Source organism: Pan troglodytes, chromosome 8, assembly GCF_028858775.2.
Source record: "Pan troglodytes isolate AG18354 chromosome 8, NHGRI_mPanTro3-v2.0_pri, whole genome shotgun sequence".
Taxonomy (NCBI): Eukaryota; Metazoa; Chordata; class Mammalia; order Primates; family Hominidae; genus Pan; species Pan troglodytes.
Genome location: NC_072406.2, coordinates 106,865,495 through 107,136,137, shown reverse-complemented (window position 1 = coordinate 107,136,137; position 270,643 = coordinate 106,865,495). Strand labels below are relative to the sequence as shown.

The 270,643-nt window shown below is 38.2% G+C and overlaps 2 protein-coding genes across 5 annotated transcripts; both read right to left on the bottom strand.

Annotated features, from left to right (window-relative positions):
• Window positions 1–43,216: 43,216 nt before the first annotated feature.
• Window positions 43,217–130,142, bottom strand: CYP2C9 (cytochrome P450 family 2 subfamily C member 9). Its single transcript, XM_024346505.3, has 11 exons — window positions 129,974–130,142; window positions 126,723–127,035; window positions 93,954–94,367; window positions 90,784–90,946; window positions 90,463–90,612; window positions 84,872–85,032; window positions 83,527–83,703; window positions 60,393–60,534; window positions 51,270–51,457; window positions 46,435–46,576; window positions 43,217–43,761 (listed from the first exon to the last, which is right to left on the bottom strand). The coding sequence occupies exons 3-11, from the start codon at window positions 94,119–94,121 to the stop codon at window positions 43,580–43,582; spliced, it is 1,473 nt and encodes a 490-aa protein (XP_024202273.1). The 5' UTR covers window positions 94,122–94,367; window positions 126,723–127,035; window positions 129,974–130,142; the 3' UTR covers window positions 43,217–43,579.
• A 97-nt stretch (window positions 130,143–130,239) lies between these two features.
• Window positions 130,240–265,707, bottom strand: CYP2C19 (cytochrome P450 family 2 subfamily C member 19). 4 transcript variants are annotated; one of them, XR_002938238.3, is made up of 10 exons: window positions 265,291–265,707; window positions 253,256–253,418; window positions 252,937–253,086; window positions 247,812–247,972; window positions 246,478–246,654; window positions 211,985–212,126; window positions 189,576–189,784; window positions 182,544–182,685; window positions 157,995–158,109; window positions 130,240–130,306 (listed from the first exon to the last, which is right to left on the bottom strand). XR_002938238.3 is itself a non-coding variant. In XM_024346504.3 (9 exons), the coding sequence occupies exons 1-9, from the start codon at window positions 265,456–265,458 to the stop codon at window positions 179,714–179,716; spliced, it is 1,473 nt and encodes a 490-aa protein (XP_024202272.3). In that variant the 5' UTR covers window positions 265,459–265,707; the 3' UTR covers window positions 177,079–179,713. The 4 variants fall into 4 exon arrangements, 2 of the variants coding, with proteins under 2 accessions (XP_024202272.3, XP_024202271.3); XR_010146989.1 differs by lacking the exons at window positions 130,240–130,306; window positions 157,995–158,109 and adding exons at window positions 179,437–179,895; window positions 183,327–183,515; XM_024346504.3 differs by lacking the exons at window positions 130,240–130,306; window positions 157,995–158,109 and adding an exon at window positions 177,079–179,895 and having other exon boundaries at window positions 189,576–189,763.
• Window positions 265,708–270,643: the final 4,936 nt, after the last annotated feature.

The following is a 270,643-nucleotide window of genomic DNA, read 5'->3' as shown; positions in this document are numbered from 1 at the left end:
AGGCCACCCCACCCATGCAGAGGACTTGGGGCAGCCAGGATTTCCTGACAATATGAGTTAGCACACCTCCAGATACCTGACTATGGCCCACTAGACCTGCTTTCAAAGCTGATACTTGTTCCTGACACTAGGAGACCTGTAGGCAGGCCTGTCTCATCTAGCTCCACCTGTCTTGGTCCTCCATTTGAGGGCTAAGCTGGGAGCTCACACAAGTGTGCTTGCCAGTGATCAGCCCATTGCTTGAGGTAACAGAGAGCTTCTACAAGTAAACAAGGATCAAGTATATACACATATGCATTAACTTTAGCCAGCTGTTACCTATAAGTACCACCAGCTGTTCCAGAGTTAGAAATGCATAACACAATAGAAAATCTGCTGACACAACCTCACAGCACTGGGAACAAGATATGCTTTCTGAGACCTCCACACTATAGCCCCAGAGGAGGAAATGAACCTGCGCACATACCCTGTACAGCACTATTTCAACCAGCATTTGGGAAAGTCATTATATAAAGGCTATTTATAACCAAGGAACTTTTACAAACACTTTGCCACTGAAAGCACCCAGAAACAAAGCCAAAGGACCCTAAATAGCATACATAATACACACCTTCTTAAATCTTTTCCCATTAGACAAAAAAAGTGCAGCTCACCGCCAGCATTTATTTAATTTTATGTAAACACTCTCTGTGAGGCTGAAGCAAAGGTGACTGATTTTGAATGTGAAAATAAAATATAAAAACTTTCCTTGGAGTTGTTTCCAAACAGAACTTATCTCTAATCCTAATGTAACAAAAATGTATGTAAAGATCAGTATTTAATAGTTTTTTTGTGTGGTAAATTTCAAAACATAGAACAACATAAAGTGGAACATCACATTCCACAAAAATATACTGCATTTCTTTCTGAATCTTCTTGTCATCCTTGTCATTGTGTGAGCAGCAAATGATGCAGCAACCAGCCAATTCTGTTTCCCTGATGTTGGTGGTATGCTTTTGAGGAAATGTCATCTAGACAGGAAAAGTGGTATGACATCATCACAGCATGGAGGGCCTTGAAGAGGTTGCTGCCCTTGCTTGTGATGCTTTTCCAGCATTCTTTCTATCAATGTGACTCTGAAGTTTGCATGACAAAACATGTGCTCGAGATTGTCCTTCTTGAATAGGATGTAAGAGTTCAGCACAGTAATGTTTAAAAGATGGCAAAAGAATTTCTTATACCAAACCTGGTATGTTATCTCAGGGTAAATGCTGCAGCTGCAAGGACCAACAGAGAGCGTTCTCAGTGCAAATGGGGAATGGGTTAAGGGGCAGAATTTTTTATTCAAACAAAAGCTAATTCAAAAAACAAGAAGGAGAAATAACTCATTCAAATGAGAGGGAAGCAGAGAAACAACCCGAAAAGTATGAAAAGATGAAGTGTTATAACACCTCCAAAGGATCATACTAACAAAAATAAAATCTTTGTATACCAAATAAATAATGCAAGGTATTGATTTTAAAAAGCTCAGTGAGGTCCAAGAGAAAGTTAAAGACCAACACAAATAAATCAGAAAAACAATTCATGATATGAAAAAAGAGATAGATATCATTTTAAAAACCAAACAGAACTTCTAGAAATTAAAAAAAAAAATCACTGAAGGATTCAAAAAATACAGTTGAAAGTTTAACAAAAGACTAGACCAAGTGGAAGAATTTCAGACCTGGAAGACAGGTCTTTTGAATTAATCCAGTCAAACAAAAATAAAGAGGAAAGGGTTTTAAAAGTGAACAACGCCTTTGAAAAATATGGAAGTCTGTAAAGCATCCAAAACTACAAGTTACTGGCATTCCAGAGGGAGAAGGAAAAAAACTAAAAAGTATGGAAAACCTAGTTTAGGAAAAAATTCAGGAAAAGTTCCCTGGTCTTAGGAGAAATTTGAGACATTCAGATTCGCGAGGCTCAGAGAGATTCTGGAAGATTTATTGCAAGAAGAACCTCACTATGGCATATAGTCATCAGACTATCTAAAGTCAACACGAAGGAAAAAAATCCTACGAGCATCAAGAAAGACACGTTTAATCACCCATAAAGAAAATCTCGCTGGAGTAATACTGGACTTCTCAGAAGAAACCCTGCATGCTAGAAGAGATCAGGGACTATTTTTAGCATTCTTAAAGAAAGAACTGCCAACCAAGAATTTCACATCATGCCTAACTAAACTTCAGAAATGACAGAGAAATAGTCATTTGCAGACAAACAAACATTAAAGGAATTCCTCACCATTAGCCTGGTGCTACAAGAACTGATCAAAAAAGTCCTAAACTTGGAAACAAAATGGGAATACTCACCATAAGAGGACATATGAGTACAAAGCTCACAGATCTGATAAAGCAATTTTACAATTGAAACTCAAATGCAACTAGCTAACAACACTATGGCAGGAATAAAACATCACATAACAATTTTTTTTTGAGATGGAGTTTTGCTCTTGTTGCCCAGGCTGGAGTTCAATGGTGCAATCTTGGCTTACCACAACCTCTGCCTCCCAGGTTCAAGTGATTCTCCTGCCTCAGCCTCCCGAGTAGCTGGGATTACAGGCATGTGCCATTAGACCCAGCTAATTTTGTATTTTTAGTAGAGATGGGATTTCTCCATGTTGCTTAGGCTGGTCTCAATCTCCCGACCTCAGGTGATCTGCCTGCCTTGACCTCCCAAAGTCCTGGGATTAAAGGCGTGAGCCACCATGCCTGGCCACATATCAATATTAACCTTGAATGTAAGTGACCTAAATATTCTACTTAAAAGATACAGAGTGGCAAATTTAATTGAAAAAAAAAAAAGGACCTAATCATTTGCTGCCTCCAAGAAACCTACCTACCAGCTAAAATAGCTATAGACTCAAAGTAAAGGGGGGAAAAAGGTATATCATGCAAATGGAAAACTAAAGGGAGCCAGAGTAGCCATGCCCATATCAGATAAAACAGATGTTAAACCTACAATCATAAAAAAAGGACTATAATGATAAAGCGTTCAATACAACAAGAAAAAATAAATATCCTAAATAGATATGCATCCAAAACCAGAGCACCCAGGTTCATAAAACAAATAATACCAGACATAACAAAACAGACTGATAGCAATAGAATGATAATGGGGGACTTCAACAGCACACTGACATGACTAGAAGATCACTGAGGCAGAAAATCAACAAAGAATTTCTGGACTTAAATTGGGCTATAGCCCATATAGACCTAATAGACATGTATAGAACATTCTATCAAACAACTGCAGAGTATACATTCTTCTCAACTGCACATAGAACATTTCCAAAGTCCACTATATGCTTAGCCATAAAGGAAGTCTCATACATTCAAAAAATATCAAAATCATATTAAGTGTCTTCTCAGACAACAGTAGAATAAAATTAGATATCAATATGAAGAGGAACTCTCAAAACTAAACAAGTATGTGGAAACCAAACAACTTGCTCCTGAATGACCTTTGAGTAAACAATGAAATTAAGACAGAAATCAAATAATTTTTTGAAATAAATTAAATATAGACACAGTATGCTAAAACCTCTGGGATACAGCAAAAGCAATGCTAAGGGGAAAGTTTATAGTGTTAAATGTCTATATCAAAAAACATAGAAAGATTCCAACTTAACCTAACGTCATACATCATGGAACTAGAAAAATAAGCACAAACCAATCTCAAAGCTAACAGAAGAATGAAAATAAAAATCAGAGCAGAACTAAGTAAGACAGGAAATAACAAAGTTCAGAGCATAAATAAATGAGACTGAGGCCCCCCAAAAATGATACAAAGAATCAATGAAACAAAAATGTGGTTCTTTGAAAGAATAAAAAAAATGATAGACAACTACAGCTAGATTAGCCAGGAAATAAGGAGAAGATTTAAATAAGTACTATCAGAAATAATAAAGGTGACATTATAAGTGATACCTCAGAAATACAAAAGATTATCAGAGACTACTAAGAACACCTATGCACACAAACTCGAAATCTTAAAGAAAATAGATAAATTCCTAGACACATACAAACTCCCATGACTGAACTAGGAATAAATAGAAATCCTGAGTATACCAATAATGAGTAATGAAATCAAATCAGTCATAAAAAACCTTTTAGCAAAAAATGCCCAGGACCAGGCGGATTCATAGCCAAATTTTGTCAGTTGTACAAAGGAAAGCTGATACCAATGTTTCTGAAACTACTCCAAAAAGTGAAAGGGCAGTAATTTCTCCTTAACTCATTCTATGAAACCAGTATCACCCTAATAGCAAAAACAATCAAGGACATCCACACAAAAAAGGACAACTACAGGCCAATATTCTTGACGAACACAGATGCAGAAATCCTCAACAAATATTAGTAAACCAAATCAAACAGCACATCAAAATGCTTATACACTGTTGGTGGTAATGCAAATTAGTCCAGCCACTGTGGAAATCAGTCTGATGGTTTCTCAAAGAATTTAAAGCACAGTCACAATTCAACCCAACAACCCCATTACTGGGTATATACCCAAAAGAGAATAAATAATTCTATCAAAAAGACATGTGCATGCATATCTTCATCACTGCATTATTCACAATAGCAAATGCATGGAATCAAAATATGTGTCCATTAATGGTAGACTGGATAAAGAAAATATGGTACATATGTACTATGAAGTACTATGCAGCCATAAAAAGATTGAAATCATGTCCTTTGCAGCAACATGGATGGAGCTGGAGGCCATAATCCTAAGCAAACTAATATAGGTACAGAAAACCAAATAATGAGCATTTCCACTTATAGGTGGGAGTTAAGCATTGAGCATACATAGACATAGATATGGGAAAAAATAGACACTATGGACAACTAAAAGGTGGGAGAGGGGGTAAAAACTACCTATCAGATACTATGCTTACCACCAGGGTGATGGGATCCATACTCCAAATCTCAGCATCACACAGTGTACCAATGTAACAAATCAGCACATGTAGCCCCTGTATCTAAAACAAAAGCTGACTTTTTAAAAAAACAAACAAATAAGAAAACAGAAATCCTAATCAAGTGGATTTTATTCCAGGGATGCAAGAATGGTTCCACATACACAGAAGAATGAATGTGAGTCACCAAATAAATGCAGCTAAAAACAAAAACCATATGATTACCTCAGTAGATATAGAAAAGGCAATGGATTAAATTCAATATTGTTTTATGATAAAAACCCACAACATATTAGGCTTTAAAGGAGCATACTTCTAATTAATAAGACCCATCTATGACAAACCCACAACCAACACCATATAGAATGTGCAGAAGTAAGACAATCCCCCTGAGAACTGCAACAAGACAAGGATGTCCACTCTCAGCACTCTCACCGGACATAGTACTGGAAGCTATAGACAGAGCAACCAAGAAAGAGAAAGAAAGAAAAGACATTCAAATTGGAAAAGAGGCACTCAAATTATTTCTGCTAGTTGATGATAGAATCATATGCCTAGAAATATCTAAAGACCCCTTTTTAAGTCTTCTAGACTTAATTAACAACTTCAGTAAACTTTCGGGGTACAAAAATCTGTAGAATTTGTATGCACCAATAAGATTCAAGATGAGAACTATATCAGAAAGTAAATCTCATTTAAAATACCCACACATTTGCAAGATAGCCAAACAGAAACAGCTCCAGTCTGCAGCTCCCAACAAGATCAATGCAGAAGGTTGGTAATTTCTACATTTCCAACTGAGGTACCTGGCACATGTCACTGGGACTGGTTAGACAGTGGGTGCAGCTCACGGAGAGTGAGCCAAAGCAGGGTGGGGCATCACCTCACCCAGGAAGCACAAGAGGTTGGGGAACCCCCTCCCTTAGCCAAAGGAAGCCATGAGAGATTGTGCCTCGAGGAATGGTGCACTCTGGCCCAGATACTATGCTTTTCCCATGGTCTTTGCAACCCACAGACCAGAAGATTCCATTGGAAGTCTACACCACCAGGACCCAGGGTTTCAAGCACAAAACTGGGTGGCCATTTGGTCAGACACTGAGCTAGGTGGAGGAGTTATTTTTCATACCCCAGTGGCACCTGGAAAACCAGCAAGATAGAAACATTCACTTCCCTGAAAAGGCGGCTGAAGCCAGGGAGCCAAGTGGCCTAGCTCAGTGGAATCCACCCCCACAAAGCACAAGAAGCTAAGTTCCACTTGCTGGAAATTGTCGCTGCCAGCATTGCAGTCTGAAGTTTTCCTAAGATACTAGTGCTTGATGGGGGGAGGGGAATTCACCATTACTGAGTCTGAAGTGGGCAGTATTCCCCTCACAGTGTAAACAAAGCCACCAGGAAGTTTGAACTGGGCAGAACCCACCACAGCTTGGCAAAGCTGCTGTAGCCAGACAGCCTCTCTAGATTCCTCCTCTCTGAGCAGGGCACCTCTGAAAGAAAGGCAGCAGCCTCAGGCAGAGGCTGTTAGATAAAACTCCCATCTCACTGGGACAGGGGACCTGGGGGAAGGGGTGGCTGAGGACACACTTCAGCAGAGTTAAACTTTTCTGCCTTCCTGCTCTGAAGAGAGCAGCTGATCTCCCAGCACAGTGGGAGAGCACAGCTCAAGCTCACTGAAAGAACAGACTGCCTCCTCCAGTGGGCCCCTGATCCCTGTGCCTCCTAACTGGGAGACACCTCCTAGCAGGGGTCAACAGACATATGACACAGGAGAGCTCCATCTGGCTGGCATCTAGTGGGAGCTCCTCTGGGAGGAAGCTTCCAGAGGAAGGAACAGGCAGCAATCTTTGCTGTTCTGCAAGCTTCACTGGTGATACCCAGGCAAACAGAGTCTGGAGAAGACATCCAGCAAACTCCACCAGACCTGAAGCAGAGGGGCCTGACAATTAGAAGGAAAACTAACAGGCAGAAAGCAATATCATCAACATCAACACAAAAGATGTCCGCAAAGAAACCTCACATGAAGATCACCAACATCAAAGACCAAAGGTAGATAAATCAACAAACATGAGGAAAAACTTGCAAAAAGATTGAAAATTCCAAAAACCAGAACACATCTTCTCCTCCAAAGAATCACAACTACTTGCCAGCAAGGGAACAAAACTGGATGAAGAATGAGTTTGACAAACTGACAGAAGTTGGCTTCAGAAGGTGGGTAATAACAAGCTCCTCCAAGTTAAAGGAGCATGGTCTAACTCAATGCAAGGAAGCTAGGAACCTTGAAAAAAGGTTAGATGAATTGCTAATTAGAATAACCAGTTTAGAGAAGAACATAAATGACCTGATGGAGCTGAAAAACACGGCATGAGAACTTCATAAAGCATACACAATTATCAATAGCCAAATTGATCAAGCAGAAGAAAGAATATCACAGATTGAAGATCAAATTAATGAAATAAAGTGTGAAGACAAGATCAGAAAAAAATGAATCAAAAGAAACAGACAAAGCCTCCAAGAAATATGGCACTGTATGAAAAGACCAAACCTACATTTCATTGGTGTACCTGAAAGTGATGGGGAAAATGGAACCAAGTTGGAAACACACTTCAGGTTATTATCCAGGAGAATTTCCCCAATCTAGCAAGACAGGCCAACATTCAAATTCAGGAAATACAGAGAACACTGCAAAATACTCCTTGAGAAGAGCAACCCCAAGACACATAATTGTCAGATTCGCCAAGGCTGAAATGAAGAAAAAAATGTTAATGGCAGCCAGAGTGAAAGGTTGGGTTACCCACAAAGGGAAGCCCACCAGACTAATAGTGGATCTCTCTGCAGAAACCCTACAAGCCATAAGAGAGTGGGGGCCAATATTCAACATTTTTTTTTTTTTGGACAGAGTCTTGCTCTGTGCCTAGGCTGGAGTGCAATGGCACGATTTCAGTTCACTGCAAGCTCCGCCTCGTGGGTTCATGCCATTCTCTTGCCTCAGCCTCTCCGAGTAGCTGGGACTACAGGTACCCACCACCACGCCTGGCTAATTTTTGTTGTATTTTTAGTAGAGATGGGGTTTCACTGTGGTTTCAATCTCCTGATCAACATTCTTTTTTTTAATTATACTTTAAGTTTTAGGGTACATGTGCACAATGTGCAGGTTAGTTACATATGTATACATGTGCCATGTTGGTGTGCTGCACCCATTAACTCATCATTTAACATTAGGTATATCTCCTAATGCTGTCCCTCCCCCCTCCCCCCTCCCCCCACTCCACAACAGGCCCCAGTGTATGATGTTCCCCTTCCTGTGTCAACATTCTTAAAGAAAAGAATTTTCAACCCAGAATTTCATATCCAGCCAAACTAAGCTTTATAAGTGAAGGAGAAATAAAATCATTTACAGACAAGCAAATGCCGAGAGATTTTGTCACCACCAGGCCTGCCTTACAAGAGCTCCTCAAGGAAGCACTAAATATGGAAGAGAAAACTGGTAGCAGTCACTGCAAAAACATGCCAAATTGTAAAGATCATCGACACTATGAAGAAACTGCATCAACTAATGGGCAAAATAACCAGCTAGCATCATAATGACAGGATCAAATTCACACATAACAATATTAACCTTAAATGTAAATGGGCTAAATGCCCCAATTAAAAGACACAGACTGGCAGGTTGGAAATGAGTCAAGACCCATCAATGTGCTATGTTCAGGAGACCCATCTCACATGCGAAGACACACATAGGCTCAAAATAAAGGGATGGAGGAAGATTTACCAAGCAAATGGAAAGCAAAAATATAGCAGGAGTTGCAATCCTAGTCTCTGATAAAACAGACCTTAAACCAACAAAGATCAAAGGACACAAAAAAGGCCATTACATAAAGGTAAAGGGATCAATGCAACAAGAAGAGCTAACTATCCTAAATACATATGCACCCAATCCAGGAGCACCCAGATTCATAAAACAAGTTCTTAGAGACCTACAAAGAGACTTAGACTCCCACACAATAACTGTGGGAGACTTTAACACCCCACTCTCAATATTAGATAGATCAATGAGACAGAAAATTAACAAGGATATTCAGGACTTGAACTCAGTTCTGGAACAAGTGCACCTAATAGACCTTCAGAACTCTCCACCCCAAATCAACAGAATATACATTCTTCTCAGAACCACATCACACTTATTCTAACATTGAACACATAATTGAAAGTAAAACACTCCTCAGCAAATGCAAAAGAACGGAAATCATTACTAACAGTCTCTCAGACCATAGTGCAATAAAATTAGAACTCAGCTTAACTCACTCAAGAGAGTCACTTCCAAAATGGCCGAATAGGAACAGCTCTGTTCTACAGCTCCCAGTGAGATTGATACAGAAGATGGGTGATTTCTGCATTTCCAACTGAGGTAACTGGTTCATCTCATTGGGACTGGTTGGACTTTGGGTTCAGCCCACAGAGAGTGAGCTGAAGCAGAGTGGAGCATCGCCTCACCCGGGAAGCACCAGGGGTTGGGGGGTTTCTCTTTTCTAGCCAAGGGAAGCTGTGAGTGACCGTACCTGGAGGAATGGTACACTCCTGCCCAAATACTGCACTTTTCCCATGGTCTTCACAACTGGCTGACCTGGAGATTCCCTCCGTGCTTGGTGCAGCAGGTCCAATGCCCACGGAGCCTTGCTTGCTGCTAGCTCAGCAGTCTGAGATTGATCTGGGACACTGGAGCTTGGCGGTGGTGAGGTGTGTCTGCCATTGCTGATGCTTGAGTCAGCAGTTCTATGCTCACAGCATAAACAAAGCGGCAGGGAAGCTTGAACTGGGCAGAGCCCACCACAGCTTAGCAAGACCTACTGCTGCTCTAGATTCAACATCTGGGGGCAGGACATATCTGAACAAAAGGCAGCAGACAGCTTCTGCAGACTTAAATGTCCCTGCCTGACAGCTCTGAAGAGAGCAGTGGTTCTCTGAGCACAGTGTTTGAGATCCGACAACAGAAAGGCTACCTCCTCAAGTGGGTCCCTGACCTCCTTATAGCCTGGCTGGGAGACACCTCCCAGAGAGGGCCAACTGACACCTCATACAGATGAGTGCCACTCTGGGATGAAGCTTCCAGAGGAAGGATCAGACAGCAATATTTGCTGTTCTGCAGCCTCCGCTGGTGATACCGAGGCAAACAGGGTCTGGAGTGGACCTCCAGCAAACTCCAACAGACCTGTCACTGAGGGGCCTGTCTGGTAGAAGGAAAATTAACAAACAGAAAGGAATAGAATCAACATCAACAAAAAGGACATCCACACCAAAACCCCATCCGTAGGTCACCAACATCAAAGACTAAGGGTAGGTAAAACCACAAAGAAGGGGAGAAACCAGAGCAGAGAGGCTGAAAATTCCAAAAAACAGAATGCCTCTTCTCCTCCAAAGGAACACAACCCCTCACCAGCAAGGGAACAAAACTGGAGGGAGAATGAGTTTGACAAGTTGACAGAAGTAGGTTTCAGAAGATCAGTAATAACAAACTTCTCCAAGCTAAAGGAGCATATTCTAACCTATCACAAGGAAGCTAAAAACCCTGAAAAAAGGTTAGACAAATTGCTAACTAGAATAACCAGTGTAGACAAGACCTTAAATGACCTAATAGAAGTGAAAACCACAGTATGAGAACTGCATGAAGCATACACAAGCTTCAATAGCTGATTCAATCAAGTAGAAGAAAGGATATCCTTTCAAAGGATTGAAGATCAAATTAATGAAATAAAGCAAGAAGACAAGATTAGAGAAAAAAGAATGAAAGGAAATTAATGAAGCCTCCGAGAAATATGGGACTATGTGGAAAGACCAAATCTACATTTGATTGCTGTACCTGAAAGTGATGGGGAGAACAGAACCAAGTTAGAAAACACTCTTCAAGATATTATTCAGGAGAATTTCACAAACCTAGCAAGGGAGGCCAACGTTCAAATTCGGGAAATACAGAGAACAGCACAAAGATACTCCTTGAGAAGAGGAACTTGAAGACACATAATTGTCAGATTCACCAAGGTTGAAATGAAGGAAAAAATGTTAAGGGCAGCCAGAGTGAAAGGTTGGGTTACCCACAAAGGGAAGCGCATCAGAATAACAGCAGATCCCACAGCAGATCCCTCATCAGAAACCCTGCAAGCCAGAAGAGAGTAAGGGCCAATATTCAACATTCTTAAAGAAAAGAATTTTCAACCCAGAATTTCATATCCAGCCAAATTAAGATTCATAAGTGAAGGAGAAATAAAATCTTTTACAGACAAACAAATGCAGAGAGATTTTGTCACCACCAGGCCTGCTTTACAAGGACTCCTGAAGGAAACATTAAACATGAAAAGGAACAACCAGTACCAGCCACTGCAAAAATATACCAAATTATAAAAACCATTGATGCTATGAAGAAACTGCATCAATTAACAGATGAAATAACCAGCTAGCATCATAATGACAGGATCAAATTCACACATAACAATATTAACCTTAAATGTAAGTGGGCTAAGTGCCCCAATTAAAAGACACAGACTGGCAAATTGGATAAAGAGTCAAGACCCTTCAGTGTGCTGTATTCAGGAGAACCATCTCATGTGCAAAGACACACATAGGCTCAAAATAAAGGGGTGGAGGAAGATCTACCAAGCAAATGGAAAGCAAAACAAAGCAGGGGTCACAATCCTGGTCTCTGATAAAACAGACTTTAATCCAACAAAGATCAAAAGAGACAAAGAAGGCCATTACATAATGGTAAACAGATCAATGCAACAAGAAGAGTTAACTATCCTAAATATACATGCACCCAATGCAGAAGCACCCAGATTCATAAAGCAAGTCCTTAGAGACCTACAAAGAGACTTAGACTCCCACACAACAATAATGGGAGACTTTAACACCCCACTCTCAATATTAGACAGATCAATGAGACAGAAAATTAACAAGGATATCCAGGTCTTGAACTCAGCTCTGGACAAAGCAGACTTAATAGACATCTACAGAATTCTCCACCCCAAATCAATAGAATATACATTCTTCTCAGCACTATGTTGCACTTATTCTAAAATTGACCACATAATTGGAAGTAAAACACTCCTCAGCATATGTAAAAGAACAGAAATCACAACAAACTGTCTCATAGACCACAGTGCAATCAAGTTAGAACTCAGGATTAAGAAACTCACTCAAAACCGCATAACTACATGGAATCTGAACAACCTGCTCCTGAATGACTACTGAGTAAATAATGAAATTAAGACATAAATAAAAATGTTCTTTGAAACCAATGAGAACAAAGACACAAGGTACCAGAATATCTGGGAGACATTTAAAGCAGTGTGTAGAGAGAAATTAATAGCACTAAATGCCCACAAGAGAAAGCAGGAAAGATCTAAAATCGACAGCCTAATGTCACAATTAAAGGAACTAGAGAAGCAAGAGCAAACAAATTCAAAAGCTAGCAGAAGGCAAGAAATAACTAAGATCAGAGCAGAACTGAAGGAGATCGAGACACAAAAAAACCTTCAAAACATCAATAAATCCAAGAGCTGGTTTTTTGAAAAGATCAACAAAATAGATAGACCACTAGCAAGACTAATAAAGAAGAGAGAAGAATCAAATAGACAATAAAAAATGATATAGGGGATGTTACCACCGAACACACAGAAACACAAACTACCATCAGAGAATACTATAAACACCTCTATGCAAATAAACTAGAAAATCTAGAAGAAATGGATAAATTCCTGCACACATACACCCTCCCAAGGCTAAATCAGGAAGTAGTTGAATCTCTGAATAGATCAATAACAGGTTCTGAAATTCAGGCAATAATTAATCGCCAACCAACGAAAGAAAACCCAGGACCAGATGAATACACAGTCAAATTCTACCAGAGGTACAAAGAGGAGCTGGTACCATTCCTTCTGAAACTATTCCAAACAATAGAGAAAGACAGAATCCTCCCTAACTCATTTTATGAAGCTAGCATCATCCTGATATCAAAGCCTGGCAGAGACACAACAAAAAAAGAAAGTTTTAGGCCAATATCCCTGATGAACATTGATATGAAAATCCTCAATAAAATACTGGCAAACCAAATCTGGCAGCACATCAAAAAGCTTATCCACCACAATCAAGTTGGCTTCACCCCTGGGATGCAAGGCTGGTTCAGCGTACACAAATCAATAAATGTAATCCATCACATAAACAGAACCAAGGACAAAAACCACATGATTATCTCAATAGATGCAGAAAAGGCCTTTGACAAAATTCAACAGCCTTTCATGCTAAAACCTCTCAATAAACTAGGTATTGATGGAACGTATCTCAAAATAATAAGAGCTATTTATGACAAACACACAGCCAATATCATACTGAATGGGCAATAACTGAAAGCATTTCCTTTGAAAACCGGCACAAGACAAGGATGCCCTCTCTCACCACTCCTATTCAACATAGTATTGGAAGCTCTGGCTAGGGCAATCAGGCAAGAGAAAGAAATAAATGGTATTCAGTTAGGAAAAGAGGAAGTCAAATTGTCTCTGTTTGCAAATGACATGATTTTATATTTAGAAAACCCCATCGTCTCAGCCCAAAATCTCCTTAAGCTGATAAGCAACTTCAGCAAAGTCTCAGGACACAAAATCAATATGCAAAAATCACAAGCATTCCTATACACCAATAACAAACAAACAGCCAAATCATGATTGAACTCCCATTCACAATTACCACAAAGAAAATAAACTACCTAGGAATCCAAATTACAAGGGATGTGAAAGAACTCTTCAAGGAGAACTACAAACCACTGCTGAATGAAATAAAAAGGATGCAAACAAATGGAAAAAACATTCCGTGCTCATGGATAGGAAGAATCAATATTGTGAAAATGGCCACACTGTCCAAAGTAATTTATAGATTCAATGCTATCCCCATCGAGCTACCACTGACTTTCTTCACAGAATTGGAAAAAACCTACTTTAAAGTTAAAATGGAACCAAAAAAGAGCCCGCATTGCCAACACAATTCTAAGCAAAAAGAACAAAGCTGGAGGCATCATGCTTCCTGACTTCAAACTATACTACAAGGCTACAGTAACCAAACAGCATGGTACTTGTATCAAAACATATATATATAGACCAGTGAGGCCAAATAGAGGCCTCAGATAAGAGGTGCATCTACAACCATCTTATCTTTACAAACCTGACAAAAACAAACAATGGGGGAAGGGATTCCCTATTTAATAAATGGTGCTGGGAAAACTGGCTAGCCATATGTAGAAAGCCAAAACTGGGTCCCTTCATTACATCTTACAGAAAAATTAACTGAAGATGGACTAAAGACTTAAACGTAAAAACTAAAACCATAAAAACCCTAGAAGAAAACCTAGACAATACCATTCAGGACATAGGCATGGGCAAAAACTTCATGACTAAAACACCAAAAGCAATGGCAACAAAAGCCACAATTGACAAATGAGAGCTAATTAAACTAAAGAGCTTCTGCACAGCAAAAGAAACTATCATCAGGTTCAAAAGGAAACCTACAGAATGGGAGAAAAATTTTGCAATCTATCCATCTGACAAAGGGCTAAAATCCAGAATCTACAAAGAACTTAAATAAATTTACAAGAAATAAACAAACAACCCCATCAAAAAATGGGAAAAGGATATGAACAGACAGTTCTCAAAGAAGACATTTATGCAGCCAACAGACATATGAAAAAATGCTCATTATCACTGGTCATTAGAAAAATGCAAATCAAGGCTGGGTGCGGTGGCTCATGCACACAAAATGCTGTAATCCCAGCATTTTGGGAGGCTGAGGTGGGCGGATCATGAGGTCAGGAGATCGAGACCATCCTGGCTAACACAGTGAAACCCCATCTCTACTAAAAATACAAAAAAATTAGCCAGGCTTAGCGGTGGGCACCTGTAGTCCTAGCTACTGGGGAGGCTGAGGCAGGAGAATGGCATGAACCCAGGAGGTGGAGCTTGCAGTGAGCCGAGATCGCACCACTGCACTCCAGCCTGGCTGACTGAGTGAGACTCCATCTCAAAAAAAAAAAAAAAGAAAGAAAGAAAAATGCAAATCAAAACCTCAATGAGATACCATCTCATGCATTAGAATGGTGATCATTAAATTGTCAGGAAACAACAGATGCTGCAGAGGATGTGGAGAAATAGAAATGCTTCTACACCGTTGATGGGAGTGTAAATTAGTTCAACAATTGTGGAAGACAGTGTGGTGATTCCTCAAGGATCTGGAACTAGAAATACCATTCGACCCAGAAATCCCATTACTGGGTATATATCCAAAGAACCATAAATCATGCTACTATAAAGACACATGCACAAGTATGTTTATTGTGGCAATATTCACAATAACAAAGACTTGGAACCAACCCAAATGTCCATCAATGATAGACTGGATAAAGACAATGTGGCACATATACACCATGGAATACTATGCAGCCATAAATAAGGATGAGTTCACGTCCTTTGCAGGGACATGGATGAAACTGGAAACCATCATTCTCAGCAAAATATCACAATGACAGAAAACCAAACACCACATGTTCTCACTCATAAGTGGGAGCTGAACAATGAGAATACATGTACACAGGGAGGGGAACATCACACACCAGGGACTGTTGGGAGTGTGGGGCTGAAGGAGGGATAGCATTAGGAGAAATACCTAATGTAAATGACGAGTTGATGAGTACAGCAAATCAACATGGCACATGTATACTTATGTAACAAACCTGCATGTTGTACACATGTACCCTAGAACATAAAGTATAATAATAAAATAATAATCATAATAATAATAAAAAACACCTTATGGTTCAGAAATGCCAAAAAAAAAGAAGAAAAGAAAGAAACTCACTCAGAACTGCACAACTACATGGCAACTGAACAACCGGCTCCTGAATGACTACTGGGTAAATAAAGAAATTAAGGCAGAAATAATTAAGTTCTTTAAACCAAAGAGAACAAAGACACAAGGTACCACAATCTCTAGGACACAGCTAAAGCAGTGTTTAGAGGAAAATTTATAGCATTAAATGCCCACAGGAGAAAGTGAGAAATATCTAAAATCGACACTCTAACATCACAATTAAAAGAACTAGAGAAGCAAGAGCAAACAAATTCAAAAGCTAGCAGAAGACAAGAAATAACTAAGATCAGAGCAGAACTGAAGGAGATAGAGACACGAAAAACCCTTCAAAAAGCTGGAGGCATCACGCTACCTGACTTCAAATTATACTGCAAGGCTACAGTAACCAAAACAGCATGGTACTGGTACCAAAACAGATATATAGATCAATGGAACAGAATGGAGCCCTCAGAAATAATGCCGCGTATCTACAACTATCTGATCTTTGACAAACCTGACAAAAACAAGAAATGGAGAAAGGATTCCCTATTTAATAAATGGTGCTGGGAAAACTGGCTAGCCATATGTAGAAAGCTGAAACTGGATCCCTTCCTTACACCTTATACAAAAATTAATTCAAGATGGATTAAAGACTTAAACGTTAGACCTAAAACCATAAAAACCCTAGAAGAAAACCGAGGCATTACCATTCAGGACATAGGCATAGGCAAGGACTTCATGTCTAAAACACCAAAAGCAATGGCAACAAAAACCATAATTGACAAATGGGATCTAATTAAACTAAACAGCTTCTGCACAGCAAAAGAAACTACCATCAGAGTGAACAGGCAACCTACAAAATGGGAGAAAATTTTCACAACCTACTCATCTGACAAAGGGCTAAATCCAGAATCTACAATGAACTCAAACAAATTTACAAGAAAAAAACAAACAACCCCATGAAAAAGTGGGTGAAGGATATGCACAGACACTTCTCAAAAGAAGACATTTATGCAGCCAAAAGACACATGAAAAAATGCTCATCATCACTGGCCATCAGAGAAATGCAAATCAAAACCACAATGAGATACCATCTCACACCAGTTAGAATGGCAATCATTAAAAAGTCAGGAAACAACAGGTGCTGGAGAGGATGTGGAGAAACAGGAACAGTTTTACACTGTTGGTGGGACTGTAAACTAGTTTAACCATTGTGGAAGTCAGTGTGGTGATTCCTCAGGGATCTAGAACTAGAAATATCATTTGACCCAGCCATCCCATTACTGGGTATATACCCAAAGGATTATAAATCATGCTGCTATAAAGACACATGCACACATATGTTTATTGTGGCACTATTCACAATAGCAAAGACTTGGAACCAACCCAAATGTCCAACAATGATAGACTGGATTAAGAAAATGTGGCACATATACAGCATGGAATACTACGCAGCCATAAAAAATGATGAGTTCATGTCCTTTGTAGGGACATGGATGTACTTGGAAATCATCATTCTCAGTAAACTATTGCAAGGACAAAAAACCAAACACCACATGTTCTCACTCATAGGTGGGAATTGAACAATGAGAACACATGGACACAGGAAGGGGAACATCACACTCTGGGGACTGTTGTGAGGTGGGGGGAGGGGGGAGGGATAGCATTAGGAGATATACCTAATGCTAAATGATGAGTTAATGGGTGCAGCACACCAGCATGGCACATGTATACATATGTAACTAACCTGCACATTGTGCACATGTACCCTAAAACTTAAAGTATAATAATAATAAAATAAAAATTAAAAAAAAAGAAAAAGAAAAACCGTTCAAAAAAATCAATGAATCCAGGAGCAGGTTTTTTGAAAAGATTAACAACATAGATAGACCACTAGCTAGATTAATAAAGAAGAAAAGGGAAAAGAATCAAATAGACACAACAAATAATGATAAAGGGGATATAACCACTGATCCCACAGAAATACAAACTACCATCAAAAAATACTATAAACACCTCTACACAAATAAACTAGAAAGCCTAGAAGAAATGGATAAATTCCTGGACACATACACCCTCCCAAGAGTAAACCAGAAAGAAGTTGAATGCCTGAATAGACCAATGACAAGTTCTGAAATTGAGGCAGTAACTAAGAGCCTACCAACCAAAAAAAGCCCAGGACCTGATAGATTAACAGATGAATTGTACCAGAGGTACAAAGAGAAGCTGGTACCAGTCTTTCTGAAACTGCTTCAAGCAAAAGAAAACGAGCGACTCCTCCTCAACTTATTTTATGAGGCCAGCATCATCCTGATACCAAAACCTGGCAGAGACACAAGAAAATAAACTTTTAGGCCAATACCCCTGATGAACATCAATGTGAAAATCCTCAATAAAATACTGTCCAACCGAATCCAGCAGCACATCAAAAAGCATATCCACCACGATCAAGTTGGCTTTATCTATGGGATTAAAGGCTGGTTCAACATACACAAATCAATAAACGTAGGCCGGGTGAGGTGGCTCATGCTTGTAACCCCAGCACTTTGGGAGGCCAAAGCAGGTGGATCATGAGGTCAGGAGCTCACAAGCAGCCTGGTTAACATGGGGAAACCCCGTCTGTACTAAAGATACAAAAAATTAGCCAGATGTGGTGGCATGCACCTGTAATTCCACATACTTAGGAGGCTGAAGCAGCAGAATCGCTTGAACCTGGGAGGTGCAGGTTGCAGTGAACTGAAATCACACCATTGTACTCCAGCCTGGGTAACAGGGGGAGACTCCATCTCAAAATAAATAAATAAATAAATAAATAAATGAATAAATAAATGTAATCCATCACATAAACAGAACCAATGACAAAAACCACATGATTATTTCAACAGATGCAGAAAAGGCCTTCAATAAAGTTCAACACTCTCAGTAAACTCTCAGTAAACTAGGTATTGATGGAATGTATCTCAAAATAATAAGAGCTATTTATGACAAACCCACAGCCAAAATCATACTGAATGGGCAAAAGCTGGAAGTATTTCCTTGGAAAACTGGCACAAGACAAGGATGTCTTCTCTCAACACTCCTATTAAACACAGTATTGGAAGATCTGGTCAGGACAATCAGGCAAGAGAAAGAAATAAAGGATATTCAAATAGAAGGAGAGGAAGTCAAATTGCCTCTGTTTGCATATGAAATGATTTTATATTTCAAAAAACCCATTTTCTCAGCCCAAAATCTCCTTAAGCTGACAAGCAACTTCAGCAAAGTCTCAGGATACAAAATCAATATGTAAAAATCACAAGCATTTCTATACAACAGTAGTAGACAAACAGCCAAATCATGAGTGAACTCCCATTCATAATTGCTACAAAGACAGCAAAATACCTAGGAATACAACTTGCAAGGGATGTGAAGGACCTCTTCAAGAACTACAAACCACTCCTCAAGGAATTAAGACAGGACACGAACAAATGGAAAAACATTCCATGCTCATGGATAGGAAGAATTAATATCATGAAAATGGCCATAGTGCCCAAAGTAATTTATAGATTCAATGCTATCCCCATTCAAGCTACCATTGACTTTCTTCACAGAATTGGAAAAAACCTACTTTAAATTTCATATGGAACATAAAAAGAGCCCGCATTGCCAAGACAATCCTAAGAAAAAGAACAAAGCTGGAGACATCATGCCACCTGACTTCAAACTATACTACAAGGCTACAGTAACCAAACCAGCATGGTACTGGTACCAAAACAGATATATAGACCAGTGGAACTGAACAGAGGCCTCAGAAATAACACCACACATCTACAAACATCTGATATTTGACAAACCTCACAAAAACAAGCAATGGGGAAAGGATTCAATCTCTTCAATCCTGCAGTCTCACTACTGGGTATATACCCAAAGGAAGAAAAAAGTCATTATATAAAAACACACCTTCATTCATTTTCTCACAACACAATTCACAATAGCAAATTCAAGGAACCAACCTAAATGTCCATCAGTGGTTGTTCGGATAAAGAAAATGTGGTGTATTTAGACCATGGAGTACCAGATAGTCATAAAAAAAACAGAATGAAATCATGCTTTTTGCAGCAACCTGGAAGGAGCTGGAGGCCATTTTCTTATGTGAACTAACTCAGAAACAGAAAATTAAATACCACATGGTCTCACTTGTAAGTGGGAGCTAAACAATGGGTACACATGGACATAAAGATGGAAATTGTAGACACTGGGGACTCCAAAATTGTGGAGGATGGACTGGGAGGCAAAGTTTGGTGAATTACCTATTGGGTATAATGTTCATCATTTGGGTAATGGGTACATTAGAAGCCCAGTCCCCACCAGTACACAACATAGCCATGTAAGAAATATGAGCATGTATACCACGACTGTATAATGCAACAAAATTTTTAAAAACTAACCTGTGGAATGATAGTGGATACCTTATGAGAGGATGTGGCAGTAGAAAGAATGAGGATGCCTTAGAAACAAAATTCTTTTTTATAGGTTATATAAATACATTCACTTTATGTTAGTGCATTGAGCTGTACATTTAGAAAATGTGCATCTTTTTCTATGTATATTTTACTTCAATGAAAAAGCTTATTTAAAAACAAAGTGTTCTGCAGAAGCAATATTTGAAGCAGTAATATCTGAGAATTTCCCAAAATTAAGGACAGACAGCAAACCACAGATCCAAGAGCCTCAAAGAACACCAAGTAGGTTAGGTACCCAAAAGTCTACACCTAGGCACATCATATTCAAATGAATAAAATAAAGACTAAGCAAACATCTTGAAAGAAGCTAAGGGAAGAAAACATCCTAGCTATCTAGGAACAAGAATAAGAATTACATCAAACATCTCTTAAAAGTTCATGCAAATAAGAAGAGAGCGAAGCAAAATATTTAAAGTGTTGGAAAACATTCTCACCCACTTTGCTTTCTGTATCCAGAAAATTTATCCTTCTTAATTGAAGGAGAGATAAGGACTCTCACTCATAGAAAGTTGAGAAAATTTGTCTTTAGTTGCTGCCTTGCAAGAAATGTTAAAAATTTCCTCAGAAAGAAGAAAATGATACAAGCCAAACACTGACCCACATAAAGAAAAGAACAATGTTAGAGAAGGAGTAATTGATGGCAACATAAAACTTTTATTTTTCTTATTCTTAATTGTCAGACAGATAGTAGTTTGCTCAAAATAATAATGACAACAATATATTTGGTAATTACAGCTTATGGATAGGTGAAATTAATGGCAGTAATGATATAAGGAATTGGAGGGAGGAGTTAAGAATACTTTGATACAGGTAGATGCACTACCCATGAAGCAGTGTAGTGTTATTTGAAAATGAACTTGGATTAATTACAAATATAAATTGCAAACTCTAGTGAAATTACTAAAGTAAATATTGAAATATTTTGTGTTAAGAAGAAGAAATTAAATTATATAAAATGCTCATTTAAAACCATAGAAGGCAGAACAAGAATTGATGACAAAAACAGAAGAAGAACAAAGGCAATGAGTAGAAAACAACAACAAATGTGTTAGATATAATCCTACTATATCAAAATCACTTTAAATATAACTAAATATACCAACTAAAAGACAGAAACTATCAGAGTGGATAAAAAACAAGGTCCAACTATATGTATGATACCAAAAGCTTGTTCTTTGAAAATAAATTTAACAAACCTCTAGCCAGTTTCACCAAGAGTAAAAAGAGAGAAAACATATTTTAATAACGTCAAAATTAGAAGAGGTATAACTATTGACACCTTAGATATTGAAAGGATAATAAGTATATATTATGGGCAACTCTCTGCCCACAACCACGGTAATTTAAATGAAATCGATTAATTTCTTAAAGACAAAATCTTCCAAAACTCAGACAAAAGAAAATAGATAATCTGCTTAAGCCTTTATTTACCAGCTTAATTGAATCAATAATTAATAACTTCCAAAACAGAAAGCCATAAGCCCTAATTATGTTCATTCTTGAATTCCTCCAAACATTTAAGAAAAAAAAATACCAATTATCTTTAATCTCTTCCAGAAAATAGTGGCTGTCTTCACACCTCACAGTTTCCTGGCCCTGTAAAATTTCCCTGAGTACAGGGCTTCTTAGGCTCAGTTGCTCTGGAGAGTGTGCTTCCCTTTTCCAGTGGGAAAAAATCAGGTACCTGATAAAATGAGTTATGGAGGAAACCTGGGCAGGAAAGCCTCCCTTTTCAGCCTCATTCCTTATCTTCTTTGATCCTTGGTGCCTCCAAATACTGAACCTTATGAGAATTATAGTGACATAGATTAGCATCTCCTCTTGATAACTCTTCCTCTGCTGATATTTAACGTTACAACTCCATCCTCTATGCTGTGTCAATTGTCAGCCCTCTATTGTCTTTCCATGTTCTAGAAATTTGCCAAAGACTTATTGGCTATTTTCTATTCTCCTCTCTTTTTACTTCAACAGCCTAATTTTAATTTGTAATTTAGTTATTGAAATTTCTGTGGGATCCTGACACAGGGAAAAAGGTATGTTATCTGCTGCAAAGCAGGAACTATTTAAATGTAAATTCTAAGGAAATGTAGAGTTTACTCTAAAGATAAATTATAAATTCAAAGAAAAATTGTATGTGAAAGATGCAATTATTAACCCCCCTTCCAAATATTCCCATTTGGTCAAACAGCAGTTTTATGAAACACACTTCTGGCATAATAAAATTCCTTTAGGTATGGCCTCTGCTTAAATGGAAACACCTTTCTTAGGTGTCTAACTTTTAGATTACTTCCCAGACTGGAATTTAATTCAGGATAACTAGTACAATTCTAGAATTTCCACTTACACTTCAATAAAGATTGTTTTCATCTCCCTACCCCAGCATCAGAGCATGGAATTTTCAAAATGAGAAAGGATATCTTTAAGAATGAACCTACTGTTCAAAGTGGACTTTTCATAATAAACCAACACTCAATACCAGGCCAATTTATGCTGGCTCTCCCTACCACAAATTATCTCTGCTGAAATCCAGACACTTCATCAGGGCTTCATTTATTTTGCTACTGCCATACTGTTTTTACTCATCTCAGTCATCCTCCTCCATTGTGCAAAGATGTCCTTTTTAATCATGTCATCAAATTTAGAGAGATTACAGCTGATGACACAGAAATTTAAAGAATGAAGCTTCTCTAAGAGAAACAGGATGGAGAACACTGGCACCATCTTCTCAGCATTGTTCTGAAATTCACTTTGTTCATCATCTGTGGTCCTACCTGTGAGCTCTGGGTGCTTCAGCAGGAGCAGGAGTCCATATCTCAGAGTGGTACTTGTCATCTCTGTTCCAGCAACAAATAGATCAGGTACATTGCCCACCAAGTTTTCAATAGTGAATTTCAATGGTTGGTTGTCCTTTTCCTAGAAATGATTTCATGCAATTATCTGACAAATTATGTGCCAGCATATCTAATTACACTATATTTTTAAAAACATACTATTTTATAAAGTTAGCCAAAAGAGATACTGGACAGTATAGTATTAGAAAAAAAAAACAACTGTACGATATGGCAGAAACTGCAGATCAGTAGACCCAAATTTTATTTCCTAACAGACCTACAAATTCCATTTATGAAATCATATGCTGCTTAGGTTAGTCACACAGAATATTTCTTTCCCCAGAAATAAAAGCAGAAGTATACTGATGCCCTGTCTTAGTTCAATATTTGTTAAATAACAAAATGGTACTGGTACAGAAACAGATAGATAGACCAGTGGAACAGAACAGAGGCCTCAGAAACAACACCACACATCTACAATTATCTGCTCTTCAACAAACCTGACAAAAACAAGCAGTGGCGAATGGATTCCCTATTTAATAAATGATGCTGGCAAAACTGGCTAGCCATATGAGGAAATCAGAAACTGAACCTCTTCCTTACACCTTATACAAAATTAACTCAAGATGGATTAGAGACTTAAATGTAAAACCTAAAACCATAAAAACCCTAGAAGAAAACCTAGGCAATACCATTCAGGACATAGGCATGGGCAAAAACTTCATGACTAAAACACCAAAAGCAATGGCAACAAAAGCCACAAATGACAAATGACAGCTAATTAAACTAAAGAGCTTCTGCTCAGCAAAGGAAACTATCATCATAATGAACAAGCAACTTACATAATGGGAGAAAATTTTTGCAATCTATCCATCTCACAAAGGGCTAATATCCAGAATCTACAAAAGAACTTAAACACATTTACAAGAAATAAACAACCCCATGAAAAAGTGGGCAAAGGATATGAACAGACACTTCAGAAAAGAAGACAGTTATGTGGCTGACAAACATAAGAAAAAAAGCTCCATCACTGGTCATTAGAGAAATGCAAATCAAAACCGCAATGAGATTCCATCTTACCCAGCAATGGGATTGCTCGGTGTATACCCAAATGATTATAAATCATTCTACTATAAAGATACATGCTCAGGTATGTTTACTGCAGCACTATTTACAATAGCAAACACTTGCAACCAACCTAAATGCCAATGAATGATAGACTGGATAAAGAAAATGTGGCACATATGCACCATAGAATCCTATGCAGCCATAAAAAAGGATTACTTCATGTCCTCTGCAGGGACATGGATGAAACTGGAAACCATCATCCTCAGCAGACTCACACAGGAACAGAAAACCAAACACCTCATGTTCTCACTCATAAGTGGGAGTTGAACAATGAGAACACACGGACACAGAGAGGGGAACATCACACACCAGGGTCTGTCAGGGGGTGGGGGGAAGAGGAGGGAGAGCATTAGGACAAATACCTAAGGCATGTGGGGCTTAAACCTAGATGACAGGTTGATAGGTGCAGCAAACAATCATGGCACGTGTATACCTATGTAACAAACGTGCACATTCATCACATGTATCCCAGAACTTAAGAGTAAAATAAAATAAAACAAAATAAAATAAAAATACCATCTGTTATCATTAATAAAATCTTGTCTTTGTAAAATGGGGTAATAATGCTCATCTCATAGAAATATGTGTGTATTAAAAATGATGCTACATATGAATTACAATAAATGTTAGTCACAAAAAAAAGGATTACCTTGGGGGTACTGATGAATTGCTCAAGTGTCAGAGTCTGAATAAGTAGAGATTCAAATGTCAATCTTCTATATATTACCTGTAGGACCCTGAAAATGAATTTGAGATTCTCTGACCACAGTTTTTTTTATTTGCAAAATAAGGCAAATAAAAATGCTGAGTGTATTGATGTGAGGAGAAATTTTAACGTCTACAAGTTGTCCGGGCCATTTCATGGCACATTGTAGGTCATCCATAAGTGGCACTATAGTAATCATCATCAAATATATATATATACATATATATATATATATATATATATAAAAATTTCAGGAATATTTAAGATTGTTTACTATAAAATATTTACAAAATGCAATGGTAATAACAGTCTGAATTAGACACAGTATATGAACCAAGTAGTGACTTACATTATTATTATTTGCAACTCCTTTCCCAGTTCTCAAAAGTCTATGTCCCAGTGTTCACTGTGTATTTTGACATAAAGCTTGTCCTGGAGTTGCATGGATATGAAGTGGTGAAGGAAGCTCTAATTGATCATGGAGAGGAGTTTTCTGGAAAAGGAATTTTCCCAGTATCCAAAAAAAGCTAGTAAGGAGTTGGTACATGTGTGTCAGTGTGTGTGTGCCTTTGTCTGTATTAGTAATGAGGCAGAAGGGGAATGGAAAACAAAAACACTTGAAGAGCTCCTAAAACTTAGCTTGGCCCATTTGGGTGGCTGTTGAAAATCAGCTTCCTCTTTCTTGCCTGGGATCTCCCTCCTCGTTTCTGTTTCCCTTCCTTTTAGGATCATTTTTAGCAATGGAAAGAGATGTAAGGAGATCTGGCTCTTCTTGCTCATGACGCTGTGGAATTGTAGGATGGTGAAGAGGAGCAATGGAGAAGCATGTTCAAGGTGAAGCCCAATGTCTTAGGCAGGAGTTGAGAAGAACCAAGGGTGGGTGACTCTACTCTGCATCACTGACCTTAACAGTCAGCTATCTTCACAGATAATACTGGAAACATTTCAGAGGTGACCTGATCTTTCATTATAGACGGTTGTTTTCAGTCCTGATGTAGAGGAGGGATTATTTGAAGCAGACAGCCAAGAGAGCTGCTGTGCGCCTGTGCTGTGTTTATACAGGCATAATGGTGCATACAGTGTGGGTATACAAGGTAATTTAATCCTTTTGTCTCAACTTTGTTTCTTTGTTTTCAAAGCAGAAATCATGAACACAAGATTTGAGTTCATTTTCAGAAAGAGTTAAAGAACTATGCTTTCTCCATAGCATAAATGCAGTTTATCTCTTCTAGAACACTTCACCAGAGAATACTTAAGAATATACTTCACTTGAGAATATTTCTCAACAAAATAGTAGCTAACATAATCCAACAGCATATCAAACACATAATCCACCATGATTAAGTGGGTATCATACCAGGGATGCAGGGATGGTTTAACATATGCAAGTCAATAAATGTGATACACCACATAAACAGAATTAAAAGCAAAAATCAAATGATTATCTCACTAGATGATGAAAAGGCATTTGACAAAAATCAGCATCCCTTTATGATTAAAAGCCTCAGTGAAATCAGCATACAAGGGACACACCTCAATGTAATAAAATCCATCTATGACAAGCCCACAGCCAACATAATACTAAATGGGAAAAAGTTGAAAGCATTACCCCTGAAAACAGGAACAAGACAAGGATCCCCACTCTCACCATTCCTCTTCAACACAGTACTGGAAGTCCTAGCCAGAGCAATAAGACCAGAGAAAAAAAATCAAAGGCATCCAAATCAGTAGAAAGGAAGTCAAACTGTCACTGTTTGCTGATGATATGATTTTTTACCTTGAAAACCCTAAAGACTCCCCAGAAAGCTCCCAGAACTGATAAAAGATTTCAGCAAAGTTTCCAGATACAAGATAAATGTACACAAATCAGTAGCTCTCCTGTACACCAACAGCAACCAAGCACAGAATCAAATCAAGAACCCAAATCCCTTTTACAATAGCTGCAAAAATAAAATAAAATACTTAAGAATATACCTAACCAAGAAGTCAAAAGACCTCTGCAAGGAAAACTACAAAACACTGCTGAAAGAAATTATAGATGAGACAAACAAATGGAAATACATCCCATGCTCTTGGATGAGTACAATCAATATGGTGAAAATGACCATACTGCCAAAAGCAATCTACAAATTTAATGCAATTCCCATCAAAATACTACCATCATTCTTCACATAATTAGAAAAAAACAGTTCTAAAATTTGTATCAAACCAAACCAAAAAAGAGCCCAGATAGCCAAAGCAGACTAGGCAAAGAGAAGAAATCTGGATGCATCACACTACCCAATTTCAAACTATACTATAAGGCCATAGTCACCAAAACAGCATGATACTGGCATAAAAATAGGCACAGAGACAAATGGAACAGAATAGAGAACCCAGAAATAAACCCAAATACTTACAGCCAATTAATATTTGACAAAGCAAACAAAAAACTAAAATAGGGAAAGGGCACCCTTTTCAACAAATGGTGTTGGGATAATTGGCTAGCCACATGTAGGAGAATGAACCTGGATCCTCATCTCTCACCTTATACAAAAACCAACTCAAGATGGATTAAGGACTTAAATCTAAGGCCTGAAACTGTAAAAATTCTAGAAGACAATCCCAAAAAATACACTTCTAGATGTTGGCTTATGCAAGGATTTCATGACCAAGAACCCAAATGCAAATGCAATAAAAACCAAGATAAACAGTTCGGACTTAATTAAACTAAAGTGCTTTTGCACAGCAAAAGGAACAGTTAGCAGAGTAAATAGACAACTCACAGAGTGGGAGAAAATTTTCACAATCTATACATCTAAGAAATGACTAATATCCAGAATCTAAAACAAACTCAAATAAATCAGTAAGAAAAAACAAACAAACAATCCCATCAAAAAGTGGGCTAAGGACATGAATAGGCAATTCTCAAAAGAAGATATGCAAATGGCCAACAAACTTATGAAAAATGCTCAACATCACTAATGATCAAGGAAATGCAAATCAAAACCGCAATGCAATACCACCTCACTCCTGCAAGAATGGCCATAATCAAAAAAATAATAAAACGGTAGATGTTGGCATGGATGCGGTGATCAGGAAACATTTCTACACTGCTACCCTGCTGGTGGGAATGTAAACTAGTACAGCCACTATGGAAAACAGTGTAGAGCTTCCTTAAAGAACTGAAAGTAGAACTACCATTTGATCCAGCAATCCCACTACTGGGTATCTATCCAGAGGAAAAGAAATCACTATACGAAAAAGATACTTGCACATGCATGTTTATAGCAGCACAATTCACAACTGCAAAATTGTGGAACCAACCCAAATGTCCATCAATCAATGAATGGATAAAGAAACTCTGGTATATATATATATATATGATGGAATACTACTCAGCCATAAAAAGGAGTGAATTAACAGCATTTGCAGCAACCTGATGAGATTGGAGACTATTATTCTAAGTGAAGTAGCTCAGGAATGGAAAACCAAACTTCTTATGTTCTCACTGATATGTGGGACCTAAGTTGTGAGGATGCAAAGGCATAAGAATGATGAAATGGACTGTGGGGACTTGGGAGAAAGAGTGGGAAGGGGGTGAGGGATAAAAGATTACAAATATGGTGCAGTGTATATTGCTCAGGTGATGGATGCACCAAAATCTCACAAATCACCACTAAAGAACTTATTCATGTAACCAAATACCACCTGTACCCCAATAACTGATGGAAAAAAATAAAAATAAAGATAATTTGACATCTTCCATTCTAATTTGGATGCCCTTTATATCTTTCTCTTGTCTGATTGCTCTAGCTATGACCTACAGTACTATCTTGAATAACAATGATGACAGTGGGCATCTTTATTGTGTTCCAGATCTTAGAGAAAAGGCTTTCAGTTTTTCCCCATTCAATATCATACTAGTTGTGTGTCTGTTGTATATGGATTTTATGTTAAAATATGTGCCTTCTATCCCCAGTTTTTTGAGGAGTTTTTTCATGGAGGGATGTTAAATTGTATCAAATGCTTTTTCAGCATCAATTGAAATGATTATATTGTTTTTAATGCTTCATTCTGTGAATAGGATGTATCACATTGATTGACTTGAGTGTGTAGAACCATCCTTACATCCCAGGGATAAATCCTACCTGGTCATGATGAATGATCTTTGTAATGTATTGTTGAATTCACCTTGCTAGTATTTTGTAGAGGATTTTTGCATCAATATCCATCAGAGATATTGACCTATAGTTTTCTTTTTTTGTGTGTCTTTGTCTGATTTTTGTATCGGAGTAATACCAGCCTCATATAATGACTTTGGAAGTCTTCCCATCTCCTCTGTTTCTTGGAATGTTTTGAGTAGGATTGGTATTCATTCTTCTTTAAGTGTTTGGTAGAATTCAGCAGTGAAGTTGTCAGGTCCCAGGACTTTCTTTAGTGGAAAAGTTTTTATTACAGCTTCCACCTTGTTACCTGTTATTGGTCTGTTCATGCTTTTTTATTTCTTCATGGTTCAGTCTTGGTACATTCTATATGTCCAGGAATTTGTTTATTTCTTCTAGATTTCACGATTATTGGCATATAGTTGTTCATATTAGCCACTAATGATCCTTCCAATTTCTTTGGTATCAGTTGTGATGTCTCCTTTTTTATTTCTGATTTCATTCATTTGGATTTTCTTACTTTTTTACCTAGTCTGGCTAATGGTTCATAAATTTGTTTAACTTTTCAAAAGAAACCAACTTTTTGTTTCATTGATCTTTTTTTTCATATATATATATATTTAAAAAATAACTTATCCAAAATCTGTATTTATGCATCAAGGTTTACATTTTATGTCTTGTACCGATGTTATTGTTGACAACTTATATTTCCTCTGTGAGAATCCCAATTGTCTGTTTCTCTTAGTATTTTCCTTTGGGTCCATCAGTTTTCCTTTTGTATTTTTTTATTTCAATTTCATTTCTTTCTACTCTGATCTTTATTATTTCTTTTCTCCTACTAATTTTGGGTTTGGTTTGCTCTTGCTTTTCTAGTTCTTTAAGATGCACCGTTAGATTGTTTATTTGAAGTTTTTCCTCTTTTTGATGTAGGACTTATAACTATAAACTTCCGTCTTAGTACTGGTTTGCTGTAGACCGCAGGTTTTTGTATCCATTATCAGTTGTTTCAAGAAATTTTTCAATTTCCTTTTTAGTCTCTTTATGGACTCACTAGTCATTTAGGAGCATACTGTTTAATTTCCATGTATAAGTATAGTTTCCAAAATTCCCCTTGTTATTGATTACTAGTTTTATTCTATTGCAGCCAAAAAAGATGCTTGATATTATTTCAAATTATGTGAATGTTTTAAGAATTGTTTTGTGACCTAACACATAGTTTATCCTTGAGAATGATCCATGTGCTAAAGAAAAGAATGTGTATTCTGTAGCTCTTGAATAAAATGTTCTGTAAATATCTATTAGATCCATTTGTTTTATAGTGCAGATTCAGTTTGATGTACCTTTATTGATTTTCTGTCTGGAATTCTGTCCAATATTGCAAGTGAGGAGTTGAAATCTCCTCCTATTATTTTATTGGGGCCTAATTCCCTCTTTAGCTCTAATTTTTTCTTTATATATCTGGGTGCCTCAGTGTTGGGTGCATATATATTTAAAATTGTTACGTCCTCTTGCTGAATGATCCCATTAACATTATATAATGACCTTCTTTGTCTCTTATAGTTTTATTGTTAAAATCTGTTTTGTCTGATATAAGTATAGCAATGCTGCTCTTTTTTGGTTTTCATTGGCTTGGAATACATCTTTTTCCATCTTTCTATTTTCAGTCTATGTGTCTTTATAGGTGAAATATGTTTCTTTCAGGCCACAAATCATTGGATTATTTTTAATTGATTTAGCCACTCTATGAAGTTTGATCCAAGAGTTTAGTCCATTTACATTCAATATTATTATTGATAAGTAAGGACTTACTCCTGTCATTTTGTTATTTGCTTTTGTTTTTTGGTCTTTTCTTCCTTCTTTCTTTTTTTTCTTGTCTTCCTTTTAATGAAGGTTATTTTCTCTGGCCATATAAGTTAGTTTCATGCTTTTAACTTTTGTGTTTCCATTTTTTTTTTTTTTTTTTTTGGTTTGAGGCTACCATGGGGCTTGAAAATATTATCTTATAATCCATTATTTTAAGCTGATAACAACTTAACACTGTGTGCATTAAAAAAAAAAAAAGCAAAAAGAGAACTAAGAAAGACCATACACCTTAATTTCATTTGCCCACATTTAAAATCCCTTTTGGTTGCTTTTAAGATTGTCTTTTGGGGAAAATATAGCTATTATATTTTCCATACTTTTTAATCCACATTTATGAGCAATTATTGCACATTTTTACATCTACTTGAAGTTGTACCACAACTTATTTATTATTATTTCAGTCTTTTTTCCCCTTTAATTTAGAATAGTTTCTTCTCTTATGTCTTCGAATTCACTTATTTCTTTTGCAGTTTCTAACCTACAATTCGATCCAGTGTGCTTTTCATTTCAGACCTTGCATTGTTTTTTCTGGGTTTTCTATCTGTGTTTTTTTTTATATATCCCCTTTTGATGAGTAGTATGGCCAGTCTTCCCTCTGCTTTCTTGAACATATGGAATCTAGATAGTCAGTTATAACTATCTTATTTTCCTTGTAATGAATTCAATCGTTTAATTTTTAAACCTACTTCTATATATTACTTTTTTTTCATATCTTCCCTTTTGCTTGCATGTCTGATAATTCTTGTTTGGACAAAAACCATTGCGATTTTATGTTAAGGCTGCAGAAAATTTGTATGATCTTTTAAATACTTTTGTGTGTTCTTCCAAAATGTAGTTAAGTTACTAGAAAACAGTTTTATCCTTTTGAGGTTTGTATTTAACTTTATTAGAGCACACCAGAGCAGCTGTTAGCCTATGGATTATTTTTTTCCCTTTTACTGAGGAAATACGCTTTGAACACTCTACCTGATATCCAATGAATTAGAGGTATTTCTCTCTGGAGGATGGTTACAGAAATTATTACTAGCACTATATAAACCCTTGTGCTGTTCTCTGTGCTCTTTTCTTTTGGGGGGGAGGGTGCATTAGTTTTATTTATTTTTTAACATTACAGATTTATTTATTCTTGTTTATTTTTCCATAAGTTATCGGGGTACAGGTAGTATGCTGCCAAGGGGAATTCAGCTGGGGGTGATTGGAGAAGAGTCCAGCCACTGGCCAGCCCTACTCCAGGGGAAGACCACCTTCCCACCCCATCTACCTCTAAATCTTCATCCATCTCTCTGAGAGCTACCTCCACCACACAATAAAACTTTGCACTCATCCTCCAAACCCACATGTGATCCGCTTTCTCCGGTAACTAGGGCAGGAACCCAGGATACAGAAAGCCCTATGTCCTTGCGATAGGCAGAGGGTCTAACTGAGCTAATTAACACAAGCCATCTGCAGACAGTAAAGCTGAAAAAGCACACTGTAACACAGCTCACTTGGGCTTCAGGAATCACAGACACCCGTAGATGTTGCCATGGGGCCAGAGCCCAAAAAGCACTCCCCACAGCCTCTGTACCTGCCCATCTGCATGCTCCCTTGAGCAGTGAAGCACCAAGGAAATGAGCCACACCCCTGTCACACATCCTGCAAGGGGGATAAGGAAACACGCCCATTTCCTTATTATTGAGGGACTGTGAAGCTAAGGCTTTTCTACCCAGATCTGGAATAGCATTGAAGAGCAATGGAAAGGAGAACATAGATATCAGGATAGCTTTAGGTGGAAGAAGGGAGGCCATGTCTCTCAGAGCCAGAGCCTAGAAGGACTGTAGAGATGAGACTCCCCAGAAATAAACCCAGCACACTGTAGAGTTTGGGAGGAGACTCTGGAGTCAGATCTTCTATTTACTCCAGCTGTGTCACTTATTTGCCTTGTGACATTGGACAGATTAATAAACATCTCTGTTCCTCCATGACCTTATCTGTTAAATGAATATGAATTATAATTGTACCAAATTCATTGTATAAGAAATGAATTAATGTTTTCATATGATTAAAATAGTGTCTGCCATACAATAAATACTTCATCATTATATAATTATGAAAATCATTTGTAACTATGCATACTTTTCCATTTTTAAGATCCACCATAATTTATTTACAACCTCCAGTAAAGTTTTGTTTCAAATCTTTTATGAATAATCATAAAATAAGCATTCATATATATAGTAATTAATATATACATTCAGTGATATCCATTAATACTCAAGAAGTGAAACTGTTTGAAGGATGGAGGTGTTTATATGCATTTCTATGAATATCGTCCCATTGGCTTTAAAAGAGAGTAAACAAATTCACACGCTCCTTTATGCCCACATTCATTCATTCATTAAGTAGTCATTAATTTATCTAGTATCTATTGAGCCAATATCTTCTAAACAGTGTTTCAGGTGTCTGGAATTCATTAGTGAGCCAAATAAATTCTCTGCTCATATAAAACATGTATTTTAGGGATGAAACATAAACAGTAAAAATAAATGCAGAGAATTAGCAAAGTTGTTAGCCACTTCTACTTTCTAGTCAGATTGCCCTTGTTCAACTGTTGGCTCTGACACTTAAAAAGCTGTGTGACCTTGAACAAGATACTTAACAGATCATCAGTGCAATTGTTTGGTTGTTCAAATTGGTATAATAATAATATGGTAGGCTAAATAATGTCTTGACATAAAGAGATTAAGCTGGTGGGTTTCATGTAATCACAAGGGTCTTTACATTAGTGTTAAATATAGTGAACCCCAAGTTTATCTTCAAAGAATCAGTATGTCAGTATGTGCATCTATCTTATTGTTTGATTCTCCATTTTAAAGTTTAACTTCCTGATTCTCTTTGCCCCCTTGCTTCCAGTTTCAGTAAACAACTTTCTTACCAGTCCTAATAAATAGTTCACATCTGTTCCCCTGGTCACCTGCTTTGACCCTAGTCACCCCTGGTCACCTGCTCTATCCTGACTCATCCTGAGCCACCAGTTCTGTAACTGCCCTTCCCACCAAACTACTTACCCCACCACTCTGGCTCATACTCCTGCTGTTTTTTAAAAGAGCCAATCGGAATTAGCTTAGACTGTGCAGTCCAACAGACTGTGCAGTCCGACCCTAGCCAATGGGGGAGTGACACAGCAGTAGAGGCTACCTGCATCAGGAATAAGAACCTCTTCCCCTCCTCTGTCCAGGTGTGCTGTCGCCATTGTTCCATCTGCAAGGAGCACTCTTTCTGCAGAAGGTAAAAATTGTCTTGCTGAGAAAATTAAATTCATGTTCAAGTGCTATTTCTTTGCAGCACCGGGGAACAAGCATTTTGCATTTCTAACAATTTGGTGGCCCGTACAGGGACCTATTCTCCTCTGGGGGTAGTCTCCAGTCCTCTCTCCTAAGGAGGTGCCCTGCTGCCTCATTGCTGTGGCCTCAGGGGTGAGGAATTGAGACCCACCTGCTGTGTTGAATAAACCCGGACTCTCAGCAATGCGGAAAGAAACCGGCTGGTGACCTGGAGTAAAGGATCCTCACATACTACGTGGACCAGACAACCTCGTGCACAAGCCAAGGAAGGAAACACTGGAGGAGCTGGTAAAGTATTTCCTTGGTGGTCAAGACTAAGGAAAGAAAAAACACAGGGGCAATGAAGCATTCCTTGATTGGGACATACCAAGGAAAGAGAAGCTGCAGGGGTGGTAAGGCATTCGTTAGTTGGGACTAAAGAAAGAAAATCCATAGGGGGCAGTGAAGTATTCCTTGGTCAGGAGGTTAAAAAGAGGTGAGACCTTTCTAGTGAGGGAAATTGAGCCTCATCCCAAAAGGCAAGACATTTCCTGTAAGGGAAATTGAGCCTCATCCCAAAAGGCAAGACATTTCCTGTAAGGGAATTGAGCCTAACCCCAAAATGTGAAACATTTCTGGTAAGGGAAATTGAGCCTCACCCCAAAAATGGAAAATACCCCAAGTAAGATAAAGGATAAAGCTAACAACAATAATATTCCCCCTAATAATCCCCTAGGCCTAATGTTAAAATATTAGAAGGATAAAAAAAAATCTTATAAAGAGAGAGAGAGAGACAGAGAGTCAAAGAGAGAGAGAAAGAGTAATAAAGTGAAAGCAACGTACCTATTCCTTTAAAAGCCAGGGTAAATTTAAAACCTGTAATTGATCATTGAAGGCCTTCCCCGTGACCCTATAACACTCCATTACTGCCTGTAAAGAAGGCAGGTGGGTCACACCAGTTAGTGCAAGACCTTAGAGCTATTAATCAGATAGTCCAAATTACCCACCCTGTTGTTATGATAATAGATTTAAAAAATGTCTTCTGGGCTTGTCCATTCACAGAGGACAACCAGGACCTATTTGCCTTTGAGTGAGAAGACCCTCACTCCAATTGAAAATAGCAATACTGATAGACAGACAGTCTTACCCCAAGGGTTTACAGTCTCCAAATTTATTTAGTCAAATATTAGAACAAGTCATTTAATTAGCAAAGGTAAACAGCAAATTGAGCTTGAACAGATTGAAGGCATCATATCCTTGCCTCTGCCAGAGACTAAACAAGCGCTTAGAAAATTTTAAGATTAGTTGGGTACTGTCATCTATGGATAGACTCTTATGCCCTAAAAACAAAACCCTTATACAAAAAGCTTACACAAGATGGGCCCAACCCCCTCATTTGGCAATTACCAGAAATCCAACAGGTGGAAAGGTTAAAACAACTATTAGTAACTGCCCCTGTCCTATTTTTGCCCTCCTTAAGCAGCCAGTCCATCTTGTTTTCAGTGTAAACAAGGGCATAGCCTTAGAAATACTTACCCAAGAGCACGGAGGCCACTGACAACCCATAGCCTTCCTATCAAAAATTCTTAACCCAGTAACCCGCAGATGGCCCAAATGCATTCAGTCTTTAGCTGCAACTGCTTTGCTAACAGAAGAAAGTAGAAAAATAACTTTTAGAGGAAACCTCATTGTGAACACACCTCAGCAATTCAGAACTATCCCAAGTCAAAAAAAGCAAAAAGGTAGCTTACTGACTCAAGAATCTTAAAATATGATGCTATTCTGTTAGAAAAGTATGATTTAGTATTAACCACTGATAATTCACTTAACCCAGCAGGTTTCCTAACAGGGGATCTAAATCTTAATTAATTACCATACAAAGGCCGAACCAGACCTAAGAGGAACTCCCTTCAGGATGGGATGACACTTATTTATTTATAGGTGGTGCCACCTGGGTGATTGAGGGAAAAAGACCCAATGGGTATTCAGTAATTGACAGGGAAACTCTTGTAGAAATGGAGTTAGGAAAGTTGCATAATAATTGGTCTGCTCAAACGTGTGAGCTGTTTGCACTCAGTCAAGCCTTAAAGTACTTACAGAACCAGGGAAGAACCATCTATACCAATTCTAAGTATGCCTTTGAAGTGGCTTATACATTTGGAAAAAAAAAAGTTTAGACTGAACGAAGTCTTATTAATAGCAAAGGATAATTAAAATCCCAAACTTACAAGATTTTCAACAGAAGTAAAGTTAGCTACAAGTTAACAGTGTAACATGTATTATCCTAATTTCCAATCTTGTGGCCTTAGGCAGTCTAGTGCCCGGACATGAAGGAAGTTCACTTTGGAAAAGAACAGTTATCATCTTTGACAAAAAAAAGGGGGGGAGTGGAGAATTTATGTAAAAGAAATGTTATATGGTAAATTCTTGTCCTAAAATAGATTAACTGGTTGTTTAAAGAAAGTGATGTTTACAAGTCAGAAAGTTGAGGCATGTCGAAGACTGTCTGTGAAAGTCATGAAAAATGCTATAAAAGGGAATTTATGCAAGAATTGTTGTATAATTTAAAAGTAATTAGGCCTCCTGAATGTAAAATTATTGAAGAAACAGTTTATGTGCAAGGTGTGTAAGGAAAGTAAAACATACTTTTGGTAAAGGAGTTATAAGGAGGCAGAAGAATGTGAATTTTTACCTACATTAAAAGGTTAAAAAAATTGTTTTGAAGGTTTAAGCAAATTTTGAAATGTTAATTGTAAAGGAAATTCTGTGTGTAAACATATTGGCTAAAGTTAAAGGGGTATCATACAGTTTTTCTGTGAACTGGACATTAAAAGCATGACAGTTTTTTTTAAAGCACTAACCCGCTCTTTAATATAAATTATAAAGGGTTAAAAAGAGTCTGTAAAAATCTTACCTTATGGTCAGACATTAAAATTGGATAAATAATGTCTACAAGGTTTTATAAAAATTGAGTTTAACATAAATAACACAGTAATATAAAGGTAAAATTTAGCTTATCTGGTATAAAATCATACAGGAAGCATTGTCAAATATAAAATGACATTTGGCTTTCTTTGGTCTAAAAACCAATAAAAATAGGTGCTAAAAAAAAATTCAGAAGGAAAAAGGATATTGCTAAACCAGAGAAAATTGTTATCCAAACCTCTTATGAGGGAAATCCTGTTCCAACTGCATTGAGGGACCCATTGGGGACCCCAAGGCATGTGTGATGTAGTTCTCAGAGTTTATAGGGGTATAGAAATTTACACCCTGGCGAAAGTTACAGATAGTTGCTTAGCATGTAGGAAAACTAATAAACAAGCTATAAAAACATTACCCCTCAGGGGAAGGAATCCAGGCTTAAGGCCATTCCAGAATATCCAGATTGATTGCATAGAGATGCCTCCAATTAGTCGTCTAAAGTATATTTATTAGTAATAGTAGATCACCTTACTCATTGGGTAGAAGCTATTTCCTTTTCAAGTACAACTGCTAATAGTGTAGTCAAGGTATTAGCTGAAAATATTATACCCAAGTTTAGATTAATAGAAAAGATTGATTCAGATAATAGGACTCATTTCACTGCACATGTCATTAAGAAATGAGCCCAGGTTGCTCGGCACGGTGGCTCATGCCTGTAATCCCAGCACTTTGGGAGGCCGAAGTGGGTGGATCAAGAGATCAGGAGTTTGAGACCAGCCTGACCAACATAGTGAAACCCCGTCTCTAATGAAAATACAAAAATTAGCCAGGCGTGGTGGCGGGCACCTGTAGTCCCAGCTACTCGGGAGGCTGAGGCAGGAGAATGGTGTGAACCTGGGAGGCAGAGGTTGCAGTGAGCCAAGTCATGCCACTGCACTCCAGCCTAGGTTGAAAAAAAAAAAAAGAAATGAGCCCAGGTACTGGATATGACATGGGAATATCATAATCTCTGACACCTACCTTCATCAAGGAAAGTAGGAAGGCCTATTACCCTGTTGAGAGTCTGAACTGCTCCCTGAAAAGACATAGGCCTAGCCCTGTATGAGATGCTTTATGGATTGCCTTATCTACATTCTACTACTGATTTCTCTACATTTGAAACAGAAGATCAGTTTCTTAGAAATTATATACTTGGTTTATCTTCCACTTTCCCTTCCCTCAGAACTAAAGGTCTTTTAGCACAGGTGCCACCCCTAGCATTTCCAGCACACCAGCATCAGCCTGGGGACCACGTCGTTGTCAAAAATTAGAGAGAAGGAAAACTCGAACTGGCGAAGGAACTTACCTAGTGCTCCTAACTACCGAAATGGCAGTCTGGACAGCAGAAAAAGGATGGACCCATCACACCCAAGTCAAGAAAGTGCTGCCCCCTCCAGAGTCATGGGCCGTAGTCCCAGGAGAAAACCCTATCAAACTAAAGATAAGAAAAATTTAACTCCTTTCATCTATTCTGTTACTCCTTCTTCGTTCCTTGCTCTATTGCTGACTATCTAGTTATTAATGTAACCAAGTCAATTTTGCCTCAAACTATTACATTTGATGCTTGCCTTGTTATACCCTGTGGAGATTTGCCAAGTTAGAGGCAACTCTCCACTTCAGAAAACTATCTTTATCCTTCCTAGCTCTCCTCAGACTAAAAATCTGTTAACTGGGATAAGTTAGTTTGAGAAGAGTTTGATGAAGATTCCAGTATAAACTGGAAATCTTGTCCTCCTAGAGCAGAGCTTCTCTGCCACACTTGGCTCAATGCTCTATAAAATACTAAAGAGCAAGGATGGACCACACTAACTACTACTTGCAGTTTCTTAAAACCATATATTCATTTTACTAAAGGAGCTATCCCTCCCCACTGTCAGCTAAACCAATGTAATCCAGTACAGATTACCATCTCTGCTCCCCAGAGTTCTTCCCCTTCATTAAGCCATTTCTATGGTATAGGAGCAGAAGTCTCAGGATCCTTTGAAATGTGCTTCATTGCCTCCTCACTTCCTGTACCCTTTTCTCCCTCTCCTAAGTTCTCCTCTAACCAACATTCTCTTGTTATATACCCAATGATAAAACCAAAGTAGTTGTTGTAGAGGTTAACTATTTAAAACAAACTATAGCAATTGAAACAGGGTATCAGGATGCAAATGCTTGGCTGGAATGGATAAAATATTCTGTTTGCACGATAAACAAAAGTGACTGTAACGCTTGTGCGATAGGCAGGCCAGAGACCCAGATTGTTCCCTTTCCACTTGGGTGGTCCTCTCAGGGACCTGGCATGAGCTGTATGGTAGCTGTCTTCCAGAACCCCACAGCCTGGGGCGATGAGTCATGCAAGGCTCTTTTACTGCTGTTCTCTGAGGTTAAGAGCCCAGTGGGTCAGCCCTCAAGGGCCTTCTGGCCTCCAGTCCCTGATGTTAACTTCACCTCATTCCTTTCACAGCAGGGGGAAAAGTTAGCATTCCTTGAAGATTTAACAGGGTGCAGTGTAACCAAGCCTTTCCAAGAGCTTACCAATCAGTTTGTCCTTGTTCATCCCTGAGCATAAGTGTGGTGGTATCATGGGGGACTATTGCTGGATACTCTGCCAAGTTATTAGAGCAGCACTTGTGCTCTAGTCTAATTCACCATCCCTTTCACTCTAGCATTTCATCAACATGATTACAAAAAAAGAGAGAAAATCATAAAAGAAGAAGTGCCCTATATGGGTCCTTTGACCCCCATGTTTATGTAAATGCTATTAGAGCTCAATGAGGAGTACCAGATGAATTTAAAGCCCGTGATCAAATAGCTTCAGGATTTCAGTCAATATTCTAGTGGATAAAAATTAATAAAAATGTAGACTGGATGAATTACATCTATTATGATCAACAGTGGTTTATTAACTACACTAGAGATGCTGCTAAAGAAATAGCAGTGCAATTAGGGGCTACTAGCCAGATGGCTTGGGAAAATAGAATAGCCTTAGACATTATATCAGCAGAAGGAGGAGGAGTTTGCATCATGATTAAAACTCAATATTGTACCTTCATCCCAAACAATACTGCCCCTGATGGAAGTATAACAAGGCATTGCAAGGTCTAACTGCTCTGTCCAATGAGTTAACCAAAAACTCAGTGGTAAATGACCCCTTTAAAAGGTGCCTAGAAAAATCATTCAGTAAGTGGGAAAAAAAATCATAGCCTCAGTTCTTACTTCTCTCACAGCCATAGTAGGCGTATTCATTCTTGTTGGGTGTTGTGTCATACCATGCATCCGTGGGCTGGTTCACAGACTCATACAGGCAGCACTTACTAAGACGTCCCTTAATTCTCCTCCACCTTATTCAGAGAAGCTTTTTCCTTTAGAGAATCATGCAGAACAACTAAGCCAAGACATTTTAAGGAAGTTTGAAGAGAAAGAACTGTAAAAATTCAAGATGAAGAACTGTTAAATATAGTGAACCCCAAGTTTCTATTCAAAGAATCAGTATGTCAGTATGTTCAGCTCTCTTATTGATTCTCCATTTTAAAGTTTAACTTCCTGGTTCCCTTTGCCCCCTCCCTTCTAATTTCAGTAAACAACTTTCCCACCAGTCCTAATCAGTAGTTCACATCTCTTCCCCTGGTCACCTGCTTTGATATGACTCACCCCTGGTCACCTGCTCCATCCTGACTCATCCTGAGCCACCAGTTCTGTAACTGCCCTTCCTGCCAAACTACATGCCTCACCACTCTGGCTCATACTCCTGCTCTTTTTTAAAATAGCCAATTGGAATTGCTTAGACTGTGCAGTCCAACCTAGCCAATAGGGGAATGACACAGCAGTAAAGGCTATCTCCATCAGGAGTAATAACCTCTTCTCCTCCTCTGTCCAGGTGTGCTCTCACCATTGTTCCATCTGCAAGGAGCACTCTTTCTGCAGAAAGTAAAAATTGCCTTGCCAAGAAAATTAAATTTATGTTTGAGTGCTATTTCTTTGTGACACCAGGGTAAAAGCATTTTGCATTTCTAATGTAAGGGAGATGTGAGAATAAGAGTCAGTAGTAGGAGTAGGAGATGTGACAACAGAAGCAAGTGTTTGGAGTGAAAGAAGGAAGAGTTCATGAGCCAAGGAATGCAGGCAGCCTTTAGGAGGTGAAATAGGCAGGAAAACAGATTATTCACTACAGTCTCCAGGAGAAAACAGACTTGACATCTCCTTGATTTATCTCACCTAGGGGTGTTTGCCAGCACCTCTACTAACACTACATTAATACATTTGCATTTCCCAGTGAAGAAGGTTGAAAGGTATAATGTATAATTTCCATTTGGATCTTCCCATTAATGTAATACTCATTTCCACTTTCTCTTCTATTATCTCTCTGAATCATTTCCCTATGTTTCTATCACCTTAGAGGTTTTGCTGCCATAATACTTGATAGGAAAATAGCAAGTTTTAATCAAGATGTGTGATATGAGCCCAATATTGTAATAAACATTTAACCCTATATGTATGTGTGCATAAGTTACATATATGTGTGTGTATATATATATATGCATATATATAAAATGGGTAAATACACATAATGTACACATACATATATAGATGTTCATGTACACCTGTATCCACATATTATCTTTAAAACGTATTCCAAAATGTAAGTAACTTCTGGGAGATGAGCTGTGAGAAGCATAACAAATTATGTTACTTCTCATTTCTTACATTTCAAGTAGAAGACAGGAAAAGTGGTGAATATAATTTAACATAAGATACTTAGTTGTCTATTCTTTGGAGATGACATGAGGCTAATTATATTAGGACCATAGCATAAAATTACCATCCCACTTATGTTAAAAGTAAAATAATATAGGAGAAGCTGAGAAAGATTAAATCTTTGTAATTCTTCTTAGAAATTTTGCCCAGCCAAGCATGGTAGCTCATGCCTGTAATCCCAGCACTTTGGGAGTCTAAGATGGGTGGATCACTTGAGGTCAGGAGTTCAAGACTAGTCTGGCCAGCATGGTGAAACGCTGTCTCTACTAAAAATACGAAAATTAGCCTGGTATGGGGGTTGGCACCTGTAATCCCAGCTACTTGGGAGGCTGAAGCAGGAGAATCACTTGAACCCTGGAGGTGGAGATTGCAGTGAGCCAAGATCATGCCATTGTACTCCAGCCTAGGCAACAAAAGTGAGACTCCATCTCAAAAAAACAAACAAACAAACAAAAACCAAAAAGAAATTTTGTTTATGTTTGAAGAGAGAAGCATGACAGAACACATGAGCAGCGATATGAAAGCATGTATTTATACTTCATTACATCATTCTAAGTTGGAAACATGAAGTAATAAAAGTAATCTGATTCTTTATTTAGAGATAAAGTAATGACACTTCAAAGTAACACCAGGCCAGGCACAGTGGCTCACACCTGTAATCCCAGCACTTTGGGAGGCTGAGGCAGGCAGATCACAAGGTCAGGAGATTGAGACCATCCTGGCTAACACGGTGAAAACCTGTCTGTACTAAAAATACAAAAAATTAGCCAGGTGTGGTGGCATGCACCTGTAATCCCAGCTACTCAGGAGGCTGAGGCAGGAGAATCACTTGAACCTGGGAGGCGGAGGTTATAGAGAGCTGAGATCACACCACTGCACTCCAGCCTGGGTGACAGAGCAAGACTTTGTCTCAAAAAAAAAAAAAAAAAAAAAAGGAACACCAATGTGGATATAAGAATTCTAACATTTAATGTCCATTCCACCCTTTGACTGATCCTCTGAATATTTCCCTAGAGGTTAGAGCTGCCCCTGGACACAGTTTCTCACTTTCAAATCCAATCCTCAAGTAACTCTAACACTCACCCAAAACAGCTTCCCTACCCTCTTCCTCTTTGTCCTTTCTGTCCTTATCATTTTGAGAACCAGCATGGTCTCCTGGAACTCTATTTTCTTTAATTTCTGACCTACATTATGCATAAAAGAAGGAAGGTCTAATAAACTGACTCAGCAAATAATAATGCTTTTTATTTAGAACATGCAGAAAAGAAATGCCTTTGAATTATAATACACAAATCATATTTCTCTATTTAATAATAACATATTAATAACTCAACATTAGATAAGTATGAGCATTATGTGACAGTCAATGCAACTGTTACAGAGTATGGAGAATAGCAGATATATTTGCACAGTGAAACATAGGAAACTCTCCGTAATGGAGGTCGAATGTTCACTAGATCTTCAGGGAAGGGAAAATGTGAGATGACAGGTGAGAAAAGGCATTACAGATAGTGAAAGATGGATAACGCCCCAGAGGAAAGACAGCTGCAGGGACTGCACAGCAGCAGCCAGGCCATCTGCTCTTCTTCAGACAGGAATGAAGCACAGCTGGTAGAAGGGCGGCACAGAGGCAAATCCATTGACAACTGGAGTGGTGTCAAGGTTCTTTGGGTCAACCAGAGATTTCAGGTTAAAGTTCTGTAAAATGGAGGTCAGAAATAAAAACAGCTCCATGCGGGCCAGGGCTTCTCCCACACAAATCCGTTTTCCTGAAAATAGCAAACACAGAGAGCAGTTACTCCTCATGTGTAACTGTGACAGTGACAAACACTGTCTCTGTAACTGGCACAAACAGAATATGCAATAACTGTTCAGTGAATCGTAGGAGAGATGAAGAGATAGATGGGTGGATGGGTGCATGCATGAATGAATGGATGGATGAGTGGATGGATAAATGGATGAATGGATGGATGGATAGGCAACTGAAAAATGAATGGACATACTTACTCTTCACCTAATATCAGATCTTAACAGGCACCCTGTATTCAACAAATATTTGTTGAGTACCAGCTACATGCCAAGCACTTTATTAAAATCTTTCAAGAGACTTTAAATGTCTTCATCAATCTTTCTTTAGAAACATACATTTCTTGTCCAGTGGGTTGAACTGAGAAGGGCTTAGAGGAGGAGGCTAACATACTGTATTTCCCTTTATATTTCTGGCTCAATATGCAGCCAAAGATTTTTTTCCTCTAGGTACTTTCAGGAGCACATGTCTAAACATGTCACCTTCTCACTTTAAAACTTTAAATGGCTTCCCTGTATGTCCTATAGGATAAGGTCCCAGTGGATTGATCTGGACCCTCACATTCTGTTTCCAGTCTGATGATCCACATCACTCCTTACACTCTTCAAATCCGATACTGTCAACTCTAGGCATAGCCACTCATCATCAGTCTCCAACACACCATGAGGTTTCAAATTTTATATCATGCTGCTCCTTTTAGCCAAGATGAACTTTTCTATTACCACAGTCAGGACATAGGTCAAATTTTATCTCCTTTTTTACCCTCTTCCTCATCTCCTTGAGCAAGAAAATGTTGCCTTCTCTGGGTTTCCTCCACATTATATTTCCATTGAAAAATGTGCTATGGTCTGAATATGCCTCCCCCAATTTCATATGTTGACACATAATCCCAATGCAACATTACTAAAGAGATGGCTCCTTTTAGGAAGTGAATAAGTCAGGAGGGCTCTGTCCTTGCTAAAATAATAACATCAAGAGATGCAAGGGAGCCATTTCTCCCCTTTTGCCTTTTTTGCCCTTCTGCCATATAAGGATACAGAGGGGGCATTATCTGTAAGGAACAGGCCCACATCAGACACTGAACTTGCTGACACCTCGATCTTGGAACTCCCAGCCTTCAGAACTGTGAGAAATAAATTTCCATTATTTATCAATTGCCTAGTCTTGGATATTTTGTTATGGCAGAAGAAACAGACAGCATGGATCACCTAGAATAATAATTACTGATTTATTTATTTATTTATTAGTGTGCGATATGGTTGGGCTCTGTGTCCTTACTCAAATCTCATGTCAAATTGTAATTCCCAATGTTGGGGGAGATACCTGGTGAGAGGTGATTGAATCATGGGGGATAATTTCCCCCTTTCTGTTCTCATGATAGTGAGTGAGTTCTCATGAGATCTGGTTGTTTAAAGGTATGTAGCCTTTCCTCATTTTTCTCTCTCTTCTGCTCTGCCATGGAAAGATGTGCTTGCTTCTGCTCTGCCTCCCACCATGATTGCAAGTTTCTTGAGGTCTCCCAGCCATGCTTCCTGTACAGCCTGTGGATCTGTGAGTGAATTAAAGCTCTTTTCTTCATAAATTACCCAATCTCAGGTAGTTCTTTAAGGCAATGTAAGAATGGACTAATACATGTGCTAAATGTGAATGCTTGAAGGAAGGTTTCTTTTCTTGTTGTCTTGGTATCTACAGTGGCAGATATAAAGCAGATATTAAAGGTCATAGAATAAAGGAAGGAGATTCTATCACCAGATGCTCAGCACACACATTTCAAGTATGGAGATCCAACATCCAAGATACATGGCCATGACTAGGGGAACAGCATGGTGCTCTGCATCACTGCAGAGTATCCTGCTACATTCCCAATGTCCCCCTCATCCCATCCATGGTCATTTGGCAAAGGTTCTAATATCCTTTATTTAGAGCCAATGTCCTGCTCCTGTGGCTCATTATCTCCTTTAATAGCCCTGTCTTCTCTTCTTTTCATCCTCTCTGCCTCCTTTGAGGTAGCTCAAATGTCTTTACTGCTATTAAAATATTACTTATGCCTCACTTTGGGGTATAAGAGTACAAGAAGCAGACAGCTTTTCCGTCTACCTCCCAACCCCCAACAGCCTGTTCTTTCCATATCACAGCCTCAGTCCTATTGAACTACAATGATCTGTTTACTCTGCTTTCCAAACTCAGAAGTGAGCCTTTTAAGACCCTATTCTGTGTTTGCGGATAATTTTATCCTACAAGCCCAGCCTAGGGGGTGAGGGACACCATGTGGAAGACACTCAGTGAAGTTCTGGAGTGAGATGACTTCCTCATGGCTAGTGAGGAAAATGTAATTAGTTTTATCTTCCAGGAGGAGTTCTTGGGTACCTCAGTGGTGTACCTAGAGGCAGAATTCAACCAACCTATATTTCAGCTTTCTCAATTTGGAAGAATTGGATTAGCTCCCCAAAGTCCACTAATCTGGCCCAATAATTAGGATGTATCATGAGCAGTGTGTACACAGGCATTCAGAACAGTGCTCTTGATCATGTACAAAGAGTAATTGTACCACTGCAGAGGAGGCACATGTAAGTTCCAATGGATCAAAAAAGTTATCTTGTACCCTGAAACACAAATGGAAATAAATTTATATTACCTGCTGAGAAAGGCATGAAGTAGTTACTTTTCTTAAAATTGCCACCTTCATCCAGAAAGTGATGAGGGTCAAACATCTCTGGGTTGGGAAATTCTTTGTTGTCATGTAGCACAGAAGTCAGGGAAATTAATATGGTTGTGCCCTAGAAACAAGAGACATAGATGAACTGAGCTGTAAAGAAGTCATGAAGGTTGAAGAAACAGTGGTAATCATGTAGTTAAATCTTTTGATGTGCAGATGAGGAAATCCCGTTCCAAAGAAGAGCAGTACCATTTCCAGATGGATAGACCAAGTAATAAGAGTCATGAACTTAAGGCCCATGACAATAATCTTGCTAAAGTGCCCTGCAATCACATTTGAAGTCCTGAGTACTTGGATACTTGGGTGCAACCTTCTGAATCTGTCCTCCTTTTCATCAAGCTTGGACACTAGTGGCTGTCCACACTTGCTTCTCTATTCCATCACTTCAGTTTTCACCAACCTTATGTGTAGAGTATAACTAAAAGTTGAAGTCTCTGTTGACATGGGAAATGGCCACAGTATCTGTTCACAGGGCATTTGTGAATAAACATATGATTGAATTTCAAATGACATCTTCTGGGATGGTAACAAGTGTAGTGGCAAGGATAAAACTATTGAGTTCTTGTCATTGCCATGCAGTTTGTTTGTCTTCATTTAAAGATATGGGAGAGATATTCATTACAGATTAATCCTAGCTTAAAAATATGGAAGGAATGATGAAATTAGAAAAATCACCTATTTGTAACCATTCAGGTCAAGATCATCAGGTCAGATGAGGATCATTAATGAAAGATAAAACTATTGGATGTGTGACTTGGGAAACAGGGTGTTCTGTCTTGAAGTACCATGCCATAGATTTTCATCATTCACGCATAAAAAGCAGAACCCCTTCAATGGAAAGATCTGGCAGATTCCAACTTATTAGGTGAGGAACTTAGCATAACCAATAATGGCATATGTGACATTATGTGCCCCTGCCTCACCACTGTGATTCAGTGGAATATTCAAAATACTATGTAGTTTTCTTGCCAAAGTCATAACTGGAATATAATATTTAGAAAACAATTACCCAAAACGAGCCCCAGGAAAATTTAAATGACTAATTGCTCAACTCTTCACAGAGATCAACATACTGAAAGGAAACAGAGGAAATGGACTCTTCTTGATTACAGGAGATGAAAATAACAGGATACTGAAACTATGTGCTTATTTCTTGACTGGAGAGTGAATTGCAAGAAAAAAGTGATTAAAATATTATTTTAAAGTTGGGAAATTTTAAATAAAAGCTGTATAGTAAATAATATTATTGTATTAGTAACTCCACAGTATGAATGCTATTATTATTATGTAGGAGAAAACCATTGTTATTGTGCTATACATACTGAAGTATTGAGGTGTAAATAGATGGATGGACAGATATCGAGTAGATATGTATACACACTGCCATATGTACATATACATATGTGTGTGTAATGTTATTTATTTTAAAAAATTTTATAATAAAAATGTTAGGAAAAATTCTACCCCCTAAATTTTCATATAAATAGTCTATAATTTTGTTTTTTAAAAATATTCCCTTGAATATTTATAAACAAGTACTATATTAAAATGTCATTAAGATACCAAAGCAGATTTATTTCAACAAATGTTACTTGAATAAGTAGAAATTTATAGACATTGAAGCATGACCACTATTACTTCATATTATGAAATAAAAATTAATTTGAAATATGTCATTGATCTAGATATAAGAGCTAAAACAAAAAAATTCTGGGAAAGTTGAAAGCCAGTCTTTGGAATCTTGTGCTGACAAATATTCTTTAAATATGACATAAAAGCACAAATCAATTGCACATCTTTGCAGAAAATTCTACTGGACAGGGATGTCTTATATTAGGCATCAATAAAAAATACTCCCTGCACAAGTCCATCCTGCCACCTGTTTTTGTATAGTATGTGAGCTAAAAGTATTTACATTGAACAAATGCAAACAAGAAACAATATTTTTGAAACAATATTTTTGAAACAAACATTTTATAGGAAATTTACATTTGTTTCTATAAAAATTGGAACATATCAATCCTCATTCATTTGCAGATTGTTTGTGACTGCTATCATGCTACAATAGCAGATGTCAAGAATTGCAACAGAAACCACATTGCCTGAAAAGTCTAAAATATTTACTATCTGGCCCATTACAGAGACAGTTTGCCAACTCCTGTCTCAGACTATCATCTCCAGCTAGATAAGTGGATCCAGCCTGTAGCAGAAGAACACATGTATCTGATTTGTAAAGAGGGTAGAATTGGCCACACAGTGCTGCTTTTTTCTGCACTGGGCTATTCCACGAAGAAGGGATTCAATGGGTAATCCCCTTGGGCTCTGGCTTCTCAGGGCTCAAAAGACATCAGGCACAGCATGAGCTGCCCTGCATAGGGGGGAATGAAGAAGCTCATCAGATGCAGCGTTCCCCTCCAGGAGGTCACCAAAGCTGATGCAGTGAACTGGGGAGACTGGCAACTCCTGCCTGATTCTTCAGTATATTTCTCATTTAATTAGTTATAGGAGAAGAAGTAAGTTTCATTACCATTACCCTCAGACCCTAATTTTGAGAAGCGAAAGTCTCCTGGTTATCTCCTGTGTTTGTGAAAACAGAGTGCATTGAAGTCTTTTCTCTTGACCACTAGGGTAAGCCCCATAATCTCTAAGTAAATTATCAATTCTGTCTTCTTCAAAAGATGACATTAGTAATTGCAACCTTACCAAGTCTCATTGCTTTTTCCCCTTGAAAATACAACTTTCAGTTATATTATTTTTTATTTTACTAATAATATGTATTGGTTTTGATTGGAAAAGAGTAGGTTTGAGATGGCAACTGGAGTGTCTGGATAAATACAGAAACCATGTGATAGAAGGCACTGCAAAGCTGTCAAGACAAAAATTGGTCTCAAGCTTCCAAAGGTAGGAGAACCTCAGAGAGCTAAGCTAACACTGACACTCAATTTTCAACTGGATTCACATTATGTCCAATTCTGAATCATGACAACAGGTATCATGTCATTATGACTGCCGATGGGAGAGGAATGAATCTTTCTTTGAAGAATATAAACCTCCTCTGCAATTCTGCAATTTCTTACATATACCATCTGGTATTTAACCAAAAGTTATCAGGCATTTCAAAGATACAACTAAGTGATCACAAGAAGAAAAGTGGGGAGAGGGAACGGCAATAAAAACAGACTCACATTAGGAAACATTTCTTGCATAGTTTTATAAGGCTGGCATAATCTTAATATCAAAAATCTTGAAAATTCTGAGAAATAAAACTATAAACCAAATCTCTTGTGAATGTAAACACTGAAGTCCTAAACAATATGAAGAAGGCCAGTTCATCTCTATGTGCATACTTATTTCTATTTAGTGAGAAATGTAAGCCCAATATATATAATCTGATGTTGTGTGGATATTTGTCCCCTCCAAATCTCATGTTGAAATGTGATTCTCAATGTTGGAGGTGGGTTCTGGTGTGAGAAGTATTTAGGACATGGGGGTGAATTCTTCATGAGTGGCTTAAACCTCTTCCCATGATAATAAGTGATTTCATATTCTGTTAGTTCACACGCAAGCTGGTTGTTTAAAGTCACTTCTACTCCTTTTTCTCTTACTCCCTCTCTTGCCATGTGACATGCTTGCTTCCCCTTCACCTTCTCCGAAGATTGAAAGCTACCTGACGTCCTTACTAGGAGTAGATGCCTGCCCACATTATGCCTCTTGCACAGCCTGCAGAGCCATGAGCCAAAATGAAACTCTTTTATTTATAAATTACCCAGTCAAAGATATTCCTTTATAGCAATGGAAATGGACTAACACACAATTATATAAATAGATGCAGAGTATTGATTTGATAAGATTTTACACACAATTATGACATATATATATATGACAGCAAACTTCTCTAATCTGATAAAAAATATCTACCAAAATCTACTTCAAACATCATTCTCAATATTGAAATGGAACACTTCCACTGCTTCCTGCAGATTAGAAATGAGAAACAAGGATCCCCACTGTCACCAATTCTATTCAATGCTCTCCTAGAAATTCTAGCTAATGCAATAATGAATGCGATAAAGAGACATTAAGCCCATGAGAAATGGAAAATAAGAAATAAAACAATATTAACTCAGATACAGTATAATGTACACAGAAATTACAATGAATCCAGAAATAAATTATGAATAGTGATTAGTAAATTTAGCAAAGTTGACAGATTAACATCATCAGAATGATAAAAACTATTTATGTTCCACAACAAAAATATTAATTATCTAGGGAAAACCAAAGACTCAAAAGCCATGACAACAAAATCACAACATTCCTGGTTAAATAAAAGAAACCCCAAACAAATTGGAAGCATAATTATATTCAGGAATGGAAAGCCTCAACGTGTCAAGATTCAGTTCTTTCCAAACTAGCCTATAAATTTAGTGTCACCCTGACAGAAATTCCAGCCCAAGGTTTTGGGAAATTGACAAACTAATACCTTTAAAAATTATTTGGAAATATAAGCACCTAAGAGTAGCCAAACCAATCTTGAAGAAAGATAATAAATCTGGAGAACACACACTGCCAGACACTAGGACCTGTTACAAACCTTTATAGCCCCAAACTGGAAACAAGAGAAAGTCCAGTTAAACTGCCATATATATGAGTTATGCACTTCTCTCACCCGGTGATGGTAGAGGTTAAAAATGATACTATGAATTTGGGGACTTCAAAAACATGGAGTTGCAGTGTAGGAGAAACAAACTTACCTTGGGAATGAGATAGTTTCTGAATTTAATGTCACAGGTCACTGCATGGGGCAGGCTGGTGGGGAGAAGGTCAATGTATCTCTGGACCTCGTGCACCACAGCATCTGTGTAGGGCATGTGGCTCCTGTCCTGCATGCAGGGGCTCCGGTTTCTGCCAATCACACGTTCAATCTCTTCCTGGACTTTAGCTGATAAGACACAAGTAAAAACTGATGGAAAAGGAGAAAAATGGCACATTTGTTGTAGCAATTCAGGGGTATATGAATCATGAAGGTATCCAAACATCATTATAAATTTAAATTATAGTGCTGGAAGTATATGCAAACTTAAAGAGAGGATGGTTACAGATGCACAAATGTGTAACTGCCATAAACCAGACATTAAGAAAAATCTGTACACATATAAGTGGAGAAAATTCTCTTCAATAAAGGAAGACAGGAAGAAATGAAAGAAGGTAGAGAAGTCCACAAAACAACCAGAAAACAAATAACAAAGGGGCATGGGTAAGTCCTTACTTATCAATAATAACACTGAATGTAAATGGAATAAAATCTCCAATCAAAAGACATACTGACCTGTTACTGACCTGGATGGAAAAACAAGACCTATTAATCTGTTGCCTAAAAGAAACACACTTCACTTATAAAGACACACATAGGCTGAAAATAAAGGAATTGAATGAGACAGTACCTGCCAATGGAAATGAAAAAAAGAGCATGAGTTACTATATTTAAAACAGACAAAGTAGATTTCAAAACAAAAACCATAAGGAGACACAAAGAAGATCACTATTGGTGATAAAGTGGTCAGCTTGGCAATAAGATGGAACAAGTTTAAATATATATGCAACCAACAATGCAGCACCCAGATATATAAAAGACATATAATTAGAACTAGAGAGAGATAGGCCCCAATATAATAATAGCTGGAGACTTCAACACCCCACTTTCAGCATTGGACAGGTCATCCAGATAGAAAATCAACAAGGAAACATTGAAATTCATCTGCACTATAGATCAAATGGATCTCATAGATATTTGCAGGATATTTTATCCAACTGCTACAGAATACACATTCTTTTCCACAGCACATGGATTGTTATCAAGAATTGACCGTATGTTAGGTCACAAAACAAGTCTTAAAATATTCAAAGAAACTGAAATAATATCAAGCATCTTCTCTGACCACAATGTAATAAAACCAGCAACCAATAACAAGAGGAATTTTGGAAACTACACAAATAAATGGAAATTTAAAAATATGCTCATAAATGAACAGTGGGCCCATGAAGAGATTAAAAAGAAAATTGAAAAATTTCTTGAAACAAATGATAATGGAAACACAACATACCAAAACCTAGGGGTTACAGCAAGACCAGTACTAAGAGGGAAGTTTATAGCTACAAGAGCTTATATCAAAAATGGAGAAAATTGACCAACAAACAATTTAATGATGCATCCTAAAGAATTAGAAAAGCAAAAGCAAATTAAAACCAAAATTAGTAGAAGAAAAGGAATAATAAAGATCAGAGCAGAAATAAATAAAATTTAAGTGAAGAAAACAAAACAAAAGATCAATGAAACAAAAAGTTGCTTTTTTGAGAAGTTAAACAAAATTGACAAACCTTTAGCCAGACTAAGAAAAAAAAAAAGAGTAGATTCAGATAAATAAAAACAAATTAAAAAGGAGGCATTAGAACTGATACTGCAGAAATTCAAAGAATAATTAGTGGTTACTATGAGCAACTATATGCCAATAAATTGGAAAATCTAGAAGAAATGGACAAATCCCTACACAAATATGACCCATCAAGATTGAACCAGGAAGAAATCCAAAATCTGAACATGCAATAACCAGCACAAAGATCAAACGAGAAATAAAATCATCCCAGTAGAGAAAATCCCAAGACTGGCTAGCTTCACTGCTGAATTTTACCAAACATTTAAAGAAGAACTAATACCAACCCTACTCAAACTATTCCAAAAAATAAAGGAGAAGAGAATACTTCCAAACTCATTCTATGAGGCCAGTATTACCCTGATACCAAAATCAGACTAAGACACATAAAAAAAAAAAAAAAAAAACTACAGGCCAATACACCTGATGAACACTAATGCAAAAATCTTCAACAAAATACTAGCAAACCAAATTCAACAATACAATAAAAAGGTCATTCACAATGACCAAGTGGGATTTATCCCTTGGATGCAAGAATGGTTCAACATATGCAAATCAAGCAGTGTGATACATCATATCAACAGAATGAAGGATAAAAACCATATGATCATTTCAGTTGATGCTGAAAAAGTATTTGATAAAATTTAACATCCCTTCTTGACAAAAATTCATTAAAAAAACTTGAGATAGAAGGAACATACCTCAACATAAAAAAGCTATATGACAGACCCACAACTAGTACTATCCTGAATGGAGAAAATGGGAAGTCTTTCCTCTAAGATCAGGAACACAACAAGGATGCCCATTGTCACCATTGTTATTCATCATAGTACTGGATGACCTAGCAAGAGCAATCAGACAAGAGAAAGATATAAAGGCTATCAAAATTGGAAAGGAAGAAGTCAAAATATCCTTGTGTGCAAATGATATAACCTTATAGTAGGAAAAACTAAAGATTCTACAAGATAATTATTAGAACTGATGAACAAATCCAGTAAAGTTGAAGGATACACAATCAACATAAAAATCAGTAGTGTTGTTATATGCCAACAGTGAGAAAAAAGAAAAAGAAATTTAAAAAATAATCCCATTGAAAATAGCCATACATAATTTTAAATACCTAGGATTAATTTAACCAAAGAATTGAAAGATCTCTATAATGAAAACTATAAAACACTGAGGAAAGAAATTTAAGAGGACCCAACAAACAGAAAAATATTTCATGTTCATGGATTGGAAAAATCAATATTGTTAAAGTGCCCATACTATCAAAACAATCTATAGGTTCAATAAAATTCCTATCAAAATATCAATGGCATTCTTCACAGAAATAGAAAAAATAAATCCTAAAATGTATATGGACCCACAAAAGATCCAGAATAGTCAAAACTATCCTAAGCAAAAAGAACAAAACTGGAGGAATCACATTATCTCACTTCAAATTAAACTACAGAGCTATACTAACTAAAACAGCATGGTACTGACATAAAAACAAACACATGGACCAATGGAACAGAATAGAGAATTCAGAAACAAGTTCACGTATCTAGAGTTAACTCATTTTTGACAAAGGGGCTAATATGGTTTGGCTGTGTCCCCACCCCAAATCTCATCTTGAATTGAAATAATCCCCACAAGTCAAGGGGGAGGCCAGGTAGGGATCATTGAATCATGGGGGTGGTTTCCTCCATATTTTTCTCATGGTAGTGACTAAATCTCACAACATCTGATGGTTTTATAAATGTGAGTTCCCCTGCAAAGCTATCTGCCTGCTACCACGTAAGACATGACTTTTCTCCTCATTCATCTTCTGCCATGATTGTGAGGCCTCTCTAGCCATGTGGAACTGTGAGTCCATTAAACTTCTTTCCTTTATAAATTACCCAGTCTTGTGTATGGCTTTATTAGAAGCATGAGAACAGACTAACACAGGTGCCAAGAATGTACACTGGGGGAAAGACAGTCTCTTCAATAAATGTGCTGGGAAAATTTAATATCCTACAGAGAAGAATGAAACTGGACTCATATCCCTTGCCATATACAAAAATCAACTCAAAATGGATTAAAGACTTAAATCTAAGACCTCAAACTGTGAAACTACTATAGGAAAACACTAGGGAAAATCTCCAGGACATTGGTCTAGGCAAAAATTTTTCGAGCAATACCCTACAAGCACAGGCATTCAAAGCAAACATGAACAAATGGGATCACATCAAGTTAAAAAGCTTCTGCACAGCCAAAGATACAATCAACAAAGGGAAGAGACAACCCACAGAATGGAGAGAAATATTTGCAAACTATTCATCTGACAAGAGATTAATAACCAGAATATATAAGAAATTCAAGCAACTCTATAGAAAAAAAATCTAATAATCCAATCCAAAAGTGGGCAAAAGATTTGAATAGATGTTTCTCAAAAGAAGATATATAAATGGGTTACAGGCATACAAAAAGGTGGTCAACACCACTGATCATCAGAGAAATATAAATCAAAACTACAATGAGATGTCATCTCACTCCAGTTAAAATGGCTTATATCCAAAAGACAGGCAATAACAAATGCTAGTGAGGATGTGGAGATAAGTGGACCCTCGTACAGTGTTGGTGGGAATGCAAATTAGTGTGACCTCTATGGAGAGCTGTTTAAATGTTCCTCAAAATCCTAAAAATAAAGCGACCATATGATCCAACAACCCTACTGCTTGGTATATACCCAAAAGAAAGGAAATAGGTATATCGAAGAGGTATCTGCACTCTTGTTTGTTGCAGCACTGTTTACAATAGCTAAGACTTTGAAACAACCTAAATATGCATCAACAGACAAATGTATAAAGAAAATGTAGTACATATACACAATGTAGTTCTATTCAGCCATAAAAAGAATGAGATTCAGTCATTTGAAACAACATGAAGGGAACTGGAGATCATTACGTTAAGTGAAATAAGCCAGGCACAGAAAGACGAACATAGCATGTTCTCACTTATTTGTGGGATCTAAAAATAAAATTGAACTAATGGACATAAAGTGTAGAAAGATGGTTACCAGAGACTCGAAAGGGTAGTGTGGGGGGAGGGGAGGTGGAGATGAATAAGATCTACTATATGATAGCACAAAAGGGTGACTATAGTCAATAATAACTTAATTGTACATTTTAAAATAACTTAAAGAGTGTAATTGAATTGTTTGTAACTCAAAGAATAAATGCTTGAGGGAATAGATACCCCATTCTCCATGACATGCTTATTTCACATTGCATGCCTGTATCAAAACATCTCATGTACCCCCAAACATATTGATATATACCTACTTTGTACCCATAAAAATTAAAAAAGTTAAAAGATAAATATGTATCTACATATACATTAGTATATATGATAATTAATACAAATAAAAATAATAAAATGTTTGAAAACATAAAGTAAGCATATAATTTAGTCATGAAATTACTGTCTTTGAAAAACAGATTAATTTCATATCAAAATAACATATGTTGCTTAAACGTTAAATTATACTATCAGATTTATGCATATATATGACTGTATTGGTGCATCTGTGTGTGGGAGGGGTCACAAATCACAATGGTATTCTCTTCATTCTCACACTTTCCAAATCCACCATTTTGAACATTCTAGCAGCTTCTTCTGAACATACATTCACATTTTTAAATACTCTGTTTCTAATTCTTACTTATCTTTTTGTAGATTATATTTAATAATTTTTTATTATGAGAGATGAGAATTTTAATCTCCATCTTCCCCTCATATTTGAACACACCCTCAGATAGACACACTCACTTTTCCACACTGCTTTTTCCAGAATATATTTAGATGACAATTTTTATGATATCAGTATTCATTGCTTACATCATTCTGACTACACAAATATGGTTCTCTGGTAAGACAACTATGATTAAATTTTATTTTTGTACTTTCCTGGGCTTAACAATGTCTCTTTATTTCAATTTGTAATTTTCCATTTCCCAAGTTAGAATTATTTACAAATGTTCCGGCAGATGTTTGAAACTCCTTTTTAGTTATTGGAAACTCTCATAAAATCTGTCACATCTCTTTTGTTCTTGCTGTCTCATCTCACTTCTGAATTATCCCCCAGGTCTGTTCTGAAGTAGTTGTTTTCTAGGTCTGGTGCTAGGCAGCCTCCCTGACACTCTCATTCTCCTACAGGAGGTTTCCTGATTGCTGGAGCTCAGGACTTTCTCTAACAAGGTTTCAGGCATTTGAATGAAGAACATTCTTCAGTATTTTTCTGAGAAAGGGAAAATGGTAAAAATTTTTGGCAAACATGCACATCTGAAAACACTCTATTTTTATTAATATACAAGATAATATTAACAGTTCTTCTTGAGAATTCTGAATTCTAATTCTTTCAATATAACCTGGTACAGCTCTGAAAGTTTTTATGATTTTCCCTTTAATTCTCATGTCCTGAAATTCCATAACCCTGTATCTAGCAGTATATGTTTTCATTTCATTCACTCTGTTGGACATTGAAGAGAATTGTCTGTTAAGATGGCAAAAGAAAAATGCCATTTCTCTAGATCAGTTCCCTTTCTGTAGGATAGAGCTAGCTGCTGAATTTTAGGAAGGAAGATGAATAAAAGAGCTAAGAGTCTCTGAATTCAAGGAGTGGATGTGTACCAAATCTGTCTTTCTAGCCTACACCTCATGCCTTTTCTGGCACTGCTGTGTGTCTCTGAGTACAGCACTTCTTAAGCTCAGTTTCTCTAGAGAGTGAGCCTCCTTCTTCTTGTGGGAGGAAATCAGTTACCTGATGAAAAGAGTTGTGGAGGAAACGTAGGCAGGGAGAGCCTCCTTTTTCAGCCTCATTCTCCACCATCTTTGACCCTTGGTACTTCCAAATACCAATATTGGGAGGATTTAAGGGACACTGATTAACTTTTCATCCTTGATAAATTTTTCTCTTCTGACCTTTTGGTTATAAGTTTACCCTCTCTGTACAGATTTATCATTCCTCTATATGCTCTCTGTGTTTTAGAAATTTGTTAAAGTCTTCTTGACTATTTCCTGTACTCTTCCTACCTTAAAGGACCTAAATGGCTAATATCCAAAATCTAAATATGTATCAACAGACAAAATCTATAAAAAACTTAAACAAATCAACAAGCAAAAAAAAAACACAAAAAAAATCAATTAAAATTGGGCAAAAGACATGAACAGCCACTTCTCAATAGATGACATACAAGCAGCCAACAAACTTATGAAAAAATGCTCAACATCACTAATCATCAGAGAAATGCAAATCAAAATCACAATGAGGTACCATCTCACACCAGTCAGAATAGCAATTATTAATATTAAAAAGTCCAAAAACAACAGATGCTGGTGAGGTTGCAGAGAAATGGAAATGCTTTTACACTGTTGGTTGGTATGCAAACTAGTTCAGCCACTGTGGAAACCAGTTTGGATATTTCTGAAAGAACTTAAAATAGAACTACCAGTTGACCCAGCAATCCCATTATGGAGTATATGCCCCCAAAATATTCATTCTATCAATAAGACACACACCCCAATATGTTCACCCCAATATGTAGTGCTATTCACAATAGCAAAGAAATGGAATCAACTTATGTGCCCATCAACAGTGGATTGTATAAGGAAAATGTACCAAATATTCACTGATATGGTTAGGCTGTGTCCCCACCAAAATCTCATCTTGAATTGTAGCTCCCATAATTCCCACACGTCACGGGAGGTACTCAATGTGCGGTAATTTAATCATGGAGGCCTGACTTTCCCATGCCATTCTCGTGATAGTGAATAAGTCTCTATCAGAGACTTATTGTGAGGCCTTTCCAGCCGTGTGGAATTGACAGTCCATTAAACCTCTTTCCTTTATGAGATACCCTGTCTCAGGTATGTCTTTATTAGCAGCGTGAGAACAGACTAGTACATACATAATGGAATGTTATGCAGCCATAAGAAAGAACAAAAGTTATGTCTTTTGCAGCATTATAGATGAAGCAGGAGGCCATTATCCTAAGCAATCTAATACAAGAACAGAAAACCAAATACCACATGTTCTTGCTTATAAGTGGGAGGTAAGCACTGAATACACAAGAACATAAAGATGGGAACAATAGACACTGAGGATCACCAGATGGGGGAGGGAGAGAAGAGATGTGGGCTGAAGAACCATCTGTTGGGTAATATGTTTACTGTCAGTGTGATGGAATAGCTGGGACCCCAAGCCTCAGTGTTACACAACTTACCTATGTAACAAACCTGTATTTGTACCCTTTAATCTATAATAAAATTTGACAAAAAATCTTCTAGAACTCTATAGGCTAGTAACTGTTCAAAAAAAAGCCTAATTCTTATTTATAATTAGGTTATTGTCATTTCAATGGGGGATACTGACATAGGAGAAAAAAAGAATATTTCTTACCTGCAGCATAACCAAAAGTCCTTAAAAGTAAATTTCTAAAGTAAAGTTGTTCATAAAAGATAAAATTATTGACTTCCTCAAAAAAATCTTATTTTGCCCAACAACAGTTTCATGGAAACTGTCTCAGGTACATATTCTGCCTAAATGGAACATTCTTTATATACCTCTTCTAGTAAACAGAATCACCTTTCTTATGAATCTAACTTTTTAGAGTACTTATTGGACTAGGAATTTTCTCAGGCAGATCACTACATTTTTAGGATTACCATTTATCCTTCAATAAGGAGAGTTTCCAGTTTCCCTACTCCAGCATTTGAACCTGAAATTTTGAGAATGAGAAAAGTTATCTTGAAGAATATACTTGCTATTTAAAATGGCCTTCTCATAATAAAACCAACATGCAATCCCAGGCCAATTTATCTTGTCTCTTCCTGCCATAAATCCAGACACATTGGACCAGAGTTCTACTGCTTTTGCTACTGCCATGCTGTCTTCATTTCTCTCAGTTATCTTCCTCTACTGTGCAAAGATGCCCCTTTTATCTTTTCTTTTTCTTTTTTTCTTTTTTTTTCTTTCTGAGACAGAGTCTCACTCTGTTGCCCAGACTGGAGTATAGTGGCAAAATCTTGGCTCACTACAACCTCCACCACCTGGGTTCAATTGATTCCAGTGCCTCAGCCCCTCGAGTAGCTGGGATTACAGCCATGTGCCACCATGCCTGGCTAAGTTTTGTATTTTTACTACAGATGGGATTTGGCCATGTTGGCCAGGCTGGTCTTGAACTCCTAGCCTCAAGTGATCCACCCACCTCAGCCTCCCAAAGTGCTGGGATTACAGGTGTGAGCCACCATTCCAGGCCAAGATATCCCATTGTAATCACCATTAGTTTGAAACAGATTACAGCTGGAAGCACAAAAGTTTAAATAATGAAGCTTCTCTAAGAGAAACAGGAAGGAGGACACTAGCAACACCTTCCCAAAATCTTTTCTGAAAATTAATTAACTTATCATCTGTGATCATACCTGTGACCTCTGGGTGCTTCAGCAGGAGAAGGAGAGCATATCTCAGGGTTGTGCTTGTCGTCTCTGTCCCAGCTCCAAACAAGTCAACTGCAGTGTTTTCCAAGCTTTCAATAGTAAATTCAGATGGTTGGTTGTGCTTTTCCTAGGAATGATTTGATGCAATTATCTGACAAATTGTTTACCAGCATATTTGATTACAGTGAATTCAAAATTACTCACATAGTTATATAGTTACCAACATAGAAACTGGAAAGTACAGTACTAGAAAAAAAATACTACTTGTATAGCAGAGGCTGTAGACCAACTTGCCCAAACTTTATTTCCTACTCCCTTATTCCATGCTTGCCTAAAAATTCCATTCATCAGGCTCTTTGCAGCTAGCTGAGTCACACAGCATTTTTTTTTTTGCTAAAATATATAAGCAGAAGGTCTCTAGGTCCATTTCCTCTATTTCCTCTTTCATACTCCAAACACAAATGTGAAGTAGGAGGTGGAGTAGACCCCATCCTGGGATTTAATCATCAAAATGAAGGTCTGTATACTAAATTTAGTGGGAAAAAGGAAGGCACTTGACTCTCTGCTGCTTTGGGGCTGCTGTATTATCCTAGATTGCCCCACCAAGAGAATCCCTGTATTTGAGATAAATAAAGACATTATGTGTTAAAGCCATTATTACCTGTAGACAACCACAATCTAAATTAATAGAAAAAGTAAATTAGGGCCATATCATTAGATACTGTGAGCCTGAATCAAGAGTCTGCAATTATATTTTTCTGTCAGAAAGGTACATGGACTCAATATTGCCCCCAGATTCATTATAAAGTTGAAATTTTGTAAAAACAAATATTAAAAAAGCAATATGACAGCAAAACCTAAGATAAATTATAGAGGAAGAGAATTGGTTTACAATGACAAGATGGGCCCACACTATTATAATCTAGATGGGAGGCAACAGACAACTTGTTCTAGGGTGCAGTAGTGCAGGAATAAACAAAAATATACAAAGTGAAGAGAAAGAACAATGATGAAGATGGAGAATAAAGGGATTAATTGCCACAGGGGATAAAGGAGAGAGTAAGGATACTGCATATGCCAAGGCTTAGAGACTGGAGTTCTCATAATTTGGAAGTTAGGAGAAAGAAAGCAATGGATAAGGAATACTTAGTTGAAAGAGATCATCAATATAAAAAACATATTACTTTTTAACCAGCCCCAAGGCCAGCAGCAATAAATTAATGATGCTTTTAGAGTCTCCAAGTGATGTGTGTCATGTTGAATATTGTGTAATCAACACCACTGAAATAGACTAGATTCTCTCAACATGTGTAGACAAAGACAGTCCTCTCCCTTGGTAACATCAGCTTCACACAGTTTTCTAAGCTTGCCATGTTGAAAATTACTCTTAAGTAAGAAGAACAGTGCAGTCACAAACCAGTATTAACATTTCCATCTCTTCACTTGAGCTTGGTTACTTAGCATTAATAAGGTAGTATATCCTATCTTATTAATGATAGTAGCCATATTCTACTTGCTGGGCTCAAATCTAAAGAGCACCCCTTCTACATCAGAGGCAGGCCACGGCATTTTCCTGCACCTCACCCTCAGAAACAGATTCACAGCCACAACTCAGTCTGTGGGCTTCAGCTGCTAAGGTGTGCTAGAGTCATAGACCTTGGTTCTGTGGGTAATCTACATTCAACACTGCCACAGAGAGTGAACCTGCGCCGCAAGACCCAGGTGTCACAATACATGATTAAAAGACCCTGAGTCTAGAATGATGCTTCTATGACAACTTCAAGGATCTGTACTTGTAACCCAGCACCAATGCCGCTGAGTGTATGCCATGTCAGAGATGACACCAAAAGGAATCCCTTAGGCTAAGTCACCCCAATTTTAGGAAAATGAAAATAGGAGGACACCCAAATACTTTGACACTAAGGACATTAACAACCTACACTGCTCCTGATACTGCTGCAACCTTCTACAGCCTAGGCCACTGAGGCACCCAAAATTATTGCTGATATTGGCCATAGCTAGAGAAACTACACAGATACTATCACAATGCATCTATTCAAAAACTGAGTTACCCAATCTTCGTCATCTGCACACAAACACTCAACTTCAGATAAAAGTCTTTCTCTATGAAATTCACTCTAGAAATTTTGGAATAGCAATTGTTCCGTCACATGCATAGACATCAATGCAGGGACACAACATGAAAAATAAAGAAATATGGCACCACCAAAGGGACATAATAACTCTCAAATAACAGATCTCAATGAAAAAAAATCCACAAATATTCAAAAAAGGAATTCAAAATAATTACCTTAAAGAAATTCAAACAGGAGGGTGGCTGGCAAGTTGACTGAATAGGAAAAGCTCCAGTCAGCAGCTCCCAGCGAGATCAGTGAAGAAGGTAGGTGATTTCTGCATTTCCAACTGAGGTACCTGGCTCATCTCACTGGGAATGTTTAGACAGTAGGTGCAGTGCATGGAGGCTAAACTGAAGCAGGGAGGAATGTTGTCTCACCTGGGAAGCCCAAGGGATTGGTGAACTCCCTCCCGTAGCCAAGGAAAAAGCCTTGAGGGAATGTGCTGTGAAGAACGGTGCACTCTGGCCCAAATACTACAGTTTTTCCATGGTCTTCACAACCCAGAGACCAGAAGATTCCCTTCAGAGCCTACACCACCAGGGCCCTGGGTTTCAAGCACAAAACTGGGTGGTCATTTGGGCAGACACCAAGATAGCTGGAGGGTTTTTTTTTATGCCCCAGTGGTGCTGTAACACCAGCAAGTCAGAACCATTCAGTCCCCTGGAAAGAGGACTGAAGCCAGGGAGCCAAGAGATCTAGCTCAGGGGATCTCACCCCCATGGAGCCCAGCAAGCTAAGATCCACTGGCTTGAACTTCTGTTTGCCAGCACAGCAGTCGGAAGTTGACTGGGGATGTTTGAGCTTGGGGGTGGGGGAGGGGAGTCTGCCATTGTTGAGGCTTGAGTAGGTGGTTTTCCCCTCACAGTGTAAACAAAGCCTCCAGGAAGCTAGGACTAGGTGGAGTCCACTTCAGCTCCGCAAAGCCACTGTAGCCATACTGCCCCTCTAGATTCCTACTCTCTGAGCAGTTGCATCTGTGAAAGACAGGCAACAGTCCCAGTCAGGGGCTTATAGATAAAACTCCCATCTCACTGTACTGAGAACCTGGAAGAAGGGGTGGCAGTGGGTGCAGCTTCAGCAGACTTAAATGTTCCTGCCTGCTGGCTCTAAAGAGAACAGCAGACCTCCCAGCAGGGGTCAACAGACACCTCATACAAAAGAGCTTTGGCTGGCATCTGGCAAGTGTCCCTCTAGGATGAAGCTTCCAGAGGAATAAACACACAGTAATCTTTGCTGTTCTGTGGCCTCCTCTGGTGATACCCAGTCAAACAAGGTTTGGAGTGGACCTCAAGCAAACTCCAGCAGACCTGCAGCAGAAGGGCCTGACTGTTAGAAAAAAAACTAGCAAACAGAAAGGAATAGCATCAACATCAACAAAAAGGATGTCCACGCAAAAAACCCATTCAAAGGTCACCAACATCAAAGACAAGAGGTAGATAAATCCACAAATATGAGGGAAAAAAAACAGCACAAAAAGGCTGAAAATTTCAAAAACCAGAACATCTCTTCTCCTCCAAAGGATCACAACTCCTTGCCAGCAAGGGGACAAAACTGAACAGAGAAAGAATTTGATGAATTGACAGAAGTAGGCTTCAGAAGGTGTGTAATAACAAACTCCACTGAGCTAAAGGAGCATGTTCTAACCCATTGCAAAGAAGCTAAGAACCTTGAAAAAAGGTTAGACGAATTGCTAACTAGAGAAGAACATGAGTGACCTGATGGAGCTGAAGAACACAGAATGAGAACTTTGTGAAGCATAAATAAATATCAATAGCCAAATTGATAAAGCAGAAGAAAGGATATCAGAGATTCAAGATCAACTTAATGAAATAAAATGTGAAGAAAAAATTTTAAAAATAAGAATAAAAAGAAATGAACATAGCCTCCAAGAAATATGGCACTATGTGAAAAGACCAAATCTACGTTTGATTGGTGTACCTGAAAGTGATGGGGAGAATGGAACCAAGTTGTAAAACATTCTTCAGGATATTATCCAGGAGAACTTCCACAATCTAGCAAGACAGACCAACATTCAAATTCAGGAAATACAGAAAACACCCACAATGATACTCCTCAAGAAGGGCAACCCCAAGACACATAATTGTCAGATTCACCAAGGTTAAAATAAAGGAAAAAATGTTAAGGGAAGCCAGAAAGAAAGGTCGGGTTACCACATAGGGAAGCCCATCAGACTAACAGCATATCTCTCTGGAGAAGCTTGACAAGCCAGAGGAGAGTGGGGGCCAATATTCAACATTCTTAAAGAAAAGAATTTTCAACCCAGAATTTCATATCCAGCCAAATTAAGCTTCATAGGCAAAGGAGAAATAACATCCTTTACAGACAAGCAAATGCTGAGGGATTTTGTCATCACCAAGCCTGCCTTACAAGAGCTCCTGAAGGAAACACTAAATATGGAAAGGATCAACTGGGAACAGCCACTGCAAAAACATACCAAATTTTGTAAAGACCGTCAACACTATTAAAAAAACTGCATCAACTAAAAGGCAAAATAATCAGCTAGCATCATAATGGCAGGATTAAATCCACACACAATATTAACCTTAAATGTAAACAGGCTAAATGCCCCAATTAAAAGACACAGACGGGCAAATTGGATAGAGTCAAGACCCATCAATGTGCTGTATTCAGGAGACCCATCTCACGTGAAAAGACGCACATAGGCTCAAAATAAAGGGATGGAGGAATATTTACCAACCAAATGGAAAGCATAACAAAGCAGGGGTTGCAATCCTAGTCTCTGATAAAACACACTTTAAACCAACAAAGATTAAAAAAAGGGGTGGTATCATATAATGTTAAAGGGATCAATGCAACGAGAACAGCTAACTATCCTAAATAGATACACACCTAATACAGGAGCACCCAGATTCATAAAGCAAGTTCTTAAAGACCTACAAATAGGCTTAGGCTCCCACACAATAATAGATGGAGGCTTTAACACCCCACTGTCAATATTAGACAGATCAATGAGACAGAAGGTTAACAAGGATCTCCAGGACTTGAACTAAGCTCTGGACCAAGCGGGCATAATAGACATCTAAAGAACTCTCCACCCTAAATCAACAGAATATACATTCTTCTCAGCACCACTTCACACTTATTCTAAAATTGACCACATAATTGGAAGTAAAACACCCATCAGCAAATACAAAAGAACAGAAATTAAAGCAAACAACTTATTAGACCACAGTGCCATCAAATTAAAACTCAGGATTAAGAAACTCACTCAAAACTGCACAACTACATGGAAACTGAACAACCTGCTCTGAATGACTACTGGGTAAATAACAAAATGAAGGCAAAATAAAGATGTTCTTTGAAACCAATGAGAACAAGGACACAGTGTACCAGAATCTCTAAGACACAGCTAAAGCAGTGTTTAGAGGGAAAATTATAGCACTAAATGTCCAGAGGAGAAAGCAGGAAAGATTTAAAATCAACATCCTAACAACACATTTAAAAGAACTAGAAAACCAAGAGCAAACAAATTCAAAACCTAGCAGAAGACAAAAAATAACTAAGATCAGAGCAGAATTGAAGGAGATAGAGACAGGAAAATCCCTTCAAAATATCAAAGAATACAGGAGCTAATTTTCTGAAAAGATTAACAAAATAGGCTGCTAGCCAGACTAATAAAGAAGAAAAGAAAGAAGAATCAAATAGAGAGAGCAAAAAAATGATAAAGGGGATATCACCACTGATCCTACAGGAATACAAACTACCATCAGAGAATACTATAAACACCTCTATGCAAATAAACTAGAAAATCTAGAAGAAATGGATAAATTCCTAGACACACCCTCCCAAGACCAAACCAGGAAGAAGTCCAATCCGTGAAGAGACCAATAACAAGTTCTGAAATTGAGGCAGCAAGGAATAGCCCACCAAGCAAAAAAAAAGCCCAGGACCTGAAGGATTCACAGCTGAATTCTACCAGAGGTACAAACAGGAGCTGGTACCATTCCTTCCGAAACTACTCCAAACAGTAGAAAAAGACAGACTCTTTCCTAACTCATTTTATAAGGGAAGAATCATCCTGATACCAAAACTTGGCAGACATAAAACAAAAAAAAGAAAATTTCAGGCCAATATCCCTGATGAACATCCATGCGAAAATCCTCAACAAAATACTGGTAAACTGAATCCAGCAGCACATCAAAAAGCTTATCCACCACGATCAAGTTGGCTTCATCCCTGGGATGCAAGCCCGGTTCAACATATGCAAATCAATAAATGTAGGCCGGGCGACGTGGCTCACGCCTATAATTCCAGCACTTTGGGAGGCTGAGGTGGGTGGATCACAGGATCAGGAGTTTGAGACCAACCTGGCCAACATGGTGAAACTCAGTTTCTACTAAAGATACAAAAAAATTAACCAAGCATGGTGGGTTATTCTTTTGGGTTATTTATACCCAAAAGAATTGAAAGCAGCACATCAAAGAGATATTTGTTTACCCATATTCATAATAGCATTACTCAAAAAGTCAAAAGGTGAAAGTAATCCAAGTGCCCATCAACAGATAAATGGGTAAGCAAATTTGGTTTATACATACAACGGAATATTATTCACCTTTAGAAAGGAAGAAAAATCTGACACATGCAAAAACATGAATGAACCCTGAGAACATAACATTAGGCTAAGTGAAATAAACCAGTCACAAAAGGCAAATATGTAATGATTCCACTTTTATGAGGTACCCAGCATACTCGATTTTATAGAGACACAAAGTAGAATGTTGGTTGCCATGGGGTGGTGGAAGGGAGAAATGTAGAGTTATCATTTGAGGTGGGGGTGTGGTTCTACAACATTTCTTGTCGCATCATCCACGTCTCTGGACACTTCTCTTTGGGCAACCCATTCCCTTTGATTTCAGATAAATTTCAGGGCAAGTGATAAGGGAATGGGAATTTTAACTGCAGTTAGTCCACACAGTATCTGGCAGATAAGACTGACAAAGACCTCAAAGAATGTGGTGGGCCACTTTTACAAGGCCCATCTTCTGCTCTTGTGTTACTATGGACACATTTCATGGAATTATTAATATGAATTAGTTTGCACAGTTGAGGAAATTATGTTACTTTCATTTTGTTTGTTGATTGCTTTGTTGGTAGAGACAGGGTTTTGCCATGTTACCCAGGCTAGTCTCGAACTCCTGAGCTCATCCAATCTGCCCACCTCAACCTCCCAAAGTGCTGGGATTACAGACATGATCTACAATGCCCGGCCAAGAGTTATTATTAAATGGGTATAAAGTTTCTGTTTTGCAAGATGAAAAGAATTCTACAGATGTATGGCAGTGACATTTGCACAACAATGTGAATGTAATTAATACCAAAATACTATGCACTTAAAATGATTAATACAGAAACTTTTATGTTATGTGTATTTTGCAACAATTTTTTCACAAAATTAAAAAATTATAATAATAAACATTATAAAAATAAATCTCACAATAAGCAAGTGAGATTTATCCCAGAAATGCAAAAGTGGTTCAACAAGAAAGTCAATCAGTGCACTACACCATATCAGAATAAAAGAGAAAATCATGTTCATCTCATTAGATGCAGAAAAAAAAATTGACAACTTTTAATACCCATCATAACAAAAACACTCAGAAAACTATAAATGAAATAAAACTCCTTTATCATAATAAAGCATATTTATGAAAACTGCAAAGCTAAAGCATACTAAATTGTGAAAGACTAAAACTTGTAACTTAAAATCAGAAAGAAAAGAAAAAAAACAAGGATGTCCATTTTTACTACTATTAAACATAGTATTGGAAGTTCTAGCCAGAGCAATTAGGCAAGAAATGAAATAAAACACATTCAAATAGGAAAGGAAAAATTCAAATCATGTGTATTTGACTAAAACATGATTCTCTCTATATAGAAAAATCTCATGCAATACAGATAGAAAATAAGTAGAGCTAATAAATGATTTCAGCATAATTTCAGGGTACAAGATCAATGCAAAAATCAGTTGTCTCTCAGTGCTGGTGCTAGTGCCTGCCATTAGGGGACCTGTAGACAGGACTGCCCAGTCCAGCGACACCGATCTTTATCCCCCTGGGGCTCAGCAGGGAGCCCAGACTACTCTGAATTCCACAGATGAACAGATTATCTGAGGAAACAGAGAAGTTCCCCCAGAAAACAAGGATCAAGCTGTGCTATATCAAGTTGTCCTAGTCACAGCTGGCTTTTGCTCATAAGTGCCATCTACTGACATGTATGTCAAACTGCACAGGCCAATATAAAACTACCCACAGAAGTGAACACAGCTATAGACTCAAAGTCAAAGGCCCTACCCAACATACTTTATAGTCACATCCCGTAGGAAGGGGAAGAGAAAAAGGAAAGAACAAAAATAGGGAGAGAAAAACAATTCTATCTGCACAAAAATAATTTCAAAAATCAGAAGCGGCAGCCTCTCCAAATAAGAAGAAACCAGCATAAGACTTCTGGCACCATGAAATGTCTGAATGTTGTAAAATCTCCAAAGGATCACATGAACTCCCCAGCAATGAACCCTAACCAAACTGGCAACTCAGAAATGACAGATAAGCTATTCAAAATATGGACTGCAAGTAAGCTCAGTGATCCAAGGCAGGGTTGAAAATTAATGCAAACAAACTACTAAAGCAGTCCAGGAAATGGAGCGAGAAGTAAACATCTTAAAAAGAAATCAATCAAAGCTTCTGGAATTGAAAGAGTCACTTAAGGAATTTCAGAATACAATTGAAGCGTTTATCAATAGACTGGACCAATTTCAGAGCTTGAACACCAGTCTTTTGAACTAACCAAGTCAGACAAAAATAAAGAAAAAATAATTTTAATAAATGAACAGTCTTCAAGAAATATGTGATTATTTAAAAGGAGTAAACCTAGGAATTATTGGCATTCCTGAGAGAGAAGAAAAAGTAAACAATCTAGAAAATACATTTGGATTAATAAGTTGAGAAAATTTTCCCAAACTTGCTAGAAAGGTAGACATCCAAATACAATAAACCCAGGGAATATATGTGAGACACTATACAAAATTAACATCACCAAGGCATTTACTCACCAGGCTGTCCAAAGTCAAGGCTAAAAAATAATTTTAAAGGCAGCTAGAGAAAAAAATCAGATCACATACAAAGAGAACCTTGTCAAGCTAAAAGGATGCTCAGCCTATTTTCAACATTCATTTTAATAAAAATTACAAAAAAGAATTTTATATTTTGCCAAACTAAGCTTCAAAATCAAGGAAGAAATACAATCTTGTCCAAACAAGTAACTACCAGGAAAATCTGTTACCATTAGACCAGCCTTATAAGAGATCATTAAGGGAGTTCTAAGTATGGAAGTGAAAGAACAATACCTGCTACCACAAAACACACTTAAGTATATAGCCCACAGACTCTATAAAGCAATCACACAATAGAAACTACAAAGCAACCAGCTAACAACTTCACAATAGAATCAAAACCTCATATATCGGTGTTAACATTGAAGATAAAGTCTAAATGCTCCACATAAAAGGCAAAGAGTAGGAAGTTGGATTAAAAATAAGACCCATCCTTCTACTGTCTTCAAGATTGCAAGGCCCATCTCCTACTAGTAGAAGTAGAAGACCCATCTCAGACCTAGAAGACTCAATTCAGATCTAGAAAACCCTAAAGAACTTTCCAAAAACTCCTGGAACTGACATACAACTTCAGTGAGATTTCAGTACACAAAATAAATATGCAAAAATCTGTAGCATCTTTAAACACCAAAAATGTTCATCCTGAAAGCCAATCAAGAACTCAATCCCATTTACAATAGCCACAAGAAAAAACCTAGGAATACAACTAATAAAGGGGGCAAAAAGGTCTCTACAAGGAGAGCTACAAAATACTGATGAACAAAATCATAGATGACACAAACAAATGGAAAAACAGTTCATGCTTACGGATTGAAACAATCAATATCATTAAAATGGCTAGATTGCCCAAAGCTATCTACAGATTCAATGCTATTCCTATCAAACTACCAATATTATTTTATTCTAAAATTCATATGGAACCAAAGAAGAGCCCAAATCCAAAGCAATCCTAAACAAAAAGAACAGTGGGAAGCTTCACATTGACTTCAAACTATACTGTAAGCTACAGTAACCAACAGAGCATGTAACTGGTACAAAACACAAATTGAACAGAAGTAGAGAAGCCAGAAATAAAGCCACACACCTATAGCCATCTGATCTTCAACAAAGTTGACAAAAAATAATCAATGAGGAAAGAATTCTCTATTTAGTAAATTGAATGAGGATAACTGACTAGCCATATGCAGAATGAAACTGGAACACTTCCTTGAACCATATACAATAATTAACTCGAAATGGATTAATGATTTAAATTTAAGACCTCAAACTATAAGAATCTGATGGAAAAAAATCTATAAAATAACATTCTGGATACAGGCTTTAGCAAAGAACTTATGAATAATTCCTCAAAAGCAATTGTAACCAAAATGAATATTGACAAGTGGGACCTAATTAAAGAGCTTCTGCACAGCAAGAGAAACTATCAACAGAATAAACAGACAAGCTACAGAATGAGACAAAATATTTGCAAACTGTGAATCCAACAATGTTTCAATAGCGAGAATCTATAAGGAAGTTAGACAATTCAACAAGTTAAAAAACAAGTAACCCCATTAAAAAGTGGGCAAAGGACATATGTCCTTCCAAAGAAGACACACACATGGCCAACAAGCATATGAGAAAATACTCAACATCACTAATCATCAGAGAAATGCAAATCAAAACCACAATGAGATATCATCTCATGCCAATCAAAATGGATATGATTAAAAAGCCAAAAAATAACAGATGTTGGTGAGACTGCAGAGAAAAGAGAACACTTATATACTACTGGTGGGAATGTAAGTTAGTTCAGCCACTATGGAAACCAGTTTGGAGATTTCTCAAAGAACTAAAAGCAGAACTACCATTCAATGCAGCAATTCCACTACTGGGTATGTACCCAGTGGAAAACAAATTGTTCTACCAAAAAGACACGTGCTAGTATGTCCATTCCTGCACTATTCACAATAGTAAAGACATAGAACCAACCAATCATGTGTCGCATAAACAAAATGTGGTGTTTATACACCATGAAATGCTACGCAGCCATTAAAAAAAATCATGTCTTTGCAGCAACATAGATGTAGCTGGAAGCCATTATCTTGAGAGAATTAATGCAGCAACAGAAATCCAAATACCACATGTTCTCATATAAAAGTGGGACACAAAGATGGAAAAAATACACAAGGAATTACTATAGAGGGTAGAGAGATATAAAGGCAAGGGATGAAAAACTACCTATTGGGTACTAGTCTCACTACCTGTGTGATGGCATTATTTGTACCCTAAACTTCAGCATCACACAATATACCTATGTAAGACACATGAACGTGCACTTCAAAATAAAAGTTGAGAATATTTGGAGCCAAGATGGCTGAATAGGAACAGCTCCAGTCTACAGCTCCCAGCATGAGCGATGCAGAATATGAATGATTTTTGCATTTCCAACTGAGGTACTGGGTTCATCTCACTGGGGATTGTGAGACAGTGGGTACAGGACAGTGGGTGCAGTGCATGGAGCCTGAGCTGAAGCAGGGTGAGGCATCACCTCACCTGGGAAGTGCAAGGGGTCAGGGAATTCCCTTTCCTAGCCAAGGACAGAAGGCATCTGGAAAATAAGGTCACTTCCACCCTAATACGTGCTTTTCTGATGGTCTTAGCAAATGGCAAACCAGGAGATTATATCCCGTGCCTGGCTCAGAGGGTCCTATGCCCACTGAGGCTCACTCATTCCTAGCACAGCAGTCTGAGATCAAACAGCAAGGCAGCAGCGAGGCTGGGTGAGGGGTGCCCCCCATTGCCAAAGCTTGAGTAGGTAAACAAAGTGGCTGGGAAGCTCGAACCGGGTGGAGCCCACCGCAGCTCAAGGAGGCCTGCCTGCCTCTGTAGACTCCACCTCTGGGGTCAGGGTATAACCAAACAAAAGGCAGCAGAAAATTCTGCAGACTTAATTGTCCCAGTCTGACAGCTTTGAAGAGAATAGTGGTTCTCCCAGCACAAAGCTTGAGACCTGAGAATGGACAGACTGCCTCCTCAAGTGGGTCCCTGACCCCCTTGTAGCCTAACTGGGAGGCACTCCCCATTAGGGGCAGACTGACACCTCACAAGGCTGGGTACTCTTCTGAGACAAAACTTCCAGAGGAACGATCAGGCAGCAACATTTGCTGTTCACCAATATCCGCTGTTCTGCAGCCTCCGCTGCTGATACCCAGGCAAACAAGGTCTGCAGTGGACCTCTGGCAAACTCCAACAGACTGCAGCTGAGGGTCCTGACTGTTAGAAGGAAAGCTAACAAACAGAAAGGACATCCAGACCAAAATCCCATCTGTATGTCACCATCATCAAAGACCAAAGGTAGATGAAACCACAAATACTGGGAAAAAACAGAGCAGAAAAACTGAAAATTCTAAAAATCAGAGTGCCTCTCCTCCTCCAAAGGAACACAGCTCCTCACCAGCAATGGAACAGAGCTGGATGGAGAATGACTTTGATGAGTTGAGAGAAGTCTTCAGACAATCAAACTAGTCTGAGCTAAAGGAGAAAGTTTGAACCTATGGCAAAGAACTAAAAAACCTTGAAAAAAGATTAGATGAATGGCTAACTAGAATAACCAATGCAGAGAAGTCCTTAAAGGACCTGATGGAGCTGAAAATCATGGCACAAGAACTACGTGACGAATGCATAAGCCTCCATAGCCGATTTGATCAACTGGAAGAAAGGGTATAAGTGATGGAAGATGAAATGAATGAAATGAAGTGAGAAGAGAAGTTTAGAGAAAAAAGAATAAAAAGAAACGAACACAGCCTCCAAGAAATATGGGCCTATGTGAAAAGACCAAATCTACATCTGATTGGTGTACCTGAAAGTGACGAGGAGAATGGAACCAAGTTGGAAAACACTCTGCAGGATATTATCCAGGAGAACTTCCCCAATCTAGCAAGGCAGGCCAACATTCAAATTCAGGAAATACAGAGAACACCACAAAGATACTCCTCGAGAAGAGCAGCTCCAAGACACATAATTGTCAGATTCACCAAAGTTGAAATGAAGGAAAAAATGTTAAGGGCAGCCAGAGAGAAAGGCCGGGTTACCCACAAAGGGAAGCCAATCAGATTAACAGCTGATCTCTCGGCAGAAACTCTACAAGCCAGAAGAGAGTGGGGGCCAATATTCAACATTCTTAAATAAAACAATTTTCAACCCAGAATTTCATATCCAGCCAAACTAAGCTTCATAGGTGAAGGAGAAACAAAATCCTTTACCCACAAGCAAATGCTGAGAGATTTTGTCACCACCAGACCTGCCCTAAAAGAGCTCCTGAAGGAAGCATTAAACATGGAAAGGAACAACTGGTACCACCCATGGCAAAAGCATGCCAAATTGTAAGATCATCAAGGCTAGGAAGAAACTGCATCAACTAATGAGCAAAATAACCAGCTAACATAATAATGACAGGACCAAATTCACACATAACAATATTAATGTTAAAAGTAAATGGGCTAAATGCTCCAATTAAAAGACACAGAGTGGCAAATTGGATAAAGAGTCAAGACCCATCAGTGTGCTGTACTCAGAAAACCCATCTCACATGCAGAGACTCACATAGGCTCACAATAAAGGGATGGAGAAAGATCTACCAAGCAAATGGAAAACAAAAAAAGGCAGAGGTTGCAATCCTACTCTATGATAAAACAGACTTTAAACCAACAAAGAACAAAAGGGACAAAGAAGGCCATTACATAAAGGTAAAGGGATCAATTCAACGAGAAGAGCTAACTATCCTAAATATATATGCACCCAATAACGGAGCACCCAGATTAATAAAGCAAGTGCTTAGAGACCTACAAAGAGACTTAGACTCCCACACAATAATAATGGGAGACATTAACACCCCACTGTCAACATTAGACAGATCAACGAGAGAGAAAGTTAACAAGGATATCCAGGAATTGAACTCAGTTCTGCACCAAGCAGACCTAATAGACATCTGCAGAAGTCTCCACCCCAAATCAACAGAATATACATTCTTTTCAACACCACACCACACCTATTCCAAAATTGACCACATAGTTGGAAGTAAAGCACACCTCAGCAAATGTAAAAGAACAGAAATTATAACAAGCTGTCTCTCAGACCATAGCACAATCAAACTAGAACTCAGGATTAAGAAACTCACTCAAAACATGGAATTTTTGCATTCCATGGAAACAATGGAAACTCAATTACATGGAAACAAAAAAGCCTTCAAAAAATCAATGAATTTAGGAGCAGGTTTTTTAAAAGATCAACAAAATTGGTAGACTGTTAGCAAGACTAATAAAGAATAAAAGAGAGAAGAATCCAACACACGCAATAAAAAATGATGAAGGGGATATCATCACCGATCCCACAGAAATACAAACTACCATCAGAGAATACTATAAACACCTGTACAAAAATAAACTAGAAAATCTGGAAGAAATGGATAAATTCCTCGACAAATACACTCTCCCAAGATTAAACAAGGAAGAAGTTGAATCTCTGAATAGACCAATAACAGGCTCTGAAATTGAGGCAATAATTAATAGCTTACCAACCAAAAAAAGTCCAGAACCAGATGGATTCACAGCCGAATTCTACCAGAGGTACAAGGAGGAGCTGGTACCATTCCTTCTGAAACTATTCCAATCAATAGAAAAAGGGAATCCTCCCTAACTCATTTTATGAGGCCAGCATCATCCTGATACCAAAGCCGGGCAGAGACACAACCAAAAAAGAGAATTTTAGACCAATATCCCTGATGAACATCAATGCAAAAATCCTCAATAAAATACTGGCAAACCGAATCCAGCAGCACATCAAAAAGCTTATCCACCATGATCAAGTGGGCTCCATCCCTGGGATGCAAGGCTGGTTCAACATATGCAAATCAATAAATGTAATCCAGCATATAAACAGAATCAATGACAAGAACCACATGATTATCTCAATAGATACAGAAAAGGCCTTTGAGAAAATTCAACAGCTCTTCATGCTAAAAACTCTCAATAAATTAGGTATTGATGGGACGTATCTCAAAATAATAAGATCTATTTATGACAAACCCACAGCCAATATCATACTGAATGGACAAAAACTGGAAGTAATCCCTTGGAAAACTGGCACAAGTCAGGGATGCCCTCTCTCACCACTCCTATTCAACATAGTGTTGGAAATTCTGGCCAGGGCAATCAAGCAAGAGAAAGAAATAAAGGGTATTCAATAAGGAAAAGAGGAAGTCAAATTGTCCCTGTTTGCAGATGACATGATTGTATATCTAGGAAACCCCATCATCTCAGCCCAAAATCTCCTTAAGCTGATAAGCAACTTCTGCAAAGTCTCAGGATACAAAATCAATGTACAAAAATCACAAGCATTCTTATACACCAATAACAGACAAACAGAGAGCCAAATCATGAGTGAACTCCCATTCATAATTGCTTCAAAGAGAATAAAATACCTAGGAATCCAACTTACAAGGGATGTGAAGGACCTCTTCAAGGAGAACTACAAACCACTGCTCAATGAAATAAAAGAGGATACAAACAAATGGAAGAACATTCCATGCTCATGGGTAGGAAGAATCAATATCGTGAAAATGGCCATACTGCCCAAGGTAATTTATACATTCAATGCCATCCCCATCAAGCTACCAATGAGTTTATTCACAGAATTGGAAAAAACTACTTTAAAGTTCATATGGAACCAAAAAAGAGCCCACATCGCCAAGACAATCCTCAGCCAAAAGAACAAAGCTACCTGACTTCAAACTATACTAGAAGGCTACAGTAACCAAAACAGCACGGTACTGGTACCAAAACAGAGATGTAGACCAATGGAACAGAACAGAGCCCTCAGAAATAAGGCCACATATCTACAACTATCTGATCTTTGACAAACTTGACAAAAACAAGAAATGGGGAAAGGATTCACTATTTAATAAGTGGTGCTGGGAAAACTGGCTAGCCATATATAGAAAGCTGAAACTGGATCCCTTCCTTACACCTTATACAAAAATTAATTCAAGATGGATTCAAGACTTACATGTTAGACTTAAAACCATAAAAACCCTAGAAGAAAACCTAGGCAATACTATTCAGGACATAGGCATGGGAAAGGACTTCATGTCTCATACACCAAAAGCAATGGCAACAAAAGCCAAAATGACAAATGGGATCTAGTTAAACTAAAGAGCTTCTGCACAGCAAAAGAAACTACCATCAGAGTGAACAAGCAACCTAGAGAATGGGAGAAAATTTTTGCAACCCTCTTGTCTGACAAAGGGCTAATATCCAGGATCTACAGAGAACTCAGACAAATTTACAAGATAAAAAACAAACAACCCCATCAAAAAGTGGGCAAAAGATATGAACAGACACTGCTCAAAAGAATACATTTATACAGCCAAAAAACACATGAAAAAATGCTCATCATCACTGGCCATCAGAGAAATGCAAATCAAAACCACAATGAGATACCATCTCACACCAGTTAGAACGGCGATCATTAAAAAGTCAGGAAACAAAAGGTGCTGGAGAGGATATGGAGAAATAGGAACACTTTTACACTGTTGGTGGGACTGTAAACTAGTTCAACCATTGTGGAAGTCGGTGTGGCGATTCCTCAGGGATCTAGAACGAGAAATGCCATTTGACCCAGCCATCCCATTACTGGGTATATATACCCAAAGGATTATAAATCATGCTGCTGCAAAGACATATGCATACGTATGTTTATTGCGGCACTATTCACAATAGCAAAGACTTGGAACCAAGCCAAATGTCCAACAATGATAGACTGGATTAAGAAAATGTGGCACATATACACCATGGAATACTATGCAGCCATAAAAAATGATGAGTTCATGTCCTTTTAGGGACATGGATGAAGCTGGAAACCATCACTCTCAGCAAACTATCTCAAGGACAAAAAACCAAACACCGCATGTTCTCACTCATAGGTGGGAATTGAACAATGAGAACACATGGTCACAGGAAGGGGAACATCACACTGGGGCCTGTTGTGGGGTGGCAGAGTGGGGAGGGATAGCATTAGGAGATATACCTAATGTAAATGACGAGTTCATGGATGCAGCACACCAACATGACACATGTATACATATGTAACAGACCTGCACATAGTGCACATGTACCCTAAAACTTAAAGTATAATAAAAATAAATAAATAAATAAATAAATAAATAAATAAAAGTTGAAATTTTTTTTAAAAGAAGGCATTTCATATGGTATCATTTAAAATCCTCAATGGTCATAACTAAATAAAAAATTTTAAGATAAATTTGCCTTTTAAACTAAACCAGACCCTTGCAACAGAAGAAAAAAGAATATCTAATACCTACATAAATTGAAAACTATCTCATGTTCAAGGATTGGAAGACTTAATATCGTTAAGATGGCAGTACTCCTCAAAGTGATCTAAAAACTCATGCAATCCCTACCACAATACCAATGGTCTTTTTTCCAGAAATGGGAAAGTTGATTGTTCAATTAATATGCAACTACATGGTGATGAAGCAGCTACGTTGTCTGGGATATACACCCTCAGGTTTGTCATCATGCCCCAGAAAAATTTAGGACACGGACACATCTGAGTGGGTTATGTAGCAGAAAGTTTAATAGAAGAAAGGAGAGAAAAAAGCAGCTTCTTGTGAAAGAGAGGGACATCGGAAAAGGGGAAAGGAGGTGGACCACAGCAGATTGCATAGGGAGGCTGGAGGAAGCAGTGTCTGATTTACATATGGCCCAGAGATTGGTTTAATCAGGTGTGACATTTACATTGTGGGTGGGGAAGGAGCCGCCATTTTGAACTTGCCTGGTCACAGGTAGTTCTTTACTACCAGCATTCACTCGTGCAAGCTTCCAGCTTCCTTGTGTATGTCTGCAGCTCGATTTTACAAGCTGCTCTTTGTTAGAAAATGATTTGGGGCTGCTTTCCATTATAAAGAAAAACCTTACTGAGGACTCCCAAATGCTTACTATTTGCCTAAGTAATTTCTACTTAATTTCTGTATCTGTGAGTACTCAGTTTCCAACTTCAAACTTACTACAAACTGTAATAATCAAAACAGTGTGGTACTAGCATAAAGATAGACATCAAGACAAATGGAATAAAACTGAAATCACGAAATAAACCTAAAGATCTATGGCAAATTTACTTTCATCAAGGGTGCCTAGACCATTCAATCCGAGGAAAGAGTCTCTTCAACAAATGGTGATGAGACAACAGGACAGCGAAATGCAGAAGAATGAAGCTGAGATCTCCCTTACTTCACTCCAAATGAAAAATATAACTGAAAATGGATGGAAAAACTTAAATATAAGAGCTAAAACGATAAAACTCTTAGAATAAAATGTAGGGGTAAATCTTCATGACTTCATATTTGGCAATAGATTTATAAATTTGATACCAGAGTGGCAAAAGGAAAAATAGATAAACCAAACTTCATCAAAATTAAACTTTGTGCAGCAAGAATGTAATTAAGAATGTGAAATGACAACCAACACAATGGGAGGAAATATCTTCATATTATGTATATGTAGGAGTTTAATGTTTTGAATACATAAATCATTCTAACAGCTTAAAAAGAAAAATAAAGTCAACTTAATTTAAACAGAAAATGTACTTGAATGGCATTTATCCAAAGAAGATATACAAATGGGTAATAATATACTAAAAGAAGTTCAAAATCATTGGCCATTAAACACAAGTTAAAACCACAATGAGAGCTGGGCGCAGTGGCTCACACCTGTAATCCCAGCACTTAGGGAGGCCAAGATGGGCAGATCACCTGAGGTCAAGAGTTCGAGACCAGCCTGGCCAAAGTGGAGAAAACCCGTCTCTACCAAAAATATAACAATTAACCAGGTGTGGTGGCACATGCCTGTAATCCCAGCTACTCTGGGGGCTGAGGCAGGAGGATTGTGTAAACCCAGGAGGTGGAAGTTGCAGGGAGCTGAGATCATGCCACTGCACTCCAGCCTGGGTGACAGAGTAAGACTCTGTCTCTAAATAAATAAATAAATAAATAAAACCACAATGAGATAACACTTTATATTCACTAGGATGGCTTCAATAAATACAGAAAATTACAAGTATTAGCAACTATGTGGAAAATAGAAATCCTTCTACATTGCTGGAAGGAATATAAAATGCCACATTCACTGTAGAAAAGATTGGCTCTTATATACAAGAAGATAAGCATAAAATTACCATTTGACCCAGCAATTCAACTCCTGAGAATATACCCAAGAATGATGAAAATATGCCCATAAAGAAACATACACAAATGATCAAAGCAAGATTATCTATAAGAGCCAAAGGTTGGAAACAATGCAAATGTCCATAAACAGATTATTAACAAATTGTGATATATGTGCATGGAAAAATAAAATATATTTCAGTGACAAAAAAGAATGAAGTACTGATACATGTTGCAACTTAGATGAGCCTCCAAAACATTATAAGTGAAAGGACTCAGACATAACAGGTTACATATGCTGTGAGTCCTTTATATATCCATAACAGGCAAATCCATAGAAACAGAAAGAAGATTAGAGGTAATTACATGATGGGTTGGAGGAATGGAGTGATTATTTAATGAATATGATATGTTTTTGTGAAGTAATAAAAACATTTTGAAACCAGAGAAAGCTGGTGGTTGTACAACATTGTGAATACACTAAATACCACTCAAGTCTACACTTTAAAATGGTTAATTGTATATTGTGTGAATTTCACTTCAATTTTAAAAATGGCATAATTCCCTGATCTACTGATTTAATGCAATCGTGTCAAAATCCCCATTGGCTCCTTTGAGAAAATTGACAAGTGTATTCTAAATTTCATATGAAGATTCAAGGGACCCAGAATAGTGAAAACGTATTGAAAAAGAACAACAAAGACTCACACTCCTTGATTTGATATAATAACTTGATATTAATACAATACTACAGTAATTAAGATGGTGTACTATAGGGATTACGACAGACATATAGATCAATGGAGTACAATTGAGAGCACACAGAAAAAAACCCTTCACACATTTATAGTCAATTGGATTTTGACAAGGTTGCCAAGGCAATTCAATAGGGGAAAAAATAGCGTTTTCAACAATGGTGCGATGACAACGGCATTGATGTTTACGCGTTATCTGATAGACACTAAATTCCAACTGTTATCTGTACAAATCATTTTTGTTCTCACTCAATAAAGCCTTGCTTTCCCTCTTCCATCCACCTACTCTTTCCCATCACCCACCTCTGCACCTCCATGTAGAGCATTCCAACCCATCTGAAACCCCTCCTCTGACTCTCACTGCAAATATTTTATGGCCTATTTCAATTTGTAGGAATGCAGGAAACCCACCTAGGTTAAGCCATTCTTTCCCATTCTCAAATAAACTGTGTGCAATAATGACACCCATCTTCATCATAGGGCATATTTTATGTTTTCATATTTGTCAGTAATTGATTCCATTTCACCTGGAATGTGCATTCTGTTTCTCCTTGGGTAGATTTATATATTTATACTTTAAGTTCTGGGATACATGTGCAGAACATGCAGGTTTTTTACGTAGGTATACACGCGCCATGGTGGTTTGCTGCACCCATCAACCTGTCATCCACATTAGGTATTTCTTCTAATGCTATCCCTCCCCAAGTCCCCCACCCCCTGACAGGCCCCGGTGTTGATGTTCCCCTCCATGTGTCCATGTGTTCTCATTGTTCAACTCCCATTAATGAGTTAGAACATACAATGTTTGGTTTTCTGTTCCTGTGTTAGTTTGCTGAGGATGATGGTTTCCAGCTTCACCCATATCCCTGCAGAGGACATGAACTCATCCTTTTTTATGGCAGCACAGTATTCCATGGTGTATATGTGCCACATTTTCTTTATCCAGACTGTCATTCATCAGCATTTGGGTTGGTCCCAAGTCTTTGCTATTGTGAATAGTACTGCAATAAACATACGTGCACATGTGTCTTTATAGTAGAATGATTTATAATCCTTTGGGTATATACCCAGTAACAGGATTACTGGGTCAAATGGTATTTCTTGTTCCAGATCCTTGAGGAATCAGCACACTGTCTTCCATAATGGTTGAACTAATTTACACTCCCACTAACAGTGTAAAATCATTCCTATTTCTCCACATCTTCTCCAGCATCTGTTGTTTCCTGACTTTTTAATGATCACCATTCTAACTGGCATGAGATGGTACCTCATTGGGACTTTGATTTGCATTTCTCTAATGACCCAGTGATGATGAACTTTTTGTTCTTTTTGCTTAGATTTTCTTGGCTATGTGGGCTCTTCTTTCATTCCATATGAAATGTAAAGTAGATTTTTCTAGTTCTGTGAAGAAAGGCAATGATAGCTTGATGGGGATAGAATTGAATCCAAAAATTACTTTGGGCAGTGGCCATTTTCATGATATTGATTCTTCCTATCCATGAGCATGGAATGTTTTTCCATTTGTTTGTGTCCTAGGTATTTTATTCTCTTTGTAGCAATTGTGAGTGGGAGTTCACTCATTATTTGGCTGTCTATTATTGGTGTATAGAAATGGTTGTGATTTTTGCACATTGATTTTATAACCTGAGACTGTACTGAAGTTGCTTATCAACTTGAGATTTTGGGCTGAGACAACGGGGTTTTCTAAATATACAATCATGTCATCTGCGAATAGAGACAGTTTGACTTTCTCTCTTCCTATTTCAATACTTTATTTCTTTCTCTTGCCTGACTGCCCTGGCCAGAGCTTCCAATACTATGTTGAATAGGAGTGGTGAGAGAGGGCATCCTTGTCTTGTGCTGGTTTTCAAAGGGAATCCTTCCAGCTTCTGCCCATTCAGTATGATATTGGCTGTGGGTTTGTCATAAACAGCTCTCAGTATTTTGAGATATGTTCCATCATTACTTAGTTTATTGAGAGTTCTTAGCATGAAGGGTGTTGAACTTTATCAAAGGCCTTTTCTGCATCTATTGAGACAATCATGTGGTTTTTGTCATTGGTTCTGTTTATGTGATGGATTACATTTATTGATTTGCAAATATTGAAACAGCCTTGCATCTCAGGGATGAAGGCTACTTGATCATGGTGGATAAGCTTTTTGATGTGCTGCTGGATTTGATTTGGCAGTATTTTGTTGTGGATTTTTGCATTGGTGTTCATCAGGGATATTGGCCTGAAATGTTCTTTTTCTGTTATGTCTCTGCTCTGCCCAGTTTGGTTATCAGGATGATGCTAGCCTCATAAAATGAGTTAAGGAGGAGTCCCTCTTTTTCTATTATTTGGAATAGTTTCAGAAGGAATAGTGTCAGCTCCTCTTTGTGCCCCTGGTAGAATTTGGCTGTGAATCCATCTGGTCCTGGACTTTTTTTGGTTGTTAGGTTATTAACTACCGCCTCAACTTCAGAACTTGTTATTGGTCTATTCAGGGATTTGACTTCTTCCTTGTTTATTCTTGGGAGAGTGTATGTGTCCATGAATTTATCCATTTCTTCTAGATTTTCTAGTTTATTAGCATAGAGGTGTTTATAGTATTCTCTGATGGTAGTTTGTATTTCTGTGGGCTCAGTGGTGATCTCCCCTTTATCATTTTTATTGTGTCTATTTGATTCTTCTCTTTTTTCTTCTTTATTAGTCTAGCTAGTGGTCTATTTTGTTATTCATTCATACAATAAAAACTTAAAGTGCTTCTCAAGCATTACTGTTTGACCAGTTAAACATCCTTAGTAAACACAGAACTAGTCAACAAATCACAAATTCACAAGCAGTCACATAACTAAGCTTTTGTTTACTTTTTACCTTCTCCATTTTCATCAGGAAGCAATCAATAAAGTCCTGAGGGTTGTTCATGTCCATCGATTCTTGGTGTTCTTTTACTTTCTCCAAAATATAACTTTTCATAAAAGCAACGTTTTTAAGTAATTTGTTGTGAGTTCCCGGGAAGTAATCAATGATAGGAGAAAAATTATTGCAGATCTAAGAGAAAACAATAATTTATTAAATTAAAAGATTTTAATAAAAGCATACATACCATATACCAAGCTCTGGTTGTAAATTACAGCTATAAATATAAATAAAATATATTGTATATCTTGATGGGGAGATTTTTATTGTACATATGTAGTAATTCTCTGATTATAAAAGATTTGAGAAAGAAAATTCTGACCAAAGGATCAATTCTAACCAGATGATAATCATTTCCTAGACTCAGACTTCCTTTTTATAGTATAAAAGCATCTTTATGTTAATTCTGTTACTTTTTACAATTCTTCTCTATAATCTTGAAATATAAGATGGCATGAATTACTACATTCACGTTTTGTAGATGACAGCATAGGTTAGAAGAATTTGGACAACCTGATTGATAGTACAAAGCTAGTCCCTACTATATTGATTTCTATCAAGCAGCCTCTGAAATGGAATTAGTATTTTAGAAGTGGGAGGGGCTCAAAGATACTTCAAATTCCAACTGTGCACCAGAGCAGTTAAATGACTTCTATAAAATCACACAGTTATTATTTAGGCAGAGAATAAAACATGCCAACTCAGCACAGGGTGTAAGTGTGATGTCTGTTTATGGTTCATACACCATAAAACCAATAATTTTGTCATTCCTAACCCAGCTATCTCATCAGCTGGAATCCCAACTGAGATATCAAACACCCCTGCCCTATTCAGTGTTTCTTGGCAGCTTCTATGGTCCCACATATTCTCCCTCCTTGAAGGAGATAATGTCTTTTAAATTAGGATATTTCTGCCACATAATACAACAAAGTGTGAATTGAAGGACAAGTCTTGTGAGTAATGGGAGCCTCCAAAGTGCCTGGATATCCATGGAGTGCTATGAGCACGCTTTAGGGCTGTCAACAAAGTACTTTACAGAAACAGGGCTTTGGAGTTTAGCAGAGAAAACATTGATGAGGGAGCTAATGGGCTTAGAAATCAGGCCTATATTGACGTATTTATTTCCCATGCATAAAATAAAGGGCTTGGCCATCTTTCCCAGATATTCACCCCAAGGCTGTCTGGGCAAGACTGTAGTATTCAAAAATGCACTTCAGAGCTTGATCCATGTAGAATTTTGGATTTGTCAGAAAAAAAAGAGAATAAGTGGTTTCTCAGGAAGCAAAAATCTTGGCCTTACCTGGATCCAGGGGCTGCTCAAAATCTTGACGTTTTCATTCAACTTTTCCATCAAGTTAAGAAATTGCTGATCTTTATAATCAAAACGTTTATGGAAAATAATGGAGCAGATCACATTGCAGGGAGCACAGCCCAGGATGAAAGTGGGATCACAGGGTGAGGCTAAAGAATTAGAAACAATTTAAAATACTATTAAACTTTAGATATAAAACACTGTATTTGTTAACAGATAACAGTAGTTTAGAAATTATCTTACCTACAAATTCCCTTAACAGCAAAAAAGAGTTCGGCATGCATAAAATCAACACTTCACTTTTACATTAATCCTGAGTTGACCATTACAACCTAGCTGGTTAAATAATGGTTGTTCAAATGCTAAATTTACATTCCCAGCCTATTTGTCTTTTACTTTGGAAAGAACAAAAAGACATTTTCTAAAAACCTAATAATTCATGTTTCAGAGGGAATCACATCAGTCTGCAAAGTCAGTAGACAACAAGGCACTGAGATGGAAAGGGCAAGAATAGTTGGAGATTTCAAAGCTTTTTATATATAATGAATAGCTGAAAGAGTCATGGGTTGAACCAGTAGAGAGGAACCAAAGAGACTGTGGATGAATTCATGTATTTAAGAAAATAAATGTAAGAGCAGAATGTGTTTTCTGAGAAGGAAAACAAATATAAATGAATAATATGCCTAACATATTATTAGTTTGTTATGTTAACAAACTAATATCAAATTAACATAGATTAGTTTGTTAAAAAATTAAATGAAAACTTTGTTGTTGTTGTTTGTTGTTGTTGATTTTTGTTTATTTGTTTGTTTTGAGATGGAGTTTCACTCTTGTTGCCTGGGCTGGAGTGTAATGGCACGATCTCAGCTCACCACAACCTCTGCCTCCTAGGTTCAAGTGATTCTCCACCTGAGCTTCCCAGGTAGCTGGGATTACAGGCATGTGCCACCACATCCAGCTAATTTTGTATTTTTAGTAGAGACAGGTTCCTCCATGTTGGTCAGGCTGGTCTCGAACTCCCAACTTCAGATGATCCACCAGCCTTGGCCTCCCAAAGTTGTGGGATTACAGGCATGAGCCACCATGCCTGGCCAAAAACTTTTATTTTAAATATAAATCCCAGGTAAGGCAAACAAGAAAGTGTAAATTGATAAGTGGAGTTTTTTCTTCTGTAGCTTTTTTAAAATGAATTTTCTTCTTTAGGAACTAAATGCCCTCATCTCTAATCATCCTGCAAATTTAACCTATTTAATTTGATATTGATTAGGCCCAGCCTATCATTTAATAGCTAAATGAATTAAATTATAGGAAAAGTTTTCTTGTTTGGTGGAGGATCTCTGAAATGAAGTTGTTATAATCAAATGATTGATAAACTTTATATTTTTTAAATTTTATTTTACTTTAAGTTCCAGGATACATGTGCAGAGCGTGCAGGTTTGTTACAGAGGTATACATGTGCCATGGTGGTTTGCTGCACCTATGAACCTGTCATCTAGGTTTTAAGCCCCACATGCATTAGGTATTTGTCCTAATGCTGTCCCCCTGCTGGCCCCCCATGCCCCAACAGGTCCCATGTGTGATGTTCCCCTCCCTGTGTCCATGTGTTCTCATTGTTCAACTCCCATTTATGAGTGCAAACATGTGGAGTTTGGTTTTCTGTTCCTGTGTTAGTTGCTGAGGATGATGATTTCCAGCTTCATCCATGTTCCTGCAAAGGACATGAACTCATCCTTTTTTATGGCTGCGTAGTATTCCATGGTGTATATGTGCCACATTTTCTTTATCCAGTACATCATTGATGGGCATTTGGGTTGATTCCAAGTCTTTGCTATTGTGAACGGTGCCACATAAACATACATGGGCATGTGTCATTATAGTAGAATGGTTTATAATCCTTTGGGCATATACCCAGTAATGGGATTGCTGAGTCAGGTGGAATTTCTAGTTCTAGATCCTTGAGGAATCACCACACTGTCTTCCACAATGGTTGAACTAATTTACACTCCTACCAACAGTGTAAGAGGGTTCATATTTCTCAACATTCTCACCAACACCTGTAGTTTCCTGACTTAGTAAGGATCACCATTCTAACTGACATGAGATGGTATCTCATTGTAGTTTTGATTTGCATTCTCTAATGACTAGTGTTGATAAGCTTTTTTCCATATGTTTGTTGGCTGCATAAATGTCTTCTTTTGAGAAGCATCTGTTCATATCCTTTGTCCATTTTTGATGGGGATATTTCTTTTTATCTTGTAAATTTAAGTTCTTTGTGGATTCTGGATATTAGCCCTTTGTCAGATGGATAGATTGCAAAAAATTTCTCCCATTCTGTAGGTTGCCTGTTGACTCTGATGCAGTTTCTTTGGCTGTGCAGAAGCACTGTAGTTTAATTAGATCCCATTTGTCAATTTTGGCTTTTGTTGCCATTGCTTTTTGTGTTTTAGTCACAAACTCTTGGCCTAGGCCTATGTCCTGAAAGGTATTGCCTCGGTTTTCTTCTGCGGTTTTTATGGTTTTAGGTTTTATGTTTAAGTGTTTAATCCATCTTGAGTTAATTTTTGTATAAGGTGTAAGGAAAGGGTCCAGTTTCTGTTTTCTGCATATGGCTAGCCAGTTTTCCCAGTACCATGCTGTTTGGTTACTGTAGCCTTGTAGTATTGTTTGAAGTCAGGTAGAATGATGCCTCCAGCTTTGTTTTTGCTTAGGATTGTCTTGGCTATACAGGCTCTTTTTTTGCTTCATATGAAATTTAAATTATTCTTTTCTAGTTCTGTGAAGAAAGTCAATGATAGTTTGATGGGTATAGCATTGAATCTATGAATTACTTTGGGCAGTATGGCTATTTTCACAGTATCGATTCTTTCTATTCATGAGCATGGAATTTTTTTCCATTTGTGTCACCTCTTATTTCCTTGAGCAGTGGTTTGTAGTTCTCCTTGAAGAGGTCCTTCACATCCCTTGTAAGTTGTGTAAGTAGGCATTTTATTCCCTTTGTAGCAATTGTGAATGGGAGTCCACTCATGATTTGGCTCTCTGCTTGTCTATTATTGGTTTATAGGAATGCTTGTTATTTTTGCACATTGATTTTGTATCCTGAGGCCTTGCTGAAATTGCTTATCAGCTTAAACAGTTTTGGGGCTGAGATGATGGGGTTTCTAAGTATACAGTCATGTCGCCTGCAAACAGAGACAATTTGACTTCTTCTCTTCCCATTTGAATACCCACTTGACTGATTGCTCTGGCCAGAACTTCCAATACTATGTTGAATAAGAGTGGTGAGAGAGGGCATCCTTGTCTTGTGCTGGTTTTCAAAGGGAATGCTTCCAGCTTTTGCCCATTCAATATGATATTGGTTATGGGTTTGTCATAAATAGCTCTTATTATTTTGAGATATTAAACTTTATAGTTAAAGAGCTCCCAAATTCACATCTATATGTTTCAGGAAGTCAGGGACCCTGAATGGAGGGACCAGCTGAAGCCATGGCAGAAGAAGATAAATTGTGAAGATTTCACAGACATTTATTAGTTCCCCAAATTCATTCTTTTATAATTTCTTACACCTGTCTTTACTGCAATCTCTGAACATAAATTGTGAAAATTTCATGGACACTTACCACTTCCCAAATCAATACTCTTGTGATTTCCTATGCCTGTCTTTACTTTAATCTCTTAATACCATCATCTTCCTAAGCTGAGGACGAATGTCACCTCAGGACCCTGTGATGATTGTGTTAACTGCACAAATTGTTTAAACAATATGAAATCTGCACCTTGAAAAAAGAACAGGATAACAGCGATGTTCAGGGAACAAGTGAGATAACCTTGAAGTCTGGCTGCCTGTGGGCTGAGCAGAACAGAGCCATATTTCACTTCTTTCAAAAGCAAGTAGGAGAAATATCACTGAATTCTTTTTCTCAGCAAGGAACATCCCTGAGAAGAATGCATTCCCAAGGGGTGGTCTCTAAAATGGCTGTTTTGAGAACGTCTGTCTTTTACAGTTGTAGATAAGGGATGAAATAAGCCCTGGTCTCCCATAGTGCTCCCAGGCTTATTAGGAAGAGGAAATTCCTGCCTAATAAATTTTGGTCAGACTGGTTGTCTGCTCTCAAACCCTGTCTCCTGATGAGATGTTATCAATGACAATGAGTGCCTGAAACTTCATTAGCAATTTTAATTTCACCCCGGTCCTGTGATCTCGCCCTGCCTCCATTTGCTTTGTGATATTTTATTACCTTGTGAAGCATGTGATCTCTGTGACTCACACCCTATTCACACATTCCTTCCGCTTTTGAAAATCACTAATAAAAACTTGCTGGTTTTGTGGTTTAGGGGGCATCACGGAACCTGCCGACATGTGATGTCTCCCCTGGACACCAAGCTTTAAAATTTCTCTCTTTTGTACTCTTTCCCTTTATTTCTCAGACCAGCCAACACTTAGGGAGAATAGAAAAGGACTCACATTGAAATATCAGGGGCTGAATTTCCCCTGATATCTATAGGCCCTAAATAGTGACTTTAATCAAAAGTACTCTGAATGAATGGCCAGGCATTGAACAGTTGGAAATCTGTTAGTTTGTGTGTGTCATTCACAGATAAATCTGATTTTCAGTCTTTCACTTCATTGGGAAAACAGAATTTAAAAACAAGGTAATTTGGTATCCAAGCTGATAAACAGATTCATTGTAAAACTTCATAGATGAGTAGAGTTGGCCATGGAAAAAAAACAATTAACATAAATTTCTAAGCCAAAATTTCATAAATATGGTTGGAAAGAGATAAGCAAAACTGAAACAGAGCCAAATCATACATAGGGAATGCAGATTACAGAGTTATTACTAATAAGTAAAATCTTGTTAAATAAATCATTTTATAAATTGACATTTGGGTATTTCACAGAATTATGCTACAGGATGTATTTACTGAAAATATATAAATCAATACAGTAACAAGAAATAATTAATACTATTTTAAAAATAATGCTGTGTTTACAGAGAAATAATAATTGATGAGAACTGCACTAAGATATGCCTAAGCAATAAAAACTGTAGAATGTCATTACTGGCCAGAATGGCAAGCATGGGCCTAAAAGAAACCCCAGAGAAGTCAGTGAGGCTGACCATACAAACACAGTCCAATTAAATAAAAGCACATGCCATTTGGTTCATGCTCCATATGGGTATGATAGGGCCATTCCCACCGTGTCGACTTGTCAAGTATTCTCTGGTCACATGTTCTGGAATAGGTAATGGGAAAAACACTGCTCTTTAACCCTTTCAAAAAATGAACTCAAAATCTATATTCATCATTTCTTATTTGAAAGCAAAAAAGCAAAATTCAGGAGAACATGGGATTAAATGAACCTTTTATACCCACACTGTATGCACAATCATGCCTGTACACACACAGCACAAATATGTGCAAATTCCCTTGGCTCTCAGCTTCAAACCCCCGCTTCACATGAGCTAACAACTAGGACTCATAATGAAAGATATGGCCACCCCTGAAATGTTTCCAAGAATGTCAGTAGAGAAGATAGTAGTCCAGTAAGGTCAGTGATATGGAGTAGGGTCACCCACCCTTGGTTTTTCTCAACTCCTCCACAAGGCAGCGGGCTTCCTCTTGAACACGGTCCTCAATGCTCCTCTTCCCCATCCCAAAATTCCGCAGCGTCATGAGGGAGAAACGCCGGATCTCCTTCCATTTCTTTCCATTGCTGAAAACAATTCCTAACAGGAAGAGAAACGAAACTAGGAGGGAGATCCCAGGCAAGAAAGAGGAAGCTGACACTGGGCAGCCATGTGGATGGGCCAAGCTCTGCCCGAGGAGGTCTGTAAGTCTCTGTTTTCCATCCTCCCCATCCCCAAGACAGATGCTGAAACAGGCACATGCACACCTACCAAATCCTCTGTTAGCTCTTTCAGCCAGTGGGAAAATGCCTCTTCCAGAAAACTCCTCTCCAAGATCAATCAGGGCTTCCTTCACTGCTTCATATCCATGCAGCACCACTATGGGTTTCAGGCCAAAATACAGAGTGAACACAGGGCCATAGACCTTTGAGAGCTAGGAAAGTAGGTAGAGATAACAGCAAATGAAGTCACTATTTTGTCCATTTGCTAAGCCTGATTTAGCATGATATTTTCATTGTATTTGTATGCTTTTATTCAGCCACAGAGGCTTCAAATATTTCTGAATTTTAAATAGAAACATGATGATGATTATACTTGCCACTCAGATGGCCTATGATGTTCAAGGCAATGGTCAGACAATTGCTATGCAGATCACAATTAATACTCACATCAACATGTTCAGCAGGTCTATTTACTCTATTTTAAACAAACGGCCAGGTGTGGTGACTCCTGCCTGTAATCCCAACACTTTGGGAGGCCAAGGCAGGTGGATCACAAGGTCAGGAGTTCAAGACCAGCCTGGCCAACAAGGTGATACCACGTCTCTACTAAAAATACAAAAATTAGCTGAGCATGGTGGTGCATGCCTGTAATGCCAGCTACTTGGGGGACTGAGGCAGGAGAATTTCTTGAATGGGGACCTGGGAGATGGAGGTTGCAGTGAGCCAAGATTGTGCCACTGCACTCCAGCCTGAGCTACAGAGTAAGACTCTGTCTCAAAAAAAAAAAAAAAAAAAAAAACTGAGCTCAGAGAATGACAAATTCATTTTCAGTGTCTCACAGCTAATGTACAGCAGACCCAAATTTGAAACTCCGCTTATTCAAACACTGATGCTTGAGAAATTTATCAGCACTTTTGAGTCCACCTTAAGACCAATACCCAGCTTCAAGAACTAACAATTTCCTGGTTTAAGAGCCTTTTATGATTAGCATGCATCATAGCATTTATACTAAAAATATCTCTCTATGGACTCCACCTAGGACTCCCAAAAGCCCACATAGAGGCCGCTATTGCCAGGTCAATAGTCCTCACAGCAGTACTCCTAAAATTAGATGGCTATAGGATTATACAAATCACCTTAATTCTTAACCCCCTAACAGAGTTTATAGCTTATTCCTCCCTCATACTATCCTTATGAGAAATAATCATAACAAGCTCCTTTTGTCTGTGCCAAACTGATCTAAAATCACTCATTACTTTTCCATAAGCCACATGGCACTTGTTATCATAGCTTTTCTCATTCAAACCCCCTGAAGTTTTACCAGTGCAACTGCCCTAATAACTGCCCACAGATTAACCTCATCCCTATTATTCTGCCTTGCAAACTCAAACTACAAACGAGTTCACAGCCAAACCATACTACTAACACAAGGCCTTCAAACACTTCTCTCCCTGATAGCCATGTGATGACTCCTAGCTAGTCTTGCCAACCTTGCCCTGCCCCCTACCATCAATCTAGTAGGAGTAGTCTTCATAACTACAGTGTCATTCTCTTGATCTAATCATACCATCATGCTTATAAGACTTAATATACTAATCACAGCCCTTTACTCTCTGTATATGGTAATTATTACACAACAAGGGGTGTTCACATATCATATTAACACTGCTAAACCATCTTTCACTTGAGAAAAAACCCTAATACTTATACATCTTCTGACCTTCTTCCTACCATTACTAAATGCTAAGGTCATTTTGGGGTTTATCTATTGTAGCTATAGTATAATTAAAACACTACTTTGTGGATCTAAAAATGGAAGTCTATAACTTCTTTTCTACCACTTATCTGCTTTTGCTGGTCCTGAACCCACAGTTATTTCCTTTACAACAGGCATAAATTAATTCTTCAGAGAAGTTTAATTTTCATGGCTATTCTGAATAAAACACATGGCTAATATAGTAGAGGACTTATTTAATAAAATCTCTAATAACAAACATGTTCCTTACTGTAGGGAGACCCCCCCTGAAACTATTGCTACGGAATAAAAGATGAAATGCTCCCGATTATTGTAAATACAAAATTGCATGCAGGATTGTGTAAGGACAATGCCAGGCTGGACTGCCAGAATGAGCCAACAGTGCGTGATGTGCTTCCCCCTGCAGAGAGCCTATGAATGGACATGCAGTCAGGGAGGTTTCACATCACCAAGATTCCTATCCCAGAAAAGCAGATGTTCATAGCTCTGGGAATGGAATGCGACCTTTGTGGAGAACCTATAAATGGACGCATGGGGGGCACCTGTCCATATGGATAAGATAGGGCTATAAACGCCCTCATCTTGCCATGGCTCTTCTAGGCCTCTTTAGGGTTAAGGCATACTCCCTTCTGAGAATTTCTGGTCTAACTTGTTGTCTAGCCTCACATCCCATTTCCACGGATTGTTTGTAACCAGCTTTTGTTGCAATTGTTACTGCTGATTAATATCTTGCTAATCATAGGTTATGGAAAGATTGTGTTTCTGTTTTAAGGCTCTGTTAGAAATTACTGACGCACACACTATATTGTAAATTCTTATCTCCGTATACTGTACTTCTACATACAAATGTACTGTACTTCTACATACAAATGTCATGTTAAAGAATTACTTCATCCCCATGTGACCATCTCACCTCATAATCAAATGACCCTAAATCCCTCACTAACCTACCCCTGCCCTCACTAAACTTAATAATAAATGCTGGTATATCCAGTGCATTCTTGGCACCATGGGACCAGAAGGCGGTGACCCCCCTGGACCCAGCTTTCACTATCTTCTGTGTGTCTATTATTTCTCAACCTGCCGATCCACCTGGGAACAAAGAGAGAGCCCAGTTGCTTTGTGGGCTGCTGACCAGATCCCACAATACCTTACCATTTACCTTCAGCCAAAAATTATAGCAAATGGTTATGAAATGAAGAAGGAACACAGCCTTTCAAACTATTGACACTTGTTATTTTGAATCTAACATGCAAAGACCCAAATCTTTCTCTACTCACAAAATACATGGTTTCATTCCACTATTTCTGACACTGACAGACTGGAAAAGGCAACAAAAGCCTTTCAAAGTATTTTACTTTACCATTACCTCTTGTAACAACGTACCTCTAGGGATACACTTTATTTAAAAAATACAGGTGAATTTACTTACCTTTTGCAAGCCACTGAAGGAGCATACTTACATTGGTTAAGGATTTGCTGATGTCCTTAATACCTATCTGTAGGATATTTCCAATCACTGGGAGAGGAGTGGGGCCAGGAGGGAGTTTTCCTCTCCCAGAGCTCTGTCTCCAGAGTGAAAGGAGAAGCAAACATGAGAGACAGAGCACAAGGACCACAAGAGAATCCATTGAAGCCTTCTCTTCTTGTTAAGACAACCATGAGCTTGCACTCCAAGCCTTTTATGACACTCCATGCTAATTCGGTGTGTGCCTCTTTGATGGATAAATTGACCAATCACCTAGGTCAACTATATGCTCCTTCTGAAAGGACTTTGACCCACTGATAGAGATAAAAATAAAATGTCCTTTGGTCTTGTTCTCCTTCGTTCCATTGTCCACTCTGTACATTCCAGTTTCACTGTACTTGGTGGGAGCCTAGGTATTGGTAATAAAAAACAAATGTTAACCCAGATGGTTCTAATGCACCATCATAATTGAGAGCACTGAAGTAAATAATTTGATGCAAAAGCAATTACTCAAAATTCTGAATTCTTAGATTAATAACCAGTTGGGAATTTATGATTTAACAGAAATGGCCATATTCTATGCCTTGTATATTTAAAAAGTATGTCAATGCTATATCAAAGATTAGGAGACTTTGTTCTTTATAATGAAATCCTTTCAAATATTTAATATAGCCTACTAAAAATACAGCAGCCTAAACATGAACTAGCTAACATAACTCATATATCTTAAATAACCAAACATATATCAAGTAAATTACCTTAGCAGATATAAACACCTTTACCATTAAACCCCCTAAAAAAAAATTCCTGAAGGCAGGAATTGTTATTTTTTATTTTTCAAATGGGAAAAGGGAGACCCTGGGAGAACAGGACACCTGTTGGTGCCACACAGCTCATAGCTGGCAGAACTGGGATTTGAGCTGAGGTCTTCTGATGCCCATCGTGGTGTATTATCTCTTACACCAGAGCTGCCTTGAGAACAATTTTAGCAAAATAAAACAAACTTCCAAACATTAGTTATTCTGAATATACACCACATTTATTCTGTTCATAAAACAGGCTTCACATTAAATAGAACCCCTTATTTGTCTCTAAGGGAAACAGCACCAGAGATGCTCATGAGAAGAAATAAGGGATCTCCCTTCTCCATCACTGCAGAAGTGAAACGCTCAGTGTAACTGAGGGAAGAATTTGGTGCTAAGGGTTTGAGAAACTAGGGCTTCTCGACCCCCCAGTCACCTCCAGACATGGCTGCTTTCTATTGTTTTTGGTCTCTTATTTTCAGAAATGATGTAATAATGCACAGAAAGCAAAGGAAATTATGGACAGAACCACAGTTGTGGATGCAATAGAAGATGGGAGGTAGGGAAATCACTAAATGGACCCACAGCACAGAACCACCACAATGTATAGACCTTAACAGGAGCTGACATACTGAGTTGAGGATCTAAATACAACTAGAAAGATACACTTTACTAGATCATTAATGTCAATACTTGTGCAAAGCCATTTTCTTTAAAGATATCATCATATTTGTTCTAAATTCCCTAGTGAGGTTATTTCCATTTCTTTTATTAAGAAAAATAAAGTTATGTCAAGACACAGTTGCACAATGCTTTACTGGTCATTTTTAACAGGGATTCTAACAATTTACAGAGAATTGTTACACCTCATGTCCCTTTTGAATCTCTCAATTACCTTTGCTTACAATAAAACTGACCCATTTCAGAAATGAGGAAGCTGAGCCTTGAAGATTCAGTATCTTAGCCAAGAACATGCTGTCTGCTAGTGCTAGAGCTGAGACTAGAATCCATAAGCCCTGCATCTCAAAGGTTTCATTTCAAGCAAAACATTCAGTTCAACTGGGTCCACCAATATTTACTGATAGTGTACAATGATTCAGGATTTTGTAATTCAGTCTAGTAAATGATTTTCAAAATAAACATTAATTTCATTAATAATTACAGCCCCAGTTGACTAGATTGAGAGGTCAGAAGAGTTTGGTTTTATAACATTTAGTACTTAGGTAAGTCAAAGGCCTTGGAGAACCCTTTATACAGGGCAAAGAAAAGGAATAACTTGGTCCCTGACTCATGAAACTCTAAACTCTAACAGAAATATACTACCTTATTTTGGGTAAAATAAGCTCGGTTGCTGTCTTTAGAATAATCATTTCATTCCTCAGGAGGTAGGGGTCCCAGCTCAGCTCCTCCTCTCTCCTGCTGAGCTGAGGCTCCTTCCTAGACCTTTCAGTTTACAGAAAGAAAGAATTATAGATAATTTGTAGATAGAAGGGATATCTGAGATCAACTACTCTAAACTTTGCTTTTTTTTTTTTAAGAAATGAGCAATTATTGACTCAGTGAGACAAAGTATCACAATCACAATGCCTCAGTATAAGACTTTTTCTTTTCTTTTTTTTTTTTTTAGACAGAGTCTCACTCTGTCACCCAGGCTGGAGTGCAGTGGTGCGATCTCGGCTCACTGCAATTTCCAGCTCCTGGGTTCATGCCATTCACCTGCCTCAGCCTCCCAAGTAGCTGGGACTACAGGTGCCCACCACCACGCCCAGCTAATTTTTTTGTATTTTAATACAGACAGGGTTTCACCGTGTTAGGCAGGATGATCTTGATCTCCCGACCTTGTGATCCACCCACCTAGGTCTCCCAAAGTGCTGGGATTACAGGCATGAGCCGCAACGCCCAGCCAAGACTTTTTCTTAGAATCCCAGTTTTTCAACTCCCAATTCAGTGACATGTCACATCCCATCTCATAGAATTCACATCTCAGTCCAAATGATCAGGGGAGTATCAACATTAAGCCCTCCACAGTCACTGAGTAATACAAACCTCAGCTTGACTAGAATGGTGGATTAGAGTAGGCTTTTGAAACAGTTTGGGGTTTCTGGCAACACTAAGTGGAAAGTATATAATTACCACATGCCTCTTTCCCTGCACCCACACACAGTCTCTCTCACAATCAAGAACTCTCATTAGTTTCAATCAATGAACCAACATTGACGCATCATCATCAACCAAAGCTCATAGTTTATGTAGGGTTCATTCTTTGTGTTGTACATTCTATGGGATTTGACTAATGCATAATGACATGTGCCATTGTAATATCACATAAAATAGCTTTACTGCCCTAAGAACCTCTGTGCTTTACGTGTTCTCTCTCCCTTCCTTGCAAGCCCTAGCAACAAATAATCTTTGCAGTGTCGGCATAGTTTTGCCTTTTCCAAAATGTCATACGGTTGGAATCATACAGTATGTAGCCTTTTAAGATTTAACTTACTCTTATGTATAAAGTTTCTGTATGTCTTTTCATGGCTTGATAGTTCATTTCTTGTTAACACTAAATAACATTCATTGTATAGGTTTATCACATTGTCTATTCATTTATCTATTGAAGAATATCTTGGTGATTTCTAATTTTTGACAATGATGAATAAAGCTGCTATAAATATCCATGTGCAGATTTTTGTGTGGAAATGTATTTTCAACTTATTTGGCAAATACCAAGGAGCACAACTACCAGATAATGTGGTAAACATATTTTAGTTTTTTAAGGCACTGCCCATCTGTCTCCTGAAGTGTCTTTTCATTTTGCATTTCCACCAGAAATGACTTAGTTCTCATTGCTGCACATCCTTGCTAACATTTGGTTTTATCAGTGTTTTGGATTTTAGCCATTGTATAAGTGTGCAGTTGTATCTCATTGGGGTTTTAGTTTGCAGGTCCGTAGTGACGTTTAATGACGAGCATTTTTCATATATTTATTTGCCATCTGTATTTCTTCTTGGGTGAGGTGTCTGTTCAGATCTGTTGCCCATTTTTTAAATCAAGGTGTCTGATTTCTAATTGTGGAGTTTTAAAAATTTTTGGAGAGAAGTCGTTTATCAGATATATCTTTTGAAAGTATTTCTCCCAGTCTCTGTCTTTTCATCTCATTCCCTTGATAGTGTCTTTTGCAGAGTAGAAGTTTAAATTTTAATAAGGTCCAGCTTAGTTATTCTTTATTTCATGGATTATACCTTCATTGTAGTATTTTAAAAACCATTGCCGATCAAGGTCATCTTTATTTTCTCCTATCTTATACTATCAGAGATTCATAGTTTTGCATTTTATATTTGGATCTAATATATATATACGTGTATATATACATATATATATATATATACATATATATATATGTATATACACGTATATATATATACACGTATATATATATATTTATTTATTTTTCCTGAGACTGAGTCTCACTCTGTCACCTAGGCTGGAGTGCAGTGGCTCTCAACTCGGCTCACTTCAACCTCTGCCTCCTGAGTTCAAGCGATTCTCCTGCCTCAGCCTCTTGACAACCTGGGACTACAGGTGCGTGCCACCATGCCCAGCTAATTTTTTGTATTTTTAGTAGAGATGGGGGTTTCACCGTGTTAGCCAGGATGGTCTCGATCTCCTGACCTGTGATCTGCCTACCTCAGCCTCCCAAAGTACTGGGAATACTGGCATAAGCCACCACACCCGGCTTAGATCTATAATATATTTTTAGTTAACTTTCATTAAAGGTGTAAGGTCTATTTCCAGATTCATTTTTCTGTATGTGAATCTCCAGTTACTCCATTAGTCTTTGTTGAAAAGACCATTTTTCCCCCATTGAATTGTCTTTCCTTTTTTTTCAAAGATCAGTTGACTATATTTCTGATGATCTACTTCAGACTCTTTACTCACTTGCATTAATCTATTTGACTTTTTTCACCAATTGCACACTGTCTTGATTAGCTTCATAGTAAGTCTTGAAGTTGAATTGGGTAAGGTCAGTCATTTGACTTTGTTCTCCTTAACGTTGGCTATTCTGGGTTTTTTGGCCTCTCCACATAATCTATACAATCAGATTGTTAGCATCTAAAGATAAAAAAATAATAAAAATAATAAAACTTTCCTGGAGTTTGATTCTTATTGTGTTGATCTATAGATCAAATCAAAAAGACTAACAAGGGTCTTCATATTCATGAACATGAAATATTTGTGTATTTATTTATATCTTTGTTTTCTTTCATCAGAGTTTTGTAGTTTTCTTCAAGTGATATATGTATTTTGACAGACTTCCACCTAGGGATTTCATATTTTTGGTGCTAATATAAATGATACTATGTTTTTAATTCCAAATTCTAATTATTTATTGTTAATATAGAGAAAAGAATTTGATTTCCTTGTATCCTGCAACCTTACTACAATAGCTTATTACTTTTAGGAGTTTTTTCATTATTGTTGTTTTCTTTTTGTTTTGTTTTGTTTTTTTTTATTTTTGGAGGTTTTTTGATTCTTTGAGATTTTCTACATAAACAATCATGCGATCTAAACACAATAGTTTTATTTCTTTATTCCTGATTGGTATCACCTTTATTTCTTTTTCTTGTTATCTCATTAAAAAGAGTTTCTAGTACGATGTTGAATAGGAGTAGTTTCATGGAACATCTCACTTTATTCTTGTTATTAGCCAGAAAATTTCAAGTTTCTCACCAGTAATGATGTTAGCGGTAGGTTTTTTGCACATATTCTTTATTAAATTGAGAAAGTTCCTCCTCTATTCTTAGTTCGCTGAGAGTTTTTATCATGAATGTGTGCTGGATTTAGGCAAATTTTTTTTCTGCACCTGTTGATATGATGATGAGACTTTTCTTCTTTAGTAACTAATGTGATGAAGTAAAATATTTGATTTTCATATGTTGAGTAACTCTTGCATTTCTAAAATAAATCCCACTTAGTTATGGTGTATACAGTTTTTCTACACTATTAGATGCAATTTGCTAATCTTCTATTGAGGTTTGCACCTATTTTCATTAGATATACTGATATATAGTTTTGCTTTCTTACAATGTCCTTGTCTGATTTGAGTATTAGAGTAATGCTGGCCCCATAAAATGAGTTAAGAATAGAAGAATTTCCTCTGGTACTACTTCTAGAAGAGATTGTAGAGAACGGGTATAATTCTTCTATAAATGTTTGGTAGAATTTACCAGTGGACCTATATGGGTCTGGTGTTTTCTCTTTTGGAGGTTATTTATTTTTTATTTTATTACTTTAATAAATAAAGGCCTATTCAAATTATCTATTTCTTCTTGTGTGAGACTTAGAAGATTGTTTCTTTATGGAATTGACCCATTTTATCCAAGTTATATAATCTGTGGGCATGGAGTTCTTTATAATATTCATTTATTATCCTTTTAATGTCCATGGTATCAATAGTGATGGTTCTTCTTTTAATTTTGACAATAGGAAAATCTGTATTCTCCCTTTTTATCTTGGTTAGGCTGGCTAGATATATATTGATATAATTTTCAAATAACCAGCTTTTGTTTTTACTAATTTTCTCTATTGATTTCTTGTTTTCAATTTCATTGATTTCTGCTCTTTTGTTGTTTCTTTTGCTCTGCTTTCTTTGGATATAATTTGTCCTTCTTTCTCTGGTTCCCTAAGGTGGATGTTTAGATTACTGACTTTGTATCCTTTTCTTTTCTAATTTATGCCCCCAATGCTAGAAGTTTCCCTCTAACCACTGCTTTCACTACATCCTACAAATTTTTTAAAGTTCTATTTTTATTTTGTTAAGTTCCAAATATTTTAATCCCTCTTGAGATTTATTATTTTACCCATATTTTATTAAGAAATGTGCTGTTTACTCTCTAAGTATTTTGTGATATTCCAGCTCAATATCTGTTATCAATTTCTAGTTTAATTCAACTGTGGTCTCATAGCAGACATTGTATGATTCATATTCTTTTAAACTTCCTAAGATATGTTTTGTTGCCCAGAATGTGGTCTATATTGGTGAATGTTCTATATGAGCTTGAGAAGAATGTGTATTCTGCTTTTGTAGGGTAAAGTATTCTATAAATGCCAATTCAAATCAGTTGATTGATGGTGCTATTCAGTTCAAATCTGTCTTTAATGATTTTCTGCATGCTGAATCTGTCCATTTTTAATAGAGGAGTGTTTAATTCTCCAGCCGTAATAGTGGAGTCATCTATTTCTCATTGTAGTTCTATCAGTTTTTGCCTCATGTATTTTGACATCTTATTGTTGGGTGCATACACTTTATTATTTCTCCTCAGAGAATTTAACTCTTTATCATTATATAACACTCTTCCTAACCTCTAATAATTTTTTCTTACTCTGCAGATGGCTTCATCTGAAACTAATATAGCTATTCCCATTTCCTTTTGGTTGGTGTTAGCATGGCATATTTTTCTCCTTCATTTACTTGAAATCTATATGTATATTTATATCTCAAATGGGTCTCTTATAGACAACATACACATATTTGGCTCTTGTTTTTTTATCTACTCTGACCATCTCTGTCTTTCCAATGGTTAAAATGACTTTAATATAGTTGAACTATTATCTACCATATATGCGTTACTGTTTTCTACTCATTGCCCTTGTTCGTTGTTTCTATTTTTGTCCTCAACTCTTTTTCTGCCTTCTGTGGTTTTAATTGAGCACGTTATATGACTCTATTTTCTTTTTCTCCTTAATATTACTTGTTTTTTCTTACTTTTTTGTAGTTTCCGTATTATGTGCAATATGTGTTTACAATTAACCCAAGTCTACATTAAAATAGCACTATACTACTTCATAGGTAGTGCACTTACCTGAAACAAAATATTCTTACTTCTTTCCTCCCTTCTTCATATATCATCACTGTCATTTATTTCATTTATCCATAAACTGTAATCACCAAATATATATTTTTGTTGTTGCTGTTTTGTTTGTTTTGTTTTGTTTTGTTTTTGAGATGGAGTTTCACTCTTGTTACACAGGCTGAAGTGCAATAGTATGATCTCGGCTCACTGCAACTTCTGCCTCCTGCCTTCAAGCAATTCTTCTGCCTCAGCCTCCCAAGTAGCTGGGATTACAGGAATGTGCCACCACTCCTTGCTAATTTTGTATTTTTAGTAGAGACAGTGTTTCTCTATGTTGGTCAGGTTGGTCTGGAACTCCTGACCTCAGGTGATCCGCCCTCCTCGGGCTCCCAAAGTGCTGGGATTACAGGCGTGAGCCACTTTTGCAGGGCCATGTTATTGTTATTATTTTGAAAAAAGTGTTGTCTGTTAGACCAATCAATAAGAAAATAAAAATGTTATGTTCCTTTTATTATTCCTTCACTAACTCCCTTCCTTTCCTCATGTAGATCAGTGATTGACTTACACCATTTTCTTCTCTCTGAAGAACTTTATTTAACATTTTTTGCAAGGCAGGGACTAGAGATAAATTTTCTCAATTTTTTTGTGTGAGAATCTTTATTTCTCCATCACTTGTGAAGGAGAATTTTGCCAGATACACAAATCAAGATGGGTGGGATTTTTTCCAATACTTGTAATACAGTCATGCACCATATACCAACATTTTGTTCAACAGGTGATCTCATTTACTATGTTGTTCCATAAGATTATAATGGGGCTGAGGCTGGGCATGGTGGCTCACACCTATAATCCCAGCACTTTGGGAGGCCAAGGCGGGTGGATCACTTGAGGTCAGGAGATCGAGAACAGCCTGGCCAACATGGTAAAATTTCATTTTTACTAAAAGTACAAAAATTAGCTGGCTGTGGTGGCAGGCACCTGTAGTCCCAGCTACTAGGGAGGCTGAGGCAGGAGAATAGCTTGAACCTCAGAGATGGAGGTTGCAGTGAGCCAAGATCACACCACTGCACTTCAGCCTGTGTGACAGAGTGCAACTCTGTCTCAGAAAAAAGATTACAATGGAGCTGAAAGATGATTTCTGCCACCTAGATACTCATACTCATCATAATATCTTGGTACAACACATTTTTCATGTGTATGTGGTGACACTGATGTAAACAAACCTACTGCACTGCCAGTTGTATAAAAATATAGCACATATCAGGTACAGTACATAATACTCAATAACTATAGTAAATGACACTGTTACTGGTTTATGTATTTACTATACTATACTTTTACTGTTATTTCAAAGTGTTGTGTTCTTCTACGACTCATTTTCTTTTAAGTTAACTATTAAACAACCTCAGGCAGGTACTTCAGGAGTTATTCCAGAAGAAGGCAATGTTACATAGGCGATTACAGCTTCATATGTGTTATTGCCCCTGAAAACCTTACAGTGGGACAAGATGTGGCAGTAGAAGATGGTGATATTGGTGATCCTGACCTTGCATACTCCTAGGCTAATGTGTTTTGTGTCCTAGTTTTTAATAAAATGATTTAAGAAGAAACCCTGTCTCTTCTGAAAATACAAAAAATTAGCCAGTGTGGTGGTGCACATCTGTAGTCCCAGCTACTTGGGAGACTGAGGCCCAAGAATCACTTGAACCCAGGAGGCAGAGGTTGCAGTGAGCTGAGATCACACCACTGCACTCCAGCCTGGCTGACAGAGTGAGACTCTGTCTCAAAAAAATAAACATTAATTTAAAAAAAATCTATACAAAAAAAACAATTTTGTCAATTTCAGTTCTTAGCACAGTGGCACCTACCAATGCCCCATACTTCAGCCCCTGGCAGGAAGCTGTACACATGTTCCTGGAGCAGCTTATTCACAGCTTGCAGGAGCTGGGATGGGCAAAAAAGAACCTATCTTCTGAATATTGAAGACCTGTCCTCTGATGACTACTGCTTTTGAAAACTTAGGTACAGACACAGATTGGGAACCCATTATTGCTACAATTCCCCCAAGTCTTGGCAAGCTCCCCCAACAAGTGACTTCCAGGGTATTTAAAGGACTGACACCTTTTCCCTCTCCTATTTATGTTTCTTTTTTTTCCCTTTTGGGAGATAGACATTAAAGACTAAGACATTTAAAAACTGGCTATGTGGGAAAAATTAGACACTTAACACACATGCCACAGCAAAGTCTTCACTAAGGTCTTGAATAGACCTTACGTTAATACCTTGGGCTAATAAGTGGCACAGAGACAGCCTACAGCAAACAAACTTTAAAAACAAATGAAGGGCTGCAACATTACTGATTAGATCTGGCACTCACTTCCTCCACAAAAAGTAACCAAAATAATGAGTAGATAATCACACATTGAATAGATCATCTAAGAGAAGATGTTTGAATTCAACAGAGCAGTTGCCAGAAACATGTAAAGGAAGGAAGTAGAGAAAAGTGAGGCAGCCTGCTGGACCAGGATTATCTGGGAGCCTGGGGAGTCTCCCTATTTTGGGGAAAAGTAAGTAAGAGACCCCTGGTACTCTGCATTCCTACAAAGGATTCTTGAGATCCTAGCCACAGGAGAGTCCTGAGAACCTCAAGGACAAGGAGACTAATACTCCTTACCTAAGAATTTTAGAAGTAATTGGGCTTCCCTATTATCTAAAATTGGCACCTGGTTTCACTTACTTTAACTTATAAGTAACTAGAATTTCTATGTATCTCCAGAATGCATGATGCCAAAACTCGTTCAACCCCTGCTGACATTAAGGCACCAAAATGTCTACAAATGTAATCATGTATTATGCAAATTGTCCTTTAGCTCCCAACCCTATACTGGCATCGGTAAATTCCTCTTACCCAACCCACAAGTCCACCACTTTCCAATGCCAGGGCTCCGACACCTCGCCTGGCAGACACCAAGTCTTGCTTAATCTTAAACACTGAAACCAGTTAAAGCCTCATCTTCAGACCCAGTAGAAGATACCAATCAAAATAAACTTCATTTGTGAGACACAGGCCAGAAATTAAAACTATGCAACTCCTCAAAGCACAGGGACTATCATGGAAGAGGTGGGCACATGAGATTGTGAGGGTCAATTTTGAGAGAAAAAATAAGTTGTTTCTCTATAAATTAACCATTAATGTCAAAGGCAAGACCAGCACATGGGGCCCTGTGTCAGATTAACAAGGTTTTCTTGCAGCGTTAACCCACTCCTAAATAAAAGGTTATAAAGGTTACATAAAAGGCTTATGGGCCGGGCACAGTGGCTCATGCCTGTAATCCCAGCAGTTTGGGAGCCTGAGGCAGGTGGATCATCTGAGGTCAGAAGTTCAAGACTGACCTGGTCAACATGGTGAAACCCCATCTCCACTAAAAATACAAAAAATTAGCCAGGTGTCGTGCTGTGTACCTGTAATCCCAACTACTCAGGAGGCTGAGGCAGGAAAATAACTTGAAGCAGGGGGGTGGATGTTGCAGTCAGCTAAGACTGTGACACTGCCCTCTAGCCTGGGTGACAGAGTGAGACTCCATCTTGAAAAAAAAAAAGATATATCTTATGGTCAAGATGATCAAAACTTCATAGATTTTTAATAAATTTTTGAAAAACAAATTTAACTGGCCTCATGCTGTCTTTATTAGGACTTATAGTTTGGGAAACTGCATTTTCTCTCACAAAGAATAAAGGTTTTCAACTTTTTTTTTTTCTCAAATCTTTGAGTTATCACTCTGGTTAAATGAATGACTTATTTTACAATGACCTGTGATCCTATTTTGTGATATCAAGTGTCTTAAACATTTTATATTTAACAAACTTTCCAAAATCAAATTCTATCTTTGGTCCTCATTAATTTTTTGATATTCATCCTCTGAAGTCCAAAAGAGATATATTTGGCTTATTTGATATAATAAAATCATACAGAAAATATTGTCATATATAAAGTGGTGTTTAGCCTTCTTTGGATTATATTTATATAAATGTGTTACTAGTATGTGTTCCAGAATTCTATGAAATTCCTGTGTTTCTGATATGTCTTAGCATATGTTATCAGTAGTAATTTTGATTATTATGTAAAATTGTTATATGCCATAGAATTAACCAAATTTCCTTGTCAATTGTATATTTAATTATGACTGTTCTGAGACTTTTGTCATCCACAGTTGTTTTACTTTTATCCTTTTCAAAAGGTGGTTTTATAATCAGCTATAAGACTCTGACAAGTGTGCTTGAATGCAAGTTTCTGATAACTTTGGAGACTGTGACACTAGAATAAAGGAAAAACTTCCAAGACTCCCATGGAGAACTGAAATATTCATGAATATCAAGCAAAACAACAGTTAACTGCATGAGCTGAACTAACAGAAGACTGAAATAATTAGTTTATGACATTTGGCTTAAAACATTGCTAATCCTTTGTCTGTTTTTCAGAGCCAAGGAAACTTTTCTTTTGAGCTATATACAGCTTTTAATAATTGAGTACAGTATAAACAAAATTTGGAGCATATTTCTTTCTACCTGTTTTCTTCAAAACTTGGAAGCTAGCCATGAGTATTCTTAACTTATAACAATGCAGTTACTTACATAAGATTAATAAGAATTTATTTTCTTTTGTAACAGGACACAGTTGGAGATCCTGGTTATTTTACAAGGTTTTGACTGGAATGGCATGCATTCAGCTACAAACAGGCTCTTGTAAGGAATCAAAATTGACTTGCAGAGCCAATAAAAGTGCCCCTGGGAAAGCTGGCCTCATACCTGGTTTACACAGTCACTGTACAAGTTTCTGTCCCAGGATAATTAAAGAATGTCATTTTCTGACAGCCCAGGAGCCCCAAATTTTCCTGGGACCTTGAGGTGAGGAATTCATCCAATTGACACAGGAATTTGCAGGTACAAGCTGGGCCTAAGGCATTAAAGCTAAATCTGAGATTTTTTATGAAATAAAGTTCTAGCAAAACCAATTTAAACCAAAAAAAAAAAGGAGCCTAAGTGGCAAACAATTATTCTTGCTGACTTTATGCAAATACTCTGGCCAAGTATAAGACTAAAACTTATTTTGCAAATGAATTTGTCCTATGATTTGTCTTTAGTGAAATGGGACTACAAAGAGAAAAATTATGTTTCACAATAAGCTATAGCACAATTGTTTTTAGATTGTAGTCTTGCCTAATAATTTTCCATTTTTATTATTTTCTAAAGTTTGGCCTGAATTTGAGAATTTTTCCTGCCTACAATTCTCTAAAATAATGTTTTTCTTTTTTTCTTGTTTCCTTTCATTTTTTCCCCATTTTTTCCTTATTTGAGGCAACTAAAATTTAAGCTATTCTTTCTTAAAGTCCTGCAAACTGAAGCTAGACAACTTAAACTTCAGAAGAAAATAACAGTAACCTATTTACATACATAAACCACTTTCATACCTGCCTACTAACGTATGGACTTCAGGGTAATATATCAATTTTCCAGGATTGTTCTTTTTGTTGTTGTTGTTTGTTGTTGTTTTTCTCCCTTCTTCTTCTGATTTTCTCTTCATAAAATGTGAGACTTTACCATCTGTTAAAAATGAGCTTTCCTAATAATATGGGACCTATCCATCTTGGAATACATTGTCCTAACCATGAGAGATCAGACAAAACCTGAAACCAGAGACTCATTTTCTTGAGAAATGCTTTTTCCAAGAGAAAAAAAAAAAAAGCTGGAAAATGTGAAAGGAAAATACATCTTAGGGTCCCCAGATCACTAAGCCATAGGGAAAAGTCAAGCTGGGAACCGTGTTGGGCAAACCTGCCTTTCATTCTATTCCTAAATAAGATTGCTACAAAGAGCTTAAAAAGCTACATACCTCCCTCACAATTTGCCCACAAGAAAATCACTTGTGGACAAGGGACAGACAGAACTCAAAGTCATCTCTCTGTTTATGTGAGACAAATGAATATCTGATTGCTTCCCCTGCCTTATTGTTTTACTAAGCCACTCTAAGGAATAAGCGACTATTCCTGTAAATTGTGTATTCAGTGAAAGGCTAATCAGAAACCCAAAAGAATGCAACCGTTTGTCTTTTATCTACCTATGTCCTGGAACCCCCCTCCCCACTTTGAGTTGTCCCATCTTTCCAGACCAAATGAATGCACATCTTACATATATTGATTGATGTCTCATGTGTCCCCAAAATGTATAAAACTAAGCTGTTCCCTGATGACTTTGACCACATGTTATCAGGATCTCCTGAAGTTGTGTCATGGGTGTGTCCTTAATCTTGGCAAAATAAGCTTCCTAAATTGACTGAGACTTGTCTCAGATATTTTGAGTTCACAAACTCAAGTAAGATACGATAAAGGTTTTAAAAAAAGATGTATGAACAAAATATAAATATTAATAAGGAGATAAAAAACCTGAAATTAAACCAAAAAGAAATTCTAGAGCTTAAAAGTGTAATAACTGAGATTAAAAATTCACTAGTGGGATTCAAAAGCAGATTTGAGCAGGCAGAAGAAAGAATCAGAGACCATGAAGATAGGTCAGTGGAAAGTATCAAGCCTGATAAACCGATGGAAAAGAAGATTAAAGAAAATTACATAGAGCCTAAGGGATCTGTGGGAGCCCATCAAGCAGACCAACATATGCATTATGGAAATCCAAGGAGGAAAAAGTATAAATAGACGGAATATTTAAAGAAACAGTCATTTAAAACTACCCAAATTTGATGACAGTTATGAATATAAACATTAAAGAAGCTCAAGAAACTCCAACGAATGTATCCTCAGAGACCCACATCAAGACACATTATAACTTAATTTTCAAAAGACAATGACAGAGTTTCTGAAAGCAACTAAAGAGAATTTTCACTACTTTATCATTAAGCTTTCTCCAAAGCACTAGAAGGCAAAGAATAATATTTTTTTATTTTTCAAATGGGGAAAGGGAGATCTATCTAGTGTCTCATATCTCGTTATGTGGCAGAACTCGGATTTGAATGGAGATCTTATGATTTGCATTGTGGTACATTATTGCTTATACCACAGCTGCCTCAAGAGCAATTTTAGCAAAACAAAACAAACTCCAAAAGCATTAGTTGCCCTGAATGTGTACTCTAGTAATTCTGTTCCTTCATCAAAAAAGTCATCACATCAAATAGAAGACTGTTATTTCACTCCAAGGAGACAAAGGTCACAGGTGTTCAAGAAGATGGAAAAAATACAGTGTTTTCCTCTCTCCATTACTGCAGAAGTAAGACATGCTCAGAATAACCAATAGAAGAGCCAATCTCAGAGAATTTAGTAGAGAACACTTGAGAAATTATGGCTTCTCCTATCTCTTAGTCACCTCCAGAAATAGCTGTATCTGTAACTTTTTTGCCCTGTCATTGTCAGAAATAATAGAATAAAGTAATACACACCAAGAAAGGGAGATGATAGAACAGCAAAAAAATGTGCTTCAGTGGTATATGGGAGGTAGGTATATTATTAAACAGACAGACAGTACAGAATGACTACAATGTACAAAACAGAATGGAAAACTACATTTTTTGTTGAGGATCACCAGGCATATCTTGAAGATATTATGTGCTCAATTCCAGACCACCACAATAATGCAAATATTTCAATAGAGCAGGACACATGAATTTTTTGGTTTCCTAGTATGTATAAAAGTTATATTTACACTATACTGTAGGTTAAGTGTGCAATAGCATTACATCTAAAAAGTGTGCATAACAATTTAAAAATACTTTATGACTACAAAATGCTAGTGATCATTAGAGTCTTCAGCAAGTCATAATCTTGTTGCTAGTGGAGGGTCTTACCTCAGTGTTGGTTGCTGACTGATCATGGTAGTGCTTGCTGAATCTTTGAGTGGCTGTGAAAATTTCTTAAAATAAGACAACAATGAAGTTTGCCACATTAATTGACTCTTCCTTTCATGAAAGATTTTTCTATAGCATGTGATGCTGTTTGATAACTTTTCATCCACAGTAAAGCTTCTTCCAAAATTGGAATCAATCCTCTGAAATCTCACTGCTTCTTCACCAACAAAGTTTATGTAATATTTTAAACCCTTTTTTGTCATTTTAACAATGTTCAACAGTAGTAGATTCATTGTCAAGGAAACAATTTCACTGCTTATCTGTAAGAAGCAAGTAACTTCTCATCCAGTAGAGTTTGATCATAAGATTGCAGCAATTTAGTCACGTTTTCAAGCTCCACTTCTAATTTTCTTACTATTTCCACCACATCTGCATTTACTTTCTTTACTAAAGTCTTGAACCCCTCCAAGTCATCTATGACGGTTGGGATCAATTTCTTCCAACTCAGGTTAATATTGATAGTTTAAATCCTCCCATGAATTACAAATGTTCTTAATCTTTTTCAAAATGTTTTTAATTTACTTTGCCCACATTAACCAGAGGAATCAGTATCTCTGGTAGGTATAGCCTTCTGAAATGTACTTATCAAATAATAAGACTTACAAGTTGAATTTACTACTTGATTCATGACTGCAGAATAAATGTTGTGTCATCAGTAATGAAAAGAACATCTCCTGATCCATCTCCATCAGAGCTCATGGGTGCCATGATTAGGTGCATTGTCAAGGAGCAGTAATATTTTCAAAAGAATTTTTTTCTGAGTGGTAGATCTCAAAAGTGGTCTTAAGATATTCAGTAAATTATGATGCATACTGATGTGCTGTCGTTGAGACTTTGTTGCTTTTTTTCTTGAAAAAAATTTTTGAAGTATTCCCTCAAATATGTTTTCCATGTTGTTTACTTTATCTTCTCTCTCAGGAATGCCAATAATTCATAGGTTTCATTGCTAGACATAATCACATATTTCTCAAAGCTTTCTTCATTTTCTAAAATTCTTTTTCTTTATTTCTCTCTGACTGGGTTAGTTCAAAAGACTGGTCTTCAGACTCTGAAATTCTTTCTTCTGCTTGATCTAGTCTCTTGGTAAATCTTTCCATTGTATTCTGAAATTCTTTAAGTGAATTTTTCAATTCCAGAATTTTGATTGATTTTTTAAAGATGTTTATCTTTTTCTTCATTTCCCCGGTTGCTTTAGTAGTTCCTTTGTGTTGATTTTCAACTTGTCGTGAATCTCACTGATCTTCCTTGCAATCTATATTTTGAATTCTTTATATGTCATTTCTGAGTTCCCATTTTGGTTAGGGTTCATTTCTGGAGAGCTAGCATGATCTTTTGATGGTTTACAAATTCAGATATTTCATAATATCAGAATTCTCATGATGGTTCCTTCTCATGTGGAGAGGATGCCACTTTAAATTTTTGAAATTATTTTCTGTGGATAGAATTTTTCCTTTCTTATTATTTCTTTTCCTTTATCCTTCTCTCCCTTCCTATGGGGTGTGACTGTAGAGTATATTGGGTAAGTTCTTTTGGATTTTCTTCTATAGCCTTATTCTCTCTGTCAGCAGATTTTATATTAAACTGTCTGACTCAACTTACAAGCAAGTAGATGGCACTTACAGGTAAGAACCAGCTGTGGCACAAGCAGATGGGTATGTAGTGGATCTTTGTTTACTGTGAGATGTTCTCTGTTGTTTCAGGTGATAGGCTGGACATTGGAGTGCCCAGTTCCCTGAGCTTCCTGTTCTGTGGGGATGCAGGGCCACAGCTGGGCAAAGCTGGCTTGCCCATAAATACCTCAGTGATGAGCACAGGCATGGGATTTGATGAGTATGGGTGAGAGGAGCTCCTGGTAAGATTCACTGATATCTCTGCAAAGGGCAACTGGGCTGTACCAGCTCCATGTCCTAGATAGGCAGAAACATAATGTTTTCCTCTCACACACAGGCACAAAAATTGAAATAGTATCAAACATCTTCTCTGACTACAATGGAATAAAACTAGAAATCAGCTGGGTTCATTGGCTCACGCCTGTAATCCCAACATTTTGGGAGGCTGAGGTGGGTGGATAACCTGAGGTCAGGAGTTTGAGACCAGTCCGACCAACATGGAGAAACTCCATCTTTACTAAAAATAAAAAAATTAGCCAGATGTGGTGGTGCATGCCCATAATCCCAGCTACTCAGGAAGCTGAGGCAGGAGAATCACTTGAACTTGGGAGGCAGAGGTTGTGGTGAGCCAAGATCACACCATTGCACTCCAGCCTTGGCAACAAGAGCAAAACTCCATCTCAAAAAGGAAAAAAAAAAAAAAAACTAGAAATCAATAACAAAAATATTGGAAACTGTACAAATACATGGAAATTAAACAATACACTCCTGAATGACCAGTGGGTGAATGAAGAAATTAAGATGGAAATTGAAAAAATTATTGAAAAAAATAACAGTGGAAACACGACATATGAAAACCTATGGAATGCAGCAAAAGTAGTACAAAGAGGGAGTTTACAACTATAACTGCTTGCATCACAAAACAGGAAAAACTTCAGATAAGCAATCTAATGATGCATCTTAAAAAATAAGTAAAGCAAGAGCAAACCAAACCCAACATTAGCAGAAAAAAAGAAATCATAAAGATCAAAGCGCAAATAAATAAAATTGAAATTTAAAAACAATACAAAAGATCAATGAAACAAGACATTTGTTTTTTGAAAAGTTAAACAAAATTGACAAACCTTTTGCCAGATTAAGAAAAAGGGAGAGAAAATACAAATAAATCAGAGATGAAAAAGGAGATATTACAATTGATACTGCAGAAATTCAAAGGATCATTAGTGGCTACTATGAGCAACTACATGCCAATAAATTGGAAAATCTGGAAGAAATTGACAATTTTCTAGACACATACAACCTACCAAGATTGAATCATGAAGAAATCCAAAACCTGAACAGACTAGTAACAAGTAACAAGATCAAAGCCTTAAGAAAAAGTCTCTCAGCTAAGAAAACCAAGGACCTAATGGCTTCACTGCTGAATTCTACCAAACATTTAAAGAGAATAATACCAATCCTACTCAAACTATTCCAAAAAATAGAGGAGGAGGAAATACTTCCAAACTCATTCTACAAGGCCAGTATTACCCTGACACCAAAACCAGACAAAAAAAGAAAATTACAGGCTAATATCTCTGATAAATATTGATGCAAATATCCTCAAAAAATACTAGCAAACCAAAATCAACAACACATTAGAAAGATCATGTATCATGACTAAGTGGGATTTATCACTGGGATGCAAGGATGGTTTAATATACACAGATTAGGCAATGTGATATACCAATAGAATGAAGGATGAGAACAATATGATTATTTCAATTGATGCTGAAAAAGCATTTAATACAATTCAACATTCCTTCATGATAAAAGCCCTCAAAAAACTCGGGATAGAAGGAACATACCTTGACATAATAAAAGCCATATATGATAGACCTCTGTTAGTATCATACTGAAAGGGGAAAACTGAAAGCCTTTCCTCTATGACCTGGAACATGACAAAGATGCCTACTTGTCACCACTGCTATTCAACATATTACTGGAAGTCCTAGCTAGAGCAGTCAGACAACAGAAAGATATAAAGGGCATCCAAATTGGAAGGGAAGAAGTCAAATTACTCTTGTTTGCAGATGATATAATCTTATATTTGGAAAAGTCTAAAAACTTCTCAAGAAAATTATTAGAACTGACAAATTCGGTAAAGTTTCAGGATAAGAAACCTACATACAAAAATCAGTAGCATTTCTATATGCCAACAATGAACAATTTGAAAAAGAAATAGAGGAAGTAATTCCATTACAGTAGCTACACACAAAATAAAATACCTAGGAATAACTTAACCAAAGATCTCTACAATGAAAACTATAAAACATTGATAAAAGAAATTGAAGAGAACACCAAAAAATGGAAAGATATTCCATGTTGATGGACTGGAAGAATTAATACTGTTAAAATGTCCATACTATCCTAAGCACTTCACATATTCAATGTAATCCCCATCAAAACACCAATGACATTTTTCACAGAAATAGAAAAACAAATCTTATAATTCATAGGGAATGAAAAAAAACCCAGAATAGAAAAAGCTATCCAAAGCCAAAAGAACAAAACTGAAGGAATCATATTACCTGACTTCAAATTATAGTACAGAGCTATAGTAATCAGAACAGCATGGTACTGGCATTAAAACAGATACATAGCCAATGGAACAGAATAGAGAACCCAGAAATAAATTCACTCACCTAAAATGAACTCATTTTTCACAAAATTGCCAAGAACATACACTGGCGAAAGGATATTTTCTTCAATAACTGGTGCGGAGAAAACTGGACTTCTATATGCAGAAAAATGAAGCTGGACCCGTATCGCTCATCATATACAAAAATCAAATTAAAATAAATTGAAGACTTAAATCTAAGATCTCAAACTATGAAACTACTAAAAGAAAGTATCAAGGAAACTCTCCAGGACATTGATCTTGGCAAAAATTTCTTGAGTAATACCTCAAAAGCACAGACTACCAAAGCAAAAATGGACAAATGGGATCATATTAAGTTTGAAAAGATTCTGCAAAGCAAAAATTCAATGAAGTGAAGCAACAACCCACAGAATTGGAGAAAATATTTACACACTATCCGTCTAACAAAAGATTAATAACCAGAAAATGTAAGGATCTCAAACAACTCAATAGGGAAAAAAATCTAATAATTCTATTTTTTAAATGGGCCAAAGATTTGAATAGAAATTTCTCAAAAGAAGACACACAAATGGCAAACAGATATATAAAAATACTCAACATCATTAAAACTCAACCCACTTAAAATGGCTTTTATCCAAAAGATAGGCAATAATTGATGCTGGCAAGGATGTGGATAAAAGAGAACACTTGTACATTGTTGGTGGGCATGTAAATTAGTACAATCTCTATAGAAAACATTTTAGCAACCTAGTATGGAGGTTCCTCAAAAACTAAAAATAGAACTACCATATTATGCAGCAATCCCACTGCTAGATATATACTCAAAAGAAAGAAAATCAGTATATTGAAGACATACCTGCATTCCCATGTTTATTGCAGCACTATTTATAATAGCCAAGATTTGGAGTGTGTTCAACAGATAAATGGATAAAAAGAATGTGGTACATTTATACAATAGAATATTATTCGGTCATAACGAAAGAATGACATCCTGTTATTTGCAACAACATGGATGTAACTGGAAGATATTGTGTTAAATGAAATAAGCCAGGCACAGAAATACAAATATATGTTCACTCATATGTGGGAGCTAAAAGTTAAAACAATTGAATTCATGGAGATAGTAGAATGATGGTTTCCAGAGGCTGAGAAGGTTAGCAGAAATTGGGGGATATAGTGGGGATGGTTAGTGAGTGTAAAAATATAGTTATATATAATGAATAAGACCCAGTATTTGAAAGCACAGTAGGGTGACTACAATCAATGATGATTTATTGTATATTTGAAAATAACTAAAAGATTGGAATTAGAATGTGCCTACCACCAGTAGGCACATAACATGACCCCAATTACTCTGATGTGATTACTACACATTGTATGCCTGTATCAAAACATCAAATGTACCACATAAATATAAGTACCTATAATGTAATTTTCATACCCATCATACTCCCTTTATTCTCTCAATTACTTTTGCCTACTCTCATTTTAGGGATGAGGAAGCTGGACCTCAGAAATTCAGTGTATTGACCAAGGACATGGTGTCTACAGGTGCTATGGAACCCATAACCTCTGAGTCTTGCATCCTTTCTCCCAAATAAAACATTCAATTCAACTGGGTTTGCTAACATTGACTGATTGTGTGCTGTGTTTCAATATTTCACGATTCAGCCTAATGAGTGACTTGCAAAATAAATATTAATTTAGTTAATAATTACAGTGCCAATCAACTAAAATGGGGGTCAGAGAGTGTAGTTTTATACACCTTTAGTACTTGAGTGAGTCTAGATCTTGGTTAATTCTACACCCAGGGTGAAGAGTTACTGCCTAACTCCCATACCTACAAATTCTAGAAGAACTACACCATCTTATTTTTGATAAAATAAGGTCAATTGCTCTCTTTACAGCAATCATTTTATTCCTTGAGAGGTGAGTGTCCCTGATTTGCCTTCCTACCTTTTGATGAAATGAGTCTCCTGCATAGACCTTTCTATTGATAGAATGAAAGAATCATAGATAAGTTAAAGATAGAAGGGACCTCTAATTTTGATTTTTTTTTTTTTTTAGGAATGAGCATTTGCTGACCCAATGAGATAAAGTGCCACCAATGCAAAAGTGTGTTAAAATTTCAGCTTTTCAACTCCCAGTTTAATGACATCCCACATCCCATCCTGTAAAACACACATCTCAATCAAAATGATCAGAAGAGTATCAGCATTAAGCCCTCCACAGCATGGCTAGAATTGTGGATTACAGCGGAGATTTTTTAATTAGTAGAATTTATTTTTTAGGATTGTTTTGGATTCCCAGCAAAACTAAGTGGAAAGTACACAGTTCCCACATACTCCCTCCTCTCACCCACAGATAACCTCCCCAACAATTAGTTACTCTCAGCAATGAGGTTTCATAGCTACAATCAATAGACCGATATTGACACATCACCATCAACAAAGTCCAGCTTATATAGGGTTCACTCTTTGTGTTGTATATTCGATGGGCTTTGACTAATGTATGATATGTATCCAGCATGTTAGTATCATATAGAATAGTTTCAATCCCCTAAAAGTCCTCTGTGCTCTGCCTATTCATTCCTCTCTTTCCCCAAGCCCTTGGCAAAAATTATAATATTTTAGTGTCATCATTGTTTTGCCTTTTCCAGTATGTCATATAGTTGGAATCACACAGTATATAGCTTTTTCAGGTTAGTTTATTTTAGTTACTGGTATGCATGTTTCTCCTATGTCTTTTCATGGCTTGACAGCTCATTTCTTTTTAACAATAAGCAATATTCCATTGCATGGATTTAACACCATGTTTATTCACCTATTGAAAAACATATTGGTTGCTTCCAGTATTTGGCAATGACAAAAAGTTGTTAAAATCACCCATGTGCGGGTTTTTGTGTAGAAATAAGTTTTCAACTCATTTAGATAAATACTGAGGTCTCTTGGTGCTGAGATGAAGCTGTCCCTATTCGATGTGGGCTGGTCCCACATTGGAAAGAAGTGATCGGTGACTAGGAGTCAGTGCCAAAACTCTTTTAGCCACATCTGGGCAACAAGGAAGTTTCAGAAAAGTGGTCCCCAGGCTGTCTGCCTGGAGTTTACTGTTAAGTTTAATTTTGTCTGTTCTGTAGATAATGGCTATAATCTCAAAGTGCTGGGCCAGCATTCTTCTGTTAGGAATTGCACTTCTGCAGAAATTTAACAAGTTACAGGTAAAAACACAAAAAGGAAAATACAAAGTAATTAATAGTAGCATGATAATCTCAGTTTGTAAAATAGTTTTAAGCCATGGACCTAGGTTTAAAGGCAACCAATTGAAAAATCAAATGACCATAGGGAATTAAGTGAGACGTGTAACCATGTGGCCCATTTTCTTATTTTGAATATATGGGTCTCAGCTTTCCCAGAGGAATTTATTCAGGTAAAGCATGTAATACCTACAGCACAGACCTGGGTCTAGTGAAGAAACTGATGGATTTGTACAACTTCTAACCCAAATCGAGCAGAATGAAAATTAAGTAAATATTCATCATGATAGCCCACCACAGGAAAAAAAAATAATTATGTGAGATCAAATAACTGATAAAGATGATATTTTTATGACTATTATTTGAAACCTTGTTGATTCTTTAATGTTTTGCTTTTCAGATTTAAGGAAACTTTTCAGCTATTTATAGTTTATAGCAATTTGGTAAAGTACACTTTTGTGAATAAAGGTAGAAATTTCTACCTTTTACCCCTACTTGATCCCTCCAAAATTGGGAAACTATTCATGAGTATTTCTATGGTAATATGGTTATTTGCACGAATTCAATAAAAATCTGCTCCCATTATAACAGGATACAATCGGAAACAGTTATACTACCATCAGCATAGCACGTTCCTAACCTCAAAGGGTAGGAGAACAAAGCTGGGAGCCAGATACTAGTCCCTGAGAGTTAGAGCCTGTAACCCAGGAGTGCTGAGCTGAGCCTTGGCACCCTAAAATCTCCCAGAAATGAAGCCTCCCAGATAGGCTACTCGGGGGTCAGGGACCCACTTGAGGAGGCAGTCTGTCCATTCTCAGATCTCAAACTCCGTGCTGGGAGAACCACTACTCTCTTCAAAGCTGTCAGATAGAGACATTTAAGTCTGCAGAGTTTTCTGCTGCCTTTTGTTCAGCTATGCCCTGCCCCCAGAGGTGGAGTCTACAGAGGCAGGCAGGCCTCCTTGAGCTGTGGTGGGCTCCACCCAGTTTGAGCTTCCTGGCTGCTTTGTTTACCTACTCAAGACTCAGCAATGCTGGGTGCCTCTCCCCCAGCCTCGATGCCACCTTGCAGTTCAATCTCAGACTGCTGTGCTAGCAATGAGTGAGGCTCCATAGACATGGGACCCTCTGAGCCAGGCATGGAATATAATCTCCAGGTGTGCCGTTTGCTAAGACCATTGGAAAAGCGCAGTATTAGGGTGGGAGTGACCCAATTTTCCAGGTGCTGTCCATCACACCTTTGTTTGTCTAGTTCAGCTAGTCAACTGAACCTACCTTGTACAACAATCAAACCCCCAAGGACATCAAAGAAGATAAAAGCAAAAAAAAAAAGTCATACAAAAGACAGTAACTTCAAATATTGAAGGAACATCAGCCCACACAGATGAGAAAGAACCAGAGCAAGAACTCTGGCAACTCCAAAAGCCAGAGTGTCTTCTACCTCCAAACAACCACTCTAGTTCCCCAGCAATGGTTCTTTTTTTTTCAAGGTATAGTGATGTTTTATTTTACTTTCACTTATTTCTTCTCTGGTGCTCTTCATTTTTTTAAATAATAATAATTATTATTATTATACTTTAAGTTCTAGGGTACTTGTGCACAATGTGCAGGTTTGTTACATATGTACACACGTCCCATGTTGGTGTGCTGTAACCATTAACTCGTCATTTACATTAGGTATGTCTCCTAATGCTATCCCTCCCCACTCCCCCCACCCCATGACAGGCCCCACTGTGTGATGTTCCCCAACATGTGTCCAAGTGTTCTCATTGTACAATTCCCACCTATGAGTGAGAACATGTGGTGTTTGGTTTTCTGTCCTGGCAATAGTTTGCTGAGAATGATGGTTTCTAGCTTCATCCATGTCTCTACAAAGGACATGAACTCATCCTTTTTTATGGCTTCATAGTATTCCATGGTGTATATCTGCCATATTTTCTTAATCCAGTATATCATTGATGGACATTTGAGTTGGTTCCCAGTCTTTGCTATTGTGAATAGTGCTGCTATAAACATACGTGTGCATGTGTCTTTATAGCAGCATGATTCATAATCCTTTGGGTATATGCCCAGTAATGGGATGGCTGGGTCAAATGGTATTTCTAGTTCCAGATCCTTGAGGAATGGCCACACTGTCTTCCACAATGGTTGAACTAGTTTACAGTCCCACCAACAGTATAAACGCATTCCAATTTCTCCACATCCTCTCCAGCACCTGTTGTTTCCTGACTTTTTAATGATCGCCATTCTAACTGGTGTGAGATGGTATCTCATTGTGGTTTTGATTTGCATTTCTCTGATGACCAGTGATGATGAGCATTTTTTCATGTGTCTTTTGGCTGCATAAAAGTCTTCTTTTGAGAAGTATCTGTTCTTATCCTTTGCCCAATTTTTGATGGGGTTGTTTGATTTTTTCTTGTAAATTTGTTTAAGTTCTTTGTAGATTCTGGATATTAGCCCTTTGTCAGATGGGTAGATTGTAAAAATTTTCTCCCATTCTGTAGGTTGCCTGTTCACTCTGATGGTAGTTTCTTTTGCTGTACAGAAGCTCTTTAGTTTAAATAGATCCCATTTGTCGATTTTGGCTTCTGTTGCCATTGCTTTTGGTGTTTTAGTCATGAAGTCCTTGCCCATGCCTCTGTCCTGAATGGTATTGCCTAGGTTTTCTTCTAGGGTTTTTATGACTTTAGGTCTAACATTTAAGTCTTTAATCCATCTTGAATTAATGTCTGTATAAGGTGTAAAGAAGGAATCCAGTTTCAGCTTTCTACATATGGCTTACCAGTTTTTCCAGCACCATTTATTAAATAGGGAATCCTTTCCCCATTTCTTGTTTTTGTCAGATTTGTCAAAGATCAGATGGTTGTAGATGTGTGGTATTATTTCTGAGGGCTCTATTCTGTTCCATTGGTCTATATCTCTGTTTTGGTACCAGGACCATGTTGTTTTGGTTACTGTAGACATTTTTTTTTATTGTACTTTAAGTTTTAGGGTACATGGGCACAATGTGCAGGTTAGTTACATATGTATACCTGTGCCATGTTGGTGTGCTGCACCCATTAACTCGTCATTTAGCATTAGGTATATCTCCAAATGCTATCACTCCCCCCTCCCTCCACGGCACAGCAGGCCCTGGTGTGTGATGTTCCCCTTCCTGTGTCCATGTGTTCTCATTGTTCAATTCCCACCTGTGAGTGAGACCATGCAGTGTTTGGTTTTTTGTCCTTGCAATAGTTTGCTGAGAATGACAGTTTCCAGCTTCAACCATGTCCCTACAAAGGACATGAACTCATCATTTCTTATGGCTGCATAGTATTCCATTGTGTATATCTGCCACATTTTCTTAATCCAGTCCATCATTGTTGGACATTTGGCTTGGTTCCAAGTCGTTGCTATTGTGAATAGTGCCACAATAAACATACGTGTGCATGTGTCTTTACAGCAGCATGATTTATAATCCTTTGGGTATATACCCAGTAAGGAGATGGTTGGGATAAATTGTATTTCTAGTTCTAGATCATTAAGGAATTGCCACACCAACTTGCACAATGGTTGAACTAGTTTACAGTCCCACCAACAGTGTAAACGTGTTCCTATTTCTCCACATCCTCTCCAGCACCTGTTGTTTCCTGACTTTTTAATGATCACCATTCTAACTGGTGTGAGATGGTATCTCATTGTGGTTTTGATTTGCATTTCTCTGATGGCCAGTGATGATGAGCATTTTTTCATGTGTCTTTTGGCTGTATAAATGTCTTCTTTTGAGAAGTGTCTGTTCATATCCTTTGCCCACTTTTTGATGGGGTTGTTTGTTTTTTTCCTGTAAATTTGTTTGAGTTCATTGTAGATTCTGGATATTAGTACTTTGTCAGATGAGTAGGTTGCAAAAATTTTCTCCCATTCTGTAAGTTGCCTGTTCACTCTGATGGTAGTTTCTTTTGCTGTGCAGAAGCTGTTTAGTTTAATTAGATCCCATTTGTCAATTTTGGCTTTTGTTGCCATTGTTTTTGGTGTTTTAGACATGAAGTCCTTGCCCATGCCTATGTCCTGAATGGTATTGCCCAGGTTTTCTTCTAGGGTTTTTATGGTTTTAGGTCTAACATGTAAGTCTTTAATCCATCTTGAATTAATTTTTGTATAAGGTGTAAGGAAGGGATCCAGTTTCAGCTTTCTACATATGGCTAGAGAGTTTTCCTAGCACCATTTATTAAATAGGGAATCCTTTCCCCATTGCTTGTTTTTGTCAGGTTTGTCAAATATCAGATGATTGTAGCTATGCAGCATCATTTCTGAGGGCTCTGTTCTGTTCCATTGGTCTATATCTCTGTTTTGGTACCAGTACCATGCTGTTTTGGTTACTGTAGCCTTGTAGTATAGTTTGAAGTCAGGTAGCATGATGCCTCCAGCTTTGTTCTTTTGGCTTAGGATTGACTTGGAAATGCGGGGTCTTTTTTGGTTCCATATGAACTTTAAAGTAGTTTTTTCCAATTCTGTGAATAAACTCATTGGTAGCTTGATGGGGATGGCATTGAATCTATAAATTGCCTTGGGCAGTATGGCCATTTTCACAATATTGATTCTTCCTAACCATAAGCATGGAATGTTCCTCCATTTGTTTGTATCCTCTTTTATTTCATTGAGCAGTGGTTTGTAGTTCTCCCTGAAGAGGTCCTTCACATCCTTGTAAGTTGGATTCCTAGGTATTTTATTCTCTTTGAAGCAATTGTGAATGAGAGTTCACTCATGATTTGGCTCTCTGTTTGTCTGTTATTGGTGTATAAGAATGCTTGTGATTTTTGCACATTGATTTTGTATCCTGAGACATTGCTGAAGTTGCCTATCAGGTTAAGGAGATTTGGGGTTGAGATGATGGGGTTCCCTAGATATACAATCATGTCATCTGCAAACAGGGACAATTTGACTTCCTCTTTTCCTAATTGAATGCCCTTTATTTCTTTCTCCTGCCTTATTGCTCTGGCCAGAACTTCCAAAACTATGTTGAATAGGAATGGTGAGAGAGGGCATCCCTGTCTTGTGCCAGTTTTCAAAGGGAATGTTTCCAGTTTTTGCCCATTCAGTATGATATTGGCTGTGGGTTTGTCATAGATAGCTCTTATTATTTTGAGATACATCCCACCAATACCTAATTTATTGAGACTTTTTAGCATGAAGGGCTGTTGAATTTTGTCAAAGGCCTTTTCTGCATCTATTGAGATAATCATGTGGTTTTTGTCTTTGGTTCTGTTTATATGCTGGATTATGTTTACTGATTTGTGTATGTTGAACCAGCCTTGCATCCCAGGGATGAAGCCCACTTGATCATGCTGGATAAGCTTTTTGATATGCTGCTGGATTTCGTTTGCCAGTATTTTTTTCAGGATTTTTGCATCGATATTCATCACGGATATTGATCTAAAATTCTCTTTTTTTGTTGTGTCTCTGCCAGGCTTTGGTATCAGGATGATGCCAGCCTCATCAAATGAGTTAGGGAGGAGATGAGCTGTTAGTCTGATGGTCTTCCCTTTGTGGGTAACCCGACCTTTCTCTCTGGCTACCCTTAACATTTTTTCCTTCATTTCAACTTTGGTGAATCTGACAAATACGTGTCTTAGAGATGCTCTTCTCAAGGAGTATCTTTGTGGCATTCTCTATATTTCCTGAATTTGAATGTTGGCCTGCCTTGCTAGATTGGAGAAGTTCTCCTGGATAATATCCTGCAGAGTGTTTTCCAACTTGGTTCCATTCTCCCTGTCACTTTCAGGTATACCAATCAGACACAGATTTGGTCTTTTCACATAGTCCCGTATTTCTTGGAGGCTTTGTTCATTTATTTTTATTTTTTCTCTAAACATCTCTTCTCACCTCATGTCATTCATTTGATCTTCAATCACTGATACCCTCTCTTCCAGTTGATAGAATTGGCTACTGAAGCTTGTGCATTTGTCACGTAGTTCTTGTGCCATGGTTTTCAGTTCCATCAGGTCCTTTAAGGACTTCTCTGCATTGGCTATTCTAGTTAGCCATTCATCTAATCTTTTTTCAAGGTTTTTAACTTCTTTGCCATGGGTTTGAACTTCCTCCTTTAGTTCAGAGAAGTTTGATCATCTGAAGCCTTCTTCTCTCAACTCAACAAAGTCATTCTCTGTCCAGGTTTGTTCCATTGCTGGTGAGAAGCTGTGTTCCTTTGGAGGAGGAGAGGTGCTCTGATTTTTAGAATTTTCAGTTTTTCTGTTCTGTTTTTTCGCCATCTTTGTGTTTTTATCTACATTTGGTCTTTGATGATGGTGATGTACAGATGGGGTTTTGGTGTGGATCTCCTTTCTGTTTGTTAGTTTTCCTTTTAACAGTCAGGACTGTCAGCTGCAGGTCTGTTGGAGTTTGCTTGAGGTCCACTCGAGACCCTGTTTTCCTGGGTATCAGCAGCAGAGGCTGCAGAACAGTCGATATTGCTGAACAGCAAATGTTGCTGTCGGATCATTCCTCTGGAGGTTTTGTCTCAGAGGGGTACCCAGCTGTATGAGATGTCAGTCTGCCCCTGCTGGGGAGTACCTCCCAGTTATGCTACTCAGGGTTCAGGGAACCACTTGAGGAGGCAGTCTGTCCGTTCTCAGATCTCAAACTCCATGCTGGGAGAAACACTACTCTCTTCAAAGCTGTGAGCCAGGGACATTTAAGTCTGCAGAGGTTTCTGGTGCCTTTTGTTTGGCTATGCCCTGCCCCCAGAGGTGGAGTCTACAGAGACAGGCAGGCCTCCTTGAGCTGTGGTGGGCTCCACCAGTTCGAGCTTCCTGACTGCTTTGTTTACCTACTGAACACTCAGCAATGGCGGGTGCCCCTCCCCCAGCCTTGCTGCTGCCTTGCAGTTCAATCTCAGACTGCTGTGCTAGCAATGAGTGAGGCTCCATAGGCATGGGACTCTCTGAGCCATGCACAGTATATAATCTCCTGGTGTGCCATTTGCTAAGACTGTTGGAATAGTGCAGTATCAGGGTGGGAGTGACCCAATTTTCCAGGTGCCATCTGTCACACCTTTGTTTGGCTAGGAAAGGGAATTCCCCGTCCCCTTGTACTTGCCGGGTGAGGTGATGCCTTGACCTGCTTCAGCTCACACTCAGTGCACTGCACCCGCTGTCCTGCACCCACTGCCTGACAAGCCCCAGTGAGATGAACCTGGTACCTCAGTTGGAAATGCAGAAATCACTCATCTTCTGTGTCACTCATGCTGGGAGCTATAGACTGGAGCTGTTCCTATTCAGCCATCTTGGATGATTTGCTTTTTTAAGAAGTTTAATGATCATGGCTAATATAAGCAAAATACATAGCATATATAGTGGCTGACTTTTCAAATAAAATCTCTAATCACAAAACACTTCCATTACCATTTTCCTTCAGGCAAAAAAATTATAGCAAATGACTGTGAAGCAAAGCAAATTATACCTTACAACTTCAAATGTTTGTCTTCTGGCAAAATGCATTATTTTATTCCACTATTTCTGACAATAACACATAAAAGAAAAAAATACTCCACAGGAAATATTTGCTTTACAATAACATATTTTAATTATTGGCCTCTATTAATACAGAAGGCATGTTGAGGAATGTTCCTTTAATATAACATATAAACTTTAATAACTGGCCTCTGGTAATACAGAAGGTTATAAAAGACATTAAAGGTTATATGTGACAAGCCCACAGCTAACAACATATTTAATGTGGAAAAGCTAAAAGCTTTTCCTGTAAGATCAGAAGTAAGACAAGAATGCTCTCTCTCACCATTTCTGTTCAACAGAGTACTGGAAGCCCTAGTCAGATCAATTAGATGAAAGAAAGAAAATATTCATATAGCAATATTCATATTCAAAAGGATGCATTCATATAGGAAAGGATGAAATGAAATTGTCTGTTTCCTGATGGCATAATCTTATATCTAGAAAATCCTAAAGACTTCAGTACAAAAGTGTGAGAACTGATAAACAAATTCAGTAAATTTTCAGGATACAAAATAAACAGGCAAAAATCAGTGGCATTTCCATACATTAACAACAAACTGCCTGAAAAAGAAATTAATAGAACAATCAATTTACAGTAGCATCAAAAAATAAAATACTTAGGAATAAATTTAACCAAGGAAGAGAAACTTCTATATACTGAAAACTACAAATCACTGATGAAAGAAATTGAAGATGACACAAATAAATGCAAAAATACCCATGTTCAAGGATTGGAAAAACTAATGGTGGCAAAATGTCCATACTAACCAAAGCAATATATAGATTCAATGCCATCTCTATCAAAAGTTTTATCTCTTTCTTCACATAAATAGAAAAAAAAAATCTTAAAATTTGTATGGAACCACAAAATACCTCAAATAGCCAAAGCAATCTTAATCAAAAAGAATAAAGCTGGAGGCATCACACTATTGAATTGCAAAATATGTTACAAAGCTATAGTAAACAAAACAGCATAGCATTGGCATAAAAACAGACACATTAATTAAAGGAAAAGGATAGAAAGTCCTGAAATAAGCCCACACATCTATAGTCAATTGATGTTTGACAAAGGTGCCAAGAACATACAACGGGGAAAGCACTCTTCAGCAAAGGGTGTTGGGAAAACTGGATATTCATAGGCAAAAGAATAAAAGTGAACCTTAATCTCACCTTATACAAGAATTAACTCAAAATGAATGAAAGTCTTAAGCATAAGACCTGAGAAAAACTCCATGTCATTGGTCTAGGCAAAGATTTCTTGGATATGATCCTAAAAGCACAGGCAATGAAAGCAAAACCAGACAAATGAGATTCTGACAACCTAAAAAGCTTCTGCACAGCAAAGGAAACAAGTCATAGAGTCAAGAGACAATCCATGGATTGGGAGAAAATATTTGCAAATCAGACATAAGGGGCTAATACACAAAATATATAGAAACTCAATTTAATCAATAACAAGAAAATAAATAATTCTACTTAAAACGAGCAATGGGGTCAAGTGCAATGGCTCAAGTCTGTAATCCCAGCACTTTGGGAGACCAAGGTGGGTGGATTGCTTGAGTCCAAGAGTTGAAGACCAACCTGGGAAACATAATGAGACCACATCTCTACAAAATATTAAAAAATTATACAGGCATGGTGGCATGCACCTGTAGTCCCAACTACTTGAGGGACTAAAGTGGGAGGATGGCTTGAGCCCAGGAGCTCAAGGTACAGTGAGCCATGATCCCATCACTACACTCCAGCCTAGGCAACAGAGAAAAACCCTGTCTCTAAAAATAAATAAATAAATAAGTTAGTAAAATGGGCAAAGGATTTGAGTAGACATTTTTCAAAAGAAGACATACAAACAGCCAATAAATATATTTTTTAGTACTCAACAAATTTAATCATCAGAGAAATGCAAATTAAAACCACAATGAGATATCACATCACAACTCTTAGATTGGCTATTATTATGTATATTTCAAAACAGCTATAAAAGAGAGGATTTTAAATGTTCTTACTAAAAAGAAATGACAAATATTTGAGATGATGGATATGCTAATTATCCTGATATGATCAATTCACAATGCATACATGTATCAAAATGTAATATTGTACCCCATTAATATATACAATTATCATTTATCACTTAAAAATAAAATAAAACTTTAAGAATCGTGAGGTTAAATACACCTTATACGTTACTAGAGGAGCATAAAGCATACTTACATTGGTTAAGGATTTGCTCATGTCCTTAACATCTAACTGCAGGATATTTCCAATAATCAGGAGAGGAGTAGGGCCAAACAGGAGCCTCCCTCTTCCAGAGCTCTGACTCCAGAGTGAAAGGAGAAACAAACAGGAGAGACAGAGCACCAGAGCCACAGCTGGATCCATTGAAGGCTTCTCTTCTTAGTAAGACAACTGTAGGCTTTCACTTTAAGGCTTTTATGACACTCCCTGCCAATCCACCTGTGATTCTGACTCTGTGACCCGTCAGAAAGAAGCATTTTAATCTCTCTTCTGAATGAATATTGGCTAACTGAAAAAGATAAAAATAAGGTGTTTTTTTTTCTTGTTCTCCTTTCCAAAGCCCCACCCTGGTTTAACTAGTCTGAAGCAGGGCCCAAGTGTTTGTTTGTTTGCTTGTTTGTTTGTTTGCTTGTTTGTTTGTTTTTAGATGGAGTTCGCTCTCGTTGTCCAGGCTGGAGTGCAATGGCAAGATCTCAGCTCACTGCAACCTCTGCCTCCTGGGTTCAAGAGATTCACCTGCCTTAGCTTCCAGCATAGCTGGGATTACAGGCATGCGCCACCACGTCCGGCTAACTTTTTATTTTTAGTAGAGATGGGGTTTCACCATGTTGGTCAGGCTGGTCTCAAACTCCTGACCTCAGGTGATCCACCTGCCTCGGCCTTCCAAAGTGGTGGGATTACAGGCATGAGCCAGCGCGCCCCGCCAGGCCCAGGTTTTTTTAAACACTCCAGGTGGTTCCACTGTGCAGCCAAAATTGAGAACCAATGAAGTAAACTTCTTCATCAAAAAATTACTCAAAAGTTTGGATTCTTAGATTGATGACCAGTTGGAAATATAACTTTGAGGGCAATCTATGTATTATATCCCTTGTATGTACAATAATGTTTATCCTATTGAGGGGAGTTAGCCAGCTTGCTTTAGGCAGGCAGTAAGGGAAGGGTCCCCATAGAACCTCCAACCCTTCCAGGTCATTGCCCAATCCACAAAAACCCCAAGTACTTACACTAGATGTTTTGTGCAGATAAGGGAACTTGCACAGGGAGCTTGCCTAAATATGCCCACAGTGAAAAATTCCTACCTTTAACACATGCGCAGGAAGGGAAATAAATCAATATGGAGTGGCTTAGACTAAGAGCCCACACGCGCAATGGAAGGAAGGGTGGAAACACCAGGAATTCGCGCCTTATGCAAATAAGTATCCCAGCCTCATCAGCTTTTCTACAAAAGTATTGGTATTCAACTGTGAAGTGGCAATCTGCAACCTGCTTTCAGGGCCTCTCTCTTTGCTGAGAGTTTCCTTTCACTTAATAAATTCTACTCCACTCACTCTCCGGTGTCTGTGTGCCTAATTCTTCCTGCATGAGACAACTCGGACCTAGCTGAGCTAAGGATCTGCAAGACTGCAACACTATAATGCTTTCTCAAACACTAGATCATTTTCCTTGAACATGAGATCCTTTTGAAATATTTTAGTGTAGTACTAACATTACAGCTCCCTAAACATAAAACAGCTAACAAACTCATTCATCTTAAATGGCTAAACAGATTATCAATTAACTAGCTAAGTAAACATACACACCTTTTTCCACTAAACCCCCTGAAAAACACTGGATGGCTGAGAATACTATTTCATATTTTTCAAATGGGGAAAGGGAGACTCTAGGAGAACAGATGACCTGTTCAGTGTCCCACAGCTCATAAATGGCAGGCTGGGATTTGAACTGAGATCTTCTGATGCCCACTGTGGTGCTTTATCATTTACACCAGAACTGCCTTGAGAACAGTTTTAGTAAAATTAAATAAATCCTACAACGATTCATCACTCTGAATGTACACCACACTGTTCACAAAATAACAGGGCTGTACATTCTCAAGAGAAGTAAAAACTAGGGTTTCTCCCCTCTCCGTCACTGCAGAGGTGAAACCTACTCAGTATAACTGAGGAAAGAGCCAATCTCAGAGAATTTAGTGGGTAAGATCTCAGAAACTACGGCTTCTCAACCTCCCAGTTGCCTCCAGACACAACTGTTTCTGTTGCTTTTTTGGTCGTCTGTGTCAGAAATAATGGAATGAAATATTGCACAGCAAGGAAGGGGAATTATAGGCAGAACAACAGGCATGGGCTTCAGTGGTGAATGGGAGGTAGGGAAATCATTAAACAGACCCATGGCACAGAACAAACACAGTTGTGCAGACCCGAACAGGAGATGACATTTAGTGCTCATGAGGCTCTATATATCACTAAAATGATACATACATTTCTAGATCACTAATGGCAATGCTTGTACAAAGGCATATTCTGTAAACATATCATTGTGGTATTCTAAATGACTAGCACAGTTTTTTGGTTACTTTATTTCTATTGTATATATTTAAGGTAAACAACATTGGTAGACATACATAGAGTGGAATTATTACTACAGTTAAACAAGTTTACATATTCATCAATTCTATAATTACCTTCTTTTTTCGTGGTATAAGCACCTAAAATCTACTCTTTTAGCAGGTTTTCAGGGTAGTGTATTAACTATATTACTCTTGCTGTTTATTAGATTTTTAGACTTATTCATCCTATCTAACAGCAAATTTGTGCCCCCTCTCACTTTTGGTAACCAGCATTCTACTCTCTGTTTCTATATATTTGACTTTTTAAAGATTCTTCATATAAATGAAATCATGCAGTCTTTTTTCATCTGCATCTGGCTTATATCACTTAGCATAATATCCTCCAGGTTCATTCCATGTTGATGCAAAAGGCAATATCTCCTTTTTAAGTTTAAAAATATTCCAATGAGTATATAAACATACACCACAATTTCTTCATCCATTTATTTGTCCATGAACACTTAGGTCATTTCCGTATCTTGGCTATTGGAAATAATACTGGATTAATGCAGTTATTTCTAATTGCAATGAGGAAAATTCAAGCTTTGTCAAGAACCCATATCAACAGTGTTTTATCAAACATGTTTACAGGGATTCTGACAATTTACAGAGAATTTTTATACCCATCATAACCCTTTTGATTCTCTCAATTACCCTTGCCTGTGGTAAAATTATTCCCACTTTAGAGATAAGGAAGCTGGGCCTTAGAGATTCAGTATTTTGTTCAAGGACACAGAGACTGAAGATGGTAGGGCCAAGGCTGGAACCCTGTGCCCTAACTCTTACATCATTCCCTCCAAGCAAGAAATTCAATCCACCCGAGACACCAACATTTACTTACCATGTACTATGAGGCAATATTTCATTACTCAGGATAATCAGTGACTTTCAAATACACATTAACCAACTCAGCAGTTGCAACACAGGTTGATTACAATTAGGGTGTGGTTTTGTAACCTTTAGAATTTGAGTCAGTGGAGGTTTTGGTGAATAATTTATCTGAGACAAAGAGAAACAGTTATTTTACTGCTTGGCTCACGTAGCTCTGAACTCTCAAAGAAGTGCACTACCTTGTTTTAGATAAAATGATCTCCATGCCTTTCTTTAAAACAATCATTTTATTTCTTGAAAAATGGGTCTCTGTTCCTCCTTTCTGTTGAGACTTCTGCCGGTCCTTTCAAAGAATGAAAGAAACAGATAATTAGAGACAGAAGGGGTCTTAGAGATCCACTAGCCTAATCCCTACTTTATTATTAGAAATGAGGAATTGGTGAATAAGTGAGGTGAACTGTCGCTAGTGCATTAGTACACAATCTTCCTTTTTAGAATCCAGGTTTTAATTCCCAGTTCAGTGATTCTCACATTGCAGAGATTTCTTATCATTGCCCAGATGGTCAGGAGGGCATCTGGCTGAAGCCCTCCACAGTCACGGAGTAATGCAAACCATAGCTTGGGTGGAATTGTGAATGCAAACTGCTTCTTTTTAAATAAACCTTTTCAATGGAGTGTAATATACAAACAGAATGTTAGAAACTTCCTAAATGTATATAGCTCAATGAATTATCATGAACTGAATATATCTGTGTAATCATCACACAGGTCAAGAAAAATAATTTTGCCAGGACCCCAGAAGCCCCTTTATGTCTCCTCCTACCTTCCTCTCCCACTAGATAATTCCAGTATTATGCCATAGATTAGTGTTGCCTGTTTGTGAACTTAACATTAATGGAATCATATTATGTATTTTTTAGTATCTAGTATTTTCTTTTTTTTTTTTTTTTTTTGAGACAGAGTCTCACTCTTGTTGCCCAGGCTGGAGTGCAATGGCACAATCTCAGCTCACTGCAATCTCCACCTCCCGGCTTCAAGCAATTCTGCTACCTCAGCCTCTTGAGTAGCTGGGATTACAGGCATGTGCCACCACTCCCGGCTAATTTTTTGTGTTTTTAGTAGAGATGGGGTTTCTCCATGTTGGTCAGGCTGGTCTCGAACTCCTAACCTCAGGTGATCCACCCTCCTCGGCCTCCCAAAGTGCTGGGATTACAGGCATGAGCCACTAAGCCTGGCCAAGAATCTAGTATTTTCACTTAATTTTGCTTGTGAGATTCATTCATGTTGTCACGAATAGCAGTACGTAAGTTAGGGTTAGAGTGTTTTATTTTATAACAATTCCAAAATTTATCTTTTCATTGTATTATTATGAAATTTTGAGATGATTCTAGTTTGTGGTTATTGTGAATCGTGCTGTTATTACTCTAATACATTGTTATCCCAATATAAGGATTTATGTTGATATAACTATGAGCATAATTGCTGGATGTGCATGTGCTCGGTTTTATGAATGACTGCCAAAGAATTATCCCAGGGTTTTAGTAAATTCACAACTGTACTGAGAGTGCCAGCTGCTTCTCTTTCTTGCCAACACTTAGCATATTGTCTTTTTTCATTTTAACCATTTTGATGTGTGTGTAATAATATCTTATTAGGTATATCTCCTAATGCTATCCCTCCCCCCTCCCCCCACCACACAACAGTCTCTGGTGTGTGATGCTTCCTTTCCTGTGTCCATGTGTTCTCATTGTTCAATTCCACCTATGAGTGAGAACATGCAGTGTTTGGTATTTTGTCCTTGCGATAGTTTGCTGAGAATGATGGTTTCCAGCTTCCTTCGTGTCCCTACAAAGGACATGAACTCATCATTTTTTATGGCTGCATACTATTCCATGGTGTATATCTGCCACATTTCCTTAATCCAGTCTATCATTGTTGGACATTTGGGTTGGTTCCAAGTCTTTGCTATTGCAAATAGTGCCACAATAAACATACGTCTGCATGTGCCTTTATAGCAGCATGATTTATAATCCTTTGGGTAGATACCAAGTAATGGGATGGCTGGGTCAAATGGTATTTCTAGTTCCAGATCCCAGAGGAATTGCCACACCAACTTCCACAATGGTTGAACTAGTTTACAGTCCCACCAACAGTGTAAAAGTGTTCCTACATCTCCACCTCCTCTCCAGCACCTGTTGTTTCCTGACTTTTTAATGATCGCCATTCTAACTGGTGTGAGATGGTATCTCATTGTGGTTTTGATTTGCATTTCTCTGATGGCCAGTGATGATGAGCATCTTTTCATGTGTTTTTTGGCTGCATAAATGTCTTCTTTTGAGAAGTGTCTGCTCATATCCTTCACCCACTTTTTCATGGGGTTGTTTGTTTTTTCGTTGTAAATTTGTTTGAGTTCATTGTAGAGTCTGGATATTAGCCCTTTGTCAGATGAATAGGCTGCAAAAATTTTCTCCCATTCTGTAGGTTGCTTGTTCACTCTGATGGTGGTTTCTTTTGCTGTGCAGAAGCTCTTTAGTTTAATTAGATCCCATTTGTCAATTTTGGCTTTTGTTGCCATTGCTTTTGCTTTTGGTGTTTTAGACATGAAGTCGTTGCCCATGCCTCTGTCCTGAATGGCATTGCCTATGTTTTCTTCTAGGGTTTTTATAGTTTTAGGTCTAACATATAAGTCTTTAATCCATCTTGAATTAATTTTTGTATAAGGTGTAAGGAAGGGATCCAGTTTCAGCTTTCTACATATGGCTAGCCAGTTTTCCCAGCGCCATTTATTAAATAGGGAATCCTTTCCCCATTGCTTGTTTTTGTCAGGTTTGTCAAAGATCAGATAATTGTAGATATGTGGCATTATTTCTGAGGGCTCTGTTCTGTTCCATTGGTCTATATCTCTGTTTTGGTACCAGTACCATGCTGTTTTGGTTACTGTAGCCTTCTAGTATAGTTTGAAGTCAGGTAGTGTGATGCCTCCAGCTTTGTTCTTTTGGCTTAGGATTGACTTGGCAATGTGGGCTCTTTTTTGGTTCCATATGAACTTCAAAGTAGTTTTTTTCCGATTCTGTGAAGAAAGTCATTAGTAGCTTGATGGGGATGGCATTGAATCTATAAATTACCTTGGGCAGTATGGCCATTTTCATGATATTGATTCTTCCTACCCATGAGCATGGAATGTTCTTCCATTTGTTTGTATCCTCTTTTATTTCCTTGAGCAGTGGTTTGTAGTTCTCCTTGAAGAGGTCCTTCACATCCCTTTTAAGTTGGATTCCTAGGTATTTTATTCTCTTTGAAGCAATTGTGAATGGGAGTTCACTCATGATTTGGCTATCTGTTTGTCTGTCATTGGTGCATAAGAATGCTTGTGATTTTTGTCCATTGATTTTGTATCCTGAGACTTTGCTGAAGTTGCCTATCAGCTTAAGGAAATGTTGGGTTAAGACGATGGGGTTTTCTAGATATACCATTATGTCATCTGCAAACAGGGACAATTTGACTTCCTCTTTTCCTAATTGAATGCCCTTTATTTCTTTCTCCTGCCTGATTGCCCTGGCCAGAACTTCCAACACTATGTTGAATAGGAGCGGTGAGAGAGGGCATCCCTGTCTTTTGGCAGTTTTCCAAGGGAATGCTTCCAGTTTTTGTCCATTCAGTATGATATTGGCTGTGGGTTTGTCATAGATAGCTCTTATTATTTTGAGATACATCCCACCAATACCTAGTTTATTGAGAGTATTTAGCATGGAGGTTGTTGAATTTTGTCAAAGGCCTTTTCTGCATCTATTGAAATAATCGGTGGCTGGAGGGCAGCCAAGATGGCTGAATAGGAACAGTTCCGGTCTACAGCTCCCAGCGTGAGTGATGCAGAAGATGGGTGATTTCTGCATTTCCATCTGAGGTACCGGGTTCATCTCACTAGGGATTGCCAGACAGTGGGCGCAGGACAGTGGGTGCAGCGCACTGTGTGCAAGCCAAAGCAGGGCGAGGCATTGCCTCACTCGGGAAGTGCAAGGGGTCAGGGAGTTCCCTTTCCTAGTCAAAGAAAGGGATGACAGCACCTGGAAAATCAGGTCACTTGCACCTTAATACTGTGCTTTTCCGACGGGTTAAACAATGGTGCACCAGGAGATTATATCCCACACATGGCTTGGAGGGTCCTATGCCCACGGAGTCTCACTGATTGCTAGCACAGCAGTCTGAGATCAAACTACAAGGCAGCAGCAAGGCTGGGGGAGGGGTGCCTGCCATTTCCCAGGTTTGCTTAGGTAAACAAAGCAGCTGGGAAGCTCAAATTGGGTGGAGCCCACCGCAGCTCAAGGGGGCCTGCCTGCCTCTGTAGGCTCCACCTCTGGGGCAGGGCACAGACAAACAAAAAGACAGCAGTAACCTCTCCAGACTTAAATGTCCCTGTCTGACAGCTTTGAAGAGAGCAGTGGTTCTCCCAGCATGCAGCTGGAGATCTGAGAATGGGCAGACTGCCTCCTCAAGTGGGTCCCTGACCCCTGAGCCACGAGCATCCTAATTGGGATGCACCCCCCATTAGGGGCAGACTGACACCTCACACGGCCGGGTACTCCTGTGAGACAAAACTTCCAGAGGAATGATCAGACAGCAGCATTCATGGTTCATGAAAATCCGCTGTTCTGCAGCCACCACTGCTGATACCCAGGCAAACAGGGTCTGGAGTGGACCTCTAGCAAACTCCAACAGACCTGCAGCTGAGGGTCCTGTCTGTTAGAAGGAAAACTAACAAACAGAAAGGACATCCACACCAGAAACCCATCTGTACATCACCATCATCAAAGACCAAAAGTAGATAAAACTACAAAGACGGAGAAAAAACAGAACAGAAAAACTGGAAAATCTAAAAAGCAGAGCACTTCTCCTCCTCCAAAGGAAGGTAGTTCCTCACCAGCAATGGAACAAAGCTAGACAGAGAATGACTTTGACGAGTTGAGAGAAGTCTTCAGATGTTCAAACTACTCTGAGCTACAGGAGGAAATTCAAACCAAAGGCAAAGAAGTTAAAAACTTTGAAAAAAATTTAGACGAATGTATAACTAGAATAAACAATACAGAGAAGTGCTTAAAGGAGCTGATGGAACTGAAAGCCAAGGCTCCAGAACTACGTGAAGAATGCAGACGCCTCAGGAGCTGATGCGATCAACTGGAAGAAAGGGTATCAGTGATGGAAGATGAAATGAATGAAATGAAGCAAGAAGGGAAGTTTAGAGAACAAAGAATAAAAAGAAACAAACAAAACCTCCAAGAAATATGGGACTATGAGAAAAGACCAAATCTACATCTGATTGGTGTACCTGAAAGTGACAGGGAGAAGGGAACCAAGTTGGAATACACTCTGCAGGATATTATCCAGGAGAACTTCCCCCATCTAGCAAGGCAGGCCAACCTTCAGATTCAGGAAATACAGAGAATGCCACAAAGATACTCCTCGAGAAGAGCAACTCCAAGACACGTAATTGTCAGATTCACCAAAGTTGAAAGGAAGGAAAAAATGTTAAGGGCAGCCAGAGAGAAAGGTCGGGTTACCCACAAAGGGATGCCCATCGGACTAACAGTGGATCTCTCGGCAGAAACTCTACAAGCTAGAAGAGAGTGGGGGCCAATATTCAACATTCTTAAAGAAAAGAATTTTCAACCCGGAATTTCATATCCAGCCAAACTAAGCTTCATAAGTGAAGGAGAAATAAAATCCTTTACAGAAAAGCAAATGCTGAGAGATTTTATCACCATCAGGTCTGCCCTAAAAGAGCTCCTGAAGGAAGCACTAAACATGGAAAGAAACAACTGGTACCAGCCGCTGCAAAAACATGCCAAATTTTAAAGACCATCAAGACTAGGAAGAAACTGCATCAACTAACGAGCAAAATAACCAGCTAACATCATAATGACAGGATCAAATTCACACATAACAATATTAACTTTAAATGTAAATGGACTAAATGCTTCAATTAAAAGACACAGACTGGCAAATTGGATAAAGAGTCAAGACCCATCACTGTGCTGTATTCGGGAAACCCATCTCACATGCAGAGACACACATAGGCTCAAAATAAAAGGAGGCAGGAAGATCTACCAAGCAAATGGAAAACAAAAAAAGGCAGGGGTTGCAATCCTAGTCTCTGATAAAACAGACTTTAAACCAACAAAGATCAAAAGAGACAAAGAAGGCCATTACATAATGGTAAAGGGATCAATTCAACAAGAAGAGCTAACTATCCTAAGTATATATGCACCCAATACAGGAGCACCCAGATTCATAAAGCAAGTCCTGAGTGACCTACAAAGAGACTTAGACTCCCACACGTTAATAATGGGAGACTTTAACACCCCACTGTCAACATTAGACAGATCAACGAGACACAAAGTCAACAAGGATACCCAGGAATTGAACTCAGCTCTGCACCAAGTGGACCTAGTAGACATCCACAGAACTCTCCACCCCAAATCAACAGAATATACATGCTTTTCAGTACCACACCACACCCATTCCAAAATTGACCACATAGTTGGAAGTAAAGCTCTCCTCAGCAAATGTAAAAGAACAGAAATTATGGCAAACTGTCTCTCAGACCACAGTGCAATCAAACTAGAACTCAGGATTAAGAAACTCACTCAAAACCGCTCAACTACATGGAAACCGAACAACCTGCTCCTGAATGACTACTGGGTACATAACGAAATGAAGGCAGAAATAAAGATGTTCTTTGAAACCAACGAGAACAAAGACACAACATACCAGAATCTCTGGGACACATTCAAAGCAGTCTGTAGAGGGAAATTTATAGCACTAAATGCCACAAGAGAAAGCAGGAAAGATCCAAAATTGACACCCTAACATCACAATTAAAAGAACTAGAAAAGCAAGAGCAAACACATTCAAAAGCTAGCAGAAGGCAAGAAATAACTAAAATCAGAGCAGAACTGAAGGAAATAGAGACACAAAAAACCCTTCAAAAATTAATGAATCCAGGAGGTAGTTTTTTGAAAGGATCAACAAAATCGATAGACCGCTAGCAAGACTAATAAAGAAAAAAAGAGAGAAGAATCAAATAGATGCAACAGCAAATGATAAAGGGGATATCACCACTGACCCCACAGAAATGCAAACTACCATCAGAGAATACTACAAACACCTCTACGCAAATAAACTAGAAAATCTAGAAGAAATGGATAAATTCCTCGACACATACACTCTCCCAAGACTAAACCAGGAAGAAGTCGAATCTCTGAATAGACCAAAAACAGGAGCTGAAATTGTGGCAATAACCAATAGCTTACCAACCAAAAAGAGTCCAGGACCAGATGGATTCACAGCCGAATTCTACTAGAGGTACAAGGAGAAACTGGTACCATTCCTTCTGAAACTATTCCAATCAATAGAAAAAGAGGGAATCCTCCCTAACTCATTTTATAGATCTTTTAATTGTGGTGTTAGGGTGTCAATTTTAGATCTTTCCTGCTTTCTCTTGTGGGCATTTAGTGCTATAAATTTCCGTCTACATACTGTCTTGAATGTGTCCCAGAGATTCTGGTATGTTGTGTCTTTGTTCTCGTTGGTTTCAAAGAACACCTTTATTTCTGCCTTCATTTCGTTATGTACCCAGTAGTCATTCAGGAGCAGGTTGTTCAGTTTCCATGTATTTGAGTGGTTTTGGGTGAGTTTCTTAATCCTGAGTTCTAGTTTGATTGCACTGTGGTCTGAGAGACAGTTTGTTATAATTTCTGTTCTTTTACATTTAGTGAGGAGTGCTTACTTCCAACTATGTGGTCAATTTTGGAATGGGTGTGGTGTGGTGCTGAAAAGCATGTATATTCTGTTGATTTGGGGTGGAGAGTTCTGTAGATGTCTATTAGGTCCACTTGGTGGAGAGCTGAGTTCAATTCCTGGATATCCTTGTTAACTTTCTGGCCTCTTGATCTGTCTAATGTTGGCAGTGGGGCATTAAAGTCTCCCATTATTATTGTGTGGGAGTCTAAGTCTCTTTGTAGGTCACTAAGGACTTGCTTCATGAATCTGGGTGCTCCTGTATTGGGTGCATGTATATTCAGGACAGTTAGCTCTTCTTGTTGAATTGATCCCTTTACCATTATGTAATGGCCTTCTTTGTCTCTTTTGATCTTTGTTGGTTTAAAGTCTGTTTTATCAGAGACTAGGATTGCAACCCCTGCTTTTTTTGTTTTCCATTTGCTTGGTAGATCTTCCTCCATCCCTTTATTTTGAGCCTATGTGTGTCTCTCCACGTGAGATGGGTTTCCTGAATACAGCATACTGATGGGTCTTGACTCTTTATCCAATTTGCCAGTCTGTGTCTTTTAATTGGAGCATTTAGCCCATTTACATTTAAGGTTAATATTGTTATGTGTGAATTTGATCCTGTCATTATGATGTTAGCTGGTTATTTTGCTCGTTACTTGATGCAGTTTCTTCCTAGCCTCGATGGTCTTTAAAATTTGGCATGTTTTTGCAGTGGCTGGTACCAGTTGTTCCTTTCCATGTTTAGTGCTTCCTTCAGGAGCTCTTTTAGGGCAGGCCTGATGGTGATAAAAATCTCTCAGCATTTGCTTTTCTGTAAAGGATTTTATTTCTCCTTCACTTATGAAGCTTAGTTTGGCTGGATATGAAATTCCGGGTTGAAAATTCTTTTCTTTAAGAATGTTGAATATTGGCCCCCACTCTCTTCTAGCTTGTAGAGTTTCTGCTGAGATATCAGCTGTTAGTCTGATGGGCTTCCCTTTGGGGGTAACCCAACCTTTCTCTCTGGTGCCCTTAACATTTTTTCCTCCATTTCAACTTTAGTGAATCTGACAATTATGTGTCTTGGAGTTGCTCTTCTCAAGGAGTATCTTTGTGGCGTTCTCTGTATTTCCTGAATGTGAATGTTGGCCTGCCTTGCTAAATTGGGGAAGTTCTCCTGGATAATATCCTGCAGAGTGTTTTCCAGCTTGGTCCATTCTCCCTGTCACTTTCAGGTACACCAATCAGACATAGATTTGGTCTTTTCACATAGTCCCATATTTCTTGGAGGCTTTGTTCATTTCTTTTTATTCTTTTTTCTCTAGGCTTCTCTTCTCACTTCATTTCATTCATCTTCCATCACTGATACTCTCACTTCCAGTTGATCGCATCAGCTATGGAGGCTTGTGCATTCATCATGTTGTTCTCGTGCCATGGTTTTCAGCTCCATCAGGTCCTTTAAGGACTTCTCTGCATTGATTATTCCAGTTATCCATTTGTCTAATTTTTTTCAAGGTTTTTAACTTCTTTGCCAGTGGTTCAAACTTCCTCCTTTAGCTTGGAGTAGTTTGATCTTCTGAAGCCTTCTTCTCTCCACTCATCAAAGTCATTCTCCATCCAGCTTTGTTCCATTGCTGGTGAGGAGCTCTGTTCCTTTGGAGGAGGAGAGGTGCTCTGGTTTTTAGAGTTTCCAGTTTTTTGGCTCTGTTTTTTCCCCATCTTTGTGGTTTTATGTACCTTTGGTCTTTGATGATGGTGATGTACAGATGGGTTTCTGGTGTGGATGTCCTTTCTGTTTGTTAGTTTTCCTTCTAGCAGTCAGGACCCTCAGCTGCAGGTCTGTTGGAATTTGCTGGAGGTCCACTCCAGACCCTGTTTGCCTGGGTATCAGCAGTGGTGCCTGCAGAACAGCAGATATTGGTGAACCACAAATGCTGCTGCGTGATCATTCCTCTGAAAGTTTTGTTTCAGAGGAGTACCCGGCCATGTGAGGTGTCAGTCCTTCCCTACTGGGGGTTGCCTCCCAGTTAGGCTACTCAGGGTTCAGGGGCCCACTTGAGGAGGCAGTCTGCCCGTTCTCAGATCTGAAGCTGTGTGCTGGGAGAACCACTACTCTCTTCAAAGCTGTCAGACAGAGACATTTAAGTCTGGAGAGGTTACTGCTCTTTTTGTTTGTCTGTGCCGTGCCACCAGAGATGCAGCCTACAGAGGCAGGCAGGCCTCCTTGAGTTGTGGTGGGCTCCACCCAGTTTGAGCTTCCTGGCCACTTTGTTTACCTACTCAAGCCTTGGCAATGGTGGGCACCCCTCCCCCAGCCTCACTGCCACCTTGCAGTTAGAGCTCAGACTACTGTGCTAGCAATGAGTGAGGCTCTGTGGGCATAGGACCCTCTGAGCCATGTGCGGGATATAATCTCCTGGTGAGCAGTTTGTAGAGCCCATTGGAAAAGTGCAGTGTTAGGGTGGGAGTGACCCGATTTTCCAGGTGCCATCTGTCACCCCTTTCTTTGACTAGGAAAGGGAATTCCCTGACGCATTGTGCTTGCCAGGTGAGGCGATGCCTCACCCTGCTTTGGCTCATGCACAGTGCACTACACCCACTGTCCTGCACCCGCTGTCTGGCACTCCCCAGTGAGATGAACTCAGTACCTCAGTTGGAAATGCAGAAATCACCCATCTTCTGTGTCACTCACTCTGGGAGCTGTAGACTGGAGCTGTTCTTATTTGGCCATCTTCTCTTATTGTAGTGTTAATTTGCATTTCAGTGAAGCTTCATGATGCTGAGTGCTTTGGCACTACCAAGTCTTTTTTGAAGGGCTTGCATAGTTTAGGTATGAGTCCATTGTTGGCTTTATATATATCATTTATATATGTATATGCAATTGTGTATATATGTGTATATATATATGCATATATAATACAGTTATGTAATTTTAATAACTATAAATGTAACAAAAAGTTGGAAGTACAGAGCATTTTCTCTATTTTGAACATTTGAGAGTATTTTCTGACCTAAAGTTCCAAACCTGAAATATTTTAGTATATAGCTCTTATAAGCAAGGCAATTTGACTACATAACCAAAATAAAACCTTCAAATTCAGGAAATTAATATTGATGCAATAGGGCCATCTAATCCTCATTTCCATTAGTGTTTCCTCAGTAAGTACCAATGATATTCATTATATTCATTTCAGAATCCAGTTTGGAATCCTGAATTCCATTTTGCAACTAGTTGTCATGTCTCCTTAGTCAATCACAGCCTGACACAGTTCCTCAGTCTTTCCTCAACCTCCTTGACCTTGTCACTTTTGAAAAGCATAGGTTGGGAGTTTTTAAAATTTCTCTCAATTTGGGATTATCTGATGTTTTTTCATAATCAGATTCTGGTTATGCAGCTTTGGCAGGAATATCACAGAAGATGCTTTGACTTCTCATTGCAACATATCTGGTGACAAATAATTTCAATCTGTCGCATTATGGGTGATGTCTACTTTGATTTTTTATTATGGTGTCTGGTTGTGTCCTCCACCATAATGTTATTCTTCTTACATCTGTAATTAAGAAATACTTTGTGGGTAGATTCTTTGATTCTATATCTATTTGCCGGTAGACACTTTGATACTGTATAACTATAATATATAACTGTATATTCCCTATCAAGTTTTTAATGTATTCATGTATCATTATGGACATAATGATATAAATAAATCAATCACGAATTCAGTTGTGTTCAATGGGTTATAATCCATTATAACATTATTTACTTTGGTGCTCAAATTATCTTCTAATGACTGGATTCTGCATCCCTTTTTCATTTCCCCCTCAATTCTTAAGCAATTCCTTACTTTCTGGCAGAGCAAGAAATTCCAGGCTCATCTTTTCCTTTTCTTTTTTCTTTTTTTTTTTTTTTTTTTTGAGACAGAGTCTTGCTCTGTCACCCAAGCTGGAATGCAGTGGTGAGATCTTGGCTCACTGCAACCTCTGCCTCCTGGGTTCAACCAATCCTCCTGTCTCAGCTTAGATTACAGGCACTTACTGTAGATTCTCACTGAAGAGGGAGGAAGACTTACACTTGTGACTCCTTCCCTCTGTTCCAACTCACCAGGAGAACTGATGGCCACTGGGGACCTCAAATGCTTCATAAGAAAAATGATCCTATCCCAATATCACCTCCTTGCCAAAATGCTGTCTTTGGGCTTCACCTGTTAATGTCATCATAGGCATCTTTCCCAAAAGCTTGGGTGTGGGACTTTGCTGCTTGAGGACAAAGTACAGAAGTAGCTCTGCTCAGCAGCCACAAGGGGCTGAAACAGAGTCAAGCATATCCCCAGGATTGGCATGTGGGAAGGTGTGAGAGAAGAAAGCACAGCTGAGGTCTCAGGAATTTAGGCAAGAAGTCCTGGGTCTGAGGCTCAGACCCTTCTTACACTACAAATGATAGATGAGGCTGTGCTGATTCTGAGCCTGGTCCAGAGCCACAAACATTTTCAGCAAAGCAGCTGTCAGACTCCTCAGCAGAACTGTGTCACAGATCCTTGGTGTCAGCCAGATCAAAGTTTGTAATGAGACTGTAGAAACTGCAGACTGTTTGACCACCACAGAGTCTCAGGTTTCCTATCTGTATGTGAATCCAACATTAGGAACTGCCTGTAGTAGGCAGTTCTTGCATTGCTATGAGAAATAGCGGAGGTCACGTAAGGTGCCTCACGTCTGTAATCTCAGCACTTTGGGAGGCCAAGGCAGGTGGATCGCTTGAGTCCAAGAGTTCTATACCAGCCTGGGCAACATGGTGAGACCCCATATCTACTAAAACACAAAAAATTAGCCAGGCATGGTGGCACATGCCTGTAATTCCAGCTCCTTGGGAGTCTGAGGCATGAGAATCACTTGGACCCTGGCAGCAGCGGTTGCAGTGAGCCAAGATCGCACCACTGCACTCCAGCCTGGGTGACGAAGTAAGACCTTGTCTCAGAAAAAAAAAAAAAAGAAAGAAAGAAATACCTGAGACTGGGTAATTTATAAAGAAAAGAGGTTCAGTTTGCTCACAGTTATGCAGGCCATCCAGGAAGCATGCCGCCAGCATCTCCTTGGCTTCTGGGGAGGGCTCAGGAAGCTTTCAATCATGGCAGAGGGCAAAAGGAGGAGCTGGCATCTCACAGGGTGAAAATGAGAACAGAAGGGAGGGTGGGGGTATAGGGGAGGGATAACATTAGGAGAAATACCTAATGTAGATGACGGGTTGATGGGTGCAGCAAACCAGCAGGGCACGTGTATACCTACGTAACACAACTGCACGTTCTACACATGTAACTTAGAACATAAAGTATAATTTAAAAAAATCAAAATACAACAAATGTTAGTGTGGATGTGGAGAAAAGGGAATACTTATACACTGTTGGTGGAATATAAATTATTTCAACTTCAATGGAAAACAGTATAGAGATTTCTCAAAGAACTAAAAATAGAACTACTATTCAATCCAGCAATCTCACTACTGGGCATATACCCAAAAGAAAATAAATAATTATATAAAAACACACCTTCCTTTATGTTCTTGCAACACTATTCACAATAGCAAAGTCAGGGACCCACTCTAAATGTCCATCAATGGTTGTTCAGATAAAGAAAATGTGGTGTATTTACACCATGGAGTAACACATAGTCATAAAAAACAGAAGAATGGAATTATGTTTTTTTCAGCAACATAGAAGGAGCTGGAGGCCATTATCTTATGTGAACTAACTCAGAAACAGAAAATCAAATACCACATGGTCTCACTTGTAAGTGGGATCTAAACAATGGGTACACGTGGACGTAAAGATGGAAATCATAGACACTGGGGACTCCAAAACTGTGGAGGACAGACTGGGGGGCAAGGGTTGGTGAATTACCTGTTGGATATAATGTTCCTCATTTGGGTAATGGGTATACTAGAAGACCAGTCCCCACCAGTACACAACATACCCATGTAAGAAATATGAGCATGTATACCCTGAATGTATAATACAACAAAATTTTTAAAAACTAACCTATGGAATGATACCAGATACCTTACAAGAGGATGTGGCAGTAGAAAGGATGAGAATGCCTTAGAAACAAAATTATTTTCTATGTCTTGTTTGTAGGTTATATAAATATGTTCACTTTACATTAATCCTTTGAGCTGTACATTTAGAATATGTGCATATTTTTCTATGTATGTTATACTTCAATGAAAAAGCTTATATAAAAACAAAGTGTTCAGCAGAAGTAATATTTGAAGAAGTAATTACTGAGAATTTCCCAAAATTAAGGACAGACAGCAAACCACAGATCCAAGAACCTCAGAGAACACCAAGTAGGTTAGGTACCCAAAAGTCTACACCTAGGCACATCATATTCAAATGAAAAACGTAAAGACGAAGCAAAAATCTTGAAAGAAGCCAAGGGAAGAAAACATCCTAGCTATCTAGGAATGAGAATAAAACTTACATCAAACATCTCTTAAAAGTTCATGCAAATAAGAAGAGAGTGAAGTAAAATATTTAAAGTGTTGGAAAACATTCTCACCCATTTTGCTTTCTGTATCCATAAAACATCCTTTTTAACTGAAAGAGAAATAAAGACTGTCACCCACAGAAAGTTGAGAAAAGTTGTCTTTAGTTCCTTCCTTGCAAGAAATGTTAAAAGAATTTCCTCAGAAAGAAGAAAATGATACAAGCCAAATACTGACCCACATAAGGAAAAGAACAATGTTCGAGAAGGAGTAATTGATGGCAACATAAAACTTTTATTTCTCTTTTTTAATTATTCTGACAGATAGTAGTTTGTTCAAAATAATAATGACAACAATATATTTGGTAATTATAGCTTATGGATAGGTGGAATGAATGGCAGTAATCATATAAGGAACTGGAGGGAGGAATTAGGAATACTTTGTTACAGGTAGATGCACTACTCATGAAGCAGTGTAGTGTTATTAGAAAGTGAACTTGAATTAATTACAAATACAAATTGCAAACTATAGGGAAATTACTAAAGTAAATATTGAAATATAGTATGTTAAGAAGAGGAAATTAAATTACATAAAATGCTCATTTAAAACCATAGAAGGCAGAACAAGAATTGATGACAAAAACAGAAAAAGAACAAGGGCAATGAGTAGAAAACAGCAACTAATATGTGGTAGATATAATCCCACTATATCAAAATCACTTTAAACATAACTAAATACACCAACTAAAAGACAGAAACTATCACAGTAGATAAAAAACAAGGTCCAACTCTATGTATGATACCAAAAGCTTGTTCTTTGAAAATAAATTTAACAAAACTCTAGCCAGTTTCACCAAGAGAAAAAAGAGACAAGACACATTTTAATAATGTCAGAATTAAAACAGGGGCCATCACTACTGATACCTTAGACATTAAAAGGATAATAAAGATATATTACAGGCAAGTCTCTGTCCACAAACATGGTAATTTAGATGAAACAGATTAATTTCTTAAAGACACAATCTTCCAAAACCCAGTAAAGAGGAAATGGTAATCTGATTAAATCTTTATTTACTGACTTAATTGAATCAATAATTAATAACTTCCAGAAAAGAAAGCACAAGGCTTAATTATATTCACTCTTGAATTCCTCCAAACATTAAAGGAAAAATTTATACCAATTATCTTAATCTCTTCCAGAAAATAGTAGCAGAAATAAATATTTCTAACTCACTCTATGAGTCCAGCATTAACCTAACAGCAAAACTAGGCAAGGATATTAATAAAAAGGAACACTATTGACAAATATATCTAATCAAAATAGATGCCAAAAATTTCAACAAAATACTAACAAACTGCATTCAACAATACATAAAAATAATTATATTTCTAATCAAGTAGGATTTATTCCGGTATGCAAGGTTGGTTCAACATTTTAAAATCAACTAATGTGCTCCATCACATTATCTTGCTAAAATAGGTAAGTCAACATGATCAAATTAACAGTTGTAGAAAAAGTCTGTGACAAAATCCAGCACTAATCCATCATAAATTATCTCCAGCAAAGTAAAGATAGAAGAGAAACCTTCTCAATTTGGTAAAGAGCATCTACAAAAATCTTATAACTAACATTATTATTAAGGGTAAGAGACTTGAAACTTTCTGGCTATGAACAAGAACAAGGTAAGATATTTCCTCTCGCTACTCCTATTCAGCATCATACTAGAAATCCTAACTAATGCAATAAGAAAAAGAAACAAAAGATACACCAATAGGGAAGGAAGAACTAAAACTGTCATTGTTTGCAGATCACATGATTATCTATGTAGAAAATCCCCCCAAATTAAAAAATCTCTAAAAAAACAAAAGGAAATAAGAAAAACAAAAAACTCCAGAGACTAACAGGCAATTATAGTAAGGTAGTAGGATGCAAGGTTACTGTGCAGCAGTCAATTACTTTCTATTTGCTAGCAATGAACAGTTGTAATTTGAAACTAAAAGCAAAGTATCATTTATACCAGCAGCAAAATATATGACATACCTAGGTATAAGTCTGTCACAATATGAAGATTAAAGGAAAATGACAAAACTCTGATGAAAGAAACCAAAAAATCTAAATAAATGGAGAGAGATTCTAAGTTCATGAAGTCTCATTATTGTTGTCAGTCATTGTCTAATCTACAGACACAATGCCGTTACAATCAATATCATGCAACTTCTTTTCTAGATATTGACAACATGATTACAAAGTTTATGTGGTGAGAACACAAATCCAGAATAGCCACTATTGAAGAACAAAGTCAGAGGATTGACCCTACTTGACCCAACTTTAAGACATTTTTTAATTACGCAGAGTATGTTTTATTATTGTTATTATTTTATTTGTATACATTTATGGAATTTGTGTGTAGTTTTTTTTACATACATAGATTGTGTAGTGGCAAAGTCAGGGCTATAGGGTATTCATCATGCAAATAATGTACATTGTACCCATTAACTGATAACTCATTATCCTTCCCCCTGTCCCTCTTCATCTTTCTGAGTCTCCATTATCTATCATTCTGCTCTCTAAAGTCCATGTGAACACATTTTTAAGCTCCCACATATGAGTGAAAACACAATATTTGTCTTTCTGTGCCTGGCTTATTCCACTTACGATAATGACTTCCGGTTATATTAATATCACTTCAAATGACATGATTTGGGGTTTTTTTATGGCTGAATAGTATTTCATTTTGCATATATACCATATTTTTTTAAATCTGGTCATCTGTTGAACACCTGAGTGGATTCCACATATTTGATGTTGTAAATGGTGCAGTTGAAAATATACAAGTGCAGATATCTTATTGAAATATTGGTTTTTTTCTATTTGTTTAGATACCCAGTAGTGGGATTGCTGGGTTGAATTGTAGTCCTATTTTTAAATTCTTTGAGAAATTTCTGTACTGTTTCGCATAGAGGCTGTATACTAACTTACATTCCATCCAACAGTGTAAGAGTTTCCTTTGTTGTGCATCCACACCAACACCTGTTATTATTTTCTTTTTAGTAATAGCCATTCTTACTGGGGTAAGACAATATCTCATTGTGGTTTTGATTTGCATTTCCCTGATGATTAGTAATGTTAAGCATTTTTTCCTTTTGTTCACTGATCATTATTCTGGATATTGGTCCTCTCTCAGATGAATAGTTTGTGAATATTTTCTTTCACATAACAGGTTGCCTGTTCAATCTGTTTATCTTTTTTTTCTGTGTAGAAGCTTTTTAGTTGAATTAATTCTCACTTGTCTGTGTTTTTGTTGTCTGTATTTTCAATGTCTTCATCACAAATTCTTTGCCCATACCAAATCTAGAAGGCTTTTTCTAGGATTTTTTTCTAGTATTTTTATATGTTGCACCTTAGCTTTAAATCTGTAATCCATCTTGAGTTTATTATAGTATATGGTGAGAGATATGGGTCCAGCTTCACTTAACTGCATATGGCAGTCCAATTTTCTCAGCAATATTTATTGAAGATGGTGTCCTCTCCCCAAACATATGTTTGTTTTGGCTTTGTCAAAGGTTACTTGGCTGTACCTAAGTGGCTTTATTTCTAGGTTCTTCATTCTTTTCCATCGATCTAAATGTTTACTTTTATACCAGTACCATGCTGTTTTTCTTACTATGGCCTTGTACTGTAATTTGAAGTCAGGTAATATAATTCCTCCAGCTTTGTTATTTTGCTCAGGATTTTATTTTGCTGTTTAGGATCTTTTGTTGTTCCATACGAATTTTAGTATTATTTTTACTAATTCTGTGAAAAAAATATGTACTTTGATAAGAATTGCATTGAATCTCTAGATTTCTTTGAGCAGTATGGATGGTTATTTTAACAATCATGAGCATAAGATGTTTTTTCATTTGTTTGGGTCATCTACAATTTTTTGTCAATGTTTTGCTGTCTTTCTGTAGAGATATTTTATTTCCTTTGTTAAATAGTTTTCTAGATATTTTATTTTTGTATATATTGCAAATTGGATCACCTTCTTGATTTCTTTCTCAATTAGATCATTATTTGTGTATAGAAATGCTACTGATTTTTGTAGTTTGATTTCATATCCTATAACTTTATTAAATTCATTTATCAAATCTAAGAGGTTTTTGGTGGAGTCTTTAAGTTATTTTGGATATAAGATCATATATTTAGCAAACAGGGATAATTTGACTTCCTCAATTCCAATTTGGATGCCTTCCATTTCTTTCTCTTTTCACTCTGGTTAGGACTTTCAGTACTATGTGGAATAGGAGAGGCAAAAGTGGGCATCTTTGTCTTGCTTCAGGTCTTAGTGGAAAGGCTTTCAGCTTTTCCTCACTCAATAAGATGTTAGCTCTTTGTTTGTCACATATGGCTTTTATTGAGGTATGTTCCTTCTATGCCTAGATGGTCGAGTGTTTTGTTGTGAAGAGATGTTGAATTTTATTAAAGACATTCTCTACATCTTTTGAGATGATGTTATGATTTTTGTCCTTCATTATGTTGATTTAATATATCACATATATTGATTTGTGTATGTTGAACCATCTTTGAATTTCTAAAATAAAACTGAATTAATCATGGTGTATTACCATTTTGATGTGCTGTTGGATTCAGTTTACTAGTATTTTGCTGAAATTTTTGCATCTATATTGATCAACGATGTTGATCTCTACTTTTATTTTTTTGTTATGTCTATTTCTGAGTTTGGTATCAGGGTGATGCAAACCTTCTAAAATTAGTTAGGAATAATTTCTTCCTCCATTTTTTTAATAATAGCTTCAGAAGGATTGGCATTGTTTCTTCTTTGTACGTTGGTTGGAATTCAGCTGTAAATCCATTTGGTCCTGGGGTTTTTGTTGTTGTTGGGAAGTTATTTTAATACTGACTCAGTCTCACAGCTCATTATTTGTCTGCTCAGAATTTCTGTTTCTTTCTCTTTAATTCTTCGGAAGTTGCATAGTTTCAAAAATGTATCCCTTTCCTCTAGGTTTTCTAGTTTGTGAGCACATATTTTTTCATAATAGTCTCGGCCTTTTGTATTTTGTGGTATACTTTATAATGTCTCCCTTTGCATTTTTGATTTGTTTATTGGGTCTTCTCTTTTCTTTTCTTGGTTAGTAAAGCTACTGGTTTATCATTTTTGTTTAACTTTTAAGAATATCAGCTTTTTATTACATTGATACCTGTGTTTTTAGAAGGATAATTTTTATTATTTTTATATACTGAAAACTAAACAGTGTACACTTAACCCAGTTTAGCAGCAAGTTCTTCAGACTTTTCCTTTTCCAGATTGGCAATGTGAGTCACAGATTTTGGACTAAGGATGTTATCTTCCCAATGATGCTAGATCTCCTCATATCTGTCCTTGTAATTGGTTCTGATAGCTTCCACCAGCTTAACCAGAGATCTTTTTTCTTCTGAGTTAACCTGTGTGATGGTGACATTGGTGCAAGTCTTTCTATAGACTACCTGCCCCAGTCTTGCCTTCCCCTTGATAATGCAGTAAGGGATCTTTATCTTATAACACAGGACAGGCAGGAAAACAACCAGCTTGATTGAATCCATGTCATGTGCAATCATCACCAGCTGAGGTATATTCTCTGTGAAGGTGGTGACAGTGTTAACCACTGCTTAAAGACAAGTTGGCTCCTAGTGGGAACATCCCCTTTGCCAGTAGCTTTCTTCTCAACCCAGGCTAACCATCTCTGTTTCTTCTCTTGTTTTGTCTCTTTTCTGTACTTGTGAGCCAGCTTAAGCAGTTAATTAAATGTTTGCTGCTCCAAGGCCTGGTGAACTGGTTTGTTCCCAGAGGCACTCTCAGTCACTTATGGAGGATAGCTGTTTGCCACTGCAACCTGATATAGCGGGGTCATTCCCAAAGTGGGTGGGGGTTTTCTTGGGCTGAATGTCCTCTCCAATGCCAAAATTCTTAGGACTTTTCTCAAACAGAGGATTCAACACCGTCTTGGCCTCCTGCTGTTTTGTGACAGCAAGGATTGGGGCTACATTATCCGCCTTGGACTTCTATCCAGAAAATAAATCATTGTATTTTTAAAAATATTTCATTCAGTTTTGTTCTCATCTTCATTATCTTTTCTTCTGCTAATTTGGAATTTTGTGTGTTCTTGATTTTCTAGTTTCTTTAGAACTACAAATTTTTTGTTTTCCATCTTAATATTTTTGTTGCCCCAATGGTCATTCAGGAACATGCTTTTAAATGTGGATTTATTTGTATATTTTCCAGTGATTCTCTTGCTATTGATTTCTAGCTTTATTCCACTCCCTACTTTTGTCCCTGTTCTGCAACCAACAGTGCAAGTTTCCCTAATGCCTAGGAGTGGTAGTGTTGGTTCCCAGGATAGCACAGTCTGTTAAAAGCTAGGATCAGAAATGGCATCTTGCTGTAGTTGCTTAGGTTTTCAAAAGGTCATGGTACCAAGAGTGAGTTCTTTCCCTGAAGCACTTCCACTACACAGTCTCTTGGCTGCTCCCTAAGTTAGATTCCGAACTCAGGCATGTCAGTGCTCTTCCATAGCCTGGATTAAACAATTCCCAGTGGGAAAGTGAACTGCAAAAATACTCATTCACCCTTTCTTCATATTAGGGTCACTTATGGCCAAGCAGCTTCTTGTTTTCCTTCTCCTTCCTAGTTTGTTTAACCTTCATGACACTTTTCTGTTGAAATTCTATGTTCCCTTTTGGATAATGTATTCAAAGTGTGACTGTCTTTACATTACTTTGGTTGTTCCAAAGAGGCACGTATACATTGCTGCTAATCAGCCATCATTTCATGGCTTCCAGGTTATGTGGTGCCCTCCTTAGGATCTCCCAGTAGCTGTAGTTTACAAGTACACAGAGTCACTTGGTCCTTTCAGAGTAGGGGATACCAATCAGTGGAGGAACCTCAGTTTGGCAGGCAGACAAGAAAAAGAAAAGCTTTAAGACATATTATAAAGCTATCATATAAAACTGATAAGTGAATTCAGTGAAGTTGCAGGAGACAAACCCAATATACAAAAATCAGTAGCATTTCTATATGTCAGCAGCAAACAACTTGAAAAAGAAACCAACAAAGTAACCTTACTTACAACAGCTACAAATAAAATAAAATATCTAAGAATAAACTGAATCAAATAATTAAAATAATTCTGCAATAAAAACTAAAAATCTCATAGTGTGTGGCATGATGGGGCAACTACAGTTAACAATTTATTGTATATTTTAAAATAACTAAAAGAGTAAAATTAGAATGTTCCTGACACAAAGATATGATAAAAGCTTGAGGTGATGAGTACCCACAATTACCCTGATTGGATCATTACACATTGTATGCCTGTATCAACACATCACATGTGCCCCATAAACATGTATATCTACTATGTATCCATAATAATTAAGAATAAAACCTTAAAATACTCTGAAACATTGATGAAAGAAGCAGAAGAGGACACAAAAAATTGAAAGATATTCCATGCTCATGGATTGGAAAAATCAATATTGTTAAAATGACCATGCTATCCAAAGTGACCTACAGATTTACTGCAATTTCTATCAAAATACTAATAAAATTCTTCACAGAAATAGAAAAAAATCCAAAAATTTATATAAAACCACAAAAGACCCAGAATACTAAATGCAATCCAGAGCATAAAGAACAAAGCTAGAAGCATCACATTACCTTATTTCAAATTACACTACAAACCTATAGTAACAAAAACAACATGGTTCTAGTATAAAAACAGAAACAAAGATCAGTGGAACAGAATAGAGAACCCAGAAATACACCCACCCGTTTACAGTCAACTCATTTTTTACAAATGCACCAAGAACATTTATTGGGGAAAGGGCAGTCCCTTTAATGAATGACGCTGGGAAAGTTGGATATACACATACAGAATAATGAAACTAGGCCCTTATCTCTCAACATATACAAAAAATAAAATTAAAGTGGATTAAAGACTTAAATGTAAGTCTTTATGAAACTCCTAGAATAAAATATTGGGGAAACTCTTCAGGACATTAGTTCAGGCAAAGATTTCTTGAATAACACCTCAAAAGCACAAGCAACAGAAGCAAAAAAAAAAAAGTACAAATGGGATCATATCAAGCTAAAAATCTTCTGCACAACAAAGAAAATAATTAGTATAGTGAAGAGATAACCTACAGAATGGAAGAAAATATTTGCAAATTATTCAATTGACAAGGGATTAATAACAAGAAACTCAAACAACTCAACAGCAAAGAAAAAAAAGGAATAAAAAATGGGCAAAAAACTTTCCTCCCAATGTTACCACAGAATAGATGACAAAGAAATGAACAGAACAAAAAGCAGCTTAGAAGATATAACACTGAATCCAAGAGTAGACATTGCAAGGCTGTCATAACAAAATGGTATGAAGCAGGCATGGAATCTGAAGCTCATGCCCAAAGTGTAATAATAATAATAGCAGTAGTGATAGTGATGATAATAGCAGCTGTGTATGTATGTTCTCACACTGCTATTAAGAAATAGTTGAAGGGGAAGATGGCAGATAGGAGGCAGTACTAGCTTGCAACTCCTGCTCGGATGGACAGAGCAGCATGTGGAGACTCACATGGTAAAATTTTATTCCAAGAACTACCACAAGAGCAAATCAGGAAAGCTGACAGAATCCACAGACCCTTTGAAGGAACTGAATCGCTGCTGCAGGCTCCCTGAGTTGCCAAGAAGCCATGAGTCTGCTTGCTTTCTCAGCAGGGAGGCTCATGGTGGGGCAAGTTCACAGCCCTGGTCACAGGCTACCTGGAAACAGACTCGGTGTTGTTGGGAGCAGGGGGGGATCAGTGGGAATGAAACTGGCCTTTAGGACTGTGAGCTGTGTGGGAGCGAGGTGAGGCCTGTGACTGATGGCTTTTCCCTGGTGGCCCCCATGATTCAGCAGGGACAGCCATAATCCCCCTGGTAATATAACTCCATTGGGCTGGAAACCACACTCCCATCTCCCACAGCAGCCACAGCAAGTCCCAACCAAGAGGAAGCTGAGCTAAGAAATGTCTAACCATGCACCCACCTGGTGGTCTTTCTCTACCTGCCCTAGTAGCCGAAGACAAAGGTCACAATCTCATGGGAGCTCTATGGCCCTGCCCACCACCTGAATTCTTAACCAGGTGTTTCTAAGGCAAGTTTGCATCCTCTCTATAGGACCACAGATGATGTGTTCTTGAAACCACCACCTCCTGGCTGGAAGCCAACCAACACAAAACCAGCACACTAAACAAAAACACAACCAAGGACCCTCACAGAGTCCATTTCAATTCCCTGCTACCTCCACCAGAGCAGGTGCTGGTATCCACAGCTGCAAAACCTGAAAGTGGATCATGTCACATGACTCATTGCTGATATTCCCCAGGACCAGCCCTGAGCCCAGTAGCTCCACTGGGTGCCTAGACCCAGAAAAGCAAAAATAGTCACTACAGTTTGGCTCTTAGGAAGCCCTATTCATAGGGAAAGGGGGAGAACACCACATCAAGCAAGCACTCTTTGGGACAAAAGAATCTGAACAGCAGCTCTTGAGCCCCAGATCTTTCCTCTGACATAATCTATCCAAATGAGAAGGAATCAGATAAACAATACTGGTAATATGACCAAACAATATTCTTTAACACCCCCAAAAGATCATACCAGATCATCAGCAATGGAACGAAACAAAGACGAGATCTCTGAATTGCCAGAAAAAGTCATTTATTAAACTAATAAGTCATTTATTAAACTAACCAAGGAGGCACCAGAGAAAGGTGAAATCCAACTTAAAGAAATCAAAACACATGATACAAGATGTGAGAGTAAAATTCTTCTGTGAAACAGCATAAATAAAAAACAACCACGACTTCTGGAAAACAAGGACACACTTAGAGAAATGCTGGAAAGTCCCAGCAATCAAACTGAACAAGCAGAAGGAAGAACTTCAGAGCTTGAAGACAAGGCTTTTGAATTAACCCAATCCATCAAATATAAAGTAAAAAAAAATGTAAAAAAAAAAATGAACAAAGTCTCCAAGAATTTTAGGACTAGGTTAAATGTCCAAACCTAAGAATAATTGGTGTTCCTGAGGAAGAAGAGAAATCTCAAAGTGTGGAAAATATATTTGAGGGAATAATCGAGGAAAACTTTCCCAGCCTTGCTAGAGATCTAGACATCCAAATACAAGAATCTCAAAGAACACCTGGGAAATTCATCACAAAAAGATCATCACCTAGGCACATAATCATCAGGTTATCTAAAGACAAAGAAAAGAATCTTAAGAGGTCTGAGGCAAAAGCATCAGTTAACCTATAAGGAAAAGCCTATTAGATTACAAAAGATTTCTCAGCAGAAACCCTACAAGCTAGAAGGGATTGGAATCCTATATTTAGTCTCCTTAAGCAAAACAATTGTCAGGAAAGCATTTTGTATCCAGTGAAACTAAGCTTCCTAAATGAAGGAAAGATATAGTCTTTTCCAGACAAATAAATGTTGACAGAATTCACCACTATCAAGGCAGCACTACACGAACTGCTAAATGGAGCTCTAAATCTTGAAACAAATCCTTGAAAATAGAACTTCCTTACAGCATAAATCTCTCAGGACCAATATAACAATAAGATAATAAAAAAACAAGGTATTCAGGCAACAAATAGCATGATGACTAGAATAGTACCTCATATCTCCATACTCACACTGATTGTAAATAACCTAAATGTCCCCACTTGAAAGATATAGAATGGCAGAATGGGTAAGAATTTACCAACCAAGTTTCTACTGTCTTCAGGAGACTAGCCTAACCCATAAGGACTCACATAAACTTAAGGTAAAAAAGGTGGAAAAAGATATTCTATGCAAATGGACACCAAAAGCAAGTAGGAGTAGCTATTCTTATGTCAGACAAAACAAACTTTAAAGCAACAGCAGTTAAAAAAGACAAAAAGGGACATTATATAATGTTAAAAGGACTAGTCCAACAGGAAAATATTACAATTCTAAATATATAAGCACCTAACACTGGAGCTCCCAAATTTATAAAACAATTACTACTAGACCTAAGAAATGAGATAGATGGCAACAACATAATAGTGGGGGACTTTAATATTCCACTGACAGCACTAGACAGATCATCAAGACAGAAAGTCAACAAAGAAACAATGGACCTAAACTATACCCCATAACAAATGGACTTAACAGATATTTACAGAACATTCTACCCAACAACTGCAGAAGATATGTTTTATTCATCAACACCTGAAACATTTTCCAAGACAGACCATATGATAGGCCACAAAACCAGTCTCAGTAAATTTAAGAAAATTGAAATTATATCAAGTACTCTCTCAGACCACAGTAGAATAAAATTGGAAATCAACTCCAAAAGGAACACTCAAAACCATGCAAATGGAAATTAAATAACCTGTTCCTGAATGATCATTGGGTCAACAATGAAATCATATGGAAATTTAAAAATTCCTTGAACTGAACAATAATATTGACACAACCTATCAAAACCTCTGGGATACAGCAAAGGTGGTGCTGAGAGGAGAGTTTATAGCATTAAATGCCTACATCAAAAAGTCTGAAAGAGCACAAATAGACAATGTAAGGTCATACTTTATGGAACTGGAGAAACAAGAATAATCCAAACCCAAACCCAGCAGAAGAAAAGAAATAATGAAGATCAGAGCAGGACTAAATGAAATTGAAACAAAAAAATACAAAACATAGATGAAACAAAAAGCTGATTCTTTGAGAAGATAAATAAAATTGATAGAACATGAGTGAAATTAACCAAGAAAAGAAGAGAGAAGATCCAAATAAGCTCAATTAGAAATGAAACAGGAGATATTACAACTGATACCACAGAAATACATAAGGTTATTTAAGGCTAATATGAACACCTTTATGCAGATTAACTACAAAACCCAGAGGAAATGGAGAAATTCCTCATAATATACAGCACTCCTAGATTAAACAAGGAAGACATAGAATCTCTGAACAGACCAATAGCAAGCAGCAAGATGGAAATGGTGATTTTGAAAAATGCAAAAATAAAATAAAAAATGCCAACAAGAAAAAGTCCAGGATCAGATGGATTCACAGCTGAATTCTCTCAGACATTCGAAGAAGAATTGGTACCAATTCTATTGACACTATTCCAAAAGATAGAGAAAGAGGGAAGCCTCCCAAATCATCCTATGAAAGCGGTATCACCCTAATACCAAAACAAGGGAAGGCCTAACAAAAAAAAGAAAACTACAGACCAACATCCCTGATAAACATAGATGGAAAAATTCTCAACAAAATGCTAGCTAACATAATCCAACAGCATATCAAAAAGATAATCCATCATGATTATGTGGGTATCATATCAGGGATGCAGGGATGGTTTAACATACATAAGTCAATACATGTGATACAACACATAAACAGAATTAAAAATGAAAATCACATGATGATCTCAATAAATGCAAATGCAGTAAAAGATTTGACAAAATCCAGCACCTCTTTATGATTAAAACCCTCAGCAAAAGTGGCATAGAAGAGACATACCTTAAGGTAATAAAAGCCATCTATGACAAACTCACAACCAACATTATCTTGAACAGAGAAAAGTTGAAAGCATTCTCCCTGAGAACTGGAACAATACAAGGATGCCCTTTCACCACATCTATTCAAGATAGTACTGGAAGTCCTAGCCTGAGCAATCAGGCAAGAGAAAGAAATCAAGAGCATCTAATTTGGTAAAGAGGAAGTCAAACTGTTGCTGTTTGCTGATAATATGATTGTATACCTAGAAAACCCTAATGACCCCTAAAAAATCCTAGAATTGGTAAATGAATTCAGCAAAGTTTCAGGATACAAAATTAATGTACACCAATCAGTAGCTCTCTACTATGCACACAAGCGACCAAGCAGATAATCAAATCAAGAACGCAACACCTTTCAAAAGAGCTGCAAAAAAGAAAAAACCTTAGAAGTATACCTAACCAAGAACCTGAAAGACCTCTACAAGCAAAACTACAAAACACTGAAATAAATCATATGCAACACAAACAAATGGAAACACATCCCATGCTCATGGATGAGTAGATTTGATATTGTGAAAATGACCATACCGCCAAAAGCAATCTACAAATTCAAGGTAATTCCCATTAAAACACCATCATCATTCTTCACAGGGCTAGAAAAAACAATCCTACGATTCATATGGAACCAAAAAGGAGCCCACATAGCCAAAGACTAAGCAAAAAGAACAAATCTGGAAGCATCACATTACTCATTCCTAAAAAGCAAAGTTTAGACTAGTTGATTTCATAGATCCCATCTATCTTTAAATTACCTGTGTTTCTTTTATTCTATAAAACAAATGATCTAGTTGGGAACCCAGCTCCACAGAAGGGAGGAGAAGCAGAACAGGGACACCTGTCTCTCAAGAAATGAAAGACTTGCTCCAAAGAGAGCAACTGGCTTATTGTTATCCAAATAAGCTGGTGTAGCTCCTTTAGAGTTTATAGTTATGTGGATCGGGCAGTAAATTACTGCTTTACTTTGCCCTAGATAAAGAATTTACAAGACCTGGACTCACTCAAGTACAAAAGGTTACAAAAGAAAACTCTTCTAACCCATATTTTAGTCAAGTAGTACTGGAATTATTAACTAAATTAATGGGTATTTTTAAATTTAATTATTAGACTGAATCTTCTAAATATTGAGTCATAGTAAATCATCAGTAACTCTTGGTTAACCTGGATGAACTGAATGTTTTACTTGGAGGGAAAGCTGCAAGATGCAAGGGTTGTGGATTTCTGCCTCAGTTCTTCCATCTGCAATCAGTCTGTCCTTGGTCAAAGTACTGAATCTCTGAGGTTCAATATTCTTCTCTCTAAAACAGAAATAATTTTGCCTTAGGCAAAGATAATTAAGAGAATCAAAAAGGATACAATGGGTGTAAAAATTATCTGTAAATTGTCAGAAAGTTTGTAAACATGAGCTACATTAAGTAACTGTGTCATGACATAATTTTTCTTAATAAAAGAGCTGGAAATAACCATGCTAGTCATTTAAAACAAATATGCTGATATCTTTACAGAATGTGCCTTTGCACAAACATTGTCATTAATGATACAGTAATGTATTTAATTCTAAGTGTATTATAATCTTCATGACCACTAAATATAATCTCCTGTTCAGGTCTGCACCTTCTGGTGGTTCTATACTCAGGGCCATTTAATGATTTTCCTACTTCCCATCCTCTACTGCATCTAAAAGTGTTGTTCTGTGTGTAATTTCTTTCCTTACTGCATGTTACTACTTTCTATTATTTGTGACAATGACAGACCGAAAACAACAAAAGCGGTCATGTCTAGATGTGACTGGGAGTTGGAGAAGTCATAGTTTCTCAAGCTCTCTGCAGTAAATTATTGGAGATTGGTCCTTCACTCAGTTGTGCTAAGCAAGTTTCTCCTATGCAGTGATGGGAGAATAAAAGATAGGGAGAACCCTATCTTTTATTTCTTCTCTTGAGCATCTCTGGTCCTGTTAACCCTGGAGTCAAATAAGGGGTTTCTCTTTGATGTGAAGCCTGGTTGCCATATGAATAGTATCAATGTGGTGTGTATTCAGAGTAACTAATGTTTGGGAGTTTGTTCTGTTTTCATAAAATTGTTCTTGAGGCAGCTCTAGTGTAAGTGACAATGCACCACAATTGATATCGGAACATCTCAGCTCAAATCTCAGTTTTCCCAGGTATGAATGGTGTGGTACTGACAGGTCTCCCCTTCTCCCAGAGCCTACCTTTTCCCATTTGAAAAAGAAAAAAATGATAATCTCTGTCTTCCAACATTTTCTTTTGTTTAATGGTGAAATGTATATAAATTTATTAGCTAATAACATGACATAACATTTGGTAATTAAAGATGTATGAGTTATGATAGCTATTTCATATTTAGGTCACTATTGTTAGTAAAGTATATTTAATGTCTGAAAGGCTTTTATTATCCAGGACAAATATCCTAATATTTGATTTATACAAGGCATAAAATGCACTGATTTCCCTCAAAGTCATAAATTCACAACTGGCTATTAATCTGAGAATTCAGATTTTTGAGTAACTATTTTGCATGAAATCATTTATGTTAGTGCTTCTTAATTATAACTTCACATTGGAACAACCAGGTTCTATTTTCATTACCAATACCTCAGCCCCACCCAGTGCAATTAAATAAAAATGTCCAAGGAGAGCTCTGGATAAAAGGAGAATAAGGCCACAGAACATTTTATTTTTATTTCTGTCAGAAGGTCAGGCCCACTCAGAAAAGAGAATAAGTGAATTTAGGTGATTGGTCACTTTATATGTCAAAGAGGCACACACTGAATTAGCAGGCAGTGTTATAGATGTTTTGAAGTACAAGCTCATAGTTGCCTTAGTAAGAAGAGAAGCCTTCATTGGATCCGGCTGCGGTACTGATGCTCTGTCTTTCCTGTTTGCTTCTCCTTTCACTATGAACACAGATCTCTGGGAGAGGGAAGCTCCCTTCTGATTCCACTCCTCTCCAAGTTATTGAAAGTATCCTACAGATGGCTGATAAGGATATCTGCAAATCTAGTAGCAATTTAAGTACGCTTTATGTTTCTCCAGTGACTCACAAAGGATGAGTAAATTGACCCCTTTTTAAAAATAAAATATATTTCAGGAGACCCACTATTATAATAGACCTTTGGAAAGGAAATTACTCCATATAAACTATGATGTTTCTGTTGCCTTTTCTAATCTCTCATTGTCAGAAATAGTGAAATAAGTTGTTACTGCATTTTGTGAGTAGAAAAACATTTAGGCCCTTGTATAGAATAAAAATAATAAAATGGCAAAATTTGGGACTGCCACACTCTTTCTTTTTTTATAGTCACTTACTATGATTGTTAGCTGAAGGTAAATGCTAAGAAAAAATGTGATTCAAGATTTCATTCAGTAAATCATCTACTATCTTAACTATGTGTTTTACTCAGAATTGCCATGAAAAATGAACTTTGCTGAAGCATCATTTTATGCCTGATGTCAAGGAAACAGCTATGTGTTCAGGAACAGCATAAATGCATGAAAGAAGTAATAAGTCAGGGCTCAATTATTGGTACAGAATTTTGAGGAGTTCTGTGCCAAGTGGCTACCTGTGACCAATAATGCTAGACGATGGAAGAAACTGTTTTTCCAGGAGATGCTGCATGTCCTGGTTCTGCCTCCTTGGTGCTCACTCTTTTTGTGATAACAATACCAGCTGTAACAAACTGGGATGGGCATTAAAATTACAGGGGGTGAATTATTTTTACTTTATATTTTATTGCTTTATCATATTTGTAAATTTTTATGGGGTACATGTGATATTGTGTTACATGCATGGAAGGTGTAATGATTAAGTCAGTGTTATACACCTCAAGTATTTATCAAGTATTTATCATTTCTATATTTGGGGAATATTTAAGTCCTCTCTTCTAGTTATTTTGAAATATGTAATATGTTATTGTTAATTATAATCACCCTACTGTTCTATTAAACATTAAAATTTATTTATTTTATCTCACTGCATGTTTTTACCCATTAAGCAAACACTCCACCTACACTTCCCACCCTTAACATTTCCTGGTAACTATTATCCTACCTTCTACCTCCATGAGATCAACTTTTTTAGTTTCCATGTATGAGTGGTAACAAGGCATATTTGTGTACCTGGCTTATTCCACTTAAGATAATGACCCCAAGTTCCATTCATGGTGCTGCAAAAAACAGGATTGCATCCCTTTTTATGGCCAAATAGTATTCCACTGTGTGTATATACCACGTTTTTTTCTTCAACTTTTATTTTAACTTCAGGGGTATATGTGCAGAATATGTAGGTCTGGTACATAGGTAAACATGTGCCATGGTGGTTTGTTGCACACATCATCCCATCACCTAGGTATTAAGCCCAGCGTCCATTAGCTATTCCTGGAGGTTTGCCTCTTCTCAAACCCCTCGGACAGACCCAAATGTGTGTTGTTCCCCACCATGTGTTCATGAGTTCTCATCATTCAACTCCCACTTATAAATGAGAACATGCATATACCACATTTTTTTTTATCCATGCATCTGTTGTTGGACATGTATTATTTCCATATCTGCTATTGTGAGTAGTGCTGCAAAAAATATGAGACTGCAGGTATCCCTTTGATATACTGATTTTCTTTCTTTTGGTTACATACCTAGTGGTGAGATTGCAGGATCATATGGTAGTTCTATTTTTAGTTTTTTGAGAAATCTCCATGTTGTTTTCCATAATGGTCGTAGTAATTTACATTCCCAAAAACAGTATGTGAGTTCCCTTTTCTGTCCATCTTCCCCAGCTTCTGTTACTTTCTCTTTTTAGCAATAGCCATTCTAACTGGGACAAGATGATATCCCATTGTGGTTTTGAGTTGCAGTTACCTCATGATTAGTGACTTTGAGCATGTTTCATATATATTTTGGCTATTTGTATGTCTTATATTGAAAAATGTTTATTCATGTTCTTTGCCCACATTTTAATGGAATTATATGTATTTCGCTGTTGAGTTATTTAGTTCCTTGTGTTTTCTGGATATTATCCCTTTTTCAGATGAATAGTTTGCAAATAATTTCTGTGATTCCACATGTCTCTTTTTTGATTTTCTCCTTTGCTGTGCAAAAGTGTTTTACTTTACTATAGTCCCAATTGTCTAGTTGTGTTTTTGTTGCCTATGCTTTTGACATCTTAGTCATAAAATATTTGTCTGGACCAATGTCCTGTACTATTTCCCTTGTTTTCCTTAAATAGTGTTATAGTTTCAGGTCTTACATTTAGGTCTTTAATCATTTTGAGTTAATTTTTTATATGGTGAGAGATAGGAATCTGGTTTCATTCTTCTGCATATAGAGATCCAGTTTTGCTAGCACCACTTACACTTTCCCCAAGATATGTTCTTGATGCTTTTGTTGAAAATCAGTTGGCTGTAAATATATGGATTTATTTCCAGTTTCTCTATTCTGCTCCATGGGTCTGTGTATCTATTTTTATACTGATATCATGCTGTTTTGGTTACTACAGTCTTGTAACATATTTTGAGGTGTGGTAGTATGATTCCTCTAGCTTTTTTCTTTTCTTGGTTAAAATTACCTTGGCTATTAGGCTCTTTTTTGGTTCCATACAAATTTTAGGGTTGCTTTTTCTATTTCTATTAAGAACGTTATAGGTATATCTGTAGGGATTGCATTGAATCTGTGGATTACTTTGTGTAATGTGGTCATTTTAACAACATTAATTATTTCAATCCCTGGGCACGGAATAGTTTTCTATTTATTTCTGCCATCTACAGTTTCTTACACCAGTGTTTTGTAGTTTTTCTTATAGAGATCTTTTACCTCTTTGGTTAAATTTGTTCCTAGGTAATTTTTGCAGATATTCTAACTAGGATTGCCTCTTTGGTTTCTTTTTTAGCTATTTTATTATTGGTGTATAGAAATGCTGCTGATTTAGCTGGTTAGAAGTTCCAGTACTATGTTGTGTAGGAATGGTGAAAGTAGGCATCCTTGTCTTGCTCAGTTCTTAGAGAAAAGGATTTCAGCTTTTCCCCATTTGATATGGCATTAGCTGTGGATTTGTCATATATAGGTTTTATTATGTTGAGATATGTTCCTTCAATGCCTACTTTGTCAACCATTTTTATCATAAAGGGATACTAAGTTTTCTCAAATGCTTTTTCTTTGTCTGTAGAAATGATCACATGTTTTTTGCCCTTCATCCTGCAGATGTAATGTATCACATTTATTGATTTGTGTATGTTGAACCATTTTGTGTGCCTGGAACCAATCCCACTTGATCATGGTGTGTTATCTTGTTTTCTTTTTCAGATGGAGACTTACTCTGTTGCCCAGGCTAGAGTGCAGTGGTTTGATATCAGCTCACTGCAACCTTCACCTCCTGGGCTCAAGCAATTCTCCTGTCTCAGTCTCCCAAGTAGCTGGGACTCCAGGGGTACACCACCACACTTGGCTAATTTTTGTATTTTTAGTAGAGAGGGGGTTTCACCACGTTGGCCAGGTGGTCTCAAACTCCTGACCTCAGGTGATCCACCCATCTCGACCTCCCAAAGTGCTGGGATTACAGGAGTGAGCAACCGTGTCCAGCCTGACCATGCTATAACATCTTTTTGATGTGCTGTTGGATTTGGTTTTCTAGTATTTTGCTGAGAATTTTTGTATCTATGTTCATTAGGGAGATTGTCCTGTAATTTTCTAAAAATAAAGATTTCTAATGTACATCACAGTTCTACTGTGTCATGATCTTTATGGGAAGAACATTACACATGACCCTGAAGTAGACTGTCTTGGTATTATTTCAAGATTACTAGAAGTCCTGGCCAGAGCAATCAGGCAAGAGAAAGAAATAAAGGGTATTCAAAGAGAAAGAGAGGAAATCAAATTGTCTCTGTTTGCAAATGACATGATTGTATATTTAGAATACCCCATCACTCCAGCCCAAAAACTCCTTAAGCTGATAAACAACTTCAGGAAATTCTCAGGATATAAAATCAATGTGTAAAAATCACAAGCATTTTTATACACCAATAATAGACAAACAGAGAGCCAAATCACGAGTGAATTCCAATTCACAACTGCTATAAAGAGAATAAAATACCTAGGAATACAACTTACAAGGGATGTAAAGGACCTCTTCAAGGAGAACTACAAGTCACCACTCAAGGAAATAAGAGAGGACACAAACAAATGGAAAAACATTCCATGCTCATGGATAGGAAGAAATAATATCATGAAAATGGTCTTTGTACCCAAAGTTATTTATGTATTCAATGCTACTATTCCCATCAAGCTACCATTGACTTTCTTCACAGAACTAGGAAAAACTATTTTAAATTTCATATGGAACAAAAAAGAACCTGTATAGCAAAGACAATCCTAAGCAAAACGAGCAAAGCTGGAGGCATCATGATACCTTACTTCAAACAATACTACAAGCCTGCAGTAACAAAAACAGCATGGTACTGGTACAAAAACAGATATATAGGCCAATGGAACAGAACAGAGGCCTCAGAAATAACACCACACACTACAACCATCTGATCTTTGACAAACCTGACAAAAACAAGCAATGAGGAAATGACTCCCTATTTAATAAATGATGCTGGAAAAACTGGCTGAAGAAAACAGAAACTGGACCCCTTCCTTACACCTTATACAAAAATTAACTCAAGATGTATTAAAGACTTAAATGTAAAATCTAAAACTGCAAAAAGCCTAGAAGAAAACCTCAACAGTGACATTCAGGACATAGGCATGGGCAAAGACTTAATGACTAAAACACCAAAAGCAATGGCAACAAAAGTCACAATTAACAAATGGAAGCTAATTAACCTGAAGAGCTTCTGCTCAGCAAAGGAAACTATCATCAGAGTGAATAGGCAACCTACAGAATAGGAGAAAATTTTTGCAATCTATCCATCTGATAAAGGGCTATATCCAGAATATACAAGGAACTTAAACAAATTTACAAGAAATAAACAAAAAAACCCCACCAAAATGTGGGAGAAGGATATGAACAGATATTTCTCAAAAGAAGACATTTATGCAGCCAACAAACATATGAAAAAAAGCTCATCATCACTGGTCATTAGAGAAATGCATATCAAAACAACAATGAGATACCATCTCATGCCAGTTAGAATGGCGATCATTAAAATGTCTGGAAACAACAGATGCTGGCAAGGATGGGAAGAAATAGGGACGCTTTTACACTGTTGGTGGGAGTGTAAATTAGTTCAACTATTGTGGAAGACAGTGTGGCGATTCCTCAAGGATCTAGAACCAGAAATACCATTTGACCCAGCAATCCCATTACTGGGTATATACCCAAAGGATTATAAACCATTCTACTATTAAGATATATGCACCGGTACATTTATTGCAGCACTACTTACAATAGCAAAGACTTGGAAACAACCCAAATGCTGATAAATAATACACTGGATAAAGAAAATGTGGCACATATACACCATGCAATGCTATGCAGCCATAGAAAAAGATGAGATCATGTCCTTTGCAGGGACATAGATGAAACTGGAAAGCATCATTCTCAGCAAACTAACACAGGAACAGAAAGCCAAACATTGCATGTTCTCACTCATAGATGGGAATCGAACAATGAGAACACTTGGACGCAGGGTGGGGAACATCACCTCTGGGGCCTGCCGTGGGGTGGGAAGCAAGGGGAGGGAGAGCATGAGGAGAAACACCTAATGCATGTGGGGCTTAACACCTAGATGCTGGGTTGATAGGTGCAGCAAACCACCATGGCACGTGTATCCCTATGTAACAAACCTGCACGTTCTGAACATGTATCCCAGAACTTAAAGTAAAATAAAATAAAATAAAAATACCATCGTTTATTATTACTAAAATCTTGCCTTTGTAAAATTGGTAATAATTTTCATCTCATAGAAATATGTGAGGATTAAAAATGATGCTACATTTGAATTACAATAAATATTAGTAACTAAAAAAAATTACCTTGAGGTTACTGATAATTTGCTCAAGCGTCAGAGTTTGAACATAGTTTGAATAAGTAGAGATTCAAATATGGATCTTCTATATATCACCTGTAGGACCCTGAAAATGAATTTGAAATTCTCTGACCTCAGTTTCTTTATTTGCAAAACAAGGCAAATAAACGTGCTGAGAGTATTGATGTGAGGATTAATTGTAATCTGTCTACTGGTTGGGCTATTTCATGGCACATTGTAGGCCACCCATAAGTGGCAACTATAGTAATCATCATCATCATATATATATATATATATATATATATATATATATATATATACACACACACACACACACATATATATACATATATAAATTTCAAGAATATTTAAGATTGTTCATTATAAAATATTTACAAAATACAATGGTAATAACAGCCTGAATTAAGTATAGTATATGAACCAAATAGTGATTTGTTTTATTGTTATTTGCATCTCCTTTCCCAGTTCTCAAAAGTCTATGTCCCAGTGTTCACTGTATTTTGACGTGAAGCTTGTCCTGGTGTTGCGTGGATATGAAGTGTTGAAGAAAGCTCTAATTCATCATGGGGAGGAGTTTTCTGGAAAAGGCATTTTCCCAGTATCCAAAAAAAAACTAGTAAGTAGTTGGTAGGTGTTTGTGTACCTTTTGTCTGTATTGGTAATGAGGCAGAAGGGGAATGGAAAACAGGCACTTGAAGAGCTCCTAAAACAGAGTTTGGCCCACCCATGTGGCTGTTGAAAATCAGTTCCCTCTTTCTTGGATGGGATCTCCCTCCTTGTTTCTGTTTCCTTCCTGTTAGGATCATTTTTAGCAACAGAAAGCCATGTAAGGAGATCTGGCTCTTCTTGCTCATGACCCTGTGGAATTGTGGGGTGGTAAAGAGGAGCACTGGGGAAGCATGTTCAAGTGGAAGCCCACTGTATTGTGTGGGAGTTGAGAAGAACCAAGGGTGGATAACTCTACGCTGCATCACTGACCTTAACAGTCAGCTATCTTCACAGATGACACTGGAAACCTTTCAGTGGTGATCTGATCTTTCATTATAGATGGTGGTTGTCAGCCCTGATGTAGAGGAGGGATTATTTGGAGCAGAGAGCCAAAAGAGCTGCTGTGTACCTGTCCTGTGTTTACACAGCCATAAAGGTGCATACAGTGTGGGTATACAAGGTCACTTAATCCTTTTGCCTCAACTTTGTTTCTTTCTTTTCAAATCAGAAACCATGAACACAAGATTTGAGTTCCTTTTCAGAAAGATTTAAAAAACTATTCTTTCTCTATAGCATAAATGTGGTTTACCTCTTCCAGAACACTTCACCAGAGAATACTTAGAAATATACTTCACTTGAGAATACTTCTCAACAAAATACTAGCTAACATAATTCAACAGCCTATCAAAAAGATAATCCATCATGATTAAGTGGGTATCATACCAGGGATGCAAGGATGGTTTAACATATGCAAGTCAAAAAATGTGATACACCACATAAACAGAATTTAAAACAAAAATCACATTATTATTTCACTAGATGCTGAAAAAGCATTTGACAAAATCCAGCATCGCTTTATGATTAAAAGCCTCAGCAAAATCAATGTAATAAAAGCCATCCCTGGCAAACCCACAGCCAACATAATACTGAATGGGAAAAAGTTGAAAGCATTCTCTCTGAGAACTGGAACAGGACAAGGATGCCCACTCTCACCACTCCCCCTCAACACAGTACTAGAAGTCCTAGCCAGAGCAATAAGACCAGAGAAAGAAATCAAGTGCATCCAAATCAATAAAGAGGAAGTCAAACTGTCACTGTTTGCTGACAATATGATCGTTTACCTTGAAAACCCTAAAGACTCCTCCAGAAAGCTCCTGGAACTGATAAAAGAATTCAGCAAAGTTTCCAGATAAAAGATTAATATACACAAATCTGTAGCTCTTCTATACACCAACAGTGACCAAGCAGAGAATCAAATCAAGAAGCCAATCCCTTTTACAATAGCTACAAAAAAATTAAAATACTTAGGCATGTACCTAACCAAGAAGTCGAAAGGCCTCTGCAAGGAAAACTACACAACACTGCTGAAAGAAATTGTAGATGAGACAAACAAATGGAAACACATCCGATGTTCAGAGATGGGTACAATCAATATGGTGAAAATGACTATACTGCCAAAAGCAATCTACAAATTTAACACAATTCCCATCAAAATACCACATCATTCTTCACAGAACTAGAAAAAAATTCTAAAATTCATATAGAACCAAACCAAAAAAGAGCCCACATAGCCAAGGCAAGACTAGGCAAAAAGAAGAAATCTGGAGACATCACACTACCTGATTACAAACTACACTATAAGGTGATAGACACCAAAGAGTGTGATACTGGTATAAAAATAGGCAAAGAGAAAAATAGAACAGAACAGAGAGCCCAGAAATAAACCCAAATGCAGCAAACTGATCTTTGACAAAGCAAACAAAAACATAAAATAGGGAAAGGACACCCTTTTCAACAGATGGTGCTGGGGTAATTGGCTAGCCACATGTAGGAGAATGAACCTGGATCCTCATCTCTCACCTTATACAAAAATCACCTCAAGACAGATTAAGGACTTCCATCTAAGATCTGAAATTCTAGAAGATAACACTGAAAAAAAAAAACACTTCTAGATGTTGGCTTAGGCAAGGATTTCATGACCAAGAACCCAAAAGCAAATGCAATAAAAACCAAGATAAATAGTTGGGACTTAATTTAACTGAAGAGGTTTTGCATGGAAAAAGGTATAGTCAGCAGAGTAAACAGACAACCCACAGAGTGGGAGAAAATCTTTACAATCTAGACATCTGACAAAGGACTAATATCCAGAATCTACAACAAACTCAAACAAATCAGTAAGAAAAAAACAAACAATCCCAACAAAAAGTGGGATAAGGACATGAATAGACAATTCTCAAAAGAAGATATACAAATGGCCAACAAACTTATGAAAAAATGCTCAGCATCACTAATGATCAAGGAAATGCAAATCAAAACCAGAATGTGATACCACCTCACTTCTGCAAAAATGGCCATAATCAAAAAATAAAAAATCCGTAGATGTTGGCGTGGATGAGGTGATCAGGGAACACTTCTACACTGGTGTTGGGAATGTAAACTAGTACAACCATGGAAAACAGTGTGGATCTTCCTTAAAGAACTGAAAGTAGAACTACCATTTGATCCAGCAATCCCACTACAGAGTATCTACCCAGAGGAAAAGGTCATTATATGCAAAAGATACTTGTGCACGCATGTTTATAGCAGCACAATTCACAATTGCAAAATTGTGGAACCAACACAAATGTCCATCAATCAACAAATGGATAAAGAAATTGTGGTATATATTTTTATGATGGAATACTACTCAGCCATAAAAAATGAGTGAATTAACAGTATTTGCAGAAACCTGATGAGATTGGAGACTATTACTCTAAGTGAAGTAGCTCAGGAATGGAAAACCAAACATTGTATGTTCTCATTGATATGTGGGAGCTAAGCTATAAAAATCCAAAGGCATAAGAATGATACAATGGACTGTGGGGATTTGTGGGGAAGGGTGGGAAGGGGGGTGAGGAATAAAAGACTACAAATATGGTGCCGTGTATACTGCTCGGGTGATGGATGCACCAAAATCTCACAAATCACCACTAAAGAACTTACTCATGTAACCAAATACCACCTGTACCCCCAATAACTTATGAAAAAAATAAAAAATTAAGATAATTTTACATCTTCCATTCCAATTTGGATCCCCTTCATATCTTTCTCTTGTCTGATTGCTCTAGCTAGGACCTACAGTACTATCTTGAATAACAATGATGACAGTGGGCATCTTTATTGTGTTTCAGAGCTTAGAGAAAAGGCTTTCAGTTTTTTTCCCCATTCAATATGATACTAGTTGTGTGTCTGTTGTATATGGATTTTATGTTGAGGTATGTTCCTTCTATCTCCAGTTTTTTGAGGGTTTTTATCATGGAGGGATGTTAAATTGCATCAAATGCTTTTTCAACATCAATTGAAATGATTATATGGTTTTTAATGCTTCGCTCTGTGAATATGATGTATCACATTGATTGATTTGAGGGATAAATCCTACCTGGTCATGATGAATGATCTTTCTAATGTATTGTTGAATTCACCTTGCTAGTATTTTGTAGAGGATTTTTGCATCAATATTCATCAGAGATATTGACCTATAGTTTTCTTTTTTAATGTGTCTTTGTCTAATTTTCGTGTCAGAATAATACCAGACTCATAGAATGACTTTGGAAGTCTTCCCATATCCTGTTTCTTGGAATCTTTTGAGTAGAATTGATATTAATTCTTCTTTAAATGTTTGGTAGAATTCAGCAGTGAAGTTGTCAGGTCCCAGGCCTTTCTTTAGTGGAAAACTTTTATTATGGCTTCCATCTTGATACTTGTTATTGATCTGTTCAGGCTTTTTTATTTCTTCATGGTTCAGTCTTGGTGCATTCTATATATCCAGGAATTTGTTTATTTCTTCTAGATTTTGTAATTTATTGGCATATAATTGCTTATAGTAGCCACTAATGATCCTTTGAATTTCTTTGGTATCAGTTGTTACATCTCCTTTATTTCTGATTTCATTCATTTGGATTTTCTAACTTCTTTTCCTACTTAGTCTGGCTAATGATTCATCTTTTTTTTAACTTTTTGAAAAACCCAACTTTTTGTTTTATTGATCTTTTTTATTGTTTTCTGATTTCAATTTCATTTATTTCTACTCTGATCTTTATTATTTATTTTTGACTACTAATTTTGGGCTTGGTTTGCTCTTGCTTTTCTAGTTCCTTAAGATGCATAATTAGATTTTTTATTGAAGTTTTTCATCATTTTGATGTAGGAACTTGTAACTATAAACTTCCCTCTTAGTACTGTCTTTGCTGTAGCCCCTAGATTTTGGTATGTTGTGTTTCCATTGTCAGTTATTTCAAGAAACTTTTCACTTTCCTTTTTCATCTCTTCATGGACTCACTAGTCATTCAGGAGCAAACTGTTTCATTTCTATGTATATGTATAGTTTCCAAAATTCCCCTTGTTATTGATTTCTAGTTTTATCCCATTGCAGTCAAAAAAGATACTTGATATACTTTCAAATTGTGTGGATGTTTTAAGAATTGTTTTGTGACCTAACATATAGTCTATGCTTGAGAATGATCCATGTGCTGAAGAAAAGAATGTGTATTCTGTAGCTCTTGAATAAAGTGTTCTGTAAATACCTATTATATATATTTGTTCTATAGTGCAGATTCAGTCTGATGTATCTTTATTGATTTTCTGTCTGAAATTCTGTACAATGTTGACAGTGTGGAGTTGAAGCCTCCTCCTATCATTGTATTGGGGCCTATTTCCCTCTTTAGCTCTAATATTTTCTTTATATATCTGGCTGCTTCACTGTTGGGTGTGTATATATTTAAAATTGTTATACCCTCTTGCTGAATGAACCCTTTATCATTATATGATGACCTTCTTTGTCTTTTACAGTTTTTGTGTTGAAATCTGTTTTGTCTGATATAAGTATAGCAATGCTGCTCCTTTTTCGTTTTCATTGACTTGGAATATCTTTTTCCATCTTTCTGTTTTCAGTCTATGTGCGTCTTTATAGGTGAAATATGTTTCTTTTAAGCCACAGATCAATGGGTCTTTTTTAATCCATTTAGCCACTCTATGAAGTTTGATTGAACAGTTTAGTCCATTTACATTCAATGTTATTATTGATAAGTAAGGACTTAACCCTGCCATATTGTTATTTGCTTTTGTTTGTTTTTTGGTCTTTTCCTCCCTCTTTTTTTTTCCTTGTCTTCCTTTTAATGAAGGTTATTTTCTCTAGCCATATAAGTTAGTTTCTTGCTTTTAACTTTTGTGTCTCCATTGTACTTTTTTTTTTTTGAGGTTACCATGGAGCTTGCAAATACTATTTTATAACCCATTATTTTAAGCTGATATCAACTTAATACTGTGTACATTTAAAAAAAGCAAAAAGAGAACTAAAATAAGACCATACACCTTAATTTCATTTCCCCCATATTTAAAATCCTTTTTGGTTGCTTTTGAGATTGTCTTATGGTTGGCTTTATACATTTTATTTATGGGGTACATTCGTGTAAATTTCTTTATGTTTCTTGTACTTAGATCTTGTTGAGTTACTTGGATCTTTTGGCTTATAGTTTTAATCAAATTTGAGGAAAATATAGCCATTATATTTCCCATACTTTTTTTACCCACATTTAAGAGCTATGATTGCATATTTTTAAATTTAATTGAAGTTGTCCCCCCACTTATTTATTCTTTGGTCATTTTATTTCAGTCTTTTTTTCTCTTTGTTTAATTTAAGATCGTTTTTTCTCTTATGTTTTCGAATTCACTTATCTCTTTTGTAGTTTCTAATCTGCCCTTAATTATGTTCAGTGTGCTTTTCATTTCAGACCTTGCATTTTTTTTCTCTAGGTTTTCAATCTGTGTTTTTTTTATGTATCCCCTTTTGATGAGTAGTATGGCCAGTCTTCCCTCTGTTTTCTTGAACATACGAAATCTAGACATTCAGTTATAACTATCTTATTTTCCTTGTCATGAATTCAATCATCATGTAATTTTTAAACCTACTTGTATATATTACTTTTTTTCTCATATCTTCACTTTTGCTTGCATGTCTGATAACTCTCCTTTGGATAAAAACCATTGTGATTTTATGTTAAGGCTGCAGAAAATTCATATGATCTTATAAATATTTTTCTGTATTCTTCTGAAATGTATTTAAGTCATTAGAAACCAGTTTTATCCTTATGAGAGTTGTATTTAAACTTTATTAGAACACACAAGAGCAGCTGTTAGACTGTGGATTTTCCCCCCTTTACTGAGGCAATATGCTTTGAGCACTCTACCTGATATCCAATGAATTAGAGGCTTTTCTCTCTGGAGGATGGTCACAGGAATTATTACTAGCACTGTGTAAGCGCTTGTGTTGTTTCCTGTGCTCTTTTAATTGGGGGGGGGGGCATTAGTTTTATTTATTTATTTTTTAAATGTTACAAATTTATTTATTTATTTTTATTTTTCCATAAGTTGTCAGGGTACAGGTAGTATACTGCTGAGGGGAATTCAGCCAGAGGTGTTTGGAGGACAGTCCAGCCACTGGCCAGCCCTACTCCAGGGGAAGACCACCTTCCCAACCATCTCCCTTCTAACTCCTCACTCATCTCTATAGGAGCTACCATCACCACACAATAAAACTTTGCATTCATCCTCCAAACCCACATGTGATCTGATTTCTCCAGTAACTAGGGCAAGAACCTGGGATACAGAAAGCCCTCTGACCTTGCGATAAGGCAGAGGGTCTAATTGAGCTGATTAACACAAGCCATCTGCAGACAGCAAAGTTGAAAGAGCACACTGTAACACAACCCGGTTGGGTTTCAGTAGTTACAGACACCCCTAGATGCTGCTGTGGTGCCAGAGCCTAAAAAGCACTTCCCACGGCCTCTGTACCTGCCTGTCAGCATGCTCCCACTTGCGGTTTGAGCAGTGAAGCACCAAGGAAGTGAGCCACACCCCTGTCACACATCCTGAGAGGGATAAGGGAACACACCCATTTCATTATTATTGGGGGACTGTGAAGCTAAGGCTTTCCTACCCAGATCTGGAATAGCATTGAAGAGTAATAGAAAGGAGAATATAGATATCAGGATAGTTTTAGGTGGAGGAAGAGAGACCAAGTCTCTAACAGCCAGAGCCTAGAAGAACTGTACAGATGAGACTCCCAAGAAATAAACCCAGCACACTGTAGAGTTTAGGAGAACAGACTTTGGAATTAGACTTTCTGTTTACTCCAGCTGTGTCACTTATTGGCCTTATGATATTGAACACATTAATAAACATCTCTGTTCCTCCATGACTTTATCTGTTAAATGGAGATGAATTACAATTGTACTAAACTCATTGTATTGTTATAGGAACTAAATTAATTAATGTTTTCATATGATTAAAATAGTGTCTGCCATACAATAAATAATTTATTATTATATGATGATGAAAATCATTTGAAACTACTGCATACTTTTCCATTTTTTAGATCCACAATAGAAAAAAATTGGGGGGATTCCATTCCAAGATGGCCAAAATGGAACAGCTATGGTCTGCAGCTCCCAGCATGATCGATCCAGAAGATGGGTGATTTCTGCATTTCCAACTGAGCTACCTGGTTCATCTCATTGGGACTTGTTGGACAGTGGATGCAGCCCATGGAGGGTGAGCCAAGCAGGGCAGGTCATTGCCTCACCTGGGAAGCACAAGAGGTTGGGGGATTTCCCTTTCCTAGCCAAGGGAAGCCATGACATGGTACCTGGAAATACAGGACACTCCCTCCCAAATACTGCACTTTTCCTATGGTCTTAGCAAACGGCATGCCAGGAGATTATATCCTATGCCTGGCTCAGCAGGACCCACACCCACAAAGCCTTGATCACTGCTAGCTCAGCAGTCTGAGATCGAACTGTGAGGCAGCAGCCTTGCTGGGGGAGGGGTGTCTGCCATTGCTAAGGCTTGAGTAGGTAAACAAAGCAGCTGGGAAAGCTTCAACTGGGTGGAGCCCACTGCAGCTCAGCATGGCCTGCTGTCTCTGTAGTCTCCACCTCTCAGGGCAGGGCATAGCTGAACAAAAGGCAGCAGAAACTTCTGCAGATTTAAACGTCTCTGTCTGACAGCTCTGAAGAGAGCAGTGGTTCTCAAAGAACAGTGTTTGAGGTCTGAGAATGAACAGACTGCTGCCTCAAGTGGGTCCCTGATCCCTATGTAGCCTAACTGGGAGACACTTCCCAGTAGGGGCCGACTGACACCTCATAAAGGTGGGTGCCCCTCGGGATGAAGCTTCCAGAGGAAGGATCAGGCAGCAATATTTGCTGTTCTGCAATATTTGCTGTTCTGCAGCCTCCGCTGGTGATACCCAGGCAAACAGGGTCTGAAGTGGACCTCCAGCAAACTCCAACAGACCTGCAGCTTAGGGACTTGACTGTTAGGAGGAAAACTAACAAACAGAAAGGAATAGCATCAACATCAACAAAAAGGACATCCACACCAAAACCCCATCTGTAGGTCACAAAAATCAAAGAGCAAAGGTAGATAAAACCACAGAGATAAGAGAAACCAGAGCAGAAAAGCTGAAAATTGTAAAAACCAGAGCGCCTCTTCTTCTCCAAAGAATTGCAGCTCCTCGCCAACAATGGAACAAAGCTGGATGGAGAATGACTTTGATGAGCTGACAGAAGTAGACTTCAGAAGGTTGGTAATAACAAACTTCTCCAAGCTAAACAAGGATGCTTGAACCCATGGCAAGGAAGCTAAAGACATTGAAAAAAGATTAGATGAATGGATAACTGGAATAAACAGTATAGAGAAGACCTCAAATGACCTGATGGAGCTGAAAACCATGGCACAAGAACTACCTGATGCATGTACAAGCTTCAATAGCTGATTCGATCAAGTGGAAGAAAGGGTATCAGTGATTGAAGATCAAATGAATGAAATAAAGTGGGAAGAGAGGTTTAGAGGAAAAAAAGAGCAAAAAGGAACGAACAAAGCCTCCAAAAAATATGGAACTATGTGAAAAGACCAAATATATGTTTGATTGGTGTACCTGAAAGGGACGGGGAGAACGGAACCAACTTGGAAAACACTCTTCAGGATATTATCCAGGAGAACTTCCACAACCTAGCAAGGCAGGCCAACATTCAGATGGTGCTAGGAAAACTCCTAGCCATAAGGAGAAAGCTGAAACTGGATCCCTTCCTTACAGCTTATACAAAAATTAATTCAAGATGGATTAAAGACTTAAATGTTAGACCTAAAACTATAAAAACCCAAAAGAAAACCTAGGCAATACCATTCAGGACATAGGCATGGGCAAAAATTGCATGACTAAAACACCAAAAGCAATGGCAACAAAGCCAAAATTGAATAATGGGATCTAATTAAACTAAAGAACTTCTGCACAGCAAAAGAAACTACCATGAGAGTGAACAGGCAACCTATAGAATGGGAGAAAATTTTTGCAATCTACCCATCTGACAAAGGGCTAATATCAAAAATCTACAAATAACTTAAACAAATTTACAAGAAAAAAACAACCTCACCAAAAATTGGGCAAAGGATATTAACAGACACTTCTCAAAAGAAGACATTTATGCAGCCAAAAGACACATGAAAAAATGCTCATCATCACTGGTCATCAGAGAAATGCAAGTCAAAACCACAATGGGATACCATCTCACACCAGTTAGAATGGCGATCATTAATAAGTCAGGAAACAACAGATGCTGGAGAGGATGTCAAGAAATAGGTATGCTTTTACACTGTTGGTGGGAGTGTAAACTAGTTCCACCATTGTGGAAGACAGTGTGGTGATTCCTCAAGGATCTAGAACTAGAAATACCATTTGACCCAGTGATCCATTACTGGGTATATACCCAAAGGATTATAAATCATGCTACTATAAAGACACATGCACACGTGTATTTATTGTGGCACTATTCACAATAGCAAAGACTTGGAACCAACCCAAATGTCCATCAATGATAGACTGGATTAAGAAAATGTGGCACATATACATCATGGAATACTGTACAGCCATAAAAAAGGATGAGTGCATGTCCTTTGCAGGGACATGGATGAAGCTGGAAACCATCATTCTGAGCAAACTATTACAAGGACAGAAAAGCAAACATTGCATGTTCTCACTTATAGGTGGGAATTGAACAATGAGAACACTTGGACACAGGGTGAGGAACATCACACCCTGGGGCCCGTCATGGGGTGGGGGATGGGGGAGGGATATCACTAGGAGAAATACCTAATGTAAATGACAAGTTAATGGGTGCAGCAAACCTACATGGCACATGTATACCTAAGTAACAAAACTGCACGTTGTACAAATGTACTCTAGAATTTAAAGTATAATAAAAAAAAGATCCACCATAATTTATTCACACCCTCCAGTAAAATTTTTGTTTCAAGTCTATTATGAACAATCATAAAATAAGCATTTATATATAGTAAGTAATATATACACTCAATGATATCCATGAATACTCAAGAAGTGAAACTGTTTGAAGGACTGAGGTGTTCATATACATTTCTATGAATATTGTCACATTGGCCTTAAAAGAGAATAAATAAATTCACGTGCTCCTTTATGCTCACATTCATTCATTAATTCATTAAGTAGTCATTCATTCATTAAATATTTATTGAGCCAGTATCTTCTAAACAGTGTTTCAGGTGGCTGGTAGTCATTAGTGAGCCAAATAAAGTTCTCTTCTCATATGAAACATGTATTTTAGGGAAGAAATACAAACAATAAAAATAAATGCAGAGAATTAGCAAAGTTGTTAGCAACTTCTACTTTCCAGTCAGATTGCCCTTGTTCAATTGTTGGCTCTGACACTTAAAAAGCTGTGTGACCTTGAACAAGATGCTTAACAGATCATCAGTGCAATTGTTTGGTTGTTCAAATGGGTATAATAATAGTATGGTAGGCTAAATAATGTCTGGACATGAAGAGATTACACTGGTGGATTTCATGTAATCACAAGGGTCTTTACATAAGGGAGAGAGAATAAGAGTAGTAGGAGTAGGAGATGTAACAAAAGAAGCAAGTGTTTGCAGTGAAAGAAAAAGGAGTTCATGAGCCAAGGAATGCAGGCAGCCTTTAGGAGCTGAAATAGGCAGGAAAACAGATTATCCACTACAGTCTCCAGGAGGAAACAGACTAGACAACTTTTTTATTTATCTCACCCATGGGTGTTTGTCAACACCTCTACTAACACTACATTAATACATTTTCATTTCCCAATGAAGAATGTTTAAAATGTATAATGTGTAATTTCCATCTGTATCTTTCCATTAATGTAATACCCATTTCCACTTTCTCTTCTATTAACTCTCTGAATTATTTGCCTATGTTTCTATCACCTTAGAGGTTTTGCTGGCATATTACTTGGTAGGAAAATAGCAAGTTTTAATACAAGATGTGTGATATGAGCCCAATATTGTAAATAAACATTTAACCCTATATGTATGTGTGCATAAGTTATACATATATATATTATGTGTGAATGCACATAATGTACACACACATGCATAGATGTACATGTACATCTGTACCCATATATTATCTTTAAACGTATTCCAAATTGTAAGTAGCTTGTTCTGGGAGATGAGCTGTGAAAAGCATAATCAATTATGTTACTTCTTATTTCTTACATTTCAAGTAGAAGACAGGAAGAGTGGTGAACATAATTTAACATAAGATACTTAGTTTTCTATGCTTTGGAGATGACATGAGGCTAATTATATTAGGACAATAGCATAAAATTATCATCCCACTAATGTTAAAACTAAAACAATATAGGAGAAGCTGAAAAAGATTAAACCCTTGTAATTCTTCTTAGAAATTTTGTTCAGCCAGGTGCAGTGGCTCACGCCTGTAAGCCCAGCAGTTTGGGAGGCTGAGGTGGGTGGATCACTTGAGGTCAGGAGTTCAAGACTAGCCTGGCCCACATAGTGAAACCCTGTCTCTACTAAAAATACAAAAATTAGCCTGTTGTGGTGGTAGGCACCTGTAATCCCAGCCACTTGGGGGACTGAGGCAGGAGAACCACTTGAATCCAGGAGGTGGAGATTGCAGTGAGCCGAGATTGCACCATTGCACTCCAGCCTGGGGAAAAAAAGTGGGACTCCATTTCAAAAAAAAAAGAAAAAAGAAAAGAAATTTTGTTCATGTTTGAAGAGAGAAGCATGACAAAACACATGAGCAGCAATATGAAAGCATATATTTATACTTCATTACTTCATTCTAAGTTGGAAACATGAAGTAATAAAAGTAACCTGATTCTTTATTTAGAGATAAAGTAATGACACTTTAAAGTAACATTAGACCAGGCACAGTGTCTCACTCCTGTAATCCCAGCACTTTGGGAGGCTGAGGCAGGCAGATCAGGAGGTCAGCAGATTGAGATCATCCTGGCTAACATGGTGAAACCCTGTCTGTACTAAAAATACAAAGATTAGCCAGGCATGGTGGCACATGTCTGTAATCCCAGCTACTCAGGAGGCTGAGGCAGGAGAATCTCTTGAACCTGGGAGGCAAAGGTTACAGTGAGCCGAGATTGCACCACTGCACTCCAGCCTGGGAGACAGAGTGAGACATTGTCTCAAAAAAAAAAAAAAAAGGAACACCAATGTGGAACATTTAATATCCATTCCTCACAATACCTGATCCTCTGAATATTTCCCTAGAGGTTGGAGCTGCTCCTGGACACAGTTTCTCACTTTCAAATCCAATCCTCATGTAACTCTAAATTTTGGTAATGCTCAGCCAAAATAGCTTCCCTACCATCTTCCCCTTTGTCCTTTCTGTCCTTATCATTTTGAGAACCAGCATGGCCTCCTGGAACTCTATTTTCTTTAATTTGTGACCTGCATTATGCACAAAGGAAGGAAGGTCTAATAACCTGACTCAGCAAATAATAATGTTTTTTGTTTAGAACATGCAGAGAAGAAATGCCTTTGAATTATAATACACAAATCATCTTTCTCTATTTAATAATAATATGTTAATAACTCAACATTAGACAAGTATCAGCATTATGTGGCAGTCAATGTAACTATTATAGAGTATGGGGAATAGCAGATATATTTGCACAGTGAAACTTTTTTAATGGAGGCTCAATGTTCACTAGATCTTGGGGGAAGGGAAAATGTGAGATGACGGGTCAGAAAAGGCATCACAGATAGTGAAATTTGGACCAGAGGAAAGAGAGCTGCAGGGACAGCACAAGAGCAGCCAGACCATCTGTGCTTCTTCAGACAGGAATGAAGCACAGCTGATAGAAGGGCGGGACAGAAGCCAATCCATTGACAACAGGAGTTGTGTCAAGGTCCTTTGGGTCAATCAGAGATTTCAGGTTAAAGTTCTGTAAAATGAAGGTCAGGAATAAAAACAGCTCCATGCGGGCCAGGCCCTCTCCTACACAAATCCGTTTTCCTGAAAATAACAAACATAGGGAGAAGTTACTCCTCATGTGTAACTGTGAGAGTGACAAACACTGTCTCTATAACTGGCACAGACAGAATATGCAAGAACTGTTTGGTGAATCATAGGAGGGATGAGTAGATAGATGGGTGGTTGGGTGAATGCATGAATGAAAGGATGGATGGGTGGATGGATTAATGGATGAATGGATGGATAGGCAACTGAACAATGAATGGACATGCTTACTCTTCACCTATCTTCAGATCTTATCAAGCACCATGTATTCAACAAATGTTTATTGACTGTCAGCTACATGCCAAGCAATTCATTAAAATCTTTCTTGAGAAACATACATTACCTGTCCAGTGGGTTGAACTGAGAAGGGCTTAGGGAAGGAGGCTCACATTCGGCATTTCCCTTTGTATTTCTGGTTCAGTATGCAGCCAAAGATTTTTTTCCCCCTAAGTATTTTCAGAATCACATGTCTGAACATGTACCCCCTCACTTTAAAACTTTAAATGGCTTCCCTGTCTGTCCTATGGGATAAGATCCAAATAGCTTGACCTGGACCCTCACATTCTGTTTCCAGTCTGATGATCCATATCACATTTTACACTCTTCACCTCCCCTACTCTCAACTCTAGGCATAGCCACTTATCATCAGTCTCCAACACACTATGAGGTTTCAAGTTTTATATCATGCTTCTCCTTTTGAACAAGATGAACTTTTCTATTACCACAGTCAGGACATAGGTCAAATTTTATCTCCTTTTTTACCCTCTTTCTCATCTCACTGAGCAAGAAAATGTTCGTTTCTCTGGGATTCCTCAACATCATGTTCATGCTTCCATTGAAAAATGTGCTATGGTCTGAATATTCCTCCCCCCATTTCATATGTTGAAACGTAATCCCCAATGCAACATTACTAAAGTGATGAGGCCTTGTAGGCAGTGAATAAGTCAGGAGGGCTCTGTCCTTGCTAAAATAATAACACCAAGAGATGCAAGGGAGCCATTTCTCCCCTTTTGCTTTTTTTGCACTTCTGCCACATGAGGATACAGAGGGGGCATTATCAGTAAGGAACAGGCCCTCACCAGACAGTGAACTTGCTGACACCTCAATCTTGGAATTCACAGCCTTCAGAACTGTGAGAAATAAATTTCTGTTATTTACCAGTTGCCTAGTCTTGGGTATTTTGATATGGCAGAAGAAACAGACAGCATGTGTCACCTAGAATCATAATTTCTTATTTCTTATTTATTTATTTATTTATTTGTGTGCTGATATGCTTTGTCTCTGTGTCCTTACCCAAATCTCATGTCAAATTCTAATTCCCAGTGTTGGGGGAGATACCTAGTGGAAGGTGATTGCATCATAGGGGATGATTTCTCACTTGCTGTTCTCATGATAGTGACTGAGTTCTCATGAGATCTGGTTGTTTAAAAGTGTGTAGCCTTTCCTCTTTGCTCTCTCTCTCCTGCTCTTCCATGAAAATATATGCTTGCTTCCTCTTTGCCTTCTACCATGACTGCAAGTTTCCTGAGTCCTTCCAGCCATTCTTCCTGTACAGCCTGTGGAACTGTGAGTCAAATAACCTCTTTTCTTCATAAATTACCCAGTCTCAGGTGGTTCTTTATAGCAATGAAAGAATGGACTGATACATGTGCTAAATGTGAATGCTTGAAGGAAGGTTTCTTTTCTTGTTATCTTGGTATCTACAGTGCCACATATAAAGCAGACATCAAAGGTCACAGAAAAAGGAAGGAGATTCTATCACCAGATGCTCAGCACACACATTTCACGTGTGGAGATCAAACATCCAAAAAACATTGCCATGACTAGGGAAAGAGCATGGTGCTCTGCATTACTGCAGAGTATCCTGCTACATTCTTAATGTCCCCCTGATCCCATCCATGGTTATTTGGCAAAGGTTTTAATATCCTTTATTTAGAGCCAATGTCCTGCTCCTGTGGCTCATTATCTCCTTTAATAGCCCTGCCTTCTCTTCTTTTCATCCTCTCTGACTCCTTTGATGTAGCTTAAATGTCTTTACTGCTATTAGTTACTTATGTCTCATTTTGGGTTACAAGAGAACAAGAAGCAGACAGCTTTTCCATCTACCTCCCAACCCACAACAGCCTGTTCTTTTCTATATCACAGCCTCAGTCCTATTGAACTACAATGATCTGTTTACTCTGCTTTCCAAACACAGAAGTGAGCCTCTTAAGACCCTATTCTGTGTTTGAGGATAATTTTGTCCTACAAGCCCAGCCTAGGGGGTGAGGGACACCATGTGGAAGACACTCAGTGAAGTTCTGGAGTGAGATAACTTCCTCATGGCTAGTGAGGAAAATGTAATTAGTTTTATCTTCCAGGAGGAGTTCTTGAGTACCTCAGTGGGGTATCTAGAGGCAGAATTCAACCAACCTATACTTCAGCTTTCTCAGTTTGGAAGAATTGGATTAATTCTCCAAAACCCACTAATCTGGCCCAATAATGAGGATGTATCACAAGCGGAGAAAACACAGGCATTCAGAACAGTGCTCTTGATCATGTACAAAGAGTAACTGTACCACTGCAGAGAAGGCACATGTAAGTTCCAACTGATCAAAAAAGTTATCTTGTACCCTGAAACACAAAGGGAAATAAATTTATATTACCTGCTGAGAAAGGCATGAAGTAGTTACTTTTCTTAAAATTGCCACCTTCATCCAGAAAGTGACGAGGGTCAAACATCTCTGGGTTGGGAAATTCTTTCTTGTCATGTAGCACAGAAGTCAGGGAAGTTAATATGGTTGTGCCCTAGAAACAAGAGACATAGATGAACTGAGCTGTAAAGAAGTCACGAAGGTTTAAGAAACAGTGGTAATCATGCAGTTAAATCTTTTGATGTACAGATGATGAAACACCATTCCAAAGAAGAGCAGTACCATTTCCAGACAGATAGACGAAGTAATAAGAGGCATGAGCTTAGGGCCAGTGACAATAATCTTGCTAAAATGCCCACAATCGGGAATTGAACAATGAGAACACATGGACACAGTAAGGGGAACATCACACTTCGGGGAGTGTTGTGGGGTGGGGGGAAGGGGGAGGGATAGCATTAGGAGATATACCTAATGCTAAATGATGAGTTAATGGGTGCAGCACACCAACATGGCACATGTATACATATGTAACAAACCTGCACATTGTGCACATGTACCCTAAAACTTAAAGTATAATGATAATAAAATTTAAAAAAATCCCAAAGTCCCATAGGAGTTCTTGATTCTTTTCTTTTTTTTTTTCTCTTTGTACTCTTCTGACCAGCTAATTTAAAATGAACTTGCTTTTGAATTTCCTGTTTCTTCTTCTTAATAAAATCTGCTGATGAAAAAAAAAAACTAACTAACTAAATAAAATGCCCACAATCACATTTGAAGTACTGAGTACTTGCGTACTTGGGTGCAACCTTCTGAATCTGTCCTTTTCATCAAGCTTGGGCTTTAGTGCCTGTCCACTCCTGCTGCTCTATTTCATCACTTCAGTTTCCACAAATCTTATGTGTAGACTATGACTTAAAGGCACAAGACAGGGATGTTCTCTCTCACCACTCCTATTCAACATAGTGTTGGAAGTTCTGGACAGGGCTATCAGGCAGGAGAAGGGAATAAAGGGCATTCAATTAGGAAAAGATGAAGTCAAGTTGTCCCTGTTTGCAGATGACATGATTGTACATCTAGACAACCCCATCGTCTCAGCCCAAAATCTCCTTAAGCTGATAAGCAACTTCAGCAAAGTCTCAGGATACAAAATCAATGGACAAAAATCACAAGCATTCTTATACACCAATAACAGACAAACAGAGAGTCAAATCATGAGTGAACTTCCATTCACAATTGCTTCAAAGAGAATAAAATACCTAGGAATCCAACTAACAAGGGACGTGAAGGATCTCTTTAAGGAGAACTACAAACCACTGCTCAAGGAAATAAAAGAGGATACAAAAAAATGGAAGAACATTCCATGCTCATGGGTAGGAAGAATCAATATTGTGAAAATGGCCATACTGCCCAAGGTAATTTATAGATTCAATGCCATCCCCATCAAGCTACCAATGACTTTCTTCACCGAATTGGAAAAACTACTTTAAAGTTCATATGGAACCAAAAAGGAGCCTGCATTGCCAAGTCAATCCTAAGCCAAAAGAACAAAGCTGGAGGCATCACACTACCTGACTTCAAACTGTGCTACAAGGCTACAGTAACCAAAACAGCATGGTACTGGTACCAAAACAGAGATGTAGACCAATGGAACAGAACAGAGCCAAAAGAAATAATACCACACATCTACAATGATCTGATCTTTGACAAACCTGACAAAAACAAGAAATGGGGAAAGGATTCCCTATTTAATAAATGGTGCTGGGAAAACTGCCTAGCCGTATGTAGAAACCTGAAACTGGATTCATTCTTTACACCTTATACAAAAATTAATTCAAGATGGATCAAAGACTTAAATGTTAGACCTAAAACCATAAAAACCCTAGAAGAAAACCTAGGCAATACCACTCAGGACATAGGCATGGGCAAGGACTTCATGTCTAAAACACCAAAAGCAATGGCAACAAAAGCCAAAATTGACGAATGGGATCTAATTAAACTAAAGAGCTTCTGTACAGCAAAAGAAACCACCATCAGAGTGAATAGGCAACCTACAGAATGGGAGAAAATTTTTGCAATCTACTCATCTGACGAAGGGCTAATATCCAGAATCTACAATGAACTCCAACAAATTTACAAGAAAAAAACAAACAACCGCTTCAAAAAGTGGGTGAAGGATATGAACAGACACTTCTCAAAAGAAGACATTTATGCAGCCAAAAAACACTTGAAAAAATGCTCATCATCACTGGCCATCAGAAAAATGCAAATCAAAACCACAATGAGATACCATCTCACACCAGTTAGAATGGCAATCATTAAAAAGTCAGGAAACAACAGGTGCAGGAGAGGATGTGGAGAAATAGGAACACTTTTACACTGTTGGTGGGACTGTAAACTAGTTCAACCATTGTGGAAGTCCGTGTGGCGATTCCTCAGGGGTCTAGAACTAGAAATACCATTTGACCCAGCCATCCCATTACTGGGTATATACCCAAAGGATTATAAATCATGCTGCTATAAAGACACATGCACACGTATGTTTATTGCAGCACTACTCACAATAGCAAAGACTTGGAATCAACCCAAATATCCAACAATGATAGACTGGATTAAGAAAATGTGGCACATAGACACCATGGAATACTACACAGCCATAAAAAATGATGAGTTCATGTCCTTTGTAGGGACATGGATGAAGCTGGAAACCATCATTGTCAGCAAACTATCACAAGGACAAAAAACCAAACACCGCATATTCTCACTCATAGGTGGGAATTGAACAATGAGAACACATGGACACAGGAAGGGGAACATCACACACCAGGGACTGTTTTGGGGTGGGGGAGGGAGGAGGGTTAGCATTAGGGGATATACCTAATGGTAAATGACAAGTTAATGGGTGCAGCACACCGACATGGCACATGTATACATATGTAACTAACCTGCACCTTATGCACATGTACCCTAAAACTTACAGTATAATAATAAAAATAAATAAATAAATAAATAAAAGTTGAAGTCTCTGTTGACATGGGAAATGGCCAGAGTGTCTATTCACAGGGCATTTGTGAATAAACATATGATTGAGCTTCAAACGACGTCTTCTAGGATGGTAACAAGTATAGTCACAAGTATAAAACTATTGAATGTTTGTCATTGCCATGCAGTTTGTTTGTCATCATTTAAAGATATGGGAGAGATATTCATTACAGATTAATCATAGCTTAAAAATACAGAAAGATAGCATTAGGAGATATACCTAATGCTAAATGACGAGTTAATGGGTGCAGCACACCAGCATGGCACATGTATACATATGTAACTAACATGCACATTGTGCACATGTACCCTAAAACTTAAAGTATAAAAATAATAAAATAAATAAATAAATAAATAGATTCTAATAGTTAAAAAAATACAGAAGGAATAATGAAATTAGAAAAAAATCATCTTTTGTAACCATTCAGGTCAAGATCATCAGGCCAGGCAAGGATCATCAATGAAAGATAAAACTATTGGATGTGTGACTTTGGAAACAGGGTGTTCAGTCTTAAAGTGTCATGCCATAGATTTTCATCATTTACACATAAAAGCAGAACTCCTTCAATGGAGAGATCTGGCAGATTCCAACTTATTAGGTCAGGATCTTAGAATAACCAATAATAGCATATGTAACATTATGTGCCTCTGCCTCACCACTGTGATTCAGTGGAATAGTCAAAGTACTATGTAGTTTTCTTGCCAAAGTCATAACTGGAATATAATATCTAGAAAACAATTATACAAAACAAGCCCGAAGAAAATTTAAGTGACTAAAGGCCTCAACTCTTCACAGAGATCAACATACTGAAAGGAAACAGAGGAAATGAACTGTTCTTGATTACAGGAGATAAAAATGACAACATACCCAAATTATGTGCCTGTTTCTTGACTGGAGAGTGAATTGAAAGAAAAAAGTAATTAAAATGTTCCTTAAGAATTGGGAAATTTTAAATATAAGCTGTACAGTAAATAATATTATTGTATCAATAACTCCATACTATGAATGCTATTATTATTATGTAGGAGAAAACCATTGTTATTGGGCTACATATACTGAAGTATTGAGGTGTAGATAGCTGGATGGACAGATATCAAAGTAGATATATATACACACTGCCATATGTACATATAGATATATGTGTGTAATGTTATTTATTCTTAAAAATTTTATAATGCAAAGGTGATGAAAAATTCTGCCCACTAAGTTTTCATATAAATAGTCTACAATTTTGTTTTAAAAAATATTCCCTTGAATATTTATAAATAAGTACTATATTAAAATGTTTTTAAGATACCAAAGCAGATTTATTTCAACAAATGTTACTTGAATAAATAGAAATTTATAGACATTGAAGCACGACCATTATTACTCCATACTACAAATAAAAATTAATTTGAAACATGTCATTGATGTAAATATAAGAGCTAAAACAAAAAAATTATGAGAAAGTTAAAAGTCAGTCTTTGGAATCTTGTGCTGACAAATATTCTTTAAATAGGACACAAATCAATCGAGCATCTTTGCAGAAAATTCTACTGGACAGGAAAGTCTTATATTGGGCATCAGTAAACAATACTCTCTGCACAAGTCCATCCTGCCACCTGTTTTTGTATAGTATGTGAGCTAAAAGTATTTACATTGAACAAATGCAAATAAATAATATTTTTGAGACAAAAATTTATGGGAAATTTACATTTGTTTCTATAAAAATTGGAAGATATTCATTTGTACATTGTCTATGACTGCTTTCATGCTACAATAGCAGATGTCAAGGATTGCAACAGAAACATCATGGCCTAAAAAGTCTAAAATGTTTACTATCTGGCCCATTACAGGAACAGTTTGCCAACTCCTCTCTCAGACTATTATCTCCACCTAGATAAGTGGATATAGCCTGTAGCAGAAGAACACATTTGCCTGATTTGTAAAGAGGGTAGAATTGGCCACACAGTGCTGCACTTTTCTATAGGCTGTTCCATGAAGAAGGGATTCAGTGGGTGATTTCCTTGCGCTCTGGGTTCTCAGGGCTCAAAAGACACCAGGCATAGCATGAGCTGCCCTGCAGGTGGGTGAATGAAGAAGCTCATCAGATGCAGCATTCCCCTTCAACAGGTCACCAAAGCTGATGCAGTGGATTGGGAGACTGGCAACTCATCCTGATTCTTCAGTATATTTCTCATTAATTAGTTATAGGAGAAGAAATAAGTTTCATTACTATTACCCTCAGACCCTAATTTTGAGAAGCGAAAGCCTTCTCCTGGTTATCTCCTGTGTTTGTGAAAACAGAGTGCATTGAAGTCTTAACTCTTGCACTAAATCAGTGACCTCAGGGTAAGCCCCATAATCTCTTGGTAAATTAACAATTCTCTCTTCTTCAAAAAGTGACACTAGTAATTGCAACCTTACCAATCTCATTGATTTTTCCCCTTGAAAATATAACTTTAGGTTATATTATTTTTAATTTTACTAATAATATGTCTTGGTTTAAATTGGAAAAGAGCAGGTTTGAGATGGCAACTAGAGTGTCTGGATGAATACAGAAACCATGTGATAGAAGGCAATTGTAAAGCTGCCAAGACAAAAATTGGTCTCAAGATTCCAGAGGTAGGAGAACCTCAGAGAGCTAAGCTAACACTGACAGTCAATTTTCGACTGGGTTCACATTATGTACAATTCTGAATCATGACAACATGTGTTATGTCATTATGACTGCCGATGGGAGAGGAATGAATCTTTCTTTGAAGAATATAAACATCCTCTGAAATTCTGCACTTTCTTACACATAACATCTGGTATTTAACCAAAAGTTATTAGGCATTTCAAAGATACAACTGAGTGATCACAAGAAGAAAAGTGGGGACGGGGAGGCAGTAAAAACAGACTCACATTAGGAAACATTTCTCACTTAGTTTTATAAGGCTGGCCTAATCTTGATATCAAAAATCTTGAAAATTCTGAGAAAGAAAATTACAAACTAAATCCTTGTGAATGTAAACACAGAAGCCCTAAACAATATGAAGAATATAAATTCATCTCTATGTGCATACTTATTTCTATTTATATTTATTTCTATATATATGTGAGGGCAAAATTCCCTAATCTGATAAAGAATTTCTACCAAAATCTACTTCAAGCATCATTTTCAATATTGAAATGTAAAACTTCCACTGCTTCCTGCAGATTAGAAATGAGAAACAAGGATGCCCACTATCAGCAATTCTATTCAACACTCTTCTAGAAATTCTAGCCAATGCAATAATGAATGCAATAAAGAGAAATTAAGCCCACAAGAATTGGAAAGTAAGAAATAAAACAATATTAACACCGATACAGTGTACTGTACACAGAAATTCCAATGAATCTAGAGATAAATTATGAATAGTGATTAGTAAATTTAGCAAAGTTGATAGATTAAGGTCATCAGAATGATAAAAACTAATTATGTTTCAACATACCAAGTACAAAGAAATCAAAAGGCATTTTGTAAGTTTATAACAACAACAAAAATATTAATTATCTAGGAAAAACCAAAGACTTGCAAGCCATGACAACAAAATCACAACATTCCTGGGAAAATAAAGAAAGTGCAAATAAATTGGAAGCATAATTATATTCACAAACAGAAAGACTCAAGGTGTCAAGATGTCAGTTCTTTCCAAATTGACCTATAAATTTAATGTCACCCTGACAGAAATTCTAGCCCAATGTTTTGGGAAATTGAAAAATTAACACCTTCAAAATTTATCTGGAAATATAACCACTTAAGAGTAGCCAGAACAATCTTGAAGAAAGAATAAATCTGAAAAACACACACTGTGAGACACTAAGACCTGTTACAAATCTTTATAGTCCCAAACTGGAAACAACAGAAAGTCCAATTAAACTGCCATACATAGGAGTAATGCACTTCTCTCACCCGGTGATGGTAGAGGGTAAGAATCATACTGTGAATTTCAGGAATAAAAGAACATGGAGTTGCAGTGTAGGAGAAACAAACTTACCTTGGGAATGAGGTAGTTTCTGAATTTAACGTCACAGGTCACTGCATGGGGCAGGCTGGTGGGGAGGAGGTCAATGTATCTCTGGACCTCGTGTACCACAGCATCTGTGTAGGGCATGTGGCCCCTGTCCTGCATGCAGGGGCTCCGGTTTCTGCCAATCACACGTTCAATCTCTTCCTGGACTTTAGCTGACAAGACACGAGTAAGAACTGATGGAAAAGGAGAGAAATGGAACATCTGTTCTAGCAATTCAGGGGTACATGAATCATGATGAAGGTATCCAAACATCATAATAAATTTAAATTATAGTGCTGGAAGTATGTGTAACTTAAAGAGAGGACTGTTACAGATGCACAATGTGTAAGTGTGCCTTAAGCTAGGCATTAAGAAAAATCTGTACACATATATGCAGAGAAAATTATTATCAATAAAGGAAGGCAGGAAGAAATGAAAGAAGGAAGAGAAGCCCACAAAACAACCAGTAAACAAATAACAAAAAGGCAGAAGTAAGTCCTTACTTAATAATAACACTGAATGTAAATGGACTAAAATCTCCAATCAAAAGACAAACTGACTAGATGAAGAAACAAGACCTATTAATCTGTTGCCTAAAAAAAAAACAAAAAAAAACACTTCACTTAAAAAGACACACATAGACTGAAAGTAAAGGAATGGAATGAGACAGTACATTCCAAAGAAAACAAAAAAAAGAGGAAGAGTTATTATATTTAAAGCAGACAAAATAGATTTCAAGACGAAAACTGTAAGAAGAGACAAAGAATATGACAATTGGTGATAAAGCAGTCAGCTTGGCAAGAGGATGGAACAATTTTAAGTATATATGCAACCAAAAATGGAGCACCTAGATATGTAAAAGAAACATAATTAGAACTAGAGAGAGATAGGCCCCAATACAATAATAGCTGGAGACTTCAACAACCCACTTCAGCATTGGACAGGTCATCCAGATAGAAAATCAACAAGGAGACATTGAACTTCATCTGCACTATAGACCAAATGGATCTAATAGATATTTGCAGAATATTTCATCCAACTGCTACAGATACACATTCTTTTCCACAGCACATGGATTGTTATCAAGAATTGACCAGATGTTAGGTCACAGAACAAGTCTTAAAACACTCAAAGAAACTGAAATAATATCAAGCATCTTCTCTGACCACCAAGTAATAAAACTAGCCATCAATAACACAAGGAATTTTGGAAACTACACAAGTAAATGGAAATTAAACAATATGCTCATGAATGGCCAGTGGGTCCATGAAGAGATTAAAAAGGAAATTCAAAAATTTCTTGAAACAAATGATAATGGAAACATAACATACCAAAACCTAGGGGCTACTGCAAAACCAGTACTAAGAGGAAAGTTTATAGCTCTAAGAGCTTACATCAAAAATGGAGAAAATTTTCAAATAAACAATCTAATGATGAATCCTAAAGAATTAGATAAGCAAGAGCAAATGAAAACCAAAGGGCAACCCCCTTTGGGTCCCCTCCCTTTGTATGGGAGCTCTGTTTTCACTCTATTAAATCTTGCAACTGCACTCTTCTGGTCTGTGTTTGTTATGGCTGGAGCTGAGCTTTCACTCGCCGTCCACCACTGCTGTTTGCCACCATCACAAACCCGCTGCAGACTTCCATCCCTCCAGATCTGGCAGGGTGTCTGCTGTGCTCCTGATCCGGTGAGGGTCCCATTGCCATTCCCGATAGGGCTAAAAGCTTGCCATTGTTCCTGCATGGCTAAGTGCCTGGGTTTGTCCTAATCAACCTGAACACTAGTTGCCGGGTTCCACGGTTCTCTTCCATGACCCACAGCTTTTAGTAGAGCTATAACACTCACTGCATGGCCCAAGATTCCATTCCTTGGAATCCGTGAGGCCAAGAACCCCAGGTCAGAGAACACGAAGCTTGCCACCATCTTGGAAGTGGCCCACCACCATCTTGGAAGCGGCTCACCACCATCTTGGGAGCTCTGTGAGCAAGGACCCCCCAGTAACATTTTGGTGACAACAAAGGGACATCCAAAGCGGTAATATTGGACCACTTTCACTAGCTGTTCTGTCCTATCCTTCCTTAGAACTGGAGGAAAATACCAGGCACCTGTCGGCCAGCTAAAAATGATTAGCGTGGCCACCAGACTTAAGACTCAGGTGTGAGGTTATCTGGGGAAGGGCTTTCTAACAACCAACCCTTCTATTGGGAATGTTGGTCTGCCTGGAGCCAGCTTCCACTTCCAATTTTCTTGGGGAAGCTGAGGGCTGACTAGAGGCAGAAAGCTGTTGTCCCGAACTCCTGGCAGTAGCCGGTTGAGATCATGGCGCAGCCAGAAGTCTCTACTCAGCAGTCACCCATGCGTGTGCCCCTACCTTTCCTTCTGACCCATACCTCCTGGGTCCTGACCACGACTTTCTTGAAAGTGTAGCCCCAAAATTCTCCTTACCTCTGAATCTACTTCCTCTGATCCCTGCCTCCTAGGTACTAATGTTTCAGACTTTCATTTCCTCTAGCAAGTTGTAGCTCTAAAGGGATCTAAGGAGTCTCTACGCTGCATCCTTAGGCACCCAGGCTATAACCCAGGGAGTCTTATCCCTGGTATCCCTCCTGATTTAGGTATACAGCTCTTGACATGGGCAGTTACGTGGGACCCATTCCCCACCACACTTGCCAGGGCCCCAAGTTTGTAATGGCTAAGAGAGAGAGACAGAGAGAGAGACAAAGAGGGAGTCAAAGAGAAAAAGAAAGAAAAAGATAGAAATAGTTAAAAAAAAAAAAAAAAGTGTGCCCCATTCCTTTAAAAGCCAGGGTAAATTTAAAACCTGTAATTGGTAATTGCCACTTTGTTGTCAGTGTAAATAAAGGCGTATTAAATCCTTAACCCAGTAACCTGTGGATGGGCCAAATGCATTCAGTCGGTAGAAACAACTGCTTAACTAAAAGTAGAAAAGTAACTTTTAGAGGAAACCTCATTGTGAGCACACCTCACCAGTTCAGAGTTATTCTAAGTCAAAAAAAAAAAAAAAAAAAAAAAGCAAAAAGGTAGCTCACTAACTCAAAAATCTTAACGTATGGGGCTATAATGTTAGGAAAAGGTAATGTAACTCCAACCTCTGATAATTCCCTTAACCCAGCAGATTTCCTAACAGGGATTTAAATCTTAATTACCATACAACAGTCCGACCAGACATAGGAGGAACTCCCTTCAGGACAGGATGATAGATGGTTCCTCCCAGGTGACTGAGGAAAAAACCTCAATGGATATTCAGTAATTGATACAGAGACTCTTGTGGAAGCAGATTTAGAAAAATTGCCTAATAATTGGTCTCCTCAAAAGTGCGAACTCTTTGCACTCAGCCAAGACTTAAAGTACTTACAGAATCAAAAGACTATCTCAATCCTGACTCAAAAGATTCAATACACCCTCTCTGAAACAAATTTGCAAAAGAACTGTTGTTTATGCGAATGCATGTTGATGGGGCAGCTGGGTTGTTATGAAATACTCAGGAACCCAGCCCAGCTCTAGGACTCACCCCTGAGTACAAAGGCAATGTTAGGCATGCTGGTAAAGGACCACTAGAACCCAGCAGCCCGGACCCCTTTCTTTGTGGTCAAGAAAGGCAGGAAAAACAGTTGCAGGACTGCTACATCGGTAAGCATAAGTAATCCGATTAGCAGAGGTCCATGGGTGGTTATACAGCCTGGAAAGGAACTCACCTCTGAGTGCAAAGGCAATGTTGGGCACGCTGGTAAAGGACCACTAGAATCCAGCAGCCCGGGCCCCTTTCTTTGTGGTCAAGAGAGGTGGAAAAACAGATGCAGGACTGCTACATCAGTGAGTGTAACTAATCCGATAAGCAGAGGTCCATGGGTGGTTATGCACCCTGGAAAGGAATAAGCATTAGGACCATAGAGGATGCTCTAGGACTAATGCTCATCAGAAAATGACTAGGGGTGCTGGCTTCCCTATGTTCTTTTTTCAGATGGGAAACATTTCCCCCAAGGCAAAAACACCCCTAAGATGTATTCTGGAGAATTAGGACCAATTTGACCCTCTAAGAAAGGGTCAAAGAAAGAAATGACTTACATTTTTCTGCAGTACCGCCTGGCCACGATATCCTCTTCAAGGGGGAGAAACCTGGCCTCCTGAGGGAAGTATAAATTATAACACCATCTTACAGCTAGACCTCTTTTGTAGGAAAAAGGCAAATGGAGTGAAGTGCCATATGTACAACTTTCTTTTCATTAAGAGACAACTCGCAATTATGTAAAAAGTGTGATTTATGCCCTACAGGAAGCCCTCAGTCTACCTCCCTATCCCAGTGTCCCCCTGACTCCTTCCTCAGCTAATAAGGACCCCCCTTCAACACAAACGGTCCAAAAAGAGATAGATAAAGGGGTAAATAATGAACCAAAGAGTGCCAACATTCCCTGATTATGCCCCCTCCAAGCAGAGGGAGGAGGAGAATTCGGCCCAGCCAGAGTGCATGTACCTTTTTCTCTCTCAGACTTAAAGCAAATTAAAATAGACCTAGGTATTTTAGATCAGATAACCCTGATGGCTATATTGATGTTTTATAAGGGTTAGGGCAATCCTTTGATCTGAGATGGAGAGATACAATGTTACTGCTAAATCAGACACTAATCCCAAATGAGAGAAGTGCCACCATATCTGCAGCCCAAGAGTTTGGCGATCTCTGGTATCTCAGTCAGGTCAATGATAGGATGACATCAGAGGAAAGAGAATGATTCCCCACAGGCCAGCAGGCAGTTCCCAGTGTAGACCCTCACTGGGACACAGAATCAGAACATGGAGATTGGTGCCAGAGACATTTGCTAACTTACGTGCTAGAAGGACTAAGGAAAACTAGGAAGACTATGAATTATTCAATGATGTCCACTATAACACAGGGAAAGGAAGAAAATCCTACTGCCTTTCTGGAGACACTAAGGGAGGCATTGAGGAAGCATACCAGGCAAGTGGACTTTGGAGGCTCTGGAAAAGGGAAAAGTTGGGAAAATCAAATGCCTAATAGGGCTTGCTTCCAGTGCAGTCTACAAGGACACTTTAAAAAAGATGGTCCAAGTAGAAGTAAGCTGCCCCCTCGTCCATGCCCCTTATGTCAAGGGAATCCACTGGAAGGGCCACTGCCCCAGGGGATGAAGGTCCTCTGAGTCAGAAGCCACTAACCAGATGATCCAGCAGCAGGACTGAGGGTGCCTGGGGCAAGCCCCAGCCCATGCCATCACCCTCACAGAGCCCCAGGTATACTTGACCATTGAGGGCCAGGAGGTTAACTGTCTCCTGGACACTGGTGCACCTTCTCAGTCTTACTCTCCTGTCTCGGACAACTGTCCTCCAGATTTGTCACTATCCAAGGGGTCCTAGGACAGCCAGTCACTAGATACTTCTCCCAGTCACTAAGCTGTGACTGAGGAGCTTTACTCTTTTCACATGCTTTTCTAATTATGCCTGAAAGCCCCACTCCCTTGTTAGGGAGAGACATTCTAGCAAAACCAGGGGCCATTATACACCTGAACATAGGAGAAGGAACACCCATTGGTTGTCCCCTGCTTGAGGAAGGAATTAATCCTAAAGTCTAGGCAACAGAAGGACAATATGGATGAGCAAAGAATGCCTGTCCTGTTCAAGTTAAACTAAAGGACTCCACCTCCTTTCCCTACCAAAGGCAGCACCCCCTCAGACCCAAGGCCCAACAAGGACTCCAAAAGATTGTTAAGGACCTAAAAGCCCAAGGCCTAGTAAAACCATGCAATAGCCCCTGCAATACTCCAATTTTAGGAGTACAGAAACCCAATGGACAGTGGAGGTTAGTGAAAGATCTCAGGATTATCAGTGAGGCTGTTGTCCCTGTATACCCAGCTGTACCCAGCCCTTATACTCTGCTTTCCCAAATACCAGAGGAGGCAGAGTGGTTTACAGTCCTGGACCTTAAGGATGACTTTTTCTGCATCCCTGTACATCCTGACTCTCAATTCTTGTTTGCCTTTGAAGATCTTTCAAACCCAACATCTCAAATCACCTGGACTGTTTTACCCCAAGGGTTCAAGGATAGCCCCCATCTATTTGGCCAGGCATTAGCCCAAGACTTGAGTCAATTCTCATACCTGGACACTCTTGTCCTTCAGTACGTGGATGATTTACTTTTAGCTGCCTGTTCAGAAACCTTGTGCCATCAAGCCACCCAAGTGCTCTTAAATTTCCTCACTACCTGTGGCTACAAGATTTCCAAACCAAAGGCTCAGCTCTGCTCACAGCGGGTTAAATACTTAGGGCTAAAATTATCCAAAGGCACCAGGGCCCTCAGTGAGGAACGTATCCAGCTTATTCTGGCTTATCCTCATCCCAAAACCATAAAGCAACTAAGAGGGTTCCTTGGCATAACAGGTTTCTGCTGAATGTGGATTCCCAGGTATGGTGAAATAGACAGACCATTATATACACTAATTAAGGAAACTCAGAAAGTCAATATCCATTTAGTAAGATGGACACCTGAAACAGAAGTGGCTTTCCAGGCCCTAAAGAAGTCTCTAACCCAAGACTCAGTGTTAAGTTTCCCAACAGGGCAAGACTTTTCTTTATATATCACAGAAAAAACAGGAATAGCTCTAGGAGTCCTTACACAGGTCCAAGGGATGAGCTTGCAACCCGTGGCATACCTGAGTAAGGAAACTGATGTAGTGGCAAAGGGTTGGCCTCATGGTTTACAGGTAGTGGCAGCAGTAGCAGGCTTAGTATCTGAAGAAGTTAAAAGAATACAAGGAAGAGATCTTACTGTGTGGACATCCATGATGTGAATGGCATACTCACTGCTAAAGGAGACTTGTGGCTGTCAGACAACCACTTACTTAAATATCAGGCTCTATTACTTGAAGAGCCAGTGCTGCAACTGCACACTTGTGCAACTCTTAACTGAGCCACATTTCTTCCAAATAATAAAGAAAAGATAGAACATAACTGTCAACAAGTAATTGCTCAAACCTACGCCACTCGAGGGGACCTTTTAGAGGTTCCCTTGACTGATCCTGACCTCAACTTGTACACTGATGGAAGTTCCTTTGTAGAAAAAGGACTTCAAAAAGCGAGGTACACAGTGGTCAGTGATAATGGAATACTTGAAAGTAATCTCCTCACACCAGGAACTAGTGCTCAGCTGGCAGAACTAATAGCCTTCACTCGGGCACTAGAATTAGGAAAAGGAAAAAGGGTAAATATATATATACAGATCTAAGTATGCTTACCTAGTCTTCCATGCCCATGCAGCAATATGGAGGGAAAGGAAATTCCTAACTTCCGAGGGAACATCTATCAAACCTCAGGAAGCCGTTAGGAGATTATTATTGGCTGTACAGAAACCTAAAGAGGTGGCAGTCTTACACTGCTGGGGTCATCAGAAAGGAAAGGAAAGGAAAATAGAAGGGAACCGCCAAGCAGATATTGAGGCCAAAAGAGCTGCAAGGCAGAACCCTCCATTAGAAATGCTTATAGAAGGACCCCTAGTATGGGGTAATCCCCTCCGGGAAACCAAGCCCCAATACTCAGCAGGAGAAATAGAATGGGTAACCTCATGAAGACATAGTTTTCTCCCCTCGGGATGGCTAGCCACCAAAAAAGGAAAATTACATTTGCCTGCAGCTAACCAATGGGAATTACTTAAAACCCTTCACCAAACCTTTCACTTAGGTATTGATAGCACCCATCAGATGGCCAAATTATTATTTACTGGACCAGGCCTTTTCAAAACTATCAAGCAGATAGTCAGGGCCTGTGAAGTGTGCCAAAGGCACTGCAGGCCATACATTTCAATCCCTGTATCTTTAACCTCCTTGTTAAGTGTGTCTCTTCCAGAATTGAAGCTGTAAAACTACAAATCATTCTTCAAATGGAGCCCCAGATGCAGTCCATGACTAAGATCTACTGCAGACCCTTGGACCAGCCTGCTAGCTCATGCTCCAATGTTAATGACATTGAAGGCACCTCTCCCAAGGAAATCTCAACTGCACCACCCCTACTACACCCCAATTCAGCAGGAAGCAGTTAGAGCAGTCATCGGCCAACCTCCCCAACAGCACTTGGGTTTTCATGTTGAGATGGGGGACTTAGAGACAGGACTAGCTGGATTTCCTAGCTGACTAAGAATCCCTAAGCCTACCTGGGAAGGTGACCACTTCCACCTTTAAACACGGGGCTTGCAACTTAGCTCACACATGACCAATCAGATAGTAAGGAGAGCTCACTAAAATGCTAATTAGGCAACAACAGGAGGTAAAGAAATAGCCAATCATCTGCTACCTGAAAGCACAGTGGGAGGGACAATGATTGGGATATAAACCCAGGCATTTGAGCCAGCAATGGCAACCCCCTTTGGGTCCCCTCCCTTTGTATGGGAGCTCTGTTTCAGCCTATTAAATCTTGCAACAGCACAAAAAAAAAAAAAAAAAAAGAAAAAAGAAAGAAAACCAAAATTAGTAGAACAAAAGAAATAATAAAGATCAGAGCAGAAATAAATGAAATTTAAATGAAGAAAACAAAACAAAATGTCAATGCAACAAAAAGTTGTTTCTTTGAGAAATTAAACAAAATTGACAAGTTTTTAGCCAGACTAAGAAAAAAAAAGAAGTTTCAAATAAATAAAAACAAAAATAAAAAAGGAAGCAATACAACTGATACTGCAGAAATTCAAAGAATAATTAGTGGTTACTACGAGCAACTATATGCCAATAAATTGGAAAATCTAGAAGAAATGGACAAATCCTTAGACATATATGACCTATTGAGATTGAACCAGGAAGAAATCCAAAACCTGAACATGCAATGACCAGTACCAAGATCAAACCTGTAATAAAAATTATCCCAATAAGGAAAACCCCAAGACTGGATGGCTTCACTGCTGAATTTTACCAAACATTTAACAAAGAACTAATACCAACCCTACTCAAACTATTCCAAAAAATAAAGGAGAAGAGAATACTTCCAAACTCATTCTATGAAGCCAGTATTACCCTGATACCAAAATCAGACTAAGACACATCAAAAAAAGAAAACTACAGGCCAATACACCTGATGAATACTGATGCAACAATCCTCAACAAAATACTAGGAAACCACATTCAACAATACAATAGACAGATCATTCACAGTGACCAAGTGGGATTTATCTCTGAGATGCAAGGATGGTTCAACATGTGGAAATCAAGCAGTGTGATACATCATATCAACAGAATGAAGGATAAAAACCATATGATCATTTCAGTTGATGCTGAAAAAGTATTTGATAAAATTCAACATCCCTTCATGATACAAATTCATTAAAAACACTTGAGAATGATGATTTCCAATTTCATCCATGTTCCTACAATGGACATGAACTCATCATTTTTTATGGCTGCATAGTATTCCATGGTGTATATGTGCCACATTTTCTTAATCCAGTCTATCATTGTTGGACATTTGGGTGCAGCGCACCAGCATGGCACATGTATACATATGTAACTAACCTGCACAATGTGCACATGTACCCTAAAACTTAAAGTATAATAAAAGAAAAAAGAAAAAAAAAACACTTGAGATAGAAGGAACATACCTCAACATAAATAAAGCTATATGACAGACCTACTACTAGTACCATACTGAATGGGGAAAACTGAAAGCATTTTCTGTAAGATCATGAACATGACAAGGATGTCCACTGTTGCCATTGTTATTCTTCATACTACTAGATGACCTAGCAAGAGCAATCAGGCAAGAGAAAGATATAAAGGCTATCCACATTAGAAAGGAAGAAGTCAAAATATCCTTGTGTGCAGATGATATAACCTTATACTAGGAAAAACCTAAAGATTCCACAAGATAATTATTAGAACTGATGAACAAATTCTGTAAAGTTGAAGGATACAAACTCAACATAAAAATCAGTAGTGTTGATATATGCCAACAGTGAACAATGAGAAAAAGAAATTTAAAATGTAACCCCATTTAAAATAGCCATATATAAAATAAAATACCTAGGAATTAATTTAACCAAAGAACTGAAAGATCTCTGTAATGAAAACTATAAAGCACTGAGGAAAGAATTTTAAGAGATCACAACAAATGGAAAAATATTTCATGTTCATGGATCGGAAAAATCAATATTATTAAAATGTCCATACTATCAAAACAATCTACAGATTCAATAAAATCCCCATCAAATTACAAATGACATTCCTCACAGAAATAGAAAAAAAATCTTTAAAATTGACATGGACCCACAAAAGACCCAGAATAGTCAAAACTACCATAAGCAAAAAAAAAAAAACAAAACTGGAGGAATCACATTATCTCACTTAAAATTATACTACACAGCTATACTAACAAAAACAGCACGGTACTGACATAAAAGCAGACACATAGACCAATGGAACAGAATAGTGAATCCAGAAACAATTTCACACACCTAGAGCGAACTCATTCTTGACAAAGGTGCTGACATGGTTTGGCTGTGTCCCCACCCCACATCTCATCTTGAATTGTAATAATCCCCAAACCCCAAGGACAAGGCCATGTGGGGATAATTGAAACATGGGGTGGTTTCCCCCATACTGTTGTCATGGTAGTGAATAAGTCTTACAAGATCTGATGGTTTTATAAATGGGACTTCCCCTGCAAAGATCTCTGCCTGCCACCATGTAAGATGTGACTTTTCTCCTCATTTGCCTTCCACCATGATTTTCAGGCATCCCCAGCCATGTGGAACTGTGAGTCCATTAAACGTCTTCCCTTTATAAATTACCCGGTCTTGTGTATGGCTTTATTAGAAGCATAAGAACAGACTAACACAGGTACCAAGAACGTACACTGGGGGAAAGACCATCTCATCAATAGATTGTGCTGGGAAAATTTAATATCCTACACAGAGGGATGAATCTGGACTCATATCTCTTGCCACATACAAAAATCAACTCAAAATGGATTAAAAACTTAAATATGAGACCTCAAACTGTGAAAATACTATAGGAAAATACTAGAAAACATCTCCGGGACATTGGTCTAGGCAAAAATTTCTTGAGCAATACCCCACAAGCACAGGCATTCAAAGCAAACATGGACAAATGGGATCATATCAAGTTAAAAAGTTTCTGTACAGCAAAAGATACAATCAACAAAGGGAAGAGATAACCTACAGAATGGAGAAAAATATTTGCAAACTACTCATCTGACAAGAGATTAATAACCAGAATATATAAGGAACTTAAGTAACTCTATAGAAAAAAATCTAATAATCCAATCCAAAAGTGGGCAAAAGATTTGAATAGACATTTCTCAAAAGAAGACATGTTAATTGTTAACAGACATACAAAAAGGTGGTCAACACCACTGATCATCAGAGAAATGTAAATCAAAACTACAATGAGATGTCACCTCACTCCAGTTAAAATGGCTTATATCCAAAAGACAGGCAATAACAAATGCTAGTGAGGATGTGGAGATAAGTGGACCCTCATACAACGTTGGTGGGAATGTAAATTAGTATGACAACTATGAAGAGCTGTTTGAATGTTCCTCAAAAAACTAAAAATATATATCGTAAGTTTTTTAAAAAACTAAAAATAAAACTACCAACAACCCTACTACTGGGTATATACCCAAAAGAAAGGAAATAACTATATCAAAGAGACATCTGCACTCTTGTGTTTGTTGCAGCACTGTTTACAATGGCTAAGACTTTGAAACAAACTAAATATCCATCAACAGACAAATGGATAAAGAAAATGTAGTACATATACACAATGGAGTTCTATTCAGCCATAAAAAAAAAGAATGAGTTTCAGTCATTTGCAACAACATGAATGGAATTGGAGAGCATTATGTTAAGTGAAATAAGCCAGGTAGAGAAAAACAAACATAGCATGTTCTCACTTATTTGTGGGATCTAAAATAAAAAGAATTTAACTAATGGACATAAAGTGTAGAACGATGGCTACCAGATACTTGAAAGGGTAGTGGGGGGTGAGAAGGGAAGTAGGGATGAATAAGACCTACTATTTGATAGCACAACAGTGTGACTATGGTCAATAATAACTTAATTGTATATTTTAAAATAACTGAAAGAGTGTAACTGAATTGTTTGTAACTCAAAGAATAAATGCTTGAGGGCACAGATACCCCATTCTCCATGACATGCTTATTTCACATTGCATGCCTGTATCAAAACATCTCCTGTACCCCACAAACATATTAATATATACCTACTATGTACCCATAAATATAAAAAATAAAAAAGGAAAAAAGATAAATCTGTATGTACATATACATTAGTATATATAAGTAATACAAATAAAAATAATGAAATGTGGGGAGGAGCAAAGATGGCCGAATAGGAACAGCTCTGGTCTACAGCTCCCAGCGTGAGCGACGCAGAAGATGGGTGATTTCTGCATTTCCATCTAAGGTACCGGGTTCATCTCGCTAGGGAGTGCCAGACATTGGGCGCAGGTCAGTGGGTGCGTGCACCCTGCGGGAGCCAAAGCAGGGTGAGGCATTGCCTCACTTGGGAAGTGCAAGGGGTCAGGGAGTTCCCTTTCTGAGTCAAAGAAAGGGGTGATGGACGGCACCTTGAAAATCAGGTCACTCCCACCCGAATACTGCGCTTTTCCAACGGGCTTAAAAAAACGGTGCACCACGTGATTATATCCCGCACCTGGCTCAGAGGGTCCTACGCCCACAGAGTCTCGCTGATTGCTAGCACAGCAGTCTGAGATCAAACTGCAAGGCAGCAGCGAGGCGGGGGGAGGGGCGCCCACCATTGCCCAGGCTTAATTAGGTAAACAAAGCAGCCGGGAAGCTCGAACTGGGTGGAGCCCACCACAGCTCAAGGAGGCCTGCCTGCCTCTGTAGGCTCCACCTCTGGGGGCAGGACACAGACAAACAAAAAGACAGCAGTAACCTCTGCAGACTTAAAAGTCCCTGTCTGACAGCTTTGAAGAGAGCAGTGGTTCTCCCAGCATGCAGCTGGAGATCTGAGAATGGGCAGACTGCCTCTTCAAGTGGGTCCCTGACCACTGACCCCTGAGCAGCCTAACTGGGAGGCACCCCCCAGCAGGGGCACACTGACACCTCACACGGCAGGGTATTCCAACAGACCTGCAGCTGAGGGTCCTCTCTGTTAGAAGGAAAACTAACAAACAGAAAGGACATCCACACCAAAAACCCATCTGTACATCACCATCATCAAAGACCAAAAGTAGATAAAACCACAAAGATGGGGAAAAAACAGAACAGAAAAACTGGAAACTCTAAAAAGCAGAGTGCCTCTCCTCCTCCAAAGGAACGCAGTTCCTCACCAGCAATGGAACAAAGCTGGATGGAGAACGACTTTGACGAGCTGAGAGAAGAAGGCTTCAGACGATCAAATTACTCTGAGCTACGGGAGGACATTCAAACCAAAGGCAAAGAAGTTGAAAACTTTGAAAAAAATTTAGAAGAAGGTATAACTAGAATAACCAATACAGAGAAGTGCTTAAAGGAGCTTATGGAGCTGAAAACCAAGGCTCAAGAACTAAGTGAAGAATGCAGAAGCCTCAGGAGCTGATGCGATCAACTGGAAGAAAGGGTATCAGCAATGGAAGAGGAAATGAAGCGAGAAGGGAAGTTTAGAGTAAAAAGAATAAAAAGAAATGAGCAAAGCCTCCAAGAAATATGGGACTATGTGAAAAGACCAAATCTACGTCTGATTGGTGTACCTGAAAGTGATGGGGAGAATGGAACCAAGTTGGAAAACACTCTGCAGGATATTATCCAGGAGAACTTCCCCAATCTAGCAAGGCAGGCCGATGTTCAGATTCAGGAAATACAGAGAACGCCACAAAGATACTTCTCAAGAAGAGCAACTCCAAGACACATAATTGTCAGATTCACCAAAGCTGAAATGAAGGAAAAAATGTTAAGGGCAGCCAGAGAGAAAGGTCGGGTTACCCTCAAAGGGAAGCCCATCTGACTAACAGTGGATCTCTCGGCAGAAACCCTACAAGCCAGAAGAGAGTGGGGGTCAATATTCAACATTCTTAAAGAAAAGAATTTTCAACCCGGAATTTCATATCCAGCCAAACTAAGCTTCATAAGTGAAGGAGAAATAAAATCCTTTACAGACAAGCAAATGCTGAGAGATTTTGTCACCACCAGGCCTGCCTTAAAAGAGCTCCTGAAGGAAGCACTAAACATGGAAAGGAACAAATGGTACCAGCCGCTGCAAAATCATGCCAAAATGTAAAGACCATCGAGACTAGGAAGAAACTGCAACAACTAAGGAGCAAAATAACCAGCTAACATCATAATGACAGGATCAAATTCACACATAACAATATTAACTTTAAATGCAAATGGACTAAATGCTCCAATTAAAAGACACAGACTGGCAAATTGGATAAAGAGTCAAGACCCATCAGTGTGCTGTATTCAGGAAACCCATCTCACATGCAGAGACACACATAGGCTCAAAATAAAAGGATGGAGGAAGATCTACCAAGCCAATGGAAAACAAAAAAAGGCAGGGGTTGCAATCCTAGTCTCTGATAAAACAGACTTTAAACCAACAAAGATCAAAAGAGACAAAGAAGGCCATTACATAATGGTAAAGGGATCAATTCAACAAGAAGAGCTAACTATCCTAAATATATATGCACCCAATACAGGACCACCAAGATTCATAAAGCAAGGCCTGAGTGACCTACAAAGAGACTTAGACTCCCACACATTAATAATGGGAGACTTTAACACCCCACTGTCAACATTAGACAGATCAACGAGACAGAAAGTCAACAAGGATACCCAGGAATTGAACTCAGCTCTGCACCAAGCGGACCTAATAGGCATCTACAGAACTCTCCACCCCAAATCAACAGAATATACATTTTTTTCAGCACCACACCACACCTATTCCAAAATTGACCACATACTTGGAAGTAAAGCTCTCCTCAGCAAATGTAAAAGAACAGAAATTATAACAAACTATCTCTCAGACCACAGCACAATCAAACTAGAACTCAGGATTAAGAATCTCACTCAAAACCGCTCAACTACATGAAAACTGAAAAACCTGCTCCTGAATGACTACTGGGTACATAACGAAATGAAGGCAGAAATAAAGATGTTCTTTGAAACCAACGAGAACAAAGACACAACATACCAGAATCTCTGGGATGCATTCAAAACAGTATGTAGAGGGAAATTTATGGCACTAAATGCCCACAAGAGAAAGCAGGAAAGATCCAAAATTGACACCCTAACATCACAATTAAAAGAACTAGAAAAGCAAGAGCAAACACATTCAAATGCTAGCAGAAGGCAAGAAATAACTAAAATCAAAGCAGAACTGAAGGAAAGAGAGACACAAAAAACCCTTCAAAAAATTAATGAATCCAGGAGCTGGTTTTTTTGAAAGGGTCAACAAAATTGATAGACCGCTAGCAAGACTGATAAAAAAAAAGAGAGAGAAGAATCAAATGGACGCAATAAAAAACGATAAAGGGGATATCACCACTGATCCCACAGAAATACAAACTACCATCAGAGAATACTAGAAACTCCTCTACGCAAATAAACTAGAAAATCTAGAAGAAATGGATAAATTCCTGGACACATACACTCTCCCAAGACTAAACCAGGAAGAAGTCGAATCTCTGAATAGACCAATAACAGGAGCTGAAATTGTGGCAATAATCAATAGCTTACCAACCAAAAAGAATTCAGGACCAGATGGATTCACAGCCGAATTCTACCAGAGGTACAAGGAGGAACTGGTACCATTCCTTCTGAAACTATTCCAATCCATAGAAAAAGAGGGAATCCTCCCTAACTCATTTTATGAGGCCAGCATCATTCTGATACCAAAGCTTGGCAGAGACACAACCAAAAAAGAGAATTTTAGACCAATATCCTTGATGAACATTGATGCAAAAATCCTCAATAAAATACCGGCAAAACGAATCCAGCAGCACATCAAAAAGCTTATCCACCATGATCAAGTGGGCTTCATCCCTGGGATGCAAGGCTGGTTCAATATATGCAAATCAATAAATGTAATCCAGCATATAAACAGAACCAAAGACAAAAACCACATGATTATCTCAATAGATGCAGAAAAAGCCTTTGACAAAATTCAACAACACTTCATGCTAAAAACTCTCAATAAATTAGGTATTGATGGGACGTATTTCAAAATAATAAGAGCTATCTATGACAAACCCACAGCCAATATCATACTGAACGGGCAAAAACTGGAAGCATTCCCTTTGAAAACTGGCACAAGACAGGGATGCCCTCTCTCACCACTCCTATTCAACATAGTGTTGGAAGTTCTGGCCAGGGCAATTAGGCAGGAGAAGGAAATAAAGGGTATTCAATTAGGAAAAGAGGAAGTCAAATTGTCTCTGTTTACAGATGACATGATTGTATATCTAGAAAACCTCATCGTCTCAGCCCAAAATCTCCTTAAGCTGATAAACAACTTCAGCAAAGTCTCAGGATACAAAATCAATGTACAAAAATCACAAGCATTCTTATACACCAACAACAGACAAACAGAGTGCCAAATCATGAGTGAACTCCCATTCACAATTGCTTCAAAGAGAATAAAATACCTAGGAATCCAACATACAAGGGATGTAAGGAGAACTTCAAGGAGAACTACAAACCACTGCTCAAGGAAATAAAAGAGGATACAAACAAATGGAAGAACATTCCATGCTCATGGGTAGGAAGAATCAATATCGTGAAAATGGCCATACTGCCCAAGGTAATTTACAGATTCAACGCCATCCCCATCAAGCTACCAATGACTTTCTTCACAGAATTGGAAAAAACTACTTTAAAGTTCATATGGAACCAAAAAAGAGCCCGCATCACCAAGTCAATCCTAAGCCAAAAGAACAAAGCTGGAGGCATCACACTATCTGACTTCAAACTATACTACAAGGCTACAGTAAGCAAAACAGCACGGTACTGGTACCGAAACAGAGATATAGATCAATGGAACAGAACACAGCCCTCAGAAATAATGCTGCATATCTACAACTATCTGTTCTTTGACAAACCTGAGAAAAACAAGCAATGGGGAAAGGATTCCCTATTTAATAAATGGTGCTGGGAAAACTGGCTAGCCATATGTAGAAAGCTGAAACTGGATCCCTTCCTTACACCTTATACAAAAATCAATTCGAGATGGATTAAAGACTTAAACGTTTGACCTAAAACCATAAAAACCCTAGAAGAAAACCTAGGCATTACCATTCAGGACATAGGCATGGGCAAGGACTTCATGTCTAAAACACCAAAAGCAATGGCAACAAAAGACAAAATTGACAAATGGGATCTAATTAAACTAAAGAGCTTCTGCACAGCAAAAGAAACTACCATCAGAGTGAACATGCAACCTACAAAATGGGAGAAAATTTTCGCAACCTACTCATCTGACAAAGGGCTAATATCCAGAATCTACAATGAACTCAAACAAATTTAAAAGAAAAAAACAAATAACCCCATCAAAAAGTGGGCAAAGGACATGAACAGACACTTCTCAAAAGAAGACATTTATGCAGCCAAAAGACACATGAAAAAATGCTCATCATCACTGGCCATCAGAGAAATGCAAATCAAAACCACAATGAGATACCATCTCACACCAGTTAGAATGGCAATCATTAAAAAGTCAGGAAACAACAGGTGCTGGAGAGGATGTGGAGAAATAGGAACACTTTTACACTGTTGGTGGGACTGTAAACTAGTTCAACCATTGTGGAAGACTGTGTGGCAATTCCTCAGGGATCTAGAACTGGAAATACCATTTGACCCAGCCATCCCATTACTGGGTATATAACCAAAGGGCTATAAATCATGCTGCTATAAAGACACATGCACATGTATGTTTATTGCGGCATTATTCACAATAGCAAAGACTTGGAACCAACCCAAATGTCCAACAATGATAGACTGGATTAAGAAAATGTGGCAGATATACACCATGGAATAGTATGCAGCCATAAAAAATGATGAGTTCATGTCCTTTGTAGGGACATGGATGAAATTGGAAATCATCATTCTCAGTAAACTATCACAAGAACAAAAAACCAAACACTACATATTCTCACTCATAGGTGGGAATTGAACAATGAGATCACATTGACACAGGAAGGGGAATATCACACTCTGGGGACTGATGTGGGGTGGGGGGAGGGGGGAGGGATAGCATCGGGAGATATACCTAATGCTAGATGACGAGGTAGTGGGTGCCGTGCACCAGCATGGCACATGTGTACATATATAACTAACCTGCACAATGTGCACATGTACCCTAAAACTTAAAGTATAATAAAAAAATGAAATGTTTGAAAACATAAAGTAAGCATCAATTTAGTCATGAAATTACTGTCTTGGAAAAAAACAGGAATTAATTTTACATCAAAATAACACGTCTAAACATTAAGTTATGCTAACAGATTTACGCATATATATAACTGTGTATTTGTGCAGCTGTGCTTGTGTGTGTGAGAGTCTGCAATTTGCAATGGTATTCTCTTCATTCTCACACTTTCCAAATCTACCATTTTGAACATTCTAGCAGCTTCTTCTGAAAATACATTCACATTTCTAAATAAAGACCTTGTTTCTATTTCTCACTTATCTTTTTGTAGATTATATTTAATAATTTTTTATTATGAGACATGAAAATTTTAATCTCCATGTTCACCTCATATTTGAACACACCCTCAGATAGACACACTAATTTTTCCACACTGCTTTTTCCAGAATATATTTAGATAACAATTTTTATGATATCAGTATTCATTGCTTATATCATTCTGACTACATAAATATGGTTCTCTGGTAAGACAGCTATGATTATATTTTATTTTTAGCACTTTCTTAAACTTAACCACATCTCTTTGTTTCTATTTGTAATTTTCTGTTTCCCAAGTTAGAAATACTTACAAATGTTCAGGCAGATGTTTGAAACTCCTTTTTTAGTTATTGGAAACTCTCATAAAATCTGTCACATCTCTTGTTCTTGCTGTCTCATCTCACTTCTGAATTATCCACCAGGTCCATTCTGAAGTAGTTGTTTTCTAGGCCTGGTGCTAGGCAGCCTCCCTGACACTCTCATTGTCCTATGTGAGGTCTGATTGCTGGAGCTCAGGACTTTCCATAACTAGGTTTCAGGCATTTGAATTAAGCACATTCTCCAATATTTTTCTGAGAAAGGGACAATAGAAGGTAAAATTTTGGCAAATGTGCAAGTCTGAAAACACACTATTTCTATTAATATGCTAAATAATATTAATAGTTCCTCTCGAGAATTCTGAATCCTAATTCTTTCAATATGACCTGGTATAGCTCTGAAAGTTTTTGTGATTTTCCCTTTAATTCTGGTGTCCTGAAATTCCATGACCCTGTGTCTAGCAGTGTATGTTTTCATTTCATTCACTCTGTTAGACATTGAAGATAATTTTCTGTTAAGATAGCAAAAGAAAACTGTCATTTCTCTAGATCAGTTCCCTTTCTGTAGGATAACGCTAGCTGCTGAATTTTAGGAAGAAAGATGAATAAAAAAGTTTTAAGTCTCTGAATTGAAGGTGTGGACCCTTACCAAATCTGCCTTTCTAGCCTACACCTCATGTCTTTTCTGGCACTGCCCTTTGTCCCTGAGTACGGGGCTTCTTAAACTCAGTTTCTCTAGAGAGTAAGCCTCCTTTTTCTTGTGGGAGAAAATTAGTTACTTGATGAAAAGAGTTGTGTAGGAAACCTAGGCAGAGAGAGCCTTCTTTTTCAACCTCATTCTCTACCATATTTGACCCTTGGTACTTCCAAATACTAATATTGAGGGGACTTAAGGGACACTGATTAATTTTCCTCCTTGATAAATTTTCCTCTTCTGACTTTTTGGTTACAAGTTTATCCTCTCTGTACAGATTTATTATTCCTCCATTTGCTCTCTGTGTTTTAGAAATTTGTTAAAGCTTTATTGACTATTGCCTGTACTCTACATAGCTTAAAGGGCTCAAACAGCTAATATCCCAAATCTATAAAAAACTAAAACAAATTAACAAGCAAAAAACAAACAAAAAGAAATGGTCAAAGGACATGAACAGACACTTCTCAAAAGATGACATACAAGCAGCCAACAAACATATGAAAAAATGTTCAACATCACTAATCATCAGAGAAATCAAAATCAAAATCACAAGGAGGTACCATCTCACACCAGTCAGAATGGCAATTATTAATATTAAAAAGTCCAAAAACAAGAGATGCTGGTGAGGTTGCAGACAAAAGAAAATGCTTTTACACTGCTGGTGGGTATGCAAACTAGTTCAGTCACTGTGGAAAGCAGTTTTTATTTCTGAAAGAAATTAAAATAGAACTTTAGTTGACCCAGCAATCCAACTACTGAGTATATGCACCCCCCCAAAAAATTCATTCTATCAAAAAGACACACACACCAATATGTTCACTGTAGTGCTATTCACAATAGCAAAAAAATGGAATCAACTTAAGTGCCCATCAACAGCAGACTGTATAAGGAAAATGTGGTAAATATACACTGATATGGTTAGGCTGTGTCCCCACTCAAATCTCATCTTGGACATTAGCTCCCATAATTCCCACATGTCATGGGAGGGACTCAATGGGACATAATTTAATCATGGGGGCAGGGTGTTCCCATGCTGTTCTTGTGATAGTAAATAAGTCTTGCTATCAGAGACTTATTGTGAGGCCTTTCCAGTCATGTGGAATTGACAGTCCATTAAACCTCTTTCCTTTATGAATTACCCAGCCTCAGGTATGTCTTTATTAGCAGCATGAGAACAGACTAGTATATACACCATGGAATACTATGCAGCCATAAAAAAGAACAAAAATCATGTCTTTTGCAGCACTATAGATGAAGCAGGAGGCCATTATCCTAAGCAATCTAATACAAGAACAGAAAACCAAATACCACATGTTCTCACTTATAAATGGGAGGTAAACATTGAATACACATGAACCTAAAGATGGGAACAATAGACACTGAGGATCACTATATAGGGGAGGGAGAGAAGGGATGTGGGTTGGAGAACCATCTGTTGGGTACTATGCTTACTGCCAGTGTGATGAAATAGTTGGGACCCCGAGACTCAGTGTTACACAATTTACCCATGTAACAAATCTGTATTTTCACCCTTTAATCTATAAAAAAAAGTTGAAAAAATCTTCTAGAACGTTATAGGTTAGTAATTGTTCAAAAAAAGGCCTAACTCTTATTTGTAATTAGGTTATTGTCATTAAATGGGGGATACTGACACAGGGGAAAAAAGAATATTTATTATCTGCAGCATAACCAAAAGTCTTTAAAATTTCTAAAGTAAAGTTGTTCATAAAAGATAAAATTATTGGCCCCCCCAAAAATATTCTTATTTTATCCAACACCAATTTCACAGAAACTGTCTCAGGTACATCTTCTGCCTAAATGGAACTTTCTTTAGGTACCTCTTTTAGTAAACAGAATCAACTTTCTCATGAATCTAACTTTTTAGAATACTTATCAGACTAGGAATTTTTTCAGGCAGCCTCACTACATTTCTAGGATTACCATTTATCCTTCAATAAGAAGAGTTTCCATTTTCCCTACTCCAGCATTTGAACCTGAAATTTTGAGAATGAGAAAAGTTATCTTTAACAATACACTTGCTGTTCAAAATGGCCTTTTAATAATAAAACCAACATGCAATCCCAGGCCAACTTATGTTGTCTCTTCCTGCCATAAGTCACTGTCGATGAAATCCAGACACACTGGGCCAGAGCTCTATTGCTTTTGAAACTGCCATGCTGTCTTCATTTCTCTCAGTTATCTTCCTCTACTGTGCAAAGATGTCCTTTTTTACTTTTCTTTTCTTTTCCTTTTTTTTCTTTTCTGAGACAGGGTCCCACTCTGTCACCCAGGCTAGAGTGCAGTGGCACAATCTTGGCTCACTGCAACCTCCACCACCCGGGTTCAAGCGATTCCCATGCCTCAGCCCCCAAGTAGCTGGGATTACAGTGGTGTGCCACAATGCCCGGCTACGTTTTGTATTTTTACTAGAGATGGGGCTTGGCCACATTGGCCAGGCTGGTCTTGAACTCCTAGCCTCAATGGTCCACCCACCTAGGCCTCCCAAAGGGCTGGGATTACAATCATGAGCCACTGCACCAGGCCAGGATATTCCATTTTAATCACACCATTAAATTGGGACAGATTACAGCTGCGGGCACAGAAATTTAAATAATGAAACTTCTCTAAGAGAAACAGAAAGGAGAACACTAGCAGCACCTTCCCAACATCTTTCCTAAAACTCAATGAACTCATCCTCTGTGATCATACCTGTGACCTCTGGGTGCTTCAGCAAGAGAAGGAGAGCATATCTCAGGGTTGTGCTTGTCGTCTCTGTCCCAGCTCCAAGTAAGTCAGCTGCAGTGATTACCAAGTTTTCAATAGTGAATTCAGACTGTTGGTTTTGCTTTTCCTAGGAATGATTTGATGCAATTATCTGACAAATTATTTAACAGCATATTTGATGACAGTAAATTCAAAATTACTCACATTGTATACTTACCAACATAGAAACTGTAAAGTATAGTACTAGAAAAAAATATTGTATGGTGTAGTGGATGCTGTAGACCAACTGGCCCAAACTTTATTTCCTACCCCCTTATTCCATGCTTGCTTAAAAATTCCATTTGTCAGACTCTGCAGTTAGCTGACTCACACAGCATATTTTTTGGCAAAAAAAATATATATATATAAGCAGAAGATCTCTAGGTCCACTTCTTCTATTTCCTCTTTCATTCTCAAAACACAAATGAGAAGATATAAAGACATTTTCTGTTAAAGTTACTATTACCTGTAGACAACCACAACTTAAATTAATAAAAATAGGAAAATTAGGGCCATATCATTAGATACTATGAGCCTGAAACAAGAGTCTGCAATTATCTTCTTCTGTCAGAAAGGTACATGGACTCAATATTGCCTGCAGATTCATTATAAAGTTGAAATTTTATAAAAACAGATATGAAAAAAGCAACATGACAGTAAAACCTAGAACAAATTATAGAGAAAGAGAATGAGTTTACAATGACAAGATGGGCCCACAGTATTGTAATCTATATGGGAGGCAACAGACAACTTTTTCTAGAATGCAAGTAGTGCAGGAATAAATAAAAATATACAAAGTGAAGAGAAAGGACAATGATGAAGATGGAGAATAAGGACATTAATTGCCCACAGGGAATAAAAGAGAGAGTAAGGGTAAGGCATATGCCAAGGCTCAGAGACTGGAGTTCTCACAATTTGGAAGTTCAGAGAGCGAAAGCAATGGATGAGGAATACTTAGTTTGAATTAGGGCTGGGGTGTTGATGTGATGCAGAATTGACAACAATAAGGGGAAAGTTTTGAATACTGAGTACAAGAGATCATCAATATACAAAAACATATTACTTTCTAACAAATCCCTAGGCCAGCAATAAATTAATTATGCTTTTAGAGTCTCCAAGTGACCTGTGTCATGTTAAATATTGTATAGTTAACACCACTGAAATAGACTAGATTCTCTCAACATGTGTAGACAAAGACAGTCCTCTCCCTTGGTAACATCAGCTTCACACAGTTTTCTAAGCTTGCCATGTTGAAAATTACTCTTAAGTAAGAAGAACAGTGCAGTCACAAACCAGTATTAACATTTCCATCTCTTCACTTGAGCTTGGTTACTTAGCATTAATAAGGTAGTATATCCTATCTTATTAATGATAGTAGCCATATTCTACTTGCTGGGCTCAAATCTAAAGAGCACCCCTTCTACATCAGAGGCAGGCCACGGCATTTTCCTGCACCTCACCCTCAGAAACAGATTCACAGCCACAACTCAGTCTGTGGGCTTCAGCTGCTAAGGTGTGCTAGAGTCATAGACCTTGGTTCTGTGGGTAATCTACATTCAACACTGCCACAGAGAGTGAACCTGCGCCGCAAGACCCAGGTGTCACAATACAGGATTAAAAGACCCTGAGTCTAGAATGATGCTTCTATGACAACTTCAAGGATCTGTACTTGTAACCCAGCACCAATGCCACTGAGTGTATGCCATGTCAGAGATGACACCAAAAGGAATCCCTTAGGCTAAGTCACCCCAATTTTAGGAAAATAAAAATAGGAGGACGCCCAAAGACTTTGACACTAAGGACATTAACAACCTACACTGCTCCTGATACTGCTGCAACCTTCTACAGCCTAGGCCACTGAGGCACCCAAAATTATTGCTGATATTGGCCATAGCTAGAGAAACTACACAGATACTATCACAATGCATCTATCAAAAACTGAGTTACCCACTCTTCGTCACCTGCACACAAACACTCAACTTCAGATAAAAGTCTTTCTCTATGAAATTCACTCTAGAGATTTTGGAATAGCAATTGTTCCATCACATGCATAGACATCAATTCAGGGACACAACATGAAAAATAAAGAAATATGGCACCACCAAAGGGACATAATAACTCTCAAATAACAGACCTCAATGAAAACAAATCCACAAATATTAAAAAAAGGAATTCAAAATAATTACCTTAAAGAAATTCAATCAGGAGGGTGGCTGGCAAGATGACTGAATAAGAAAAGCTCCAGTCAGCAGCTCCCAGCGAGATCAATGAAGAAGGTAGGTGATTTCTGCATTTCCAACTGAGGTACCTGGCTCATCTCACTGGGAATGTTTAGACAGTAGGTGCAGTGCATGGAGGCTAAACTGAAGCAGGGAGGAATGTTGTCTCACCTTGGAAGCCCAAGGGATTGGTGAACTCCCTCCTATAGCCAAGGAAAGCCTTGAGGGAATGTGCTGTGAAGAACGGCCCAAATACTGCAGTTTTTCCATGGTCTTCACAACCCACAGACCAGAAGATTCCCTTCAGAGCCTACACCACCAGGGCCCTGGGTTTCAAGCACAAAACTGGGTGGTCATCTGGGCAGACACCAAGCTAGCTGGAGGGGTTTTTTTATGCCCCAGTGGTGCTGTAACACCAGCAAGTCAGAACCATTCAGTCCCCTGGAAAGAGGACTGAAGCCAGGGAGCCAAGAGATCTAGCTCAGGGGATCTCACCCCCATGGAGCCCAGCAAGCTAAGATCCACTGGCTTGAACTTCTGTTTGCCAGCACAGCAGTCTGAAGTTGACTGGGGATGTTCGAGCTTGAGGGGGGGGTGAGGGGAGTCTGCCATTGTTGAGGCTTGAGTAGGTGGTTTTCCCCTCACAGTGTAAACAAAGCCTCCAGGAAGCTAGGACTAGGTGGAGTCCACTTCAGCTCCGCAAAGCCACTGTAGCCATACTGCCCCTCTAGATTCCTACTCTCTGAGCAGTTGCATCTGTGAAAGACAGGCAACAGTCCCAGTCAGGGGCTTATAGATAAAACTCCCATCTCACTGTACTGAGAACCTGGAAGAAGGGGTGGCAGCGGGTGCAGCTTCGGCAGACTTAAATGTTCCTGCCTGCTGGCTCTAAAGAGAACAGCAGACCTCCCAGCAGGGGTCAACAGACACCTCATACAAAAGAGCTTTGGCTGGCATCTGGCAAGTGTCCCTCTAGGATGAAGCTTCCAGAGGAATAAACACACAGTAATCTTTGCTGTTCTGTGGCCTCCTCTGGTGATACCCAGTCAAACAAGGTTTGGAGTGGACCTCAAGCAAACTCCAGCAGACCTGCAGCAGAAGGGCCTGACTGTTAGGAAAAAAACTAGCAAACAGAAAGGAATAGCATCAACATCAACAAAAAGGATGTCCACGCAAAAAACCCATTCAAAGGTCACCAACATCAAAGACAAGAGGTAGATAAATCCACAAATATGAGAAAAAAAACAGCACAAAAAGGCTGAAAATTTCAAAAACCAGAACATCTCTTCTCCTCCAAAGGATCACAACTCCTTGCCAGCAAGGGGACAAAACTGGACAGAGAAAGAATTTGATGAATTCACAGAAGTAGGCTTCAGAAGGTGTGTAATAACAAACTCCACTGAGCTAAAGGAGCATGTTCTAACCCATTGCAAAGAGGCTAAGAACCTTGAAAAAAGTTAGACGAATTGCTAACTAGAGAAGAACATGAGTGACCTGATGGAGCTGAAGAACACAGAATGAGAACTTTGTGAAGCATAAATAAATATCAATAGCCAAATTGATAAAGCAGAAGAAAGGATATCAGAGATTCAAGATCAACTTAATGAAATAAAATGTGAAGAAAAAAGTTAAAAAATAAGAATAAAAAGAAATGAACATAGCCTCCAAGAAATATGGCACTATGTGAAAAGACCAAATCTACGTTTGATTGGTGTACCTGAAAGTGATGGGGAGAATGGAATCAAGTTGTAAAACATTCTTCAGGATATTATCCAGGAGAACTTCCACAATCTAGCAAGACAGACCAACATTCAAATTCAGGAAATACAGAAAACACCCACAATGATACTCCTCAAGAAGGGCAACCCCAAGACACATAATTGTCAGATTCACCAAGGTTAAAATAAAGGAAAAATGTTAAGGGAAGCCAGAAAGAAAGGTCGGGTTACCACATAGGGAAGCCCGTCAGACTAACAGCATATCTCTCTGGAGAAGCTCGACAAGCCAGAGGAGAGTGGGGGCCAATATTCAACATTCTTAAAGAAAAGAATTTTCAACCCAGAATTTCATATCCAGCTAAATTAAGCTTCATAGGCAAAGGAGAAATAACATCCTTTACAGACAAGCAAATGCTGAGGGATTTTGTCATCACCAAGCCTGCCTTACAAGAGCTCCTGAAGGAAACACTAAATATGGAAAGGATCAACTGGGAACAGCCACTGCAAAAACATACTAAATTTTGTAAAGACCATCAACACTATAAAAAAACTGCATCAACTAAAAGGCAAAATAATCAGCTAGCATCATAATGGCAGGATTAAATCCACACACAATATTAACCTTAAATGTAAACAGGCTAAATGCCCCAATTAAAAGACACAGACTGGCAAATTGGATAGAGTCAAGACTCATCAATGTGCTGTATTCAGGAGACCCATCTCACGTGAAAAGACACACATAGGCTCAAAATAAAGGGATGGAGGAATATTTACCAACCAAATGGAAAGCAAAACAAAGCAGGGGTTGCAATCCTAATTTCTGATAAAACACACTTTAAACCAACAAAGATTAAAAAAAGGGGTGGTATCATATAATGTTAAGGGGATCAATGCAACGAGAAGAGCTAACTATCCTAAATAGATACACACTCAATACAGGAGCACCCAGATTCATAAAGCAAGTTCTTAAAGACCTACAAAGAGGCTTAGGCTCCCACACAATAATAGATGGAGGCTTTAACACCCCATTGTCAATATTAGACAGATCAATGAGACAGAAAGTTAACAGGGATCTCCAGGACTTGAACTAAGCTCTGGACCAAGCAGGCATAATAGATATCTAAAGAACTCTCCACCCTAAATCAACAGAATATACATTCTTCTCAGCACCACTTCACACTTATTCTAAAATTGACCACATAATTGGAAGTAAAACACCCATCAGCAAATACAAAAGAACAGAAATTAAAGCAAACAACCTATTAGACCACAGTGCCATCAAATTAAAACTCAGGATTAAGAAACTCACTCAAAACTGCACAACTACATGGAAACTGAACAACCTGCTCTGAATGACTACTGGGTAAATAACAAAATGAAGGCAAAATAAAGATGTTCTTTGAAACCAATGAGAACAAGGACACAGTGTACCAGAATCTCTAAGACACAGCTAAAGCAGTGTTTAGAGGGAAAATTATAGCACTAAATGTCCAGAGGAGAAAGCAGAAAAGATCTAAAATCAACACCCTAACATCACATTTAAAAGAACTAGAAAACCAAGAGCAAACAAATTCAAAACCTAGCAGAAGACAAAAAATAACTAAGATCAGAGCAGAATTGAAGGAGATAGAGACAGGAAAATCCCTTCAAAATATCAAAGAATACAGGAGCTAATTTTCTGAAAAGATTAACAAAATAGGCTGCTAGCCAGACTAATAAAGAAGAAAAGAAAGAAGAATCAAATAGAGAGAGCAAAAAAATGATAAAGGGGATATCACCACTGATCCTACAGAAATACAAACTACCATCAGAGAATACTATAAACACCTCTATGCAAATAAACTAGAAAATCTAGAAGAAATGGATAAATTTCTAGACACATACACCCTCCCAAGACCAAACCAGGAAGAAGTCCAATCCGTGAAGAGACCAATAACAAGTTCTGAAATTGAGGCAGCAAGGAATAGCCCACCAAGCAAAAAAAAAGCCCAGGACCTGAAGGATTCACAGCTGAATTCTACCAGAGGTACAAACAGGAGCTGGTACCATTCCTTCCGAAACTACTCCAAACAGTAGAAAAAGACAGACTCTTTCCTAACTCATTTTATAAGGGAAGAATCATCCTGATACCAAAACTTGGCAGACATAAAACAAAAAAAAGAAAATTTCAGGCCAATATCCCTGATGAACATCCATGCGAAAATCCTCAACAAAATACTGGCAAACTGAATCCAGCAGCACATCAAAAAGCTTATCCACCACGATTAAGTTGGCTTCATCCCTGGGATGCAAGGCTGGTTCAACATATGCAAATCAATAAATGTAGGCCGGGCGACGTGGCTCACGCCTATAATTCCAGCACTTTGGGAGGCTGAGGTGGGTGGATCACAGGGTCAGGAGTTTGAGACCAGCCTGGCCAACATGGTGAAACTCAGTCTCTACTAAAGATACAAAAAATTAGCCAGGCGTGGTGGCAGCCTCTGTAATTCCAGCTATTCAGGGGGCTAAGGCAGGAGAAACACTTGAATCTGAAAGGCAGAAGTTGCAGTGAGCTGAGATAATGCCACTGCACTCCAGCCTGGGTGACAGGGCAAGACTCCGTCTCAAAATAAATAAATAAATAAACAAACACACACAAGCATAATCCATCACATAAACATAACCGGTGACAAAAACCACATGACTATCTGAATAGATGCAGAAAAGGCCTTTGACAAAATTCAACTCCCCTTCATGCTAAAAACTCTCAATAAACTAGATTTTGATGGAATGTATCTCAAAATAGTAAGAGGTATTTATGACAAACCACAGCCAAAATTATACTGAATGGGCAAAAATGGAAGCATTCCCTTTGAAAACTGGCACAAGACAAGGATGCCCTCTCTCACCACTTCTATTTAACATAATATTGGAAGTTCCGACCAGGGCAATCAGGCAAGAGAAAGAAATAAAATAAAAGGTATTCAAACAGGAAGAGAGAAAATCAAATTTTGTCTGTTTGCAGATTACATGATTGTAGATTTAGAAAACTCCAACCAAAGCAAAAATGGACAAATGGGATTATATCACGTTAAAAAGTTTCAGCACAGCAAAGGACACAATCAATAAAGTGAAAAGATAACCCACAGATAGGAAGAAAATAATTGAAAACTACCCCTCTAACAGGGGATTAACAACCAGACTATATAAGGAGCTCAAACAACTCTCTAGGAACAAATCTAATAATTTAGTTTTAAAGTGGGCAAAAGATTTGAATAGATGTTTCCCAACAGAAGACATACAAATGGAAAACAGACATATGAAAAAGTGCTCAATATCATTAATCATCTGAGAAGCACAAATAAAAACTGTAATAAGATATCATCTCACCCCAGTTAAAGTGGCTTATATCCAAGAGATGAGCAATAACAAATGCTGGTAAGGATGTGAAGAAAAAGGAACCCTCATATATTGTTTGTGGAAATTTAAATTCATACAATTACTATGGAGCAAGATTTGGAGGTTCCTCATAAAACTAAAAATAAAGTTACCAAATGACCCAGCAATCCCACTGCTAGGTATATATCCAAAAGAAAGGAAATCAGTATATTGAAGAGATATCTACACTCCCATGTTTGTTTCAGCACTGTTTATAATAGCTAAGATATGGAAGCAACCTAAGTGTTCATCAATGGATGAGTGGATAAAGAAAACGTGGTACATATACACAACGGAGTACTATACAGCCATTTAAAAAAATGAGATTCGGTCATTTGCAACAACACAGATAGAATTGGAGATTATTATGTTAAGTGAAATAACAGGAACAGAAAGACAAACATCACATGTTCTCACTTATTTGTGGAATCTAAAACTCAAAACAATTGAGCCCATGGAGATACAGGGTAGAAAGATGGTTACCAGAGGCTGGGGGGGACAGTGAGTGGGTGAAGGGGAGTGGAAATTGCTAATGGGTACAAAAATAGTTATAATTAATGAATAAGTCCTAGTATTTGATAGCACAATAGGGTGACTATAGTCAATAATTAGTCAATCATACATTTTTAAATAACTTAAAGAGTATAATTCGATTGTCTGTAACATAAAGGATAAATGCTTGAGAGGATAGATAAACCATCTTCCATAATGTGATTATTACACATGGCATTTTTATATCAAAATATCTCATGTACCCATCAAATATATATATCTTCTGTGTACCCAGAAACATTTAAAAACACACAAAAATACTATAAAGCTATAATATCTAAAATAACATTATACTGGCCTAAAAGCAGACACATGGACCCATGGAAGAGAACAGAGAACACAGAAATTATTCCATGCCTTTATAGCAAACATTATTGACAAGGCATCAAGAACATTCACTGATGAAAGAACAGTCTCTTCATTAAATAGCAACAGGAAAACTGGATGTTTATATGCAGAAAAATGAAACAAGATTTTTATCTCTCATTATTTACAAAAATAAACTCAAAACAAATGAAATGATTAATACCTGAAACTATGAAACTACTAGAAGAAAAACAGGAGAAATGCTTCAGAGTATTGGTCTTGGCAATGGATAAAACTTCAAAAGCACAGGCAACTGAAGTAAAAATTAGACAAATGAGATTATAGCAAACTTCTGCAGGGCAAAGAAAACATTCAATAAAGTGGAAAGACAACCTGAAGAATGACAGAAAATATTTGCAATATTTTCATCTGACCAGGATTAATATCCAAAATATACAAGTAACTCAAACAACTCAACAGAAACAAAAAAACAAATACTACAATTAAAATATGGGTAAATGAACTGAACAGACGTCTCCCAAAAGAGACATACAAGTGGCCAATAGGTATATGAAAAATGCTTATGATTATATCAGCAAGGAAATTCAAATCAAATCCACAATGAGATATCAGCTCACTCCAGTTAGAATTGCTATCATCAAAAAGACAAAAGACAGCCAACGCTGGTGAGGACGCAGAGAAAGAGAACTCAAAAACTTATTGATAATGTAAATTAGTACTGCCATGATGGAAAACAGTATAAAGAATCCTCGAAGAACTAAAAATAGAACTACCATATAATCCAGCAATCCCATTCTTGGGTATATAACCAGATGAAATGATACTGTTATATCAAGGAGATAGTTATACTTCCATATTTACTTAAAGCACTATTCACCATAGCCAAGATATGGAATCAACCTAAGTGTCCATCAACAAATGAATGGGTAAAGAAAACGTGGTATGTATACATACACAATGGAAAACTAATTACCAATAAGAAAAGCCCAAAATTCTATCATTCACAACAACATGGTTGAGATTAGAAGACATTATGTTAAGTGAAATAAGCCTGGCATGGAAAGATAAATAACGCATGTTCTTATTCATATATGGTAGCTAAGAAAGTTAATCTCACAGAAATAGAGAACAGAATGGTAGCTAGTAGAGGTAGAGAAGTAAGGAGGATAGCCAGAAGTTGGTTAACAGATACAAAACTTCAGCTATACAAAAGAGAAAAGTTATAGTATTCTATAGCAGTGTAGGGCGACTATAATTAACAACATTTTATTGTATATTTTCAAATAGCTAGAAGAGCAGATTTTTAATGTTTCAAGCACAAGGGAATGAAAAATACTTGAGGTTATAGATATGTTAATCATCCTGCTTGATCATTACACATTGTATACATATACTGAAATATTACAGTACACCCCATAAATATGTACAATTATCGTGCCCACTAAAATAATAAATTATAAATTTATATCAATAATAATATACTTTTATATATGTTATATATATAAATTTATGGTAACGTATTTATAATATATTTTTTACTATTATACATTTGCATTATTATAATTTGTAATATTTATAAATTATTAATAAATAAATAAGTAAATCTAATAAAGTCTAAGAAAACAAAAGAAAACAACAAGTGAGAATGTGAAGAAATTGGAACCCTCATGTCCTACTGATGGGAATGTAATGTAAAATGGTGCAGCTGTTAAGAAAAACATTAAGACGTTCGAGAATTAGAAATAGAATTACCACATATCCCAGAAATGCCACTTCTGGGTATATACCCAAAAGAATTGAAAGCAGCACATCAAAGAGATATTTATTTACCCATATGCATAATAACATTACTCACAAAGCCAGAGGTGAAAGTAATCCAAGTGCCCATCAACAGAAAAATGGGTAAGCAAATTTGGTTTATACATACAACGGAATATTATTCACCCTTAGAAATGAAGAAAAATCTGACACAGGCGAAAATATGAATGAACCCTGAGAACATAACATTAGGCAAAGTGAAATAAACCAGTCACAAAAGGGCAAATATGTAATGATTCCACTTCTATGAGGTACCCAGCATACTCGATTTCATAGAGACATAAAGTAGAATGTTGGTTGCCACGGGACGGTGGGAAGGAGAAATGTACAGTTATCATTTGAGGTGGGGGTGGGGTTCTACAACATTTCTTGTCACATCATCCACGTCTCTCGACACTTCTCTTTGGGCAACCCATTCCCTTTGACTTCAGATAAATTTCAGAGCAAGTGATAAGGGAATGGGAATTTTAACTGCAGCTAGTCCGCACAGTATCTGGCACATAAGACTGACAAAGACCTCAAAGAATGTGATAGGCCACCTTTATAAGGCCCATCTTGTGTTACTATGGACATACTTCATGGAATTATTAATATGAATTAATTTGCATAGTTGAGGAAATTATATTACTTTGGTTTTGTTTGTTGATTGCTTTGTTGGTAGAGACAGGGTTTCACCATGTTGCCCAGGCTGGTCTCAAACTCCTGAGCTCATGAAATCTGCCCACCTCAACCTCCCAAAGTGCTGGGATTACAGGCATGATCTACAATGCCCGGCCAAGAGTTATTATTAAATGGGTATAAGGTTTCCATTTTGTAAGATGAAAAGAATTCTGTAGATATATGGCAGTGATGTTTGCACAATAATGTGAATGTAATCAATGCCAATACACTATACACTTAAAATGATTAATACAGAAACTTTTTTGTGTATTTTGCCACAACATTTTTTACAAAATTTAAAAGATTACACACAATAAACAAGTGAGATTTATCCCAGAAATGCAAGGGTGGTTCAACAAGAAAGTCAACCAGTGCACTACACCATATTAGAATAAAAGAGAAAAACATGTTCATCTCATTAGATGCAGAAAAAAATGACAACTTTCAACACCTATCATAACAAAAATACTCATAAAACTATAAATAAAACTCCCTTACCATAATAAAGCATATTTATGAAAACTGCAAAGCTAAGGCATACTAAATTTTGAAAGGCTAAAGTCTTATAACTTAAAATCAGAAAGAAAAGAAAAAAAACAAGGATGCCCAATTTTACTACTATTAAACATAGTATTGGAAGTTCTAGCCAGAGCAACCATGCAAGAAAATGAAATAAAACACATCCAAATAGGAAAGGAAAAATTCAGATCATGTGTAGTTCAAGATAACATGTTTCTATATATAGAAAAATCTCATACAATACACAAAGAAAACAATAATCAAGAAAATAAAAGACTCTGACACTAAAAACTATTAAACATTGCTAAAGAATAAAGAATACCATATTTTCCAAGATGGCAGATTAGAGGCAATTAGCATGCTTCAGCCACTTGGAAATACCAAAGTACATAAAGATCAACTCTGTAAGCTTAAATTCAAGAAGAAAAATCCACAGAAATCGTGAAAGACATCTAAGATACCTGGGGAGGAAAATGTGGACAAACAGCCTCATGATGGCATTCAGCTGATAAAAGTAAGTACAGACCCGTTATGTGAAAGAGAGCCTCCCCTGGCTACTCACCTTTCAACTGGGGATCTGAGCAACCCAGGTCAAGGGAGAACACTTTGTTTATTCTAAGCCCTGCAGCTAAGGTGGGGAGAGGCTTGAACATGCTGAGAGGTAAAGACACCAGGAAAAGCTGCACACATTTTCCCATACCTGGGACCAAGAGCAAGATGCTGCTTTTAATCTGGGAGCATAAAAAGTCAATCATTCTTTGGCAGCCTGCCATCATGGCCACGCAGATATTTTAGTCTCAGGCCAGAGATCGGAGCAGTTTGTCTGGAGGAAGGTAGGGGCCTCCACAGCCATAATTGTGGAAAGCACCTTAGCAGTGGGTACTGGAATTGTGCCCTCCCACATTACAGACCTGGGATGGAAGGAGAGCTGCTACAGCAGTTCTCCTGGGTGATGACATTTACAGCCAGGACTAGCTTGGTGACCTGGAAATGGTCTGCATGTGTCCTTGCTTGGTGCCTCAGCCTTTCCCCTAAGATTGAGGAGTGGAGCCCTCTCCATTCCATCCTCAAAGCAGAGCTCCAGGCACTCAGAGCATCTACTTGCCTGGACCAGCAGTCCTAGCCACCCCACTCTTCCTTGGTATAGATAATGGTCCAGAAGGACCCTCTGTGCTCCACACCCAGGCAGACTGCCAGGCATTTAGAGCACTCCTCACCTGGATCAGCACCCTGAGCCACCCCACTCTTCCTGTGCCTGTGCATAGATCATGGTGCAAGGGGGCCCTCTCTGCTCCATATCCAGGCAGATCTCAGGGCATTCAAAGCACCTGCTCACCTGCATTGGCAGCCTGAGCCACCCTCCCCTTCCTGTACAGAGATCTGGCCGCAGGGGAGCTCTCTCTCCTTCACACTCAGACAGATCATGAGGCATTCAAAGCACCCACTCACCTGGATTAGAAGTTTAGGCCACCACCAAGTCTCCTCTCCCTTACCCCTGCAGAGTACTTGGAGCCAAAGAGGTTTCTCAGCTCCATGGCTAGCACAACCCTGGGGGCTTCATGTCTGCCCACTGGATTATTTCTCAGTGCTGGTGCTAGTGCCTGTCATTAGGGAAACTAGATAAGGCTGCCCAGTCCAGTGCCACCCATCTTGATTCCCCTGGGGCTGAGCAGGGAGCCCAGACCACTCTGCATTCCACAGATGAACAGATTGCCTGAGGAAACAAAGAAGATCCCCCAGAAAACAAGGATCAAGCTGTGCTAGAGCAACTTGTGCTAGCTGCAGCTGGCTTTTGCTCACAAGTCCCATCTACTGACATGTATGTCAAACTGCACAGGCCGATATAAAACTACCCACAGAAGTAAACACAGCTATGGAATTAAAGTCAAAGACCCTACCCAACATACTTTATAGTTACACCCCCATTGGAAGGGAGAGGGAAAAAGGAAAGAAAAAAATAGGGAGAGAAAACAATTCTATCTGCAGAAAACAAAAATTCAAAAATCAGAAGGGGTTGCCTCTCCAAATAAGAAGAAACCAGCATAAGAATTCTGGCACCATGAAATATCTGAATATTGTAAAACCACCAAAAGATCACACTAACTCCCCAGCAATGAACCCTAAATAAATTGGCAACTCAGAAATGACAGATAAAATATTCAAAATATGATATGAAGGAAAAAATATTAAGAGCAGCCAGAGAGATTGGGTTACCCACAAAGGAAAACCCATTAGAGTAACAGTGGATTTCTCAGCAGAAACATGACAAGCCAGAAGAGAGTGAGGGCCAATATTCAACATTCTTAAAAAAATAATAATTTTCAACCCAGAATTTCATATCCAGCCAAACTAAGTTTCATAAGTGAAGGAGAAATAAAATCCTTTACAGACAAGCAAATACTGAAAGATTTTGTCACCACCAGGCCTGCCTTACAAGAACCCATGAAGGAAGCACTAAATATGGAAAGGAAAAATTGGTACCAGCCACTGCAAAAACACACCAAATTGTAAAGATCATTGACTCTATGAAGAAACTGCATCAACTAACAAGCAAAATAACCAGCTAACATCATAGTGACAGGATCAAATGCACACATAACAATATTAACCTTAAATGTAAGTGGGCTAAATACCCTAGTTAAAAGACACAGACTGGCAAATTGGATAAAAAGTCAAGACCTATTTGTGTGCTGTATTCAGGAGACCCATCTCACATGCAGAGACACCCATAGGCTCAAAATAAATTGATGGAGGAAGATTTACCAAGCAGATAGAAAGCAATAAAAAGCAGGGGTTGCAATCCTAGTCTGTGATAAAACAGACATTAAGTCAACAAATATCAAAAGAGACAAAGAAGGCCACTACCTAATGGTAAAGGTGAGAGGTGAAGCCAGCTGGACTTCTGGGTTGGGTGGGGACTTGGAAAACTTTTCTGTTTTACAAAAGGATTGTAAAATGCACCAATCAGCGCTCTGTAAAAAACACAAATCAGTGCTCTGTAGCTAGCTAGAGGTTTGTAAACTGGACCAATCAGCACACTGTAAATGGACCAATCAGTGCTCTGAAAAATGGACCAATCAGCGCCCTGTAAAATGGACCAATCAGCACTCGGTAAAATGGACCAATCAGCAGGACATGGGTGGGGACAAATAAGGGAATAAAAGCTGGCCACCTCAGCCAGCAGAAGCAACCCACTAAGGTCTCCTTCCATGATGTCAAAGCTTTGTTCTTTCGCTCTCCACAATAAATCTTGCTGCTACTCACTCTTTTGGCCTGCAACACCTTTAAAAGCTCTAACACTCACCACAAAGGTCCACAGCTTCATTTCTGAAGTCAACAAGACCACGAACACACCAGAAGGAACAAAATCCAGACACAATGTAACAAGAAGAGCTAACTATCCTAAATTATATGCACCCAATACAGGGGCATCCAGATTCATAAACCAAGTTCTTACAGACCTAAAAAGAGACTTAGACTCCCACACAATAATAGTGGGAGATTTTATCACCCACTGTCAATATCAGACAGATCAATGACACAGAAAATTAACAAGGATTTTCAGGACTTGAACACAGCTCTGGACTAAGTGGACCTAATGACATCTACAGAACTCTCCATCCCAAATCAACAGAATATACATTCTTATCAGCACCACATAACACTTGGTCTAAAATTGATCACATAATTAGAAGTAAAACACTCCTGAGCAAATGAAAAGAATGGAAGTCATAACAAACAGTCTCTCAAACCACAGTGCAATCAACTTAGAACTCAGGATTAAGAGACTCACTCAAAACTGCATGATGACATGGTAACTGAACAACCTGCTCCTGAATGACTACTGAGTAACTAATGAAATTAAGGCAAAAGTAATGATGTTCTTTGAAACCAATAAGAACAAAGAAATAATGAACCAGAATCTCTGAGACACATTTAAAGTATTGTGTAGAGGGAAATTGATACCGCTAAATGTCCACAAGAGAAAGCATGAAAGATCTAAAATCAGCATCCTAACATGACATTTAAAAGAACTAGAGATTTAGTGGCAAGATGGCCAAATAGGAACAGCTCTGGTCTGCAGCTCCCAGCATGACTGGGGCAGAAGACAAGTGATTTCTGCACTTCCAACTGCGGTACCTGGTTCATCTCATTGGTACTGGTTGGACAATGAGTGCAGCCCATGGAGGGTGAGCTGAAGAAGGGTGGGGCACTGCCTCACCCAGGAAGTGCAAGGGGTTAAGGGATTTCCCTTTCCTAGTGAAGGGAAGCCGTGACAGATGATACCTGGAAAAGCAGGACACTCTCACTCAAATACTTTTCCCATGGTCTTAGCAACAGGCAGACTAGAAGATTCTCTCCCGTGCCTGGCTCAGTGGGTCCCATGCCCATGGAGCCTTGTTCACTGCTAGCACAGCAGTCTAAGATCAACTTGCACGGCTGCAGCCAGGTGGGGGAAGGGGCTTCAGCCATTGCTAAGGCTTGAGTAGATAAACAAAGGGGCTGGGAAGCTTGAACTGGGTGGAGCCCACTGCAGCTCAGCAAGGCCTACTGCCTCTATAGAAACCAGGGCAGGGCATAGCTGAAAAAAAGGCAGCAGACAACTTCTGCAGACTTAAACATCCCTATCTGACAGCTCTGAAGAGAGCAGTGCTTCTCCCACCATGGCGTTTGAGCTCTGAGAACAGACAGACTGCCACCTCAAGTGGGTACCTGAACCCCGTGTAGCCTAACAGGGAGACAACTCCCAGTAGGGGCCAACAGACACCTCATACACGTGGGTGTCCCTCTGGGATGAAGCTTCCAGAGAAAGGAGCAGGCAGCAATATTTGCTGTTCTGCAATATTTGCTGTTCTGCAGCCTCCGCTGGTTATACCCAGGCAAAAAGGTCTGGAGTGAACCTCCAACAAACTCCAACAGACCTGCAGCTGAGGGACATGATGGTTAGAAGAAAAACTAACAAACAGAAAGGAATAGCATCAACATCAACAAAAAGGACATTCACACCAAAACCACAACTGTAGGCCAGCAACATCAAAGACGAAAGGTAGATAAAACCACAAAGATGGGGAGAGACCAGAGCAGAAAAGCTGAAAATTCTAAAAACCAGAGTGCCTCTCCTCCTCAAGGGATCACAGCTCCTCACTAGCAAAGGAACAAAGCTGGATAGAGCATGACTTTGATGAGTTGACAGAAGTAGGCTTCAGAATGTCGGTAATAACAAACTTCTCCAAGCTAAAGGAGCATGTTCTAATGCATCATAAGAAAGCTAAAAACCTTGAAAAAAAGGTTAGATGAATGGCTAACTAGAACAGTGTAGAGAAGACCTTAAATAACCTGATGGAACCAAAAACCATGGCATGAGAACTTCATGATGCATGCAGAAGCTTCAATAGTCAATAAAATCAAGTGGAAGAAAGGGTATCAGTGATCAAATATCAAATTAATGAAATAAAGAAATAAAGTGAGAAGACAAGTCTAGAGTAAAAAGAGTAAAGAGAAACAAACAAAGCCTCCAAGAAATATTGGACTATGTGAAAAGACCAAATCTACATTTGATTGGTGTACCAGAAAGTGATAGGGAGAATGGAACCAAGTTGGAAAACACTCTTCAGGAAGTGAAGAACTTCCCCAACCTAGCAAGGCAGGCCAACATTCAAATTTAGGAAACACAGAGAAAGCCACAAAGATACTCCTCGAGAAGAGCAACCCCAAGACACATAATTGTCAGATTCACCAAAGTTGAAATGAAGGAAAAAGTGTTAAGGGCAGCAGAGAGAAATCTCAGGTTACCCACAAAGGGAAACCCATCAGACTAACAGTGCCTCTCTCCGCAGAAACCATACAAGCCAAAAGAGAGTGAGGGCCAATATTTGACATTCTTAAAGAAAAGAATTTTCAACCCAGAATTTCATATCCAGCCAAACTAAGCCTCGTAAGTGAAGGAGAAATAAAATCCTTTATAGACAAGCAAATGCTAAGAGATTTTGTGACCACCAGGCCTGCCTTACAAGAGCTCCTGAAGGAAGCACTAAACATGGAAAGGAACAAACCATACCAGCCACTACAAAAACATGCTAAATTGTAAAGACCATCAATGCTATGAAAAAAACTGCATCAACTAACAGGCAAAATAACAAGCTACATCACAATGACAGGATCAAATTCTCATATAACAATATTAACCTTAAATGAAAATGGGCTAAGTGCCCCAATTAAAAGTCACACACTGTAAAATTGGATAAAGAGTCAAGACCCATCAGTGTGCTGTATTCATGAGATGCATCTCACATGCAGAGACACATATAGGCTCAAAATAAAGGGATGGAGGAAGATCTACCAAGGAAATAGACAGCAAAAAAAAAAAAAAAAAAAAAAAAAAAAAAAAAGCAGGAGTTGCAATCCTACCCTTTGATAAAACAGACTTTAAACCCACAAAGATCAAAACAGACAAAGGCCATTACATAATGGTAAAGGGATCAATTCAACAAGAAGAGCTAACTATCCTAAATATATATGCACCCAATACAGGAGCACCCAGATTCATAAAGCAAGTCCTTAGAGACCTACAAAGAGACTTAGGCTCCCACACAATAATAATGGCAGACTTTAACATCCTACTGTCGATGTTAAACAGATCAATGAGACAGAAGGTTAACAAAGATATCCAGAACTTGAACTCAGCTCTGGACCAAGTGGACCTGATAGACATCTACAGAACTCACCACCCCAAATCAACAGAATATACATTCTTCTCAGCACCACATCGTGCTTATTCTAAGATTGATGACATAATTGGAAGTAAAGCACTCCTCAGCAAATGTAAAAGAATAGAAATTATAACAAACTGTCTCTCAGACCACAGTGCAATCAAATTATAACTCAGGATTAAGAAACTAACTCAAAACCACACAACCCCTTGGAAACTGAACAACCTGCTTCTGAATGACTACTGGGGACATAACGAAATGAAGGAAGAAATAAAGATGTTCTTTGAAACCAATGAGAACAAACATGCAATATACTAGAATCTCTGGGACACATTTAAAGCAGTGTGTAGACGGAAATTTATAGCACTAAATATGCACAAGAGAAAGCAGAAAAGATCTAAAATTGACACCAAAACATCACAATTAAAAGAACTAGAGAAGCAAGAGCAAACAAATTCCAAAGCTAGCAGAAGGCAAGAAATAACTAAGATCAGAGCAGTACTGAAAGAGATAGAGACACAAAAAACCCTTTAAAAAAATCAATGAATCCAGGAGCTGATATTTTGAAAAGATCAACAAAACTGATAGACCACTGGCAAGACTAATAAAGAAGAAAAGAGAGAAGAATCAAATAGATGTAATAAAAAATGATAAAGGGGATATCACCACCAATCACAGAGAAATACAAACTACAATCACAGAATACTATAAACACATGTATGCAAATAAACTAGAATATCTAGAAGAAATGCATAAATTCCTGAACAAATACACCTTCCCAAGACTAAACCAGGAAGAATTTGAAACTCTGAATAGATTAATAACAGGCAGTGAAATTAAGGCAATAATTAATAGCCTACCAACCAAAAAAAAAGTTCAGGACCAGAAGGATTCACAGCTAAATTCTACCAGAGGTACAAAGAGGAGATGGTACACTCCTTCTGAAATTATACCAACCAAGAGAAAAAGATGGAATCCTCCCTAACTAATTTTATGAGGCCAGCATCATCCTGATACCAAAGCCCAGCAGAGACACACACACAAAAAAATTTCAGGCCAATATCCCTGAAGAACATCGATGCAAAAATCTTCAAAAAAATACTGGCAAACCGAATCCAGCAGCACATCAAAAAGCTTATCCACCACGATCAAGTTGGCTTCATCCCTGGGATGCAAGGCTGGTTCAACATGTGCAAATCAACAAACATAATCCAGCATATAAACAGAACCAAAGACAAAAACCACATGATTATCTCAATAGATACAGAAAAGGCCTTCAACAAAATTCAATAACCCGTCATGCTAAAAACTCTCAATAAATTAGGTATTGATGGGACATATCTAAAAATAATAACAGCTATTTATGACAAACCCACAGCCAATATCATACTGAATGGGCAAAAACTGGAAGCATTCCCTTTGAAAACTGGCACAAGTCAGGGATGCCCTCTCTCACCACTCCTATTCAACGCAGTGTTGGAAGTTCTCGCCGGGGCAATCAGGTAGGAGAAAGAAATAAAGGGTAATCAATTAGGAAAAGAGGAAGTCAAATTGTCCCTGTTTGCAGATGACATGATTGTATAGCTAGAAAACCCCCATCATCTCAGCCCAAAATCTCCTTAAGCTGATAGGCACCTTCAGCAAAGTCTCAGAAAACAAAATCAATGTGCAAAATTCACAAGCATTCTTATACACCAATAACAGACAGAGAGCCAAAACATGAGTGAACTCCCATTCACAACTGCTTCAAAGAGAGTAAAATACCTAGGAATCCAACTTAGGAGTGATGTTAAGGACCTCTTCAAGGAGAACTACAAACCACTGCTCAATGAAATAAAACAGGACACAAACAAATGGAAGAACATTCCATGCTCATGGATAGGAAGAATCAATATCGTGAAAATGGCCATACTGCCCAAGGTAATTTATAGATTCAATGCCATCCCCATCAAGATACCAATGACTTTCTTCACAGAATTGGAAAAAGCTACTTTAAAGATCATGTGGAAATAAAAAAGAGCCCACATTGCCAAGTCAATCCTAAGCCAAAAGAACAAAGCTGGAGGCATCATGCTACCTCACTTCCAACTATACCGCAAGGCTACAGTAAACAAAACAGCATGGTACTTGTACCATATGGATATAGACCAATGGAACACAACAGAGCCCTCAGAAATAATACCACACACCTACAACTATCTGATCTTTGACAAGCCTGACAAAAACAAGAAATGGGGAAGGATTCCCTATTTAACAAATAGTGCTGGGAAAACTGGCTAGCCATATGGAGAAAGCTGAAACTGGATCCCTTCCATACACCTTATACAAAAATTAATTCAAGATGGATTAAAGACTTACATGTTAGACCTAAAACCATAAAAACCCTAGAAGAAAACCTAGGCAATACCATTCAGGACATTGGCATGGGCAAGGACTTCACATCTAAAACACAAAAAGCAATGGCAACAAAAGCCAAAATTGACAAATGGGATCTAACTAAACTAAAGAGATTCTGCACAGCAAAAGAAACTACCATCAGAGTGAATAGGCAACCTACAGAATGGGAGAAAATTTTTGCAATCTACTCATCTGACAAAGGCCTAATATCAAGAATCTACAAAGAAATCAAACAAATTTACAAGAAAAAAAAACCCCATCAAAGTGTGGGTGAAGGATATGAACAGACGCTTCTCAAAAGAAGACATTTATGCAGCCAAAAGACACATGAAAAAATGTTCATCATCATTAGCCATCAGAGAAATGCAAATCAAAATCACAATGAGATACCATCTCACACCAGTTAGAACAGCGATCATTAAAAAGTCAGGAAACAACAGGTGCTGGAGAGGATGTGGAGAAATAGGAACACTTTTACACTGTTGGTGGGACTGTAAACTAGTTTAACCATTGTGGAAGTCACTGTGGCGATTCCTCAGGGATCTAGAACTGGAAATACCATTTGACCCAGCCATCCCATTACTGGGTAAATACCCAAAAGATTATAAACCATGCTGCTATAAAGACACATGCACATGTACATTTATTGCGGCACTATTCACAATAGCAAAGACTTGGAACCAACCCAAATGTCCATCAATGATAGACTGGATTAAGAAAATGTGGCACATAGACACCATGGAATACTATGCAGCCTTAAAAAAGGATGAGTTCATGTCCTTTGTAGGGACATGGATGAAGCTGGAAACCATCATTCTCAGCAAACTATGGCAAGGAGAAAAAACCAAACACCGCATGTTCTCACTCATAGGTGGGAATTGAACAATGAGAACACTTGGACACAGGAAGGAGAATATCACACACTGGGGCCTGTCGTGGGGTGGGGGTGGGGGGAGGGATAGCATTAGGAGATATACCTAATGTAAATGACGAGTTAATGGGTGCAGCACACCAACATGGCACATGTATACATATGTAACAAACCTGCACATTGTGCACATGTACCCTAGAACTTAAAGTATAAAAATATATATATATTTACATATATAAAGAAAACTGGCACAAGACAAGGATACCCTCTCTCATCACTCCTATTCAACATAGTGTTGGAAGCTCTGGCCAGGGCAATCAGGCAGGCAGGAGAAAGAAATAAAGGGTATTCAATTAGGAAAAGAGGAAGTTAAATTGTCCCTGTTTGCAGATGACATGATTGTGTATTTAGAAAAACCATCGTCTCAGCCCAAAATCTCCTTAAGCTGATAAGCAACTTCAGCAAAGTCTCAGGATACAAAATCATTGTGCAAAAATCACAAGCATTCATATACACAAAAAAGAGACAAACCGAGAGCCAAATCATGAGTGAACTCCCATACAAAATTGTTACAAATAGAATAAAATACCTAGGAATCCAACATACAAGAGATGTGAAGGACCTCTTCAAGGAGAACTACCAACCACTGCTCAACAAAATAAAAGAGGACACAAAGAAATGGAAAAAATATTCCATGCTCATGGATAGGAATAATAAATATTGAGAAAATGGCCATACTGGGAGGTTCCAAGGTGGCCGAATAGGAAGAGCTCCAGTCTACAACTCCCAGTGTGAGCATCGTAGATGGGTGATTTCTGCATTTCCAACTGAGGTACTGGGTTCATCTCACTGGGGCTTGTCAGACAATGGGTACAGCCCACGGAGTGTGAGCTGAAGCAGGGCGGGGCATCGCCTCACCTGGGAGGCACAAGGGGTCGGGGAATTCCCTTTCCAAGCCAAGGAAAGCCATGACAGATGGTTCCTGGAAAATTGGGACACTCCCACCCTAATACTGTGCTTTTCCAATGGCCTTAGCAAATGGCACACCAGGAGATTATATCCCATGCCTGGCTCAGAGGGTCCCATGCCCACAGAACCTCGCTCAATGCTAGCACAGCAGTCTGAGATCAAAATGCAAGGTGGCAGCAAGGCTGGGGGATGGGCGTCCACCACTTCTGAGGCTTGAGTAGGTAAACAAAGCAGCCAGGAAGCTTGAACTGGGTGGAGCCCACCACACCTCAAGGAGGCCTGCCTGCCTCTGTAGACTACACCTTTGGGGGCAGGGCATAGCTGAACAAAAGGCAGCAGAAACTTCTGCAGACTTAAACATCCCTTTCTGACAGCTTTGAAGAAAGTGGTGGTTCTCCCAACAGGAAGTTTGAAATCTGAGAATGGACAGACTGCCTCCTCAAGTGGGTACCTGGCTCCTGAGTAGCCTAACTGGGAGACACCTCCTAGTAGGGGCCGACTGACATCCCATACAGCCGGGTGCTCCTTTGAGACAAAGCCTCCAGAGGAAGGATCAGGCAGCAACATTTGCTGTTCTGCAATATTTGCTGTTCTGCAGCCTCCACTGGTGATATCCAGGCAAACAGGGTCTGGAGTGGCCCTCCAGCAAACTCCAACAGACCTACACCTGAGAGTCCTGACTGTTAGAAGGAAAACTAACAAACAGAAAGGAAACCCAGACCAAAACACCATCTGTATGTCACCATTATCAAAGACAAAAGGTAGATAAAACCACAAAGATGGGAGTAACGAGAGCAGAAAATCTGAAAATTCTAAAAATCAGAGCACCTCTTCTCCTCCAAAGGAAGCAGCTCCTTGCCAGCAACAGAAGATAACTGGACAGAGAATGACTTTCACGAGTTGAGAGAAGAGGGCTTCAGATGATCGGTAATAACAAACTTCTCCAAGCTAAAGGAAGATGTTTGAACCCATCACGAAGAAGTTAAAACCTTGAAAAAAGATTAGACGAATGGCTAACTAGAATAAACAACATAGGGAAGACCTTAAATGACCTGAAGGAACTGAAAACCATGTCATGAGAACTATGTGAGGCATGCACAAGCTTCAGTAGCCGATTCAATCTAGTGGAAGAAAGGGTATCAGAGACTGAAGATCAAATGAATGAAATGAAGCTAGAAGAGAAGTTTAGAGAAAAAAGAGTAAAAAGAAATGAACAAAGCCTCCAAGAAATATTGGACTATGTGAAAAGACCAAATCTACATCTGATTGGTGTACCTGAAAGTGATGGGGAGAATGGAACCAAGTTGGAAAACACTCTTCAGAATATTATCCAGGAGAACTTCCCCAACCTAGCAAGAGAGGCCAACATTCACATTCAGGAAATACAGAAAATGCCACAAAGATACTCCTCGAGAAGAGCAACCGCAAGACACATCATTGTCAGATTCACCAAAGTTGAAATGAAGGAATAAATATTTAGGGCAGCCAGAGAGAAAGGTTGGGTTACCCCCAAAGGGAAGCCCATCAGACTAACAGCGGATCTCTCAGCAGAAACTCTACAAGCCAGAAGAGAATGGGAGCCAATATTCAACATTCTTAAAGAAAAGAGTTTTCAACCCAGAATTTCATATCCAGCCAAATTAAGCTTCATAAGCAAAGGAGAAATAAAATCCTTTACAGACGAGCTAATGCTGAAGAATTTTGTCACCACCAGGCCTGCCTTACAAGAGCTCCTGCAGGAGGTGCTAAACATGGAAAGGAACAACTGGTATGAGCCACTGTAAAAAAGTGTCAAATTGTAAAGACCATCATTGCTAGGAAGAAACTGTGCCAACTAACAAGCAAAATAACCAGCTAACATCATAATGACAGGATCAAATTCACAGAATATTAACCTTAAATGTAAATGGGCCAAATGCTCCAATTAAAAGGCACAGACTGGAAAATTGGATAGAGTCAAGACCCATCAGTGTGCTGAATTGAGGTGACTTATCTCACGTGCAGACACACATAGGCTCAAAATAAAGGGATGGAGGAAGATCTACCAAGTAAATGGAAAGCAAAAAAATGCAGGGGTTGCAATCCTAGTCTCTGATAAAACAGACTTTAACCAACAAAGATCAAAAGAGACAAACTAGGCCAATATATAATGGTAAAGGGATCAATTCAACAAGAAGAGCTAACTATCCTAAATATACATGCACCCAATACAGGAGCACCCTGATTCATAAAGCAGGTCCTTAGAGACTTACAAAGAGACTTAGACTCCCACACAATAATAATGGGAGGCTTTAACACCCCACTGTCAACATTTGACAGATCGAGACAGAAAGTTAATAAGAATATCCAGGAATTGAACTCAGCTCTGCACCAAGTGGACCTAATAGACATCTACAGAACTTTCCACCCCAAATCAACAGAATATACATTCTTCTCAGCACCACATTGCACTTATTCCAAAATTGACCACATAGCTGGAAGTAAAGCCCTCCTCAGCAAATGTAAAAGAATAGAAATTATAACAAACTGTCTCTCAGACCACAGTGCAATCAAACTAGAACTCAGGATTAAGAAACTCACTCAAAACCGCTCAACTACATGGAAACTGAACAACCTGCTCCTGAATGACTACTGGGTAAATAATGAAATGAAGGCAGAAATAAAGATGTTCTTTGAAATCAATGAGAACAAAGACACAACACACCAGAATTTCTGGGACACATTTAAAGCAGTGTGTAGATGGAAATTTATAGCACTAAATACCCACAGGAGAAAGCAGGAAAGGTCTAAATTTGACACCCTAACATCACAATTAAAAGAACTAGAGAAGCAAGAGCAAATATATTCAAAAGCTAGCAGAAGACAAGAAATAACTAAGATCAGAGCAGAACTGAAGGAGATAGACACAAAAAACCCTTCAAAAAATCAATGAATCCAGGAGCTGGTTTTTTGAAAAGATCAACAAAATTGATAGACTGCTAGCAAAAATAATAAAGAAGAAAATAGAGAAGAATCAAATAGACGCAATAAAAAATGATAAAGGGGATATCACCACTGATCCCACAGAAATACAAACTACCATCAGAGATTACTATAAACACCTCTACGCAAATAAACTAGAAAATCTAAAAGAAATGGATAAATTCCTGGACACATACACCCTCCCAAGACTAAACCAGGAAGAAGTTGAATCTCTGAATAGACCAATAACAGGCTCTGAAATTGAGGCAATAATTAATAGCATACCAACCAAAAAAAGTCCAGAACCAGAGGGATTCACAGCTGAATTCCACCAGAGGTACAAAGAGGAACTGGTGCCATTCCTTCTGAAACTATTCCAATCAATAGAAAAAGAGGGAATTCTCTCTAATCATTTTGTGAGGCCAGCATCATACTGATACCAAAGCCTGGCAGAGACACACAAAAAAAGAGGATTTTAGACCAATATCCCTGATGAACATCGATGCAAAAATCCTCAATAAAATACTGGCAAACTGAATCCAGCAGCACATCAACAAGCTTATCCACCACGATCAAGTTGGCTTCATCCACCACGATCAAGTTGGCTTCATCCCGGGGATGCAAGGCTTTTTCAACATACGCAAATCAATAAACTTAATCCATCATATAAACAGAAGCAAAGACAAAAACCACATGATTATCTCAATAGATGTAGAAAAGGCCTTCGACAAAATTCAACAGCTCTTCATGCTAAAACTCTCAATAAATTAGGTATTGATAGAACATATTTCAAAATAATAAGAGCTATTTATGACAAACCCACAGCCAATATCATACTGAATGGGCAAAAACTGGAAGAAATTCCTTTGAAAACTGGCAGAAGACAAGGATGCCTTCTCTCACCACTCCTATTCAATATAATATTGGAAGTTCTGCCCAGGGCAATCAGGCAAGAGAAAGAAATAAAGGGTATTCAATTAGGAAAAGAGGAAGTCAAATTGTTCCTGTTTGTAGATGACATGATTTTATATTTAGGAAATCCCCATTGTCTCAGCCCAAAACTCCTTAAATTGATAAGTAACTTCAGCAAAGTCTCAGGATACAAAAATCAAGGTGCAAAAATCATAAGCATTCCTATACACCAATAATAGATAAACAGAGAGCCAAATCATGAGTGAACTCCCATTCACAATTGCTACAAAGAGAATAAAATACCTAGGAATCCAAATTACAAAGGATGTGAAGGACCTCTTCAAGGAGAACTACAAACCACTGTTCAACGAAATAAAAGAGGACACAAACAAATGCAAGAACATTCCATGCTCATGGATAGGAAGAAACAATATCATGAAACTGGCCATACTGCCCAAGGTAAGTTATAGATTCAATGCCATCCCCATCAAGCTACCATTGAGTTTCTTCACAGAATTCAAAATAGCTACTTTCAATTTCATAGGGAACCAAGGAAGAGCCAGTATAGCCAAGACAATCCTCAGCAAAAAGAACAAAGCTGGAGGCATCATGCTACCTGACTTCAAACTATATTACAAGGCTGAAGTAATAAAAACAGCATGGTACTGTTACCAAAATGGATATATAGATCAATGGAACAGAACAGAGGCCTCAGAAATAACACCACACATCTATAGCCATTTGATCTTTGACAAACCTGACAAAAAAAGAAATAGGGGAAGGATTCCCTTTTTAATAAATGGTGTTGGGAAAACTGGCTAACCATATGGAGAAAGCTGAAACTGGATCCCTTTCTTACACGTTATACAAAAATTAATTCAAGATGGATTAAAGACTTAAACATAAGCCCTAAAACCATAAAAACCCTAGAAGAAAACCTACGCAATACCATTCAGGACATAGGCATGGGCAAAGACTTTATGACTAAAATACCAAAAGTAATGGCAACAAAACCCAAAATTGACTAATGAGATCTAATTAAACTAAAGAGCTTCTACAGAGCAAAAGAAACTATCATCAGAGTGAACAGGCCACCTAGATAATGGGAGAAAATTTTTGCAATCTATCCATCTGACAAAGGGCAACTATCCAGAATCAACAAAGAACTTAAACAAATTTAAAAGAAAAAAAAACAACCCCATCAAAAAGTGGGTGAAGGATATCAACAGACCCTTCTCAAAAGAAGACATCTATATGGCCAACAAACATATGAAAAAAAAGCTCGTCATCACTGGTCATTAGAAAAATGCAAATCAAAACCACAATGAGATACCATCACATGCCAGTTAGAATGGCGAACATTAAAAGTCAGGAAACAACAGATGTTGGAAAGGATATGGAGAAATAGGAATATTTTTACACTGTTGGTGGGAATGTAAATTAGTTCAATCATTGTGGAAGGCAGTGTGGCAATTCCTCAAGGATCTAGAACTAGAAATATCATTTGACCCAGCAATCCCATTACTGGGTATATACCCAAAGGATTATAAGCCCTTCTACTATAAAGACACATGCACATGTATATTTATTGCAGCACTGCTCACAACAGCAAAGACTTGGAACCAACACAAATGCCAATCAATGATAGACAGATAAAGAAAATATGGCACATATACATCATGGAATACTATGTAGCCATTAAAAAGGATGAGTTCACATACTTTGCAGGGACATGGATGTAGCTGGAAACCATCATTCTCAGCAAACTAACACAAGAACAGAAAACTAAACACTGCGTGTTCTCACTCATAAGTGGGAAATGAACAATGAGAACACATGGACACAGGGAGGGATAGCATTAGGAGAAATACCTCATGTAGGTGACAGGATGATGGGTGCAGCAAACCACCATGGTGCGTATATACCTATGTAGCAAAACTGCACGTTCTGCAGATGTACCCCAGAACTTAAGGTATAATTTAAAAATTTTTTAAAATACCCATCCTTCTACTGTCTTCAAGAGTACAAGGCCAATCTTTTACTAGTAGATGTAAAAGCTCCATCTCAGACCTAGAAGACCCATCTCAGGCCTAGAAAACCCTAAAGAACCTTCCAAAAAGCTCCTGGAACTGATATACAACTCCAGTGAAATTTCAGCACACAAAATAAATGTACAAAACTCAGTACCATTTGTATACACCAAAAATGTTCATGCTGAAAGCCAAATCAAGAATGCCATCCCATTTACAATAGCCATAGTGGGGGGTGGGGGTGGAACCTAGGAATACAGCTAACAAAGGGGCAAACGGTCTCTACAAGGAGAGCTACAAAACACTGTTGAACAAAATCATAGATTACACAAACAAATGAAAAAACAGTTCATGCTTATGGATTGAAACAATCAATATCATTAAAATGGCTAGACTGCCCAAAGCTATCTACAGATTCAATGCTATTCCTATCAAACTACCAATGTCATTTTTCACAGAATTAGGAAAAACTATTCTAAAATTCATTTGAAACCAAAGAAGAGCCCAAGTAGCCAAAGCAATACAGAAGCCAGAAATAAAGCCACACACCTATAGCCATCTGATCTTCAACAAAGTTGACAAAAATAATCAATCAGGAAAGGACTCTCTATTCAGTAAATTGAACTAGGATAACTGGCTAGCCATATGCAGAATAAAACTGGAACACTTCCTTGCACCATATACAAAAATTAACTCGAGATGGATTAATGATCTAAGTTTAAAACATCAAACTAAGAATCCTATAGAAAAAAATCTATGTAATACCATTCTGGATACAGGCTTTTGCAAAGAATTTATGAATAATCCCTCAAAAGCAATTGGAACCAAAATGAATATTGACAAGTGGGACCTAATTAAAGTAAAGAGCTTCTGCACAGCAAGACAAACTATCAACACAATAAACAGACAACCTACAGAATGGGGACAAAATATTTGCAAACTGTGATTCTAACAATGGTCCAATAGCGAGAATCTATAAGGTACTTAGACAATTCAACAAGTTAAAAAACAAATAACTTCATTAAAAAGTGGGCAAAGAACATATGTCCTTCCAAAGAAGACATACACATGGCCAACAAGCATATGACAAAATGCTGAACATCACTTATCATCAGAGAAATGCAAATCAAAACCACAATGAGATATCATCTCATACCAGTCAGAATGGATATGATTAAAAAGCCAAAAAATAACAGATGTTGGTAAGGCTGCAGAAAAAAGGGAAAACTTATACACTACTGGTGGAAATGTAAGTTAGTTCAGCCACTATGGAAAGCAGTTTGGAAATTTCTCAAAGAACTAAAAACAAAATTATCATTTGATGCAGCAATTCCACTACTGGGTACATATCCAGTGGAAAACAAATTGTTAAACCAAAAAGACACATGTGGTCATATGTCCATCTCTGCACTATTCACAATAGCAAAGACACAGAAGCAACCAATGGTGTGTGGCATAAAGAAAATGTGGTATATATACACTATGAAATGCTATGCAGCCATAAAAAAAATCATGTCTTTGCAGCAACATAGATGCAGCTGGAGGCCATTGTCTTGAGAGAATTAATGCAGCAACAGAAAATCAAATGCCACGTGTTCTCATATAAAAGTGGGACACAAAGATGGAAACAATACACACTGGGAATTACTATAGAGGGTAGAGAGATATAAAGGCAAGAGCTGAAAAACTACCTATTGGGTACTATTCTCACTACCTGGGTGATGAAATTATTTGTACCCTAAACTTCAGCATCACACAATAAACCCATGTAACAAACTTGAACATGCACTTCCTGAATCTAAAATAAAAGTTGAAAATTTTTTTAAAAAGAAAGTATTTCATATGGTATCATTTTAAAATCAGGCAAGCAATGATAACTAAATACAAAATTTAAGGTAAACTTGCCTTTTAAACTAAACCAGACCCTTGCAAAAGAGGAAAAAAGAATATCTAATACCTAAATAAATTGAAAACTCTTCAATGTTCCAGGATTGGAAGACTTAATATTGTTAAGATGGCAATACTCCTCAAAGTGATCTAAAAATTCAATGCAATCCCTACCAAAATACCCATGACCTTTTTCCAGAAATGGGAAAGTTGATTGTCCAATTCATATGCAACTACATGGTGATGAAGCAGCTACATTATCTGGGATATATACCCTCAGGTTTGTCATCGTGCCCCAGGAAAATTTAGGACATGGACACATCTGAGTGGGTTAAGGAGCAGGTAGTTTAATAACAGAAGAAAGGAGAAAAAGAGCAGCTTCTTGTGAGAGAGAGAGAGAGAGACATCCAAAGAGGGGGAAGGAGGCGGACCACAGCAGATTTTATAGGCAGGCTGGAAAAGGCAGTGTCTGATTTATATAGGGCCCAAAGATTGGCTCAATCAGGTGTGGCATTTACATAGTGGGCAGGGAAGGCTGGCCAACCCACTCTAATGTTATTATGCAAATGGACTTTCCACTTGACCAGCGCCATCTTGTCTGCTCCTTACTGTACTTGTGGCTGGCAAAGGGAAGGGAAGATAGAGCCGCCATTTTGAACATGCCTAGTCACAGGTAGTTCTTTCCTATCAGCATTCACCGGGCAGGCTTCCAGCTTGCTTGTCTATGTCTGCAGCTCGATTTTACGCGATGCTCTTTGCCAGACAATGATTTAGGGTTGCTTTTCATTGAAAAGAAAAACCTTACTGAGAACTCCCAAATGCTTACTCTCTGCCTAAGTAATTTCTTCTTAATTTCTGTATCAGTGAGTTCTCAGTTTCTGACTTCAAAACTTACTACAAAGTATAATAATCAAAGGTGTGGTACTAGCATAAAGATAGACATCAAGACCAATGGAATAAAACTGAAATCAAGAAATAAACCTAAACATCTATGGCCAATTTACTTTCATCAAGGGTGCCTAGACCATTCAGTCTGAGGAAAGAATCTCTTCAACAAATGGTGATGAGTCAATTGGATGACAAAATACAAAAGAATGTAGCTGGGACCTACCCTACCTCACTCCAAATGAAAAATATAACTGAAAAATGGACGGAAAAACTTAAATATAAGAGCTAAAACTATAAAACTCTTAGAATAAAATGTAGGGGTAAATCTTCATGACTTCATATTTGGCAATAGATTCATAAATTTGATACCAGAGGAGCAAAAGAAAAAATAGATAAACCAAACTTCATCAAAATTAAACTTTGTGCATCAAAAATATAATTAGGAATGTGAAATGACAACCAACAGAATGGGAGGAAATATTTTCATATTATGTATATGTAAGAGTTTAATGTTTTGAAAACATAAACAATTCTAATAGCTTAAAAAGAAAAATAAAGGCAACTTAATTTAAATAGGAAATGGACTTGAATAACATTTCTCCAAAGAAGATATACAAATGGGTAACAGTATATTAAAAGAAGTTCAAAATCACTGGTCATTAAATACAAGTTAAAACCACAATGAGAGCTGGGCATGGTGGCTCACACCTGTAATCCCAGCACTTAGGGATGCCAAGGTGGGCAGATCACCTGAGGTCAAGAGTTCGAGACGAGCCTGGCCAACATGGTGAAACCCTATCTCTACCAAAAATATAAAAATTAGTCAGGTATGGTGGCACATTCCTGTAATCCCAGCTACTCTGAAGGCTGGGGCAGGAGAATTGCTTGAATGAGATCATGCTACTACACTCCAGCCTGGGCAACAGAGTGAGACTCTGTCTCAAAATAAATAAATAAATAAATCCATAATGAGATACCACTTTACATTCACTAGGATGGTTTTAATAAACACAGAAAATTACAAGTATTAGCAACTATGTGGAGAAACAGAAATCCTTCTACATTGCTGGAAGGAATATAAAATGCCACATTCACTGTAGAAAAGTTTGGCTCTTATAGAAGAAGATAAACATAAAATTACCATTTGACCCAGCAAATCAACTCCTGAGAATACACCCAAGAATGATGAAAACATGCCCATAAAGAAACATACACAAATGGTTAAAGAAAGGTTATCTATAAGAGCCAAAAGTTGGAAACAATGCAAATGTCCATAAACAGATGAATAACAATTTGTGATAAATGTGCATAGAAAATAAAATATACTTTATCCACAAAAAAGAATGAAGTACAGATATATGCTACAACTTAGATGAGCCTCCAAAACATTGTAAGTGTAAGGACCCAGAAATAAAAGGTTGCATATGCTATGAGTTCTTTATATATCCATAACACGCAAACCCATAGAGACAGAAAAAAGATTAGAGGTTATTACATGACGGAGTGGGGGAATGGAGTGATTATTTAGCGAATATAATACGTTTTTGTGGCGTGATAAAAACATTTTGAAACCAGAGAAAGCTGACGGTTGCACAACATTGTGAATACATTAAATACCACTTAGGTGTATGCTTTAAACTGGTTAATTGTATGTTGTGTGAATTTTACTTCAATTTTTAAAATGGCATAACTCCCTGTTCTACAGATTTAATGCAATCCTGTCAAAATTCCCATTGGCTCCTTTGAAGAAATTGACAAGTTGATCCTAAATTTCATATGAAGATTCAAGGGACCCAGAATAGTGAAAACAGTATTGAAAAAGAACAACAAAAGACTCACACTCCTTGATTTAATAAGTTGATATTAATACAAAGGTACAGTAATTAAGACTTCAAGATGGTGTACTATAGGCATTAGGACAGACATATAGATCAATGGAGTAGAATTGAGAGCCCCCCCAAAAAAAACCCTTCACACATTTATAGTCAATTGGGTTTTGACAAGGTTGTCAAGACAATTCAATAGGAGGAAAAAATAGCCTTTTCAAAAATGATGCAATGACAAAAGAGGTGATGTTTACACGGTATCTGATAGATACCAAATTCCAATTCTTATCTGTACAAATCATTTTAGTTTACACTCAATGAAGCCTTCCCTCTTCCATCCACCTACTCTTTTCCATCACACACCTCTACACCTCCATGTAAAGCATTCCAACCCATCTGAAACCCCTCCTCTGTCTCTCACTGCAAATACTTTAAGGCCTATTTCAATCTGCAGGAATGCAGGAAACCCACCTAGGTTAAACCATTCTTTCCCATTCTCCAATAAACTGTGTGCAATAATGATGCCCATTTTCATCCTATGACATAATATTTTATATTTTCTAACTTGTTGATAATTGCTTCCATTTCACCTAAAACCTGCATTTTGTTTCCCCTTGGGTAGATTTTTGTTATTGTTATTATTATTATACTTTAAGTTCTGGGATACATGTGCAGAACGTGCAGGATTGTTAAATAGGTATACACGTGCCAAGGTGGTCTCCTGCACCTATGAACTTGTCATCTACATTAGGTATTTCTCTTAATGTTATCCCTCCCCTAGCCCTCCACCCCTTGACAGGCCCCAGTGTGTGATGTTCCCCATCCTGTGTCTATGTGTTCTCATTGTTCAACTGCCACTTATGAGTGAGAACATACGGTGTTTGGTTTTCTGTTCCTGTGTTAGTTTACTGAGAATGGGGGCTTCCAGCTTCATCTATGTCCCTGCAGAGGAAATGAATTCATCTTTTTTATGCCTCCATAGTATTCTATGGTGTATATGTGCCACATTTTCTTAATCCAGTCTGTCATTGATGTACATTTGGGTTGATTCCAAGTCTTGGCTATTGTGAATAGTGGCACAATAAACAAATGTGTACATGTGTCTTTATAATAGAATAATTTATAATCCTTTGGTTATATATCCAGTAATTGGATTGCTGGGTCAAATGGTATTTCTAGTTCTAGATCCTTGAGGAATTGCCACACTGCCTTCCACAATGATTGAACTAATTTACGCTCCCACAAACAGAGTAAAAACATTTCTATTTTTCCACATCCTCTTCAGCATCTGTTATATCCTGACTTTTTAATGATCGCCATTCTAACTGGCATGAGATGGTATCTCACTGTTGTTTTTATTTGCATTTCTCCAATGACTTCTTTTGAAAAGTGTCTGTTCATATCCTTCACTCACTTTTTGATGGAGATGTTTTTTATTTTCTTTTAAATTTGTTTAAGTTCCTCCTGCGCTGATCTCACTGGAAGCTGCAGAACAGAGCTTTTTCTATCCTGTCATCTTTATTGTTCAGATAGATTATATTTATCTAAACAATTTCTTCTATGTATTCTAATTATTTAACAATTTAATTTTACATTTTCTATGATGCTTACTGGATATTCATGCATACAATAAAAACTTAAATATGCTTCTCAAGCATTACTCCTTGACCTGTTAAACATCCATAGTAAACACAAAACTAGTCAATGAATCACAAATACGCAAGCAGTCACATAACTAAGCTTTTGTTAACATTTTACCTTCTCCATTTTGATCAGGAAGCAATCAATAAAGTCCCGAGGGTTGTTGATGTCCATCGATTCTTGGTGTTCTTTTACTTTCTCCAAAATATCCCTTTCCATAAAAGCAAGGTTTTTAAGTAATTTGTTATGGGTTCCCGGGAAATAATCAATGATAGTGGGAAAATTATTGCATATCTAAGAGAAAACAATAATTTATTAAATTAAAAGCATTTAATAAAGGCATAGATACAATATACCAAGCTCTGGTTGTAATTTAAAACTATAAATATAAAGAAAATATATTGTATATCTTGATGGGGAAATTTTTATTGTACATGTGTAGTAATTCTCAAACAAGATTTGAGAAAGAAAATTCTGACAAGAGAATCAAAGATGATAATCATTTCCTAGACTCATACCTGCTTTTTATAGTATAAAAGCATCTTTATATTAATTCTCTTACTTTTTACAACAATTCTTCTCTACAATCTTGAAATATAAGATGGTATGAATTACTGCATTAACATTTTGGAGATGACAGCATAGGTTAAAAGAGTTTGCACAACCTGATTGATAGTACAAAGATAGTCCCTGCTATATTGATTTCTATCAAGCAGCCTCTGAAATTGAATTAGTATTTTAGAAGTGGGAGGGGCTCAAAGATACTTCAAATTCCGACTGTGCACCAGAGCAGTTAAATGACTTCTGTAAAATCATACAATTATTATTTAGGCAGAGTATAAAACATGCCAATTCAGCACAGGGTAAAAGTGTGATGTCTGTTTATGGTTCATACACCAAAAAAAACAATAATTTTTTCATTCCTAACCAGCTGTCTCATCAGCTAGAATCCCAACTGAGACATCAAACACCTCTGCCCTATTCAGTGTTTCTTGGCAGCTTCTGTGGTTCCAAATATTCTCTGTCCTTGAAGGAGATAATGTCTTTTAGATTAGGATATTTCTGTCACATAATATGACAAAGTGTGAATTGAAGGACAAGCCTTGTGAGTAATGGAAGACTCCAAAGTGCCTGGATGTCCATGGAGTGATATAAGCACGCTTTGGGGCTGTCACCAAAGTACTTTATAGAAACAGGGCTTTGGAGTTTAGTGGAAAAAACACTGATCAGGGAGCTAATGGGCTTAGAAGCCTGATCTATATTTGGATATTCATTTCCTGTGCATAAAATAAAGAACTTTGCCATCTTTTCCAGATATTCACCCCATGGCTCTCTAGGCAAGACTGTAGTATTCAAAAATGTACTTCAGGGCTTGGCCAATATAGAATTTTGGATTTCCCAGAAAAAAAGACTGTAAGTGGTTTCTCAGGAAGCAAAAATCTTGGCCTTACCTGGATCCAGGGGGTGCTTACAATCCTGATGTTTTCATTCAATTTTTCCATCAAGTTAAGAAATTGCTGATCTTTATAATCAAAACGTTTCTGGAAAATAATGGAGCAGATCACATTGCAGGGAGCACAGCCCAGGATGAAAGTGGGATCACAGGGTGAAGCTAAATGATTGGAAACAATTTTAAAATATGAGTAAACATTAGATATAAAACATTTCATATTTGTTAACAGATAATAATAGTTTAGAAATTTTAAGTAATATCTTACCTATGAATTCCCTTAAAAGCAAAAAAGAGTTTGGCATGCATAAAATCAACACATCACTTTTACATTAATCTCGAATTAACAATTACAGCCTAGCTGGTTAAATAATGGTTGCTCAAATGCTAAATTTATATTCCCGGCCTATTTGTCTTTTACTTTGGAAAGAAAAAAAAGAGACTTTTTTAGAAACTGAATAATTCAAGTTTCAGAGGGAATCACATCAGTCTGCAAAGTCTGTAGACAACAAAGCACTGAGATAGAAAGGGTGAGAATAGTTGGGGATTTCAAAGCTTTTTATATTACAGCAAATAGCTCAAAGAATCATGTATTGAACCAGTAGAGAGGAACTAGAGAGACTAGGGGTGAATTCATGTATTTGAGAAAATAAATGTAAGAAGCAGAATGTGTTTTATGAGAACAAATACAAACATAAATGAATAGAATATCTAACATAGATTAATTTGTCAAAAAAATTAAACAAAAACTTGTTATTTGAAATGTAAATAACAGATAAGGCAAACAAGGAAAAGTAAATTAGATAGGGCACAGTGGCTCATGCCTGTAATCCCAGCACTTTGGGAGGCCAAGGCAGGTGGATCACCTGAGGTCAGGAGTTCAAGACCAGCCTGGCCAACATGGTGAACCCCATCTCTGCTAAGGATGCAAAAATTAGTCGAGTGTGGTGGTGGGTGCCTGTAATCCCAGCTACTTGGGAGGCTGAGGCAGGAGAATCACTTGAATCCAGGAGGCAGAGGTTGCAGTGAGCTGATATCACACCAGTGCACTTCAGCCTGGCAAAAGAGTGAGACTCTCAAAAAAAAAAAAAAAAAAAAAGAAAGAAAAGAAAAGAAAAAAGAAAAAAAGTAAATTAATAAATGGAGTTTTCTGTTTCTTCTTTAGTTTTTTAAAAATGAATTTTCTTCTCTAGGAATTAAATGCCCATCATCTCTAATCATCCTTCAAATTTAACTTATTTGAAATTTGACATTGATTAGACCAAGTCTATCATTTAATAGCTAAATAAATTAAATTATACAAAAGGTTTTCTTGTTTGGTGGAGGATCTCTGAAATAAAGTTGTTGTAATCAAGTGATTGTTAAACTTTATATTTTTTTAATTTTTAATTTTACTTTAAGTTCTGGGACACATATGCAGAATTGTTACACAGGTATACATGTGCCATGGTGGTTTGCTGCATCTATGAACCTGTCGTCTAGGTTTTAAGCTCCACATGCATTAGGTATTTGTCCTAATGCTCTCCCTCCCCTTGCCCCCCAACCCCTCAACAGGCCCTGGTGTGTGATGTTACCCTTCCTGTGTCCATGTGTTCTCATTGTTCAACTCCCACTTATAAGTGAGAACATGCAGTGTTTGGTTTTCTGTTCCTCTGTTAGTTTGCTGAGGATGGTGGTTTCCAGCTTCATCCATGTCCCTGCAAAGGACATGAACTCATTCTTTTTAATGGCTGCATAGTAGTCCACAGTGTATATGTGCCACATTTTCTTTATCCAGTGTGTCATTGATGGGCATTTGGGTTGGTTCCAAGTCTTTGCTATTGTAAATAGTGCTGCAATAAACATACGTTTGTATGTATCTTTATAGTAGAATGGTTTATAGCCCTTTGAGTATATACCCAGTAATGGGATTGCTAGATCAAATGGAATTTCTGGTTCTAGCATTGAGGAATCGCCACACTGTCTTCCACAGTGGTTGAAATAATTTACACTTCCACCAACAGTGTAAAAGCTTTCCTATTTCTCCACATTCTCACCAGCGTCTCTTGTTTCCTAACTTATTAATGATCACCATTCTAACTGGCATGAGGTATTACCTCATTATGGTTTTGATTTGCATTCTCTAATGACCAGTGATGAGCTTTTTTTCATATGTTTGTTGGCCACATAAATGTCTTCTTTTGAGAAGTGTCTGTTGATATCCTTCACCTACTTTTTGATGGGGTTGTTTGTAGGAGATCCATCAGAGTGGTGGGAGAAAGTATAGGGAAAGGAGCAGGCCTTCTGAAAGGTCGGAAGGCTCTGCATAGCTTCAGGTGAGAATAGCTGAACGCAGCTGTTCTCTGACCCTGAGGGAGAGGACGAGGAATATGCACAAGGGAGGGAAGGGGAAGTCATCTTGAACAGGCTTGTTTACTTATGTTGACCAGGAACTGACCTTTGATCATCCATTCTTGATGTTCCCTGAAAGGGGAACAATAAATATTAATTACCTACAGATTGCATGGACTCCAGGTTTTCAGCATTGTGCCTGCAACTCAATAAAAACATGCAGCTCCAGCTTCTCGAGGCTACACTCTGGCCACTTGAGCCAGACAGTCCCCTAGCTGCTCTTACACCTCATACCTGTATATGAGTACTCATTTCATCCATTGGTCAGGGTCTGCAGGACAGACCCAGCAGTTTTTTGTTGTTGTTGTTGTTGTTTTCTTTTTTTCTTGTAAATTTGTTTAAGTTCCTTGTGGATTCTGGATATTAGACCTTAGTCAAATGGATAGATTGCAAAAATTTTCTTCCATTCTGTAGGTTGCCTGTTCACTCTTATGATAGTTTCCTTTGCTATGTAGAAGCTCTTTAGTTTACCATTTGTCAATTTTGGCTTTTGTTGCCATTGCTTTTGGTGTTTTAGTCATGAAGTCTTTGCCCATGCTTATGTCCTGCATGGTATTACCTGGGTTTTTCTCTAGGGTTTTTATGGTTTTAGGTTTTATGTTTAAGTCTTCAATCCATCTTGAGTTAATTTTTTTATAAGACGAAAGGAAGGGATCCAGTTTCTGTTTTCTGCATATGTCTAGACAGTTTGTCCAACACCATTTATTAAATAGGGAATCTTTTTCCCATTGCTTGTTTTTGTCAGGTTTGTTGAAGATCAGATGGTTGTAGATGTGTGGCATTATTTCTGAGGTCTCTGTTCTGTTCCATTGTTCTATATATCTGTTTTGGTATCAGTACCATGCTGTTTTGGCTACTGTAGCCTTGTAGTATAGTTTGAAGTCAGGTAGCATGATGCCTCCAGCTTTGTTCTTTTTGCTTAGGATTGTCTTGGCTTTACAAGCTCTTTTTTGGTTCCATATGAAATTTAAAGTAGTTTTTTTCTAGTTCTGTGAAGAAACTCAATGGCAGCTTGATGGGAATAGCATTGAACCTATAAATTACTTTTGGCAATATGGCCATTTTCACAATATTGATTCTTACTATTCATGAGCATGGAAAGTTTTTCCATTTGTTTTTGTAATCTCTTAATTCCCTGAGCAGTGGTTTGTAGTTCTCCTTGAAGAGGTCTTTCACATCCCTTTTAAGTTGTATTTCTAGCCATTTTATTCTCTTTGTAGCAATTGTGAATGGGAGTTCACTCATTATTTGACTGTCTGCTTGTCTATTATTGGTGTATAGGAATGCTTGTGATTTTTGCACATTGAATTTGTATCCTGAGACGTTGCTGAATTTGCTTATTAGCATGAACAGTTTTGGGGATGAGACAATGGGGTTTTCTAAATATACAATCATGTCATCTGTAAAGAGAGACAATTTGACTTCCTCTCATCCTATTTCAATACCATTTATTTCTTTCTCTTGCCTGATTGCCCTGGTGAGAACTTCCAAAGCTATGTTGAATAGGAGTGTTGAGAGAGGGCATCTTTGTCTTGCTCTGGTTTTCAAAGGGAATACTTCCAGATTTTGCCCATTAAATATGATATTGGCTATGGGTTTTTCATAAATAGCTCTTATTATTTTGAAATATTAAACTTTATATTTAAAGAGCTTCCAAATTCACACCTATAGGCCCTAAATAGTGACTTTAGTCAAAAGTACTCTGAATGAATAGCAAGGCATTGAACAGCTGGAAGTCTGTTGACTGTGTGTGTATCATTCACAGATAAATCTGATTTTCAGTCTTTCACTTCATTTGGAAAACAGAATTTAAAAATGAGGTAATTTGGTATCCAAGCTGATAAACTGATTCATTGTAAAACTTCATAGGTGAGTAGAGTTGGCAGTGGAAAATAATAATTACCATAAATTTCTAAGCCAAAATTTCATAAATACGATTGGAAACAGATAAGCAAAATGAAACAGAGCCAAATTATACTTAAGGAATAAAAATTACAGTTATTACTAATAATTAAAATCTAGTTAAATAAATTATTTTATAAATAGACATTTGTGTATTTCACAGAATTATGTTATAGCATATGTTTACTCAAAATCAATAGAGTAACAGGAAATAATTAACACTATTTTTTAAATAATGCTGTATTTACAGAGAAATAAAAGCTGATGAGAACTACACTAAGATATGCCTAAGCAATAAAAACTGTAGAATGTCATTACTGGCCAGAATGGCAAGCATGGGCCTAAAAGAAACCCTAGACAAGTCAGTGAGGCTGACCATACAAACATAGTCCAATTAAATAAAAGCACATGCCATTTGGTTCATGCTCCCTAGGGGTGTGATAGGGCCATTTCCACCATGTCCACTTGTCAAGTATTCTCTGGTCACATGTTCTGGAATAGGCAATGGGGAAAACACTGCTCTTTAACTCTTTCAAAAAATGAACTCAAAATCTATATTCATCATTTCTTATTTGAAAACAAAGAAGCAAAGTTCAGGAGAACATAGGATTAAATGAACTTTTATACCCACACTGTATGCGCAATCATGCCTGTACACACACAGCACAAACATGTGCAAATTCCCTTGGCTCTCAGCTTCAAACCCTGCTTCACATGAGCTAACAACCAGGACTCCAAATAAAAGATCTGGCCACCCCTGAAATGTTTCCAAGAATGTCAGTAGAGAGGAGAGCAGTCCAGAAAGGTCAGTGATAGAGAGTATGTTCACCCACCCTTGGTTTTTCTCAACTCCTCCACAAGGCAGCGGGCTTCCTCTTGAACACGGTCCTCAATGCTCCTCTTCCCCATCCCAAAATTCCGCAGAGTCATGAGGGAGAAACGCCGGATCTCCTTCCATCTCTTTCCATTGCTGAAAACGATTCCTAACAGGAAGAGAAACGAAACTAGGAGGGAGATCCCAGGCAAGAAAGAGGAAGCTGACACTGGGCAGCCATGTGGATGGGCCAAGCTCTGCCCAAGAAGCTCTGCTAGTCTGTTTTCCATCCTCCCCATCCCCAAGACAGATGCTGAAACAGGCACATGCACACCTACCAAATCCTCTGTTAGCTCTTTCAGCCAGTGGGAAATGGCCTCTTCCAGAAAACTCCTCTCCAAGATCAATCAGGGCTTCCTTCACCACTTCATATCCATGCAGCACCACCATGCGTTCCAGGCCAAAATACAGAGTGAACACAGGGCCATAGACTTTTGAGAGCTAGAAAAGGAGATACAGTTAACAGCAAATGAAGTCACTGTTTTGTCCATTTACTAAGCCTGACTTAGATTCATATTTTCATTGTATTTGTATGCTTTTATTCAGTCACACAGGCTCAAATATTTCTGAATTGTATATATAAACATGATGATGATTATTATACTTGCCACTCAGATGGCCTATGATGTGCAAGGAAATGGTCAGACAATTGCTACACAGATTACAATTAATCCTCACACCAACATATTCAGCAGGTCTATTTGCTCTATTTTAGACAAACAAACTGAGCTAAGAGAATGACAAATTCATTTTCAGTGTCCCACAGCTAATATACAGAAGACCCAAATTTGAAACTTCGCTTATTCAAACACTCATGCTTGAGAAATTTATCAGCACTCTTGTGTCTACCTTAAGACAAATACCCAGCTTCAAGAACTAACAATTTCCTGGTCCAACAGTCTTTTATGATTAGCATGCATCATAGCATTTATAGTAAAAGCACCTCTCTATGGAATCCACTTAGAACTCCCCAAAGCCCATGTAGAGGTCCCAATTGCTGGGTCAATAGTCTCCACAGCAGTACTCCTAAAATTAGGTGGCTATGGGATTATAAGAATGACCTTAATCCTTAACCCCTTAACAGAGTTTATAGCTTATTCCTCCCTCATACTATCCCTATGAGGAATAATCATAACAAGCTCAATTTTTCTGTGCCAAACTGATCTAAAATCACTCATTACTTATTCCTCCATAAGCCACATGTCACTTATTATCATGGCTATTCTCATTAAAACCCCCTGAAGTTTTACAGGTGCAACTGCCCTAATAATTACCCATGGACTAACCTCATCCCTATTATTCTGCCTTGCAAATTCAAACTACAAACAAGTACACAACCAAACTGAGAGGTGAAGCCATCTGGGCTTCTGGGTCGGGTGGGGACTTGGAGAACTTTTCTCTCTAGCTAAAGGTTTGTAAACACACCAATTAGTGCTCTGTATCTAGCTAAAGGTTTGTAAGTGCACCAATCAGCACTCTGTAAAAATGCACCAATCAATGCTCTGTGTCTAGCTAAAAGTTTGTAAACACACCAATCAGCACTCTGTAAAATGGAACAATCAGCACTCTGTAAAATGGACCAATCAGCAGGACATGGGTGGGGCAAATAAGGGAATAAAAGCTGGCCACCCAAGCCAGCAGTGGCAACCTGCTCAGGTCCCCTTCCATGTTGTGGAAGTTTTGTTCTTTCACTCTTCACAATAAATCTTGCTGCTGCTCACTCTTTGGGTCTTCACTACCTTTATGAGCTGTAACACTCACTGCAAAGGTCTGTAGCTTTTCTCCCAAAGCCAGCAAGACCACAAACCCACCAGGAGGAATGAACAACTCCAGATATGCCACCTTTAAGAGCTGTAACACTCACTGCAAAGGTCTGCAGCTTCACTCCTGAAGCCAGCAAGACCACAAACCCACCAGGAGGAATGAACAACTCGATGCGCCACCTTTAAGAGCAGTAACACTCACTGAGAAGGTCTGTGGCTTCTCTCCTGAAGTCAGCAAGACAATGAACCCACCAGGAGGAATGAACAACTCTGGATGTGCCATCTTTAAGAGCTGTAACATTCACTGTGAAGGTCTGCAGCTTCACCCCTGAAGTCAGAAAGACCATGAACCCACCAGAAGGAAGAAACTCTGGCCACATCTGAACATCTGAAGGAACAAACTCCAGATACACCATCTTTAAGAACTGTAACACTCACCATGAGGGTCCGCAGCTTCATTATTGAAGTCAGTGAGACCAAGAACTCACCGGAAGGAACCAATTCTGGACACATTTTGGTGACAATGAAGGGACTTTTGCCTATTGCCAAGCAGTAAGTACCATTGGATCCCTTTCACTTGCTGTTCTGTCCTATTTTTCCTTAGAATTCAGGGGCTAAATACTGGGCACCTGTCAGCCAGTTAAAAGTGACCAATGTGGCCACCAGACTAAAGACAGGGGTGTCAGGCTTTCTGGGAAAGGGCTCTCTAACAATCCCCGACTCTTTGGAGTTGGGAGCGTTGGTTTGCCTGGAACCAGCTTCCACTTTTCCTGTATTTCTGGGCTGCGCCAAGGGTTGACAGAGAGGAAAACCATTCAGCTCCGGGGTCCCGACAACAAGTTGGTTGACCCTGTGGCCATGAGCAGAACTCTCAAAGTCATGTCACCCAAGCGAGACTTGCCTATCTATCCTAGCTATCCTGACCCTTGCCTCCTGGGTCCTAATGCCTGCCAGACAAACTTCCTCTTGCCTCTCTTCTCCGAGGCTAGTCCCGCTTCTAAAAACCACTGCCTGTCTCTGGTGCTTTTCTAGTTTCTCCTATATGAATGATTTCTAGTATAAACTCCAGGACTCTGTTACCTTCTTTAGGCACCCGGGCTCACCAATCAGAAAGACATTATTTTTGCCCAAAGCCCCGTTTTAGGGGGTACTATCTGGAATTTTAGAATCCCTCCTCAGACAAGCAGGCCTAACAAAAACGATTCCTGAAGCTAGAATATGGGGATCCTCAGAAATTCTATCCTTCCTGTTCTTATAAATGAGGACAAAAGGCATCACACTTCCAACTCTGGAGATCCCTTCCCTCCCTCAGGGTATGGCCCTCCATTTCATTTTTGGGGCATAACATCTTCATAGGACACAGGTAAAGTCCCAATACTAACAGGAGAACACTTAGGACTCTAACAGGTTTTTGAGAATGCATTGGTAAGGGCAACTAAATCTGATTTTTCTCAGTCCTCTTTGTGGTCTAGGAGGACAGGCAGGCGTACACGTTTTCAAGAATACGTTGGTAAGGGCCACTAAATCCGACCTTCCTCAGTCCTCCTTCTGGTCTAGGAGGAAAACTAGTGTTTCTGCTGCTGTGTCGGTGAGTGCAACTATTCTGATCAGCAAGGTCCAGGGACTGTTTTGGGTTCTTGGGCAAGAGGTGTTTCTGCTGCTGCATCAGTGAGTGCAACTATTCTGATCAGCAGGGTCCAGGGACTGTTGCAGGTTCCTGGGCAGGGTAGAAACAAACAAACCAAAACCATGGAGAGTTTTGTCTTTCCGATGAGAGACAATCAGGCATCAACAGGCTCACCCTTGAAATGCATCCTAAGCCATTGGGACCAATTTGACTCACAAACCCTGAAAAAGAGGTGGCTCATTTTTTTCTGCACTATGGCCTGGCCCCACTATTCTCTCTCTGATGGGGAAAAATGGCCACCTGAGGGAAGTATAAATTACAATGCTATACTGCAACTTGACCATTTCTGTAAGAGGAAAGCCAAATGGAGTGAAATACCTTATGTCCAAGCTTTCTTTTCATTGAAGAAGAATACACAACTATGCAAAGCTTTCAATTTACATCCCACAGGAGGACTTTTCAGCTTACCCCCGTATCCTGGCCTACCTATAGTTCCACTTCCTATTAATGATAAGCCTCCTCTAATCTCCCCTTCCCAGAAGGAAATAAGCAAAGAAATCTCCAAAGGACCACAAAAAACCCCGGGCTATCAGTTAAGCCCCCTTCAACCTGTAGGGGGAGGTGAATTTGGCCCAACCTGGGTACATGGCTGCTTCTCCCTCTCTGATTTACAGCAGATCAAGGCAGACCTGGGGAAGTTTCCAGATGATCCTGATAGGTACATAGATGTCCTACAGGGTCTAGGGCAAACCTTCGATCTCACTTGGAGAGATGTCATGCTATTGTTAGATCAAACCCTGGCCTTTCATGAAAAGAATGTGGCTTTAGCTGCAGCCTGAGGGTTTGGAGAGACCTAGTATCTTAGTCAAGTAAATGATAGAATGACAGCTGAAGAAAGGGACAAATTCCCTACTGGTCAGCAAGCCATCCCCAGTATGGATCCCCACTGGGACCTCGACTCAGATCATGGGGACTGTAGTCATAAACATCTGTTGACCAGTGTTCTAGAAGGAGTAAGGAGAATTAGGAAAAAGCCCATGAATTATTCAATGATGTCCACCATAACTCAGGGAAAGGAAGAAAATCCTTCTGCTTTCCTCGAGTGGCTACAGGAGGCCTTAAGAAAATATACTCCCCTGTCACCCAACTGACTAGAAGGTCAATTGATCCTAAAAGATAAGTTTTTACCCAATCAGCTGCAGATATCAGGAGAAAGCTCCAAAAGTGAGCCCTGGGCCCTGAACAAAATCTGGAGGCATTATTAAACGTGGCAACCTCAGTGTTCTATAATAGGTACCAAGAGGAACAGGCCCAAAAGGAAAACTGAGATCAGAGAAAGGTCGCAGCCTTAGTCATGGCCCTCAGACAAACAAAGCTTGGTGGTTCAGAGAGGACAGAAAATAGCAGGCCAATCACCCAGTAGGGCTTGTTATCAGTGTGGTTTACAAGGACATTTTTAAAAAAGATTGTCCAATGAGAAACAAGCCACCCCCTCACCCATGTCTGCTATGCCAAGGCAATCACTGGAAGGCACACTTCCCCACAGTGCAATGGTTCTCTGGGCCAGAATCCCCCAACCAGATGATCCAACAACAGGACTCAGGGTGCCCAGGGTAAGTGCCAGCTCATGTCATCACCCTCACTGAGCCCCGGGTATGTTTAACCATTGAGGGCCAGGAAATTGACTTCCTCCTGGACACTGGTGTGGCCTTCTCAATGTTAATCTCCTGTCCTGGATGACGGTCCTCAAGGTCCGTTACCATCTGAGAAATCCTGGGACAGCCTGTAACCAGGTATTTCTCCCACCTCCTCATTGTAATTGGGAGACTTTGCTCTTTTCACATGCCTTTCTTGTTATGTCTGAAAGTCCCACACCCTTATTAGGGAGGGATATATTAGTGAAAGCTGGAGCTATTATCTACATGAATATGAGAAACAAGTTACCCATTTGTTGTCCCCTACTTGAGGAGGGAATTAACCCTGAAGTCTGGGCACTGGAAGGACAATTTGGAAGGGCAAAAAATGCCCACCCAGTCCAAATCAGGCTAAAAGACCCCACCACTTTTCCTTATCAAAGGCAATATCCCTTAAGGCCTGAAGCTCATGAAGGATTACAGGATATTGTTAAACGTTTAAAAACTCAAGCCTCAGTAAGGAAATGCAGCAGTCCCTGCGACACCCCAATTCTAGGAGTACAAAAACCAAACAGTCTGTGGAGACTAGTGCAAGATCTTATACTCATCAATGAGGCAGTAATTCCTCTATATCCAGTTGTACCCAACCCCTAAACCCTGCTCTGTCAAATACCAGAGGAAGCAGAATAGTTCACTGTTCTGGACCTCAAGGATGCCTTCTTCTGTATTCCCCTGCACTCTGACTCCCAGTTTCTCTTTGCCTTTGAGGATCCCTCAGACCACACGTCCCAACTTATGTGGACGGTCTTGCCCCAAGGGTTTAGGGATAGCCCTCATCTGTTTGGTCAGGTACTGGCCCAAGATCTAGGCCACTTCTCAAGTCCAGGCACTCTGTTCCTTCAGTACGTGGATGATTTACTTTTAGCTATCAGTTCAGAAGCCTCATGCCAGCAGGCTACTCTAGATCTCTTGAACTTTGTAGCTAATCAAGGGTACAAGGCGTCTAGGTCAAAGGCCCAGCTTTGCCTACAGCAGGTCGAACATCTAGGCCTAATCTTAGCCAGAGGGACCAGGGCCCTCAGCAAGGAATGAATACAGCCTATACTGGCTTATCCTTACCCTAAGACATTAAAACAGTTGTGGGCATTCCTTGGAATCACCGACTTTTGCCAACTATGGATCCCCGGATACAGTAAGATAGCCAGGCCCCTCTGTACTCTAATCAAGGAAACCCAGAGGGCAAATACTCATCTAGTAGAATGGGAACCAGGGGCAGAAACAGCCTTCAAAACCTTAAAGCAGGCCCTAGTACAAGCTCCAGCTTTAAGCCTTCCCACAGGACAAAACTCTTTATACGTCTCAGAGAGAGCAGGGATACCTCTTGGAGTCCTTACTCAGACTCGTGAAACAACCCCACAACCAGTGGTATACCTAAGTAAGGAAATTGATGTTGTAGCAAAAGGCTGGCCTCACTGTTTATGGGTAGTTGTGGTGGTGGTTGTCTTAGTGTCAGAGGTTATCAAAATAATACAAGGAAAGGATCTCACTGTCTGGACTACTCATGATATAAATGGCATACTAGGTGCCAAAGGAAGTTTATGGTTATCAGACAACTACCTACTTAGATATCAGATGCTACTCCTTGAGGGACTGGTGCTTCAAATACATACAGGCGTAGCCCCCAACCCTGCCACTTTTCTCCCAGAGGATGGGGAACCAAGGTATCATGACTGCCAACAAATTATAGTCCAGATTTATGCCACCTGAGATGATCTCTTAGAAGTCCCCTTAGCTAATCCTGACCTTAACCTATATACCGAAGGAAGTTCATTTGTGGAGAATGGGATACGAAGGGCAGGTTACGGCAAAGTTAGTGATGTAACTGTACTTGAAAGTAAGCCTCTTCCCACAGGGACCAGTGCCCAGTTAGCAGAACTGGTGGCACTTACCTGAGCCTTAGAACTGGGAAAGGGAAAAAGAATAAATGTGTATACAAATAGCAAGTAGCTTATCTAATCCTACATACCCATGCTGCAATATGGAAAGAAAGGAAGTTCCTAACCTCTGGAGAAACCCCCATTAAATACCACAAGGAAATTATGGAGTTATTGCACTCAGTGCAAAAACCCAAGGTGGTGGCAGTCTTACACTTCCAAAGCCATCAGAAAGGTGAAGGAGAAAAGGCAGAAGGAAACCATCAGGCAGGTGCTGAGGCCAAAATTGCTGCCAGGTGGAACCTCCCATTAGAAATACCTATGGAAGGACACTTGGTATGGAACAAACCCCTCCAAGAGATTAAGCCCCAGTATTCCCTGACTGAAACAGAATGGGAACTTTCACAGGGGCATAGTTTTCTCTCCCCTCAGCGTGGTTAATGACAGAAGAAGGACAGGTACTTATACCTGAAGCCAGCCAGTGGAAAATACTTAAAACCCTCCTCCAAACTTTTCATATGGGTATTGAAAACACTCATCAAATGGCCAAATCCCTATTTACAGGGCCAAATCTCCTCTGGACAATCCGACAGGTAGTCAAAGCCTGTGAGGTGTGCCAAAAGAATAATCCCTTGGTCCATCATAGGGCCCCTTTGGGGGAACAAAGAATAGGTCACTATCCTGGAGAGGAGTGGCAGTTAGATTTCACCCATATGCCTAAGTCAAAGGGATTTCAATACTTGTTGGTCTGTGTTGATACCTTTACAAATTGGATAGACGCTTTCCCCTGCAAGACAGAGAAGGCTGAGAAAGTGATTAAAGTCCTAATTCATGAAATAATTCCTAGATTTGGGCTTCCCCAAAGCTTACAGAGTGACAATGGTCTGGCTTTAAAGCCATAATAACTTAGGGAATTTCCAGGGCGCTAGGGATACAATATCACCTTCACAGCACCTGAAGGCCACAATCCTCAGGGAAGGTCAAGAAGGCAAATAAAACAGTCAAGAGGCACTTAAGGAAACTAACACAAGAATCTCATTTCCCATGGCCTACTCTTTACTCTTTTGTCCATGACCTTGTTGAGAATCCGAAATTCTCACAAAATGGGGCTCAGTCCAAATGAAATGCGGTATGGATGGCCTTTTTTCACAAATGACCTCCTACTTGATCAGGAAATGGCCAACTTGGTCAAAGATATAACTTCTTTGGCAAAATATCAATGAAACCTTAAAAACCTACCTGAAGGATATCACAGAGAAAAGGGAACAGAGTTGTTTCAACCAGGAGATCTAGTGTTGATCAAATCTCTCCCCTCTACCTCCCTATCTATGGCCTCTTTGTGGGAAGGACCATACTCGGTAATCCTCTCTAACCCCACTGCAGTTAAGGTTCAGGAGTGGAATCTTGGATTCGCCACACCTGAGTTAAATTTTGGACATCCCCTGAGGAACCTGCAGGACCATCAGCTCAGGAGTCCCAAGATCAGCCAGACCAGCCTCAATACACCTGCAAACTGTTAGAGGACTTGCATCTCTTATTTCAGAAGGAAACATCCCAGACTAAAAAGGCTCCTACCACCGATCCTGAAGAAAAACCCCTTCCTCCTTAAAAAAGATAAGTGAAAACCTACATAATCTTTATCTTTAACACCTCTTCTTGCCCCTTTAATGGAACCCTTTTACTATTTCATCATATTATTAAGCAGCATATTAACCATACTCTTTGCAATAGGACTATATACTGTAGCTCCTGCTGGGATGAAAATCCTAATCACATCAACCTTTTTTCTGTCTTCCTTCCTTCTGACAGCAATTTACTCCTACCTTTTACTCGGCCTGGATAAAATGATCTCATCTTCCAGAGCACCATCTTTACCTTCCTATTTACTCTTTGCCTATCTATCCCTCCTGCTTCCTTGGATACCTCATACAATCACCCCTCCCCTTCCACTAGCTCCTAATTATCTCTACAAGACTCTCAGATTAGCCCACTCTTTGTTAAACCAGTCCAATCCTTCGCTGGCAAATGACAGTTGGCTTTGTATCTCTCTATCAACCTCTGCTTATGTTGCCACCCCCATTCCCACAAAAAACTGGATCTTTACCAAATTAACCTACCACCTTCATTATGACGGAAAAGACCCTTTCCAACTTCTAAATATGCAATCATTAGCTGACTTCTCCATCTCTGATAGGACCAAGAATACCCTAACAGGACGTGCAATCCAACTTTTACATTCTTACATTTCCAACCTCACCTATTACACAAGCAATGAAAAGCCCATACACAGCCTTGTAACTACAAATACCATCTTAACTTTCCAAGCCCCTGTATGAATCCAATGCAACCTGTTATCAGGCCTGCCCCTGAGGCACCTACTACCCCATCAGTGTAATTACACCCTACAACTTCAAGCCCCAACTGATCATAGTAACTTCGGAGTCACTCAAACAGCTCTATTCAGATGGATTGTCCGCTTCTCAGGGCCCCAAAATATCATCACCTCCTCCCTGCTTAACAAACAGTCCAGGTTTTGTAATGGCAAACATACTCCCTGCATGACCATTCACCCCTGGATCCCCTGCAGCAGCTCCCCCACCACTAGTAAATGTTTTCTCATCCCCTTTCAATCACTCTCTTGAATGGTTCCTAGTAGACACAGAACGGTTTTTTCTCCAATGGGAAAATAGAACACAGGGAGCCACTCAGTTTGCTCCCAACACCCCTTTCCAGCCACTCACCGGAGCTACCTTGGCAAGTACTCTAGGAGTATGGGAAAATGAAAACAACAAACACACACCTTTTTAACATACACAACCAGTTGTGTCTACCCAGCCAAGGTATATTCTTCTTATGTGGAATGTCGACCTATATCTGCCTTCCCACTAACTGGACTGGCACCTGCACCTTAGTCTTTCTAAGTCCCAACATTAACATTGCCCCAGGAAATCAGACCCTATCAGTACCCCTCAAAACTCAACTCCATCAGTGCAAAGCCATACAACTAATATCCCTACTTATAGGGTTAGGAATGGCTACTGCTACAGGAACCAGAATAGCCACTTTATCTACTTCATTATCCTACTACCACACACTCTCAAAGAATTTCTCAGACAGTTTACAAGAAATAACAAAATCTATCCTTACTCTACAATCCCAAATAGACTCTTTGGCAACAGTGACTCTCCAAAACCACTGAGGACTAGACCTCCTCACTGCTGAGAAAGGAGGACTCTGCACCTTCTTAGGGGAAGAGTATAATTTTTACACTAACCAATCAGGAATAGTATGAGATGCCACCCAGCGTTTACAGGAAATGGCTTCTGAAATCAGACAATGCTTTTCAAACTCATACCAACCTCTGGAGTTAGGCAACATGGCTTCTCCCCTTTCTAGGTCCCATGGCAGCCATCTTGCTATTACTCACCTTCAGGCCCCGTATTTTTAACCTCCTTGTCAAATTTGTTTCCTCTAGGATCAAAGCCATCAAGCTACAGATGGTCTTACAAATGGAACCCCAAATGAGCTCAACTAACAACTCCTTCCAAGGACACCTGGACTGACCCACTGGCCCTTTCACTGGCCTAAAGAGTTCCCCTCTGGAGGACACTACAACTGCAGGGCCCCTTCTTCGCCCCTCTCCAGCAGGAAGTAGCTACAGCAGTCATCACCGAATTCCCAACAGCAGTTGGGGTGTCCTGTTTAAAGGGGGGATTGAGAGGTGAAGCTGGCTGGGCTTCTGGGTCAGGTAGGGACTTGGAGAACTTTTCTGTCTAGCTAAAGGATTGTAAACACACCAATCAGTGCTCTGTGTCTAGCTAAAGGTTTGCAGATGCACCAATCGACACTCTGTAAAAATGCACCAATCAGCTCTCTGTGTCTAGCTAAAGGTTTGTAAACGCACCAATCAGCACTCTGTAAAAACAGACCAATCAGCACTCTGCAAAATGGACAAATCAGCACTCTGTAAAATGGACCAATCAGCAGGACATGGGTGGGGCCAAATAAGGGAATAAAAGCTGCCCACCTGAGCCAGCACCACTTGGGTCCCCTTCCATGCTGTGGAAGCTTTGTTCTTTTGCTCTTCACAATAAATCTTGCTGCTGCTCACTCTTTGGGTCCACACTACCTTTATGAGCTATAACACTCACCGCAAAGGTCTGCAACTTCACTCCTGAAGCCAGCGAGACCAGAAGCCCACCAGGAGGAATGAACAACTCCAGACATGCCACTTCTAAGAGCTGTAACACTCATTGCGAAGGTCTGCGGCTTCACTCCTGAAGTCAGCAAGACCATGAACCCAGCAGAAGGAAGAAACTCCAGACGCATCTGAACATCTGAAGGAACAAACTCTGGCACAACATCTTTAAGAACTGTAGCACTCACCACGAGGGTCCGTGGCTTCATCCTTGAAGTCAGCGAGACCAAGAACCCACTGGAAGGAACTAGTTCCAGACACAAAAGCATACTAATAACACGGGGCCTTCAAACACTGCTCTCCCTGAAAGTGATGACTCTTAACTAGCCCCACCAATGTTGCCCTGCCCCCTACCGTCAATCTAGTAGGAGTAGTCTTCATAACTACAGCCTCATTCTCTTGATCTAATCATACCATCATGCTTATAAGACTTAATATACTAATCGCAGCCCTTTACTCTCTGTATATGCTAATAATTACACAATGAGGTGTATTCACATATCATATTAACACTGTTAAAACATCTTTTACTCAAGAAAAAACCGTAATGCTTATACATCTTCTAACCCTCTTTCTACTATTACTAAACCCTAAGGTCATTTTGGGGTTTATATATTGTAGCTATAGCTTAATTAAAACATTAGTTTGTGGATCAATAATTGAAGTCTATAACTTCTTATCTACCGCTTATCTGCTTTTGCTGGTCCTAAACCCACAGCTGCTTCCTTTACAACAGGCATAAATTATTTCTTCAGAGAAGTTCAATTTTCACGGCTATTCTGAATAAAACACATGGCTAATATAGTAGAGGACTTATTTAATAAAATCTCTAATAACAAACACTTCCCTGTTTACCCTCAGCCAAAAATTCTAGCAAATGGCTATGAAATAAAGAAGGAACACAACATTTCAAACTATTGACAGTTTGTTATTCTGAATTTAACATGCAAAGACCTAAATCTTTCTCTAATAACAAAATATATTATTTCATTCCACTATTTCTGACACTGACAGACTGGAAAAGGCAACAAAAGCCTTTCAAAGTATTTTACTTTACAATGATCTCTTGTAACATTGTACCTCTAGGGATATACTTTATTTAAAAAATACAGGTGAATTTACTTACCTTTTGCAAGCCACTGAAAGAGCATACTTACATTGGTTAAGGATTTGCTGACGTCCTTAATATCTATCTGTAGGATATTTCCAATCACTGGGAGAGGAGTGGGGCCAGGAGGGAGTTTTCCTCTCCCAGAGCTCTGTCTCCAGATTGAAAGGAGAAGCAAACATGAGAGACAGAGCACAAGGACCACAAAAGGATCCATTGAAGCCTTCTCCTCTTAGGACAACCGTGAGCTTGCACTCCAAGCCTTTTATAACACTCCATGCTAATTAAGTGTGTGTGCCTCTTTGATGGATAAAGTGGCCAATCACCTAGGCCCACTATATGCTCCTTCTGAAAGGACTTTGACCCACTGATAGAGATAAAAATAAAATGTCCTTTGGTCTTGTTCTCCTTCGTCCCAGTGCCCACTCTGTACATTCTGGTTTCATTGTACTAGGTTGAAGCCTAGGTATTGGTAATAAAAACAAAAAAAGTTAACCCAAGTGGTTCCAATGCACCGTCATAATTGAGAGCACTGAAGTAAACAATCTGATGCAAAAACAATTACTCAAAATTCTGAATTCTTAGATTAATAACCAGTTGGGAATTTATGATTTAACGGAAATGGCCATATTCTATGCCTTGTATATTTAAAAAGTATGTCAATCCTATATCAAAGATTAGGAGACTTTGTCCTTTATAATGAAATCCTCTATTTAATATAGCCTACTAAAAATACAGCAGCCTAAACATGAAATAGCTAACATAACTCATATATCTTCAATAACCAAACATATATCAAGTAAACTACCTTAGCAGATATAAACACCTTTACCATTTAACCCCCTAAAAAAACACGTGAAGGCAGGAATTGTTATTTTTTATATTTCAAATGGGAAAAGGGAGACCCTGGGAGAACAGGACACCTGTTGGTGCCACACAGCTCATAGCTGGCAGAACTGGGATTTGAGCTGAGGTCTTCTGATGCCCATCGTGGTGCATTATCTCTTACATCAGAGATGCTTTGAGAACAGAAGACACAAATTTGAAAAAAAAAATCGTTTGCTAAAACTTTGTTTTAGCAAAACAAAACAACTTACAAACATTAGTTATTCTGAATATATACCACATTCATCCTGTTCATAAAACAGGCTTCACATTAAATAGAACCACTTATTTATCTAAGGAAAACAGCCCCAGAGATGCTCATGAGAAAAAATAAGAGTTCTCCCTTCTCCATCACTGCAGAGGGGAAACACTCAGTGTAACTGAAGGAAGAGCTGATCTCAGAGAATTTGGTGCTAAGGACTTGAGAAACTAAGGCTTCTTGACCTCCTGGTCTCCTCCAGACATGGCTGCTTTATATTGATTTTGCTTTCTGATTTTCAAAAAAAAAAAAATGTAACAATGCAAAGCAAGCATAGGAAATTATGGGCAGAACAACAGTTGTGAATCTAATAGAGGATGGGAGGTAGGGAAATCACCAAATGGACCCATAGCACAAAACCACCACAATGTATAGACCTTAACGGGAGCTGACATTTGAGTTGAAGGTCTAAATACAACCAGAAAGATACACATTACTAGATCACTAATGACAATACTTACACAAAGCCACTTTCTTTAAAGATATCATCATATTTGTTCTAAATTTCCTAGTGAGGTTATTTCCAGTTCTCTTATTAAGAAAAAGTAAGTTATGTTAAGACACAATTGCACAATGTTTCACTGGTCATTTTTAACAGGGATTCTAACCCCATTTAGAGAGAATTCTCACACCTCATATCCCTTTGGAATCTCTCAATTGCCTTTGCTTACAATAAAATTGACCCATCTCAGGAATGAGGAGGCTGAGCCTTGAAGATTCAGTACTGTAGCCAAGAACATGGTGTCTGCTGCTGCTAGAGCTGAGACTAGAATTCATAAGCCCTGCATCTTGAAGGTTTCATTTCAAGCAAAACATTCAGTTCAATTGAGTCCACAGATATTTACTGATTGTGTACAATGGTTCAGTATTTCGTGGTTCAGTCTAGTAAATGATTTTCAAAATAAATATTAATTTCATTAATAATTACAGCCCAAGTTGACTAGATTGGGGGTCAGAAGAGTTTGGTTGTATAACCTTTAGTACCGGGGTGAGTCCAAGGCCTTGGAGAACCCTTTATACAGGGCAAAGAAAAGCAATAACTTGGTCCCTGACTCACGTAACTTTAAACTCTAACAGAAATATACTACCTTATTTTGGGTAAAATAAGCTCGGTTGCTCTCTTTAGAATAATCATTTCATTCCTTGAGAGCTAGGTGTTCCAGTTCTGCTCCTCCTCTCTTCTGCTAAGTTGAGGCTCCTCCCTAGATCTTTCAGTTTATACAATGAAAGAATTATAGATAATTTGAAGACAAAAGGGATCTCTGAGATCAACTATTCAAAACAGGAATTGATTTTTTTTTTAATGGGCAATTGTTGACTCAGTGAGACAAAGTATCACAATGCCTCAGTATAAGACTTAGAATCACAGTTTTTCAACTCCCAGTTCAGTGACATATCACATCCCATCTCATAGAATTCACATCTCAGTCCAAGTGATCAGGGGAGTATCAACATTAAGCCCTCCACAGTCACTGGGTAATACAAACCTCAGCTTGACTAGAATGGTGGGTTAAAGTAGGCTTTAGAAAAATGTATTTCTTAACAGCAGTTTGGGGTTTCCAGCAACACTAAGTGGAAAGTGGAAAGTATATAATTACCACATGCCTCTTTCCCTGCACCCACACACAGCCTCTCACAATCAAGAACTCTCATAGGTTACAATCAATGAACCAACATTGACACATTAACAACCAAAGCTCATAGTTTCTGTGGGGTTCATTCTTTGTGTTGTACATTCTATGGGATTTGACTAATGCATAATGACATGTATCCACCATTGTAGTATCATATAAAATAGCTTTACTGCCCTTAAAACCCTCTGTGCTCTACCTGTTCACCCTGTCTTCCTCAGGAGCCCTAGCAACAAATAATATTTGCAGTGTCGGCATAGTTTTGCCTTTTCCAAAATGTCATACGGTTGGAATCATACAGTATGTAGCCTTTTAAGATTTAACTTACTAATATGTATAAAATTTCTCCATGTCTTTTCATGGCTTGATAGTTCATTTCTTTTAACACTAAATAACATTCATTGTATAGGTTTACCATGTTGTCTATTCATTTATCTATTGAAGAACATCTTGGTGATTTCTAATTTTTGACAATGATGAATAAAACTGCTATAAACATCCATGTGCAGATTTTTGTGTGGAAATATATTTTCAATTCATTTGGCAAATGCCAAGGAGCACAACTACTAGATAATATAGTAAACATATTTTAGTTTTATTAGATACTGCCCAACTGTCTCCTGAAGTGTCTGTACCATTTTGCATTTCCACCAGCAATGACTAATAGTTCTCCTTGCTGCATATCCTTGCCAGCATTTGGTTCTATCAGTGTTTTGAATTTTAGCCAGTGTATAAGTGTGTAATAGTATGTCATCGGGGTTTTAGCTTGCAGGTCCCTAATGACATTTAATGATTAGTACTTTTCATATATTTATTTGGCATCTGTATGTCTTCTTGGTGAGGTGTCTGTTCAGACCCATTGCCCATTTTTTTAATCAAGGTGTCTGATTTCTAATTGTTGAGTTTTAAAAATTTTGGACAGCCATCATTTATCAGATATATCTTTTGAAAAATATTTATCCCAGTCTGTGTCTTGTCATCTCATTCCCTTGATACTATCTTTTGTGGAGTAGAAGTTTTAAATTTTAATAAAGGCCAGCTTAGTTATTCTTTATTTCACGGATTGTGCCTTCATTGTAGTATTTTAAAAACCATTGCCAGATCAAGGTCATCTTTATTTTCTCCTACCTTATATTACCAGAGTTTCATAGTTTAGCATTTAGTATTTAGATCTATAATATATTTTTAGTTAACTTGCATTAAAGATGTAAGGTCTATTTCCAGATTCATTTTTCTGTATGTGAATCTCCAGTTACTCCATTAGTCTTTGTGGAAAAGACTATTTTTCCCCATTGAATTGCCTTTGCTTTTTTTTCAAAGATCAGTTGGCTGTATTTCTGATGATCTATTTCAGGCTCTTTACTCGCTTGCATTAATCTATTTGACTGTTTCTTCACCAATTTCACACTGTCTTGATTACTGCAGCTTCATAATAAGTCTTGAAGTTGAATCAGACAAGGTTAATCACTTGATTTTGTTCTCCTTAACATTGGCTGTTCTGGGTTTTTTGGCCTCTCCATATAAACTTTACAATCAGACTGTTAATATCTAAAGATAAAAAATAATAAAAATAGAGGCCCCTCATTCCAAGATGGCCAAATAGGAACAGCTCCGGTCTGCAGCTCCCAGGGTGATTGATGCAGAAGATGGCTGATTTTTGCAATTCCAGCTGAGGTATCTGGTTCATCTCATTGGGACCAGTTGGACAGTGGGTGCAGCCCATGTAGGGCAAGCCAAAACAGGGTGGGGCATCGCCTCACCCAGAAAGCACAAGAGGTTGGTGGATTTCCCTTTTCTAGACAAGGGAAGCCATGAGAGACTGTACTGGGAAAATCAGGACACTGCCACCCAAATACTGTGCTTCCCCAATGGTCTTAGCAAATGGCACATTAGGAGATTCTACACTGTGCCTGGCTCAGCAGGTCCCATGCCCACGGAGCCTTGCTCACTGCTAGGACAGCAATCTGAGTTCGAACTGCAAGGTGGCAGTCTGGCTGGGGGAGGGGCATCCACCATTGCTGAGGCTTGAGTACATAAACAAAGCAGCCAGGAAGCTCAAGCTGGGTAGAGCCCACCACAGCTCAACCAGGCCTGCCTGCCTCTGTAGACTCCACCTCTGGGGGCAGGGCATTGCTAAACAAATGGCAGCAGAAACTTCTGCAGACTTAAACGTCCCTGTCTGACAGCTTTGAAGACAGCAGTGGCTCTCCCAGCACAGTGTTTGAGCTCTGAGAACAGACAGACTGTCTCCTCAAGTGGGTCCCAGACCCCCATGTAGCCTAACTGGGTGACACCTCCTAGTAGGGGCTGACTGACACCTCATACAGCCAGGTGCCCCTCCGAGATGAAGCTTCCAGAGGAAGGATCAAGCAGCAATACTTGCTGTTCTGCAATATTTGCTGTTCTGCAGCCTCTGCTGGTGATACCCAGGAAGACAGGGCCTGGAGTGGACCTCCAGCAAACTCCCACAGACCTGCAGCTGAGGGAACTGACTGTTAAAAGGAAAACTAACAAACAGAAAGAACATGCACACCAAAACCCCATCTGTAGGTCACCATGATCAAAGACCAAAGGTAGATAAAACCACAAAGATGGGGAAAAACCAGAGCAGAAAAGTCAAAAACTCT

Excerpts from the sequence above, each read along its gene's own strand:
- CYP2C9 (XM_024346505.3), bottom strand. The coding sequence starts at position 94,121 with ATGGATTCTCTTGTGGTCCTTGTGCTCTGTCTCTCATGTTTGCTTCTC. Across the intron at positions 51,458-60,392 it reads GAAGCACCCAGAGGTCACAG|CTAAAGTCCAGGAAGAGATT; the intron begins GTATGATCACAG and ends GTGTCTTATCAG. Across the intron at positions 46,577-51,269 it reads GAAACTATCTCATTCCCAAG|GGCACAACCATATTAATTTC; the intron begins GTAAGTTTGTTT and ends TCTTGTTTCTAG.
- CYP2C19 (XM_024346503.3), bottom strand. The coding sequence starts at position 265,458 with ATGGATCCTTTTGTGGTCCTTGTGCTCTGTCTCTCATGTTTGCTTCTC. Across the intron at positions 212,127-246,477 it reads TCCTGATCAAAATGGAGAAG|GAAAAGCAAAACCAACAGTC; the intron begins GTAAAATGTTAA and ends AATCATTCCTAG. Across the intron at positions 179,896-182,543 it reads CTTCATGCCTTTCTCAGCAG|GAAAACGGATTTGTGTAGGA; the intron begins GTAATATAAATT and ends TGTTATTTTCAG.